The 288,358-nt window shown below is 43.8% G+C and overlaps 2 protein-coding genes across 4 annotated transcripts; both read left to right on the top strand.

Annotated features, from left to right (window-relative positions):
* The first annotated feature begins 31,368 nt into the window (after window positions 1–31,368).
* Window positions 31,369–140,799, top strand: LOC141148914 (BTB/POZ domain-containing protein KCTD5). 3 transcript variants are annotated; one of them, XM_073636784.1, is made up of 6 exons: window positions 31,369–31,705; window positions 64,033–64,141; window positions 83,194–83,285; window positions 113,884–113,979; window positions 116,964–117,089; window positions 137,970–140,799. In XM_073636784.1, exons 1-6 carry the CDS (start codon window positions 31,532–31,534, stop codon window positions 137,997–137,999), a joined length of 627 nt encoding a protein of 208 aa, XP_073492885.1. In that variant the 5' UTR covers window positions 31,369–31,531; the 3' UTR covers window positions 138,000–140,799. The 3 variants fall into 3 exon arrangements, with proteins under 3 accessions (XP_073492885.1, XP_073492884.1, XP_073492886.1); XM_073636783.1 differs by lacking the exon at window positions 137,970–140,799 and adding an exon at window positions 133,839–133,898; XM_073636785.1 differs by lacking the exon at window positions 137,970–140,799 and adding an exon at window positions 114,924–115,057.
* Window positions 140,800–238,890: 98,091 nt separating this feature from the next.
* Window positions 238,891–288,056, top strand: UBE2I (ubiquitin conjugating enzyme E2 I). Its single transcript, XM_073636786.1, has 7 exons — window positions 238,891–239,031; window positions 277,452–277,528; window positions 277,614–277,697; window positions 280,374–280,446; window positions 285,979–286,088; window positions 286,166–286,245; window positions 287,633–288,056. The coding sequence occupies exons 2-7, from the start codon at window positions 277,463–277,465 to the stop codon at window positions 287,694–287,696; spliced, it is 477 nt and encodes a 158-aa protein (XP_073492887.1). The 5' UTR covers window positions 238,891–239,031; window positions 277,452–277,462; the 3' UTR covers window positions 287,697–288,056.
* Window positions 288,057–288,358: the final 302 nt, after the last annotated feature.

Below are 288,358 nucleotides of genomic sequence, written 5' to 3' on the forward strand. Positions count from 1 at the left end.
AGTTTATACTCCGCCATATGAATGGGTGTCATAAATAGGCGGAACCGGCTGGCCAGGATTCCAAATGTGTTCTCCACCACTCTTCGGGCTCTGGCCAGCCGGTAATTAAAAACCCTCTGTTCTGGGGTGAGGGTCCTCATCGGGAATGGCCGCATCAGGTGGTCCCCCAGCGCAAACGCTTCATCAGCAACGAACACAAATGGGAGTCCTTCCACATTGTCCTCTGGAGGTGGCAAGTCCAAGCTGCCATTCTGGAGATGCCTGTAGAACTCCGTCTGGGCGATGACTCTACCATCGGACATCCGGCCATTCTTCCCCACGTCCACATACAAGAAGTCGTAATTAGCCGACACCACCGCTAACATCACTATACTATTGAACCCCTTATAGTTGAAATAGTACGACCCCAAGTTGGGTGGTGGGACGATGTGGACGTGTTTCCCATCAATTGCCCCTCCGCAGTTAGGAAAGTCCCACCGCTGGGCAAAGTGGGAGGCCATAGTCTGCCATTCCTGTGGCGTTGAAGGAAACTGTTGAGGGAAAAAATAAAACATTACTATTTTTGCTCAGAAACATGGCAAGCAGATTAGGCACAAACATTATGGGTCAACCTCCAGATAGCATTTAGTAATTTAGGTAGTTTAGGGGAATTTAACAACGCCAAAGTATAAGGTACACCTATCATATTCCCCCTCCCCCCCCCTCTCATGGGCCATTTCTAACATTATGGGGTGTGTGGAAATCTTGGACAGGTAACCCTCTTCACTTCATTGAGAGATGAATGCCTAAATAATGGGTATTACTTGGAACAGCCCCTCCTTAGTTACACTATTGGCAGCCCACTGGACAGGTAAGAAGTGTCATAATACAAAGATATAAATACACACTGTACACATTTGAGGACATTTGGACATTCTGCTATTACCTATCAAGATAATAATAGAATACAAAAACTTTAAACAGTACCATTGGAAAGTATACAGGCAGACCCTTGCACTACATGCTTTGGGTAATTCATCCATACATCTGAGCACAAAAGAGATGGGTATAGTGTGTATGGGTTTGGCAAAGTCAGCAGATAGATGATTGAGGATAGATAGAGAATTGGGATCAGCTGAGTTAGCAGTTGGGGGAGGGAGGGTTGCTAAAAATTATTTGGGGACACCACAAAAAAAAGCCTCTGGCACTCTGCCTGAATTAAAAAAAAAAATAACATTTCAAAACATTTTAGAGGGTGTTTGGGGTAAAGCACTACTATGGAGCTGATAAAATACATTGTTAAGTGACTACATGAGGTGAATACAGGCCAGGAGACACCATGCTGGGGAGGTTATTGAAGGGCAAATATGTATGAAGGACCTAAAATAATAATTACATAAAAATCCAGCATGCATGAGGAGAAAGGGGACATTCACAGCATATTCCGAACATGGTAATTAGGGAATGAGGAAAGAAATACAATATATTAGCAAACATTCAATACAATAAAATGTGACATTAAAGGATAAAAATCTTACCTTCATATACTCCTTCTGTAGGACCTGGATGATGGCAGAACAGGTCTCTGGGATGATGATACCCAGAGCCTGGGGGGAGATGCCTGTTGAGAACTTGAGGTCCTGCAGGCTTCTCCCTGTCGCCAAGTACCGCAGGGTAGCGACGAGCCTCTGCTCCGGAGTGATGGCTTGCCTCATGCAGGTATCCTGCCTGCTAATATAAGGGGTCAGCGAAGCCAACAGACGGTGAAATACGGGGTCCGTCATCCTGAGAAAGTTCCTGAAATCATCAGGATTATTCTCACGGATCTCACGGAGCAAAGGCATATGAGAGAACTGGTCACGCTGAAGCAACCAATTCTTGGTCCATGAACTCCTCCCCACCCTGTTCATGGACTGGACTTGTGTCAAGGTCAGGACCCCAACACCAAGCCCCCGCACAGCACGAACTCTACGAGGAGTACGCATACGCAACATGGCTAGAAAACGGTCGGCTGCTCAGAACGAAGTAACAGAACGCACTGAAGAACAGCAAGGCCTGTGAAGAGCGACCTGAAAAACAGTAGCGAACGAACAAGAATACAATGACTAATTAAAGTCACGCGGAACTTGCTTGCACGCACTGAAGAGCAGATACAAACCCACAAGCACAAACTGAACGGCAGAAAACGATCTGAAAGCCACGAGTCTGAAAAAGCGCAAATCGTCTCTCACCAAACTTTTACTAACACGAGATTAGCAAAAGGAGCCCAAAGGGTGCCGCGCTTGGTTCTGAACCGGCCTTTTCTAGTCTCATCGTACGTGCTTGACGTCACCGCGTTCTTGGCGATCGGAAATTCCAACAACTTTGTGCGACCGTGTGTACGCAAAACAAGTTTGAGCCAACATCCGTTGGAAAAAATCCTAGGATTTTGTTGTCGGAATGTCCGAACAAAGTCCGACCGTGTGTACGGGGCATTAGTTTTCCGCCACACATAACGTTTTGCTTTTAGGCTAAAAAGTTCCATTTTGATTTTCGGATGGTCAGTACAGAAATCGTCACACCAAAGTCAAAAGTACAACCGCACATGCTCGGAATCAAGGAACGACTGGGAAAATTTGGTCTTGTAAACTACCGTTCGGAATCTAGAATTAACATTCGTGACACAGCAACTGATGATATGTCAAAATTCTCATCTTCTTTAATGGCATAATAATGAAGCTGCTTTGCATGTAGTTATGCCAAACGTATTTTAAAAGGCATTTGTTTTGTACAATCTGAAAATCGCAAATCAACACTTGCCAAACTTCTACTAACATGAAATTAGCTGAAGGGGCCCAAAGGGTGGCGCTTGAGAAATTAACTTCCTCTTTATACTCTCATAGTACGTCACTATGTTCGTGTTTGTCAAACGATAATTTGCGGGTAGTTAGTATGCTAGACAAAATCCTGCACACGCCTTTTTGACAAAAATCAGACACTCGGTCAGTGGCAGCTGGTGCTCAAAATTTTTTCGGGGGGGGGGGGGGGGGTGCAAACAAACTGAAAAATACTGAACCCCCCATCAAATCCAGCCATTGTGCCCATCAAATGCAACCACTGTGCCCATCATATGCAGCCACTTGTGCCCAACATATGCAGCCATTGTGCCCATCAAACACAGCCACTGTGCCCATCAAATGCAGCCACTTGTGTCCATCATATGCAGCCACTTGTGCCCATCAATTTGCAGCCACTTGTGCCCATCATATGCAGCCACTTGTGCCTGTCAAATGCAGCCACTTGTGCCCATCATAGGCAGCCACTTGTGCCCATCAAATGCAACCACTTGTGCCCAGTATATGCAGCCATTTGTGCCCATAATATGCAGCCACTGTGCCAACCGACCACCCCTACTTGCGGGGCTCGCGGCTCTGGCAGCACCCCCAACCCCCCCTGCGCGTGCAGCTCTGACAGAGGGGACTTACCGCAGCAGCTCCTCTCCAATGCACCAGAGTGGCAGCGACCTCCGCTCCTCTTCCTAAGCGCCAGGCATCCAATAGGGTGGCCTGGCGCTTTGGCCAATCAGGAAACAGGTCTGACGCCCTGCCTCCTGATTGTCGGGGAGGAAGGTTAGTGTGAAAATAACAAAAATGAATTTGCTATGGTCACACAATTGGGTGGGATCAGGGCGCACTCTCTGCGCCCTGAGCCCACTCTATTTTGAAGCCTATTAGAGCCTCTGACTCTAATCAGGTGCTTCAAAAAGTACCACCCCCTCCCACCCCCACCATAGGAATCCATGCGTCTGGTGTCCTAAAAGGGGCCGGGTGCATGGATGGGGGGCAGCGCCTGTGTGCCCACAGTGCACAGGCCGCCACTGCGCTTGGTCGTCCAACAATCAGACCATGTGTACGAGGCTTTAGCCTGCTCTGCAAAAACATTTATGGTCAAAGACTATAGGTGCACATAGGGCTTGCTTCGGCCTTAAACATAACCTACTAAAGCTTACAACACTCAATCAAACACTAAGTAAAGCAAGAGCATTTATTTGTGTGAGTGAGGATATTTAAAGTGGACCTACACTGTTATAGTACCTCCAGGTCCATCAGGACTTCCAACTACATTGTCAGAATCCTTACTTCCAATGGTGCTTGCAGAATCCCTGCCAGGACTTCCAATGGTGCTTGCAGAATCCCTGCCAGGACATCCAATGGTGCTTGCAGAATCCCTGCCAGGACATCCAATGGTGCTTGCAGAATCCCTGCCAGGACATCCAATGGTGCTTGCAGAATCCCTGCCAGGACATCCAATGGTGCTTGCAGAATCCCTGCCAGGACTTCCAATGGTGCTCGCAGAATCCCTGCCAGGACTTCCAATGGTGTAAGCAAAATCTCTAACAGTACTTCTATTTTTATTCCATAATTCTGACAGTAATTATAATGGTGCTTGCAGAATCTCTGCCAGAACTTCTAGAATCCCCCGACAGCACTTCTTAGGAAAAAAACATGTCCCAATGCAAGGAGTATCAGACTGAATGATAAGAGTCCACATCAATTTATTTGTTTGCACTAATAAGCCAACATGTTTTGGGGGACATAAAATACTACCCCTTTATCAGCTAAAATAAGAGACTTGAATGGAATTAAAATAGGTCTTTCCTGTGTGAATCTATGAAAGGAAGTTGAATGCTAGATTAGGAGAGTTACTAACCAGCAGCATCTGAGTAAGCAGTCAAGAAAAGAAACCTTTCTTATGCTTTTTTTTTTTTGCTTTGCTTTTTTGTGAGGTACCCTCTTAAATTGTATACAAGACTATTGCTGTAGGATGTACTAAAGCAAAAGGGACATGACATTTTAAATTGCTGCAAATGACATTTCATTGCCAGCTTCTTTTTTCTTTTTTTTGTTAAAAAAATCTTTATTGATTCTAATTCATTTTCAATGTTAAATATAACAATAATAACATTTGAGAGTGATGAATTAGAGTGATCAAGACACAGATTTGTTCATTTGGCACCGTCGTCCCTTTAAGAAAGAACAAAGAAAAAACCACCATGGGAATTTAGGACTTTGTAGGTGCTTGTTATGATAAAATTAATGTATCACAACAAAATATGATAAAATAGAATATTTTATTACAAAACAAGGGAAAAGACAGAAAAAAACAATCACATAGAACTAAACAGGGGTCGTTTTCTCTATGCAGTTTCTCCACATATAAAAAACACCAGTGATAAAATTGCGCTTGCTCTAAAGTATGAGCCGCTAACACAGCAAAAAGAATAATTGCTAAATAAACCAATAAAAACCAAAAGTGTAGCGCTAAATGAAAATGAAAATGCACCCTCAATATACAAATTGTGAAATTAAAATGAGTGAATATCCGGTGCTTTAAATAAAGAGTAAATGTCCATCAAAAACAAATTAAATGTCCATCAGTGGACTTATAATTAAAGTCCATAAAAAGTGAGGACCTTAATGGTCACCACCTGTGAATGGTGAATGGTGAATGGTGAATGTGCAAAATGCCGTCACCAGCGTGTAACTCTATATATTAGATCTTGTTGGTTGGTAAGTAAAAAGGCCAATTCGATACACCACACCACAGTGTCTTCATGAAAACGTGCAATTCCCACAGCCAGTGAAGGTGGAAGCTTACCGGAGGGTTTGGACCCAAAGCAGCATATACTGTAAGGGTCAAACCAGCTTGTATTGCACACCGGCAATGGGGGGAAGACCTTGGCAACCTGGAGATGAAGGGATCCCAGGGGACTTCATGGAAGTGTCTTCTCCAAATATAACGTTAAATATCCCAGCATATGGCTGGTCCCAGGTCGTTTTCATGAAGGAAAAAATTGCTCTTTTTACTTACCAACCAACAAGATCTAATATATACATATGGTGGACTAATTAGTAACCAGCTGTGTATTATCTTTTAACCGCCTGCCGACCGTCAATTGACGGCCAGGCGGCGCAGCTCTCGTTGCGGGTGGGCGTCGTATGACGTCCTCGCTTTCCTAGGCCACCGGGGGCGCGCACCCGCCGCCGCCGGCGGCGATCGCGCGCGCCCGCCGTGTCACTAGGCACTCGGTGCGCGGCGGCCGCGATGTCCGCCGGGCACCCGCGATTACCGGTAACACAGAAGGACCATGGATCTGTGTGTGTAAACACACAGATCCACGGTCCTGTCAGAGGAGAGGAGACCGATGGTATGTTCCCAGTACAGCGGAACACCGATCGGTCTCCTCCCCTAGTGAGTCCCCGCCCCCTACAGTTAGAATCACTCCCTAGCAACACAGTTAACCCCTCAATCACCACCTAGTGTTAACCCCATCACTGCCTGTCACATTTATACAGTAATCAATGCATTTTTATAGCACGGATCGCTGTATAAATGTGAATGGTCCCAAATATGTGTCAAAAGTGTCCGATGTGTCCGCCGCAATATCGCAGTCACGATAAAAATTGCAGATCGCCACCATTACTAGTAAAAAAATAAAAAATAAAAAAAAATGTTATAAAACATTCAAAGTGCGACAGCGCTGAAAGCTGAAAAATGGCTTGGGCAGGAAGGGGGCGAAAATGCCCAGTATTGAGGTGGTTAAATAGTCTACATAGAGTTACACGCTGGTGACGGCATTTTGCACATTCTTCACAGGTGGTGACCATTAAGGTCCTCACTTTTTATGGACTTTAATTATTAGTCCACTGATGGACATTTAATTTGTTTTTGATGGACATTTACTCTTTATTTAAAGCACCGGATATTCACTCATTTTAATTTCACAATTTGTATATTGAGGGTGCATTTTCATTTTCATTTAGCGCTATAGTTTCTCCACATATATATTTAATTTTTCCACACATAAATTCTACATGTTTCGCCTTGCGGCTTCCTCAGGAACTTGCGTGGACATTTTTCTCTAATGAACAAATATAAATATATATATTAGTTAAACAGATCTCAGACTTGAAAAAGTGCATAAAATACAATGAAGCAAATACATGTATACATACATGGGTGCATCCAAGTGGGTGGCAGAAAATTCTTAAACCAGCAGGCTCTGGCTCCAATGCTTAGGAGATTCAGAAACCAATCTATAGTAGATGATATCAGAGCAAGTCATTGGGCACCAAGGCCCTCCTGGCCAAACCAAATTGCCCACAGAGAGGAGTATCATTGAATGGCTTATGTACTGTTGTAAAATCTATATTACCTACGAAACGATCGAAACATATTGATGTGACATGTCAATAACAATGCATGTCGCTAGGAATATTTAGTTAAATCTAATTATTTGGACATTTCATAAAAAGACAAAATATGTGCTTACATAGAGAGTTTCTGTTAAATGGACAACTGGGAGCCTATAGTGTCCAACAAAGTGCAGCTGCGAATATATGGCTGTATCCAAAGTTAGAGTTCTCTGCCTACAGCCCTATAGAGATAAAGAAAAAGCCCAAAATATAGTTTCCGAAAGAAAGATCAATTTAAACTGTCCTACCATAAATGTGATAGGAGAAAATCGCTTGCTAGTATGTGCTGTTGGGTCCGTTTAGTTGGGGTCCTTCTTTGATGGTGCACAAGTGGTGAATCTTGGTTAGGTCCATCAATCCTTCTAGAGGTGTTTGTAAGGTGTTACTTTACTTTAAAAGAATGGAAACACTGATAGTTGAAGATAATTTGAAACAAGCTCCAATGGGAGGACATTAGGAAGAATTATATTTCTATTGGATGCCTTAGGACAGTAATGGCAAACCTTGGCACCCCAGATGTTTTGGAACTACATTTCCCATGATGCTCATGCACTCTGCAGTGTAGTTGAGCATCATGGGAAATGTAGTTCCAAAACATCTAGGATGCCAAGGTTCGCCATCGCTGCTCTAGGACATGTGATATAGCAATATCTGTTTGTTTCTGTTACAGTGCCTTGAAAAAGTATTCATACCCCTTAAAATTTTCCACATTTTGTCATGTTACAACCAAAAACGTAAATGTATTTTATTGGGATTTTATGTGCTAGACCAACACAGAGTGGCACATAATTGTGAAGTGAAAGGAAAATTCCATTGTAGCTCTGTCTGTATGTTTAGGGTCATTGTCCTGCTGGAAGGTGAACCTCTGCCCCAATCTCAAAGCTTTTGCATGCTCTAACAGGTTTTCTTCTAAGATTGCCCTGTATTTGGCTCCATCCATCTTCCCATCAACTCTGACCAGCTTCCCTGTCCCTGCTGAAGTAAAGCATCCCCACAACGTGATCTGACACCACCATGTTTCACGTTTGGGATGGTGTGTTCAAGGTGATGTGTAGTGTTAGTTTTCAGCCACACATAACGTTTTGCTTTTAGGCTAAAAAGTTCAATTTTGGTCTCATCTGACCAGAGCACCTTCTTCCACATGTTTGCTGTGTTCCCCACATGGCTTCTCGCAACTGCAAACGGTACATCTTATGGCTTTCTTTCAACAATGGCTTTTTTCTTGCCACACTTCCATTAAGACCAGATTTGTGGAGTGTACGACTATAGTTTGTCCTGTGGACAGATTCTCCCACATGAGCTGTGGATCTCTGCAGCTCCTCCAGAGTTACCATGGGCCTCTTGGCTGCTTCTATTATTAATGCTGTCCTTGCCCGGCCTATCAGTTTAGGTGGATGACCATGTTTTGGTAGGTTTGCAGTTGAGCCATACTTTTCATTTTCGGATGATGGCTTGAACAGTGCTCCTTTATATGTTCAAAGCTTAGGATATTTTTTTGATAACAAAACCCTGCTTTAAACTTCTCCAAAACTTTATCCCTGACTGGTTTGGTGTGTTCCTTGGCCTTCATGATGCTATTTGTTCACTAAGGTTCTCTAACGAACCTCTGAGGGCTTCACAGAACAGCTGTATTTATAATGAGAATAAATTACACACAGGTGGACTCTATTTACTTATTGGGTGACTTCTGAAGGCAATTGTTTCCACTAGATTTTAGTTAGGGGTATCAGAGTAAAGAGGGCTGAATACAAATGCTTTTCAGATACCATATTTATTTGTAAGAAAAATTGAAAACCATTTATCATTCTCCTTCCACTTCACAATTATGTGCTACTTTGTGTTGGTCTACCACAATAAATCCCAATAAAATAAATTTACGTTTCTGGTTGTAACATGACAACATTTGGAAAATATAAGGGGTAGGAATACTTTTTCAAGGCACTGTATTTGTGTAAAATGGGTCTGACACATCCTTGTTCGCTGGTCTTAATGGTAGCTTTATAGCTCTAATTACAGATAGATTAACCTGATGTATGATGGGGACAAACAGGTCCACACTGAGATATGAGACTAAGTGATTTTTAGCAAGATTTGCCTTGATTGACTGAAAAGCCACTATAATTGGCTGCAGCCCCAACCCTTAATCACTGGGAGACGTATACAGAAACATACTATTTAACTCCCTTCAAGAAATGACCACCAACCAGATCTTGTTTTAATGGTAGCCACGAGTGAAACTAACAATTCACCCTGGAATTGTTGCTGACTATTCATGATGGCCTCCATTCTTTTTTTTTCTGAGGTAATGATGGCTGGAAGTGACAGCTTTGTTGATTGATAAACCTCCGCTCTCTAAAGTATTGGTGGCCGATGGTGAGAATCACAGCTTCTTTACTCAGATCCTGTTGCTTGCCTAAGTGTCCCAATCAGCCATGCCAATGCAGCCTCATCAATGTTATGATCAGCGACACCAGTGCATCAGTGTCCAGTGACCAGAGTCAGCCATGTACAAAAACTTTTTACACAAGCGAAAGGCATTTCAAATCCTCAGCATGAGATGAGAGCAGCAAACAAAATTCCTTTGCTGGTTATCCTCAGAGACCATGTGCGAGGGAAGGAGAGATGATCGGTGGAGGATCACAGAGTGTGTTTACATACTGTGATTTTTACGGTGTCCTGATCAGCCACACCAATTCAGTCTCATCAGTGTCCTGATCAGCCACTCCAGTGCAACCTCACCAGTGTCCTGGTCAGCCACGCTAATTCAGCCTCATCAGTGTCCTGATCAGCCATGCCAATGCAGCTTCATCAGTGTCCTGATCAGCCACGCCAATGCAGCTTCATCAGTGTCCCGATCAGCCACGCCATTACAGCTTTATCAGTGTCCTGATTAGCCACGCCAATGCAGCCTCATCAGTGTCCTGATTAGCCACAGTAATGTAGCTTCATCAGTGTCCTGATCAGCCACACCAATGTAGCTTCATCAGTGTCCCGATCAGCCATGCCAATGCAGCTTCATCAGTGTCCCGATCAGCCTCACCAGTACAGCCTTATTGGTGTCCTGATCAGCCACGCCAATGTAGCCTCATCAGTGTCCAGATTAGCCACACCAGTGCAGCCTCATCATTGTACTGATCAGCCACGCCAGTGCAGTTTCATCAGTGTCCTGATCAGCCAAGCCAATGCAGCTTCATCAGTGTCCCGATCAGCCATGCCACTACTGCTTTATCAGTGTCCTGATCAGCCATGCCAATGCAGCTTCATCAGTGTCCCAATCAGCCATGCCAGTACTGCTTTATCAGTGTCCTGATCAGCCATGCCAGTGCAGCCTCATCAGTGTCCTGATGAGCCACGCCAGTGCAGCTTCATCAGTGTCCTGATCAGCCACACAAATGCAACTTCATCAGTGTCCCGATCAGCCACACCAGTACAGCTTTATCAGTGTCCTGATCAGCCATGCCAATGCAGCCTCATTAGTGTCCTGATTAGCCACGCCAGTGCAGCCTCATCAGTGTCCTGATCAGCCACGCCAGTGCAGCTTCATCAGTGTCCTGATCAGCCAAGCCAATGCAGCTTTATCAGTGTCCCGATCAGCCATGCCAGTACTGCTTTATCAGTGTCCTGATCAGCCATGCCAATGCAGCTTCATCAGTGTCCTGATCAGCCACGCCAATGCAGCCTCATTAGTGTCCTGATTAGCCACGCCAGTGCAGCCTCATCAGTGTCCTGATCAGCCACGCCAGTGCAGCTTCATCAGTGTCCTGATCAGCCAAGCCAATGCAGCTTCATCAGTGTCCCGATCAGCCATGCCAGTACTGCTTTATCAGTGTCCTGATCAGCCATGCCAATGCAGCTTCATCAGTGTCCTGATCAGCCACGCCAATGCAGCATCATCAGTGTCCCGATCAGCCACGCCAGTACAGCCTCATCAGTGCCCTGATCAGCCACACCAGTACAGCCTCATCGGTGTCCTGATCAGCCACGCTAATGCAGCGTCCTCAGTGTCCCGATCAGCCACGCCAGTACAGCTTTATCAGTGTCCTGATCAGCCACACCAATGCAAATTCATCAGTGTCCTGATCAGCCATGCCATTGCAGCCTCATCAGTGTCCTGATCAGCCATGCCAGTGCAGCCTCATCAATGTTCTGATCAGCGACACCAGTGCATCAGTGTCCAGTGACCAGAGTCAGCCATGTACAAAAACTTTTTACACAAGCAAAAGGCATTTCAAATCCTCAGCATGAGATGAGAGCAGCAAACAAAATTCCTTTGCTGGTTATCCTCAGAGACCAAGTGCGAGGGAAGGAGAGATGATCGGTGGAGGATCACAGAGTGTGTTTACATACTGTGATTTTTACGGTGTCCTGATCAGCCACACCAATGCAGCCTCATCAGTGTCCTGATCAGCCACTCCAGTGTAACCTCACCAGTGTCCTGATCAGCAACACCAATGTAGCCTCATCAGTGTCCTGATTAGCCATGCCAGTGCAGCCTCATCAATGTCCTGATCAGCCACGCTAATTCAGCCTCATCAGTGTCCTGATCAGCCATGCCAATGCAGCTTCATCAGTGTCCTGATCAGCCACACAAATGCAGCTTCATCAGTGTCCTGATCAGCCACGCCATTACAGCTTTATCAGTGTCCTGATTAGCCACGCCAATGCAGCCTCATCAGTGCCCTAATTAGCCACAGTAATGTAGCCTCATCAGTGTCCTGATCAGCCACGCCAGTGTAGCTTCATCAGTGTCCTGATCAGCCACGCCAATGCAGCTTCATCAGTGTCCCGATCAGCAACCCCAGTACAGCTTTATTGGTGTCCTGATCAGCCACGCCATTGCAGCCTCATCAGTGTCCAGATTAGCCACGCCAGTGCAGCCTCATCAGTGTCCTGGTTAGCCATGCCAGTGCAGCCTCATCAGTGTCCTGATCAGCCACACCAGTGCAGCTTCATCAGTGTCCGAAACAGCCATGCCAATGCAGCTTCATCAGTGTCCCGATCAGCCATGCCAGTACTGCTTCATCAGTGTCCTGATCAGCCATGCCAGTGCAGCTTCATCAGTGTCCTGATCAGCCAAGCCAATGCAGCTTCATCAGTGTCCCGATCAGCCATGCCAGTACTGCTTTATCAGTGTCCTGATCAGCCATGCCAGTGCAGCCTCATCAGTGTCCTGATGAGCCACGCCAGTGCAGCTTCATCAGTGTCCTGATCAGCCACACCAATGCAACTTCATCAGTGTCCCGATCAGCCACGCCAGTACAGCTTTATCAGTGTCCTGATCAGCCACACCAATGCAGCCTCATTAGTGTCCTGATTAGCCATGCCAGTGCAGCCTCATCAGTGTCCTGATCAGCGTCGCCAGTGCAGCTTCATCAGTGTCCTGATCAGTCAAGCCAATACTGCTTCATCAGAGTCCCAATCAGCCATGCCAGTACTGCTTTATCAGTGTCCTGATCAGCCATGCCAATGCAGCTTCATCAGTGTCCTGATCAGCCACGCCAATGCAGCGTCCTCAGTGTCCCGATCAGCCACGCCAGTACAGCTTTATCAGTGTCCTGATCAGCCACACCAATGCAACTTCATCAGTGTCCTGATAAGCCACGCCATTGCAGCCTCATCAGTGTCCTGATCAGCCATGCCAGTGCTGCCTCATCAATGTTCTGATCGGCAACACCAGTGCATCAGTGTCCAGTGACCAGAGTCAGCTATGTACAAAAACTTTTTACACAAGCGAAAGGCATTTCAAATCCTCAGCATGAGATGAGAGCAGCAAACAAAATTCCTTTGCTGGTTATCCTCAGAGACCATATGCGAGAGAAGGAGAGATGATCGGTGGAGGATCACAGAGTGTGTTTACATACTGTGATTTTTACGGTGTCCTGATCAGCCACACCAATTCAGTCTCATCAGTGTCCTGATCAGCCACTCCAGTGCAACCTCACCAGTGTCCTGATCAGCCACGCTAATTCAGCCTCATCAGTGTCCTGATCAGCCATGCCAATGCAGCTTCATCAGTGTCCTGATCAGCCACGCCAATGCAGCTTCATCAGTGTCCCGATCAGCCACGACATTACAGCTTTATCAGTGTCCTGATTAGCCACGCCAATGCAGCCTCATCAGTGTCCTGATTAGCCACAGTAATGTAGCCTCATCAGTGTCCTGATCAGCCACACCAGTGTAGCTTTATTAGTGTCCCGATCAGCCATGCCAATGTAGCTTCATCAGTGTCCCGATCAGCCATGCCAGTACAGCTTTATTGGTGTCCTGATCAGCCACGCCAATGTAGCCTCATCAGTGTCCAGATTAGCCACGCCAGTGCAGCCTCATCAGTGCCCTGATCAGCCACGCCAGTGCAGCTTCATCAGTGTCCTGATCAGCCAAGCCAATGCAGCTTCATCAGTGTCCCGATCAGCCATGCCAGTACTGCTTTATCAGTGTCCTGATCAGCCATGCCAGTGCAGGTTCATCAGTGTCCTGATCAGCCAAGCCAACGCAGCTTCATCAGTTTCCCGATCAGCCATGCCAGTACTGCTTTATCAGTGTCCTGATCAGCCATGCCAGTGCAGCCTCATCAGTGTCCTGATGAGCCACGCCAGTGCAGCTTCATCAGTGTCCTGATCAGCCACACCAATGCAACTTCATCAGTGTCCCGATCAGCCACGCCAGTACAGCTTTATCAGTGTCCTGATCAGTCATGCCAATGCAGCCTCATTAGTGTCCTGATTAACCACGCCAGTGCAGCCTCATCAGTGTCCTGATTAGCCACGCCAGTGCAGCCTCATCAGTGTCCTGATCAGCCACGCCAGTGCAGCTTCATCAGTGTCCTGATCAGCCAAGCCAATGCAGCTTCATCAGTGTCCCGATCAGCCAAGCCAATACAGCTTCATCAGTGTCCCGATCAGCCAAGCCAGTACTGCTTTATCAGTGTCCTGATCAGCCATGCCAATGCAGCTTCATCAGTGTCCTGATCAGCCACGCCAATGCAGCATCATCAGTGTCCTGATCAGCCATGCCAGTGCAGCCTCATCAATGTTCTGATCAGCGACACCAGTGCATCAGTGTCCAGTGACCAGAGTCAGCTATGTACAAAAACTTTTTACACAAGCGAAAGGCATTTCAAATCCTCAGCATGAGATGAGAGCAGCAAACAAAATTCCTTTGCTGGTTATCCTCAGAGACCAAGTGCGAGGGAAGGAGAGATGATCGGTGGAGGATCACAGAAGGTGTTTACATACTGTGATTTTTACGGTGTCCTTATCAGCCACACCAATGCAGCCTCATCAGTGTCCTGATCAGCCACTCCAGTGTAACCTCACCAGTGTCCTGATCAGCAACACCAATGTAGCCTCATCAGTGTCCCGATCAGCCACTCCAGTGCAACCTCACCAGTGTCCTGATCAGCCACACCAACGCAGCCTCATCAGTGTCTTGATCAGCCACGCCAGTGCAGCCTCATCAGTGTCCTGATCAGCCATGCCAATGCAGCCTCATTAATGACCTAATCAGCCACGCCAGTGCAGCCTCATTGGGGTCCTGATCACCCACTCCAGTGCAGCCTCATTGGTGTCCTGATCAGCCACGACAGTGTAGCCTCATCGGGGTCCTGATCACCCACTCCAGTGCAGCCTCATCAGTGTCCTGATCAGCCACGCCAATGTAGCCTCATCAGTGTCCTGATCAGCCACACCAATGCAGCCTCATCAGTGTCCTGATTAGCCATGCCAGTGCAGCCTCATCAGTGTCCTGATCAGCCACAATAATTCAGCCTCATCAGTGTCCCGATCAGCCATGCCAATGCAGCTTCATCAGTGTCCTGATCAGCCACACCAATGCAGCTTCATCAGTATCCTGATCAGCCACATCATTACAGCTTTATCAGTGTCCTGATTAGCCACGCCAATGCAATCTCATCAGTGTCCTGATTAGCCACAGTAGTGTAGTCTCATCAGTGTCCTGATCAGCCACGCCAGTGTAGCTTCATCAGTGTCCTGATCAGCCACGCCAATGCAGCTTCATCAGTGTCCCGATCAGCCATGCCAGTACAGCTTTATTGGTGTCCTGATCAGCCACACCAGTGCAGCCTCATCAGTGTCCTGATCAGCCACGCCAGTGCAGCTTCATCAGTGTCCTGATCAGCCACGCCAATACCGCTTCATTAGTGTCCCGACCAGCCATGCCAGTACAGCTTTATCAGTGTCCTGATCAGCCACGCCAGTGCAGCCTCAGTGTCCTGATCAGCCACACTAATTCAGCCTCATCAGTGTCCTGATCAGCCATGCCAATGCAGCTTCATCAGTGTCCTGATCAGCCACACCAATACAGCCACACCAGTGTCCTGATCAGCCACTCCAGTGTAACCTCACCAGTGTCCTGTTCAGCCACACCAATGCAGCCTCACCAGTGTCCTGATCAGCCACTCCAGTGCAACCTCACCAGTGTCCTGATCAGCCACACCAATGCAGCCTCATCAGTGTCTCAATCAGCCATGCCAGTGCAGCCTCATCAGTGTACTGATCAGCCATGCCAATGCAGCCTCATTAATGACCTAATCAGCCATGCCAGTGCAGCCATGTCAATGCAGCCTCATCGGTGCCCTGATCAGCCACGCCAGTGTAGCCTCATTGGAGTCCTGATCACCCACTCCAGTGCAGCCTCATTGGTGTCCTGATCGGCCACTACAGTGTAGCCTCATCGGGGTCCTGATCACCCACTCCAGTGCAGCCTCATCAGTGTCCTGATCAGCCATGCCAATGTAGCCTCATCAGTGTCCTGATCAGCCACACCAATGTAGCCTCATTAGTGTCCTGATTAGCCATGCTAGTGCAGCCTCATCAGTGTCCTGATCAGCCACGATAATTCAGCTTCATCAGTGTCCCGATAAGCCATGCCAATGCAGCTTCATCAGTGTCCTGATCAGCCACACCAATTCAGCTTCATCAGTGTCCCGATCAGCCACACCATTACAGCTTTATCAGTGTCCTGATTAGCCACGGCATGGCAATCTCATCAGTGTCCTGATTAGCCACAGTAGTGTAGTCTCATCGGTGTCCTGATCAGCCATGCCAGTGTAGCTTCATCAGTGTCCTGATCAGCCACGCCAATACAGCTTCATCAGTGTCCCGATCAGCCACGCCAGTACAGCTTTATCAGTGTCCTGATCAGCCATGCCAATGCAGCCTCATCAGTGTCCTGATCAGCCATGCCAATGCAGCGCCATCAGTGTCCCGATCAGCCACGCCAGTACAGCCTCATCAGTGTCCTGATCAGCCATGCCAGTACAGCCTCATTAGTGTCCTGATCAGCCACGCCAATGCAGCGTCATCAGTGTCCCGATCAGCCACGCCAGTACAGCTTTATCAATGTCCTGATCAGCCACACCAATGCAGCTTCATCAGTGTCCTGATCAGCCACGCCAGTGCAGCCTCATCAGTGTCTTGATCAGCCACGCCAGTGCAGCCTCATCAGTGTCTTGATCAAGCACACCAGTGCAGCTATCATCAGTGTGCTGTTTCAGCCACATCTGCCCCATTGTCACAGTCACAGCAGTCTGGTGCCACCGGAGCCAGCTATGTCCAAAAAAAATTTCCACATGCGAGAAGGTTTTTTATATCCTCAGCATGACAGATGAGAGCAGCAGGGAGCTTTCACTGTCTGATTCGGATTCAGAGTGCAAATACGTGAAATGCCAAACTCAGTTGGAGTAGTAGAATGTATTTTGGGGTGTAATTCATAGCATTTACATGCTATGTACTGTAACTTTCACGCAGAGATAATAATATACACTGATTTGAGTTATTTTTCCAAAGAAATGTAGCAGGTTAAATTGTGGCCTAAATTTATGAGAAAGATTACTTATTTGCAAAATGTTAAAACAGAAAGTAAGAAAAATTTGTTTTTTTTTTTTTTTCATTTATATAGCAAAAATAAAAAACCCAGAGGTTATTAAATACCAGCAAAAGAAAGTTCTGTCTGTCTTAGGTTTCATGTACACTGCAGCTGTTGTTTAGGAGCAGTTGGGTGTTTTTTTCAGCAGCCCCTGAACTCTCCTCAAAGTAATCTTATGTGTACATGTACACTCAGTCATTTATACTAGGTTAGAGGCAGTAGAGGTTTAGGCTTTTTTTTTCATTTTTTTTTTAAAAGCAGATAAATCACGTTCAGGACTGTAGTTTTCTGGCATTTTAAATGCAAAATGCTTGTAACTGCTTGTAAACGTATTTAAACGTACAGCGTTTAGCTGCTCTTTCAGCCCATTGATTTGAATGGAAGTTGCATCCAAGTCGGATCATTTTGAGTTCTGAGGATCCTGAAGGGGAACCCAATGCCAAAATTAAAAAAAAAACAGCATGGGATCCCACCTCAAGATCCATACCAGGCCTTTTGAGTCTGGTTTGGTTCTCGAAAGGGAAACCCACGACAAAATGAAAAAGAAAACGTGGGGTACCTCAGGATTTTAAGGGGGTTCTGAGGGGAAACCCCATGCCAAAAAAAAAAACCAGTGTGGTCCCCCCCAAAATATATACCAGACCCTTATCCGAGCATGCAGCCCGGCAGGTCAAAAAGGGGAGGTGGCCCCCCTCCTGGACCATACCAGGCCAGCCCTCAATGTGGGGGGGGTGTTGGAACACCGGAGGGAGAAGACCGGAGGAAGATTTTTATTAAAGGACTTGTCAAAACCATCTCTTGTTTTTTTTTACACTACACTGCCTTTTTTTCGGGTGAATAGGTAGGGGTACTATGTACCCCATACTCATTCACATGGGGGGGCCCTTTTTAAAGAGGGCTTCCAGATTCCGATAAGCCCCCTACCCGCAGACCCCAACAACCACCGCCCAGATCAACATAGGAACAAGGTGCTTTGGGGTGGGGGGGCACAGAGCCCCCCTGCTCCAAAGCACCCACACCCCCCATGTTGAGGGTGTGTGGCCTGGTATGCATGCTCAGATAAGGGGCTGGTATGGATTTCGGGGGGACCCCACAGCATTTTTTTTTGGCATGGGGTTTCCCCTTAAAGTCTTGGGGGGGGGCCCACACCTGTTTTTTTTTCCCATTTTGGCGTGGGGTTCTCTTTCAAGATCGATACCACACTCAAAGGGCCTGGTATGGTTCTTGGGAGGGACCCCACACCGTTTAAAAAAAAAAAAATTGGTGTGGGGTTCCCCTTCAAGATCCTCAGAGCACAAGTCGAATCATGATGATTTGACTTGGATGCGACTTCCATTCAAATGAATGGGCTGAAATTTGGATCAGGAGATGACTTTCATAGGGAACCATTGATTTTGAATTGAGACAGAGAAACGCTGCTATATGCTAACGCGGCTAAATGCGCATTAACGACTATGTGTTTTTACAGCCTTTTTTTCCTGGCATTGGTAGTGGCATTGCAGCTCATTTTTTCTAATGCCCGTGTACATGAGGCCCTAGGCCTCATGTACATTACAGCTGCTAAACTGAAGTTTAGGAGCAGTTGGGCGTTTTTTTCTGCAGCCCCTGAACTCTCCTCTATGTTATCTTATGTGTACATGTACGCCCAGTAGTTTAGAGGCATTTGAGGTTACAGGCATTTTCAGGACTGTAGTTTACCAACCTTTTAAATGCCAAATGCTTGTAACCATGTTTGTGTTTATAAGCGTTTTTTTTAAGGGGAAAACATTACTGATACTTTTTGAACATGATTTAAAAAAAAAAAAAAAACACAAATTTCACCACATGCTGTTGCCTGCATCAGTGGATGAGTCAAGTAGCAACTCTGGTCCTCTCACGCAATTTGAAGCCTCCGCAACATCAGGAGCATTTCCTCACACATGCTCACTATCACATAGTGAAAACACAAAAAATAAGACAAAAATAAAAAAATTATCTGCAAGCACACTGCTCTCTCCTCTCTCACAGAATGGCTGAAATAGTTAATAATGTACTTGTTTTTCATGAATTGTGGGCATTTGGAAGGATCTCCTGAGGTTCTCTTTAAAAAATGCTTCTAACCTCAAATGCTCATGAAAAGTAGGAGGACTCATGTGACTAGGTGTGTAATTACCATCATCCCTATGGTAACAGAAAATTGTGAAAAACCTCTAGTTTGGGATTTTTAAGGCAATGAAAAAAATTATTTAGAAAGAAAATCTATATATAAAAAATTTATTTTGACATATAAAAAAGACAAATTGAGTAGAAGAATTCGACATGTTGCATAAATTGTACAAAAGTTAAAAACAATGCATGATGTATTGAATGAAGTTGGAAGTGGTATTTTCCAACTACTTGCTATGTAGCCACCAGTAGAAACCGGATTATAACGAGTAGAGGGATATCCAACACTTTTAAATAATATACCACTTTTGAAAATACAAAGTGTAGCATTTTATATGAGTACCATATAAAGTACAAATTTACAATAGCTGCAAACATATGGCATGAACACTTATGTTCTAAACACATATTTGAATAACTTTTGACAGAAGCATTCCCCATATTTCGGTGAAAAGGCCAAGATCTGCACAGATTGCCCTTCACCTTGTATAGGACTGCTGGATGTGATCCAAACATATGGCACTCAAAACCGAACAAAACACCATAGGCTATTTGAAAAAAGTTAAGAAGAAATAAGTCCAATGGGTAATATGTATTTATACACATTACCCACACTCTAAATCCATCTATTGGGTATAAAAACATCCTTTAAGGTTGGATTCACACCTATGCATTTTTAGTGCTTTTTGCATTTTGCAGGTTTGCACTACAGTCTATTTAACATGGTTTCCTATGGAACACCTTCTATAGTGCAAATCTGCAAAATGCAAAAAGCACTAAAAATTCATAGGTGTGAATCCAGCCTAAGGGAACAGATTGAGGACTGTTTGCTTATGGAATCCAAAAGTTCCAGAGCAGTAGAACTTGTGCCTCTGGTGTTGGCGCACCTCCACCAGATTTTGACTCCTCCAGCTATCATGTGGAGGAGAGGAATGGCGCCAGCTGCAGTCCCTGGTGTCTCCATATATTGCACAGGCGCACCGTGATGACGTCAGACGCACCGCTGGTGGGTCCTGCGTTGCCGCGTCACTTCCGGTCTATTGGATGACAACATCCGGAGACCAGATTAGCGCCCATATTGGAGACAAATGCCACCGACACAAAGAAACCTCTAGTGATTGGATTTGCAATGCAACCAGAGGAAAACAGCGGCCCTGATATGAAATATAAGGGCCTTTGTGTGCCGGGTACATGTACTGAAAAAAGATGCAAAACGAGAATAAAGAGGAAAATAACCTAAATATTATGAAAGAAAAAAAACCCCAAAGGTGTAACATCAATATTTGAGCTCCCAGAGTATAAGGACAATGAGATCCCATTAGGGGGCTAGGACAGAGAGAGGCCACCTCAAAATATTATCTACAGAAATCTTATCTATGGAAAAGAATAGATTAAGATTGAAAATAGAAAGGAGAGAAGAAAAGAGAACCACCTACTTATAAAGAATACCCCTCATTGGGGAAGTAAAATATATTTGTGTATGGGAAAATATGATCCTTGTATATTCATTGAATCATCCCGTCAAGGAATTCCCTAAAGTTAATCTGTTTTTCCTGAGCTAAAACCCTCCAAAAAGGGCCTCATTGAAGTCTGGAGGAGTTGTAGCCTTAAGATATCTGATCCACCGCATTTCGCACTGGAGCAGAATCTTATTCCAATCGCCTCCTCTGATGGGAATATGTACTCTGTCCAAAACTGTAAAATTGATATTAGGTAGTCTGTAGTAATGTCTCCTGGCAATGTGTCTGCCCAAGGGGTAAGTACAGATTGCCTATTCGCATGCTATGCATGTGTTTCTTAATGCATTTACCCAATTCCTGTCGTGTCTTGCCCACATAGAAGGCATCACTTTGACACTGCATGAGGTAAATCACACCCGGCGTTCTGCAATTCGCAAACTGCCTAAGGCAGAAAAGTTCCCCATTGGGCGGTGTCAATGAGGTCCACTTGCCAATAACTGCACATTGCGAACAGGATCCGCAAGGGTAAGTACCCCAAGATTTACAAGGGTCCATCCTCAAGTTACCTTTATATTCGCTTTGTGTCAGCATTCCACCAATGAATCCTGCTTTCTTATATGTTATTTGTGGATTTTTGGTCACTAAATTTCCCAGGATAGGATCCTTAGTCAAAATAGACCAATACTTTGTGAGGATTTTCCTCACTTGGTTATGTTCATTAGAATATCTAAAAATGATCCTAGTCATATTGTCCTCCTTATTCCTGCCTTTGGACTTAACCACTTGACGACCGCCTCACGCCGATTTACGTCGGCAAGGTGGCACGGACAGGTAAAATCACGTACATATACGTGATTTGCCTTCCGCGGGTGGGGGGTCCGATCGGACCCCCCCCGGTGCCCGAGGCGGTCGTCTTTTGTCCAGCGGCGATCAGAGGTGAGGGGGAGGCCATCCGTTCGTGGCCCCCCCCTCGCGATCGCCGCCGGCCAATCACATCATTCCTTTGCTGCTGTATGCTAAACAGCAGCAAAGGAAATGATGTCATCTCTCCTCGGCTCGGTAATTTCCGTTCCGGCCCGAGGAGAGAAGACGGGTATGTGAGTGCACAACACTACACACACACAGTAGAACATGCCAGGCACACAAAACACCCCGATCCCCCCCCCGATCGCCCCCCGATCCCCCCCCAATCACCCCCCCCCCGTCACAAACTGACACCAGCAGTTTTTTTGTTTTTTGTTTTTTTTTTTTCTGATTACTGCATTGGTGTCAGTTTGTGACAGTTACAGTGTTGTAACAGTTAGTATTACCCCCCTGTAGGTCTAGGATACCCCCCTAACCCCCCCTAATAAAGTTTTAACCCCTTGATCACCCCCTGTCACCAGTGTCGCTAAGCGATCATTTTTCTGATCGCTGTATTAGTGCCGCTGGTGACGCTAGTTAGGGACCTAAATATTTAGGTTCGCCGTCAGCGTTTTATAGCGACAGGGACCCCCATATACTACCGAATAAATGTTTTAACCCCGTGATTGCCCCCTAGTTAACCCTTTCACCACTGATCACCGTATAACTGTTACGGGTGACGCTGGTTAGTTTGTTTATTTTTTATAGTGTCAGGGCACCCGCCGTTTATTACCGAATAAAGGTTTAGCCCCCTGATCGCCCGGCGGTGATATGCGTCGCCCCAGGCAGCGTCAGATTAGCGCCAGTACCGCTAACACCCACGCACGCAGCATACGCCTCCCTTTAGTGGTATAGTATCTGATCGGATCAATATCTGATCCGATCAGATCTATACTAGCGTCCCCAGCAGTTTAGGGTTCCCAAAAACACAATGTTAGCGGGATCAGCCCAGATACCTGCTAGCACCTGCGTTTTGCCCCTCCGCCTGGCCCAGCCCAAGTGCAGTATCGATCGATCACTGTCACTTACAAAACACTAAACGCATAACTGCAGCGTTCGCAGAGTCAGGCCTGATCCCTGCGATCGCTAACAGTTTTTTTGGTAGTATTTTGGTGAACTGGCAAGCACCAGCCCCAGGCAGCGTCAGGTTAGCGCCAGTAGCGCTAACACCCACGCACGCACCGTACAGCTCCCTTAGTGGTATAGTATCTGATCGGATCAATATCTGATCCGATCAGATCTATACTAGCGTCCCCAGCAGTTTAGGGTTCCCAAAAACGCAGTGTTAGCGGGATCAGCCCAGATACCTGCTAGCACCTGCGTTTTGCCCCTCCGCCCGGCCCAGCCCAGCCCACCCAAGTGCAGTATCGATCGATCACTGACACTTACAAAACACTAAATGCATAACTGCAGCGTTCGCAGAGTCAGGCCTGATCCCTGCGATCGCTAACAGTTTTTTTGGTAGTATTTTGGTGAACTGGCAAGCACCAGTCCCAAGCAGCGTCAGATTAGCGCCAGTACCGCTAACACCCACGCACGCACCGTACACCTCCCTTAGTGGTATAGTATCTGAACGGATCAATATCTGATCCGATCAGATCTATACTGGCGTCCCCAGCAGTTTAGGGTTCCCAAAAACGCAGTGTTAGCGGGATCAGCGCAGATACCTGCTAGTAGTCAGGCCTGATCCCTGCGATCGCTAACAGTTTTTTTGGTAGCTTTTTATTGAACTGGCAAGCGCCAGCGGCCTAGTACACCCCGGTCGTAGTCAAACCAGCACTGCAGTAACACTTGATGACGTGGCGAGTCCCATAAGTGCAGTTCAAGCTGGTGAGGTGGCAAGCACAAGTAGTGTCCCGCTGCCACCAAGAAGACAAACACAGGCCCGTCGTGCCCATAGTGCCCTTCCTGCTGCATTCGCCAATCCTAATTGGGAACCCACCGCTTCTGCAGCGCCCGTACTTCCCCCAGTCACATCCCCAACCAAATGCAGTCGGGTGCATGAGAGGCATTTTCTTTATGTCCTCCCGAGTACCCCTACCCAACGAACCCCCAAAAAAGATGTCGTGTCTGCAGCAAGCGCGGATATAGGCGTGACACCCTCTATTATTGTCCCTCCTGTCCTGACAATCCTGGTCTTTGCATTGGTGAATGTTTTGAACGCTACCATTCATTAGTTGAGTATTAGCGTAGGGTACAGCATTCCACAGACTAGGCACACTTTCACAGGGTCTCCCAAGATGCCATCGCATTTTGAGAGACCCGAACCTGGAACCGGTTACCGTTATAAAAGTTAGTTACAAAAAAAGTGTAAAAAAAAAAAATATATATATAAAATAAAAAAAAATAGTTGTCGTTTTATTGTTCTCTCTCTCTCTATTCTCTCTCTCTTGTTCTGCTCTTTTTTACTGTATTCTATTCTGCAATGTTTTATTGTTATTATGTTTTATCATGTTTGCTTTTCAGGTATGCAATTTTTTTATACTTTACCGTTTACTGTGCTTTATTGTTAACCATTTTTTTGTCTTCAGGTACGCCATTCACGACTTTGGTTATACCAGAATGATGCCTGCAGGTTTAGGTATCATCTTGGTATCATTCTTTTCAGCCAGCGGTCGGCTTTCATGTAAAAGCAATCCTAGTGGCTAATTAGCCTCTAGACTGCTTTTACAAGCCGTGGGAGGGAAAGCCCCCCCCACCATCTTCCGTGTTTTTCTCTGGCTCTCCTGTCTCAACAGGGAACCTGAGAATGCAGCCGGTGATTCAGCCAGCTGACCATAGAGCTGATCAGAGACCAGAGTGGCTCCAAACATCTCTATGGCCTAAGAAACCGGAAGCTACGAGCATTTTATGACTTAGATTTCGCCGGATGTAAATAGCGCCATTGGGAAATTGGGGAAGCATTTTATCACACCGATCTTGGTGTCATCAGATGCTTTGAGGGCAGAGGAGAGATCTAGGGTCTAATAGACCCCAATTTTTTCAAAAAAGAGTACCTGTCACTACCTATTGCTATCATAGGGGATATTTACATTCCCCGAGATAACAATAAAAATGATTAAAAAAAAAAAAAAATGAAAGGAACAGTTTAAAAATAAGATAAAAAAGCAAAAAAAATAATAAAGAAAAAAAAAAAAAAAAAAAGCACCCCTGTCGCCCCCTGCTCTCGCGCTAAGGCGAACGCAAGCGGCGGTCTGTCGTCAAACGTAAACAGCAATTGCACCATGCATGTGAGGTATCGCCGCGAAGGTCAGATCGAGGGCAGTAATTTTTGCAGTAGACCTCCTCTGTAAATCTAAAGTGGTAACCTGTAAAGGCTTTTAAAGGCTTTTAAAAATGTATTTATTTTGTTGCCACTGCACGTTTGTGCGCGATTTTAAAGCATGTCATGTTTGGTATCCATGTACTCGGCCTAAGATCATCTTTTTTATTTCATCAAACATTTGGGCAATATAGTGTGTTTTAGTGCATTAAAATTTAAAAAAGTGTGTTTTTTCCCCAAAAAATGCGTTTGAAAAATCGCTGCGCAAATACTGTGTGAAAAAAAAAATGAAACACCCACCATTTTAATCTGTAGGGCATTTGCTTTAAAAAAATATATAATGTTTGGGGTTCAAAGTAATTTTTTTGCAAAAAAAAATAACTTTTTCATGTAAACAATGAGTGTCAGAAAGGGCTTTGTCTTCAAGTGGTTAGAAGAGTTGGTGATGTGTGACATAAGCTTCTAAATGTTGTGCATAAAATGCCAGGACAGTTCAGAACCCCCCCAAATGACCCCATTTTGAAAAGTAGACACCCCAAGCTATTTGCTGAGAGGCATGTCGAGTCCATGGAATATTTTATATTGCGACACAAGTTGCGGGAAAGAGACAAATTTTTTTTTTTTTTTTTTTTGCACAAAGTTGTCACTAAATGATATATTGCTCAAACATGCCATGGGAATATGTGAAAATACACCCCAAAATACATTCTGCTGCTTCTCCTGAGTACGGGGATACCACATGTGTGAGACTTTTTGGGAGCCTAGCCGCGTACGGGACCCCGAAAACCAAGCACCGCCTTCAGGCTTTCTAAGGGCGTGAATTTTTGATTTCACTCTTCACTGCCTATCACAGTTTCGGAGGCCATGGAAAGCCCAGGTGGCACAAAACCCCCCCAAATGACCCCATTTTGGAAAGTAGACACCCAAAGCTATTTGCTGAGAGGTATAGTGAGTATTTTGCAGACCTCACTTTTTGTCACAAAGTTTTGAAAATTGAAAAAAGAAAAAAAAAAAAGTTTTTTCTTGTCTTTCTTCATTTTCAAAAACAAATGAGAGCTGCAAAATACTCACCATGCCTCTCAGCAAATAGCTTGGGGTGTCTACTTTCCAAAATGGGGTCATTTGGGGGGTTTTGTGCCACCTGGGCATTCCATGGCCTCCGAAACTGTGATAGGCAGTGAAGAGTGAAATCAAAAATTTTCACCCTTAGAAATCCTGAAGGCGGTGCTTGGTTTTCGGGGCCCCGTACGCGGCTAGGCTCCCAAAAAGTCCCACACATGTGGTATCCCCATACTCAGGAGAAGCAGCTAAATGTATTTTGGGGTGCAATTCCACATATGCCCATGGCCTGTGTGAGCAATATATCATTTAGTGACAACTTTGTGCAAAAAAAAAAAAAAAAGTGTCACTTTCCCGCAACTTGTGTCAAAATATAAAATATTCCATGGACTCAATATGCCTCTCAGCAAATAGCTTGGGGTGTCTACTTTCCAAAATGGGGTCATTTGGGGGGGTTTTGTGCCACCTGGGCATTCCATGGCCTCCGAAACTGTGATAGGCAGTGAAGAGTGAAATCAAAAATTTACACCCTTAGAAATCCTGAAGGCGGTGCTTGGTTTTCGGGGCCCCGTACGCGGCTAAGCTCCCAAAAAGTCCCACACATGTGGTATCCCCATACTCAGGAGAATCAGCTGAATGTATTTTGGGGTGCAATTCCACATAGGCCCATGGCCTGTGTGAGCAATATATCATTTAGTGACAACTTTTTGTAAATATTTTTTTTTGTCATTATTCAATCACTTGGGACAAAAAAAATAAATATTCAATGGGTTCAACATGCCTCTCGGCAATTTCCTTGGGGTGTCTACTTTCCAAAATGGGGTCATTTGGGGGGGGTTTGTACTGCCCTGCCATTTTAGCACCTCAAGAAATGACATAGTCAGTCATAAACTAAAAGCTGTGTAAATTACAGAAAATGTACCCTAGTTTGTAGACGCTATAACTTTTGCGCAAACCAATAAATATATGCTTATTGACATTTTTTTTACCAAAGACATGTGGCTGAATACATTTTGGCCTAAATGTATGACTAAAATTTAGTTTATTGGATTTTTTTTATAACAAAAAGTAGAAAATATCATTTTTTTTCAAAATTTTCGGTCTTTTTCCGTTTATAGCGCAAAAAATAAAAACTGCAGAGGTGATCAAATACCATCAAAAGAAAGCTCTATTTGTGGGAAGAAAAGGACGCAAATTTCGTTTGGGTACAGCATTGCATGACCGCGCAATTAGCAGTTAAAGCGACGCAGTGCCAAATTGGAAAAAGACCACTGGTCCTTAGGCAGCATAATGGTCCGGGGCTCAAGTGGTTAAAGATAAGATCCTGGCTCTTGGTGTCCTTAACGCGGTTGAAGGCCTTTCTTAGAGCGGACTTGGTGTATCCTCCTGCCAATAATCTAGTGGTGAGCTCGTCGGATTCCCTCTGAAAATCCTCAACCGTAGTACAATTTCATTTTATACGTAGAAATTGACTGAATGGTATTGACTTCTTGAGAGATTCGGGATGAAAACTATCTGCTTGTAATAATGTATTGCCTGCAATTTTCTTTCCTCCTTGAGGATACTGATATCCAAAAAATCAACTTTGCATGAATCATAAGTCATTGTGAAGAATAAATTGAAATTGTTCTGGTTTATCAAATGTTCATAACTGCTGATAAACTTGGTATGTAAAAGCTGTAAAATTGACATTTTTCATCATCAGTTTTTAACGTACAGAAAAGATTTTCAACTGCCCTGTGTACGTGAGCCCTTAAAAAATGATACATTTTAATTTTGGTACAGTGTTGCATCATTGCATGACTGAGCAAATGTCATTCAAAGTGTGACAGCGCTAAAGTCTGAAAATTGGCTTGGGCAGGAAGGGGGTGAAAGTGTATTGAAGGTGTTAAAGCAGAACTTTACCCATAACAACTTGATAAAAAAATAATGTTCTTCGGGAAAGTACATACCGTATTTATCGGTGTATAACACGCGCCGACGTATAACACGCGCCGACGTATAACACGCGCCGGCGTATAACACGCACTCCAAGTTTAGGAGGGAATTTTAAGGAAAAAAACTTTTAGGAGGGAAGTTTAAGGAAAAAAAACTTACATTAAAATGCCCATCAATGCAACCTCATCAGTGTCCATCTGCAGCCTTGCCCAGTGTCCATTGCAGCCTTGTCAGTGCAGCTTTGCCCCAGTGCAGAATTGTCAGTGCAGCTTTGCCCCAGTGCAGCCTTGTCAGTGCAGCCATGTCAGTGCAGCTTTGCCCCAGTGGTCAGTGCAGCCTTGCCCCAGTGGTCAGTGCAGCCTTGCCCCAGTGGTCAGTGCAGCCTTGCCCCAGTGGTCAGTGCAGCCTTGCCCCAGTGGTCAGTTCAGCCTTGCCCCAGTGGTCAGTGCAGCCTTGCCCCAGTGGTCAGTGCAGCCTTGCACAGATCGCTTGAAAGATCGCCGCCGACATACACATAGCATGTAGTTTTAAATATGGCGCCACGGAGTTCGGAGGGACTCGGCAGAGGTGAACGAGCGCCGCCGAGATACACATAGTTGAGTGTACTCGGCTCTTTCCTGCGCCGCTCACAGTCCCGCCCGGACTGGGCGGGACTGTGAGCGGCGCCGTAAAGAGCCGAGAACACTCGACTGTGTATCTCGGCGGTGCTCGTTCAGCGCCGCCGAGTCCCTCCGGACTCCGCGGCGCCATATTTAAAACTACACGCTATGTGAATGTCGGCTGCGATCACGGCGATCGCTCCGATAGATCACAGATAGCAGGGATCAGCGTATAACACGCACCCGCGATTTTCCCCTGATTTTAAGGGGAAAAAAGTGCGTGTTATACGCCGATAAATACGGTACATTCCACAGTTTTATTTCTGCTACCAAAATTAGTGTGTGCTGTGAATTGCCTCCAGCATTGCTCCTGTTTCTTTTTGTTAGAGGCTGTTATTTTGTTGAAGCCCAGAGCCCCTTGAACAGCAGTAAATCATAAAGCGGAACTAAATCCATCAACAGTTTCCAAAACAGTTAGGGCTAGTTTACACTTGCTTCAAAACATGGCTTTGGACAGGGAAAGCTACATGGAGTATAATTTTTGAAGCGAAGCTAAAGCAAAGCAAAAGCAAGGTGTAAACAGGACTGTAAGCTAACCATTTTATTTAGTGACGGAGGCTTTGACTAGCGTTCAGAGAGCTGTAGCCTCCCTGGCGGTTTTCCCGAGTGTGGCTCGGGGTTAAATTTCAGCACCATTAGCGGTAACCCCAAACCACACTCGGGATTACATCTCAGGATCCTGGTGCGTTATACTTACCTTGTCCCCAGGATCCTGCGATGTCCGCTCGCCGTGTCCGTGGGCATTGTCCTCCTCCCAAAGCCTCTCTGTGCCGGGCTCCGTTCCCTGCGAGCGTCGCGATGCACGGGGCGGAGCCTGGCGGCAAATTCAAAAAAGTGAAAATTCATAAAACATACAGTACACTGTAATCTTACAGATTACAGTACCGTATGAAATCATTTCACATCCCTTTTGTCCCCAGTGCTTTGTCCAGTGCCCCGCATGCAGTTTTATATTATATATACTGTTCTTTCTGCCTGGAAACTGGAGATTGTCCATAGCAACCAAAAAGTGTCGCTTTACATCAAAAGTGGTTTTAGATCAGCTAGAAAACAGCGATAGTAAATTAGAACACTTGCAGAATTGAGAGATAGCGAATCGTGGGGAAATTAATTATATTATAATATTATTTTTTTAGAATTATTTATATTTATTTATTATTTTATAATTTATGATTTTGTGCTTCAAACTACATCATACCGGGATATCTACTAGACTCGTGGTGGACAGATTTAAGTGTGTTATTGCTAAGAATTACAGGCCTACAATATAACACGCTAAATTTCTGTGCAAAATAATTGTACCGCTTTGAGACACAAAAATCTGAAATAATCATATCGCCAGGGAGATTAACAAAGTCTGTCCGAAGCCTTGTTTTGAAGCAAGTGTAAACTAGCCATTAATGTGTGTTGAAGCCAAATGGCTGGTGTCATAACTGATCACCATGGCAGTTGCACATCAAACAGGGGCAGCTTTTTTTTGGCTGTAAAGGATAGGTGGGTTTAATTCCGTTTTAAGGCTGTCAGCAGATTGACCTCTACAAACTCAGCAGAGCCAAAAAATGGAGAGCAACTGAGCATGTGCAGAGAAGGGTGAGACAGTGTATTACTGGATTTTATACTGTATAGACACATTGGGGTTTATTTACTAAAGATAAATCTATTGTGCACTGTAGATTGAGGGGGAAGATCTGAAATGCGGGGAAGCTTTTCTGATTTTATCATCCAATCATGTGCAAGCAAAAATGTTGTTTTTTATTTTCCTTTCATGTCCCCCTCAGATCTACAGCGACTGCACTTCCAAGTACATTTGCAGCGCACAGTGGATTTGCCTTTAGTAAATAAACCCCTTTATGTTTTACATAGCTAGACCTACAAAAGGGGCCAGCCTGAAGTCATCTAGTGGGACTTCATTTCCTGACTAAAGAGGGCACTTTACGCTAGCACCTGGCTCTATATATACACATACCTCCCAACTTTTTGAGATGGGAATGAGGGACACCTGTTAGCAAAAGTATGTAGGCTCGGGACCCCCTCCCTGCCACGCCCCTTTAAAGACGAATTATACAAAAAAAAAATAGCTAAACCCACAAGTGCTTTTTTTCTTACAACTACTATTGGCTTTTGAAATTTGCAAATGTAGCAATTTAGAAATTGGATGAAAGGTTTAGCACTGGGAAACACTTTTTGAAAGTGAAAGATAAAAAGTGCATTTTATATGAAACTATAAGGATCAGACCGAAATGGGGGACACATGAGGAGGAAAGAGGGACAGAGGGACTTCCCAATGAGGGACAGTCCCTCGAAATCAGGGACAGTTGGGAGGTATGTACATGTTACAAGTGTGTAAATTAAGTCTAAACAAAGGGGGGAAATAAATTAGCATAAAAACAAATTATGTAACCTTATGCAGCTAAAGGTATCTATGCACAAGTAAGGATGAGCTCCGGCGTGTTCGCACACTCCATGTGCCGAGCCCGCCAGGAAGTCGGCGCTACGTTAATCACAGGCAGTGACATTTCCCGATCTCTGCAGCCGCACATCGGGAAAATGTCTCACTGCCTGGCGGGCTCGGCACGTGGAGAGTGCAAACACGCTGGAGCTCATCCTTATACACAAGTATCCATTACGCGAGAACTTTTCTCCTAGCTAGAAATCAATCTAATGTAATAACATCAGTAACATTTTTACGGTTGTGTGAATGAGGAAGCAGACACTGGCTAGGTGGTAATATAAATCAGATTTATTTTTTTTAGCTCTGTAGCTCAGTTGTGAGCTTTCTGTGGAAGAACCAATCACAGGTTCCCTCATATCCACCTACACTAGGAATCACTATCAAGCGCCTTCCTTTGTTTACTTCCTGCTGGGTGCACCACTAAGCACAGTCCTCCGGATCGGGAACTTCCGGCGAGTGGCCAGGAAGACCCCTAGTCTGTAGCAGGGGGAGGTTATTAAAGCTCGGACACTTCCGAATCCGAAGCTGTCAGCGGCTGGGGGGGATTGAGGGACATGTCGGAGGAAGGCTGTGAACCGGCTCAGGGGGAGAGAGGTGGGGTGTCTAAGTGGGTCCGGCTCAATGTGGGGGGGACGTGCTTTTTGGCAACCCGACAGACCCTGTGCAGGGACTCCAAATCCTTCCTGTACCGGCTGTGCCAGGCGGACCCGGACCTGGACTCTGATAAGGTAAGGAGGTAAGGGGGGCTCGGGGATACTGGGCTGTGATGAGACTGGGAAGAGCTGCCTGTCAGAGGCCAGGCTGGGCTACTATTGTCCTAGCAGAAAAGCAGATTTGGACTCTTACTCTTGTGTGTGTGTTTGTTTTATTTATTTTTTTTTATTCTATTTTTTTTTTTTTTTTTTTACTGTAACCAACTTTTAAAAAAATTAGATGACTCAATATAGAAGGAAAATACCCATTGGCTCTGTGAATTGGTGTTTAATTTGATTCCATGATGCTGTAATAGGGTAGCAGGGTCTGGTGATGATGTAAAGTGGGACAGTATGCAGGACAATAGGCACCCTTCTCCTGTTCTAATACCAGCTGTCATGGATATTCAGATCCCTTTTGAGTAAGGATCGATCAATTTTATCGGTGTGGCCGATAGTCACTTTGGTGTCCGTCACAAGCGTTCCCGATATTTCTTCAAGGAGTTTTACCGGGGTGCTGCAGGCATCACAACGGTCCTGTTGTTTAGAGCGGACGGTCAGCTTTATTTTAATAACAACTGATGCGGCTCAGCAGCCCCCCCCCCCGCCGCCGCCGCCGCTGCCGCCCACCCAAGCTCTCCCGAGCAACCAGCCGGCATGTCCGCCAGTTGGCCAAAGACCCAAACAAAGCCGATGCTTCCTTTGGGTCTCGGATCTAGGAACCGGGAAGCTCTGTCATGACATCACTTCCTGGATTACTGGCACCAGTTTTAAAAAGTAGAAAGTATTAAAGTGGTTGTAAACCTTCCTATACAACTTTACATCAATGGAATCTACATGGCACAGGCAGCTGATCGCTGCCTGTGAAAGTGCACTCACATTTGTCTTTGCGATGCAAATCGTCTTTATTTGTCCTGTGACGTTGCCCGCGCTTGCGCACTAGGTAGCCTCATTAATGGCACACAATGTGTGCCGTTTCAGCGTCCTCTGCCTGCTGTGTCATTATCTGACAATCAGAACGGGACAGAGGAAGCCTCGCGATGATAGCCTTGATAGTCATTTACTGTTCTCATTGAGAATGCTCTGTTGCCGTAGTAATGGCAATTGAGATCGAGGCTTGGTTACAACGCTACAGCGCATGCGTGAGATTTTGACAGGGATAAGAACTAAGGGCGGAAATGACGTCCGCATCGGCTTCAGCAAACAGGACAAAGAATGGCGCGGACGATACCTAAAAGATACAGGAAAATAAAAATCATAAAAACGGTACTTCTAATGCTCGTTTAGGACTAATTTACAGATCGCTTGCTTGGCAAGGTAAAAAAAAATTGAAATATTAGAAAAAAAAAAAAAATTTGCGGGGATTACTTCCTCTTTAAACGCCGAGCTTGACATTTTGAATACTTTCAAGTGCATAGGAGGGGTTTGGGGTCTTATAGACCCCCGATCCTTCCATAAAGAGTACCTGCCACTGCCTATTACTTTCACAAGGGATGTTTGCATCCCTTGTGACAGCAACAGTGAAAAAATAAAATGTAAAAGGACAGTGCAAAAATAAAAAATGGAAATGTACAGAATATCGGCTGTTGTCCTGAGAGGTGGCCGAAATATCGGTATATAATCTGCAGCGAAAAAACAATATCGGTCAATCCCTACTTTTGAGCATCTGTTAAAAATTAACGTGGCGCTCCTTTCAGATTTCCTATTCTCACTCTAATGGGCTCTGCGTGTAACTTGTATTTCACTTTTTGTGATGTGTCAGTAGGTTTAGCCCCGCACCTCACATGACTAATCAGGCTTTCCTGAGGGTTTGTGGGACCTGTATACCTTTATTTGCTTTGGACAATTATTCCAATTGCCTAGAGCTGTTTAATACTGCATTATACCGGCTTAACCTCAATGTGCTCTCAGCTGCCTTATAAGTCACCTGGTGGGCCAGGAGCAAAACGTATCTCTTCCAATATACAGCGATCAGACATAACTTTTATGACCACCCACCTAATACTGAGTAGGTCCCCTGTTTGCCACCAAAACAGCCCTGACCCATAACAGCATGGACTCCTCTAGACCAGTGTTTCTTAACTCCAGTACTCAAGGTGCCCCAACAGGTCATGTTTTCAGGCTTTCCATTATTCTGCACAGGTGATTTGCTCAGTTGCACTGCCTTTGTAATTACCACAGCTGTCCCATAATGGCTAGTTTGAGAACAGGATACATTATGAAAATGCTTATTGCTTGCACTCTGTCTAATGGCTCTGCTTGAGAAAAAGTCCACATGCATTATTTATCTTGATCAATATTTTAATGTGTGTTAAGTTGTTGGGAGACTGTTACTCCCCATAAGGTTTCTGTCCATTGCACCCCAGTGTTCTTCCAAAAACAGCCCAGGCCACCCAGGAGCAGGTAATGGGACTGCTTAGGTCTCATTCACATTTAGATGCGCACTGCGTATAGTTTTGGGTGCTTCTAAAAGCAGCACTATAGTAAGCAATGAGCCCATATACACAGCTATGCCTAGCTGCGAAAATGTGTACTGCGTTTTAGCTACGCAAAAAAAGTAGGCCACCTCTGCATCCAGGGCCATAAAAATTCTGCAGATTTTATATGCAAACATGCCTAAACTCATCTAAATGTGTACGCGTAAATTAGTGGCGTAACTGGAACCTTCAGGGCCCTGGTGCAAGAAACCATGAACCCCTGACCCCTGGCTGGGGCCCTTCTCTCTGAACCCGGTGGAAGAACACCAAGGACAAGGGGAGGGGCCAGGAAAAAGTACAGGGGGGGGGGCTGGAGAGCACATAGGGGGTCAGCAGAAATAAGCTGCATAGAAGGAGCGGCGGGGCCAGCTGCATATAGAGGAACTGATCTTTCTATTACCCCCCACTTCTCTCCCTCACGCAAGCTTTCAGCAGCTGCAGGAGGAAAATGAAAAGATCAGTTTCTCTGTATCATTGTTCCTCAACATTTTACCAGTCATGGCACAACATATTGCCTCTTCACTGCCTGTCAGATCCCTCTGAAAAGTGGTCTGAGCCTGCATCGCTTTTCAGAGGAATATTATTTTCTTGTTGGTATTTTGAACCCACCCTAAAAAAAAAAAAAAAATCAGTTCTGATCAAACAGAAAAAGGGGGCCAGGATTAAAAGTAATGTGTATACATACGCATGTAAACACACATGTACACACACACACACACTCATATAAATACATATAGACACACATATAAACATACACACACACTAGAGCTGCACGATTTTCTTTTAGAATAAAGATCACGATTCTCACGGTGTAACATCTTTCACATTATACAAAAAAAAAATTGGGCTATTTTTACTGTTTAGTTTTTTATTATTTTTTTAAAGTGTGTTTTTTTTTTTTTTTTTTTTTTTTTTTAAATTGCGTTTGAAAGACTGCTGCGCAAATACGGTGTGACATAAAATATTGCAACAACCTCCATTTTATTCTCTAGGGTCTCTGCTAAAAAAATATCATGTTTGGGTGTTCCAAGTAAATTTCTAGCAGAAAATGATTTTTACTTGTAAGCAACAAATGTCAGAAAAGGTTTGGTCTTTAACCACTTCAATGCTGGGCACATTCCCCCCTTCCTACCCAAGCCAATTTTCAGCTTTCAGTGCTGTCGCTGTTTAAATGACAATTACGTGGTCATGCTACGCTGTACCCAAACAAACTTTTTATCATTTTCTTTCCAGAAATAACGCAAACTAAAGAACCGCCCTGGGAGCTGAAGGCCCCTGGGTACAGTGGTGTACCCAGAACTTCAGGGGCCTACCTTCCTGACTCCTCTCCTTACTTGTGCGGTGGCCTTGCAGAAAAGGAGCCTGGTTTCTCCTTCCTTCAGGGCTGGTGAGTTTGTCTTGTTGGATCCCCTAGTGCTGATCAGCAGGGGGATGGGAGAGGTGAGCTGACTTGATGTCCCACGGCGTCAGTTCCCCTGAGCTCGTGCAGTTTTCTCTCCCCTTAGCTGGCAGCATGTAAGCTGAGGGAGAGTGCCTGCACTGCTCAGCGTCCTGTGGGCGTTCGCCATTTTGTGGAAGATAGGGGAGGAGTGGTGTATTACAGGAAGTGAGATCAGCGCGGCCCGCGTCATTTCTGGTCTACGGCAAAATGGCGGTGGCGTCAGCGCGGTGGAGGGGTAAAGGCACAGCTGCTCTCATCATAGCAAGGAGATATAAATCCAGCTGGAGCAGGCGCCCATTTCTCCTACGGACCAGGCTAATTGTGCAGCATGGAACATGAGGAGAGACTTGCAGCGTCCACGGCTATAGAGGAGACCACAGGGGGTGAGTCTGACGTGCCGCTAGAGGTTTAGATGGGGGAGGGTACCCCAATTCTTCTCCTCTGGGTACTACAGTGCTATATTTATGCCTGTGTATTTTGTTTCAGGGGACGATGCCACTGCCTGTGAGGTTGCCAGCTGTCCTGTTAAATCTACCCGTTCTAAAAGATGCGGGAACTGTAATGATAGGTTACCCCCAAATCATCCTAAGCCTTTCTGTTTTAAATGTATACAGAAACTAACAGGGAAGGAGACATCTCAGATCATGAAGGATTTCCTCACAGTTCAAACTGAGATGCTGTCCACTCCAAAGGCTTTTCAATCCTCCTTTAAGTCTAGGGAGTCCAGAGGCCCATGTCAGTAAGGACGCCTCCTCCCAGGAGGGCTCCGCTTCCTCTAGAGGATCTAAACGTGTCAGGAGAGAGGATCGGGATAACCCTAAGTACTCCCTTTCTCAGGATTCGGAGGAGGAACTAGAATCCGAATCTCTTGAGCAGAGATCTTCGGATGAAGGGGTAGCGGACAGCCAGGAGGAGGAGGAGGACTTCAGGTCTAGTAGGCATATTTTTTCAGCCGACGACATGGAGGGCCTCCTGAGAGCCATTTATGCTTCCGAGGAGATTCAGGAGCCCACTGAGCAGGTCTCTGCCCAGGATAAAATGTATAGAGGCATAATTAAGCCACAAGCTCGGGTTCTTCCGGTACATTCTGCCCTTAAAGATGTTATCTTGAGGGAGTGGAAGGAACTCGAAGAGGCTCCTGAAATACAAAACGTGGAAGCGTAGATGCCCCTTCACGGAAGAAAATGAGGAAAAGTTTTTTAAGACCCCTAGATTAGACGCCTCCTTAGCTCAGGTGTCTAAACAATCTGATCTCTCCTTTGAAGATACGGGCAATATAAAGGACCAGATGGATTGGAAGGCAGAAACCAATTTACGCAGGGCCTGGGAGGCTAACGCTGCGGCTATGAGCCCCGTATTGGCCTCAGCTTGCATCGCAAGAAATGCGTTCATGTGGGTATGTAAACTGATGGACCATGTGTCCCGAACCTCAAAATCTAAGGAGGTCTTAGATTCATTGGAGGTCATAGGTAGTGCAGTTGCATACCTAGCGGATGCTGCGGTTGAGACAGTGCGTGCCACCGCTAAGTCTGGTGCTTTATTGAACTCAGCCCGGCGAGCCCTCTGGGTTAAGACCTGGGATGGGGATAGTTCATTGAAGACCTGGCTTTGTGGCCTCCCCTTTGAGGGTTCACTCCTTTTTGGTACTGGGTTAGATCAAGCCTTGGCTAGATCTACCGAAAAGGGGAAGAAATTCCCCGTTAAACCAAGAAGAGACAGGAAGAGGTTTATTCGTGGCCCCCAAGCAAAAAACTGCTTCTTGGAGAAAAAGTGTCACGGAACGCCCCACACTCCGCTTGAGTGTTTCCGTCATATACCGCTTCCTAAGTTCTGGAACATGAGTCCAATGGATCTGGCTATAGGAACCCCAAGAACTAGACAACACCAGTCTTGGAGTACATCAGAACTACCTTTTTATTTGAGATCTCACAGACCTTTATACAGCAGGGATGACTCAAAGCTAACCTAATTAACATGAGCTAATTTACTACAAAATGTACCCAGACCAGATGACAGTCTTGTGGGCACCGAGCTTCAAACATTAATATAAACACAATAGCTGGAGCTAATTACAATTAACAATACAAACAACAATCTCCCCCCTCCTCAGCCTAGACCATTCGTCTCCTAGCCAGTGCTGGTGGCTAATGTAATCAGCTCTCTCAATTAACATAAACACATGTTGATAACACCAGCATCTCCTCACAGGATGTGTCCCAACAGAATGAATCAGTCTTATTAGCAGGGGGCTGCTGGAGGAACCCCCCCCTCCCTCTTCAGGGACACAAATCTACAGTAAGGAGTCCCCATACAATATATACATATATACACGACTGAGTCCGATTAATACAGTTCAGACTGGATTTCTCATTCACCTCACAAAGAGTATTGTTCCATTGAAAATCCAGGGCCCATAATCAAAAGGCAACAGGCTTGCATACAGTCCTCTCCAACAGCCTCTGTTCTGGCTAGGTCTGTCACAAAAAGGTTTCCCCTAATAGGCGTTGGGGAGCTGGAAAGGACAAGCAGAAGTCAGGCATTCTCTTTTCCAGCCAGAAGGCGGGCGACAAGTCCTCCAAATGACTTGCCAGTAGGGGGAAGACTTTCCCACTTTCTCCAGATAGTAAGAGAGGGTTACAAGTTAGTTTCTCTCCCCGCCTCCCCCCAAGTTTCTTTTGACCCACCTTCCCAAGGATCCCTGCAAGGCAGTAGGAATCCTACGGAACATAGAAGAGCTGGGCAGTCAGGAGGTCATAGTGCCGGTCCCAGAGGACCAACAGGGTCGGGGGATTTACTCCCACATTTTTGTGGTGCCCAAGCCCTCAGGGAAATATCGTCTGATAATAAATTTAAGGAACCTCAATGTTTTCTTGCAGTACAAAAAGTTCCGCATGGAGAGTGTGTATTTCCTCAGAAGACACCTCCTCAAGGATGTGTTCATGGTAACCTTAGATTTAAAGGACGCTTACCTCCATGTCCCTATATTTCAAGGTCATCAGATTTTCCTGAGATTCGCAATTGCCTCCCCACAGGGAATTCAGCATTGGCAGTTTGCGGCCCTCCCCTTTGGACTGGCATCCAGTCCAATGGTCTTCACGAAAGTGCTGGCAGAAGTAGTGGCCTTCATACATTTCCAGGAAATAACATTGATCCCTTATTTAGACGACATTCTGATTTACAATCAGAATTGGGACCAGCTGCTTCTGAATCTAGCCAAGGTGATGGAGACCTTAGAATCTTTGGGATGGATCATCAGCAAGGAAAAATCCTTGCTGGTTCCGGCCCAAACGAAGATGTACCTAGGATTCCTGGTGGATTCATCGGAACAAAGGTTAATTTTTCCTCAGAGCAAGGTAGAGGCCCTAATTTCAGCCGCCACTTCTCTGCTAGAAGCAAGGACAGCCTCATACAGGGGTATTATGAGAGTTTTTGGCCTAATGACTGCATCTATCCCTGCAGTTCCTTGGGCACAACTTCATTCCAGGACAGCAATTCCTCCTATCCTCTTGGGACAAGAAAAGGAGTTCTCTAGACCTAAAAGTCGTCATTCCGGTCGAAGTGAAAGACTCTCTTCACTGGTGGCTTCTTCCTCAGAGGCTTCAGGGGAGGTCTCCTTTGGAGTCAGCTTCAGCCTCTCAGAATAATGACAGACGCAAGTTCCTGGGGGTGGGGGGCACACCTAGAGGATCTAAAAGCTCAGGGTTACTGGGACTCAGGACAGAGAGTCCTCCTCCAACTTTCGAGAGCTTTTGGCCGTCGGAGAAGCGTTAAAAGCGTTCGAGGGAAGAATCAAGAACCAGGAAGTTCAGATCCTTTCAGACAATGCCACAGCAGTGGCTTTTCTGAATCATCAAGGGGGCACCAGATCCACGTCCCTCCTGGCCCCTGTCACTAGAGATCCTGGGTTGGGCGGAGCACAGGGTTCTCTCTATTTCTGCAGTTCACATAAAGGAAACTCTGAATATAGAGGCCGATTATCTCAGTCGCCAGCTAATTCTGCAGGGAGAATTGATGTTGAATCCAGAGCTTTCTCCTTGGTATGTCAGCAACTCGGCGTTCCAGAAGTAGATCTCTTTGCCCGCAGGGAGAACAGAAGGGTAAAGAGGTTCTTTTCCCTTGCTTGGGAAATGGGCGCGGAGGGGATAGATGCATTGGCCCAGGTTTGGAAGTTTCGGTTGGCCTTTTGCTTTTCCCCCCGGAACTTATTCCGAGAGTTCTGCAAAAGGTATTTCTCTTGGAGGGCAATCTAATTCTATGTGCACCAAAAAACACATAGATGTGAACCAAGACATTTAGTAACATAATGGGGTTAAAAAAAAAAATGGCCGAAACAACTAATCGATTATGAAATTAATCGGTTACCATTTTCATAATCGATTAATTGGCCAGTAACATAATGGGGTTAAAAAAAATTAAATTAGCCCTTTAGGAGTACAAAAAGAGCAAATAATCGCTACTGTACATTTTACTTTCACTGTTGCACAGGAAAAAGAAATGAACCCCTTACAGTAGCAATTTATTTGCTCTTTTTGTACTATAAAGGGCTAATTTTTATTTTTTTTAAACCCCATTATGTTACTGGCCGATTAATCGAGTATGAAAATGGTAACCGATTAATTTCATAATCGATTAGTTGTTTTGGCCATTTTTTTTATTTAACCCCATTATGTTACTAAATGTCTTGGTTCACATCTATGTGTTTTTTGGTGCTTTTTGCAGAAACTCACTACAATTCATTTAACATTCACATCTATGCTTTTTTCAGCTGCTGCGTATTTGGAAGGGGTCAAGGCAAAACGGTGCTTTTTTTTTTTTGTTCAATATACTTCAATAGAGAATCTGCAGAAAAGCATGTAATGTGTTTTTGCAGAAATTTGTGTTTTTTTTTTTTTTTTTTTTTTTTATCTGCCCAACAACAAATTGGCCAAAAAAAGCATAAAAAAATTGCAAAAGCGCAAACCGCAGCAAAATCGTGTGCGCAAAAAAGCAAAAAGCACTGCAGAAACAGATCAAAGGCAAACTGCATAGGTGTGTACCGAGCCTTATGCTGGCCACATGGATCAATTTTCAGACAGGAATATTAATTTGAAAAATCTTTGTACATTCGCTGAATGAAAGAATGTTTGAAATTTTTCACTTGCTTTTAACATTCTGTTTTAAAACAAATGTAATTTCTGAATGAAAACCACATACAAGGTCTGAAAATTCCTTTGACCAAGAAGTTATCTATTATTTCTAAATTTTCCCGTCACTGTGGTTGAAAACAAACGTCGATTTGACCCCACTAACGATTAGAAAATCGAACGAACGTTCTTAAAACAAATTGTTTTTTTTGCATGAAGACATTTGTTTTTTGTATGGCTAGCATATAATATATTACAGTTCTGTTTGAAAATCTGCAAAACAGTCTAACTTTTTTTTCTTTTAAATAGAAAAATTGATCTTAGTCTGATGATATTTACTAGATTCAACCTCTAATAGTATATACAGTATATCTCTTCTGTCTGTTATTCTCAGAGTGGATTAAAGATTTTACTCCCTAACCATATAGTTGGTTATTTATATTTACCACTGCATAGAGATATTAAAGCATATTTTTGCCTTTTTTTAAAACTTTATATATTAACTAAATTATACACCACACTTTTTTTTTTTTTTTAAAGGTGATTAATCTAAACAATAATCGGCCAACTAATCGATTATGAAAATAATCGTTAGTTGCAACCCTACTAAACTCTGGTAGCCTGGCACAGAAATTCTACTGGAGTATGTATTTAAAATACATTCTGTTGCTTTCAGGGTGGCTACGTTCGTTCTCAATGGTCCCACTGTGTGGAAGAATGTAGCCACCCTCTCTTGGACTATGGGATTTGTAGTGTGCATAGAGCACTGAACATGCCCACAAATATTGTGCACTACTTATTTCAAACAAATTAAAGCAAGGGAAAAAGAGGCTCAGGAGCTCACAAAGGACATTTACAAGGGGCAGCAAAAAAAATGAGAAATGATTTAATAAATAAGATTACAGGGCCATTGAGTGTGTATGTACAGTCCCTGACAAAAGTCTTGTCGCTTGTGTACAAATTGACCTGAAGTGTCGCTAAAATATATTTCTAATTAAGATTTTGTTACAAGAAATGGGTCATTTTAATCCCAACAGCTTTTGTAATAATGTTTCAGTGCAAAAGAAACTGACAAAAAGTATTCTAATATTCACAGCTTGGTAAAGCCCATTGAGTCAATTTTTGCCAAGACATAAGTGTTGTCGCCTTGTTATATGAGCTTCACCTGTGACTAATAATGGATCAATTAGGTCTCAGGTGTGTATAAAAAGAACACCAGTACACTAGACCTTCTCAACTGCAACTAGACCTCTGCAAACATGCCTAAGATTCACCCGGAGACTAAAGTGTTGATTATCAAGAGGCTGAAGACCAGATCCACTGCTGATGTGGCAGACACCTTCAATGTGCCTCAGCGTCAAGTTCAGAGGATAAAAAGATTTGAAGAGACTGGAGACGTTTTGGACAAGGCCAGGTCAGGCCGACCCCGCAAGACAACTGCTCGAGAGGACCGTTTTTGGCTCAAAAATCCAAGGCCAGCCCATTTTCCGCTGCAGCAGAGCTCTACGAGACCTGGTCACCTGAAGTCCCTGTGTCAACCAGAACAGTTTGTCGTATTCTGTCTTGAAATGGCCTCCATGGTCGAATCAGTGCCCATAAGCCAGCACTAAACAAAAGACAATTGAAAAACCGTGTGGCATTTGCCAAGGGCCACAGCCTGCTAAAAGGATGGAAAAGTGGCAGAAGGTGGATTTTTCAGATGAATCTTCTGTTGAATTATACCACAGTCGCCGCAAATATTGCAGGAGACCTACTGGAACTCGCATGGAGCCGAGATTTGCCCAGAAAACAGTGAAGTTTGGTGGAGGCAAAATCATGGTCTGGGGTTACATCCAGTATGGGGGTGTGCCAGGGATCTGCAGGGTGGAAGGCAACATTAATAGTCTAAAATACCAAGAAATCTTAGCTACCTCTTATTCCCAACCATAAAAAAGGCCAAATTTTGCAGCAGGATGGTGCTCCATCACATACTTCCATCTCCACAACAAAGTTCCTTAAAGTGGATGTAAACCCAAAATTTTTATTTTTTTTTTTTTTTTTGATATCATACTGTAGAGTATAAGATTTCCTATCATTTGAGCCCAGTCTTGCCACACAGTTAATCCATCTCTGAGCAATCCTCTTTTATTGTTCAGTGAGAGAAATGTTGACAAACTGACACAAACTTTGTCAAATACTCCCCCTTGCTGTGAGTGACAGCCTAAGACACAGGCATGATTTTTTAATTCCCTCCCCCACTCCTTTCTTCAGCAGCTCTGCAAGGATTGGCTGTTCCACACCTCAGCATGATTTGGCATGCTGAAGTCATGTGGTTACTTTCCTGTCTTTTCACTGGATGTTAGAGATCATAGCAGAAGTAGTTCAGTTAGAAATACACAGGAGAAAATGCAAGGGGAGTGTAGAGGTGGGCGGGGAGTCTACTGACATCGCGACTCCACCCACCGAGCCCCAGACAACAGACCCACCCACAGAATATGCAGTTTTTCAGCTCTCATAACAGAGGGGAGACATTTGACAGGTAAAGATACATGCAGGAGGCATGTATATCCTTATAGATAACCCCTATGGAAGTAGTTTAGAAAGGATGACATTGGGTTTACATCCACTTTAAGGCAAAGAAGATCAAGATGCTCCAGGATTGGCCAGCCCAGTCACCAGACATGAACATCATTGAGCATATGTGGTGTAGGATGAAAGATGAAGCATGGAAGACGAAACCAAAGAATATTGATGAACTCTGGGAGGCATGCAAAACTGTTTTCTTTGCTATTCCTGATGACTTCATCAATAAATTGTACGAATCCTTGCCAAACCGCATGGATGCTGTCCTTCAAGCTCATGGAAGTCATACAAGATATTAAATTTGGATCTCACAGCACCACTACTTAATTTGCTGACATATTTTTGGATTTTCAGTAAAGTTGTTCAATTTCTGTATAGGCAACAAAACTTTTTGTCTTGCCAAAATTTTACCTGTCTGTCTTGATTAAATGACAAATCTTTTTTCAGGGAAACTAATTTATTTCAGTGCATTAAACATAATTTGGGAGGGCTTTAGCTTTTCATATGAGCTATTTCTAACACCAATTGATTAATTAAAAGTCAGGTTAATAGCAGGAGTTTCTACAAAATAGAGAAAGTATTCAGAACTTCACTTTTTCCACATTTTGTTACATCCTTATTCCAAAATGGATTAAATTATTTCCCTCAAAATTCTACAAACGATACCCCATAATGACAACGTGAAAGAAGTTTGTTTCAAATCTTTGCAAATTTATTAAAAAAAAAAAAAAAAAAAATCACATGTAGATAAGTGTTCACAGCCTTTACCATGAGACTCAAAATAGAGCTCAGGTGTATCTCATTTCCACTGATCATCCTTGAAGTTTCTACAACTTGACTGGACTCCATCTGTGGTAAATTTAGTTGATTGGATATGATTTGGAAAGGCACAAACACACCTGTCTGTATAAGCACCCACACTAAACAGTATCTGTTAAAACACAAACCAAGCCATGAAGTCCAAAGAAATTTGTCTGTAGAAGTCTGAGACAGGATTGTATTAAGACACAGATCTGGGTTACAGAAAAATTTCTGCAGCATTGAAGGTCCCAATGAGCACAGTGGCCTCCATCTGTAAATGGAAAAAGCTTGGAACTACCAGGACTCTTCATAGAGCGGGCTGCCCGGCCAAACTGAGGGGGATAAGGGCCTTCGTCAGGGAGGTGAAAAAGAACCCAATGGTCACTCTGACAGAGCTTCAGTGTTTCTCTTTGAAGAGAGGAGAACCTTCCAGAAGAAAAACCATCTCTGCAGCACTTCACCAATCAGGCCTGTATGATAGAGTGGCCAGACAGAAGCCACTCGGGAAAAGACAGCCAAACACTCCCAGCACTCAGTGGTCTTTGCCAGACAGAAAGCCGACCAATATATCCTCACATGCACAGTTCAATGCCGGTAGATGCAGCCCTCCTCCAATGGGGATATCCCATGTAGAACCACAAAAACAAAGAAGGGGAAGGCGCAAACCCCTAGTGCATTATCCGGGTAAAAACAGGATTTATTGATATGAAAAGCAACCAGTAAAATGCGCACTCACAAAGGTGCACAAGTATACAGCAAGTACATAGGATGACATGAGGTACACACTCCCAAGTGTTTCTGCGGGCCCACATATGCACGCTTACACGTTTTGGGAGTGCTTCTTCAGATCTGTGCTACCCAGCACAACCAAATGGCTCGTGTTTAAATGCAGCAAAACGCAACAAAATCCGCCCCCAGCCAGCAGGAATGGCGGAGCTGGGAAGAACAAAGCAAAAAACGTAATATATTAAATGTGTGAGTGGACAGAAGCTGTGACAATCAGCGGGGAGATGTTACCTGCTCCAGACGGTTGGACCCTTCATCCCCCTGTTGTCAGTGTAAGAGCCGACGAGCTGTCAGCTGGCCATGGACCGCAAGCCCCCGGGATCCTGAAAACTGGAAGTGAGGCCCTACTTCCGGTTTTGGGTGTGCTGTCGTGTTCTCCCCCCTGTGTTCCCCACGGGCAATGAGAGAGCAGTGACCAGGGGGCTCGGTAGCCAAATACTGAGGGGGGAGGGGAACAGCGCCAGGTGACACAGGGTCCAAAGGGTAACCACACTGGGGATACAAGTACCAGCATTGGGCGCTCCAGTGTACTGGCTGGAAACCGGAAGTGACACTGTACGTCCCTTCCGGTCTATGGCAGCAAATCCTAGGCGTGTCCTCACAACACTGTCTCAGGCAAAAAGAAAAAAAATAAAGTGCTGAGGACGCTCCTGGATTTGCTGTTACAAACAAAATGTGAAAAAAGTAAAGCACTGTGAATACTTTTCGGATGCACTGTATGTAAGTGTATACTATGTGAATGTGTGTGGATTTTTTTTTAGAGAATAAGGATATCGTTTAGTGTCCCTGTATACATTTGTGCTCATGAGTTTGCATACCTTGGCAAAATTTATGATTTCTTGGCTATTTTCAGAGAATATGAATGATAACACAAAAAAACTTTCCTTTCACTCGTGGTTGGTGTTTGGCTGAAGCCATTTATTATCAATCAGCTGTGTTTACTCCTTTTTAAATGACAACAGAAACTAGCCAAATGAACTGCACGTTTGAGATCTCCCCAGAGTGGCTCAATGATTTTGAGGTCAGGAGACTGAGATGGCCACTCCAGAACCTTCACTTTATTCTGCTGAAGCCAATGACAGGTCGACTTGGCCTTGTGTTTTGGATCATTGTCATGTTGGAATGTTCCATGCGCAGCTTCCTGGCTGATGAATGCAAATGTTCCTCCAATATTTTTTGAAAACCTACTGCATTCATCTTGCTATCAATTTTGACCATATTTCCTGTGCCTTTGTAGCTCACACATCCCCAAAACATCAGCGATCCACCTCCCTGTTTCACAGTAGGAATGGTGTACCTTTCATCATAGGCCTTGTTGACTCCTCTCCAAAAGTAGCCTTTATGGTTGTGGCCAAAAAGCTCAATTTTGGTCTCATCACTCCAAATGACTTTGTGCCGGAAGGTTTGGGGCTTGTCTCTGTGCTGTTTGGAGTATTGTAAGTGGGATACTTTGTGGCATTTGCGTAGTAATGGCTTTCTTCTGGCGACTCGACCATGCAGCCTATCTTTCTTCAAGTGCCTCCTCATTGTGCATCTTTGAAACATCCATACCACATGTTTTCAAAGTGGAAAGAATATTTTACTGCGCTATCCCAATGAGTCATATATCAAGGAATAAACCATATATACAGTGAAAAAAGCTGCAACTAAAATGTGAGACACACACACTACATATATCATAAGAAAAAAAGCTGCGCTGTGTAATATTGGTGATCAAGAAATTGAAAACTCCATACAATATACTATCACATGAACATTTAAATGCAATCACCAGTAATATGTGCAAAGAGTAATGAAAAATAAAATGTAAAGCAAAATAAATTAACAGAGTCAAGACCACTCCGATGGGCTATTAGAAAGAAGCCCACTAGTAGAATGATCTTCCAAATGATGATTTTGCAGTCCTCAAGATAGTGATAACGTGCAAACTGCAACACCATGGAAGATGTGATGGGGTGCAACAGAGAGGTACCTCCACCCACAAAAATACTGCCGCTTACCAGCTCATTAGATCTTATTTAAGGAGATCATGCGTGCCTGTGGCTCTTAACCCCAGCCTTGGGTCTTTCAAACATAGATGGCTCCTCAGACTCTCCGCACGGGGTTTCCTCTGTATGGCAGACATGCACTCATTCCCCATAGAAGGATATAAAAACTTCCATAGCGTGATATGTTTAAAAGTATTTATTTAAAAAAAACAGTAATGCACTTAGTTATGCTGAAGGTATATAGCATTGGAATAAAAACACGAGCTGGCCGGCTCTCGAATGCTGCCCGTAGCTTCTGGGACTAGTGCGGTATGTGGTGACGTCAGCACGCCGCTCCTCCCTACGCAGTTTCGTCACAAATGACTTCTTCCAGGGGCACGGGCGGCGTGTTCTGACTCACCGCCATAAATACACTGCACAATAAATGGAACGCCCAGTTCTGAGCTTATGGTGTCCCTCAATCGAATCAGCCATTTTGGAAAAGGGCAAACGCCCTTCAATCATGTAACGAAGGAATTGATAGTGCCAAAACTGGCTGCTAATGTTAAACTGACAAAATAATAAAAAATAAAAAAACTAAGATGTTAGATTCGCGATCATCCTCATCTTATACTGCCTGGACAGGAAAATGACACGATTGGTCCAATATTAAAGATAGATTCTAGAAGTGTCCCCAAAAATAGATAAATTGGATCTCCATGTCCGATATAGATTAACAGTTGCAAAAATGATCCATGCAACTGGTGCAACATATGAATAAGCGCCAGCTGGACATAAATAACAATCGGCAGCTGATGCTCCCATTGCCTATAAAAAAATATTAGTGATCCGGGAATAATTGTTCCTTATGAAGTCCCAGTGAATAACTGGTCTCCCAACTTACAGGGGTGCCCCAATCATTCATCAATGCACCAATTATGTCTCGACAGCTGTTACGAGAATATTGGCAGAATATATAAAAAATGAAATGACTAAAAGATGATGATAGTAGTCTCCAAAAAAAAAACAAAAAAAGGGAAAGAGAAAAGCTCCATTCCCCCTAAAGAGAAAAAAAAGGGGAAAAGAAGAAAAAATTTATAGGGGAAAAGGGGGAAAACATTTTTTGAATATTTCTCTATCTCTTATCCTTTATTCCCTACTACCATCAATATCTGTATATTTTAAATAATATTGTCTGAATACAAAACCATATTGATATGGTATATTCCCATCTCCTAGGTATAATAATCAAATGATATCAGTAGGGTCAGCCAGGAACTCCAGAATAAGTCGGTACCATGATAGTCTAGCCATTATTAATAAACGCATTTAACATCTATATCGACATTAAGGCCTAATGGGGTGTAGCAGTGTACCCTATGGATCCATGCCATTTCAAGTCTGGATAGTTCCCTAACTAGGGAGCTACCCCTCCAGTGAGCACTAAATCTATCTATCCTCAAAAAAAGTGTGATGGCAGGATCGCGATTGTGATGTATAGCATAATGCTTGGAAACAGAATGGAATCTGAAGCCATTCTTAATATTGGTAATGTTTCCCTAAACGGACTTGCATAGACCGCTTTGTACTGCCTATATATTGGAGCCCGCTAGTTAGGGAACTATCCAGACTTGAAATGGCATGGATCCATAGGGTACGCTGCTACACCCCATATGCAGTGGCGGCCCGTCCCCCTCCAGGCAGCAAAAAAAAAGTCAGAAAAAAAAAAAAATTTATTACTGGCCCTTAAAAAAAAAAAAAAAAAAAAAAAAGGGTCCTTAAGTGCACTGTGTTCGCACGCCAGACACAGTGCGATGCCGGACACAGTGCACTTATGCGAAGTGCCACGTCTATGCAGTCACGAGATTGCAGACGTGGCGCTGCATTTGCGGGCGTTTAGCCCGCCTTGCAGCATTTTCTGAAGCGCTGAGTAGCTTCCGCCCGGCCATAGTAATAGATACTACAGGTGCCGGGCGGAAGCTTCTCGGCACTTCAGATGTGATTGACATCTGCCCTGAGTCAGATGTCACTTCCTTTTTCTATCTCTCATTGCGCCCGAGAGAGGAAACGGGAAGAATGCTGCTGCCAGTGTGAAGGAGACACCGCAGGAGACCCAAGGTAAGTACTGCTGTGCGGAGGGGGTTTGAAGTGACAGAGCCTGCATTTGGGGGGGGCAGAGCCTGCATTTGGGGGGGGGGGGGGACGGCAGAGGCTGCATTTGGGGGGGATGGCGGAGACAGGCTGCATTTGGGGGGGGGGGGAGAGACAGGCTGCATTTAATGGTACACAGGCATGCTGCATTTGGGGAGGGAGGGACAGAGGCTGCATTTTATGTGACAGAGGCTGCATTTTATGTGACAGAGGCTGCATTTGGGGGGACAGAGGCTGCATGTAAGGAGGGACTCCGCTGGGGGCACCTGATGTAAGGACAGACTGCTGGGGACGCTTGATGGCATCTGGTTGTAGGCGACATGGCTAGTGACACACTTGGGGCTCCCACTGATTCTGCATTATGGAGAGTTGAATGATTTAATTTTATATTACAATGTAATAATAGAAATAATGCGCTTCAATCATCCTGACACCATAACAACCATGTTGCCGGGATGATTGAAGTGCTAACACCAGGTGTTTGGAGTATCTTTATCTGCTGATTGTTAAACTTTCTTGAATACACATATTTCTATTGTTGTGTAGGATCTGTGTCCCTCTCTCCCTCTCCCTCCATCCCTCGTTCATCTCAGACGCTAACCACACCACCTTAGAGCCACGCCCACTATTTCACTGAAACCACGCCCATTTTCACCAAGTGGGAGGGGTCAAAAAGGAAGGGCGGGGTCTGGCGCCCCCCCATCCTAAAACTTCACCAGCCGCCACAGCCCATATGGCCTTAATGTCGATATAGATGTTAATGATAATGGCTAGACTATCATGGTACCGACTTATTCTGAGTTCCTGGCTGACCCTACTGATATCATTTGATTATTATACCTAGGAGATGGGAATATACCGTATCAATATGGTTTTGTATTCCGACAATATTATTTAAAATAAAATATACAGATATTGATGGTAGTAGGGAATAAAGGATATGAGATGGAGAAATATTCAAAAAATGTTTTCATTTTCCCCTTTTTCCTCTTTATAAATATTTTTTTCTTTTCCCTTTTTTTTCTCTTTAGGGGGAATGGAGCTTTTCTCTTTCCCTTTTTTTTGTTTTTTTGGAGACTACTATCATCATCTTTTAGTCATTTCATTTTTTATATATTCTGCCAATATTCTCGTAACAGCTGTCGAGACATAATTGGTGCATTGATGAATGATTGGGGCACCCCTGTAAGTTGGGAGACCAGTTATTCACAGGGACTTCATAAGGAACAATTATCCCCGGATCACTAATAATATTTTTTATAGGCGATGGGAGCATCGGCTGCCGATTGTTATTTGTCCAGCTGGCGCTTATTCATATGTTGCGCCAGTTGCATGGATCGTTTTTGCAACTGTTAATCTATATCGGACATGGAGATCCAATTTATCTATTTTTGGGGACACTTCTAGAATCTATCTTTAATATTGGACCATTCGTGTCATTTTCCTGTCCAGGCAGTATAAGATGAAGATGATCGCGAATCTAACATCTTAGATTTTTTATTTTTTATTATTTTGTCAGTTTAACGTTAGCAGCCAGTTGTGGTACTATCAATTCCTTCATTACATCATTGAAGGGCGTTTGCCCTTTTCCAAAATGGCTGATTCGATTGAGGGACACCATAAGCTCAGAACTGGGTGTTCCATTTATTGTGCAGTGTATTTATGGCGGTGAGTCAGCACGCCACCCATGCCCCTGGAAGACGTCATCTGTGACGAAACGGCGTAGGGAGGAGAGGCGTGCTGACGTCATCACATACCGCGCTAGTCCCGGAAGCTACGGGCAGCATTCGAGAGCCGGCCGGCTCGTGTTTTTATTCCAACGCTATATACCTTCACCATAACTGTAAGTGCATTACGGTTTTTTTTTTTAAAATAAATACTTTTAAACATATCACGCTATGGAAGTTTTTATGCCCTCCTATGGGGAATGCGTGTACGTCTGCCATACAGGGGAAACCCCGTGCAGAGAGTCTGAGGAGCCATCTATGTTTGAAAGACCCAAGGCTGGGGTTAAGAGCCACAGGCACTCATGATCTCCTTAAATAAGAGATCTAATGAGCTGGTAAGCGGCAGTATTTTTGTGGGTGGAGGTACCTCTCTGTTGCACCCCATCACATCTTCCATGGTGTTGCAGTTGCACGTTATCACTATCTTGAGGATGGCAAAATCATCATTTGGAAGATCATTCTACTAGTGGGCTTCTTTCTAATAGCCCATCGGAGTGGACTTGACTCTGTTAATTTATTTTGCTTTACTGTTTATTTTTCATTACTCTTTGCACATACTGGTGATTGCATTTAAATGTTCGTGTGATAGTATATTGTATGGAGTTTATCTCTATTCGTTTAGATGTGATTTAATTTTTCATAAGTCATTTCAATTTTTTTGATCACCAATATTACACAGCGCAGCTTTTTTTCTTATGTTTTCAAAGTGTCCTGTATTTCATCTGAAGTTATTCGTGGGTTTTCTTTGTATCCTGAACAATTTTCCTGGCAGTTATGGCTGAAATTTTAGTTGGTCTACCTAAGTGTGGTTTGTTTTCAACAGAAACAGATCACAGGTGAGGATGGTTACCTTTAAAAGTCATTCAAACCCCTTTGTGTCAAATTGTGTGTTATCAGGCCAAAATCACCAGGGTATGTAAACTTTTGGTCAGGGTCATTTGGGTAGTTTCTGTTATGATTTAAAGAGTAAACACAGTTGATGGAAAATAAAAGGCTTCAGCCAAACACTAACCATGAGTGAAAAATGTTTTTGTGTTATTCATGTTCTCTGAAAAATGGCCAAGAAATCATAAATTCTGCCAAGGTATGTAAACTTATGAGCACAACTGTACGTATAACAGCCATTAGTAGTATTTAATCCTATTGTAGTATGATCAATTACAAAGAGCATTGAAGAGGTCTACATGTGTACTACAGCTTGTATGCCTAAGACCGGATCCTTGGATGGAGAGTTGGACCTTTTCAGTAATCCGCCTGTCCTCCCATTCATTGATCACGTTTGCATACCAGTGTAATAATTTATATTTGGTGGCAATTTCTGTAACCAATGACAGGCACTTTAAGGCACCATTTATTGAAACTTTGCCTTATGGATGACTTGCAGCCCTAAGCTGGCCATAAACGGTTCGAATCTCAGCAGGAACCAGATGAGTCGAACCATGTATGGGCCGGCTGAATGTACCAAAGTTGATCGATTGATCAACTTGGTACTACCAGCCTGGATTTTTTTTTATGTGATTATCTCTAGCTGCTATAGTTTTTATGTCCTCCCTGCTGGGAAAGCTCTCACAATAGCTCAATAAACACAATAGCTCCGCTGAAGGGATTCCCCCATCAACACTGTAACCACAGGAAGAAAATTGACTCTTCTATGGCTGGCTTTATTCAAGTGTGCTAATTAAAATGATTCTGTCCAAATCATCTGGGAGTGTCTGATGTCTGTCCCCGTGTGTGCTGTGGTTTCATCTGCCTATCCCAACACCACTACAGGGCACAATAGTAATGGGTCCCCTGACCAATAAATTAAGCTCCTTCACAGCTGGAGTCTTAGGCCTCTTTTACATGAATGATCCGTTCAGGTCCGCCTGTCAGCTCTTTAGGCGGACCTGAACGGACCCTCCATAGACCTCTATGGAGCGTCGGATGTCAGCGGTGACATGTCCGCTGACATCCGACCCGCTCCGATCTGAAAAAGTGTAACGGAGGAAAAACCTACTTTTCCATCCGTTTTCTTATCGGATCGGGTGACGACGGACTCTATTTGGGTTTCCCTGCTTGATTTGCATTCACACAGAAGAGAATTTGCCTATTTACAGCCTTCTGGGAGGAAACCTCCGTACAATTGCCTTTTAACCACTTCCCGACCGCCGCACGACTATGTACGTCCTAAGTTTGAACGGGGATATCGTTGTTATGGCAGCAGCTAGCTGCCATAACCCCGGTATCCCCGTTTTCGTGCGGTGGCCGGCCTTAAGATAAAAGTGGTCCCTGCGGCGGATTCGCCGCGAGATCACTTTTATCGGTGGCGGGAGAGGGGCCCCCCCCTCCCGCCGCGATCCGGTGCCCTCCGCCGCTTACCGGAGCCGTCGGTAGCGGCGGAGGCGATCGCGTCCTGTTCTCTGGTGTGTCTGGAGATGAGTGAGGCCAAGATGGCGCTCACTCGTCTCCATGACACTGCTGGGCGGAAGCGACATCAAAACGTCACTTCCGTCCACGCCTCTTAAAGGCATATTTTTTCAAATGTAATTTTTTTAAATGACTTTTTTTTTTTTTTTTTTTATTGCATTTTAGTGTAAATATGAGATCTGAGGTCTTTTTGACCCCAGATCTCATATTTAAGAGGTCCTGCCATGCTTTTTTCTATTACAAGGGATGTTTACATTCCTTGTAATAGGAATAAAAGTGACACAATTTTTTTTTTTTTAAACAGTGTAAAAATTAATAAAATATTGTAAAACAAATAATAAAAATAAAAAAAAAAATTTTGAAAACCCCCCTGTCCCGACGAGCTCGCGCACAGAAGCGAACGCATACGCGAGTAGCGCCCGCATATGAAAGCGGTGGTCAAACCACACATGTGAGGTATCACAGCGACCGGTAGAGCGAGAGCAATAATTATAGCCCTAGACCTCCTCTGTAGCGCAAAATATGCAACCTGTAGAATTTTTTAAACGTCGCCTATGGAGATTTTTGAGGGTAAAAGTTTGATGCCATTCCACGAGCGGGCGCAATTTTCAAGCATGACATGTTGGGTATCAATTTACTTGGTGTAACATTATATTTCACAATATAAAAAAAATTGGGATAAGTTTACTGTTTTATTTTTTTTATTCAAAAAAGTGAATTTTTTCCAAAAAAAGTGCGCTTATAAGACCGCTGCGCAAATACGGTGCAAAAAAAAGTATTGCAATGACCGCCATTGTATTCTCTAGGGTGTTAGAAGAAAAACCATATATAATGTTTGGGGGTTCTAAGTAATTTTCTAGCAGAAAAACCTGTTTTAAACATGTAAACACCTAAAATCCAAAACGAGGCTGGTCCTTAAGTGGTTAAAGTATATGTGAACCCTTACCTTGTAAAACAACCCATTCAATTTAAAATAAGGCAGGCAAAGTGTGTCTGTGTGTGTGTCCAGTATATGACAAGCTGTTCATTAACATGTCCATGCAAATAAATGTCAAGTTTTTCAAGCACAGGTTTCTCTGCATATGTAGTTTATTAAAGTGATTTTGTAAAGGTTCCTTGATTTGTGTTTGTTTTTTTTTTTTTATAACAATGTTGTACTTACTACCTCTGTGCAAGGGTTTTCCACAGAGTGGCCCGATCCTTTTCTTCTGGGGTGCCCGGGCGGCGCTCCTGGCTCCTCCTCCAGATCGAGTTCCCCCTTGGAGAGCCGCATTCCATGGGGGCGCTCGTGAGGGCACATGCCCGAGTCCCACTGCTGTGTCCATTGACAGATGGCAAGACTCTTTCCCACCCCACCGGCTCCCGTATCACTGGATTTGATTGATGGCAGCGGGAGCCAATGGCTCCCGCTGCTATCAAGCTATCCAATGAGGACCCAAGACAGCAGCTGGAGCTTCTGAGCTTGTCCTCTACGCTGGAACGAACGTGTTCAGGTAAGTAAAAGGAGGGCTCTGGGGGGCTGCTGCAGCACAGGTTTTTCACCTTAATGCCTAGAATGCATTAAGGTGAAAAACCAAGACTTTACAACCCTTTTATGTGTAGTTTATGCCCAACAGGGATGCACAAGGGAGTGCTAGAGTGCCTCATTGTACAGAACACCAATATCGCTGCAACATGCCTCTCCTACTCCTGGGCAGTTCTACTCAGTGAGACATGTAAACTTTAGCTGTGTTTTAACACAGCTAAAGTTGAGTGATACAATTTGTGTAGCTCCTGTTGAGTGATATGATTGTCTTCTTGTCCGCACTGGAAATTTTCCTAGTGCAGTGGAAACAGTGCTGCATTAACCAGCTGCTGTCATTGGAAGCCCTAATGAGAGAGCAATTTCCAGGCCCGTGAAATGTGTTGGCTTTCCTTGTGGATTTCCTTTTGAATAATTATCCTTGGACTCTTACCTTTTGGGTTTGGCACTCTGATTTCTTAACATTTTCGCTGCCAGAGGCCCTGTGCTCCACTTTTAAACTCAGCTGGCTGGACCATTTTTGCAATTTTTCCATTGCTTTGTTCTTCTCTTACAGCTTTCAGGGTTTGTGCAAGACCCCCAAACCATAATAATAATAATTCTTTTTGTTATATTTAATATTATTATTATTATTATTATTATTATTATTATTGTTTTTATTATTATTATTAAAGCACATGACCAGCAGAATAAAAAGAAGGTGCTACTGATTTTTAGGGCCTCGCGATATTTGCTCAAAAGTTCATCAAAAGAATATTTTTGCTAATAATACACTAAAGTCATTTTTGGCAGATAAAAACAGCAAATTTTACAAAATTCCTGATAATTATAAAAGCTTAACCTGTATTCAGTTAATAACAAATATTTGTAAATTTTAAATTGCGCCTTCATGTGAAAATCAAACGTACACAAAACTGTAAATAACCAAATAATTCTAAATCTGGCGGTTTTCATTTTTCACTTACAGCGATTGTAAAAGACCCCCCCCCCCCCCAAATCCTGTATTTTCTGAAAGCACATGACCAGTAGAATGAAAGAAGGTGCTACTTTGTTTTTTTTCTTTTTCTTTTGGCCCCATGATATTTGCGCAAATGTTTCTCAAAACAATATTTTCTGTAAAAAATACACTAAAATCATTACTAGCAGATGCAAACCCAGCAAATTTTACAAAATTCCTACTAAATAGTTTTACCTGTATTGAGTTAATAAATGACAAATACCGTATTTATCGGCGTATAACATGCGCCGGCGTATAACACGCACCCCAAGTTTAGGAGGGAATTTTAAGGAAAAAAACTTACATTTAAATGCCCATCAATGCAGCCTTATAAGTGTCCATCTGCAGCCTTGCACAGCCTCGATCTGCATGCTTGTCAGTGTCCACTTGCAGCCTTGCCCAGGCTGCAGTTAAACTGCAGTGACTTGTCGGTGTCACTGCAGTTTAAAAATGGCACCGCCGAGATACAGAGCCGGTCCTGTGTATCTCGGCTCTTTTCGGCTCCTCTCGCAGTCCCGCCCTATGATGGGCATACCACACGTCCAATAGCGGGACTGTGAGCAGTGCATATGCATACATAGCCGAGTGTACTCGGCTAGCTCCGCTCACAGTCATGCCCAGTCCCTGTGTTATGTCCATCATAGGGCCGGACTGGGCGTGACTGTGAGCGGAACTAGCCGAGCCTAGCCGAGTACACTCGGCTATGTATGTATATCGGCGGCCGGCGCTTGCTCCTCTCACAATCCGGAATCGGCGTATAACACGCACCCACGATTTTCCCTTGATTTTTAGGGGAAAAAGTGCGTGTTATACGCTGATAAATACGGTATTTGTACATTTTAAATTGCGCTTTTTGAGAAATATTGAAAATCTAATGTACGCAAAACTGTAAATAAGCATATTTCTATATAAATCTGAAGGTTTTCACTTGCAGCTTTCAGGGTTTGTAAAAGACCCCCCCAAACCATATATTTTCTGAAAGCACATGACCAGTAGAATAAAAAGGTGCTACTGTAGGGGCACAATAGTTGTGCAACCCAAATGTTTATTGAATTGTGTTTTAACTCAATCCTTAGCATGCAAAATGCAACATAACTTACAAAATTCCTGCTAAATTCCTACTAGGTCCTTGTTCACATGGGGTGTACTAAAGCATATACCCATGAAGGGCCATATGTAGAGCCCGGTTGACCCGCACAGAGTTTCACAGGTGCTCTGTGCAGGTAGTCCCATTCATGTCAGTTGGGATGCGGAGGCTGTAAGGACAAATCTGACCTCCATGTGAGTGTAGGTGCATGGCCCCAAAGCAGATGGTGTGAGTTCAGGGACATGCACCCACACAGATGTCATGTTGGGAGCAGTGGCTGTGTCCATACATCCGCTGTGTCCCAATTGACATGAATGGGACTGCCTACACAGGAATGCACGGAACACCTGTGCATTCCCCGCAGCTGCTGTATCTCAATTGACATTGATGTGACTGCCTGCTTAGGGATGCACGGAGCACTTGTGCATCGCCGTACAGCTAAACACAACACAGCCTCATTGTAGTATGGCCCGCGTGAATGAGACCCTAGGCCGTGTTTAGACTAGCGATTGGGGGGGGTGGCAAAAATGTGCAGTTGGGCTACCTTTTTGGCGTGGGATCCCCCCCCCCAAGACCTATAACAGACCCTTATCCGAGCATGTTGCCCATCATGTCAGGAAAGGGAGGGGATGAGCGTGCCCCCCCCCCCCCCCCCGAACCATAGCAGGCTGCATGCCCTCAACATGGGGGGGATGGGTATTGATGGGCACAAGGGCCTCTTTCCGACAACCCTGGCCGGTGGTTGTCGGGTCTGCGAACGGGGGGCTTATCGGAATCTGAAAGCCCCCCTTTAAGAAAAAAGGAGAAATGTCAAAAACTTTTTGTTTTGTTTTTTTGTTTTTTGTTTTTTTTACAAGTTCTTTATTAATAAAATGGCTCTGAGTCGTCTCTCCCTCCGCTATCTTCTCCTTAAGAGCCCTTGCACACTGGGGCGGTTTGCAGACGCTATTGCGCTAATAATAGCGCCTGCAAACCGCCCCGAAAGTGCCGCTGCTGTGTATCCAGTGTGCAAGCCCCGAGGGCTTGCACACTGGAGCGATGCGCTGGCAGGACGGTAAAAAAAGTCCTGCCAGCAGCATCTTCGGAGCGGTGAAGGAGCGGTGTGTATACCGCTCCCTTACCGCTCCTGCCCATTGAAATCAATGGGACGGCGCGGCTATACCGCCGGCAAAGCGCCTCTGCAGAGGCGCTTTGCGGTGGTATTTAACCCTTTCTCGGCCGCTAGCGGGGGGGTAAAACCGCCCCGCTAGCGGCCGCATACCGACGGTAAAACGCCGCTAATAATAGCGGCATTTTACCGCCGACGCCGCCCCCCGCCCCAGTGTGCAAGGGCTCTAAGCGGTCTTCTTCCTCGCCGCCAGTTGACCGAAAAAAAAGCCGCTCTTCTGTGGATGTCTTCCTCCGTTGTGGTATCGCCCGCTGTGTGGCATTTCATATATAGCTATAGGGCGTGGCCATCTGCTGACCTCACCCGGAGAGCCCACCCCTAGTGACGCCACAAGGGGCGGGATCTCTGCCCGATGTTGTCTGATGGCCATGCCCCCTGCGTTATATAAGAGATGCCACACAGCGGGCGACACAATGGAGGAAGACAGCCACAAGAGAAGAGCGGCCCTTGTTCCCCCATTTTTTTTTTTAGGTGGATTTGTAAGAGTATGATGTACCAGATACCCATTCACATAGGGAGGGGGGCGGGATCAGGGGGTCTTTCAGATTCCAAAGCGGCCCTTGTCAACTATAAAGCACCTATAAAGCACCTATCCGCCCCCCCCCCCCATGTTGAGGGCATGCGGACTGGTCTCTCTCGGTCTCTCTCTCTCTCTCTCTCGGTCTCTCTCTCTCTCTCTCTCTCTCTCTCTCTCTCTCTCTCTCTCTCTCTCTCTCTCTCTCTCTCTCTCTCTCTCTCTCTCTCTCATGACCTGCCGGACGGCATGCTCGGATAAGGGTCTAGTATGGCTTTTGGGGGGACACCACACCAATTTTTTACGTTTTGGCAGGGGGGGTGCCCCCGTCCCCCCTCCGAATCCATACTAGACCCGAAGGGCCTGGTTTAGACCTGGGGGCGTTTTACTGTCGGTATGCGGCCGCTAACTGGGCGGTTTTACCCCCGCTAGCGGCCGAGAAAGGGTTAAATACCACCGCAAAGCGCCTCTGCAGAGCTTTGCCAGCGGTATAGCCGCGCCGTCCCATTGATTTCAATGGGCAGGAGCGGTATACACACCGCTCCTTCACCGCTCTGAAGATGCTGCTGGCAGGACTTTTTTTACCGTCCTGCCCGCGCATTGCTCCAGTGTGAAAGCCCTCGGGGCTTTCACACTGAAATGCAAGCAGCGGCACTTTCGGGTCAGTTTGCAGGCGCTATTATTAGCGCAATAGGGCCTGCAAACCGCCCCAGTGTGAAAGGGGCCTTAGACGTATTAAACAGGTTTCTTGTGTGCCTAGAACAAGTGCGTTTTATATCATGTACAATTTATATTTTTTAATTTTTTTCTTGAACGAAAACCTTCACAATTCGTATTCAGTTGAAGCATTTTTCATCTTGCTCAGTTGAATTTTCTTTTCACTATGGTCCAAAAAAATCTCACTAGTGGTTAAAAAATAAAACATATTAGAGTGAAATTCTACTAGGGTATGGCCAGCTTTGGAATGACAATGCAGTGGAGTCTCATTGGCTTATGACTGACATTTGATCTCCCAGCCAGTCCTACTATACAGGGGAATAGAGGAGCAAATATAAAGACTGATTCATGTGCTTACTACACTAGATGTTTGCTTTAAATGCATATGTAACTTTAAAGTGATTGTAAAGTCTTGTCTTTTTTTTTTCTGTAAAACTAACAAACATGGTATACTTACCTGCTCTGTGCAGTGGATTTGCACAGAGCAGTGCGGATCCTCTTCTCAGGTGCCTTTTTCGGTGATCCTGACCCCTCCCTCCTGTTGAGTGCCCCCACAAGAAGCAGCTTGTTATGGGGGCACCCGAGCCGAGTCGCAGCTCCCTGTGTCAATTCAGACATGAAGCTGTAGCCTGGCCCCGCGCCCTCTCTCCTAATTGGCTAGCCGACTTTGACTGACAGCAGCGGAAGACAATTGCGCCGCTGCTGTGTCTCAGCCAACCAAGGGGGATAGTCTCATAGTTAGCCCCTACCCTGTCCACCTTCGGGAGATCCCTGAAAATTCAATTATTCAGGGATGCCTATCCCACACCCACATAACTGTCCCCGAGCCACCCCCATCAAATCATTCTATGCAGCTATTACCTTTTGTACCACCACCCCCTCCCTTTAGAATGTAAGCTCTACAAGCAGGGCCCTCCTGTACCTTCTGTATTGAACTGTACTGTAATTGTGTTGTCTCCCCTATACATTGTAAAGCGCTGCGTAAATTGTTGGCCCTATATAAATCGCAAATAATAATAATAGTCTCAGATGGCCGAGATACTCGTGGGCATCGCTGGACAGAGATGGGGCTTAGGTAAGTATGGGGGAAGGGGAGGGGACTGCTGCACACGGAAGGCTTTTTATCTTCATGCATAGAATTTATTAGGTTTTGACAAGTAGTGTTGGCTTTGGAACTATGAAGCTCCCATCAATTGGGCATAGCACAAGGAACCCTTAGTAACCTCTGGTAGGAACCTTAGGTTTCCATGGAACCCTTGTTCTGATGACTAATCTTTAGGCAAAACTACCATTGATTTATGTCCCAGTGACAATAACTGAACTCCAGGTAAATGGCTAAATGCACAGATGAAGTATATAGTATATGAAATCTGCTTTGCCTGCCAAAGAATTTTGTATTTAGTCCGAAGATTGCCCTTTTCCTTCCATACAGCAGAGACCTGTACCTCTCACTCTGTGGCATGGTCAGTGAAAATGGCAAACTTATGAGCTCATCTGTCACTCTGCTCTCCTCCTATCAAACTGCTCTTTGTGTTGCTTCTCCCTCTCCCAATCTGAGCTCTTCTGTGCATGGACTGCAAGAGGCTGATACCAAGTTAAATTTGTATATTTGCACTGCTTACATATAAAGATGCATTTACTGATATATGAATTAATTTTAAGCTTTATAATTGTATGTATTATCTGTCTGGAGTTCAGCTTCATTGGATAAATGGAGATGGTGAATGTCAGATAAAAATTCTAGTTATCCAGCCATCTCTGGCTTCAATACTTCGAGCCACTGACCCAAAGAGGCTAGAGATCCTGCATGCTAGTTCTGGGTCTCGGTGACAAAGCATTAAAACCATATGGTTCTCGTGACCCCCAGGCAACTCGCATTTTTATAAAGGGAGGTTAACAATGGCTACCCATTATACTTCTCTTAACTTCGGTTTGCTTTAGGCCCCTTTCACACTTATACGACTTCAAAGTCACACGATTTTACATCGATTTTTGCCGTGATTTGGGAGCAGTACTACTTTGTATGACTTTGCCACAACTTTGGCATTAACAAATGAAAACATACATGGTGTGAGGCTTGTGCTTACAAAGTCATACTGAAATCGTGTCTATATTATTCAGGTACGATTTGCATGCTACTTGATGGTTTAACATTGAGGTCTATGGAGTACAACTCGCATGGAAGTTGGATCACAGTAGTGCAGGGACTACTTTGAAGTCGGCACGACTTAGTCGTGCCAATATGAATGGTAGTCATTGAAAATCATGGAGAATGATTCCTCATACGATTTTGCAGTACAAAATTGTGGGACAAGTCGTATAAGTGTGAAAGGGGCCTTAATCACTTTGCCTTGAGTAGGCTTATGACCGCTTCTCTGGTGACACAAACCGCATTTATAATTCGGAGTTGGCCTTTTCCTGCGACACAGGAGCATCGGTCACAGCTGTTGGATTCTGCATGACACGGATTGTTTGTCAATCTACTAATGCCATAACACTTATTATTCTTGCAACTTGTAAGTGTCTAAAGTTCCACAAGGGAAATGATTTGTCTTGGGAATTCTAGATTTACTTAGCTGCTCTTAAGCAATATGTTAGCAGCAAGTAAATGACTATTTCATGAATACATTTATTCCCCAGATGTTACTTCCCTGTACCATACTCAAGTATTAATGAATTTGCTGCATATTTTGAGGTGTATGGTGTTGTGAGATTGAGAGTCTCAATTTTGGGCTTTTTTCCCTTTGTGTGTTTAACAGCATTCAGGCTTTATATGTGTTAACAGGTGATTCTCACAAAAGAGGCCTCACTTGCACTGCAAGGGTAAAAGTAGTTCTAAAGCCTTAAAGTGGATGTAAACCCAAATTATTATTATTATTTATTTATTTTTATTTTTTTTGATATCATACTGTAGAGCATAGGATTTCCTATCATTTGAGCCCAGCCTTGCCACACAGAGTTAATCCATCTCTGAGCAATCCTCTTTTATTGTTCAGTGAGAGAAATCTTGACAAACTGACAAAAACTTTGTCAAATACTCCCCCTTGCTGTGAGTGACAGCCTAAGACATGCATTATTTTTTAAACCCCCCCCCCCCCCCACTCCTTTCTTCAGCAGCTCTGCAAGGATTGGCTGTTCCACACCTCAGTATGATTTGGCATGCTGAAGTCACGTGGTTACTTTCCTGTCTTTTCACTGGATGTTAGAGATCATAGCAGAAGTTCAATTAGAAATACACAGGAGAAAATGCATATTGACAAGGGGAGTGTAGAGGTGGGCGGGGAGTCTACTGACATCACGACTCCACCCACCGAGCTCCAGACAACAGACCCACAGAAACTGCAGTTTTTCAGCTCTAATAACAGACAGAGGGGAGACATTTGACAGGTAAAGATACATGCAGGAGGCATGTATATCCTTATAGATAACCCCTATGGCAGTAGTTTAGAAAGGTTGACGTTGGGTTTACATCCACTTTAAGGGCTCTTTCACACAGGGCGAATCAGTGATGATCCGCCCCGTGAACACCTGCTTAGTCAGCGGGGATCGCTCCGCCGATCCCCGCTGAGCAGGAAGATGACAGGTCCGTCACTGCACACTGTGCAGCAACGGACCTGTCAGAGCGCCGCTCTCCCCTATGGGGGATCGAATGATGACGGACCGTAGAGTCCGTCGTCACCCAGTCCGATCCGAAAATGGATGGAAAAGTAGGGTTTTCCTCCGTTAAAATTTTCGGATCGGAGCGGGTTGGATGTCAGCGGAGATGTCACCGCTGACATCCGACGCTCCATAGGGATACATGTATGTCCGTTTTTCATCCGAAAATGGAAGAGGTGGAGCTAGGAGTGCCGACAGGGGACCCCAGAAGCAGAGGATCTGGGCTACTCTCTGCAAAACATTGCACAGAGCAAATACATTTTTTTAAAATAATGATTTTATTGCGTGTTTTGTCTCGGGGGGGGGGGGACTGTCCCTTAGTGTCATCATGTCCAGCGCATATTGTACTCCCCTGATCTGTGCAGTGGTTTTGCACAGAACAGTCCTAATCCTCCTATTCTTGGGTCCCCCTTTGGCACTCCTGGCTCCTCCCTCAAGTGTCCCAATTGCAAGCTATATTGAATATCATTACCCACAGAACAAAACAAAATCCTTGGTTTATTTAATGCTCTTTTCAGTATTCATGTTTCTGTGCTTTGTGCAAATTCTTTGTTGTGGAGCTGCCTTGTGCATAAAAACGCTTCCCTTTCAAAATGTATTTCCTTAACAAGCTTAGTGTTCATGCACAGAGATCCTTTTTGCCAACTCTTCCTAAAAGTCTTTCCTCCTGGCAGCAGTGTTTTGCCTAAAACTCCTGGCGCTTGTAAACCATTGTAACGCATTCAGGCATGTTTCCAGGCATCAAGCGCTTGGGCATTTAATTTATTTTATTGGCCCAAAAATTAATTCTGCCTGTTAATTTACACTGAAGCGCTAAATTTACCTAGCGTTAAAACACATTTGCACGCATTTAGATTCGCCAAGTGGTGTCTTTTTTTTTTTTTTCTGACAAACCTCTGCTGCTCCTGGACGCAGTGTTCATGGATTTTTTTGTCCTACCCTAAACGCCTCTTCCTCTAAATGCCTTTGTGTGCATTGACACATAGGCTAACATGCACGGGTGTTTAGAGGCAGGAAACCCCAGAAGCCTGTAGGAGGAGCTGAAAAAAACATCCAGTGTGCATGAGGCCTTATAGAAGAGTTTATACCTAATCTGATTTAAAATTGCAGTTATGTGTATGCAAGCATTTCACTAACCACTAGGAAAACTGGCTGCAAATATCTTGGAAGTTGTTTTGAGTTTATGTATCCTTTTGACTATGTACAGGATGCAGTGTGAGCCTATTAACTGTCTGATCCATCTGCATTTCTTGTTTGCAGGATGAAACCGGTGCCTATATAATAGACAGGGACCCCACATACTTTGGGCCAGTGTTGAACTATTTGCGACACGGGAAACTGGTGATAAATAAAAACCTAGCCGAAGAAGGTAAGCTGTTATTAAAGTATCCCCTACCCTTTTTAAGTGTGTGTGTGTGTGTGTTTATATAATGGACTGCTACACAAATGGTTTGTATTTCTCCATTCAGTCCTGAGATTTGCATTGCTAAGGTTGACACCACTTTCTATGTTACCATTGGCCAACTGAACTTTCAGTTTAAGTGTTCTAAATACTTTTTCAGGTACATCAAAACAAAGTGTTCTGGATGAACCCTCTGCACACTGCTATACACCCTTTTCTTCTGGCAAAACAGGGATTTTTTAGTTTGCATGTATTGCAAAACGTGTTTATGGTGGCCAGGTGCATCACAGCAATTCCTCTCTGGCCAGTGCTCTGCAAATGCCCAGATGGATATAGTGCCAATATGGGGCAAAAAGATTTGACACAAGCTGTTCGGGTCTGGTTATGGACCTGGACTATGCAATAGAAATGATATAGATATATCAGTGCTCAAATCCGAATACCCTATTTCTCTTGCGTAGTCCGGGTCTGTGACCAGACCTGTACCTTTCTTACAACTTGTGTCTGTTTGCCCTATATTGGCACTATATCCACTGGAGTGTTTGCAGAGTAGGGATTACTTTGGTGCAGTTGGCCAACTTAAACATGTATTGCAATTTATACGAACTAAAAACTTGTTTTTGTACAAGTTTTGCTAGAAAGGGTGTAGAGCAGTGTGCAAGAGCGTTCAACCAGAATTTAGTGTTCGCATGTGGCCATACCCCTTTAGCACCTGATGGGTTAAATAAATGCATAAGCTATTGGGATTTGAGCACAAGTATATCTTCTTTCTATATCCAAACAGTGAAAGTCTTTACAGCTCAGATAGTGGCCTTCCCTGCCATCGGAACACATTGATCAGCCTTGCTGATGGCATTGATCATTCGGTAAAAACCCGACAGCCTGGTTTGTACAGAAGTCGATCAGTAGTTTCACTTCTGTACAACCAGGCTGCCCATAGATGGATGGAAATGTGGCCGGTTCCCCAGGAATCCATATATGGTTGCCTTTATTTCTGTCTGCTGCCAGTCAATGCTGTATAGAGAAATGCAGAAGCTTGATACCAAGTACTTGCATGTTCCAGGTACTTGCATTGGCTGCATATAAACTCCATGCTGCTCAAAGATCATGATCTCCTTATGCAGGGTGCTCACCCAGTCGCAGCTGTAGCAGTCAGGTAAAAAGAAATCCGGATGGCTGCACTAATTATGAAGATCATCACTAAAATCATGAAGGGCACAACATGTACATGCCGGGGAGGTGTGCGCTTCATGATATTATACCAATAAAGACCTTTTGGATCTCACAATTGGAGTACAGCCATCCAGATTTGTTTGTGTTTTTTTTTTTTTTTTTTTACTTGATTGCATTGGATGCATTTTCAAAATATACATTTTTTTTGTTTTTTTTTTTTTTTTGTTTTTGTTTTTTTCCATTATGATTTATTTAGGAAATATACTGCAATTATTTGTAATATATCAAGTTCAGCTTTAAATTTCTGGCATCTTTTCTGAAATCGAGCAACCATGACCTGACCTTGGTGTTGAATTAAAGCGGGATTCCGGCCGGGAAAAAAAAATTAAAGTCAGCAGCTACAAACACTGTAGCTGCTGACTTTAAATAAGTCCTGGGTACCCACGATGTCGGCCGCCCGAGGCCGACCCGTCCTTCGGCTCTTGGGTCCCGGCACTGCCATCCTAAGTAAGGGAAACAGGCAGTGGAGCCTTGCGCCTTTACTGTCAGTTTCCTACTGCGCATGTGCGAGTGCTCTGTGAATGGCCCCGTGGTTTTCTGGGAACACACACAGTTCCCAAAAGGCAACTAGGCCCCTCACCGAGGAACAGGACATGCCGCCGAATAGGAAGAGGCAGATTAGGAAGACTGCCTAGCAACAAGGGTTCAGGTAAGTTTAAAAAAAATTTTTTTTTTTTTTAGGATTTTTGGTGCAATTTTTTTTTTCAGGGTGGTCCTCCACTTTAAAAGGGTGGTGGTTGTGTACCAGGAGGTAGAAGATGAATTCTTGTTGTCCTAAGTTAAAGTTACTAAGAGCTTTTCACTAGAGGTCGACATGGATTTTTCCCTGGCTGATGCCGATATATGATGCCAATTTTTTTTTTTTTTTTTTTTTTTTTTTGGACCGATATGTTAGGCCGATTTTTTTTTTTTTTTTTCCCTTCATTTCATAAAATCTAACAGTTAAGTAATAAGAAGTGATACAGAAAATGTCTTAAATGAAACATTTATTAAACACAACAAGCCTCCAATCGGTGTACTTGTATGTATAATTTAGATTACAAAAAACTATGTATGTTAAGTATTAAATGCACAAAAACAGGTAATCAAAACTTTTGGACGAAAAAAAAATGGGCTAACTTTACTGTTTTTTATTTTTTATTTTTTTATTCATTAAAGTGTATTTTTTCCCCAAAATTTGCATTTGAAAGACCGCTGCGCAAATACCGTGTGACATAAAATATTGCAACAACCGCCATTTTATTCTCTAGGGTCTCTGCTAAAAAAAAATGTAATGTTTGGGAGTTCTAAGTGATTTTCTAGCAGAAAGTACTGGATTTTTACTTGTAAGCAACACGTCAGAAAAGATTTAGTCTTTAAATGGTTAAACTGAGATCTTCTACACACCGGAGTTCATTCCTTTGATAAGTAGAAGCATTGTATCTCTTTGCTTCTTTTAATAGTGATGTTCTCAGACTTGGCAGGCTGCCCAGATAGTATGTGTAATGATAGTGCGCTGCAATCAACCCTCTATATGCAAACAAAGTGAAAATAAATTAAAATAAAAATTAATACTAATGGTGCTCAGTGCAATACAATAAAACCTGTGCTCTGTGTAATAAGAAGCCTAGTATAACCTATAGAACAACAGCACCAAATTAGGAGACCTAATGACACCCCTAAAAATTGTTGCGCCACATGTCTTCCACATCTGTGTATATTTTTACAGTTTTTAGGGGTGTCATTAGGTCTCCTAATTTGCTGCTGCTGTTCTGTATGTCCTAGGTTATACTAGGCTTCTTATTACACAAAGAACAGGTTTTATTGTATTGCACTGAGCACCATTAGTATTATTTTTTATTTTAATTTATTTTCACTTTGTGTGCATATAGAGGGTTGATTGCAGCGCACTATCATTACACATACTTTTTTATCACAGTGTCAGAACACTATAGAATGGTTGCAGCTTAATCATTTAGTCATCCTTTATATGATTAATTATTATATTATTTATTTAAGTATTCATATCAGCGCTTCAGTACAACTTTTACCAGGCTGCCCAGATAGGAGAGACTCAAGTCACTCTGATGGGGAGACTTAAGGCGAATTGCATTGACTGCTATTATGAAAGTAATTTGCAAGTTGCGCTGTGCGGGGTCGCGCTGAGTCGCCCCGCAAGTCGGATTGCCCCTGTGTGAACCAGCTAGTGCATAAATTAATCGGCCTAATTTGCAGCACAATCGGCCGATGCCGATTTTAATTAAAAAATGCCAAAAATCTGCCGATATATCGGTCGACCTCTAGCTTTTACCACTTTACATTTAGGTGCAATGTGTATGTGAGGAGGGCGTTTTGTGTATTATATTTTAGGGAGAAGTACTCTGATATTTAAAGCTAAATGAAATAAATCTAACCATCCATCTTCTACATCAAAAACCTTGATACAGGTACATGTTTCTGATCAGGTAGGATTGTCACCAGTAGTGCTGGTTGGCCCAAACACCTGCAAAACTTAATTGCCTGTTTTGCTCAGGAGCCTTTAAGGTGTGACTGTCGGAGGATTATCACGTGAAGCAGTGAATTCAAACTGCCTTGTTAATGTTCACTCATTTCCAGATCTAATCTGACAAGATTTAAATTCTCAGTGCTATGCAAATGTCCATAATAAGGTGTTGTAAGGTTTCACATTAGCCTTTCCATGGGCATAAAAGCAGAGTAGTCATTTGTATAATGCTGCATTTCTGTTGCATTGCTGGCATATTAAAAGAATTCCTTAAACCAAGCAACCATTATCTCTTTAGCTACACACCAAACTATAGCTGACGCATGGAGACATCCAACTCTCATCCACCCTCTGGCTTTTAAACTCTTTTTTTGGCAATATGAGGCATTTTTTTAGGCAAGAACCCAGACAGCACCCATCCCCCTTCCCCCAATGGCACCCTGGTTGAAAGGCTGGTCTAGAGCAAATAACCAGAGCATGAAAATTTTCTTTGGAGCAATTAGTACACCTGAGACCTATTTCTTAAAATGCCCATTTGCACTAATGTGTATATAATCACTAAGGAAATATGTCATGTCATTACAGAGTGGACATCAGTAGAATAGACTGTGCCACATCCTATTAGTAACTAGAAAGTAGTTAACAAAAGAAGATGGATGTACGTATTTTTGAATAAAGATGTACACATTTTATTGATTTAAGTGTTGGTGCCTGAAAAGTCCTTGTTTTCATCCCCTGTGTCAGGAATAAAAAAAATAAAGTGCGTGTGTGTCAGAGACTGATGGTATACAACGAATTACGCTATAGGTATAAATATAAAGCAGAGTAGCATTACGTTGTCAGGAATAGAAAAACACAAACCTAAAGAGGACCATACTAAGTTCCAGAATCTAATGAATTCAGGGTAAGAGGACTAGACACTCATTTATGCCCCAATTTCTCAAAGATGAGGTTTCCTCCAGAGTGCAAAAGTAAGCTTATATAAAGGCAATCTGCCATTTATCAGCTGAATCCAAGTGGGAGAGGTTGTTTCTTTCCAAGATAAAAGTATAGTCTTCTTAGCGAAGAAGTACAATATACGTAACAAGCGCTTAACATATGTAGGAACAGATGGTTCACCAAAAATACCTAACAAGCTATTTTTGGGTGCAGAGTATTAGGTAAGCCCACAACTGTGGAAAAGAACAAGCCCAGCTCGGACCAAAATGCTTGGACTCCCTCCAGCCTCTGAAGCACTCAGGTGTCAGGCATAAGCCCGTCTTACACATCCGAAAGGGAGTGAGGTGGCTTTGTTGAAAATACCTTTTATTTGAATAATGCTATCCCTGGAGGATATCCCTGAGCTCCTAAATGTATCAAATCACTTGGACTAACCCGAATATACAGCTTACTGAGGAAGACTGGTCTAATGGGTCTGAGCAGCAGCGGCAAACCTAGGATTGGAGTTAGCCATTAGAACAGAATAATATTCCAAAATCAATTTAGTCATGTCTGGCTTCCTCAGTAATTTCTGCAATGAGGGTTAAAATTGTGGAGAAGGTGAGCCAAATTGGGCCCTAAGAGCATGTCGGAGCTGAAGGTAAAAAATGAGGTGGGTAAGTAGAAGCCTACTCTCAGCCGAGTGAATAAATTGAGGCCCTGCTCAGTATATAAATTAAGGTGTTTGACGTCTCTGGAGATCCAACGCTGTGAGTCAGGGATCTTAAGAAGTTCATTCAATATAGGGTTCTACCCAAATGCATTATTAGGGGAGGCAGTCCATATACATCCTTAGAGAAGCGAGTCACTATAGTAGTAAAGAGACAGTGTGGTTCTCAGCATAGTTGTTCCAGGGCAATTAGGTACTCGCCTGCAATAAATGACCCTTGTGTACTGTTGGTTAACCACACAGTGCTTTCTGGGTCCAGAGCTGTGACTCAAAGTTTTGGTATGACCCTGTCCCTGAAGGCTCAATGGATAAGGCCAGTTGGGCTGAAGCATTTGGGCGCTACTCTACTTCATAATGGGCACTCCTTTCCGATGTCCTCCACTGCTGGTTTTCACTTTTGGAAGGATTATGGCTGATGGAACTGATCATTCTCATAATCTAATTGGTGTGCTACACATGTAGTTTTTTCCAGCATTTAGCTTGGAGGAAGCACCATAGCACTGCTGCTACTGAAGTACCACGTGGATCAGCTGATCTCTGGTCTTGTTCCTCTGCCTTTCTGCAGTGACTTGGTCATCTCTGGCCATTTGCAACCCTCCTCCGCATCAGCTTCCTGGGTTTGAGATTACTCTAGGCCTTGCCTCACTTCGGGCCTAGTTCTGTTATGTGGCGCAACATGGGTTCTCAAAGACAGATTGTAGTCCGGCTGCTACCTCAGCCCATATGCTTCTACTGGTTTTGGGGGCATTTTACTTAGTATCCCTTGTAGAAACCAATGCTTGCACTCTAAAACTTGGAACCCCTGTTATAGGACCATCCTCATAGGAGGCTTTTTAAGCTCTGTTGAGTGGGCCTGAAACCTTCCCTATGTCCTCAAGGACTTCATGTCCACTTTGGACTATGTATGCAATTACTAGTGCAGTCTACTTCTAGAGGCTCTAGGTGCACTCCTGTGCCATCTTTAGCGTAATCCAGCTCTGACCCTCCTGGACCTTCAACTCAAAATGTACCTGAGGCCCCTGTGTATCCTTTCATTTTGATTCAGAGTCCCCAACAGTCTACACCCGGAGAGGCTTTTTTTTTTTTTTTTTTTTTTTTTTTAATCTAAAGATTTAAAAGGGATAATTTTATCCTGGTTGATGCAGTAAATGCTACCATGCATTTAGAGAATATACCTGTTGGTGTAATTTAAAGCTCCCACGGCTACTAGGACCTTTCCATTGGGTAGGCCTTCATTTCTTTGATCATTTGTAGCAAATGTCTGGAGCTTTGTGATTTTTAGCTGTGAAAGGCTGTTTTTTGTATGGTGCTGATGTCTGGTCACATGCGTAGGGTAGTTTGGGTCTGTGCCTATCATGCTGATGAACATCTGGCTTGATTATCTTTTGAGAAAATTTGCCTTTTCAGGTCTACTCTTAAAGTGATACTAAAGGATTGTTTTTTGTTTAAATAATAAACATGTCATACTTGCCTCCACTGTGCAGCTCGTTTTGCACAGAGTGGCCCCGAACATCCATTTCTGGGGTCCCTTGGCGGCTCTTGCGGCTCCTCCCCGCATTAGATGACCCCCCTTGGAGAAGCGATCTCCAGAGGGGGTTACCTTGCGGGCGCGCTCCCGAATCCAGCATTTGGCGTCCATAGAGGCCGAATGCAGGACTCTGCCCTGGCGCCTGCATATATTGGATTTGATTGACAGCAGCGGGAGCCAATGGCTGTGCTGCTATCAATCTATCCAATCAAGAGTCGGGAACTTGTGAAGAGAGGGACGGCGGAGATGTGCCGACAGAAATTCAGAGATCAGGTAAGTAAAACGGGGGGGCTAGGGGGCCGGTGACAGCAAGATGTTTTTTCACCTTAATGTAAAGGATGCATTAAGGTGAAAAAACACGAGCCTTTACAACCCCTTTAAAACCATCCTTGGCAATGCCACTGGTGGTAGTATATGTTTGCCCCCACACAAGAGGTCAGTGGAAGGGGCAGAACGACCCCTTTTATTCACTACAGTTGTAGTAGCACGTAGACAATCAGACTTTCCATTCTCCAAGCTATAGGGCCCAAAATCAGCCTTTTAGTATGAAGGTGTCCTCCACGTCGGATGCAGGGCTGTTTTTAATCCTGGGTAGTTTTTTTCTCTGGAATTTTATCTAGGAGGCCTCCTGTATCCATCAGCCTTGTACTCCTCCCAGTTAGGCATCTCATTCAGCCTTTTGATTTTACTGCATGGTCTTCCTAGTTTTGTCTGTATTCTCCATACCCTGAGACCTCTGATTCCGGCTCTCGTAGAAAACTATTCTTGGGACAACCACTTGGACACACGACTCAAAAGTCCTTTTCCCTTCAGATAAGGCTTCATGTCTTGACAGCGGGTCCCTTCCTTTCCTGGTTGGAATTTGACCATTCAGGGTCTTCCAGCACCTGGATCCTCAATTGGACCCTGCTGCAGATTTTACTTCTCAGAGATGGTCTAAGTCGACAGGTGTTTGTGGGACCTGGTCACTGGGAGTTGGGTCCTTCAGCAGAGCTATGGTCTTCTGAAGAATTCTCCTCAGATCCTTTGCCTTCTTTTAGCTACCATCGGTTTCTGCGAACCTTGTGGGTCATTTCCTTCCAACCATCAAAATTGTTAGGCTGTGAGGATCCTTACACCCTTTGCTGTCTTGTGAGATTGGCATTCTAATCTGGTAACTTTTTCCTCAGTTCAAGAGTTGGGCTTGACCCCTTTGTGGTTGACTGGATTTTTTCTTTTGGTCGTGCCATCTCTCTATTTTTGTTTTCTGTAAAGTCAAGGGTTAGGAGTGCTAAACTTGAGCGTTCTGATGTTGACCTGCTGGTCGTATTTAAATAGATGTTTGGTTAGTCCTCCAGCTCATTGTTCAGGTGATGACATCCCTTAACAAAGATTTGTTTTAGCTCTGGAGCATCAGGTTGATTCTCGGGGGCCCTCCTCTTGCTTGTAGCATTGCCCTAATTTTGTGACTTTTTTTTTTTTCCTCCTTTTTGCCTCCTGTAGGTGGCAATGTAACCCTGGCTGTTTCAGAATTACTGAATTCCTGTGTCCATCAATGGACTTAAAGAGGAAGTAAACTCTCCCACTCTGCTGCTTTCCATTTTGTCCATTATACCATGATCCCTTTCACATTGGGGCGGGCATTTTATGGTAAAACGCTGCTAGTTTTAGTGGCGCTATTCGGGCGCATTTAACTCCCGCTAGCGGTCGAATAAAGTGTTAAATGCGCCTGTGTAGCGCCACTGCCGAAGCGATTTGCAGGCGCTTTGGCAGCAGTGCCGATTCATTTCAATGGGCAGGAGCGTTATGTACACCGCTCCTTCACCGCTCCAAAGATGCTGCTCGCAGGACTTTTTTTGACGTCCTGCCAGCGCACCACTCCAGTGTGAAACCCCTCGGGCTTTCACATTGGAATGACAGGAGAGGCGCTGTACAAGCGCTTTGTAGGCGCTATTTTTAATGCTATGGCACCTGTAGAGCGCTTTATTGTGACAGGGGTCTAATTATCAAACTATTACCATTGTAATTCAGCCCAAATCGCATGTAATTTACTGTTTTAAGAAACTTTAAAAAAAAATCACGTTTCCAGGGGTAAGGCAGCGACATCTTGGGTATTGTTTTCCGAGTCCACAGTAGAGTGTATTTCCACCATTTCATGTAGCCTTTCCTGTACTGTTAACCAAGCCTCCTTCTCGATCCAACGTTTCTTTGGCAACCGTTCTCCACCGCTCATAGCCGACTTGTTTTACTCCACAGTATTTACTTGTGCCGATCATCTAATGTTTGCCTTATGCAGTCAGATGTCCAGGTTTACACTCCATGTGATGTCACATGGGGTGTAGGAGGAAGCTCTGAATGATTCTACAGTCTTGTGTAATAGGTAGTCAAATTAGATTTGAAACTTGTGCTCCCTGCATGTTGGTCCTCTGTATGTGGCCACACTGTGGAAAAGTCTCCCACATGTGGTATTGCCGTACTCCGGTGGAGTAGGAGAATCTATTTTGGGGTGTAATGTTTGCTATGTACATGCTATGTGTTAGAAACATTGTGTAAATGGACAATGTTGTGTAAAAAAAAAAAAAATTGCGTTTTTCATTTTCTTTACACATTTTCCAAAAACTTGTAGAAAAAAATGACATGTTCAAAAGACTCATTATGCCTCATAGATTATACATTGGGTTGTTTTCTTTCCAAAATTGGGTCATTTTTGGGGTGTTTACATTGTACTGGCTCTCCAGGGCCTTCAAAAGTGTAATGGGTAGTCAAGAAATTATATGTGTAATTTATGCTCCAAGAACGCCTGATGGTACTCCCTGCATGTTGGGCCTCTGTATGTGGCCACGGTGTGTAAAAGTCTCACATGTGGTATCGCCATACTCGGGAGGAATAGTAGAATGTGTTTTGGGGTGTACTTTGTGCTATGCATATGCTGTGTGTGAGAAATAACCTGCTAATATAACAATTTTGTGAAAAAAGAAAAAAAAATCTTGATTTTGCAAAGAATTGTGGGAAAAAAATACAACTTAAAAAAACTCACCATGCCTCTTACTAAATACCTTGGAATGTCTACTTTCCAAAAAGGTGTAATTTGGGGGGTATTTGTACTTTCCTGGCTTGTTAGGGTCTCAAAAAATTAGATAGGCCGTCGGCGCATCAGGTGTGATCAATTTTCAGAGATTGGCACCATAGCTTGGGGACTCTATAACTTTCACAAAGACCAAATAATATACACCGATTTAGGTTATTTTTACCAAAGATATATAGCGGTATACATTTTGGCCAAAATATATGAAGAAGAATTACTAATTAGCAAAATTTTATAACAAACGAAGAAAAATGCATTTTTAAAAAAATTTTTTTTTTTTTTTTTTCAGAATTTTCGTTTTTTTTTTTTCTTAGCGCAAAAAATAAAAAACCCAGCGGTGATTAAATACCACCAAAAGAAAGCTCTATTTATGTGAAAAAAGGACAAAAATTTCATATAGGTACAGTGTTGCATGATTGAGTAATTGTCATTTAAAATGTGAGCACCGAAAGCTGAAAATTGGTCTGGTTAGGAAGGGGGTTTAAGTGCCCAGTTGGTAAGTGGTTAAAAGGCCCAACCTTACCCCTTGTCCCTGAGTATTGATTATGTTTCTCCCACAGCAAATCTTCTTTTTTTTTTTTTTCTTCTCTGACCAGAAGACTAAGAGTCGGATGGTACCCCTGTGAGCCAGGTTGAGGAACGCCGGTGAGGGCCACACTAACCTGCCGCCTTAGAGCTTCTCACAGGTCGCCCTACAGCATTGTGCAGGCGGTCGGGGTGTAGCTGATGATCCCCCGCCGTTGCACGCCGCTCAGCGGCTCGGGTCTCCTGTCTTCCCCTCTGTGGAGCGGGTACCATTTTTCTGGAGTCCAAATGGTGTAAGACACCAAGGGGAGGACCTTGCGCACTCCAAGCCTCGCTCTGAACCTGGAGCTTCCCTTCAGGGCAGGAAGAAGGTTGAGTGGGACCCAGGAAATGGGTTTAAAGTGTGGAGGAGAAGCCAGACCCTCACGGCTGTGGAGACTGAGGGACTCCTGTTTGCACCATGGCTCAGCGAGCTGCAAGGAGCTCTGCCAGGACCCACCTCATGGGGGAAAAAAAAGGATGGAAAGGCGGCACAGGTGGCTGCAGGCAAGAGCAAGCCAATGCCGGGTAAGTGCCTTTTTACCTATTATTGGGAGGGAGGGTGGGTTTCACCAGGCTAGCCCTTAGTTGTCCCTGGTATACCCTCATGCTCTCTCCTCTGAAGATGGGGGCCTGCAGCCATGTTAGAGGACAGGAAGAGTGACTGTTGATTCCTCTTCTCTTGCAGATTCCCCAAGTGGAGCTCAGGAGGTCTCTGATACACCACCTTCTACATCCGCTAGCACTAGTGCCTCTAAAAAGTGCGGTAATTGCAGGGAAAGATTGTCTAAATCTCACACCAAGCCTTTTTGTTGTTGGTGTATTAACAAACTGGCTGGTAAAGAGGCCTTGGGATTAATAAAAGATTTCCTTAAAAATGTGCAGGAGGAAATGATGGACACTATTCAAACTTTCCGCACCTCTGTAGCCACCCCCAAGGTAGCCTCAGAGGAACTCACCTCTAAAGAGGGCCAGGGAGAAAGAGGAGATGGAGGATGCAGAAAACCCAGAAAAATCTGAGCCCAGTTCAGAAGAGGAGACTGATCCAGGTTTGAATAGTGATGTGGAAGATATCAGGCTAAACAGACATCTCTTTGGCTTGGAGGACTTGGAGGGTCTCCTTCAGTCTATTAAAGCCACTGAAGAGATCCCTGAACCAGCTAAAGAAACCTCTGCACAGGTTAAGATGTACAGGGGGTTGGTGAAGTCAACCAGTTAAACCAGTCAAGAGTATTTCCCTTACACCAGTTCTTGAAGGATTTAGTTCTCCAAGAATGGGAGTTTTCTGAAAGGAGTCTGGGTAAACCTAAGACCGTTCCCCTTAAATGAGGAGGAATCGGAAACCTTTCTAAAGGTCCCCAAGTTGGACGCCGCTCTTTCCCAGGTGTGAAAGTCTGACCTCTACTTTGAGGACGCAGGCAACATCCGGTATGCTATGGATCGCAGATCAGAGTCCCTGTTGAAAAAAACGTGGGAGGCCAATTCTGCTATGGCCCCAGCCTTAGCAGCAACCTGCGTTGCCAGGAATGCGGACTTCTTGATAGAGGGATTTAATAAACACCTTTCACAGGGTAATAAGTCTTGGAGGTTCTGGATTGCCTTTCGGTAATAGGAAAGGCTATAGCTTTCCTGGCAGATGCTGCTGTGAAAACCTCAGCCAAAACAGGTGCCCTGATTAGCTCGGCCAGGAGGGCCATATGGGTTAAAGCCTGGGAAGGCGATCTTGCCTCAAAGGCCAATCTGTGCAGTCTCCCCTTTAAAGGGTCCCTGCTTTTTTGACCAGGTTTGGATAAGGTTTTGACAAAGTTCTCGGAAAAAGGGAAGAAATTTCCGGTCAAACCCAGACGGGAAAGGTACAGGAATTTTTTTTTTTTTCGAGGCCCGTCGGGACAAAATCTGCAAAAATCCAAGAAAGAACCCAACAGAAGGTGGGGGTATGGTAGAGGTAGGCAAAAAGGTAATTTTACTCTCTCCTTTTACACGCCAAAGTACCAAAGAGTCCAAGTGACACCAGAATCGAGGTAGGGGGCAGGCTGTCTCATTTCATCTCTCAGTGGGAGAAAATTTTAGACAGTCCATACATTATCAATCTGATCAGAAAATCCTACCACCTAGAGTTCTCATCAAAGCCCCCGCCTATGATTACACTAACACATCCTCCCAAGGATGCATTAAAAATAAAGGCCCTATTGGAGGGCATTCAGTAATTGGTAGAACAGGTGGTAGTTCCAGTACCAATAAACCAGTGATACCAAGGCTTCTGCTCCCACATTTTTGTGGTACCCAAGCCTTCAGGGAAGTATCGCCTTATCATAAACCTCAGGAAATTAAACAAATTCCTGGGATACAAGATGTTTTCCATGGAGAGTATTTACGCCGTGCGAAAAACCTGATGTTTTCATGACTACCCTGGATCTCGGGGATGCCCATTTACATGTCCCGATCTTCCCGGAACACCAGGCATTCCTAAGATTTGCGGTGGTAACCTAGGAAGGGGTTCTCCATTGGCAATTCGGGGCACTTCCTTTCGGACTAGCAGCCAGTCCAGGGATTTTCACGAAGATCTTAGAGGCAGTAGCCCCTACTCCATCTCCAAAGGATAGCGTTAATACTCTACCTGGACGACCTGCTCGTATTCAGTCCGTCGGCCGCTCAGGTGGAAACAGACACCCAGAGGGTGATCTATGTCCTGCAAAAGCTAGGCTGGTGAACAGGGAGAAATCCTCCTTGGAACCAGCTCAGGTCAAAACCTACCTAGGCTACTGGGTAGATTCTCTGGCTCAAAAGCATTTCCTCCCAAGGGAAAAGGTGAAAATAATCGCACCGTCAAAAGGCTGATAGGAGCCCCCATGTGTTCCAGGAGGTAGATCCTCGGGGTCCTGGGACTTATGTCAGCCAGCATTCCAGCAGTGGTGTGGGCACTCGAGACCTTAAATTTTTCCATCTTTCCTCTTGGGACAGCAGGAACGAATCCATAGATGAAAGTTTAATCATCACTCAGGTAAAATCCTCCCTGAAGTCGTCATTCCCAAGCATTCTGGAAAAAGGCAGGCCCTGGGGTCAGCACAGACGCAATCGCCCAGGGTTGGGGAGCCCACTTAGGAAAAGCAAAGGCTCAGGGAACCTGGGACAAAGGAGAAACCAGATCCTCTTTCAATCTCGGGGAGCTCAGAGCGGTGGGCTGTAGCCTATTTGAACCATCAGGGGGGACAGATACAAAGACATTCTAGGTTTAGCAATGGAGATTCTGGCCTGGGCGCAGGGTCCACATAAAGGGCATGGACAACCAGGAAGCCAACTTCTTCAGCCGCCACTCTGTCAGATGGAGAATGGGAACTGAACCTGAAATCAGGTACTAGTTCAGAAGTTCAGTTGCCCAGACATAGACCTCTTTGCTAAACGAAAGAACAGAAAGGTAAAGAAGTTTTTCTCTGTCAGGAAAGAGAGTCAGAGGGCCTGGATGCCCTAGCACAGAGCTAGAACTTCCAGTCGGATTACACTTCCCCCCTCTGGCATCGATTCCTCGATAAAACAAGCTTGTCATTAAAATGTATACAAATGCAATGATTCCACGAGCGTCACCCGACATGTTTCATCCTATTGGACATCTGGGGTGGGACAGTAGGACGAAATGCATCGGTTAAAGCTCGTGGAATCGTTGCATTTGCCTACATTTTAATGACCAGCTTATTTTTATCGGATTTGCTGTAGATGTAACCTCCCTTTTTTTTCTTTTTTATTGCTAAACCTACCATACAGAGTCACACTATGTGCGATTATCTGTTTTTTATGAATATCACAATGGATTACTACAACGTCTAATGCGATTTATCGCACACTTTGGAGTTTGTTTCCTTAATGCTTGACACGCCTTGCTCAATATCTGGTGGATTTCATTTTCCAAGGATCGTTCCTGTTGCGGTGGAATCCGCTGAGACTGCCCATTTGACCGACGTGCTGTACGGTACGTGTGTCCACCGAGTCTGGTAGGCGTGCCAACCTTATCACTTTGATTGCACCTTTATGACCAAGCTGAACAGCACAAGAAGGACTTTCATATATTTGTCTAACTCCTAAGATGGATTTCTTTTAGATGCCTTTTTGTTTATTTTGATATCCTCTTGATAATTTTCTATTCCTTCATTCTATTATCCACTTTTGCCTTCTGGCAGACTGGTAGTTTTTCACTGTATTTTTTGATTAATGTGTTTTTTCATTTGCTCACTATTTAGCAGTACACTATTGTTTTGTTATTTTCGCACTATAGGTCAAGTGGCGTGTCGGCAGCTTATCCATTCTCTCTGCGCAATTTTTTTCCTTTACTGTACATTATTCCTCCTAGTGGCCCCCTGGTGGCTGAGGAGGGCTTGGTTTGCAAACTTGAAGGCGCTGTCAGTCGCGGTACACCGATTAGTCCTGTCAATTTAAGAAGGTTCTAACGACAACTCACTTTGTGTTTATAAAAGACACCTGTCCACAGACTCTTTCTTCCATTTAAACCTCAACATCATTGGCAAGGACAAAGCTGTCAAAGGATGCCAGGGCAAGATGGTAGACTTGCACAAGGCTGGAATGGGCTACAAGACCATCGGCAAAAACTTGGTGAGGAGGAGACAACTTGGAGTGATTTATTCACAAAAGAAAGAAATACAAAAAACATCAATCGCCCTCGGTTTTGAGCTCCATGCAAGATTTTGCCTCATGGCGTAAGGATGATCATGAGAAAAGTGAAGGATCAGCCCAGAACTACACAGGAGGAGCTTGTAAATGATCTCAAGGCAGTTGGGACCACAGTCACCAAACAAACCATTGGTAACACAATACACCCCCATTAATTGAAATCTTGCAGCGCCCGCAAGGTCCCCCTCAAGAAGGCACATGTATAGGCCTGTCTGAAGTATGCCAATAAACATCATTTTTTTTTTTTTTTTTTTTTTTAACAAAGGTGCTTTATTTTCACAAGAGGGAAAAATACAGTATACCAATTGACATAGTACATAACACTTCATGCAAGGTATACATGACTTCTTACAGATCAAGTTGGTGTAGACAGGCTAGAGATGGTTGCAGAGGAAATACCAATACCATAAGGAGGATAAATCCTCTAGCACACGGATGCCCCTCCCACCCCACCAGCAGACTATATACATAACAATACTGTAGGGCATTAGGAGGATATCCACCGAGCCCAGACCTTTTCCAACTTCAATGGACAGCCCCGGTTAATATATATGATTCTATACATGGGTATAGCTGCCTCAATCTGTGCTTCCCAGGCTGAGAGAGACTGGGAAGAGGAGTCAATCCATTTCATAAGGATTTCTTTTTTGGCGTAAAAGAAGATCGGAGATAAGTAATTTTAGATGATGAGATCGTTGCTTGTCATCATGGACCCCAATAGAGCAAGCTCAGGTGAGGCTGGGATGGACATTTGTAACCTGGAATTATTTTCTCTAAATATCGCAGTCCAGTAGTTTGCTATGATGGGGCATTTCCAGAACATGTGGAGGAAGGTTCCAATTTGAATCTTACATTTAGGACATATGGGGTCTTTGTCAAGGAAGATACGATGAAGTCTCTGAGGAGTGTAGTAAACTCTATGAATAAATTTAACCTGAATTAGTTTCTTTAGATGCTATCACTAGCTTAGGGCCATATTCCAGACAGTCTTCCCATCCCTCTTTATCCAACGATGGTATGTCTTCATGCCATCTTTGCCATAATTTCTCTGTCTTGGGGGAGTCCTTGCCTAAGAGTGCATTATATAGGGCAAAGAGGGGTTTGGAGATATCCCCAGGATTGAGAAGTTCCTCAATAGGATCAGCCTGAAGTAGACGTGTTTGTGGAAATTGAGCCCTAGCTGCATGTCTGAGCTGTAGGTATCTAAATCTCATCCATTGGGGGAACTGAAATGTATCCATTATGTCTGACAGGGGGATCAACTTTCCTCTGGGCATTATCTGCCCCAGAGTTATAATGCCATACCGAGCACAGATCTGTGAGTCCGGGATAGTATGAAAGCGCTTTAGCGTTGGATTCCCCCAAAGAGGATGTGCTGGGGACAATTGGCCCGGTTTAAGGTATCTACGCCTAGCAGCCACCCACACCCTCCATGTTGCCTGGGTAGGTCTAGGGACCCCTGAGTATGCCCCCGGTCCTCGGTAGGGAAAGTTACGAAGATCGGTAAGTGAGCCCAAGCAGTTCGCCTCAAGGCAGACCGCAGCGTTGGTTCTGGAGCCCTGAAACCACCAGTGGACCAATACCAACATATCGGCCCAGAAATAAATCTGGAAATTGGGGAGAGCCAAGCCCCTCAAATGGGCAGGCAACCACAGGGTGGAACGTGCCAACCTAGGGTTCCCACCACTCCAAATGAAAGACCCCACCAAACGATCAATCACCTTAAAGAATGAAATAGGGACCCAAAACGGACAATTTCTGAGCACGTAGTTAAATTTAGGCAGTATCATCATCTTAAGGAGGTTGATGCGCCCCAGAAGATTTAGTGGTAAGTTCGCCCATGCAGAGTATTTTGTACGCAGGGTATTCTGGACAGGTGTTAGATTCTTTACAATAAAGTCGGAGGGATTTTTTGTGATCACGATCCCGGGGTATTTCAATTCCTTCACCCATTGCAGCGGGGAGGAGGGGGCCCCAGAGACAGCACCATCATCTAGGGGGGAACAACACAGATTTTGTCCAATTAATTTTAATGCCTAATAGTCCCCCAAAGTTATCAAAGGGCGAACAGGCGAACAGGCTGGGGGAGAGCAGGCATCCCTGCCTCGTGCGGCCAAACAAAGCAAAAGGATCCGGAACCCAATTGTTCGTACGGACGCAAGCTCTGGGAGCATGGTATAGTAGTCGAATACCGTGGATAAACTTGGGACCAAATCCGAATCTATGCAATACTTCCCATAAATGGGTTCATTCGACCGAGTCGAATGCCTTTTCGGCATCTAGAGAGGTAATAACTCTGGTCCCTGGGTTATCATGTGGGATAGTGAGATGCCAATAAACATCTAAGTGATTCAAAGAAGGATTGGGACAAAAAATTGAGCTCTTTGGCATTAACTCGACTCGCCGTGTTTGAAGGAAGAAAATTGCAGACTATGACCCTAAGAACACCATCCCTACAGTCAAGCACAGAGGTGGAAACCTTATGCTTTGGGGCTGTTTCTCTGCTAAAGGTACAGGCCGACTTTGCCACATTGAGGGGCCAATGGATGGAGCCATGTATTGTAAAGTCTTGAATGATAACTTTCTTCCCTCAGCCAGAACACTGAAGATTGGTCATGGATGGGTATTCCAGCAGGACAATGACCCAAAACATACTGCCAAGGAAACGCAGGCGTGGCTCAAGAAGAAGCACATTAAGGTCATGGAGTGGCCTAGCCAGTCTCCAGACCCTATAGAACATTTATGGAGGCAGCTGAAACTTCGAGTTGCCAAACAACAGCCAAGAAACTTTAAGGATTTAGAGAAGTTTGGAAAGAGTGGACCAAAATCCCTCCTGAGAGGACTGCAAAACTGGTAACCAACTAGAAGACACGTCTTGCCTCTCTGCTTGCCAAAAAGGGTTTCTCCGACAAGTACTAAGTCATGTTTTGCTTGGGGATCAAATATTTAATTTGCCTGCTGAATTACAACTCCATTTATAAAATTTGTATCGTGTGGTGAGTGTTTTTTGTTTTTGTGTTGTTGTTTTTTTTTTTTTTTTTTTTTGTCTCTAATATTTAAAATGCACCTATGATGAAAATTATAAACACCTAATTTCTTTGCAACTGGGCAAAATTACAAAAAAGGGGATCAAATAATTTCCCCACTGTGTATCTGACAGTCCAATAAACGCTTACTTGAATATTTTCCTTTCATGTCGAGTGCTCTCTGTCTGCTGCCCATCTCTTTTCACATGTTCCTGGATTACCTGCATGCAGTTTCTCCACTGCAGTTTACTTTAAATTTTTAAGGACTACATATCCTATGGTACCTTACTGCCTGCAAGCAGCATTTCCTGTACTGATCCTGCCTCCTAAAACTCCTCTACTCAGCATGTCTGCAGTTCAGAAGGTAGGCTCTGTGTATTCTGTGACGTAGCAGTGCCTGTCATTGTGAATGTGTCACAGAATTCTGGGAAAGAATGTGGGGATCTTCAGAGAGTACGTTTACAAACTTCTAGATCATTCAGATTATTAGGAGTAGATTAAAGATTGAAATACAATGTGGAAATTAATGAGTTTGTTTTTGACCATAGATGCACTTTTACTGCTGGTGGCTACTGTAATCTATCACACTATCCTTGTATTTTTGCCTTTTATAATCCCAGAGATGTTAGGTTTCCCTAAAGATGTGGTGGTATTTTGGGCTAGCTTCGTATAGAATGTATTGTTGTGAAACCTAAACCCCTATAATGCACCCAGTTTCCAGTGACTTCGGAGTCCAGATAGGTGAGGTTTACTTCAAATTCCACTGACCTTTACTACTCTCATCCTTTTAACAGGTGTTCTGGAAGAAGCCGAGTTCTACAATATCACATCATTAATTAAGCTTATAAAGGACAGAATACGAGAGCGGGACAGTAAAACTTCACAGGTGAGGCTTTGTGACATATTGGTTAATGGGGGATGGATTTGGTCCAGGAAGACTCAAAAGGAGTTGATATACTAAAACTAGAGTGCAAAATCTGGTGCAGCTGTGCATTATAGCCAAATGGCTTCTAACTAGCTTGTTCAATTTAAGATTTGACAAAAAAAAAAACCTAGAAGCTGATTGGTTTCTATGTAGAGCTGCACCAGACTTTGCACTCTTCAGCTTTAGTAAGTCAACCTCAGAGTGCCACGTGTGTTTACACTTTCCACTGTTATATCCATGTTGTATAGAGAGCCTGACAACTGTACCAGATACCTGTGATAAATGTAGACTATTCGTTGTTCTTTCTCTTTAAACTATATTGTACTCTGTACCCTTGTCTGTTACTTTGGGCTTAGGTTTAGCCTGTGACAAGCATATTGCACTGTCCTTTTTAGCTCTAGTCTTGATTTAAAGTGGTTCTAAAGTCAAAACCACTGTTTTTTTTTTTTTTTCTTTTAAATTATTCTCTGCATTAAGGTGTTAAAAAAAAAAAAAAAAAAAAAAAAAAGCCCCACTACCTGTCCTACCCACCCTCATCCTTAAACGTACCTGACTCCTGTCACCACTTCAGCGCTGTCTTGACTTAAGCACCACTCCCCTCAATTCCTGCTTTCACAGGAGACACGAAGGACAGCGAGAGCCATAGGTTCCTGCTGCTGTCAGATTTCTATTAGGAGGGAGCGGTCAAGGATTACCAATTTTATGTGCGGCTATGGATGCACAGCTTGGGAGTGTACATGCACAGGGGTCTCCTTGGCACCAGGTTTTGCTAAGGAGGCACCTGGAGGAGCAGACAACGCTGGCAGGAAACTTCGATAAGAGGGAAGGGAACTTTTTGTGCAATATTGCTGCACAGAACAGGTAAATAAAAGGGGATGTACCTGTACGCCCTTTTGCCCACCAGTGCCATTCTGCTGATGTATATGGCGTGCGCTGGTCGGGAAGAATGCAATGATTTGCAAATCATTTTAAACCCATATTTCTTGTTCATACATCATGGGACACAGAGCTCTATTAATTACATCATGGGTTAGATAGCCACCTTCAGGTGTTGAACACTGGCAACCCTAATTGTAAGGAGAGTTCCTCCCCTATATAAGACCTCCTATATGGAGAGTACCTCAGTTTTTTTGCCAGTGTCTAAGGTGTCACGATGCAAGATGTGCTTAGAAGAAAGCTCTGTTTGATGGTCCCTGCGGGGTTCTAGGAGCTTCACAACCGCATCCATGCCTCGGGCCAATTGATATCGCCTAAGATGGATGGTACCCGGGCCTCCTGGAAGAAGAAAAAAGGTTTTGCCTGTAATGTCTCTCTGAGGACTGGGCTCTGGGATTCAGTACTTTTGAGCACATATATTAAAAATGCGACAAGTTTTCTGGCAGAGTCTTCTACAGGTCCAGGTAAGAGGCTCCTGTAAGTAGGAACCCAAAACCCTGAAGGTTGGCACAACACTACCCGCCGTGATGGGTGAAGGTTGGGTCTGGCTGTTCTCAGCAGTATCCTGCGGGGGAGATAAGGTAAGTGAAGCAATCCTAGGTAAACACCTTAAGGATTAGCTTCTTTGACTTGTTGCATGTCTTACCTGTTTTCCGCCATTGGAGGGAGTAAGAGGCATACCTGGTGTTACTTACATGCTTCCAGGAAATACAGCTCAGTGAAGCCGCTCTGTCAGTTGCTCACCTCCTCCGCTGCAGGCTCTGCCACTTAAATGATAAAGGGGGTATCATGCAGTCTTGGGGTCCCCGAGTAGCCTCCCGATCTTTTCCCCCCTCGCCCCAACCGATGCCATATTGGTTCTACGCGCGTGCGCTTTTACGACGAAAACAGCCGGGAAGGAGGGGGGGGCGTGGTTGCGAGCGGCGATTCACTGCGCAGGCGCTTGTTTTAAAGAGCCCATATCACCGAGGTCTGTAAGTGGCAGGACACCGAGCTGGGGCACGTAAACATCTCATGTGGATCGTATACAGGCACACCTAGACACCTACTCAGCGTTAGGTTGTGCTAGTCTAAGCAAATATTACTATTGTAAGCTAGGCACAACAGTGTATGCGATTGTTTTTAGTACCTCTGCTTTGTTAGCTTAGGACTATGTCTCCCCGCAAAAGGGTTTCAGGGGCAGGTAAAAAGAGCACCAAGAAGTCACCGTCAGGGTCGGGCGACTCTAGACGTGCCTGCAGGGTGTAACATCCCCCCCCTGAGAGACTGGAGGCAGCCATGCAGGGTGAGTCATCGCCGCTGTCAAGCATTGCTGCCCTTCCCAATATTGCAGCCCTTGCATATGTTACTGAAGATGCTATGGAGGCAGCATTGGGTGGTTTAGAACAAAGGATTACTGTCTTTATCACAGCATCCTTAGCAGATAGCAGAAAACGGGGTAGGTCTCCTTCCTCTGCTCTGGGTTCCTTATCAGACGATCAGCAGTCTGATGATACAACCCTGTCGGGGGACAAGGATCACGAGCAGTTGGACGAATCGGGGGATGAGGAGAAGCTCTCTTCTACCTCGCAGGCTACAGGTACAATATTATACAGAACTGGTACGTACCACATACAATTTGCCCTGTACTGAACCAGCTGTGTCCCCTGTTTCGTCCTTGGGATCTTGGAAGTCTCCACAGGCTGCTTTTTTCCTTTCCCATCCATCCATTAATGGAAAAACTATTGTATGATGGTTGGGCTCACCCAGATAAATAATTTTCTCCTCCTAGGAAATTCTCCCTGCGCTACCCTATGGAGTAAAAATTCACCAAGAAATGGAGTGTGCCAGCAATAGATGCGGCTATTTCTTGTGTGAATAAAAGCCTAACTTGTCCTGTGGACAATGCTCAGGTGTTTAAAGATCCAACTGACAAAAAGCTGGAATCATTACTTAAAGCCTCTTTTGCCGTGGCTGGTGCTGTGGTCCAACCTGCGGTTGCAGAAGTTGGTATGTGCCAATATTTGAAGGTGAAGCAGGTAGTCCATTTTCTTCCTGTTGAGCAAGTTCAAGACTATGCAGCTCTTCCAAGGGCCTTATGTTTTGCAATAAAATGCTATTATGGATTCTGTCCAGCAAGCATCCCACCTTACACTCCTGCTGGTACACATGCGTAGGTCCCTTTGGCTTAAAAATTGGGCAGCTGAAGCCTCATGCAAAAGATATTTAGCTGGGTTCCCATTTAATGGGGAACGATTGTTTGGGGATGATCTGGATAAATATATCCAGAAGATTTCCGGTGGCAAGGCCACCTTATTGCCGGTTAAAAAGGATAAAAGTCCTTCTTTTAAACATTCTCTTTCCCCAGCCCAGAGTTATCTTGGTCTCTAGGCAGTGGCGTCGGCCTTCCCAGTCCAGTACAAGAGGAAAGGTCCAAGCCCATGGGCAAAAGAAGCCTTGGGGTCAAAGATCTGCTAAGCAGAATCCCAAAGCCTCCTTGTAAAGGGGCGCCCCCGCTCGGGCCGAGTGGGGGGGGAGGCTTCGGTGTTTTGCGGGTCTTTGGCAGAAAGAGATTCAAGACAAATGGGTATCCTCCACGGTAGAAGCTAGAATTTCTGCAGTTTCCACCATCCCGTCTTCTTTGGTCAGGTGTTCCCAAGCACCCAGAAAAAAGGAGACCCTTGTTTCTGGCTTTGGATCGCATGTTGTCTCAAGGGGTGATCATAGAGGTGGCTCCAGAGGAGGAAGGCTCTGGGTTTTATTCAAACCTCTTTACAGTCCCGAAGCCAAACGGAGATGTCAGGCCCATTCTGGATCTAAAGGACTTATATTGGTTCTTAAACATTTGCTCGTTCCACATGGAGTCTATCCGCTCAGTGGTCTCCACCCTTCAGGGGGGAGAATTCCTGGCACCAATAGACATCAAAGATGCATATCTACATGTACCAATTTTTCCCGCTCACCAGAGGTTCTTATTGACCCCGCATCTCTCCATAAAGAGGACCTGTCACATAGATTCTTATTACAAGGGATGTTTACATTCCTTGTAATAGGAATAAAAGTGATCAAAAAAATAAAAATGTAAAAATAATAAAAAAAAAATATAAAAATTTTAAAACGCCCTGTCCCCGGTAGCTCATGCTCAGAAGCGAACGCACATGCAAGTCCCGCACACATATGTAAATGCCGTTCAAACCACACATGTGAGGTATCGCCGCGTGTGTTAGAGCGCGTGCAACAATTCTAGCACTAGACCTCCTCTAACTCTAAACTAGTAACCTGTAAAAATTTTCAAAGCGTCGCCTATGGAGATTAAGTACCGTTTGGCACCATTCCATGAGTGTGCGCAATTTTAAAGCATGACATGTTAGGTATCTATTTACTCGGCGTAACATTATCTTTCACATTATACAAAAAAAATGGGCTAACTTTACTGTTTTGTTTTTTAATTCATGAAACCATTTTTTTTCAAAAAAAGGCGTTTGAAAAATTATTGCGCAAATACCGTGCGAGATAAAAAGTTGCAATGACCGCCATTTAAAAAAGCATATGTAATGTTTGGGGGTTCTGAGTAATTTTATAGCAAAAAAAAATGATGATTTTTACATGTAGGAGAGAAGTGCCAGAATAGGCCTGGTATTGAAGTGGTTAAGGTCACCTAAGTTTGTAGTGTGTTGCACAAGCAGCACCTGGATTGTACCATTTACATTTGTGGTGATGTTTTTAGTGTCTGTGTCTGCGTCCACTTCTATTGGCTGCTTGAATGCAGCTCTGAGGTGGTTGCTCTCAAAGCAAAATGTATCTCAGCACGGAGGACAGGTCTCAACGCCTGTCTGAATGAACCCTAGAGCAGACAGACAAATCCTGGTTACCATTGCCCTGTTTTTTTTGAACATCCCAGCACAGTACTGATCCATATTAACACATACAACACAGTACTGATCCCTACTTATGCTTGCAATACCAACCCACATGCTCTTACACGTAACAAAATACAGCCAGGAAGCATGTCAGTTAATTTTTAGGATTTCCAGAGAAAGCGGTAGCAGAGGAACTGGGTCAGTTAAATCTTAAAGCGATGAGCCCTAATGGTATTCGTCCCAGGGTTCTAGGGACCATCTTTTTAATCATTCTCTTAGGGCCCTTTCACACTGGGGCGGTTTGCAGGCGCTATTGCGCTAAAAATAGCGCCTGCAAACCGTCCCGAAACAGCCGCTGCTGTCTCTCCAGTGTGAAAGCCCCGAGGGCTTTCACACTGGAGCGGTGCGCTAGCAGGACGGGAAAAAAAGTCCTGCTAGCAGCATCTTCGGAGCGGGGAAGGAGCGGTGTATACACCGCTCCTTCCCCGCTCCTGCCTATTGAAATCAATGGGACAGTGCGGCTATACCGCCGGCAAAGCGCCTCTGCAGATGCGCTTTGCGGTAGTATTTAAACCTTTCTCGGCCGCTTTACCCCCGCCCCAGTGTGAAAGGGGCCTAACAGGAGAAGTTCCCCATGACTGGCAGACAGCTAATATTGTACCTATCCACAAGAAGGGCAGCAAGGTAGAAGCTGGCAATTACAGGCCAGTAAGTTTTTATCAGTTGTAGTCAAGTTAATAGAATCACTCCTGAAAAGGGTTATTGATCACCTAAAAATAGACAGCTTGCTGGACCCAAAGCAGCATGGCTTTGAGGGCAGATCATGTCAGACTAACCTGATTGCATTTTTTGACTAGATTACCAATGTTTTGGACCAGGGTGGTGCTGTGGTCATATCTTGATTTTTAGTAAAGGCTTTTGATACAGTTCCAAATAATCTAATACAAAAGTTGTACAAGGGGAGAAACAGGAAGGCCTGGCTTTCACCCATGCCCCCCAGATCTTATCAAACTTTTTAGGGCATATGCGACTCATACAGTGGGGCAAAAAAGTATTTAGTCAGCCACCAATTGTGCAAGTTCTCCCACTTAAAAAGATGAGGCCTGTAATTGTCATCATAGGTATACCTCAACTATGAGAGACAAAATGTGGAAACAAATCCAGGCAATCACATTGTCTGATTTTTGAGAGAATTTTGTCAATATCAAAAGTTCATCTCAATACTTTGTTATATATCCTTTGTTGGCAATGACAGAGGTCAAACGTTTTCTGTAAGTCTTCACAAGGTTGTCACACACTGTTGCTGGTATGTTGGCCCATACCTCCATGCAGATCTCCTCTAGAGCAGTGATGTTTTGGGGCTGTCGCTGGGCAACATAGACTTTCTCTAGTCATCTTCCAGGACGGCACACCTGAGAAATGAGAGGCTCCTCCCTACAGGAAACACAATCAATAGACAGCTGTTTTAAGTCCCCACCCTTCCCCTTGATCCTCAGTTTTTGATTGTGTTTCTCCCTACACAGCGAAACCGTTTGTTTTTTTCCAAATGACCCGAAGCCTGGGGCTGGTGGTCCCCCCCTGGGAGCCGGACCAAATGCCTGGGGAAGGCCTACGGCCACATCACCCTGAAAGTGAAAGAGGGTGCCGCCTGCCCGATCTCGTATGATCTCGGAGGCAAAGCAGGGTCGGGCCTGGTTAGTACCTGATGGGCCTCTGGGTCTGGCCAGATATATTTATCCTTCCTGGGGGGTTTACCTATCCTTTCCTCAGGGGGGGCAGCAGAAACTGGAAGAGCCCCCCTGAGAGCTGAAGGCCCCTGGGTACAGTGGTGTCCCCAGAACTTCAGGGGCCTTTTTCCTGTCTCCCCCCCTTACCTGTCTGTTCAGACAGGGGTGCTGGCTGTCAGTTCTTTCCAGGGCCCCCGACTCCTGGGCCCCTGGTAGCTCGCGTGGGCTGCTGGGGAGGGCGCCGCCTGAACGACCCGCGTTCTTACCCAGGAGGGAAGGCTGAGAGTCAGCAGGAGCAGGCGCCCACATCCTCCTTTCGAGGAGGCACCAGTTCACTACGGTGGATGTCTGCCTAAACCACCTCAGAATGGAATGAGGAACGTACGGCATTGCCCCCCCAAGGGTATATACTGACTGGCAGGACACAGCCTAACCTTGCAGCTCCCTACGGGGACAGCAGTTGGGGGGGCACTTTGGTGGCTATCCTCCTTGCGTGTGGACCATAAGGATGGAAAAGCAAGCCCGGTGGCTGTGGAAAAAGGGGAAGACTACAACGGTGAGTACTTTCCTTTACCTTGGGAATTTAGCTGCAAAATCCCCAATCCCAGCCAGATGGTTTAGATTCAAATAGCCCAGAAGCTTCTGCTAAAAACACAGCTACAGCTCCCTCTTACATCAGAGATGCTGTATGGTGGACAAGTGGTGCAGAGGAGCGAGTGTGCCTAAACCACCTCAGATGGGAAAGAGGTAGGTAAGGCATTTCTTCCCCTTCCCCCTGTATTTACTAAGTGGTGCAGTGCAGGACCTGGGGTCTGCATAACAAAATAGCCCAGAAGCTACTGCTAAAACCACCAGTCACAGCTCCCTCTTACAGCAGAGACACTGTGGTTATCACAACAGTAGGTTTCCAGACTCTCCCTACATGTCCGGTTGTGGGACATTAGTAGGGATGAATAGAGCGAAGGGGGGGAGGACCTGGTAGATACAAAGAGTTCCTTACAGGCCAAGTATACCACTGAACAATTTATGGATTGTGCAATGGTTGAAGGATTCAGGAGTAAGCTCTCCTGGTCAGCAGGTGCACTAGGTTATATGGCCCTATTAGCCCAGCTGCTAGGAATCTGAAGTCATAAGCTCCAACCTCCCACTCCACCTTTACATTGTGGTTATATTAAAGTGCAGGAGGTAAGAAAAACCTTTTTGTTGGTTTGGGCTACAGTCAACTCAGTGACAGATCTAAAGGCGATTTACCATAAATCGCTTCCTATATCCTTTAATTAAGGATTTTCTGTGCAAACATATGCAAGAGCTAGATAGATACATGATTGCTTGTTTAAAGCCTGCAGGTGGCTATTTTCCTCCAGGCTAAATTGGTGATCACCTTTTCTAGAGGCTGTCCTAAATTGGTCTCTAGGGCTAGGCTCATTGAGACTTTAGTTTCTGATCAGCCCCACCTGTGTGTGAGCTGGCCAGCGTTTGCTCAGTCTACGGAGGTAAGGTAGGACAACAGCTACTATAGTAAGGTGTCTAACCATTTTTAGAATTTGTTCCTTCACTGGGGGTGAAGTGTTAGTATCTACAGCCCAGGCTATGCCTAGGGATCAAATTGCTCTGTTTGGTTATTTCATAAAGGGATACACCATGACTCCTCCTTGGTTGCACACCAGTAGACCTCAGTAGTGAAGGTTTGTCCTTGCTGGGATGTTTTGTGGCACAGCAGAAATACACATTGAGATTTGTGACATCTCTGCTCATAAGGGGTATAGTGCTGTACATCAGAAATGCACTGCACTGAAGCTTGGTTGTTGTCTGTTATATCCTAAAGGTACTGCCTTATTTGGCTACAGATCAGAAAAATACAACAGGGAAGGTGGTCTGTACTTTCTGGTCTTGTGACGCATGGCGGAAATGCACATCATTGAGTCTTATGACATCTCTGCTCATATTTGTTATATTGCTGCACATCAGACATACTCAAAATTGAGTTCTGTCTGGGGTTTTTTTGTGTCCTGTATTACTGCCTTATTGGTTGCTTATTAGAAAGGCAGTAGTGAAGATTGATGGTCCTGAATTGTGGGGAAATATAAATTGAACCTGTGCCAGGGGTAGTACTAGTACTGCCTTTGGTAATCGGTGCAGCCCCGCAAAGTGGCGTCAGGCTGACAGTGCTATTAACGGCAAAGGTTGCCGATTTTAGGCATGCGATTTGACATGTTGAGTCGCATGCCAAATCCCTTCAATATGGATGTGCTATCTCTATTCAGATTGTTATACATCAGATATATACAAGATTGAAGGTTGTCTGTCCTTTTATGTCTTACATTTACTGCCTTATTGGCTGCATATCAGAAGGGACACAGCAGTGAGGTTGCTTGTCCTTTTCTGATTTTTTTTTTTGCTGCCTCAGCAGGGAGACACATTGAGGATGGTGGCATATCTGCTCAGTATTGGTATATTACTACACATCAGACATACACAAAAATTGAAGATTGTTTGTGTCCTGTATGTTCTATACTTACTGCCTTATCGGCTGCATATCAGAAAGGCACAGCAGTGAGGGGTGTCTTTTCTGTTTCTCATTGTTCTACCTTGCTGCTTCTTAGGGATACACAGCAGGGGGTTGTTGGCTGCATGCCTCCAGGGAGATACAGCATTGGGGACCCCTCGCTTGTTCAACCTGAAAATTGCAAGTTACCTGCAACCTGTGTAATCTTGAGGTCTGTGGATCCAGAAAGCAGGGTCTGCTTGGTGGCGCTGCGACCTGGAGTTGCACAGACACAAATGGTTCCCATTAGAAGCCATAGTGTATGACTTTTCTCTTGCGTTTTTGCAGGTTGGGTCGCACAGGTGTGGGAGCCCTAAGTTTTATCTGTCCCTTCTGGTTGAGGTTTTGCTACACACAAGAATAGACATCATGGAGTTTATTGCCTTACTTTGCAATACACCAGAAATATCGCAGCTAGGAAGGCTGTCTGTTTTTATGTGGCTGCACAGCAGAAATACTCAACATTGGAGCTTGTTGGTGCTTTCTGTTTCAGATTCCCTTACCTTACTGCACTTCAGAAAAACACAATGCTGCAGGTTGCTTGGGTCCTTTCCGTGTTGGTTCTATGTGACTGCACTACAGAACTGCATAACAGAAAAGATATTGTCTTGTTATGTTGGTTTAGCTAGCCAGTGCCATATTGATCTTATAACTGTATTTGGTGGTTCATCAGAAATACGCAACATAGAAGTTTGGGTCTTTCTGTCTTATATTTATGGCCCTGTTTTGCTGTACATCAGTAAAACTCCACCGTAAACAGGACTCCCGTCCTTTATGTATATATATCAGTTATGACCTAGCTAGCTGCACTTCAGAAAAATGCAGCATTTAGGGTCGGTTCACACTGAGGCAGCACGACTTACAGCACGACTGCCTCAGGCGACCCAGGACACGACTCAGCGGCGACTTGCGAAACGACTTCTGTATAGAAGTCAATGCAATTCGCCCCCAAAGTCGTACAGGAACCCTTTTCTAAGTCGGAGCGACATGCATCGTGCCGATTTAGAATGGCTCCATTGCACAGAACAGGACGCTACTTGTCAGGTGACTAGGTCACCTGACAAGTCCTCCCAGTGTGAACCAAGGCTGAGGGTTTGCGTGTGTCTTAATGTTTTTACAGATTGGCTGCACATCAGAAAACCAGACTGTGAGGACTGTTTGTCTACATTGAAGTTCAGATTTGGGTCTCTCCCATATTTGATATGTTGGTTTAGCTAGCCACACTCAGATACACATTATTGTCTATTCTTGTGTCCTTTCTGTCTAAATCTATTGTGCTGGGTCCACAATCTATGATCTTTTTTAATTTTTGATATTAATAATGCATGTATCACCTTTTGTATTTCAGCCCTCTTTTCCGTGGAGGGGCCTGGAGTTCTGGCTGCAGACGTCACATGTCAGAAAGCCTCAGCCCCTTACATTCAGGGATGCTGGAACCATTTCCTAGGGTTGAAGCCCAGTAGGGTTATAGGACACTGGAGGAAGGCGATAAAGAATCACCCTGCTTAGTAAGAACTTGGGAAGTTCTGTTCAGAGGAGTATTATGACCTGAAGATGAAGTATAAAGATGTCCGACCGAATAGGTTACGGCTCGGTGCATGGCCTTCATCTCACCCTTCTAGCAGAACTAGATGTAGCAGTATAAGTGTTATACTCCTGCTATGAACTTTATTCTCCTGAAGTAGGCACTCAGGCGTAAGTAAAGCCACAGAGTGGGCATGCCTTAAACCCAGGGATCAAGCCTCGGTTAATCTATTACCCTTAAGTAGGCTTCCCTTTAGTCTTTGCTGATGTAAAGATAAAAATGAACAAAAAAAAAAAAAAGGTTGTCTGTTAGGGGCCCACCTTTTTTTGCAGTTTTAATTCCCTGAACAGGGTAGTGTTAAGACAGGCCCTCTTAGTGATCAATTAGTGTCCTTGTCTTACAACACAGGTCTCTGATTAATCTTTAAGGGTTCTAAGTAGCACCTACAGGCACAATAGGCCATGGTTGTTAGATGTGTGAGACAGGCAACATTGATAACCTACAAGTTTAACATGTTTTCTGATTCCATATTTAAGAGCCCACTCCACCTAGGTCCTGCATCCGAAGCAGAGAAGGCAGGGACATTGGTGGAGCAGACCTGCAGACCAGCCGCATGATCCAGCTATAATACCTTCATCAAGCATATGGAGTGGAGGTAAAACTCACTGCAGAACCAAGGTCCGCCAAGAGGGTCTTGCAGTGGTCCCACCCTAAGGTAGGCCTGAGGTACTTGATTATCCTCTCAGGTGTGCCGTCCTGGAAGATGACTAGAGAAAATTGACAGTTACTTACCGATAACTGTTTTTCTAGGATATCTTCCAGGACGGCAGGCCTACTTCCCGCCCGTTGGAGGAGGGAAAATGGTAGAACACTAAAAGGTGAGTACCTATGAGGAATGATTTCCCTTGTGAACCAGGTTCAGGAGTTACTTCTCTACAAACTGAGGATCAAGGGGAAGGGTGGGGACTTAAAACAGCTGTCGATTGATTGTGTTTCCTGTAGGGAGGAGCCTCTCATCTCTCAGGTGTGCCGTCCTGGAAGATATCCTAGAAAAACAGTTATCGGTAAGTAACTGTCAATTTTCAATTCCCTCCAAAGGTTTTCTATGGGGTTGAGATCTGGAGACTGGCTAGGCCACTCCAGGACCTTAATACTTCTTACGAAGCCACTCCTTCATTGCCCGGGCAGTGTGTTTGGGATCATTGTCATGCTGAAAGACCCAGCCATCGTCATCTTCAATGCCCTTGCTGATGGGAGGAGGTTTGCACTCAAAATCTCACGATACATGGCCCCATTCATTCTTTCATGTACATGGATCAGTCGTCCTGTTCCCTTTGCAGAGAAACAGCCCCAAAGCATGATGTTGCCACCCCCATGCTTCACAGTAGATATGGTGTTCTTTTGTTGCAACTCGGCATTCTCTCTCCTCCAAACACGACGAGTTGTGTTTCTACCAAACAGTTCTACTTTGGTTTCATCTGACCATATGACATTCTCCCAGTCCTCTTCTGGATCATCCAAATGCTCTCTAGCAAACCTCAGACGGGCCCAGACATGTACTGGCTTAAGCAGGAGGACATGTCTGGCACTGCAGGATCTGAGTTCCTGGTGGCGTAGTGTGTTACTGATGGTAGCCTTTGTTACGTTGGTCCCAGCTCACTGCATGTCATTCACTAGGTCCCCCCGTGTGGTTCTGGGATTTTTGCTCACCGTTCTTGTGATCGTTTTGACCCCACGGGGTGAGATCTTGCATGGAGCCCCAGATCGAGGAAGATTATCAGTGGTCTTGTATGTCTTCCATTTTCTAATTATTGCTCCCACTGTTGATTTCTTCACACCAGGCTGCTTGCCTATTGCAGATTCAGTCTTCCCAGCCTGGTGCAGGTCTACAATTTTGTTTCTGGTGTCCTTCAACAGCTCTTTGGTCTTCACCATAGTGGAGTTTGGAGTGTGACTGTTTGAGGTTGTGGTGTCTTTTATACTGATAACAAGTTCAAACAGGTGCCATTAATACAGGTAATGAGTGGAGGACGGAGAATATACAGGTCTGTGAGCCAGAAATCTTGCTTGTTTGTAGGTGACCAAATACTTATTTTCCACCATAATTCGCAAATAAATTCTTTCAAAAATCAGACAATGTGATTGTCTGGATTTGTTTCCACATTTTGTCTCTCATAGTTGAGGTATACCTATGATGACAATTACAGGCCTCATCTTTTTAAGTGGGAGAACTTGCACAATTGGTGGCTGATTAAATACTTTTTTGCCCCACTGTATATGTTAATTTATAGAGGGATAGGACTGGGTCAATTGTCGATCTCCACTGTGAAACCATAGGAGGGCCAAATTCCCTCACTTTAGGTGGCTTTCCCCTCGATTCCGGTTTTGGCTTGGACAGGAAGTGAAGGGAAACTCTCTACTGTATGGGGACACAGATGGCAAAGCAAATGAACACATTATGACCCTCCTTTACGCCATTCAAAATGGGGGGTGGGGGGGATTGGTGGGGAGTTGTCTTACAAAAAGTCAGAGGAAATCCCCATGTCAGTAGAACAGGAAGTGAGGGGCAACAGACAGGCTTAAAAATGTGTCCTCTAATGTAAACCTACTTTCAATCAAGGTTTTCTTAAGTGATTATAAAGTCTCGTTTAAAAAAAATAAAATATAACAAATGTGTCATACCTTCTCTGTGCTGTTGGTTTTGCACAGAGCAGTCCAGATCCTGCTCCTTGCTGCTCCTGACCCCTCCTTCCTGTTGAGTGCCCCCATAGGAAGCAGCTTCCTATGGAGGCACCCGAGCCGAGTCACAGCTCCCTGTGTTCATTCAGACACCGAGCTGCTGTTCGTTCGTTCGTTCGTTCGTTCTTTCTTTCTCTTTCTTTCTCTTTTTTTCTCTCTCTCTCTCTCTCTCTCTCTCTCTCTCTCTCTCTCTCTCTCTTTCTCTCTTTCTTCTCTCTCTCTCTCTCTCTCTCTCTCTCTCTCTCTCTCTCTCTCTCTCTCTCTCTCTCTCTCTCTCTCTCTCTCTCTCTCTCTCTCTCTCTCTCTCTCTCTCTCTCTCTCTCTCTCTCTTTCTTTGTTTATCCCCTGATTGGCTAACTGACTTTGACAGCCGCAGAAGCCAATGGCACCGCTGCCATGTCTCGGCCAATCAGGAGGAGAGTGCTGGACAGCCAAGGGACATCGCCGGACAGAGATGGGGTGCTGGGGAGGCTGTTACATACAGAAGGCTTTTTAACTTGATGCATAGAATGCATTAAGATGAAAAAACCTTCTGCCTTTACAACCACTTTAACCTCCCTGGCGGTTTTCCCGAGTGTGGCTTGGGGTTAAATTTCAGCACCATTAGCGGTAACCCTGAGCCACACTCAGAATTGCATTGCAGGATCCTGGGGCGGTATACTTACCTTGTCCCCAGGATCCTGCGATGTCCCCCCGCTGTGTCCGTGGGCTCTGTCCTCTGCTCGAAGCCCCTGCGAGTGTTGCGACGCACAGGGGCGGAGCCCGGTGGCAAATTCAAAAAAGTGATACATTTCTGTAATGTCTGCCTACACTTTAGAAAAATTTCAAATTTTTGCTGGAATTCTGTTCTCCATTATTATTATTATTTTTTTTTTTTCTTTTTTGCCCTGATTTTTTTGAGTATCTTGAAAATCATGCTATATTCTGCTTTGACTGTTGGCATAAACAGTTTGTTCTGTGCTTGCTGGCATTTCGGTAAACTGAGAGAATGAAAATGTACAAAATGTTCCATAAAAGGAAGTCCTCTGCAGCAGATCCAGGACAACATTAACAAAGTGCCCGCAGTATATATTTTATCTGTACCAGAACAGACAAAACATTAATTGAGCTGAGATTATTCTCGTCACCCAGATAATGAATCTCGTATAGCTGTGGCAGTTAAACGAAGCATCATCTGCCCTGATACACACACCAACCCAAGAAGAGAATACTTTTTACTTTATGGGATCAGTGAAAGGGTTTGTTTTAATGGACTGAGTGGTGCAAGTAAAGTGTGTTTTATTTATTTATTTTTGTAGCAAGGACTGCTGTTGGCAACAATGAGTGTAAAGTAAGCTAAAGGAATTCTTGTCCAGAACATCTCCTACACTAATAGCACTATTTTGAGGCCAAAAAGCATTAGGAAAAATACCATGTTTGACAAGCTGTAGATGTGTTTCATTATATAATGTAAACTTGCTGTTTCATTCCAAATGAGCTCCATATAGCATCCGGAAATGTTGTGGACGGTTTGTAAACTTTTCATCTACTGTTGATAGAAAACAAAAGCACTGTATGAAAGGAACCCTCCAATAATCTGCCACCCACAGTTCAACCACTTGATCTCCTGAACATTTCACACCCCCTTTCATGACCAAGCCAATTTTTGCAATCCGGCACTGTTATTTTAACGGACGATTGCGCGGTCATGCAACGCTGTACCCAAATAAAAATGCCTTTTCCCCCATAAATATATATTCTTTTTTTGGTATTTGATCACCTCTGCTTTTTTTTTTTTTTTTTTGGGAAAAAAATAAACTTTTTTTCATTTCTGCTTTAAAACGTATTCAGGAAGAAAATACATTTCTTTATCTATTTAGGCCAAAATGTATTCTGCTACACATTTGGATACATAAAAATACCCAATAAGAGTATATTGATTGGTTTGTGCAAGAGTTATAGCGTCTACAAAGTATGGGATATTTATTTTTTTTTACTAGTAATGGCGGTGATCAGCGACTTATAGTGGGACTGTGAAATTGCAGTGGACTTTCTGACACTTTTTGGGGGCCAGTGACACTAATACAGCGATCAATGTTAAAAATATGCAATATCACTGTACTAATGACACTGGCTGGGAAGAAGTTAAACCTCAGGGGCGATCAAAGGGTTAACTGTGCCTAGCCAGTGTTTTACTGTAATGTGTGAGGTTCTTTTTAGGGGCAGAGATGGTATTTAGGTCCAGAAGTCGGTGGACTACCCCACTGGTCATCCTATTTCGGGGGTTGATTCCCTCACTGAGAGAATCAGTGAATCTATAGATAAGATTCTGCAACCCTTTGTCTGGAGCCAGTTTTCCTATCTAAAAGACACTTCTCTACTTACACTGCTACATGACTTGACGCTACACAGGGGTACTCTCTTGGTCACCTTGGATATAGAGGCTCTGTCAGTGGCAGCTGGTGGTAAAAATTTCAGGGGGGCACAAAATAGAACTAACCCCCTCACTCGCACCTGACCCCCCCCCCCCCCCCCCCCATTGTGTATGGTCTGCTGAAAAAGGGGATTGGACAGAGTATGGTCAGATTTAGGACAATACCAAGAAATACATTTCTTTCATAGAGGAGGGATAGCCAGGATATACACAACCAGCAGGAAGGGGTGTGCAGGGATGGATGGATGGACAGGTAGGTGAGTGGATGGATGGATGTGTGGGTAGGTGGATGGAGAGATTTAATGATCAGGAGATGCTAGACCTGCCTGTCTGTGTCCTGATCCAGCACAGATCAGTGTGCAGTGAAGGAAGCTTGTCTTCCCCTCCTGCTGTCATCTCCTGTCCTCACGGCACAATGTCACCATGCCGTATGATCAGATGACCCCCTCCCATCAATCCATCCCCCCTTACCAGGGACAGATCAGATGTAATTAGGCCCATCTTGCATGGTCTGGCTCTCCATGGGCAGAGAAGCTCTGATCTCTGCCCTCAGACTGGGAGTAAATGCAGCCGGGTAAGAGGAGATGAGAGGACAGCCCGTACAACTAGCATAACATTACCCACTGCCTGGCAGCCCCTCCCCCTACCTGCCTTGCATTTAACACTAGCAGCCTCATCCAGATGTACTGTCTCGGGAATGCGCTAAGCTTCTTAACCCTTCACTGCCTGGGGGATTCTGCACTCCCCCTCCTCCTCCCCAGACTACACAGGCAGCTGCTCTGATCACACTGCAGTGACGCGAGCACAACACAAGTACTCTGCTTAATCTTGCCTACTAGCAGCTTCAGTATCGGTCAACTCTTCTGCTCATGTCTCATCTCGTGTTCCATCCAACTTTGGATCAGACCAGCCAGGATGAGTCACTGAAAAAAAAGTGATTGGTGGGTCCGATAAAAGCACCGTCCTACGGACCCGCCAATCACTAACCACCACAGGACACATAATGCGAGAGTGGGAGTGCTGAGAGCACAGAGCACTGTGCTCCATGGGCAGTCTAAAGGCGAGCCGATAGATCTTCTTGCCCACAACCACCCTATGGATAGGCTGCCACTGGGCTCTGTATTCCTCAATCCCACATGACAAGGGTTTACAGATCATAAACAAAGTTTTCGACAGTAGACCTTTGGACAAAAGAAAACACAATAAATTCATTGTGGAATTATTGGATTTTCTCTTGAACAATAAATTTAGATTTGACGGAAAATGTTAACGCCAGACGCAGGGTACGGCCATGGGCACTAAGTGTGCCCCGGCCTATGCCAACATTTTAATTGGGAGAGTTGGCTTTTGGATGGAGGGGGGCGTTGGTGTGCCTGTCTAGGCTGTTATCCTGGTACAGGTACATCGGCGACGTCCTCATCTTATGGGCAGGCACTGACATTGAGCTCAAGACGTATATGACGTTTTATGAACAGTGTGACCTTCCTTGATCTCACGATCTCCCTGGATGAGGATGGACATGTGGGAACTAGGCTTTTCAGGTTATCTACTGCAGTGAACAGTCTGTTATATGCAGATAGCTTTCATCCACAGACTCTGATCAGAAATATCCCAGTGGGACAATATCTCAGAGCTCGTCGCAATTACACGGGGGAAAGGGACTTTGAACAGGAGGCTTGTGTTTTAAGGGAGAGATTCCACTCTAGAGGCTACAATAATGCCGCGTACACACAGCTGGACTTCCCGACAGAAAAAGTCAGAAGTGAGCTGTTGGTCGGACATTCTGACCGTGTGTATGCCCCATCGGACTTTTTCTGTCTGCATTTCCGAATGACTCAGATATAGGACATGTTCTAAATCTTTCCGTGGGAAATGCAGACTGAGTTTAGCCCGTTGGCAAATCCGCTCGTGTGTACGTGGCATTTGAAATGGTTGGCCAAAGTCCATAACCGAGCCAAGTATAGTGAGACACACTTTAATCTTCAAACGCAGAGAGGAACAAGCAATGGAGTCAGGTTCTATTAGACTCAGCTTACAGTATACTCAGAAGGCCAATAGTGTTAAACAAATTTGTTCAGCACATTGGCATTTTCTGAGGGAAGATACTTCAGTCAATAAATTTATCTCCAGTGAACCTCAGCTGGTCTACAGGAGGGCTCGTTGTTTGAACGACCTAGTACACAGCGACATTTGGAAACCCCCCTCACACAAGACGTGTGGGCATGGCACGTTGTGGCAGCTGTGACATCTGCCCTTATATCATTGAGGGTGACTCTCCAACTTCCCACAGGAAGGGTCCTGAGCTGTAGACAGAGGGCTAGTCGTGACACTCTGGGGGTTATTTATGTCATCACATGCTGCTGTAATTCCTTTTACATAGGCATACCATCCGACCTATGCGTAAGTGTTTTCAGGAGCACTTAAATGAGATTGAGACTTTGCCATTTGAAGGCCTCTATTGCTAGACACGTATGCCTGAGAGAGACCCCTGATGCCTCAAGCTTTGGGTCTTTGAAGTTGTCCCCCAGTATAATAGGGGGGAGATTTTGATAAATTGGTACTCCAACATGAAAACGGATGGATTTGGGAATTTGAGGTTACCAAGGCCCCTGGCCTGAATTATGTCATCAGTTTTTTTGTGCCCTTTTTAAAACATTAAATCAATTAAGTAACTTTTTCCTCCTTTTTTAAAAAAAAAAAAAAAAATTCCCTCTCAGCCCACTGTGCTTCATATATATGTTTTTGGTTTAAGTATATTGTTCTCAGCAATAAACAAATAGTAAATTTTGGTATTTATCCATTCGTTCCCGTCCCTGACATCTGCCGGACTTTGCTTGAATTGCATATGGACACACCAGGGATATACTGTATTACAGATGCTCCCTCTTGTGGAGATCAATGAGATTGCGACATATATTTGTGCCTGGACTGTCCACTATACACAGTGTCATACTTCCTGTGTGTAGCATGATACAGCCCTGTCAGCTGTTAATACGCTTCTGGGTTCACCTGGAAGTGATGATGTGATTTACGTGGCTGCTGCACACCTGGAGACACTTGAGGTTTGCTATTTAAAAGCTCAGTGGGCTTTTGTGCATAGATTGGACCACACTGCCTCTGACGCAGCAGGCGGTGACCAGCGAAACCAGTTGGGCTCTCTTGTTTCCTTGTCCGCCTTGCCCCTATTACTGGAGGATATGAACACTTGCCTATGCTTGATGGACCTCATAGGAAATCGACAATGGTACTAGCACTGAAGATTTGTTTTTCCATCACCACGTAAGTATCCATTTACTCTTTCTACTTTTGGACTATATGCTTTAATCCATGTATGGTCTCCCATGGACCAGGACTGTCAACCTACATACACACTCTGGATATCAAATTATGATTAGCAACAGTGAGAGGCCGGTTACAGGACATTGTTTTGCATTCTTTGGCGTTTCATGCCACATACATACTGTGACTGTACATACCTCCTCTAGACCATCTTTGGTCTAGGGTGTCGTCTCTTCCCCTTTTTCATATCTCAGCAAATTCCTCTTTTTGGATACATCAAGGTATTAACAACACTCACCACAATATGCCAGCGTGCCTCTTTCCCAGGATCCAGGTCTGATCTTCCTAAGATCCATTTCCCGTTGGGAGCCAACTTGGCTCCACATACTATTCACATGTATGCAATTTCTATGTTTCTATTATTATTATTCATTATTGCTGCTCAGGATTGAAGATAGTGTACTTTCACATTCCTCGATAGATATATATATATATATGTTTTTTTTCTCAAAAATGGCAAGAAAATATCCACACTATCCAAATAATGTTTCTAAGCAGCCAGCATAATTTGTTTAATCATCAAAAATAAGAACATAGAAAAATCCATATGCAGCGCTTTATAATAAAAATTATTTTCCAGAGAGAATAGATGAACCCGTCACTAGCTTCAGTATATGTAGCAAGGCACATCACACCATGTGGAAGTTTCAAATCTGCTTACCAGATTTGGCCAGCATATAGTGGATAAACCACAATGACAGCTCCACTTCTCGGCTTCAAAACTTCAGACCAGGGTTGCAGTAAAACATCAGACCTTTACACTCCGTTATAATTTCATAGGATTCTCATACATGTATCATTCACCATAGGAAATCAGCAGTGCCCAATGAAGAAAAGAATGCAGCCAATAGTGAAGCCCCTAATAACATGTATAAAAAATGTATTGTAGTAACTTACATTTCAGTTTAAAAATAGAGGCATCTCACATTTGAACGGGCCGTAGCTTTCAGCGTGCTAATGTCAGCCCGCCTGACATGTTTCATCCAACTGGATTTCATTAGAGGCCTTTTCTGCTAGACTTTCTGCTTTTATAAGGATCTTTTTTTTTTCTTTCAGTCCAGCTTGTTCATTTTTTTGCAGTCTTCTGGATCAGCTAATCTGGGAACATGAGATGCTGAACATGCAGGGCCAGCCTATAATGTGACCATAGGGCAATGGGCTATGATTGGGGTGCTCTACAAACTCCCGGTGTACTGTGAGCTAGTCACAGAGCTCTCTACAGGTCCAGAGCTGCAGCACACCTGCTACTAGTACCCTGTCCCTGAAGACTCCTTAGTGACTATGCCCACCAGAGGGGCGAGTACTGTTTTGGATAAGGCATGTTCCCTGGTTTCTGCTCTGGCACTCTTTTGCCGATGGTATGTAACAGGGTCTTGCCCCTTTTTGTAGCTTGATGTGCGCTTATTGTGCTATTGTTTCTGGCTTTGCCCCTAAGAGGGTTAGTACCCTGTGCTCCAGCTGCAATGCTTCATGTGTCATAAGACCTGGGTGGGAAGCAGGTGCTGTACCACTTGTGAATTTTTGAAGTCTTGCTCTTTTTGTGTTGCCAGTAAACCTGCTGCGGTGAAATGCTCTTCACCTCCTCCGCTTCATGCTCACTTGATCTTTTTCCCGACTTGCACCACCACTACTCTTCTCTGCAGAGACCAAGTCATGGGCTCCCCGCTGCCTTAAACTGATGTGCTCAGACAGCCATGTAACGTTTCCTGTCCTGCAGCTGGTTGTGAGGCAGTTTGCAGTGTCCCTGCCCAAGTGTCTGATGCTGAAAACGTGGACAACTGTTTCCCACTGGCTCCTTTAAGTCTTCATGAGCTACACCATGTCTGAATTCCTGCTCTGTTTTTGTAGGGAGAAGTACAACCTTGTTGAGCCTAAATTTGCTTCTGTGATGGATGACTCAAAGCGGGGGACACAAGCATACTTCTTTGTTTTCCTTCGGAGCCTCTGATTTGCCAGCAGCTGTCTGTGTGCTCGAGGAATAGGAGTGCACCCTATCCATTTTGGACGAGTTTGCGCCTGAGGAGCCTCAGTCTGCTGACATTATGCCTAGGCTTAAGGATACACATTACACCTTTTTTGTATTAAGGATACACATCACAGTACACACATTTCACTTTCAATACATTTTTATTGAAGTATTTCAAAGTACAAGTGAAGATGCGTGTAGATATAAGCAATGCACTATTTGTTGCCATACCTGTAGCCACCAACAATAGAAGTCCATGTCTGTGCCCTAAATAAAGTCTGTAAATACTGTATATAGAATAGTAAGTTAGTAATACAGAGGTGGTCGATGGCTATCTTGACAGGATAAGGCAGTTAGCAAAACACTGTCCAGAATGTGTACAGTATACAACTTTCTAGAGCTTGGAACAGCCAAGCTTAGTGGTTTTGCACGCTTGGAAGCCTTTCAGAACAGGTGCGTTGTATTCATACTGACATGTAACAGATCATGTGGCACTTTGATTACATAAGGTCCACCTGTGTGCAATCAAATTACAATATGCGACTTCTGATGTTAATTGTCTTGACTGCATCTTATTTAGGATTTTCATGGCAAATGGAGTGATTACTTATGCGCACAACATTATTTATATTTTGACTTAATTTGTTGAAAGTGCAAATTTTTTAAGCGAGTTGTGTACATTATACTGTACACAGTCCTCAAAGTCCATTTTAATTCAAAGTTGTAATGCAACAAAACTGGGTAAACACATTGGGGTGAATAGTTTCACAGGGCACTAGAGCTGCACAATTAATCGTTAAAAAAAAAAAAAATCGGGATCTCACTTCTCATGATCTTAATCCAGCATTTCCACGATTCGGTGCAGAGCCATTATCTTCTCCGTGCTGAAAGCTGTCAAATTTGTCAGGCTGCTTTTTTTTTTTTTTTTTATCACAACATTGCTCAGCAAGATAAAGAGAAATCATGTGTGTGTGTATGTATATGTGTGTGTGTGTATATGTATGTGTGTGTGTGTGTGTGTGTGTGTGTGTGTGTGTGTATATATATATATATATATATATATATATATATATATATATATATATATATATATATATATATATTATAATGCTTTTTTTTTTTTTTAGCAGAGACCCTAGAGAATAAAATGGCGTTGCAATATTTTATTTTCACACTGTATTTGCGCAGTGGTCTTTCATCCACACATGGATGGTCTCTGCTCCTGCTGTCTGGGCTTTATAGTTCATCTCACTGAATATCTGGACTTTTACTATTTATCTGATTTCTTGAATTTAGTTTAATGCTTTGTGCTGCACTTCTTTTTATCTTTGATTTACCTTACCTGTTGTGATCATATTATAAGTGTTCAGTTGGCAAACAATTGTTATCAATTTATTGTGTATTTGCGCTGATTGCTCTTTCTGTTAAACCACTTCAGGCCCGGAAGATTTGGCTGCTCAATGACCAGGCCATTTTTTGCGTTTCGGCAGTCGCTTTAACTGACAATTGCATGGTCGTGCGACGCTGTACCCAAACAAAATTGACAGCCTTTTTTTTTTTATAAATAAATAAAGCTTTCTTTTAGTGGTATTGGATCACCTCTGCTGTTTTTTTTTTTTTTTTTGTTTTGTTTTTTGCGCTATAAACAAAAAGCTACAATTTTGATAAAAACACAATATTTTGCACTTTTTGCTATAATAAATATCGCTGCTTTTTTTAAAAAAAAAATTTTTTTTTTCCTCAGTTCATGCCGATATGTATTCTTCAACATATTTTTGGTAATAAAAATTGCAATAAGCGTATATTGGTTTGCGCATAAGTTATAGCGTCTACAAAATAGGGGATAGATTTATGGCATTTTTAATTTTTTTTTTTTTTTTTTACTAGTAATGGTGGCGATTTTTGTCGGGACTAAGGCGAACACATCGACACATTTGACACATTTTTGAAACCATTGACAATTATACAGCGATCAGTGCTATAAAAATGCACTGATTACTGTGTAAATGTCACTGGCAGGGAAGGGGTTAACACTAGGGGGCGATCAAGGGGTTAACTGTGTTCCCTGACTGTGTTCTAACTGTGGCGGGAGGGGACTGACTATAGGAGATGACAGATCGTGGTTCCTAGCTATTAAGAACTCACGGTCTGCCTCTCCTCACAGAACAGGGATTTGTGTATTTACACACACACGTTACTGTTATGTCTCTCGTGCCCGCCGGGTGGTCATCGCGACCGCCGGCCACGAGCATCAGGACCCCTGCAATGCTGTCCCGCTTAAAGGAGCCGACGTACAGCTACGACGGTTCGCGGGATTGTGCCAAACTGCCGCAGTATAATAACTGCGGCTGGTCGGCAAGTGGTTAGTAAAGTTAGCCTAATTTTTTTTGTATAATGTAAAAGACTGTTAGGCTGAGATTGTTAATCTAAGCAAAAAAAAAAAATTGTGATTCTCATTTTATCCAGAATCGTGCAGCTCTACAAGGCACTGTAAATGACCTAAAACAGACCACACATAAGTGCAAAAAATGTACTGTGCATGAAAATGAACAATTTCTATTCCAAAAAATGTATCAAAGCTTCAAAATGTGAATGAGTCCATGTTTATCAATTTAATCTTGATCCACTGCCAAATCAGTGCAGAAATGTACACCACCCAATGCCACTGGTGTTTTGGTGCCAAAAGTAGTTTACATATATTTTTGAACCCTAAAACTAGGAAGGTCAAATTCGCTCAGATGTATTCAAAAGAAGATCCCTCTTCACTGGCATTAACTGTTTTTCACACCCTTGGGACATAATCATGTGTTCTAAGATTGAAGTGGTTAAACCGGGATCATGGTTGCAGCTGCGATCCCAGTATCAAATTTGAAGCCGCTGATGTACTTTCTGTAGAAGTGATCTGAGTGGCTCTACAGCCATCTGATTACTTCTACTGGGCGTGGAAGGGGCTGCTATTCCTGGGCTCTCTGGTGCGATTGAGGAGCCTGGGACTGCTGCAACCTGTCAGCTGTCAGGCCAGCTAAACACAGAGGAAAGGCAGGTACATCTGTACCTCCCTCCTCTCTGACAAATTAAACCAGAAGCTGCAAGGATTTTGTCATTTTCAGTTTGTTTACTAGCCGGTATTGGCTTGTAAAGCCCCTGATCACACAGATTTTGGTTTGATCAAATACTTTTGAGGACAGAGGTAAGATCTGGGGTCTAATAGACCCCAGATCTCTCAGTAAAGAATACCTGTAACTGCCCATGCTATCACAAGTTATGTTCTTCGTTCCTTGTAAACTGTATAGACACAACCTTCTAGTGGTATTTTTTAGGGCATGAAGTAAAAGATTAAAAGTTACTACAATAAACTTTATTAAAATAATACAAGTGTTCATGCACAGATGAAATACCAATGCGGTCACAGAAGGTAGTAATGGTGAATATACAGAAATAATCACATTTGTCTGTCAAGGGATTCATATAGACAGAGTTTCTTCTTCAGGGGCCAGTGGTTATAATACAAAACTTTTCTACAATAAAAAAGAAGGTACAGTTAGACATCTTACAAATCGATTAATACAAGGTAAAAATACTATGTATTGAAATCATTTAATGACCTTGTAAACACAAACATGACTTACAGGCAACTGCATCATTTAAAAACCTAAAGATTGATTTTGCTGCTGCGTGCTACCGGAGGTCCAACTGGTGGTGACCCGCGTCACTCTACCCACAAAGGGTTATTGGTAAGCTTACAGGACTTAAAGAATCGGATACTGACCGCTTGGTGCCAGATACCACAGCATACCTTCAGAGGTAAAAGTAGTAAACTCCCATCAAAGGCAGTTCCCCCCACCCTACTCGGGGGCGAACTTTCTAAAACTGGCCATACACCTATAGATTCTCTGCAGATTTTCTATGGTTAGATGGAAAAAGTGGGAGATTCCTCCATCCACAAAGTTTAGGGAACATGGAGAAATCTGTTGCACTTTTTCCATCTAACCATAGAAAATCTGCAGATAATCTATAGGTGTATGGCTAGCTTTAGACTTTCATATAGGATCTTTCATATCTGTAATAGGATTGGGGGCAGTCCTGTGGCTTCTTCTCTTAATGCTCACGTGTGGTACAAAACCAAGCTAAAGGAGCTAAATAAAATCCCTGATGGGGCGTGTTGGGCTCCGTATGGTATTAAGTATGCTCTCCAATTGTTTACTAACCAAACTTTTAGAACTTTCAGGGATCTCCAAATTTAATATAAGTTCCCCAATGCCTATTTTTTCCGGTATCTGCAACTACGCCATACTGTGGCAGCCCAATTTGGTCTGCGGAAGGTTCGGCTTTCCCATTCTTGGCTGGAGAAATTGCTATTCGAGGACGATCATTCAAAACTTACCTGAAGATATTATTTTGCCCTATTAACCTCTTCCTCCCCTAGGATGGAGAGAGTGGAGGCTCAGTGGAGATCTGATATCCCATCCCTTACAGAGGAATCTTTGTCTGAAATTACAGAATGGCTGTTGCGTTTGGTGATTTCGGCCAGGGATAAAATTATCCAGTTTAATCTCCACTGTGTGTATTATACACCTGCACATCTTCAGAGGATGGGCAGGGTAGAAACACCAGAATGCCCTAGGTTACCGGGCTGCGGAAGAAGTTTTTCATATGGTATGGCTCTGCCCTCATGTAGGGAAATTTTGGGCAGCAACCACGAAATTCCCAGAAGAAAAATTAGCCCTTCCAAATATCTGCGCTCTGGCCAGATGCTTATTGCATGATTTTGGGGAGGAGAAATTGTTCGCTTCCAAAGAAAAAAAAAAAAAAACTTAAGGATAGTGTTTTTTTTTTTTTTTTTTTTTTTATGCTAAAAAAGCATTAGCTCTGAAATGGAAAGATCCAAGGCCTCCGTTCCTCCTCTTCTGGGTGGAACTGATTTAAAGGAGCTTTACTGAAATCGAAACTAACCTACAACTCCAGGGGTTGCCCTAAAAAGTTTAACAAAATATGGGCTTGTTGGATTAAATCAGTGTCCGGGGAGATAGAGGTGTAAATGTGGTAAAGATGGGACCCTGAATTGATCTTATACTGATCAGAAAAATAAATATTTATGCATGGCAATGGTATTTTGTTTGTTGTGCTTTCAAAAGGTGGATTACTTCATTAATCTATAAATATGAGTTCAGTTTGTTTTCTTATGTTTCTTGTTACGTATTCCGGGGTACTCCCCTGGAGCTACAGGAGGTTGGAATTCAAAATAGTTGAATACATAGGATGCAAGTAATATATGTACTGATGCATAGACTTTAATTCTTTTGAATTTGTATGCTAATGTTTACTAATTTCATGGATGTCATCCTCTGTAACTGTAATTTTTTATTTGAAATACGAATAAATTTACTCTTTAAAAAAAAAAAGGCAGTTCCCCCATATATAGGCCAGTAAAAAAAAAACACCTCAATTAGAACCTAATTCACTTAAGTGAATTCAAGTGAATTTAATCTAAGTGAATTTAAGTGAATTCAAGAATTCACTTAAGTGCCGGTTCATACAGGGGCGACTTGTCAGGCGACCTAGCCGCCTGACAAGTCGCCTCCCTTTCTGTACAGTGGAACCGTTCTAATAGGAGCGACGCAAGTTGCTCCGACTTGGAAAAAGGTTCCTGTACTACTTTGGGGGCGACTTGCATAGACTTCTATACAGAAGTCGTTTTGCAAGTCGCCGTGGAAGTCGTGTGCAGGTCGCCTCGGTGAGGCGACCTACAAGTCGTGCCGCCCCTGTGTGAACCGGGGCTTAGAGAATCCAAATTGGTCCACCAAAGCATGCATAGCGAGTAGTAAAAACAGGGCAAATCTAAAGCGGGATGTTTACTTGCCATACATAATCGATAGCCACATCTTCTCTGCATCTGGCAGACATTGATCCCCATGCACTGCCTCCATATACAGTATCTCACAAAAGTGAGTACACCCCTCACATTTTTGTAAATATTTTATATTTTCATGTGACAACACTGAAGAAATTACACTTTACATTGTAGTAAAGTAGTGAGTGTACAGCTTGTATAACAGTGTAAATTTGCTGTCCCCTCAAAATAACTCAACACACAGCCATTTAATGTCTAAACCGGTGGCAGCAAAAGTGAATACACCACTAAGTGAAAGTTCAAATTGGGCCCAATTAGCCATTTTCCCTCCCCGGTTTTCATGTGCCTGGTTAGTGTTACAAGGTACCAGGTGTGAATGGGGAGCAGGTGTGTTAAATTTGGTGTTATCACTCTCTCTCTCTCTCATACTGGTCACTGGAAGTTCAATATGGCACCTCATGGCAAAGAACTCTGAGGATCTGAAAAAAAAGAATTGTTGCTCACAATAAAATAAAATTGTTGCTTTACATAAAAATGGCTTAGGCTATAGGAAGATTGCCAAGACCCTGAAACTTGGCTGCAGCACGGTGGCCACGACCATACAGCGGTTTAGCAGGACAGGTTCCACTTAGAACAGGCCTCTCCATGGTAGACCAAAGTAGTTGAGTGCACATACTCAGCGTCATATCCAGAGGTTGTCTTTGGGAAATAGATGTATGAGTGCTGCCAGCATTGCTGCAGAGGTTGAAGGGGTGGGGGTGGTCAGCCTGTCAGTGCTCAGACCATACACCGCACACTGCATCAAATTGGTCTGCATGGCTGTCGTCCCAGAAGGAAGCCTGTTCTAAAGATGATGCAAAAGAAAGCCCGCAAACAGTTTGCTGAAGATAAGTGGACGTGGATTACTGGAACCATGTCCTGTGGTGTGATGAGACCAAGATAAACTTATTTGGTTCAGATGGTGTCAAGCGTGTGTGGTGGCAACCAGGTGAGGAGTACAAAGTCAAGTGTGTCTTGCCTACAGTCAAACATGGTAGTGGGAGTGTCATGGTCTGGGGCTGCTTGAGTGCTGCCGGCACTGGGGAGCTACAGTTCATTGAGGGAACCATGAATGCCAACATGTACTGTGACATGCTGAAGCAGAGCATGATCCCCTCATAATACTGCCCTGGGGCCCAGTCTTCCAATGTAACGACCCCAAGCACACCTCCAAGACTACCACTGCCTTGTAAAAGAAGCTGAGAGTAAAGGTAGGTGATGGACTGGCCAAGCATGTCTCCAGTCCTAAACCCTATTGAGCAACTGTGGGGCATCCTTAGAAGGTGGAGGAGAGCAAGGTCTCTAACATCCACCAGCTCTGTGATGTCGTCATCGAGTGGAAGAGGACTTCAGTGGCAACCTGTGAAGCTCTGGTGAACTCCATGCCCAAGAGGGTTAAAGTGGTTGTAAAAAAAACAAAAAAACAAACCTGCAAGACAAGAGCATAATGAGCTAGTATGCATAGCATACTAGCTCATTATGAAATATCTTAAATCGAAGCCCCCGTACACTGCTCCGGCTGGCGACACTGCTCCCGGAGTTACTACCGGGTGTCGCGGGCTCCGGCGCTGTGATTGGCTGGAGCCACGATGACGTCACTCCCATGCATGCGCGCAGGAGCCGCCGGTAATGGCACACTAGCTGAAGCAACGGCACGTGCCATTGCTTCAGTGTGCATGTGCCGATGACGTCGGCACATGCTGATACAGGGGATATCTCCTAAATAGGTTTAGGAGATATCTGGGGTAGCTACAGGTAAGCCTTATTATAGGCTTACCTGTAGTAAAAAGTGGTCTGTAAGAGTTTACAACCACTTTAAGGCAGTGCTGGAAAATAAAGGTGGCCACACAAAATATCGACACTTTGGGCCCAATTTGAACACTTTCACTTATGGGTGCACTCACTTTTGCCAGCGGATTAGATATTAACCACTTACAGACTGACTCCTGTACATATACGTCGGCACTTTGAAGATGGATATCTTGGTAACGGCAGCAGCTGCTGCCACAACCGAGGTATCCATCTTTACAGGAGCCGGTTCTGTGTACGATAATGGTGGTCTCTGCGGCGGGTTCGCCTCGAGATCACAGTTATCGGTGAGGGGAGAGGTGCCACCCCCCCGCTCTCCCGCGCCCTCCGCCGCTTACCGGAGCCGTCGGTAGCGGCGGAGGAGATCGGGACCTCTCACTGCTTAGGTATGGAGACGAGTGAGGCTAAGATGGCCACCACGCATCTCCATACCATAGAAGGGGGGGAAGCGACGTTATGACGTCAGCTCCGCCCATATGTCTTAAAGGCATTTTTTTTTTTTGTCATTTTTTTCAAACGACTTTTTTTTTTTTTTTTTTTGCAATATAGTCCAAATATGAGATCTGAGGACTTTTTGACCCCAGATCTCATATTTAAGAGGACCTGTCATGCTTTTTTCTATTACAAGGGATGTTTACATTCCTTGTAAAAGCAATAAAAGTGATCCAAATTTTTTTTAAAAAAAAAACAGTGCAAAAATAAATATAATAAAGTAAAATAAGAAAAAAAACAATTTTTTTTTAAAGCGCCCTGTCCCGTCGAGCTTGCGCGCAGAAGCGAACGCATACGTGAGTAGCGCCCGCATATGAAAACGGTGGTCAAACCACACAGTGAGGTATCGCCGCGACCGGTAGAGCGGGAGCAATAATTCTAGCCCTAGACCTCCTCTGCAGCGCAAAACATGCAACCTGTAGAATTTTTTAAACGTCGCCTATGGAAATTTTCAAGGGTAAAAGTTTGACGCCATTCCACGAGCAGGCGCAATTTTGAAGCGTGACATGTTGGGTATCAATTTACTTGGCGTAACATTATATTTCACAATATAAAAAAAATTGGGCTAACTTTACTGTTGTCTTATTTTTTTATTCAAAAAAGTGAATCTTTTCCAAAAAAAAGTGTGCTTATAAGACCGCTGCGCAAATACGGTGCAAAAAAAAAGTATTGCAATGACCGCCATTTTATTCTCTAGGGTGTTAGAAAAAAAAAACAATTATAATGTTTGGGGGTTCTAAGTAATTTTCTAGCAAAAAAACCTGTTTTAAACATGTAAACGCCTAAAATCCAAAACGAGGCTAGTCCTTAAGTGGTTAATGACTGTGTGTTATTTTGAGGGGACAGAAAATTTACACTGTTATGCAAGCTGTACACTCACTACTTTACATTGTAGCAAAGTGTCGTTTCTTTAGTGTTGTCGCATGAAAAGATGTAATAAAATATTTACAAAAAATGTGAGGGGTGTACTCCACTTTTGTGAGATACTGTATGAGTGTCTGGTCCATTGCCCCTTGTGCAAAAACACAAAAACAAGTTCTTGACCCTGCCTATATCCAGTTTAAGCCTCAAATGCCATACAATTTGGATCTCATTTAGTGTTCTATTAATGCTTACCTGGATACTTTTGCACTTATGAGCTGGTTATCAGAGGTGCTCCATGTTTTTTACACGCATTGTAACATTTTGAATGTAACCCAACATTCTTTAGAATGAATGTGGTAATTGTGCTACAATACGTTTTATACTTTTTATAGCTTTTGTCTGCCCCTCAGATAAAGGAGGTGTATAATTATGAGCTTTTCAATAACTCTTCCATTTTTTTTCTGTCCACTGCAAGGTGCCAGTTAAACATGTTTACAGAGTGCTGCAGTGTCAGGAGGAAGAGCTCACTCAGATGGTCTCCACAATGTCTGATGGCTGGAAGTTTGAGCAGGTAAGCCATGAGAGTAGCTTGTGGTGTTTTAAGTATAATGTTTCATTTGTTTTTTTATAATTAATACTTTTTGAAAGTAAATGCAGTGACATATGATATACCCGAAGTGCCTTCTTATCACAAGCGATTTAATGTATATTTTTTGTAATAGAAAAAAAACCTATGAGAGCACTTGTCTCATGTTTATGGATGGCTTAAAGTGTTTAAAAACCATAACCACGAGCCTCTGTTATTTGCTACCTTTTTGGTCTGTTAACAGTTAAATCTTGTATTTTAAGATGACTGTTCAAAAAAATTTTCAGAGTACAGGTACCCACAACTTAAGTATTATAAAGAAGCACAATTGGTGGGCAGTAGGATTTTATCGGTACAGTCAGACATTACAAACCTTTTTTAAAACCAAATTTTATTTTACATAGTCAGAACACAGTATAAAAAGTCAAGATAGACATTCAAAATACAGTGGGTCCCTCTTGATGGTAACTACAGTGCCTTGCAAAAGTATTCACCCCCCCCCCCCCTGTTTTTTTACCTATTTTGTTACATTACAGCCTTTAGTTCAATTTTTTTTTAATTTGAATTTTATGTGATGGATCAGACCACAATAGTCTAAGTTGGTGAAGTAAAATTAGAAAAATATATACATGAAACTATTTTTCAGAAATAAAAAACTGATAATTGGCATATGCGTATGTATTCACCCCCTTTGTTATGAAGCCCATAAAGTTCTGGTGCAACCAATTTCCTTCAGAAGTCACATAATTCAGTGAAATGATGTCCACCTGTGTGCCACCTAAGTGTCACATGATCTGTAATTACATATACTGTACACACCTTGAAGACCAAGGAACTCTCAAAACAAGTAAGGGACGATGTTGTTGAGAAGTAAAAGTCAGGGTTGGGTTATAAAAAAAAAAAAAAATATCCACATCTTTGATCCCTAGGCGCACCATCAAATCTATCATAACCAAATGAAAAGAACATGGCACAACAGCAAACCTGCCAAGAGACAGCCACACACCAAAACTCAGACCGGGAAAGGAGGGCATTAATCAGAGAGGCAGCACAGAGACCTAAGGTAACCCTGGAGGAGCTGCACAGCAGAGATTGAAGTATCTGTACATAGGATGACAATAAGCCGTACGCGCCATAGAGTTGGGTTTTGTGGCAGAGTGGCTAGAAGAATTCCATTACTCTCAGAAAAAAACAAAATGCCACGTTTTGCGTTTGCGAAAAGGCATGTGGAAGACTCCCAAAATGTATGGAAGAAGGTGCTCTGATCTGATGAGACTGATATTGAACTCTTTGGCCATCAAAGAAAACTCTGGCGCAAACCCATCACATCACCCACAGAACACCATCCCCACAGTGAAACATGGTGGTGGCAGCATCATGCTGTGGGGATGTTTTTCAGCAGTCAGGACTGGGAAACTGGTCAAAGTTGAGGGAAAGGTGGATTGTGCTAAATACAGGGATATTCTTGAGCAAAACCTGTACCACTCTGCGTGTGATTTGAGGCTAGGACGGAGGTTCACCTTCCAGCAGGACAATGACCCCAAGCACACTGCTAAAGCAACATTTGAGTGGTTTAAGGGGAAACATGTAAATGTGTTGGAATGGCCTAGTCAAAGCTCAGACCTCAATCCAATAGAAAATCTGTGGTCAGACTTATAAAGATTGCTGTTCACAAGCACAAACCATCCAACTTGAAGGAGCTGGAGCAGTTTTGCAAGGAGGAATTGGCAAAAATCCCAGTGGCAAGATGTGGCAAGCTTCTTGCTTGTGTGTTTTATGGCCATATACTTGTTTACTGTTTTTCATGCCAATCATGATTTTTGGTCCAATCCTTCACCAGTATAACATTCAATCTCACCACAATTGGTTATGGGTTTTTCCCATTTCCTTCATACACCTCATATTAATTTTACCCACTCAATCACTCATTTATATTTTCAGAAATCGAGTGCGATCACCCCCCGGTCACCCTCCCACAGGAGAAATTTAGAAGTGCTCTTGGCTCCCTCAGCGTGCCCCATCCTCAGTTCCCGCGGTAGGCCCTTTTATACAGTCCTTGTCCTTTTCGTTTCCATGCACAGTTGACGTGAGTATTTCCAGCGTTGTCAGTTTGGCCCCTTATACCTACCACTTTTCCCAATCTTTGGGTATATTAGACTTGGCTACTTATATACATTTTATATTTTTATAGAATGATGCTGCATCAGCCCCTGAAGAGTCGGCACTGTCCCACGAAACGCCTTACATAGATGCACCATGTCCTACAGTGGGTCTACCATGCTTTTAATGCGCTATATTTTAGACCCAACATGCTATATAGTCCTATAGGGAATCCTGTCATGGAGGATACTTGTCCACACCATGTTATGTCATTTATGTTACAATCATGTTTTATTGCAAAATTTGTAATCGTGCATGTACTTACTGTCATACACATGGGAATTCACCATTGTAGAAGGAAAAAAATACATGTTTAATAATAATTCATTGTCCAATAATATGCCTTACTCAAAGTCCAACTTCTTTTTTCCATTCCATACCACTAGGGATGGAGGCACATGTGTATGAGTGTACATATGAGTCTCATATAAAGTCCCAAACCCTTCTCTCCATTTTGCTTATAGAGACTTATCCAAAGCAACTTGGAGCTGTGATAGCCGCAAAAGGTAGCACTACAAATTATTGACTTTAGGGGGGTGAATAGTTATGCACATTGACCTTTTTTTTTGTCCTATTTGCTTCACAATAAAAAAAAAATCTTCAAAGTTGTGGGCATGTTCTGTAAATTAAATGATGCAAATCCTCAAACAATCCATGGTAATTCCAGGTTGTGAGGCAACAAAATACGAAAAATGCCAAGGGGGTGAATACGCTTATGCTATTTTACTTCATGCTGTATGTGTGTACTTTTGATAATGCTGAATTTCTAGTAAGTACTGTATAATTCAGGATGATTTCATTGTTTTCAGCTGGTCAACATTGGTTCTTCCTATAATTATGGAAATGAAGACCAGGCAGAATTTTTGTGTGTGGTCTCCAAAGAGTTGCACAATACCCCATACGGCACATCTAGTGAACCTAGTGAAAAGGCAAAGGTACGCATGTTCTGTCTTTATCTACCCTAAATGAGTTTTATTGGAATGTTCCTGCATGAATGTAACAAGTGGACAAGGACTTGTTTTAAGTGATCTAATGCGTTTGCTGAAAGCTTGATAAGTGTTTTTAAGCTCTGCTGAAACAAAGTAGAACTATCTTTTTTGCTAGCCTGTTTTTTTTTTTTTTCTTTAAGAATGTCATTCTAGACTTCTGTTGTACCACTGATAAAATGTTTTTCTCTGACATTTTTCAACTTTGCTTGGGCTGATCTTGACATGGCAGCTATCTAGATTGGCATATACTCATCAACAGCTTTGTAGGCTGTACTCTGACCCGATTGTAAAGCTAAACTAGAATGTGACCTTTGGCTCTGCATTGTGGCGCTTTCTAGACCTCTGTTTACTGTTGACTGCAGAGCTCTTTCTAGGTCCAAAGCCCTTACACAGCCTCTGTTGTGACCCTGTCTCGGAGGACTCTCATAGTGAGTAAGGCCAGTTGGGCTAAAGCACTGGGAGCTACCTCACTTTCGGTATGATTGAGCACCTTTTCAAATGTCAAATTTGCAAACATAACTTCACACAGTAAGGGTTGAGCCTGAGCGCTAATTACTATGTGCAGTATTGCATGCACTCATGCCCTGCACACTTTCTCCTGCCACCAGGAAACACCATCCTTCTGCTGCTCCCAAAGCACCACAGGGGTCTTCCTCTCCGGTCTCATTCCACTGCCTGCCTACAATGGCTTGGTCACCTCTGGCCAACTGCAACTCCCATTATCACCAGCTACTTGGGTTTGAGTATATGAGACCTTGGCTTGTTGTTGTTTTCCACTACTGGGTGCAACATTTCTTATCAAAAATGCACAAGACGGTCCCACTGAACTGGGTGATCTTGATTCATTCTCTCCTACTGGTTCTGGGGTTGTTTATCCATTCACCCTAGAATAAACAGACACCTGTAATCTTGAAGCTGTGACCCATATTATAGGTTCATTCTCATGAAAGTGTCTAAAGCTCTGTCAGGCGAGGTTGAGGCCTTCTTTCGTGTCCAATTTAGACTTTTTTCCGTGTGTGCCTAACAGCTAGAGAATCCTGCTCAGAGGCTATAAGCATGCTCTGGTGCCAATCAGAGTCTAGCTCTGACCCTCTTTGGCCTTTGACTCGGGTGTACCTAGGGTCCCATTACCATCTCATACTCTGTATACTCCAGGAAAGGCTGTTTATTTTACTGCTTGATTTCAAGATAGTTCAACACCCCAGCATTTGGGGGCTCATGTCACCCTCTTGAAGCTTCAGATTAACAAAGCAGGCATTGTCTTCTGCTGTTCCTTCTGTTCATTTGTACAGTATTGTGCATCTTCTTGAGTTTAGCCACTTCATATCCTGAGACTTTTTGATTCCTTCCTTGGTAGGAATCTATCCTTGGGATTGGTATTCCAACTGGACTGCTCCTTTTCTGGTTAAGAACCTTACACCCCAGTGTCCTGTTCAAATCTTCTTGGAGAGTCCACTCCCTGTGGACCCTCCACTTCCCTATGTGTAGTTAGACTATTTCCTGAAGCTAAGCTACAGATTTCTGACTAACTTCAACTTTTTCCTTTCTATTTACCAATCCTTTCTGTCAGGTGTAAATTCCTTGGAGTACCACTGGGATTTCTGCTCCTCTTCTCTTAGAGGAGGATGCTACTACCCTCCAAAAAAAGCTTACTAAAATCCTTAAATTGTTGGTTACTGGTAAGGCAGGTCATAGTTTGATCTATCATACATCGCATGTCCTGTAGAAAGAACCCTATTCTTCTGATCCTGATGTTCCAATATTCGTGGTTGGCACACTTTTATCCATGTCTTCCATTGTGTGGGCATTTTATTCACTCTTTCTTCTCCTTTAACAGTTTCAGGTTTGTATATTTTTTTTCAGTTTTTCTACAACTCTTGTGGGGTATTTCCTTCTAACCGTGGAGATGTTATGCTGTGAGATGTCCTAACCATGGCTTTCTCACACTGTTTTGGTTGTGTAACTGGTCAACTTATTTTGGTCCTAAGAGCCCATTCACACAGGGGCAACACGACTTCCAGCACAAATTTTGGAGGCAACTTGGACACGACTTGAGTATGAATCACAGCGCGACTTGGGTCGACTTCGGCGCGACTTGGGACGACTTACAACACGACTTGAAGTCGCCTTCAGGACAGGGAAATTACAAGTGGCCAATCAGAGCTTATCAGCTCTTGTGACATCATTTTTGTTCGTGTAAAGTTGCCTCACTATGAATGGTGATCTGACTTGGAGACGACTTCCATTGAAATCAGTGGGTACAAGTCGGATTGAAGTAGTACAGGAACCTTTTCTGAAGTCGGAGCAACTTCAGTAGTGTGCATTAAGACGGCTCTCATTCACTTACATTGATTTTATCATGTCGCGCGACTTCAAGTCGGATCCAAAGTCGCCCCTGGGTGAATGGGCTCTTATTGTCCTCCTTGCCCTTAAATCAAGAGTTAAGAAATGCTGGGCTTAAGCAGCAGTAGTAGTAGTAGCAGTTTTTTTTTTAACCACTTCAGCCCCGGAAGGATTTACCCCCTGAATGACCAGACCATTTTTTGCGATAGGGCACTGCCTTACTTTAACTGACAATTAAGCGGGAGTGCAACGCTCTACCGAAATAAAATTTTCCTTTCCCCCTCCACAAACAGAGCTTTCTTTTGTGCTATTTGATCACCTCCTGTGTTTTTATTTTTTGGGCTATAAACAAAAAAAGACAGATTTTAAGGGCGGCACAGTGGTGCAGTGGGTAGCACTTTCGCCTAGCAGTAAGAAGGGTCATTGGTTCGAATCCCAACCACAACACTACCTGCCTGGAGTTTGCATGTTCTCCCTGTGCCTGCGTGGGTTTCCTCCCACACTCTAAAGACATGCTGGTAGGTTAATTGGATCCTGTCTAAATTGTCCCTACTATGTATGAATGTGACTTAGGGACCTTAGATTGTAAGCTCCTTGAGGCTAGGGACTGATTTGAATGTACAATATATGTAAAGCGCTGCGTAAATTGACGGCGCTATATAAGTACCTGAAATAAATAAAAATAAAATAAATTTTGAAGAAAACTATATTTTTTACTTTCTGCTATGATGCATATCCAAAAAATGTAAGAAAACAAATTTCCTCATCAATTTATGCCAATATATATTCTTCTACATATTTTTGGTAACAAAAATCCCAATAAGTGTATATTGATTGGTTTGCACAAAAGTTATAGTGTCTACAAACTACAGGATAGATTTATGGCCTTTTTATTTATTTTTTTATTTAATTTTTTTTAATATATATTTTACTAGGCGGTGATCAGCGATTATTTTTTTTCGGGACTGTGACGTGGCGGCAGACAAATCTGACACTTTTTGAAGACCAGTGACACCAATACAGTGATCAGTGCTAAAAAGCACTTATTACTGTATAAATGACACTGGCAGGGAAGGGGTTAACTACAGGGGTGATCAAAGGGTTAAATGTGTTCCCTGTTGGTGCTTTCTTACTCTGTGGGGGAAGTGTTTACAGGAACTACACAGAGATCGCCGTTCCTAATCACTAGGAACAGCATATCTCCATGTTGTCCCCTGTCAGAATGGGGATCTTCCTTGTTTACATAGGTAGATCCCTGTTCTGCCTCTCTGAAGCAATCGTGGGTGGCCGGCAGACGACGGGTCCTCCGAGCACACGCATTGGCTCCTCCTCAGTGTGGGCGCGCGTGCACCCGCTGCACGCTCTATTATATGAAACTACGTACATATACACTGTTTCACGCTATAGAGCTGCCACAGTATATATGCGGTGGGCTGTCTTTAAGTGGTTAATTTATTCGTAGCATTGGTCTAATCTAGTTCCCACTTTGGAATGTTGTTGGTGAATAATTATTTGCCCCACCAATTTCACTGTTTGACTGGATGAGGCCTATGGTATCATTTTTTGTCTCGGTGGTGGTTTTCTCTTCTGAACTGGAGCTCTGTATGATCATCAATGCTCTCCCATTGGGAGCTATAGCTCCCCTTATCATTCATGTTTTCTTTTTCTTTTTTTGGCCTTTTTCTCATTAGCCAAGACTTAGATGTTTATTCATTTACATACTTTTGTAGTAAGCTCCCTACACCTGTTGGATCTCTGAATTTCCCACCTCTGTTTTCAGTGCCTTTTTGGATGTCTCATCAATTTTAAGAATATCCTAAATTCCTGTATCCTTCAGTGGACAATGAAGAAAATAAGGTTTTTCTACTCTGTAGTTTCTTGCTCGTAAAGTTCATTGAGGGACACATATCCAACCTTTTATGTACTGCTTGCTCACAAAACTGAGGCATGATGGGTCATACAGGAGGGTGGTGCCAACATTTTTTTTCTGTTTGCCAGTGTTTCACTCTACTGTACGTGTCGGTAGACTATCCTAGATAAAGCCCTGTGTCCCTTTAAAGGACTTTAAGAGATTTTACAGTAAGTTCAAAAATGTTTTTTCATTAGTCTGAGTGTTTTATTTACAGTGTAAACGTCGAACTGCTATAGTCTATTGGTTTATTTACTAAAATGTTGCAAGCTTATGCTTGGTCCTTGGGTTTAACCAGGGTGGATTTGTTTTAAATCAAGTCGATTTAAATCCCTAGTAAAAGGGCTTGATTTAAATCAACTTCATTTAAATCATAATTTTTTAAAGAGCAGCTGTCATCTCTGTCTCGCTGTTGACTCCCCAACAGTCCCATTCACTTTAATGGGATGACTGATACGACAAGGTAAGGGACGTGGTGGCAGCAGGTGAGCGGATGCCCGCTAATAGGCACTTCCTTGATGGATCTGAAATGACAGGTGCTCTTTAAATGTAAGGACTTATTCTTGCTAGTAGTTAGAATTAGTCTATGGCTTGGTGTGTTCCCTTTGTGCTCTTCTTCATCTTCCTTACTTTTTTTCTTTTATCTGCCCTGCAGGTTGCGGCTTGTTTCCTTCTTTTTTTTTTCTCAAGTCAAAGGTCTTCAGTTAATATATTGTTGTATAGAGCACTGATGAGTTATAGCCATAAACGCCACTTTAATTGGTTTACGAATGAGCCTAGACTAACCAGACTAAATATCCGATTAACTGCTACATTAATTTTACAGCAAAGATGCTGAATGGTTGCTAGGAGACTATATGACAGGTTTTCTATTCATACATTGGGTACCAATTGAAAAAAAGGCACTCTGGCTGTAATAAGCTGCCACCTCTGACACTGTCCCTTTGCAGACTTGCCAATCTGCAGGTCAATAACATCCTTTTACTAGTTGAATGATGCCCATATTCATCCAACCCACTTCCCATGAGGCCAGAATGTCAGACACACCACCTTGGCTACATCATCCCGCTAGCTAGCATGGGCTCACAGTATTCTTGGACAGCCCACCATCACTGCTGGTGGAGAAGACTAAGAACCTATTACTTAAATGTGGAATGGTGGTAGTTTCTATACTAAAACTATAAAACAAACACAGGGCGCATCACCCTAGTGCCAAAATTGTGTCCAAAAAATATTCCCCTCACAGCTGAATTCTTTAATGGCCATGGAATCAGCATGCAGCATAACAACCATGGAGGAAGAACCAGCATAGTGTAAAGCCGCCAATTTTAATTATAAAACGAACATTACACCAAACACTTACAATATTGCGTGTCTCAACAGACACTGGTAGATCACATGTAAAGTGTTCCAGTCTGTCTGCTCCAGCCACTACACTCTGGCTGCTCAGACCCAGCCAATCGTGGTGACAGCACATCGACTAGCCCAGCCCTACAATTCATTCACTGACGTATTCCTCTATGAATGCTGGTTCCAAGGCTATTAAATAAGCTGTGAGGGGAGAAGAGAAGGAGAAGCCATTTGTGAATACATGTGCTTTATTGCTGGTTTTAAAGATACCAGCAACTTGGTCCTGTGAGTTTTTTGGAGCAAATGGTGGTGGTGATCACTTTGTAGTAAGAAGTTCATTGGGGATTGCTCTCAGTCAATTGACACCTTATGAAGGAATCATTTTTTGGAGACTTGATTTCTAAAGGATTTTGGACACAATATTTTATGTATGAACTTGGATAACGCGTCATTTTTTTTTTATTCATCTGCACTCAGCACTTTGTAACGAAATGTGAATTTGTAACATTTTTATTTATTGCTTGAATTGATGGATTACACTTGTATAACCGTTTTGTAGATATTAGTGTAGAGTCTTAAAGTATTGTAGGATCAGTATAGAAACTAGCACTGTTCTACTTTGAATTAATCTTTTTGGGTGAGGTTTTTTTTTTTTTCACTTTAGGAATAGTTGCTGGACCTGTTTTTGGGTTTTGTGACACAGTTCAATTATTTTCCATACGACTAATAACCTGTAAAGTAACCGGTCTGGTTATGATTTTGGATTAAAAAGTGGTGTGTAGCAAAAAAATACTTGGGCTTCCTGAATTTCAATCTATTACAGCAAGTTTAAACAGACAAGTTTTAAATGACTGGTAATTGTATTGAATAGGTTGTGATATTATTGAAGAAAGTAAGGGAGGACCCACCCAAGAAGTCACTTGTCTGCCGTTGCTTTGTGTTGTCTTCTCTGTGTAATGTCTAGTTGATATTGGTCAGCTACCACACGCTTCAGCAAGAGAAGCTCACCAATGACCATGACATTTGGAACTCCTCCTCATAAAGTGAACTTGCACACAGTATAACGTAGCAGTACGTATGAAGCAGATGAGCAGATGCAATATGTTAATGGAGCTAATTAAGCAAGTATCATGGGGGTCTAGTGGCCAGTCAAGAAATGCATCAGAAGAGAGAGGGGTGGGGTTGCTGGCTCAGAAGGTAGGTTGAAAGAAGCAAGTCGCTTCGGTTATGGGCGCAGTAATGTCTCATCAAAACCAGGGGGTAGGAAGTGGGTCACCCAAGGGTTCCAGAGCTTCTCAGATTTCTGGATTTTTGTCCAGCAATGTCGCCTCTATCTTAGCGTGGAGCATAGCTTGAGTGATTCTGTGCTGCACTGCTAGAAGGCTCAAGGTGGGCGTTTTCCAAGCTTACACTATGGTCTGTTTGGCAGCAGTCGTGACATATAGCAATAGTTTGAATTTGCAATGAGTCAAGGACATGGGTTTGTTGTTCAGGAGAGCCACTGTTGGTTCAGGTGGTAGGGTAGTGGCAAATAGTGTTGTCATTATTGAGAAATTCTCTGACCAGAAGGTTTGTGCTACAGGACAGTCCCACCATATGTGGAGGTGCGTACCTGTCTCGTTACAGCCGTGGAAGCAGTGCGGCAGATATTGTGGAAGGAATTTGTGTATCCTGGAGGGGACTAGGTACCATCCCGTGAGCACCTTATAATTGGTTCCTAGGACAGCGATGTTTGGGGACGAAGATTTAGTCGCCTGCCAGATAGATGACCAGTCAGCTTGGTCAAACGTGTGGTTGGGGTCTCTTTCCCATCTACTTACATATTCCGGAGTTTTTGCTGTTTCTGGGGTAATTGGGAAGGCCTAAAGCTCAGCGATTAGCCCTCGTCTGTGAGGGTCAGACTTGCGTGCCCTATCAAATGATGTAAAACCTGAGTCTTAGGGATCGGAGGGGGGTAAGAGGTATGAGAAAAATGTTTGACCTGTAAAAATCAAGAGTTCAAAGGAGGGAATGTCATGGGATTCGCAAAGTCTGGAAGGTTTTAAGAGGCGGACGTAAAGAATTGATGGGCTCTGATTAGGCCAGCTCTTGACCAAGACGAGAATGAGGCTGGATAGAATGATGTGCTACAGAGGAAAGAGGGTAGGGGATTGAGGGGACTGGAGACCATATCGGGTCTTTAATCTGTCCCAGATTGTGAAGCTATGTTCTGTAACCAGGTTGGTGATGGATCTACGTAGGGCAGGGGCCAGCCAAAGGAGATTGGCTGTGGAGAGGGGATCGCAGTCTACTGATTCTATGGCTACCCACAGTGGGGTTTCCGTAATGGCATAGTGTTTTGGAAGTTGGGCTAGTTGTGCACCATAATAGTACTTCTGAAAGTTTGGAACGCCCAGGCTGCCTCTAATTCTGGAGGTATATAGTGTAGGTTTAGATAATCGGGGTCTCTGCTTGTTCCAGATAAAGGAGGATGCACGGCGCTGCAGAATTCTGAGGTAGTGTGAAGGTACTGTGATAGGGAGGACTCTGAATAGGTAGAAGAATTTTGGGAGGATAGACATTTTCAGGACAGTGATATGTCCTATCCAGGACCGTGGTAGTGGGGCCAATTTGGACATTGGAAACAAGATTTGGGAGAGCATTGGAGGAAAGTTTGCAGAATATAGGTCTTTGGGATTGGCGGTAAGTTTAACACCTAGGTAGGGGATGTGTTAATTTGCCCATGGAAAGGGGAGGACTGCGCTAAAGTGGGTTTGGAGTGAATCGGGTTATGATACGTTGAGAGCTGTCAATTTCTGGGGGTTGATCGTGAGTTCCGATATTTGGCCAAAGCTAGAGTTTATCTAACAGGTTGGGGGCAGAAATTAGGGCGGAGGTCATGAAAACAAGGATATCATCCGTGAAAAGGCAGAGCTTGTTGAATGCCTTCCAGTTCCAGGCCACGAATGTTGGGGTTTGAGCGTATGAGGAGTGCTAGGGGCTCTATAGCCAAGGCAAAGAGAAGAGGGGATAGTGGGCATCCCTGCCTTGTGCCATATTCTACAAGAAAGGGATCTGAGTGGAAGCTTGTATAGGAAACAAAGGCTGTAGGGTTCAAGTACAGTGCTGATGTCCATTGCAAAAAATGATCGCCAAACCCTCAGCGGTGCAAGATAAGGTTCAGATAGGGCCAGGAGAGTGTATCGAAGGCCTTGCGTATGTCCTATAGAGACAAAACAAGATGGGATGCGCCATGTGCGAGCAGCGCGAGTCAGAAGAGTTGTAAGGATTTTGATATCTAAGTTAAGGATCGAAATCGGCCTGAAGTTAGACAATGTGGAATCATCTGTATAGAGTTTGGGGATCATCGAGATAGATGCCGTTAGAGATTCAGCTCAGTGTGGCCATCTAGTAGGTAATTGTATGCATCCACTATGAGGGGGGAGAGAAGGTCAGAAAACTTCCTATAGTAGGTGGTATTTTTGGGGATTTGATAGCTAAGCAAATTTCTTGCTCTGTAATAGACCAGTCAAGATTTTCTCTCTGAGAAGGTGAGAGTGGGTATATGAAGGGAAGAAAGGAGGGCATTCGCCCGGGCATGGTTGAAGGTTTTGGGGTCATGGTAAAGTTCTGTCAGGCGCCTGCGTAATTCTCAGATGATTTTTAGGGGGTTGCTGGAGTATGTATTAGTGGAAAATTTAGGTCTGATCAGTTTGGGGGTATATTCAGTTCTGTGGAGTGCAAGAGCCAAGAAGGTGTCAGGTTTGTTCGATTTCATATAGAACAAGTGTCAGGCTCTGCAAAGGTTTTTTTCTGCTGCTTCTGTCAAAAAGGTCTATTTCTAGATGTGCTTTTTCAAGATCCTGTTTGGATTTGGTGGTGGGGCAGGATTGGAAGGCTGCTGAAGCTTGGTAGAAAGCTTCTTAACGTTTGTGTTGAAGGCGTTTCTCTTTATGGAGGTAGGAGGCTTGACTAATACATATCCCTCTGATGACTGGCTTGTGGGCTTCCCATGAGGTTAGGGGAGATGTTGACGCATGTATTTGTTATATAGTCTTTGAGGGGCGTTTCAATGTCCAAGCGATAGGAGGGGTTAGCCAAGAGGCTTTCATTATTGTATCAAGCAGTATGAGCTGGTCCGGGGATGAGAGCGGAAAGGGACACGAGGACTGCGATGTGGTCGGACCATGAGATTGGGACAATAGAGGAGGCCAGAAGGAGTGGGGAGGAGCCGACCGTCAGAAAGATATGGTCTATGCAGAAGAATATCTTATGTGGATGTGAGTAGTGGGTATACTGGCGCCATGCAGGGTTGTGTTCTCTCCAGGCGTCTAAGAGCGAGAATTTGTTTAGGAAATGCTGGAATGAGAGAAGGGTAGGGCTAGGAGAGGAAGGGGCAGGGGATTTGTCCAGAAATGGGTACAAAACTTGGTTAGTCGCCACAGATTACGAGGGTACCTCTTCTATGTGAGTCAATAACTGTTAGCAGATGGGAAAGAAATCGGATTGGATGTTTAAGGGCATAGTATGAAACTATCGTTGCCTCGCTATCGAGTAGGTACCCGATCAGGATGAGGTATCGACCTTCTGGGTCTCTGATTTCCCACAAGAAGCGTAAAGGAGGTAGTGCGATGAAAAGCAACTAGTATCCCTCTTTTTTTTTAGAGGATGCTGAGGCTGTGAATGCCTGAGGGTAGTGGCGGCCAAAGAATTTAGGCATAAAATTGTGTATAAAGTGTCTCCTGCAAACAAACTACATGTGCCTTTTGCGGACGCAAATGAGCGAAATGCTTTGGTGCGTTCCTTGAGGATGTTGAGGCCTTGGACATTGAGTGTGAAAATGTTGACTGGAGCGATAACCAAAGTTGAAGAGGCTAGGGACCGGAGAGGATTGAAGGTCTAAGGTTGGCTACCTACCCCTGGTGGGGAGAGGGGGGGTGGGCTTGGGTTGGAGAGGGGAGAGTGGTTTACTGTATTGGTGGGGGGGGGAGAAAAGTAAGAGCTAGATAGGGTCCGTAAAGATCCGGATGTGGATTAATGGGGTGGAGAAGATGTCCAGTGGTAGGTCAGTAAGAAGACTACCAAGGACAAAGGCTGGTCCATTGGATAGCCTGTGCGGATATACGTGGACTTGGGGAGAGCAATGAACAATCTCTGGGATTCTTACAGCCAATATAATAGGCTAAACTGATATGATAAAAGGCGGAGCCCAGCAATATGTTGCAGGAGACCCAAGTGCAGGTAAGGGGTCCCCTGGAACAAAGTTTAAAAATGGGTCAGCAGTAAAGTGGGAGGATTTCAGCAGGGTCAACCTAAAAGAATTACATGAACAATAACAAATAGCAACAAATGCAGTATGGATAATACTGTATGGGCCGCGGGGACTATCGGTCCTCCTGTCTGTCCAGGCAGTATGTAGAGTAGTAGATTAAGGTAGTAACATGTAACTGCAGGAACAATGGATATCATGCATGCAGTATAACTTTAGTGAGCCGTGAGGCTAAGGGCCTGAGTGTGTGGCATCGTGTGCATAGCTGAGAGTGTGAACCAAGGACATATGAATATATGTGTAAGAAGAAAAAACCTTGGGGTGGGGGTGGGGGGATAGGCAGGTAGTAGGGAGGGGGAGAAGAGAAGGGAGAGTTGGGGGAGGAGAGCGGCATAGGAAATTTAGGTACACATCTTGGTTAAGAAGCAAGGCAAAATAGACACGTCTATGGGTGCTGCAATTTATGCCTGAGGTGTCAAAGAATATTTACCGGGAAGTCCCAGAAGAATTCTTCAGAAGGGCGATGGAGAAGTGCCATTTTAGGTGTGAAGAGGAGATCAGTCCATGGTGTCTTCAGGAGCAGGATGTAACAACTCTGTTTATGGATGCTTGAGGACCTTGTCGGTTCAGGTGGGGACTGGAGCTCCCTCCGAGAATGAGAAGCAGATCTGCGGCGAGATACCATGACAACGGATCTTGGAGTGTAAGTTGAAGGTCTTCAGCAGACTTGCATTGGTAGGATGACCTTTTATGGGAGAAGGGGACAGAGAAGGGAAACCCCCATCGGTAGGCAATTCGGTGTTGTCGAAGGATCTGAAGGTGGGATTTCATGGCTTTCACTTTTGCCAGAGTCACCTGGAAAAGGTCATGGAAAATCTGGTAGCGGTGGTTTTGTAACACCAGCACTTCTTTGTGCCGGGACGCAGTCAGCAATTATTCCTTGGTGTGGAAGTAGTGTAGTTTCATGACTGTCGCTAGGGAGACTTCGTCAGGCCGTGATGGATCCTGCCCATTTCAAGGTGCTCTATGGGTATTGAGGGCACAAGTTCCTGAAATAGTGCAGTGATGGTGGACTGTAGGTCAGCGATCGTCTCAGGAATGCCCCGTATGTGCAGATTAGAGCGCCTGGCCATTTTCTCAAAGTCCTTGAGAAGGGATTCAAGAGGTTTTCTTCATGTAAAGCTTCTAGTTCCTCGGAATGGTTGTGGGTGAGGATATCAACTTAATTTGCTCTCTGTTCAAGAGTAGATGTGCGGTGCCCCAGGTCTCTGATCTCATGTGTCAGTTTCTCAGTTATGGTGTCAGAGGTGTGTTTTAGGGCTTTGGTGAGGAGCTGCTCTATCTGCTTCAGCAGGTCAGGGTGTGCGGAATCAAATCGGAGGGCTAATGGATTTTCCCCCCCATGTCAGTATCTGACACACCCTCCTTTGACATCCCCAGCCTTGTGGGTTTGATGGCGTGCGGCGTCCGTGGTGTTTCTGGATGGGAGGAGGGGGTCGGCGCCATCTTGGAGGAGGTTTTAAGGTGCACGTCCTTGATTGATTTTGCCCTGTGTCTGTTTTTAGGACCGCCGTACATCATCACGGTCGGATCCCAGGTTTACACAGAAGGGAGCGGAGGTGTATGTGATTCAGCTGCAGGGCGGGCGGTGCGGTTAGCTGGCTGTGAGATATCCAGAGCCGCGGAATGTTAGACATGCATGTCTCGCCAGAACAACTCCGCGCCCTTTTTTTTTTTTTTTTTTTTTTTTTTTTTTTAATATACAAATCTGAGTTGACCACGCACACTGCTATAGTGATGCATTCAGAGCTAAGGATCGACCGATAGTTTTTCGGTGCTGATACGATACCGATATTTCGACAACCTCTCACTATTGTCTGCCGATATTCTGTACATTTTAAAGAAAATTGCACTTTTTTTTTTTTTTTTTCCTTTTTATCACTGTTATTGCTGACACAAGGGATGTAAACATCCCTTGTGACAGTAATAGGCAGTGACAGGTACTCCTTATGGAGGGATCTGGGGTGTTTAAGACCCCAAACCCCTCCTCCTGCATGTGAAAGTATTCAAAACGTCAAGATCGGCGTTTTTGAATACTTTTTATTTTTTAAAACTGCCGCCTTTTAAGATGCCAGTAATCCAGGAAGTGATGTTGTGACATCGCTTCCGACTTACTAGATCCGAGACCCGAGTGAAGCATCAGCTTTGTTCGGGCCTTCGGCCAGCCAGCGGAAGTGCCAGCTGGTTTGCTCGGGCCTCCCGGTGGGGGGGTGGACTTCCCCTCTCGCTGTTTGTAATAACAGCTGAGCCGCATCGGTTGTAATTACAATAAAGCCGACCGTCCGCTCTAAAGAACGGTACTGGGATTATGCCTGCAGCTATCACCCCGGTAAAACCCCTTGAAGTAATATCGGTCTAGTTTGCGACCGATACAGATTTTTTCAGAAATTGCTGATATCGGCCTGCAGTCGATCTTACTCATAATCGGTCGATTACCATTAAAAGAAAATAGTTTACAGTCTTGCAGTCATTTACACGTATGCAGGTACATAGTGTACACATGTAAATTTGAAACACTGGCCGCTAAAACCGGATAAGGAGTTCTATGCGTGTATACACGTGCGCATGTTTATGCACCTCTACATATGTATGTAAGGGGACTTTGCGGAACATAACTTTGTTTTTTACTCCAGATCTTTCTGCCACAAGATCCTATGAATGGACATGCATTAACTGAACTATTACATCCAAGTGCAAGGGCCTAATAAAGACTGGTCACAGCTGCTAACTCTGATGTAGTATGGCTGTTTTTTTATCTGCCCCTTTCACTAAGCTGCAGGTGGTAGGGTTCAGTGGCCAGTTTCACTGCTGTGCATGTAACCACACCTCCTGAGCTTTTAAATAGAGCCAGTCTGCGTCCAGGGTCAGCATCTCAGATTCGTTGCATTACAGGTTGTGTGCTGCCTACACATAACTGCACTATATGGTCATAAGTATGTGCATCCCTTAAACCATTGACTTCAGGTATTTTCAGTGAAGGTTACTGTTAAAATATTGGAGGGAAATCACTGCCAGATATTGGTAAAGTCCAAAAGGGGGTTCTAATCCTTCTCCACTCTATTCAAAAATAAAAATACGTTTTTGGCTTGGCATACAGTTTAATGCCACAGCATACAAAGACATTTGTCAGCTGTACCCTTCCAGCCTTGTGGCAACAGTTTAGGAAAGGCCATTTTGTGTTCCAATATGCACTTTTACCAATGCACAAGGCCAGGCCCATAAAGTTTTATAAGTTGGAATGCTGATTATGTGCCAGGTCTTCTCTTCCACCAGCAGTACTGTACCCAACCTTACAAATGTTGTTTTGGCTGAATGAGCACAAATTCCCGCAGACGCAAGAAATCTTGGGAGAAAGTTCTTCCAGAGGTGTTGAAGGCTGTAACAGGGTTTGAGGAGTAACTCCATATTGATGCCCATGCATTTGAAATAGAATGTCCAAGTTCATAAAGATTTGATGGGTCAATTGTCCCAAAAACTTTTGCCCATATATTGTATAATCTGTGTCTACTTTGACGTGCAATACTTCTACTGCTTCACCAATCGAATGTGTACTGATATGTGTTTTTAGTGCTACTTGTCATGGAAATTCCACTATACGCTGCGCGTAATCCATGTCACTTTCAGTGTTTTGATATAATGCATCTTAGTACAACCCTGTTTCCCGTATCTTCCCACGTAACAGAGATGACCACCATTCTTACATCCTTAGCTCCACAGCTCGACTGACCATGGGAGAAATCTTTATTTATATAACAATAGAGCCTGGTTGCTTCACAAATCAGCCAATTAAGCACATGCACACAGGAGGAGTTATACAAATTTCATGATGAACAATGACCAGGGGAGTCTTATGGGCATGTCTGGGCAGGGGCAGTGTGTATGATTTCCCGCCCTCTGTCTCTGTAAGCCATCATCTTCAGCTAGACAAAGAAAGCCGCTTGGCTGGCCTTGAAATCATCATCCTGATGATCCTGTCCCCGACCATAACAATTCAAAGACTACAGTTTTTACTGTTGGCGCGAATCCTTATCCTGCATTGTTTAGAGAACAATGCATACCCAGATTATTCTATAATTCCTGAGGATGGGGGATTATCTGCAGAGACACGCCATAGCCTCCCCAAGTGTTGATCAGACACGAGCGTACCCCCCCCCCCCCCAGACGAACGTTTGTGCATTGCACAGGGGCCCTTCGCACTCTGCAAACACTTCTCTGCAACATCAGGAAGCTTTCCACTACCAAAACGTGTCTCAACCAGCGTCAGTCTGCCCCAGTCCGCACTTTAGAGCAGGCTGCGGGAGAACGAACACTGGGAGACACTGTTAAAAATACATATTAAATGCATATTAATAAAATTTCCACAACATACTTTTCAGAAAGATGTGCATAGTTTAAAAGCACCTGCAGAAACATGTAGGACTTGTATGACAGAGACCCTGTTAGACAAATGCTTATCAGCAGAGAGGATTATGACAAGAGTCCCTATTGGTCTCTCCTGTCATAGATTCTCCCTGCCTGTTAGCAATTATCTGTTTCTGTACACTGAGCTATGCATGCACAGTTCTGCCTACATTTATGACATGGCTCTGTATCTTGTGCGTGAGAATTGCGTCATCCTGGCCAGATGAATCTTGCAGCCGAAAAATCCAAACCCGAAAGGAATACCAGAAGATGGATGTGCGGTCGATGAACGGGAGTGCTGACACCACAGCACTGGAGGGGATCACTTGGAACTGCCATAATGTACTAATATGCTATGCATACTGGCACATGTGGATTAACCTCCCTGGCGGTTTTCCCAAGTGTGGCTCGGGGTTAAAATTCAGTACCATTAGCAGTAACCCCGAGCCACACTCGGGATCGCATTGCAGGATCCTGGGGCGGCGTTACTTACCTTGTCCCCGGGATCCTGCGATGTCCCCCGCAGTGTCCGAGGGCTCCGTCCTCCTCCGAAGCCTCTCCGTGCCAGGCTCCGTTCCCTGCGAGCGGCGCGACGCACGGGGGCGGAACCTGGCGGCAAATTCCAAAAAATGTCAAAATCATAACACATACAGTACTGTAATCTTACAGATTACAGTACTGTATGAAATGATTTCACATCCCTTTTGTCCCCAGTGCTCTGGCCCATGCCCTGCATGCAGTTTTACATGATATACACTGTTCTTTCTGCCTGGAAACTGGAGATTGTCCATAGCAACCAAAAAGTGTCCCTTTACGTCAAAAGTGGCTTTAGACCAGCTAGAAAACAGTGATAGTAAATTAGAACACTTGCAGAATTGAGCGATAGTGAATTGTGGGGAAATTTATTTTATTACTATTTTTTTTTATTTATTATATTATAATTTATGTTTTTGTGTTTCAAACTTTATCATACCCGGGATATCTACTAGACTCTGGTTTGGACAGATTTAAGTGTGTTATTGTTAAGATTTACAGACCTACAATATAAAACGCCAAATTTCCATGCAAAATAATTGTACCGCTTTCAGCACCTAAAATCCGAAATAATCATACCGCCAGGGAGGTTAAAGCTCTCGAAGGCCCTTTTTTTTTTTTTTTTTTAAGTCTCACTGAATACTACAGGGGTTCATGTCTTATGTCTTTACGTAGCTAGACTAATACAGCCGTAACACTTTTCTATTACACATTGTATACTAGTAACCTCCCCTAATCAGTGTTTTTCCTACCTTGCATGTTTTCTCTTTTCACTTACTATTTCTTTTTTGTGTTTTTTTTTTATTTATTTTTTTATATTCCTTCTCTTTGCACATGCATGCTGATACAGAGTGAGGACGAAGAGACGGATTACGATATGAATGACTCAGATTAAGTTTTATTATGCTGGTGAGCACTGGCTTTCCTTAAACCCCCATGATTTCCCCAGAGCTGACCCTAACCTTTGTCCATCCCATTGTTTTGTCACCTAGCTCCGTCTAGAGTATAATGTATTCCTGCTTCCTGAAATGTGTAATAAATATGTAATAAAAAAAAAGATCCTTTCACCAACAGCAGGATGTGGTTCTTCTGTAGCCAGTGAGAGGCTCAACATTATACAAGTCTTCAATGATCTGCCTTTGCTGATTTCTTTAGTTGATGTTACAGATCTAAACCAAACCCCTTCCTGCCCACTGGTTTTGGACTATGCTTGTAGAAATGCTTTTTATTCCAGTGCTGTGATTGTAGTAAGTCTATTCTGCCAGATAAACCCAGTTTTTATGTGTGTTCAATAAGACGAGAGTAAATGTCCTACTGTCTTTGCTTTTGTGTTCATTATTGCATTTGTGTGTCTTGGCATATTCCCTACAGGGTCCATTAGAGATTGGCGGCTAAGTGTTTCTTTTCCCTACCCTGAAAAGGGCACCCTGCGAGGAGGATAGAATTAAAAAAAATCCATCATAATTCCTTTTGAACTGTGGCACTGTGTGGCTTGTGTCAATGGCATCGGTGCATTCAACCTGTTGTAGATCATTTTGATTTGCTTTAGGCTGGGTTCACACCACAGCATGCTCTGGCTCACAGCAGGAGTTCAGTGCATCTCCATTCATCGTTTCAAGTCTGATTTCAGCCCAAATTTTGGGCTGAATTCGGACCTGAAATGGATCAAAAGACGTACGGGTGCCTGTGTAATTCGCACCGGAGCCTCTGCGGAGATGTGTGAACCAACTCCATAGAGAGCCGGTCACAAACTCCTGCTATGCGAATTGGATGCGGAGGAAACCCGCATCCAATCCGCAATAGTGTGAACCCAGCCAGAAGCTGGATCCATCCCATAGACTTATAAAAAAAATATGCAAACCCATCCGACACAGATAATGTATGTGCGCCATTGTGCATTCAGGCAGTTACTGGTGACCATCACTGCATAACACCAGAACCAGGCCCAGTTCATAGATCAGTGAGGTATCTGTGGCTTCTCTTCTTCACCTGGGGAATCACAAATGGGAAGGGGGGGACAGGAGTTAACATCTCACCACAAACCATACGTTCTTCTACAGAACTGCTGTTTTCATTTCCTTTATTCAGAATAGACTAATTGCTTGGAACCTGGTGGAAAGAGACTTGGCCTAGGGCTCTCATCTGCAGTCCTCCATCCACCCCCTCTTTCCTCATCCTGCTTGATGGTTGGGTGGGGGGTGTCTCCTATGCAATTTTACACACACCTACCTTCCCCAGTGTCCTTCCTCTTTAGGACCAGGTATCTTCTGGCTCTTCTCCCTTTTTAGTTCCATTAGGATGTGGTGGTGACGGGCTAATGCAGCATCGGTGAAATGCAGACAATCGCTTTTTTTTTTTTTTTTTTTTTTTTTTTTTCTTCTACTGTTGCTGCACACTTTACCCTGAAGTGTTGGCCTGTTTGATTCTGGGGCTGTCTGACATGAGAGGTCTTGTTGGTGGGCTTCAGATGTCCTGGCAAGGTTGGCTTTGTTTTATCCTTGACATGTGCTGCTCTGGGCTTAAAAGGTTATGTTGCATGGAAACCCTGTTTGGTCACTCTGCTTTTTTGCAGGCCAAGGCTCATCAGTGGCTTGCTAAAGGGGCTGTGGACTCGCTGGGAATTCTGCAACCGCTTGACGTTTTCAATTTTTTTGTTTTGCACTGCAGCTCAAGGTTGTGCAACACAGAAATGTCTCTCCACCCCCAGTGAGTTCACACCTGGTGATTCAGTGCCAGCGGTGTTGCTTTTATATGTAGCTTTTATGGCTGAATAAAAATTTACAGAGCCAAGTGATGTCATCTGTGTGTGGCCTCTTTTTCTGTCAGTGCATCTTCAGAGTGAGGAAGAGCCTCTCTGACCAGCACCTGATCTGTTCTGCAGCAGCGGAGGCTTGGAGCAGTGACTCACTCACTGTCCATGTGGCAGTGATGCTTGGAAATGGGGGGGGGGGGGGGGGGGGGATATTTACACTGCTCTGCACCTCAATCCTTTGCTGACCAGTTAGTGTGTGTGGTGACCCCTAAGACATTAAACAGGCTTTTTATAAAAGCCTTGTGTACAGCTATTAGTATTCAGTTTAGGCATGTTCAACACAAATATTAATGGGAGTGCTATCTTTTTAAACAATCTAACAGGTTTTAGTTAGCTTTCAGCCAGCTTCTGTACTGCCTGAAAGCCTGTAGAATTCTGCTAGCAGCTTATTTAACAATACAGTCAGCACTCCCATAATGAGCTGTTTAACATCCCAAGCAAGAGCAGAAATTTGCTTTTAAAGGCTTTAAGAAAGCTTAAAGCTTTACAAAAGTTTGCTGTACAGACTACATGTATACAAGCTGGTGTGCAGAGACAGATCTCTGGCTTCAAGAGACTTTAAATCTGAAAACAAAACCTGTATGTTGGAAATATAATACATGTTCAGTAGTGATCTATAAGCTGGTGGGAGGAGTTCCTTCTGGAAAAGTAGAGGCTGGTGAGCGGTGTTGTGGTGGCTTTCCGAAACATGGGTTGCCGAAAAAGTAAGTGTATTCATACTGCCTTCACAGGTGACCTGTTGAGTTAAAATGATTCTCTGGTGACCGGGTCATTTTAATCACTTCAGCCCCGGAAGAATTTACCCCCTTCCCGACCAGGCCATTTTTTGCGATACGGCACTGCGTCATGACAATTGCACGGTCGTGCGACGCTCTACCCGAACAAAATTTGTATCCTTCTTTTTTTTTTTTTTTTTTTTCCCCACAAATAGAGCTTTCTTTTGGTGGTATTTGATCACCTCTTCGCTTTTTTTTTTTTTTTTGCGCTATTAACAAAAGAAGAGTGACAATTTTGAAAAAAAACACTATCTTTTACTTTTTGCTATAATAAATCTCCCCATTTAAAAAAAAAAAAAAAAAGCAAATTTTTTCCTCAGTTTAGGCCGATATGTATTCTTCTACATATTTTTGGTAAAAAAAATCGCAATATGCGTATATTGATTGGTTTGCGCAAAAGTTATAGCGTCTACAAAATAGGGGATATATTTTTGGCTTTTTTTTTTTTTTTTTTTTTTTTTTTTTATACTATTAATGGCGGCGATCTGCAATTTTTAGTGGTACTGCAATATTGCGGGGAGGACAAATCGGACACTTTTGACACATTGTTTGGACCAGTGACATTTTTACAGGGATCAGTGCTATAAAAAAATGCTCTGATTACTGTATAAATGCTCTGTTTCCTCTCTCCACCTCCCCCCCCCAACAAAACCAGGATTTGTGTGTTTACACACACAGATCCCGGTTCTTGCTCTGTCATGAGCGATCGCGGGTGCCCGGCGGTCATCGCGCCCGCCGGTCACTCGCATCGGCTCCGGGGACACGCTGCGGACGCGCCTTCTACAGCGTCTTAAAGGGCCGACGTACAGCTACGACGGCTCGCCCAGGCGGCGGCTGGTCAGGAACCGGTTAATAAGCGACTGACAAGGAAGAAGTATGCAGATTGGGCATTCTGACTTCACTAGCTACATAATTGTTTCAAGTTGGTTATCTAGAGGATCAGCATGGCAGCCAGACAACTGGCTACTTCTGACAGAGGTCTTTCAAAGTTCTCACAATGCCTGCTTTTTTGAGCCAAAAAAAGGCAAAATAAAATCTTGTGGGTAACTGATGACGGTTTTGCATCACAGGCGGTAAAAACTCTCTTGCTGTTGACACACCACAACCCTAGGGCTCTCTAATGAATTCTATGGATCAAAATATTCCTACATGACTCTTGTAACTGGCCGCTCAGGTTTTAATTCCACTAATTTAATTATCTTGATATAATGTGGAGAACCAGCTTTAGATGTGAAGATTAGACATTTCACTAGATGCTGGTAAGTTTGTTTTGGGCCTGATCAAGGCAGTTTGTGGTAGCTTAACCATATGACCTGATATACAGAATGCAAGTTATTTAGATGTGTGGCTACTGCCAGTCATCTTACTAACATTCAGTTCTATTGTCTTTCAGATTTTGCAAGAACGAGGCTCCCGAATATGAAGTATTTTGAAAGAAACCTTTTTTTTCCCTCTATACAGTTTTATTGCAAGCAAAGGAATAAGCTTTGAGGAGCTACCGCAAGATGCCTGCTTTGGGTCCTAGAATTTGTTGGCCTGTTTTTGTTTTTCCCTTCTAAAGTGTTTTTTTTGCGTGGAAGCTTCAGTATTTAATGGGCAATGTGTATTGAACAGGATCCTCCATTAAGTGGATCTATTGCCTATTTTTCTACCAGCCCCTACACTTTTTTCTTCTCTGTGCAATATTTTTTGTACAGCATTGATACAGAAAAGTGGTAAACAGACAGTCCTGTACATTTAATGCTCTGCTGTTGATCGCAAGATAATGTACGTACTGTGACGCTGTACACGAAACACAGTTAGCAAAAATTCAATCAAGTCACCATGGGGGATGTTGCTGCTCTACATTGAACCTCTAGTTGGCAGCCATACCCTGCAAACCGAAAAACTTAAAGCCGTTTCAACTAAGGTGGATCCCCAAAACATTGGCAAAGGGAACGCGGAGCATGTCTATGTAATCTGCACTGGTCTATTGCTGCAAATGGTTTCTTCCAGAGAAACTCTTCTTCCTTGACAAACTGAAACATTTTTTTTTTTTTTTTTTTTTTTTTTTTTATATAGAAACTGTTTTTTTGTGATGTAAATTTATCCTATTCTCTTCTAACAGATAAATGTCACAAATTGCATGTACCGTGGACAAATTCTCATCTGCCTACAGGCTTGACTTGCTAATCGGTTTCTTTTTAACATTTTCCTGAAGAGCAAGTCCGAAAACTTTTTAGGCTTAGAAGATGATGCTGTGCCAAATGCAGTAACCCAAAGCAACCTAATTTCAATTTACTGAAATGGTTGGTATGAAATATTTTTTTTTTTTTTTTTTAAGGGCCACTGCAGTCCCACACACCAGTTTTTGACTTCTTTTGGGTTTCCTTGCTGCAACAAATCAAGTCATCTCAAACCTCCCTCGTTACCTAAAATTAAGCCTGGAGCAGAGTATACATTATAAAAGGAATTCCTCCACTAAGTGCATCAGCTAAAGTAATCCCAAAAGAGAACCGTATAATTGAAGGGCCCATTCATACCAGTGCACTATGACACGTGTGTTGCACCATACAGTCACGAGTATTGGTCCTCTTGAAAAGAAACCCCAAAGCATCTGCTTTGCAGTGCAGTGTCCACACAATACATATTGGTACACTGTTAACTGGTCTGTTGTGGTACGTTAGCAGCTGATTCAAATTGATTCACTGGGGCTTCAAGGGACTGCATTATGTTCAGGCAGAATGAATGAATGACATTTTATATGTGGTGTAGAAACACAACTTAGCCTAAAGCAAAAGAGGAAAGATGCACGTAGTAACTAGACTTTAATGCAATTTTTCGACTAGAAATCTGTTGCACAGCTGCTCCTACATCTGGGGAGCCATGTTTTGGGTTTTTTTTGTTTTTTTTTTTCTGGACAAATGACCTGTTTAGGCTGTATTCACACAGGCAGCAATGGCTTTTTTTTTTTTTTTTTTATGCCTCATTCACACGGGCGGTAAAAACAAGCAGTTTCAGCCGCTTTTTTTTACTGGCCACCAAAACCCTAATAAGGGAGTAGAGGGGGTTTGCAGCCACAACAAATTTATCTCGGCTTGACGAATTTAATAGGCAGCACTGCCTGTCAGACTGGGCCATTGAAGTCATTGGGATAGATTTACTAAAACTGGTACACTCAATCTGGGGCAGCTGTGCAGGGTAACCAATCTGCTTCTAACCTCAGCTTGTTTAATTAGTTTTGTTAACCCCCCCCCAAAAAAATGCTGCTCCTGTTCCTTTAATGTGCAATTAGCAGCATGGTGCTTTTGCTTTATAAATTATCCCTCTGTATCGCCTACAATAGCTGTTTGATAATGCCATGTCCTGACTCCCCAGCCCCCCCCCCAAGTTCTGACCACGATTACCATGTCTGCTAAGCCGAGAGATCATAGTCTGTGCATGTCTGCATCACACGCATCTCTCCTATTCTCCTCTGTGCCTGTCTTCAGCTCCCCCTTCCTCCCCCTCCCTCTTCCTGTCAAATGTAGCCTCTCGCCTCTCTAATTGTCTGCTCGGCTCTCATACTTAACCTGAAAAGCTCCCATCCCCTCTGTATTAGGACAAGAAGTTCCCCTGTGTCTGTTATGCTTATCTGTACAGATAACACATCGGCTCACTGCGATCACATGACTCCTCGGCTCTGTCTCCACTCTCTCCTCTCCTCCCCAGCTGATGTCAGTGGCAGTGCCCCCCGCCCCCCCGGAACTCTCAGCTGGCAGAGGAGAGGAGAGAAAAGGCAACTGATTGTAAGAAGGTATGTTATCAGTACAGGTAAGCATATTTATGATACAACACAGACACAGGGAAAATTATTGTTCTAATATGGAGGGGATGGGAGCATTTTATACAAGTGGCTTAACGACCACTTTAAGCTTTGGCAATAAAACCTGGAAGCTGACTGGTTTCTATGCAGAAGTGAGCCTGATCTTGCGCACTTCAGCTTTAGTAAATAAACCCCAGGGAGACTGCTCTGCAACCATGAGTCAAACAGAAAACACTAATGATGCGCTGTTCCTTTCAATTGGTAAACTCATGTAGTAATATGGTAAAATTGCAAATAATGAGCGTAAATTGATTGGACACAATCACTCCTATAACTTGTGCTCAAACAATAAATGTAAATAATGTATATACTCTAATCATAAATTCGCCACTGGTGATGCAAAAAAATGATCATAATAAATAATACATTATTCAAAAGATTTTCATTGTGCCAAAAAAGTTATATTGAATCCAGAAACTGAAGTCCATAAAACAAGTCCACACACTTGATAGAAAATGTATATAACAAATGAATGTGTAAATATAATATTTCACTTAGTGTCCACCAGTGCTCAAAGAAAATGAAAAAGTGCTCTGTCCACAAGAAAAGAGGATGGCCTCTTACCAGATCCGATGGATCCCTATTACAGAGATCAAAAGAGCTTGTGCAGGAATAATCACAAGTGTAGAAGTTTCAAACAGCATGTCTTGATATGCTTACGGGGATAAACTCTTGGCTTGTGACTGTGGCATGTTGGTTCATTAGAAACATAGCCATTTGGCAAAAAAAGTAATTCGGCAAGTGCAGGATTGCTGGGAAGCTGGAAGCAACAAGCTGTTTAGCTGGTCAAGTCTCTTGCTACAAATTAAATTGACTAAAGTTTTTCAGGCCTTCTTAAAGAGACCTGTCATGAGAAAACATGCAGGCTACTATTTGTAACCTCCCAGAAAATGCTATTTTTTATGCAGTCATTCTGATTCTTTCTTTCTTTAAAATGTTGTACCAGAGAAGGTATGCTCTGAAAGATTGTTGACTTTCCTGTTCCTGTATTTGTTTCAGGTAAGTGATTTAGACAGTATTGACTTGTATTATCGGGTGGAGGACAGCACTAGCAGCCCTCATTTTCTGTCATCACACTTACTTTAAAAGTGCTGTCCTTAATCTCCCAGATTTCCATATAGTCTCCTTAAAATTTTACTATTTAATGTACCCAGAAGATTGAAAGGATATACGCCTGAAGATCAAACCCAGTTGGGCATTAGTAAATATATATTTTACTTAAAAACCATTTTAAATGTGGCTGGTTTAAAAAGTGTGCTGATTCTCTGTGCATGTACAGTGCATCTGGAAAGTATTCACAGCGCTTCACTTTTCATTTTGTTATGTTACAACCTTATTCCAAAATGGATTAAATTCATTATTTCCCTTAAAATTCAACACCCTATACTCCATAATGACAGCGTAAAAGAAGTTTGATATCTTTGAAAATTTATTAAAAATAAAAAACAAAAAAAATCACACGTACATAAGTATTCACAGCCTTTGCCATGACGCTCAAAATTGAGCTCAGGTGCATACTGTTTTCACTGATCATCCTTAAGATGTTTCTACATGTCCTTGAGTGGCCCAGCCAGAACCCAGACTTGAACCCGATTGAACACCCGATTGCTGAAGGATGCAATGGATAAAAAGGCAGACTCCCTCCTTAAAAAAGCTTGGGATTCAACATCAGTCAGCCTCAAACCTGCTATGGCTTCCACGGTTGTGGCAAGGAACCTGGAATGCTGGGTTGAAAAGCTGAAAAGCCATGTTGAAGTGGGCACACCACAGAAAGATCTGTTAGAATCTTTTCCTTTAATATTAAAAGCAGTCAAATATATGACTAATGCATCTGCTGAATCAGTTAAATTGGCAGCAAGGTCATCAGCACTGGTGAACTGAAAACCTGGTTTGGTGACACAGCTTCCAAGATTAAGCTGTGCAGTTTACTTTTTACGGGTGATCTGCTTTATGGTCCGGACCCTGAAACAATCTTAGATAGGACGGCTGACAAGAAAAAAGCTTTCCCTGCTAAGAAGAAACAGCCGATTAAAAAGAATTTTTCGTGCTGTTCAACAGCCCCAAATGTGCTTTTAACAAAGTATTTAGCAAAGGCTGTGAATACTTATGTACATGTGATTTTTATCAAATCGCCTTTCAGGACAACCTTGGAGAGAGCATAGCTCCGCCTTCTTCACAGGAAACACATGCAGCCTTTAAATCCCTCCTCTTCCACCGTGGCCTCGGTTACTGTGGTTCCTGGTGGTTCCATGGTGGAAGCATGTGCCTGGAACCAGTGAGCTGTGCTCTCTCTAAGGTTGGGAGTGTCAGGCTTACCTTTGCTTTTAGCTTTAATGACCATCCCAGCATCCCCCCAGGGGCGGGGGGTGTCCCCGCTCTCTCCATCTCAGGGGAGTTAGAGCCCTCAGAAGGTGCGGCGTCTCTGTACCCAGATTCCGCTTTTTTCTTGGCTCCTGGAGATGGCTCTGGTGGTTGGGCGGGGGTCGCATCTCGGTTCCGGGTCCCGGCCGGCGAGTGCGTCATTTACAGTGACGCGGCTTCCTGAGGGGGCGTTGCGCTGCTGCTTTCCAGGCGCTTGGAACCAGAGACCAGGGGGCGGGTCAGAAGACCAGCGCTTCCGTTTCCGACCCTCCCTGATGAAGCGGGAACCGGGAAAATTTTAAAAACCTGTGGGTTTTCTTCCTTGCTGCTGATTTTTCTCTACAAGATGGATGAGAGCAAAACAGCCAGGGCGGATGCAGGCGCCCCCTAGCACCAGTCAAGCCCAGGTAAGAGGTACAGTGGTGTCTTTTCCTGATCCCTATGGGTTTGTTGTTTTGTTTGTTTCCTCCCTGAGGGGAGCTTGTAGCTGCAGGGTCAGAGGTTACTTCATTCTGCAGCATGGACTGGGTGCCTCACTGTTAATACTGCTTGGGTTTTTTTCTGTCTCCTCTCTGGCTTGGTGGTGGGTCTGCTATAGACTAGTGTTTGGTATTTTTAGGGACACTAGGTTTAGTTAAAATTGTTTGTCGTTACAGGAAAAAGCGTTAGGAAAAACTAAACATGTAAATCCACAAAGCCAGAGGAAATGTCCTTCTTGCAAGAACCCCCTTGGAGATTCGTGGCAGAAGGCGATGTGCAGATCCTGTATTAAAGACCTGGTGGAGGAAGAAACGTCCCAGCAATACAAGGACTTATTCTCCTCTGTAAGGGAACTTGCAAACTCGCTGCGTTCCGTCAGGTCCAAATTGGTACAGAACCCAGCAGCTCAGGCTGAGCCACAGTATCCGCCACCTAGTCCAAAAGCATCCTCATCCAGACCAGTGAAGACTGAGGACTCAGGTGATGAAGGGGGAAGTACTCTTCCCTCTCTCAGGGACTCAGATGAGGAGGAAGAGGAAGACTATAGCAGAACCTCTCCGTACAAGCTATCCCTAGAGGAAGTGGATGACCTCTTAAGAGCAATCTACCCTACTCTTGAAATTCAGGAAGAAAAGGTACAACAGTCAGTACATGACAAATAGTACCAGGGCCTGGATGGCCCTAAACTAAACAGTGTTTCCAGTTCGTAGCGTCCTATCAGAGTCAGTCAAGAAAGAATGGAAGGACCCCGAGAGAGGCACTTTTTTTCTCCAACACCCTTAGGAGAAGGTTTCCCTTCGAAGATAAGGAGTCTGAAGTTTGGAATAATGCCGTGTACACCCAACTGGACTTTTCGACCAAACTTGTCCGACGGAACAAATCTGACGGACATTTCGAGCATGTGTGGGCTTCATCGGACCTGCAGCGGACCTTTTCTGTCGAAAAATGTGACTGACTTTAGATTTAGAACATGTTTCAAATCTTTCCGACGTACTCGAGTCCGGTCGAAAAATCCGTTCGTCTGTATGCTAGTCCGACGGACGAAATCCGACGCTAGGGCAGCTATTGGCTACTGGCTATGAACTTCCTTAGTCTAGTCTGGTCGTACGTCATCACGGTCAAATCCGTTGGACCTTGGTGTGATTGTGGATAGACAAGTCCGATTCGAAGGAAGTCCGTCAAAGTCCGACGTGATTCAGTCCGTCGAAAGTCCGGTCGTGTGTACACAGCATAAGAAACCATGGGTAGATGACGCTTTCTCGCAGGTTTCTAGACACACAGACCTTGTGTTTGAGGATATGGGGGTGCTGAAGGATGCAATGGATAAAAAGGCAGACTCCCTCCTTTAAAAAAGCTTGGGATTTAACATCAGTCAGCCTCAAACCTGCTATGGCTTCCACGGTTGTGGCAGGGATCCTGGAATGCTGGGTTGAAAAGCTGAAAAGTCACGTTGAAGTGGGCACACCACGGAAAGATCTGTTAGAATCTTTTCCTTTTAATATTAAAAGCAGTCAAATATATGACTGATGCATCTGCTGAATCAGTTAAATTGGCAGCAAGGTCATCAGCACTGGTGAAAACCTGGTCTGGTGACACAGCTTCCAAGATTAAGCTGTGCAGTTTACTTTTTACGGGTGATCTGCTTTTTGGTCCAGACCTTAAAACAATCTTAGATAGGACCGCCGACAAGAAAAAAGCTTTCCCTGCTAAGAAGAAACAGCCGATTAAAAAGAATTTTTCGTGCTGTTCAACAGCCCTATAAAAATAAGGAACAGGACCGCAAGAGCCGTTGGGGCTCCCAAAGGGGTAAGGGAAGAGGAGGAGTTCTTTTCAGATCTCCCCCAGACCAGCCCTCCAAAAGTAAGTGACAATCTCACCCCAGTAGGGGGAAGATTGTCAGCTTTTCACCTGCAGTTGAACATGACATCTCCAAGCCTGTTCGTGAAAAGCATTATAGCTCAGGGATACAGGCTAGAATTTTCAGAGCCACCCCCGAGCAGATTTTATGTTATAGCCCTACCAAAAGATCGAGAAAAAGCTTCGGCAATGATGAGCCTGTTGCGGGATCCGATTCAACAAGATGTAATCATCCAGGCCCCAAAAGATCAGGAGGGCAGGGGCTTCTACTCTCATATATTCCTGGTAAAGAAGCCTTCAGGAAAGTACTGATTTGATTCTGAACCTAAAGATCTTGAACAAATCAATTCAGTACAAGCATTTCAGGATGGACACAATCTTTTCAATTACAAAGTTGCTGACTCCAGGCTGTTTCATGGCATCCCTGGATCTAAGAGACGCTTATCTTTATATTCTGATAAATCAGGCTTCTCAATGCTTTCTTTGTCTAGCCCTGGATCTAGGGACCTCAGTCTGGCACCTCCAATTCAGAGCTCTGCCGTTTGGACTTTCATCCTCCCCCAGGATCTTAACAAAAATAATGGCGGAAGCTCTGGAACCTCTGAAGTTGAGGAATTTCAGTTGTCCCTTATCTGGACAACCTGTTGTTCTTCCCAGATGCCAAAGAACAAGTCTCATCAAATCTCCAGGCATCCCAGACTCAACTCAAGAATTTAGGGTGTCTCCTAAATTTGGAAAAGTCAAATCTGGAACCCTCACAGGAGATGAAGTTTCTGGGTTATACCATAAACTCGGTGCTTCAAAAAGTCTTCCTACTGCAGGAAAAAAGGGAGACGATCCAATCAGCGGTGAAACAAGTTCAGAACAACCTGTCAGTGTCAGCGAGGTCAGCTATGGCGGTCTTAGGTCTTCTTACGGCATCGATTCCAGCCATTCAGTGGGCCAGATTGCACTCCAGACCCCTCCAGTTAAAAATACTTCGCAGTTTGTCCTACCAGGAACCACTAGAAAAACAGATAAAACTGTCCTTAAAGGTAAAGAGGCCTCTCTGGTGGTGGAGAAATCCATCCATCCTGACAAAAGGCCTTTCTTGGGTCTTTCACCTGGACAAGCATCGGACGACGGACGAGAGTTCCTGCGGCTGGGGAGCCCACCTGGACGGTCAGACTTCTCAGGGGGTCTGGTGCAAATCGGAAGCCCAAAATTCCTACATAATGAAGCAGGGCGGAACCAGGAGCAAAAGGCTCCTAGAGTTGGCCAGTCAATTACTGACCTGGGCGGAACAGTATGTGGCCTCATTATCAGCAGTCCACCTGTAAGGTTCTCAGAATCTTCTAGCAGATCTTCTAAGCAGACGGAAGCTGGTGGAAGCGGAATGGAGCCTAAATCAAGAAGTCTTCCTGATGATCTCCAAAGCTTGGGGGCAACCCCAAATAGATCTGTTTGCCAACCAATAAAACTCAAAAGTACGCAAATTTCTCTCCCTCCACCGAGAAGATCAAGCAGTAGGCATAGATGCCTTCGCCCATCCGTGGCATTACCAGCTGTGCTATGCTTTTCCCACTGATACCACTGGTCTTAAGGAAGTTCAGAGAAGAAAAGACCAATCTGATCCTGGTCACTCCCTTCTGGCCAAAAAGGCCTTGGTTCGCGGCTCTGTTAAATCTAGCCACAGAACCTCCATGGAAGTTACCGTCCAGAAAAGATCTTCTATCGCAGGGGTTAGTGAACCATCCGGAAGTGGACTATCTTCAGTTAACAGCTTGGTTTCTGAAGAAGACCTCTTGAAGGCAAAAGGACTATCTGACAAAGTAGTAAAGACCCTTCTCTCAAGTAGAAAAGAGTTCACTCGGGCCATATACATGAAGGTCTGGAAAAAATTTAACTCCTGGTGTGCTTCTAAAGGCCTCCAGGTTAAGAGTTCAGTATTTGTTCTTGAATTTCTCCATGAGGGAATGGAGAAGGGACTTGGCAGCCAGTACCCTGAAGACTCAGGTGGCGGCTCTATCGGTTTATTTTGAAAGAACTTTATCCAAAGAAGTTTTAATTTCAAGATCTTTTAGGGCACTCGCACAAAATAGGCCAGTAGCCCTTAAAGATTTTCCCAGTTGGGATTTGTCTATTGTTTTGCATGGTCTCTCGGGAGCTCCGTTTTGAACCATTACAAGAAGCATCCTGGCAGAATTTGGTTCTAAAAACAATTTTTCTGGTGGCAATCACGTCTGCAAGAAGAATCAGTGAGCTCCAAGCTCTGGCAGTTACAGAACCTTTCCTGAAAGTTTTTGCAGACAGAGTGGTCCTTCGAACGGACCCAGCGTTTCTTCCTAAGGTTTCTTCTACCTTTCACCGATCACAAGAAATAATCCTTCCCACTTTCTCTTCAACTCCGACCAATCCAGGAGAAGAAGCTTTTCATACTCTGGACCTGAAGAGATGTTTGTTACACTTTCTTACAGTAACCAAAGAATTCAGAAAATCGAATGCTCTCTTTGTGGTTTTCTCAGGCTCACGCAAGGGGGAGAGAGCTTCCAAAAGTACACTGGGCAGATGGCTTAGATTGGCAATCAAAGGCCTATAAAGCAAAAGGAGAAATACCACCTTCAGGTATTGCAGATCAAGCCTTCGGCAGGCAGTAGTCCCACCCTAGGGTAAGTTTCTCGGTTATCCTCTCCAAGGTTGTCCTGAAAGGCGATTTTGAGAAAGGCATAGTTACACTTACCGGTGACAGTATTTCTAAGAGCCTGTCAGCACAACCGTTACTTCCCTCACTTTGTTTATCTTAGAAGTGGTTTTAAGTGTCTATCATTGTTGGTGGTTTTCTGTGCTTTGTTTTCCAGTTGTCGGAGACCACAATAACTGAGGCCATGGTGGAAGAGGAGGTATTTAAAGGCTGCATGTGTTTCCTGTGAAGAAGGCGGAGCTACGCTTTTTCCAAGGTTGTCCTGAAAGGCTCTTACAAATGCCATCACCGGTAAGTCTAACTATGCCTTTTTTCTTTCTTTGTTTTTTATTTTTAATAAATTTGCAAAGAACTTCTTTCACGTTGTCATTATGGGGTATTGTTTGTAGAATTTTGAGGAAAAATAATCAATTTAATCCATTTTGGAATAAGCCTGTAACATAACAAAATGTGGAAAAAGTGAAGCACTGTGAATTCTTTCAGGATGCACTGTATGAACAACATTTAAGAAAAACGGTGTGGTGGCCTTGACTGTCTGGTAGTGACTGGTGTGCTTTTTAGGGATGTTTGAGAATTATGCATGCTTGTTTGGCTGGGTTCCTGAAGCCTAAAGTAAAAAGGGGAAAATACTTTGCCCTTACTGCCCTGCTCATTTGAACAAATGTAGACATTTTCATTAAAAATAATGATCCAGTGCTAAATGATACATGGGTTTTAGGTTTTTGTCCAATTTGAATCTTAGTGCAAATACTATTTTTTTTTTTTATATCACCGACATTACTCAAAAATAAACTCCAGGCATAACTGTTGGTAGATTTTCGTTACTTGAATTGTTTATTAACCGAGACCGAAAAATCGAGCAAAGTTAAACAACTTATTTCAATACTTCTGCCGTCCTGAAAAAAAATGAATTGGAATCCTTTTAAGGAAATAAGGCAAACAAATGGTTGGCCAAGCCTGCCCTGTACATTTATAGGTTTCTTTAACACAACATCCTTTTTATCATGGAGACACAATCACATTGTGGACCCCATTTAATGTGCTGGTCGGTATGTATTTTATATATAACTCAATGCTATGTGCTTTACAAATGTGCTGAAACAAGGAGGCAAATTAAAAAGTGTAGTGTGTAGTTAAAAAGTGTGTGTTGTAGTGTAAGGGTCTGCCTAATTACTATTTAACCATTTCAGCTCCGGAAGATTTTACCCCCTTCCTGACCGGAGCACTTTTTACAATTTGGCACTGTGTCGCTTTAACTGACAATTGCGCGGTCATGTAATGCTGTACCCAAACGTCTTTCTTTTTTTTTTTTTTTTTTCCCCCCACAAATAGAGCTTTCTTTTGGTGGTATTTGATCACCTCTGCGGTTTTTATTTTTTGTGCTATAAACAAAAGAGCGACAATTTTGAAGAAAAAAACAAAAACATTTTTTTACTTTTTGCTATAATATCCCCAAAAATGTTTTAAAAAAACTAATTTCTTCATCAGTTTAGGCCAATATATATTTTTACATATTTTTGGTAAAAAAAATTGCGATTTTTAGCTGTACTGCGACATTGTGGCGGACAGATCAGACACTTTTGACACATTTTTGGGACCATTGACCTTTATACAGCGTTTAGAGCTATAAAAATGCATTGATTACTTTGTAAATGTCACTGGTAGGGAATGGGTTAGGGGTTAACACTAGGGGGCGATCAAGGGGTTAAACATGTGTTCCCTGGATGTGTTCTAACTGTACGGGGATAGGACTGACTGGGGGGAGACATATCGTTGCCTCCTCCCCCAGTCAGTCCTATCCCCATACAGTTACAGTTTGTAGGAACAAACGATATGTCTCCTCTCCCATGACAGAACAGGCTCTTGTGCCTGCGATTGCGTGTGACCGGCAGTGATTGTGCCCGCCGGTCACGCGCATCAGGTCCCATGCCGCGCTGCGGGCACCTCCAGCAGCTCCTAAAGGGAACAATGTACCCATATGTTGTTTTGCCCAGCCGTGTCATTCTGCTGACGTATATCAGCATGAGCTGGTCGGCAAGCGGTTAATCTTTATCTAATATTGATAGATAGATATATATATATATATATATATATATATATATATATATATATATATATATATATATATATATATATATATATATATATATATATATATATATATATATATATATATATATATATATATATATATATATTAATAATATATTTTATAATATAATGGCTCCCGGGAGGCGACTTGTCAGGCGGCTAGGTCGCCTGACAAGTCGCCCCTGTGTGAACCGGCACTTAAGTGAATTCTTTATTTCATTTCTCCCATGTTGCTCTGATCAAATCTGAAAATTTAAATCTTTTTCTCTTTTATACTGTGTTGGATTTGACTGATAAACACATAAAAAAACACTTGTAGCCTGTCAATGATAAAAGTTTTTAAGACACTACAACAATTTAAACAGCTGGTATGCTATCAATAAACAGCAGGTTAATATGTTTATAATACAGATCTGATCTGAAGTTCAAGTTCGGTTACAGAATTTTGTTTGGACTCTTAACATTCCTGACCTTTTGTGTTTGATTAAATTCCTCTACTTGCCCGTGTATTGGTAGTGTGGCCTAATGCGGTTCTGTTTTGATTGCATACACTTGCTCCAGAGTTTGACATTTTTTACATTTTTTGTGACTTGTATTCTATTATTTAAATAAAAGGGCTATACAATCTGAATTACTAATAATAAAACTTTGTAATGTTGTACGAAAAAGGGCTAATCTGTATAAACATGCTTGATTTTGGTTAGCGCATCGCAAAAAAAAGTGTTTAACTGCAAAGTAGATTAATAGCCATTGTGGATATTTGTGGTTCTATCTTGCAGAGTTTGGCTGAGCATGTGAACACTGAGCAAAATCACCAGTAATCAGTACTATGTACTGTAATTACTAGGGGTGCACCGAATGATAATTTTGGTACTGAAAATGCAGGATGCACTTTGCCGAAAACTGAAAATGACAGTTTTAACCACTTGCCGACCGCCTAACGCATATATACGTGAACAAAATGGCACGGGCAGGCAAAATCATGTACCTGGTACGTGATTGCCTTCCCGCGGGCGATTGGACCCCCCCCCCCCGGTGCCAGCGGCGGTCGGCTTTGGTCTGGGAGTGTTGAGAGGCGAGGGCGAGGCCATCCGATCGTGGCCCCCCCCTCGCGATCGCTCCCAGCCAATGAGAAACATCCCCTGCCTCTGTATACCCCCCAATCACCCCCCCCCCCCCGTCACACTGACACCAAGCAGGTTTTTTTTTTTTTTTTTTCCTGATTACTGCATGGTGTCAGTTTGTGACAGTTAGAAGTGGTAGGGCAGTTAGTATTAGCCCCCTTTAGGTCTAGGGTACCCCCCTAACCCCCCCCTAATAAAGTTTTAACCCCTTGATCACCCCCCGTCACCAGTGTCACTAAGCGATCATTTTTCTGATCGCTGTATTAGTGTTGCTGGTGACGCTAGTTAGGGACATAAATATTTAGGTTCGCCGTCAGCGTTTTATAGCGACAGGGACCCCCATATACTACCTAATAAATGTTTTAACCCCTTGATTGCCCCCTAGTTAACCCTTTCACCACTGATCACCGTATAACTGTTACGGGTGACGCTGGTTAGTTTGTTTATTTTTTATAGTGTCAGGGCACCCGCCGTTTTTTACTGAATAAAGGTTTAGCCCCCTGATCGCCCGGCGGTGATATGCGTTGCCCCAGGCAGCGTCAGATTAGCGCCAGTACTGCTAACACCCACGCACGCAGCATACGCCTCCCTTAGTGGTAAAGTATCTGAACGCATCAATATCTGATCCGATCAGATCTATACTAGCGTCCCCAGCAGTTTAGGGTTCCCAAAAACACAGTGTTAGCGGGATCAGCCCAGATACCTGCTAGCACCTGCGTTTTGCCCCTCCGCCCGGCCCAGCCCACTCAAGTGCAGTATCGATCGATCACTGTCACTTACAAAACACTAACCGCATAACTGCAGCGTTCGCAGAGTCAGGCCTGATCCCTGCAATCGCTAACAGTTTTTTTGGTAGTGTTTTGGTGAACTGGCAAGCACCAGCGGCCTAGTACACCCCGGTCGTAGTCAAACCAGCACTGCAGTAACACTTGGTGACGTGGCGAGTCCCATAAGTGCAGTTCAAGCTGGTGAGGTGGCAAGCACAAGTAGTGTCCAGCTGCCACCAAGAAGACATACACAGGCCGTCGTGCCCATAGTGCCCTTCCTGCTGCATTCGCCAATCCTAATTGGGAACCCACCACTTCTGCAGCGCCCGTACTTCCCCCATTCACATCCCCACCAAATGCAGTCGGCTGCATGAGAGGCATTTTTATGTCCTCCCGAGTACCCCTACCCAACGAACCCCCCCAAAAAAGATGTCGTGTCTGCAGCAAACGCGGATATAGACGTGACACCCGCTACTATTGTCCCTTCTGTCCTGACAATCCTGGTCTTTGCATTGGTGAATGTTTTGAACGCTACCATACACTAGTTGAGTATTAGCGTAGGGTACAGCATTCCACAGACTAGGCGCACTTTCACAGGGTCTCCCAAGATGCCATCGCATTTTGAGAGACCCGAACGTGGAACCAGTTACAGTTATAAAAGTTACAGTTACAAAAAAAAGTGTAAAAAAAAAAAAAAACACAAACAAAAATATAAAATAAAAAAAAATAGTTGTTTTATTGTTCTCTCTCTCTCTATTCTCTCTATTGTTCTGCTCTTTTTTACTGTATTCTATTCTGCAATGTTTTATTGTTATTATGTTTTATCATGTTTGCTTTTCAGGTATGCAATTTTTTATACTTTACCATTTACTGTGCTTTATTGTTAACCATTTTTTTGTCTTCAGGTACGCCATTCACGACTTTGAGTGGTTATACCAGAATGATGCCTGCAGGTTTAGGTATCATCTTGGTATCATTCTTTTCAGCCAGCGGTCGGCTTTCATGTAAAAGCAATCCTAGCGGCTAATTAGCCTTTAGACTGCTTTTACAAGCAGTGGGAGGGAATGCGCCCCCCCACCACCGTCTTCTGTGTTTTTCTCTGGCTCTCCTGTCTCAATAGGGAACCTGAGAATGCAGCCGGTGATTCAGCCAGCTGACCATAGAGCTAATCGGAGACCAGAGTGGCTCCAAACATCTCTATGGCCTAAGAAACCGGAAGCTACGAGCATTTTATGACTTAGATTTCGCCGAATATAAACAGCGCCATTGGGAAATTGGGGAAGCATTTTATCACACCGATCTTGGTGTGGTCAGATGCTTTGAGGGCAGAGGAGAAATCTAGGGTCTAATAGACCCCAATTTTTTCAAAAAAGAGCACCTGTCACTACCTTTTGCTATCATAGGGGATATTTACATTCCCTGAGATAACAATAAAAATGATTTAAAAAAAAAAAAAAAATGAAAAGAACAGTTTAAAAATAAGATAAAAAAGCAAAAAAATAATAAAGAAAAAAAAAAAAAAAAAAAAGCACCCCTGTCCCCCCTGCTCTCGCGCTAAGGCGAACGCAAGCGTCGGTCTGGCGTCAAATGTAAACAGCAATTGCACCATGCATGTGAGGTATCACCGCAAAGGTCAGATCGAGGGCAGTAATTTTAGCAGTGGACCTCTTCTGTAAATCTAAAGTGGTAACCTGTAAAGGCTTTTAAAGGCTTTTAAAAATGTATTAATTTTGTTGCCACTGCACGTTTGTGCGCAATTTTAAAGCATGTCATGTTTGGTATCCATGTACTCGGCCTAAGATCATCTTTTTTATTTCATCAAACATTTGGGCAATATAGTGTGTTTTAGTGCATTAAAATTTAAAAAAGTGTGTTTTTTCCCCAAAAAATGCGTTTGAAAAATCGCTGCGCAAATACTGTGTGAAAAAAAAAAATTAAACACCCACCATTTTAATCTGTAGGGCATTTGCTTTAAAAAAATATATATAATGTTTGGGGGTTCAAAGTAATTTTCTTGCGAAAAAAAAAATAATTTTTTTATGTAATCAAAAAGTGTCAGAAAGGGCTTTGTCTTCAAGTGGTTAGAAGAGTGGGTGATGTGTGACATAAGCTTCTAAATGTTGTGTATAAAATGCCAGGACAGTTCAGAACCCCCCCAAATGACCCCATTTTGGAAAGTAGACACCCCAAGCTATTTGCTGAGAGGCATGTCGAGTCCATGGAATATTTTATATTGTGACACAAGTTGTGGGAAACAAATTTTTTTTTTTTTTTTTTTTGCACAAAGTTGCAACTAAATGATATATTGCTCAAACATGCCATGGGAATATGTGAAATTACACCCCAAAATACATTCTGTTGCTTCTCCTGAGTACGGGTATACCACATGTGTGGGACTTTTTGGGAGCCTAGCCGCGCACGGGACCCCGAAAACCAAGCACCGCCTTCAGGCTTTCTAAGGGCGTAAATTTTTGATTTCACTCTTCACTGCCTATCACAGTTTCGGAGGCCATGGAATGCCCAGGTGGCAAAACCCCCCCCCCAAATGACCCCATTTTGGAAAGTAGACACCCCAAGCTATTTGCTGAGAGGTATAGTGAGTATTTTGCAGACCTCACTTTTTGTCACAAAGTTTTGAAAATTGAAAAAAGAAAAAAAAATTTTTTTTTCTGGTCTTTCTTTATTTTCAAAAACAAATGAGAGCTGCAAAATACTCACCATGCCTCTCAGCAAATAGCTTGGGGTGTCTACTTTCCAAAATGGGGTCATTTGGGGGGGGGGGGTTGTGCCACCTGGGCATTCCATGGCCTCCGAAACTGTGATAGGCAGTGAAGAGTGAAATCAAAAATTTATGCCCTTAGAAATCCTGAAGACGGTGCTTGGTTTTCGGGGGCCGGTACGCGGCTAGGCTCCCAAAAAGTCCCACACATGTGGTATCCCCGTACTCAGGAGAAGCAGCTGAATGTATTTTGGGGTGCAATTCCACATATGCCCATGGCCTGTGTGAGCAATATATCATTTAGTGACAACTTTTTGTAAATTTTTTTTTTTTTTTTTGTCATTCTTCAATTACTTGGGACAAAAAAAAATATTCAATGGGCTCAACATGCCTCTCAGCAATTTCCTTGGGGTGTCTACTTTCCAAAATGGGGTCATTTGGGGGGGTTTGTACTGCCCTGCCATTTTAGCACCTCAAGAAATGACATAGGCAGTCATAAACTAAAAGCTGTGTAAATTCTAGAAAATGTACCCTAGTTTGTAGACGCTATAACTTTTGCGCAAACCAATAAATATACGCTTATTGACATTTTTTTTACCAAAGACATGTGGCCGAATACATTTTGGCCTAAATGTATTACTAAAATTGAGTTTATTGGATTTTTTTTATAACAACAATTAGAAAATATCATTTTTTTTTTCAAAATTTTCGGTCTTTTTCCGTTTATAGCGCAAAAAATAAAAACAGCAGAGGTGATCAAATACCATCAAAAGAAAGCTCTATTTGTGGGAAGAAAAGGATGCAAATTTTGTTTGGGTACAGCATTGCATGACCGCGCAATTAGCAGTTAAAGTGACGCAGTGCCGAATTGTAAAAAGTGCTCTGGTCAGGAAGGGGGTAAATCCTTCCGGGGCTGAAGTGGTTAAAAAATGATTTATATTTCTTTATCGTACATCACGGGACACAGAGCCACAGTAATAACTGTATGGGTTATATGGCACCTTCAAGTGATTGACACTGGCACACCCTAAACAGGAAGTTCAATTTCCCATATAACCCCTCCCCTTACCGAGAGTACCTCAGTTTTTTTTCGCCAGTGTCTTAGATGTTGGTCATGAGTAAAGCTGTGCTGAGCTCCGCTGGAATATTCCTTGCTGGGGCAAGCTATTTAACCGGATCCATTCAAAGTGTCTTTTCCAGGCCGAATTTAATGGTACCCGGGCCTCGTGTCCGAAGAAACGAAGTTTTACCTGCAATGCTTCTCTTTTTAGAGAGCTGGACCCCGGGATCCAGTATTTGTTTTTTTCAGCCATATTCCTGGCGGGTGCTTTACAGGCCCAGGGCTGTGGATCCCCCCGCATTAAAAGGGGGCACCAGTCCCTGAAGGTTTTTTAACGGAGCCCACCGTGAGTGGTGAAGACTGGGTCTGTTAACACAGAACCCCGCAGCTGGATAAGGTGAGGGAGATTCCTAAGAAATGTTTCTAATTCTTGTGGGTTTTCTCCTTTAAGTAAATGTTGTCATGCCTATAGTCACCACCGGGGGGCTGCCAAGAGCACGTACCTGTTCCATCCATGCTTGTCAGTCTCGCTCTGTGTAACAAGTTGCATGCTTCCTCGGGCCCAAGCTCCAGGTACAGACGTGGGAAAGGATTTTTTTTTTTCTCCTCGGAATGTCCCCCCACCTGGATAGCTTTACTCCAGGCAGAGGGAGCATGGCGTCAGTCGGCGGTGTGCTGCGCCGCTCCCGCCGCCATTACAGAGGTTCCCATTGGCATGCTCTCCTCCTCTCCTCCACCCCAGTCCTCCATGCGGTTCGATCGGGATCAGAGCCCAGTCGCGCGGGAAAATGATCTAATTTGAAATAGATGAGGGGGGCACGGTGCATTATGTCCCCTTCTACCACCCAGGATCCTCTAATGGAGGAACAGTGGGAGGGGGAAGATGAATCCCCCTCAGGGGACCATGAAGAGGCTGATGATTCCTCTTCCAAGGGATCAAGTGGGGAAGGACCTTCTTCAGCTTCACATGCTGAGAAGTTGCTGGTGCATTCTCTTACTGAAATGGTCTGCTCCACACTTAAGCTACCCTTAACGGAGTCGTTTGAAGAGCCCACTTCCTGTTTGGGTTCAATAAAGCCTCCTCAAGCCTTGCGTGCCTGTCCTGTCCTTTCATTACTAGAAAAGCTTATGTATTCTGAGTGGGATCACCCAGATGAGCACTTTTTTCCTCCTAAAAAGTTTTCAACACTGTATCCTATGGAGGAAAAATGTACTAAGATGTGGAGTATACCAGCAATTGACGCTGCTATATCCTCCGTGAATAAAAGTTTGACTTGTCCGGTTGACAATGCGCAAATGCTTAGGGATCCAACTGATAAAAAAATTGGAATTACTGTTAAATATTTTCTCCTTGGCAGGTTCAGTGGCTCAACCTGCAGTGGCAGCAATTGGGGTATGTCAGTCCTTGAGAGACCATTTGAAACAGGTGCTCAAGGTGTTCCCTGAACAGCAGGCCCAGGATTTAGCTGAGCTGCCAGCAGCTTTGTGTTTTGCAATTGACGCAATCAGATTCTGTTCTTCAAACCTCTCGCCTTATGCTTGGGTTGGTACATATGCGTAGAATCTTATGGTTGAAAAGTTGGTCAGCCGAAGCGCCATGCAAAAAGCTCCTGGTTGCTTTTCCTTTCCGTGGTGAAAAGCTGTTTGGGGAGGATTTGGACAAGTATATCCAAAAGATTTCAAGAAAAAGAGTAAAGGTCCCTTATTCAAACGGGCTCTTTCTCCAGTGCCAGAGGTATCGGCCTCCAGGCAGTCTCGACTGCCTCCACCGCCGGGTTCAAGAGGTAAACCTCAAGGTCAACCCCCAGGACAAAAGAGGTCTTGGGGGAGGAAACACACAAGACAGAACCATAAAGCCTCTTTATGAAGGGGCGCCCCCGCTCGCTCGAATAGGGGGAAGACTTCTGCAGTTCTCAAAGGTCTGGCAGGAAGAATTTCGGGACAAATGGGTGGTCTCCACAATAGCTCTAGGTTACAAACTAGAGTTACGAGAATTCCCAACTCCTCGTTTCCTCAGGCCAAATGTCCCCAAAGATCCAGAAAAAAAGAAGTCTCTCTTTCTAGCGTTAGACCAACTTTTGTTGCAAAAAGTGATCATGGTGGTTCCGTGGAAGAGCAGGGGTTGGGGTTTTATTCAAACCTTTTCACGGTACCAAAACCAAATGGGGATGTCAGACCCATTCTAGATCTCAAAGATCTAAACCGGTTCCTGAAGATTCGCTCTTTTCGCCTAGAATCAATCAAACTTCTGGCATCAATTGACATCAAGGATGCATACCTGCATGTCCCTATTTTCCCCACTCACCAGAAGTATCTGCGTTTCGAAGTAGAAAAGCTTAATTTTCAGTTTGTAGCCTTCCCCTTCGGTATAGCTACTGCACCTCGGGTGTTTACAAAGCTTCCTTCCTCTGGCCAGATTATAGCAATACCTGGACAACCTGCTCTTAATAGACCGGCTGGTAATCCGCTTGGACCAAAGCATGGTCACCACAGTCTGGAATACCTAGGTTGGTTCCTCAACCTAGAGAAATCTTCTTTAAAGCCAGTAAGAAGATTAGAGTACTTGGGTCTGGTCATAGATACAGCCCAGAAGAAGGTGTTTTTATCCCAGGCAAAGATCCGTGCCATAAAGGAGCTGGTTCAGGGGGTCACAGCAAAGAAGGGTCCCTTGCATTCGCCTTTGTATGAGGTTGTTGGGGAAGATGGTGGCTTCATTCGAAGCAGTTCTCTATGCTCAGTTTCATTCGAGACTGCAAAACAGTATGCTATCGGCCTGAAAGAAGATGATTCGAGCACTAGATTTTCCAATGTGTTTGTCGCCAAAAGTGCGCCAGAGCCTCAGTTGGTGGAGGATGTCCGAGAATCTGCAGAAGGGGAAATCCTCCTTACCAGTTACCTGGAAGGTGGTAACAGATGCCAGCCTTTCAGGTTGGGGAGCAGACCTAGAAGAAGCCTCTGTCTAGGGGAAATGGTCCAGAACCGAAAGGACCTTGCCCATCAACATTCTAGAGATTCAGGCAGCACGTCTAGCCCTAAGGGCCTGGACATTCAGGTTGCAGAATTCTCCTGTCAGGATTCAATCCGACAATGCCACAGCGGTGGCTTATATCAATCACCAAGGGGGCACTAGAAGTCAGGCAGCCCAGGGAGAGGTAAACCATATCCTAACCTGGGCAGAAAAACATGTGCCGTGCATATCGGCAATCTTCATTCCAGGGTTAGAGAACTGGCAGACTACTTAAGTCGCCAGCAGTTGTTCCCCGGGGAATTGCCCCTTCACCCCAACATCTTCCTGGCTATTTGCCAAAGATGGGGGATCCGGGATGTAGATCTGTTTGCGTCCAGGTTCAACAACAAGGTCAACAACTTTGTGTCAAGAACCAGGGATCCACTCGCATGCGGAACAGATGCGTTGGTGACCCCGTGGGATCAGTTCTCACTGATTTATGCATTCCCTTCTATTCTGTTGTTACCTTGACTTCTTCACAGGATCAAGCAGGAAAGAAGGTCGGTAGTTCTTGTGGCCCCAGCATGGACCAGAAGATCTTGGTATGCATAAATAGTAAAGATGGTGGTAGGGGCCCCATGGATCCTACCACCACGTCCAGACTTTTTATCACAGGGACCAGTGTTCCATCCTACTTTACAAACGCTAAATTTAACATTTTGGCTATTGAAACCCACATTCTGAAGAATCGTGGGCTTTCAGGCTCAGTGATACCTACCTTGATTAATGCAAGGAAGCCAGCTTCCAGAGTCATTTATTATAGTGTCTGGAAGGCATATGTTTCCTGGTGTGAATCCAGGGGTTGGCATCCTAGGAAGTATATCATAGGTAGATTTCTTGCCTTTCTGCAAATGGGGCTAGAGATGAAACTGGCCTTGAGTACTATCAAGGGCCAGGTCTCGGCCTTATCAGTATTGTTTCAACATCCGCTTGCTTCGCATACTTTGGTCCGAAGCTTTATACAAAGGGTAACACGGCTTAATCCACCGGTTAGAGCACCACTGAACCCTTAAATTTAGTTCTGTTGGCATTACAGAAACAGCCTTTTGAGCCGATACGACATGTTCCTTTGGTCCCTTTGACAAGGAAGCTAGTTTTTCTGGTAGCCATTTCTTCTGCAAGGAGGGTATCAGAGTTGGCGGCTTTCTTGTAAAGAGCCATATTTAATCGTTTACAAGGATAGAGTAGTATTGCGTCCTCATCCTAGCTTTCTGCCAAAGGTGGTTTCAGGTTTTCACCTAAACCAGGATATTGCTTTCATTGTTTCCAGAACCCTGTTCTAAGGAAGAGAAGTCACTACATTCTTTCGATGTAGTGAGAGCAGTCAAAATCTATTTGAAGGCAACTGCTCAGATTCGGAAAACAGATGTTTTGTTTGTGTTGCCTGAAGGTCCTAGGAAAGGACAGGCAGCATCAAAATCCACTTTTGCCAAATGGATTCGGCAAGTAATTATTCAAGCTTATGGCTTGAAGAGGAAGGTTCCACCTTTTCAAGTCAAAGTGCACTCCACCAGGGCTGTTAGTGCTTCGTGGGCAGTGCATCACCAAGCCTCCATGGCTCAAATCTGCAAGGCCGCATCCTGGTCTTCAGTCCATACATTCACCAGATTCTATCAGGTGGATGTAAGAAGGCATGAGGATATCGCCTTTGGGCGCAGTGTGCTGCAGGCAGAAGTATAGGTTCTCAGGTCTAATTGCACCCTTCTTTTGTTTGTGTCCCCTTCCCTCAGGTGGCATTGCTCTGGGACATCCCATACAGTTATTACTGTGGCTCTGTGTCCCATGATGTATGATAAAGAAAATAGGATTTTTATAACTGCTTACCTGGAAAATCCTTTTCTTGGAGTACATCAAGGAACACAGGGGTCCCTCCCCTCTTTCTGGTTACATGTGTATTGCTTTGCTACAAAACTGAGGTACTCCCAGTAAGGGTAGGGGTTATATGGGGAATTGAACTTCCTGTTTAGGGTGTGCCAGTGTCCATCACCTGAAGGTACCATATAACCCATACAGTTATTACTGTGGCTCTGTGTCCCGTACTCCCAAAAAAGGATTTTTACAGGTAAGCTGTTACAATTATATATAAGAAATAGGATTTTTAAATTTGACTTTTTAATTAATATCTTTAAATTAATATGCATTTATTGTTGGCCATTATTGGCACCTTTAGTGCAAGAAAGGTCAATAAAAATGCAGTCTGCAGTCTCTGACCATCTCTTGTATCGTGTCCGCAGTCTCTGACCAGGAGTGGATATACCACTCCAGTCAGTGAATAAATGTATTGTAACTCATATTGTACCTTCATCAATTTAATATTATGACAATTCAAATTAACCCAACAAAAATAGAATAATAAATTGGAATAGTGATTTGGTGACTAAGTATCAAATATAATTGAAAAATCAGTGACAAAAAAAGTTCAAATAGCTTCACACAAAATAAAGACAAATGTCCAATCCCCATGATTCAGAACAAAAAAACCTTCAATGAGTGCTCCACCATAGATTATGCATACAAGATGCACATTCACTGGAACAGAACTTTAAATCAAAAAAGCCTGGGTCAGTATTGTAGGGAGATGTAGGTTGTCTAGGGATATTTTTAGACCCTCGATAAGTCTGCATAAGGTGTACCTTACACAATCCCCACAGGCCTGTGAGATTAGCCCATTGAGACAATGATAAAAAAAGAATGGACAAAGTCTCGCCGAGCAAATCTAATCTTTATTCTTTGGTGTGAATATTTAAAGGGGGCTTTCAGAAACTACCGCCCCTTGACCGCTTCATACAAATTATCCAATAAAATACAGAAACAATTTATGACAAAAGTGAAACTAATTATTTTTGAAAAATCACGTGCTTTACAGGAAACGAAACAATAAAGATAACAGGGATGTGAGAAACAAAACTAGATTACATTACACACCTAGTAATATGTGAAATAGAGTACAGGGAAAAACACAAAATGGAAACTAAATTATAAAATGGATGTGGTTAAGCTAAATATGCCTTCAAGTATATGATATATCTCATTCAGCAATACAGATGGAAAACGATTCTTTCACTTTGATGGAAATCAAGCATCGGCTCAGGGAAAAAAAAGGAATATATATCACTGCGCAGATATGTTTGACAACAGCGAATCCAAGCAAACTTCAAGATAATGCGCACTTACATCAAAATGTGTTATAAGTTAGCACCGCCATGTATGGCTCTTGAGTGGATAAGCACACTGTATGTTCAGACGCGACGTTCGTTCCAAAGCAGCAGGGTAAGGAACCAGCGAAACCGGATATGACGTCAGTGGAGAGCAGACATGTAGCCTCTATGCATTTCGTGTTACACATGTCTTCAGGAAGCTTGCGAAGCAACTGCGGAGATCGCGGTGAGGAGGAGGGAGTGGAGGACTGGGTGCGCCAGGATGATACTCTGGCAATGGGCGGCACCCGGCCAATAGTTTTCGGTGGCTGGAATTTCGGTGCACCTCTAGTAAGTACCCATTTACACCACAATTAGCCCTACTTGGTTTCTAATGAAACAGAATTCAGTTTGTTTGGGACCACCAAGGACACCCCTTTTACACATTTGGGTTTTACCTGAGGTCTGGGCTATAATTTACAGATTTTACTTTTGGTAACCACTAAATATTGTATTATGATCTGTCAACCAAGCATTGCAATTCAGTTGCCAGTCTTGCAGAAATAAGCCCCTCTTATTCTTTACAGCCAAAGAAGCTGCCATCTTAACCTATGGCTTGAAAATTAAGTTGAGGGTACTAGGAACCATGACAGTTTTCATTCATGGCATGCCTTGAATGTAAGTGTTTTGGGAAACTGCTATATCGATGGGTTTGGTTCCACTTTAACCTGTGCATAAACCCGCACAGTGGTGACATTTAAAGTAGTTAATCCTAGGCTGCACAGTAGAACAACTGATTTAGGCTGGGTTCACACCACCGCCGCATGTGGCTCCCGGCAGGGGTCCGGACTTGAAACGGACCAAAAGACGTACAGGCCTTCTGTGCAAATTTGCACCGGAGCTGCAGCAGAGATGTGAACCGGCTCCATAGAGAGCCGGTCAAAATCTTCTGCTATTGCGAATTGGATGCGGGGAATCCGCATCCAATCCGCAATGGTGTGAACTCAGCCTTAAGGTTTCCATCTTCCAGCCCTGAGAGTTTACTTTGAGATCATTTAGCCTCTTCAGCCATGCTACAGCCAAATATATTGAAAGAAACCTTTCCACAAGGAAAATTGTAAGGGCACTTTCACACTGATGCAGTGTAGTTTTTCCACTCCACATATGCAGCACAGTGTACCCGTGGGCTTCATGTGGGTTACCTGCTTTTTGCCATAAACTTCTATTGCATTATGTGGTTTTGGTGCGTATTGGAGCGCTTTCAGAAAAGTCCTGCATGCAGGAAAACTGCACAGCATCAGTATCAAAGGGGTCTATATCTCTTGCAATTTTCCACCGTAACTGCTGCAACTATTGTAGAAAGTTTAGATAGATCAGTGGTGGCATGCGCAAATTGCTATATTACCTGCTTATAGTGCTGAATTGTTTTTATTAGAGTGGACCTGCTGTGCAAACAGAAAGCAGACTATCTTTGCAGAGAAGTTGTATAACCTGTGTCATCCACAAAGCATACCAATAGTATGTTTTGTAAACAAATTGGCTGCGGTCTCAAAACTCAGGCTGCTTTCATATGGGCTTGTCCTATCGGGTCCACCTGTCAGTTTTTCAGGCGGCCCTAATCGGACCATCCATAGCTCTCTGTGGAGCAACGAATGTCAGGAGAAATGTGTCCGCTAACACCTGCCGGCATCTGATCCTGTCTGCCAAAAACAGTGTATCGGATGACAATCAGATGGAAACGGACAGGCGGTCTGTTTGCATCTGACAACCCCATAGAGATCAGCTGGATAGTGGAGCGGACACGGACCTGTCATCTGCCTGCTCAGCGGGGAGATCCCCTGCACATTACGGAGAATGTTTGCGTGAAACCAGCCTTAGGCTCATAACAGGCTGCTTATCTTGTATGTGTGATATGTTTTCTCTAAAGTGCTCTGTGAATAACCCTGGTATTTTGTGAAAATGATGTTTTAATTTCCAGCCCCATAGATAAAACTTATACTGCAGTTAAAGTTCTAGTTATTGCCATCCATGAATACATTTTGGTGAAGTCTTAGGCTCCTTTCATTGTCTATTTTACAAAATAAAACCAATTGCTATAGTTGAGTTGGTTAACACTATTCTGGGAGTGTATGTTTTCAGGCATGTTCTGAAAGCCTCTTGCTGTGAACTAATCCTGTCTGAAAGTCCAGTGCACTTTAGACTCTTCAATAATTTAATGACTACTTCAGTGGCGTTGCATTCATCTGTCTATCTGCAAGTGGCTCTATATCTTATAGTAAAGTGGGAGTTATCCAGGGCCATTTAAAGGAAGCCTCGTTTATGGTTGATTATGTATTTATTCTGAGGAAAGATTTCAGTTTTTAAGGAAATGCCTGCAAGTTGAATCAGCCACTGACAACTCTCCTCTGCCCTACACCAATGAAATTTTCCCTTTTTTTTTTTTTTAGATTTCCTTGCACACATATATCTTACAGTCTCAAATGGTGGTGATATAAAGTGCTTGTGCTCAATAATGAATCTGTGTTCAACTGTGCTCAGACTGGGTGCCCCACATGGATGTGCACTCACCCCTAGGAGTTGACCACCTATCTCTAGTGTGGTCTTTCAAGCGTGTGAGGATACTCTTGTAGAAGTCCGTTTGCTGGCGTCTCCTGTAGTAAAATGCCTCATGTGGATAGATGGAGATAACAGACAAAAATCCTCATTGCGAAATGCCGTTTTTAAAGATTTATTTCATAAAACAATATTACAATTCCACTCCCATTTTAAGGTGCCTATCGTCCTGACACCCGGCATGTAGAGCTGATGATTTTTATTAAGGGGAAATCGGCCCACTCATGGGATGACACTGTTGACTGAAAAAAGTTTCTGAAACACTGCTCTACATTATGTGTAAACTGCCATAGTCATAATGCTTGTTTATAACTGCAAAAGAACCAGTGAATTTCTAGACTCCAAATACCTAGCAGTCCTATTGGAAGATTTATGTAGCAGATTGTTACAAATGTTACCGCTGAACAATGATCTGAAAAATATAAATATAGCGCTCGCAAACACAATATATAAGTGAAATAGAAACTGAGATATTAAAACACAGTCCAAAAAAAGTGACTCAAGGTGCTCCAATCCAAAGTGAAGGGAAGAAAGGTGCTTCAGAAGATTCAGGTTAACACCCCCTTATGTGTCCCCACTCACCAGATCCACATGACCCCCAGCTTTTCAATCTGGTGGGTCACTTAAAGTGGAGGGCCACCCTGAAAAAAAAATTACACCAAAAATACTAAAAAATTAAAAAAAAAAAAAACCATTTGAAAAAAAAAAAAAATTTTTAAACTTACCTAAACCCTTGTTGCTAGGCAGTCTTCCTAATCTGCCTCTTCTTTTTCCGCGGCGTCTTCTGCTCCTTGGTGAGCGGCCCCGTTGTCTTCTGGGAACTGTGTGTGTTCCCAGAACACCACGGGGCCATTCACAGAGTGCCGCACTGCAGGAAACTGGCAGTGAAGCTGCAAGGCTCCACTGCCTTTTTCCCTTACCTAGGATGGCGGTGCTGGGACCCGAGAGACGAGGGACGGGTCGGCCTCGGGCGGCTGACATCGCGGGCACCCAGGCAGGCAAGTACTTATTTAAAGTCAGCAGCTACAGTGTTTTGTAGCTGCTGACTTTTAATTTTTTTTAGGCTGGAATCCCGCTTTAAGGCTTGGTATGGATGTCTTTGAGATGGTGAATAAGACGTCAGGTCATCAGATTCAGGGTTCCTTGGTGAAGGGTTTCAGCCAGACAAACATGTACCCAGAAGCAAAAAAAAAAAAATTGAACTAATAGTGAAGTATCATAAAAAAAGGATTTATTAGAATAAAGGATGGGTACTTACAAAACATAGGATTTAAACAAGCATGGAGCAGATCGTATAAAACGTCAGTTTCTGGCGTGCGTTCCAAACGAGCGTTCCAAATGTGCGTTCCAAACGACCGGAAGTGACGTCAGTAATCCTGGAAATAGCGTCTTGATTACTGACGTCACTTCTGGTCGTTTGGAGCACACGCCAGAAACGGCCGTTTTATACGATCTGCTCAATGCTTGATGCTTGTTTTAATCCTATTTTTTGTAAGTAACCCATCCTTTCTTCTAATAAACCCTTTTTTTTATGGTACTTCACTATTGGTTCCATTTTTTTTTTTTGCTTCTGGGTACGTGTTTGGCTGAAACCCTTCACCAAAGAACCCAGAATCTGATGACCTGACGTCTTATTCACCATCTCAAAGACATCCATACCAAGCCTTAAGTGACCTACCAGACTGAAAAGCTGGGGGTCATGTGGATCTGGTGAGTGGGGACACATAAGGGGGTGTTGTGCACCTGAATCAATCAATACAAATGAAAGAAATAAACATGAGAATGCTCAAAATGTCACGTACCTGGTAGGTTTTGAGCCTGAAGTGCAGAGAGAGACCTCCCCTACGGCTCCCACTCTTGTCCCTCTGGAATGGAGACCGAGGACACAGGAGTAAGGAGTGGTATGGATGCCTGGCAGGATCAACAGTCAAAAGAAGTCCAGGAGTGGTGGGAACCTCCGGAACCAGGAACTGAAGAGGAGACTGGAACGCAGACTGAACCAGGAACCACAGCAGGTAAGTAGGCAGGAACTGGAACGCTGGACTGGAACCAGGAACAACAGCAGGTAGCAGGCTGGATACTGGAGGGCTGGACTGGAGCCAGGAACAACAGCAGATAGCAGGCTGGATACTGGAAAGCTGGACGGAACCAGGAACAGCAACAGGTAACAGACCGGTAACAGGTATCAGGCAGAGGAATAGTCAAAACAGGCCGGTGGTCGATATCAGACGGACAGCAGCGGTACCAGGGATCAAACCGGAAAATGGTCAAGCAAGCCAAAGAGGTTAGATGCGGCTGGATAGTCACAACCGGAAGCCGGGTCAGATAACAGAAGGGTTCAGATCAGATCAGGTTTGGCACACGGAACGCTGTAGAGCAGACAGCGGGGATTGAGTGTGACAGGCAGGTTTAAATAGCCCGCCTGATGCCAACCGGAGCGCGCGCGTGCCAGTGCGTGAAAGCACCCGTGAGCGCGCTCGTGGCCGTGTTCCAGTGAGCCTGGAGCGCCGATTACTGGCAGAATCTTCATGACATTGCCCCCCCAAGGGGCAGCCAAAGGGCACATTTTTCTGAATGGGACCTTTTAAAAGATTGCAACAGACCTTCAGCATGAATATTATCCTCAGGTTCCCAAGAATTCTCTTCGGGTCCAAACCCCTTCCATTTTATCAGGAATTGATTCTGATTACCTCTCCTCCTGTGGTCCAAGATAGATTCCACCTCAAATTCTTCCTCTCCATCTACCAAAATTGGATCACGAGGATCCATACTTTGACCTGGAAATGGATTGAGAATGGAAGGTTTGAGTAAAGACACATGGAACACTGGGTGAACCTTTAACGAATCAGGGAGTTCTAGTTCATATGCCACCAAATTAATTTTCCGTCTGACAGGAAATGGTCCTAAGAACTTGGGGCCCAATTTCTTTGAAGGGCAGGCCAACCTGAGGTTCATCGTAGACAACCATACCTGGTCACCGGGTGCAAGTAACAGTTCACCTCGCCTTCTTTTATCGAAAGTTGTCTTGTTGTATTCCTGGGTCCTGGTCATGGTCTCCTGCAAAACTTGATTATTGGAGGTAAAGAAATTCAATTTCTCCTGAACTGCGGGTACTGTACATTCTGGAAGGGAATTAGGTAGAAATGAAGGGTGGAAGCCATAATTTGCAAAAAATGGAGTCTGATAGCGGAATGAATGGAATTGTAGGAAAATTCAGCCAATGGAAGTACGGAAATCCAATCATCTTGGGCAAAAGAAGAAAAACAGCATAGGTATTGTTCAAGAGTTTGGTTTGTTCTCTCTGCCCATTAGTCTGGGGATGGTAGGCAGATGAGAATGAAAGCTCAATGTTCAGCGTTTTACACAGAGACTTCCAGAATCAGGAGGTAAACTGTACCCCCCGATCTGAAACAATATTGGCCGGCACCCCGTGGAGTCTGATGACTTTTTTAATGAACATTTGTGCTGTTTCTGCAGCTGAGGGGGTACCCTTCATTGGGACAAAGTGGGCCATCTTTGTAGCCGATCCACTATTACAAAGATCGTAGTGTAGCCCCCTCCCGGAGGTAGTTCAACAATAAAGTCTATGGATAACATCATCTTCCATGGCCTGTCTGGGACAGGCAAAGGTCTTAGTAGTCCCCATGCCTTGGTTTTGTAACCCTTGTTCCTAATACAGGTGGTACAGGATTCCACAAATCTCTTGCAATCCTTGCGTAACTGAGGCCACCAGAAGGTACGCTGTACCAGATCAGTGGTCTTAGCTACACCAAAATGCCCAGCCAGTGCATGATCATGACAGAGCTCCAATATAGGTACTCGTAGATTTTCGGGTATATAAATCCTATTCTCGTGCCAAAGTAACCCATCCTTAACCTGAAGTTCTGGCCCAACGGAAGATCCCAGTCCCGCGGAAGCCTGCTTAATTTGGGAAAGCAGGTTTCCCTGAAGCAGGAGAAAATTCCCCGGGGACAGGATGGTGTCCGGAGGGGAAATTTCTTGGGGTTTGTGGAACATCCTGGATAGGGCATCGGGTTTAGTGTTCTTGGAACCGGGGTGGTAAGTGACATGAAAAGAGAACCTTGAGAAAAAGAGAGCCCACCTGGCCTGTCGTGGCTTCAGCCTCTTTGCAGATCTCAAATACTCCAGGTTCTTTTGATCTGTAAAAATTAAGACTGGATGAGCGGCTCCTTCCAGAAGATAGCGCCACTCCTCTAATGCTGATTTAAATGCCAACAACTCTGTCTCCTACATCATAATTTCTCTCTGCCGTGGACAACTTATGAGAGAAGAAGGCCACCGGGTATAACAGGGCCTTGGTTCCCTGTCTTTAGGACAACACTGCTCCTACCGCAATTTCAGATGCGTCTACTTTAAGTACAAACGGCAGAGAGGAATCTGGATGTTTTAGTACGGAAGCATAAGTAAAGAGGGCCTTGAGGGTCTCAAAAGCTTTTTGGGCTTCAGCAGACCAGTGAAAGCATCTTCCCTGTTTAGTTAACTGGGTAATGGGTGTAATAATGGCTGAAAACCCCTTAATAAATTTTCGGTAGAAATTAGCAAATCCAACGATTTTGTCTGTTGGAACTGGCCAATCTAGTATTGCAGCGATCTTTTGAGGGTCCATCTTAATGCCCTTACTAGAGATGATTAACCCCAAAAATGGAATACTTTCCTGTTCAAATTCACACTTCTCTGCCTTTGCATATAAGCCATGTTATCGAAGCCGGGCCAACACACTTCTGACGTGCCTGCGGTGAGAATAAAGGGAAAAAGAGAAGATTAGTATATCCTCTAGATAGACTATGACAAACAGATCTAGAAAGTCTTGCAAAACATCATTGATGAAGTATTGGAACGTAGCAGGGGCATTGCACAATCCGAAGGGCATCACCAAGTATTCGAAATGCCCATAGCGGGTACGTAAAGCAGTCTTCCACTCGTCTCCGCCTCTGATACGGACCAAATTGTAGGCTCTCCGCGGAGGTCAAGCTTAGTGAATACAGTGGCAGTTCCAAGTCTTTGGAATAATTCTGGTACCAGGGGAAGAAGATAGCGTTTTTTTACTGTAATTTTATTTAGTTCATGGTAGTCCACACATGGTCTAAGAGTATTATCCTTTTTCTGTACAAAGAAGATGCCCGCACCTGCTGGAGACGTGGACGGGCGAATGAAGCCTTTCTTTAGATTTTCATCGATCTACTCTTTTAATGCCCCTTGTTCTACCTCTGTCAGAGGGAAAATCCTTCCGAATGGAATCTCTGCTCCAGGAAGCAACTCGATAGGGCAGTCATAGGCCCGGTGGGGAGGTAAGACCTCTGCCCCCTGTTTACTAAACACATCTAGGAAGTCATGATAAGCCATGGAAATGGATTGATGTAGGCTGGAATCTGTGTCTAGGCAGAGCAAGGTAGAGGCCTCATGAACATCCTGAAATCTGCAGAACTGCTGACAATAAGAAAAGGTGACCTCTCCTGTGGCCCAGTTGATGTCAGGGTTGTGCGATTGCAACCAAAGCATGCCGAGGATTATGGGAAACAAGGGTGAAGCGATGATGTCCAAGCGTAGTAATTCTTGATGAGTGAGAGTTAAGTATAGAAACAGGTATAGGAACGGTCTCTTGAGTGACAGGTCCGGATTTGACGGCGGTCCCATCAGCCAGATGAATGGAGAGTCCATGGGCCTTAGGTAACAGAGGAATCTCATGTTTTGCAGCAAAAGAGGAGTCCATGAAACAGCTGCAAGCTCCAGAGTCAATGGCGGTTATTTGCAGAGTCTTTCCTGGGAGCTGTAATAAGATAGAGAGAGCAAGGTGAGAAGTGTTCTTGGCCAGGGGTACAACATAGTCAGTAGACAGGGAGAGGCACTTACGGAGCTTAAGAGAACAGTTCCTGACGTAGTGTCCAGGCTCCCCGCAGTACAGACACAAATTATTCATCCGACGACGTTGACGCTCCTCCTGGGTGAGAGAAGGCCGAAGGACCCCCAGCTGCATAGGCTCAGGTGGGTTAAACGTGGAGGTAGGTGGTGTCGGTGAAGTATGATTTGGAACTTTTGGAAGCACCAAGGTTGGGTGAGAAGGTCCCATAGCTCTTTCTGCCCTACGTTCCCTTAAGCGTCGACCGATCTGAATGGCTAGATCGATCAAGGCAGTCAGAGTCTGTGGTATACCAACCCTGGCCAACTCCTCCTTTAAAGCATCAGAAAGTCCCATTCAAAATTGATAGCGGAGAGCCGCATCATTCCAGTTTGTGTCTGCACTCCACCTTCTGAATTCAGCCACATAGTCCTCTGCTGCCCTGCGACCCTGCAGAAGGGTGTGCAGAGCAGTTTCTGCAGTCACAGAAAGCTGGGGGTCTTCATATAACTGGGCCAACGCGTCGAAGAAGGTGGTGAGATTGGTCAGGGATACATCCTTTTGTTCCAAGAGGCAATGTTCCCAGGTTTGGGGGTCGCCTGTAAGTAGGGAAATCACCTTGGTGGCCTCCAGGGAAAAGGTACGTAGCTGAAGAGCAAAAAATAGTTCACAGGAATTGTGAAAGGCCCTGAATTTATGTAGATCTCCGGAGAATCGTTCAGGTGTCGGAACTCTGGGTTCTGGAGGGAGCATCACCACCGTTGGGGAAGGCCCAGCTGAAGAAGCAGAAGCAGGAGGGACTCCCTGGACCCCGGTAGGGTTAGACAAGGTTAGTACCCGTTCTTCCAGCCGGGTGTATCCTTGCTGCAGATTCTTGACTGCTTCAGTCAATCCTGCCAGGTGTGCACATAGTTCCTCCATGGGAGAGGTTCCCTGCTCAGGCTCAGACATGGCTGTCTGCTACTGTCACATACCTGGTAGGTTTTGAGCCTGAAGTGCAGAGAGACCTCCCCTATGGCTCCCACTCTCGTCCCCCACTCTCGTCCCTCTGGAATGGAGACAGAGGACACAGGAGTAAGGAGTGGTATGGGTGCCTGGCAGGATCAACAGTCACCAGAAGTCCAGGAGTGGTGGGAACCTCCAGAACCAGGAACTGAAGAGAAGACTGGAGACTGGAACGCAGACTGAACCAGGAACCACAGCAGGTAAGTAGGCAGGAACTGGAGCGCTGGACTGAAACCAGGACCAACAGCAGGTAACAGACTGGATACTGGAGCGCTGGGCCGGAACCAGGAACAACAGCGGGTAGCAGGCTGGATACTGGAACGCTGGACTGGAACCAGGAACAACAGCAGGTAGCAGGCTGGATGCTGGAACGCTGGACTGGAACCAGGAACAACAGCAGGTAGCAGGCTGGATACTGGAGGGCTGGACTGGAGCCAGGAACAGCAGATAGCAGGCTGGATACTGGAACGCTGTAAATGACACAAGGGGTAAGGGAAAGAATGGGGAACAAGAGACACCTGGAAATTTAATCAATTAAGTGCAAGCTGTAACCATAATACACTGGAAAATAAAAGGAAAAATGCCCGGTACTAGTGTCCGGGTAAGGGGTTACTTTAGCAGCACTAATTGAGTATCAATTATTCTGTAATAACCAACTAAATTGCCAGAAATTAATTAAAAGTATCACTTTATTAAATACCTTAAAACAACATTAAACATGTTGGACAATGAATTGGATTTAAGATAGAAAATTGATGAGTTTAATTGGGTTCTGCTGGAACCCTGTTGCTACATATGTAATCTGATAATGGGTCAGACAGAGCCAATTATTGTTGATAATAACATTAGATCAAAAACAATAGACAAAAACACAAACAAAAACAAAAAACATACAACGTGAGACAACGTCCGGACGCCTGTAGGATCTTGCTACGTATTGGTTGGTACAGAGAAATATTCTGAATGTTTGGTGATATTATTTGGTTAGTTAACCAAATATCGATAATCAAGTAATGGCCAAAAGGGTACCAAATAAGCGAACGAGAAAGATCCTGGGGAGATATACGGAGGAGGGTGATAGGGGGGGGGGGAGGGAAGTTGGAGTAGTGCTAGTCGTGCTAATGGGTGTACACTCGGTCTGGCCTGCAGGTTTGAATTAAACGCACATGAGATGGTAATCGGACCTATTGGTAATCAGTCAGACCTATTGATAGGTACCAGATGAATGAAGGACACCAATAGGCAGAATGCTGTTGATGGCCAAACGTCCGCATATACAACTTCAAACAGAGTCACTGGTGGTAACAGCGAATGCAAATGCAAAATACATAGCCGAACAAGTGAAATTTGTGGAACTTTACCGATCCAGGTACTGACTGTCCTCCGAGTCCCGATCCGAGCCGTTCATAAGGCTTCCGTCCTCTTTAGTAGGAGGTGTGCTGTAGTGTGCAGTTTCTGATCCTGTGCAAGTGGCTGAAGGGGCAGCGGGACCGGGAATGGTGCCCCGCAAGCTCGTCCTACTGAGTCAGGATAAATGCTGCAGATGCCGCCCGATCAGCAGAGTCACTCAGCTTCGGAAATTCGGCCGGAAGGGATTAGATTCACTAGCTAGTGTTAGCAGACATCCCCATCTGCCTCCTCGTTTACTCCCGTGTTTCAGAGTGTAGCGTCCGTGACGTGTCGGCGTTGATGACGTCAACGCGTTTCGCTATTGGCTGTAGCGTAGCTTCATTTCGTCCGAGGAGGCAGATGGGGATGTCTGCTAACACTAGCTAGTGAATCTAATCCCTTCCGGCCGAATTTCCGAAGCTGAGTGACTCTGCTGATCGGGCGGCATCTGCAGCATTTATCCTGACTCAATAGGACGAGCTTGCGGGGCACTATTCCCGGTCCCGCTGCCCCTTCAGCCACTTGCACAGGATCAGAAACTGCACACTACAGCACACCTCCTACTAAAGAGGACGGAAGCCTTATGAACGGCTCGGATCGGGACTCGGAGGACAGTCAGTACCTGGATCGGTAAAGTTCCACAAATTTCACTTGTTCGGCTATGTATTTTGCATTTGCATTCGCTGTTACCACCAGTGACTCTGTTTGAAGTTGTATATGCGGACGTTTGGCCATCAACAGCATTCTGCCTATTGGTGTCCTTCATTCATCTGGTACCTATCAATAGGTCTGACTGATTACCAATAGGTCCGATTACCATCTCATGTGCGTTTAATTCAAACCTGCAGGCCAGACTGAGTGTACACCCATTAGCACGACTAGCACTACTCCAACTTCCCTCCCCCCCCCCCCCCCCATCACCCTCCTCCGTATATCTCCCCAGGATCTTTCTCGTTCGCTTATTTGGTACCCTTTTGGCCATTACTTGATTATCGATATTTGGTTAACTAACCAAATAATATCACCAAACATTCAGAATATTTCTCTGTACCAACCAATACGTAGCAAGATCCTACAGGCGTCCGGACGTTGTCTCACGTTGTATGTTTTTTGTTTTTGTTTTTGTTTGTGTTTTTGTCTATTGTTTTTGATCTAATGTTATTATCAACAATAATTGGCTCTGTCTGACCCATTATCAGATTACATATGTAGCAACAGGGTTCCAGCAGAACCCAATTAAACTCATCAATTTTCTATCTTAAATCCAATTCATTGTCCAACATGTTTAATGTTGTTTTAAGGTATTTAATAAAGTGATACTTTTAATTAATTTCTGGCAATTTAGTTGGTTATTACAGAATAATTGATACTCAATTAGTGCTGCTAAAGTAACCCCTTACCCGGACACTAGTACCGGGCATTTTTCCTTTTATTTTCCTGGATACTGGAACGCTGGACTGGAACCAGGAACAGCAGCAGGTAACAGACTGGTAACAGGTATCAGGCAGAGGAATAGTCAAAACAGGCCGGTGGTCGATATCAGGCGGACAGCAGCGGTACCAGGGATCAAACAGGAGAATGGTCAAGCAAGCCAAAGAGGTCAGATGCAGGCGGATAGCTGGATAGTCACAACAAGAAGCCGGGTCAGATAACAGAAGGGTTCAGATCAGATCAGGTTTGGCACACGGAACGCTGTAGAGCAGACAGCGGGGATTGAGTGTGACAGGCAGGTTTAAATAGCCCGCCTGACGCCAACGGGAGCGTGCGCCCGTGCGTGAAAGCACCCATGAGCGCGCACATGCGCAGTAGCGCCCGTGGCTGTGTTCCAGTGAGCCTGGAGCGCCGATTACTGGCAGGATCTTCATGACACAAACATTTGTAATTGCAACAATTTTTTGGGTGAAGTGGTGCATTATCTGACAGAAATGCAGGGGTGCCAATATATTTGGCCATGACTGTATATATTGTGTTTGAGAGCGCTATATTTATATTTTTCATGTTTTCCAAGTGATTAGCACTTTGTGTATAGCAGCTGCAATTTTTCTATTTTTCACTATTTATTTTTGTCACATCATTAACGCGAGTATATGTATTTAGTATATTTTTTTTTTTCTGAACAATGATCGTCACTTTTTTCTTATGCATTGACCTACCAACAGCAAACCTTGAATTTGCCACATTAAAGTGTGTACTTAGCTGTACACAGTTTTATTTTTTATTTCGCCAAATGCCATTTAAAGCTTTCTTCTAACTGATAATCTATTTCAGTTGAATAAGTAAATTCTTTCAAGGTTTCCCATGATGTTGATTAGACCTCAAGCATATGGCCTTTGCAATAGCAAGAAAAGAGTCTGGAAAACTGAGACTTAATATAATATTGCTTTGCCAAACCTGTGGTGCAAAGTATATCACCATGCGAACAGGGCAAGGTGGTTCTCTTTAGGGATTAGGCATTATAACAGACACTGACTGCTGCCCAAACTTGGGGCCACATACCAGTGGCCTTAAATCTGCCAAAAACAGGTATTTACCCGTACCAAACTTCCCCTGCCCCTAAAAGTATTGCTCAGTATATGGATTACAGGCTTCTGTTCCCCAGTGTAAATTTGTGTGCAAATTAGACCACATTTCCCCCAAAAAATGCTTTGTAGTATCTTAAGCTAGATCTTTGCACTGGGGGGGCCAAAATCCGACCTTAAATAATGAATATCCCCTTCTTATCACTGCGCTAGTGGAAGAATTAGCACAATGTATTCGCTAGAAGAGGTTCTAATGCTCACAAGTTTCTTGTAATGTACAAATTAGTTATTTCTTGGGTGTCATGGTATATACTAGAAATCCAATCCACCTGTTAAACCTAAAGGAGATTAGCTGTAACTATTCTAATGGTTTAAGTATGTTGGGGCCCAGCAGGGTGCACTGTAAATTTTTGGCCTGGGGCAAAAACTCAATCAAGTGGTAGGGAAAGATTCCTTTGGGCTATAGAAAATGTGCCATTGTGCCACATTGATTATAGGGCATGGAAAAAGGTGGGTGTTCTAAAGAAAACTATTTATTGTGGCGCACTTTTTCACAGCTTCAGCTTTGTTTGTGCAGCTTGACATTTAATCAGATGACATCTAAGAACTGCAAATGTTGTTGATTGTTCAAGATGTCCTTTGTCGGATGCTGTGATCACATGCCTAAACAGGAAATAGATAGCAATTTGGACATTTGTGGAGGCAACATGGACTCTTGTGGTACTATATGAACTTACAACAGTCAATTTAGAAAAATCTATACATTTATTATAATTTATTTATAATGATGACTCCGTGCTGTTACACATTGAGATTTACACTCTGTGCAACTGGAAGAATAAATCTGTGTGTAACAGCGCGGAATCATCTAGTAATAGGACCAAGGTACATTAATTTTTTCATATCAAGTAGCATTTCCATATACTGAACAGGAAATAGATGAGTAATGGCAAACAAGTAGAGCTGATTATGGGTCTGAACCAGATCAATGACTAAATGGGAAAGTATCTTCACTCCAGTAACCCAGCATATCTTAGCAGTGCCCCAGAGGGAAAATGCTCCCAAGCCCAGTTCTCTTCTGGGTCCTAAATTGTAAATTATGATTGGTGCCTATCGGGAGTGCAACAGCCCTAGGCCTAGACAGGGTTCTTGCCGAAATTGTGTGTTTAAATCCATATGCCTAAAGCAACCCCTTTGACTTTATTGGCAAGTTGGTGTCACCTTCTCTTACAGTAAGGTATTGTATAGAACATAATCTAAGAACCCCTGCAGACATGCTGTTGGTATTGTAATCTTCCTAATATCTACCTCATGCATGGTTTCATTCCTGAGGGTGTTACCCCTATGCAGACATTTGTATTTCTAGGTGTTTATTCCATGTATAAGGTTGCGTGAATCCTTGATACTGCAAGAAATAAATGGTTCCTACTTTCACTTTTCTCTGTTTTTTTTTTTTTTATCCAGTAAAATTGTTTCCAATGGAGATGTATTTTGTGTTACAGGAAATCTGTTATCACGGAATAATGAATGCTACTTTATACTTGCCATTTTGTTTTTAAAAATGCAGTGGCCATGCTGGACTTCTGGCTTTAATGACTTTCTGGATTTTAATGTTTGTGTTTTAATATTTATTTTTATATTAAAAAACTAAGATATTGGACTCTACTGGTTCCAAGTATTTTATTTTATATACAGTATCTCACAAAAGTGAGTACATCCCTCACTTTTTTTGTAAATATTTTATTATATCTTTTCATGTGACAACACTGAAAAAATTACACTTTGCTACAATGTAAAGTAATGTGTTTACACCTTGAATAACGGTGTAAATTTGCTGTCCCTTCAAAATAACTCACAGCCATTGAGTACACCCCTAAGTGAAAATGTCCAAATTGGGCCCAATTAGCTATTTTCCCTCCCCGGTGTCATGTGACTCGTTAGTGTTACAAGGTTTCAGGTGTGAATGGGGCGCAGGTGTATTAAATTTGGTGTTATTGCTCTCTCACTCATACTGGTCACTGGAAGTTCAACATGGCACCTCATGGCAAAGAACTCTCTGAGGATCTGAGAAAAATAATTGTTGCTCTACATAAAGATATGGACTAGGCTATAAGAAGATTGGCAAGACACTGAAACTGAGCTGCAGCACGGTGGCCAAGACCATACAGCCGTTTAACAGGACAGGTTCCATTCAGAACAGGCCCCACCATGGTCGACCAAAGAAGTTGAGTGCACATGCTCAGCGTCATATGCAGAGGTTGTCTTTGGGGAAATAGATTTCTGCCATTACTGTAGAGAAGGGGTGGGGGGTCAGCCTGTCAGTGCTCAGACCATACCCCGCCCACTGAAACAAATTGGTCTGCATGGCTGTCGTCCTAGAAGGAAGCCTCTTCTAAAGATGATGCACAAGAAAGTCCGCAGTTTGCTGAAGACAAGCAGACTAAGGACATGGTTTACTGGAACCATGTCCTGTGGTCTGATGAGACCAAGATAAACTTATTTGGTTCAGATGGTGTCAAGCTTGTGTGGCGACAACCGGGTGAGGAGTTCAAAGAGAAGCGTGTCTTGCCTTACAGTCAATCATGGTGGTGGGAGTGTCATGGTCTAGGGCTGCATGAGTGCTGCCGACACGGGGAAGCTACAGTTCATTGAGGAAACCATGAATGCCAACATGTACTGTGACATACTGAAGCAGAGCATGATTACCTCCCTTCGGAAACTGGGCCGCAGGGCAGTATTCCAACATAAGGACCCCAAACACACCTCCAAGACGACCACTGCCTTGCTAAAGAAGCTGAGGGTAAAAGTGATGGACTGGCCAAGCATGTCTCCAGACCTAAACCCTATTGAGCATCTGTGGGGCATCCTCAAATGGAAGGTGGAAGAGCGCAAGGTCTCCAACATCCACCAGCACCGTGATGTCAGGGAGGTGTGGAAGAGGACTCCAGTGGCAACCTGTGAAGCTCTGAACTCCATGCCTTAAGGCAGTGCTGGAAAATAACGGTGGCCACACAAAATATTGATGCTTTGGGCCCACATACACTGTTATACAAGCACGACTTTACATTGTAGCAAAGTGATTTCTTGAGTGATGTCACATGAAAAGATGTATAATAAAATATTTACAAAAATGTTGAGGGGTGTACTCACTTTCGTGAGATACTATATGTATGTGTAGTATGTGTGTGTGTGTGTGTGTGTGTGTGTGTGTATATGTGTATATGTATATGTATATGTATATATATATATATATATATATATATATATATATATATATATATATATATATATATATATATATATATATATATCATATTGACAACAGAAACTGCCCAAATAATTCTGATCAAAAGTTTACATACCCTGGTGATTTTGGCTTGATTACATGCACACAAGTTGACACAAAGGAGTTTGCATGGCTATTAAAAGTAACCATCCTCACCTGTGATCTGTTTGCTTGTAATTAGTGTGTGTGTATAAAAGGTCAGTGAGTTTCTGGACTCCTGACAGACCCTTGCATCTTTCATCCAGTGCTGCACTGACGTTTCTGGATTCTGAGTCATGGGGAAAGCATAAGAGTTGTTAAAGGATCTACGGGAAAAAGTAGTTTACCTGTATAAAACAGGAAAGGGATAAAAAAAGATATCCCAAGGAATTAAGAATGCCAATCACCAGTGTTCAAACTCTAATCAAGAAGTTGAAAATGAGGGGTTCTGTTGAAACCAGACCACGGTCAGGTAGACCAACTAAAATTTCAGCCACAACTGCCAGGAAAATTGTTTAGGATGCAAAGAAAACCCACAAATAACTTCAGGTTAAATACAGAACTCTGAAAACATGTGGTGTGGCTGTTTCAAGATGCACAATAAGGAGGCACTTGAAGAAAGATGGGCTACATGATCGAGTCGCTAGAATAAAAGCCATTACTACACAAATGCCACAAAGTATCCCACTTACAATACGCCAAACAGCACAGAGACAAGCCTCAAACCTTCTGGCACAAAGTCATTTGGAGTGATGAGACCAAAGCTTTTTGAGCCACAACCATAAACGCTTCATTTGGAGAGGAGTGAATAAGGCCTAAGATGAAAGGTACACCATTCCTAATGTGAAACACTGAGGTGGATAGCTGATGTTTTGAGGATGTGTAAAATACAAAGGCACAGGAAATTTGGTAAAAATTGATGGCAAGATGAATGAAGTATGTTGTCAAAAAATACTGGAGGAACGTTTGCATTCATCAGCCAGGAAGCTGCGCATGGGACGTACTTGGACATTCTATCGTGACCATGATCCAAAACACAAGGCCAAGTTGACCTGTCATTGGCTACAGCAGAATAAAGTGAAGGTTCTGGAATGGCCATCTCAGTCTCCTGACCTCAATATCATCAAGCCACTCTGGGGAGATCTCAAACGTGCAGTTCATGCAAGACAGACCAGGGATTTACAGGAACTGGAGGCTTTTTGCCAAGAGGAATGGCAGCTTTACCATCTGAGAAGATAAAGCGCCTCATCGACAAACACTACAAAAGACTTCAAGCGTGTCATTGATGTTAAAGGGGGCAATACACGGTATTAGGAACTAGGGTATGTAAACTTTTTTTCGGGGTCATTTGGGTAGTTTCTGTTGCCAATATGATTTCAAAAGAGTAAGCACAGTTGATTGATAATAAATGGCTTCAGCCAAAAACTAACCACGAGTGAAAGAAAAATTTTTGTGTTATTCATATTCTCTGAAAAATGGCCAAGAAATCATAAATTCTGCCAGGGTATGTAAAATTAGGAGTACAACTGTATGTATTCAACCAGGCAGGTTGAGGGGCTCCAGGGGATTTGTTTATTTGGGAGGAAATGGGCTTTTAAGTTTCCTCATTGTTTAGGAAAATCCGTTTTGGGATCTGGAGCCCGGGGATTTCGTAGTGATCCGGGTGGGATGAAATCCCTTGTCCTGGGTCCTGATTTTGAGATCCACCAGCATAATGACTGGTCAGGTGTGTGCTGGGCTATTTGTAGACACCTGACCATGATTCTGGGCTCCACCCTCCCAAGGAGTCCAGGCAAGCAAGGGAGAAGTGTGCATGTCTGCACAGTTCTGTTTGTCAGAGCAGAGGGTCCAAGCTTGTGGGCTGGAACAGCAAGGAAGCTGGAAAAGAGTGCCGAGGTACAGGGTGTACAGGAACTTCATTATAAAGCCAAGAGGGCTGAAGCATAAGACTGAGCAGCAGCGCTGCTAAAGAGAGCCAGGTGGCTTGGTATTTTCTGTTTAACTTAGTGTTGCTGTGGAAAGCTGAAACCCCTGTGTGGGCAACTCTTCTGTTATTGGACTTTTTCTTTTTTTTTCTTTTAATAAACGTGGGCCAACAAGCCCTTAGACGGCATATCTGGTGTGGACTCCGCTCACTGGTCTCTACACTAAGCTAAAGAACCCCCAATGTTACAAGTGGTGCTCGGATTGGGGCATAACTGAAGATCCTCACATATACCAGTGAACTATTGCCAGAAACTGCCTCTGCTCTGCAGCAGGTGGTGTACCTGGAAGGGAGAGGCCCCTTAAAGAGATAATGCTCTGTGCAGTGGAGTGATTGCGAATATGAAGCATCCACCAATGTTTGAATCGGCTGTGGACTGGTGCAAGCGGCACCTGGCAGTGCTGAACCAAGCTACAGAGGAAAGAAAGCCAACCCTCAATGCAAGGGGAGAGCAGCTGGAGGTCCATAACTGGAAGAAGGGTGTTGCTGTTAAAATAGTAGCTACTGTGAAAGATGTGAATGTGTCACAGCATGAGACAGGATACAGCAGAGAGAAGCCCATGCTATATGCAAGGAGAGAGGCTGACAAAAGGCTGAGACCGAGAGTGATTGCCCAACACAGAGGAAGCCAGTTGGGCTGTCTGTGTACCATGGGATATGTCTAACAAGGATCATGGCAAGTGGCTTCAGGAGGAGCCGATACATCATGTTGGAGAGAGCCAGCAAAGTTCTGCTGGGAGAGTGCGGTCACCCATGGCGACAGGAGTGAAAGTTGTGCCTGAAAGGAGGAGTTGCAGTGGAGATATGGCTCAGCGCCCCCACAAAGTGGCCTGTGCAATACAGTTGGCTGGGAATCACCAGGAGAGAAGCGCCCAGGGAAAAAGTCATCCAGTACCCTGCCTGGAATGTGGTCAGCTGGGGCATGGCATGTTTTCTTGCCCTAGGTTCTGGAATTCACCTGGAGATAATATTGCTTAGCAAAAGTCTATCTGCGGGCTCAGATTCCCGTGAAAATATGTTTGCAGTCACCCCTAGCAACAAGGAGTCTCCTGTTGTGTCGGCACGGGGTGCTAAACAGTGGGAGATACCTGCTGTAGTTTCATCCCGTGGCCACCAGGGGGAGTTGGTCAGTAAAAGTGCAGCAGAGGACTGGTTCGTGAGACGCTGTACTCAAATGAAGATGGTGACCCCTACTACTGCGGTGGGTAAGACTGTCTAATGGAATAATGACTGGAAATGTTGAGTTTGTGGAAAACAACTGGTTATGAGACTGTCCATGATGTGAAAGTGACCCCAGTTATTGGGGCCACTGAATGTGTTCTTGAGGGTCACTTTTCTCTGTGCAGTACCCTGTACAGTGGAGAGGCAGGGGGTTAAAGTCAAACCTGCACCTATATGTGCTTCTCAAGAGGGGAATAGTGATGTGTCTAATGTCTGCCAGTCTCAAGTTGGCAGTGGGCTCGGACAGCCTGCAAGAGCTAAAAATGCCGGTTCTTGCAAAGCAAAAGTTGTGGTTAAAGATGAACCGTTGCCCATAGCAACTGGTGGTAAGACAGCACAGTTGTCCCTAGACATCTCCAGGGAACTTCATGTATTGGAGCCAGAGGTTGCCCTGGACAACGGTGATGTCACTCTGGTGGGGCAGAGTGGAACTGCACCTTATAATGGTAATGTCTTAGTGCAAGCTGCTAATACTAAAAATGCGCAGGTGAATAGTGGGTTGATGCAACCTGTAGAAAGTGTAAAGGTCACTGAAGTTTGTGAAACGCCATCCGAGCACGGTGGTGAATATGGTGTATTGCAACCTGCTGTGTTAAAACACGTATTACCGCAATCTGACATGATTTACAATGACTTGTGTAATGAGTCTGCAACCAAGCCGTCTGTTCTTTTGTGTCTCCTTGGGCGGATGGATCAGTGCTGAGGAGTACCGGTAAATGGTGCGCACAAACAATGGATTGGGATAGTTGGAGTAAAAATCTTATCTCCATGATAGATGAGGCTTTTATGCACAAAAATAAGGTGGACACTGTTTCGGCTGTGCCAGCAGGAGGGACTGCAGAACAACTTGTACCAGAAGGTGCAGTAGCTGCTGCAGGGGTTAACCCTCGTGCGAAAGATGGACCAAATAAGGGCAAGCGCACAGCGGAGACATTGTCTGTGACCCACAAAACTGAGGTTGACATGGAGTGTCAAAGTGATGTCACTGGTAATGTTCTGGAGCAGTTCACTGATGCTGAGCCTGAGAAGTTTGGTATGAGTCCAGCACCTGGCAGCGCTCTGGTAGAGCACCAGGCTGTGGTTGCCTCCAGCTGGGAGGATTTTTGTTTAAAAGTTGCAACTCAATTCTCAGTGAATGAGTCTGTCTGCATTCCCAGTATAATAACAGTCCCCAGGAAGGACTTGGGCCTGGGATCAAGGGTCTGGTCTGTAACCAAAGCATTAAAAGATGCTTGAACTTTGGGATGTACAGCCAATCTATACTAGTGTGTCTCCTCCACAGTCTGACGGTCTGGTACTGCGGAGTACCACTAGGTAGAGCACTGAATGGCAGGCTGTACAGAACAAAGAACAACAGGACAGGAATGGTTTATTCCTGAATTTGTTACTTTTGTTAAAAGTTGCCACTGCCTATGCTGCTGGATTACGTCCGGAAGATATAATATACAGTCAGGTCCATAAATATTGGGACATCGACACAATTCTAATCTTTTTGGCTCTATACACCACCACAATGGATTTGTAATGAAACAAATAAGATGTGCTTTAACTGCAGACTTTCAGCTTTAATTTGAGGGTATTTACATCCAAATCAGGTGAACGGTGTAGGAATAACAATAGTTTGTATATGTGCCTCTCACTTTTTAAGGGACCAAAAGTAATGGGACAATTGGTTGCTCAGCTGTTCCATGGCCAGGTGTGTGTTATTCCCTCATTATCCCATTTACAAGGAGCAGATAAATTGTCCAGAGTTCACTTCAAGTGTGCTATTTGCATTTGGAATCTGTTGCTGTCAACTCTCAATATGAGATCCAAAGAGCTGTCACTATCAGTGAAGCAAGCCATCATTAGGCTGAAAAAACAAAACAAACCCATCAGAGAGCTAGCAAAAACATTAGGTGTGGCCAAATCAACTGTTTGGAACATCCTTAAAAAGAAAACGCACTGGTGAGCTCGGCAACACTAAAAAACCCGGAAGACCACGGAAAACAACTGTGGTGGATGACTGAAGAATTCTTTCACTGGTGAAGAAAACACCCTTCACAACAGTTGGCCAGATCAAGAACACTCTCCAGGAGGTAGGTGTATGTGTGTCAACAATCAAGAGACTTCACCAGAGTGAATACAGAGGGTTCACTACAAGATATAAACCATTGGTGAGCCTCAAAAACAGGAAGGCCAGATTAGAGTTTGCCAAACAACATCTAAAAAAGCCTTCCCAGTTCTGGAACAACATCCTATGGACAGATGAGACCAAGATCAACTTGTACCAGAGTGATGGGAAGAGAAGAGTAAGGAGAAGGAAAGGAACTGCTCATGAGCCAAAGCATACCACCTCAGTGAAGCATAGTGGTGGTAGTGTCATGGCGTGGGCATGTATGGCTCCCAATGGAACTGGTTCTCTTGTATTTATTGATGTGACTGCTGACAAAAGCAGCAGGATGCATTCTGAAGTGTTTCGGGCAATATCTGCTCATATTCAGCAAAATGCTTCAGAACTCATTGGACGGCGCTTCACAGTGCAGATGGACAATGACCCGAAGCATACTGCGAAAGCAACCAAAGAGTTTTTTAAGGGAAAGAAGTGGAATGTTATGCAATGGCCAGTCAATCACCTGACCTGGATCCGTTGAGCATGCATTTCACTTGCTGAGGACAAAACTGAAGGGAAAATGCCCCAAGAACAAGCAGGAACTGAAGACCGTTGCAGTAGAGGCCTGGCAGAGCATCACCAGGGATGAAACCCAGCATCTGGTGATGTCTATGCATTCCAGACCTCAGGCTGTAATTGACTGCAAAGGATTTGCAGGATCGGCCATTGTGCTCTTGCTGGGTGTCCTTTAACCACATGCCGACCGGGCCATAGCCGAAAGACGGCCACAGCGCGGTCGGGTTATCCTGGGTGGACGTCCCTGGGACGTCCTCCCAGAATACTGCTCTCGCGTGCCCCCTGGGGCGCGCACCCGAGAACTCCCGTGACCGCCGGGTCCAGAGGACCCGGCGCATCACGGTGAACGGCCGCTAATTGCGGCCGTTTACCATGTGATCGCTCTGTCAAATGACGGAGCGATCACATGTAAACAAACCGGCGTCATGTCATGACGCCGGTTCCTCCCTCCCCTCTGTGTACCGATCGGTACAGAGGGGGAGGAGCGGGGGAGGGATCGGACAGTAGCAGCGTTGTGGGCTGCATCTGTAGTGCCCACAACGTTGCTCTGTGACAAATACAGTCACATCCAGCCATCCATCCATCCATGCTCAGCCATCCCTCCATAATATAATATCCTGCAATGCTCTGCCATACCCCGCAATACTCTGCCATACCCCGCAATACCCCACAATACTCTGCCATACCCCACAATACTCTGCCATACCCCACAATACTCTGCCATACCCCGCAATACCCCACAATACTCTGCCATACCCCACAATACTCTGCCATACCCCACAATACCCCACAATACTCTGCCATACCCCACAATACTCTGCCATACCCCACAATACTCTGCCATACCCCACAATACCCCACAATACTCTGCCATACCCCGCAATACCCCACAATAATCTGCCATACCCCGCAATACCCCACAATAATCTGCCATACCCCACAATACTCTGCCATACCCCACAATACTCTGCCATACCCCGCAATACCCCACAATACTCTGCCATACCCCGCAATACCCCACAATACTCTGCCATACCCCGCAATACCCCACAATACTCTGCCATACCCCGCAATACCCCACAATACTCTGCCATACCCCGCAATACCCCACAATACTCTGCCATACCCCGCAATACCCCACAATACCCTGCCATACCCCGCAATAACCCGCAATACCCCACAATAACCCGCAATACCCCACAATACTCTGCAATACCCCGCAATACTCTGCACTACTCCGCAATACCCCGCATTACCCCACAATACTCTGCAATACCCCACAATACTCTGCAATATCCTGCAATACCCCGCAATACTCTTCAATACCCTGCAACACCCCGCAATACTCTGCACTACTCCGCAACACCCCTCAATACTCTGCACTACTCCACAACACCCCGCAATACTCTGCAATACTCTGTACTACTCTGCAACACCCTGCAATACTCTGCAACACCCTGCAATACTCTGCAACACCCTGCAATACTCTGCAACACCCTGCAATACTCTGCAATACTCTGTACTACTCCGCAACACCCTGCAATACTCTGCAACACCCCGCAATACTCTGCAATACTCTGTACTACTCCGCAATACCCAGCCATACCCAGTCATACTCGGCGATACCCTGCCATGCGCAGCCATGCGCAGCCATACCCAGCCATGCGCAGCCATACCCAGCCATGCGCAGCCATACCCTGCTATGCGCAGCCATGCTCGGCCATATTCAGCTGTACTTGGCCTCTGTATGTGGCCAGGCTGTGGAAGTCTCACACATGTGCTATCGCCATACTCAGGGGGAGTAGGAGAATCTATTTTGGGGTGTCATTTTTGGTATGTATATGCTATGTGTTAGAAATATTGTATAAATGGACAACTTTGTGTTAAAAAAAAAAAGTGTTTTAACCACTTCCCTCCCGCCGGCCGTCATATGACATCCTTGACTTTGTGCGGGGATATCTGAATGATGGGTGCAGCTACAGGCATCATTCAGATATCAGCTTTTTCAGCCGGCGATACCCATAAGAATGATCATAGCGGCTGTTCCACTGCTTGATCGTTCTTATGGGAGGCGAGAGAGGACCTCCCCCCCTTCCCGCCGTCCTCCGATGCTTCTACCGTCTCACCGCTACGATCGAAGCCAGGATCGTTTTTTTTTTTTTTTTTTTTTTTTATTATTTCAGGCTTCCCAGCCTAGAGGTGAGATGTGAGGTCTTATTGACCCCATATCTCACTGTTAAGAGGACCTGTCATGCCATATTCCTATTACAAGGGATGTTTACATTCCTCGTAATAGGAATAAAAGTGATCAAAAAAAATTTTTTTTGGAAAAAAGTGTCAAACTAAAATAAAGTAAAATGAACAATAAAAAAAAAAAAAAAAAAAATTTTTAAAGCGCCCCTGTCCGTGTGCTCGCATGCAGAAGCGAATGCACACGTAAGTCCCGCCCACATATGAAAACGGTGTTCAAACCACACATGTGCGGTATCGGTGCGAACGTTAGAGCGAGAGAAATAATTTTGGCCCTAGACCTCCTCTGTAACTCAAAACATGTAACCAGTAAAAAATTTTAAAGCGTCGCCTATGGGGATTTTTAAGTAGCGAAGTTTGGCGCCATTCCACGAGCGTGTGCGATTTTAAAGGATGACATGTTAGGTATCTATTTACTCGGTGTAACTTCATCTTTCACATTATGCAAAAACATTGGGCCAACTTTACTTTTTTTGTTTTTTTTTTAAAGCACAAAACTGTTTTTTTTCCCAAAAAAAAGCGTTCAAAAAATTGCTGCGCAAATACCGTGCAAGATAAAAAGTTGCAACAACCGCCATTGTAGAGGTGCTCCCCTGCATGTTGGACCTCTGTATGTGGCCACGCTGTGTAAAAGTCTCACACATGTGGTATCGCCATACTCGGGAGTAATAACAGAATATGTTTTGGGGTGTAATTTGTGGTATGCATATGCGGTGTGTGAGAAATAACCTGCTAATATGACATTTTTGTGGGAAAAAAAAAATCTTGATTTTGCAAAGAATCGTGGGAACAAAAGACAACTTCAAAAAACTCACCATGCCTCTTACTAAATACCTTGGAATGTCTTCTTTCCAAAAAGGGGTCATTTGGGGGGTATTTGTACTTTTCTGGCATGTTAGGGTCTCAATAGATATGCCGTCAGTAATTCAGGTGTGATCAATTTTCAGATATTGGCACCATAGCTTTTGGACTGTATAACTTTCACAAAGACCAAATAGTTTACACCGATTTGTACTTATTTTTACCAAAGATATGTAGCAGTATAAATTGTGGCCAAAATTTATGAAGAAAAATTACTAAATTTGCTAAATTTTATAACAGAAACAAAGAAAATTTTATTTTTTTACCGAATTTTCAGTCTTTTCTTTTTTTTTTTTTTATAGCGCAAAAAATAAAAAACCCAACGGTGATTAAATACCACCAAAAGAAAGCTCTATTTGTGTGAAAAAAAGGACAAAAATTTCATATGGGTACAGTGTTGCATGACTGAGTAATTGTCATTCAAAATGTGAGAGCACCAAAAGCTGAAAATTGGTCTGGTTAGGAAGGGGGTTTAAGTGCCCAGTTGTCAAGTGGTTAAGGGAGCTAGGGCAGCCTCCAGGCTCACCTGTCCCACACCTATCCATTCCATGCATGTGGAGACACTTATAAATTCTGTAGTGTTAGGACTGCAAGCAACACAGGGTGCCATGACGAGGCCTTGCAGCTTTCACATGCGTTTGCAAATGTGTGTTAACTAAACCCCTGCTTTTAACAGACGGTTAGACAGGCCAATTTGGTTGGTTAGCAGACTGGTTGGTGAGTTGAGCTATGGAATTGTTTTTGTCTTGCGTGAAAAGGGTTTGCAACCAAGTATTAAAAAGTGAAAGTTTGGATGATTGTTAATCTGTCCCATTACTTTTGGTCCCTTTAAAAAGTGAGGCACATATACAAACTGTTGTAATTCCTACACCGTTCACCTGATTTGGATGTAAATACCCTCAAATTAAAGCTGAAAGTCTGCAATTAAAGCACATCTTGTTCGTTTCATTTCAAATCCATTGTGGTGGTGTAGAGAGCCAAAAAGATTAGAATTGTGTAGATGTCCCAATATTTATGGACCTGACTGTATAAGAGAGACTTTGGAGAAATGGAAAATGAGCCCAAAATGTCTGTGGTTTCACCTCCTAACAGCCAGGTGGAAAGCCTTTCTGCTGCTATGGTCCAGGGTGGTGCTGGTCAGTTGTCAGTGTCAATGAAGGGCGCGTATACGGTACCAGTGGCCAAACCACGTGAGATGGAAGGAGCAAGTGTAGACCAGAAAATGGCAGAAATCCTGACTGGGGCTCAGACGGAGATGATTAGAGACTGAGGCCACCAGTCCAATAGATAAGTTTATGTGACAAACCTGATAAGGTCCCTGAGACAGGGAAATGGGTAATAAGTGCAGTAAGGTTGGTATGCGGATCAGACGAGAGCTTGTCTGTTCTGGTTTTGGATAGAAATCCAGGTGGTATTAAAAAAAAAAAAAAAAAAAAAAAAAAACAGGTGGTAAGACAGCTGCCTGCTGAGTGGGTGACACCAGGGGAGGTGGCATCTTGTGAGGTTCTCGTGGGTGATTGCCACCCTCCGGTGTGTGTGCCCTCTGCAGGTACTGCCCTAACAGATGCTGAGAGAGGTGTTGGGAAACCTGGGGACCTGAAGCATGGAGGCAGAAGGGTTGGTAGAAAGACCAGGGGTAACCCGTTAAGATTTCAGGAGAGGAAGTGCTTATGGAAATGCATACGAAGAAGAGTTTGGAAGGTCGCATCAAAGCTCATAGCAGAGTGACAGTGAGGCTTAGAGGGAGACACCAAAGGAGGCATTGGGTAGAGTTCCCCTTTAGGACAAGTGAGGTCGGACAGGATTGGACTTCTGTAAATGGTAGCTGGCACAGAGGTGCCAAAAGAAACGTGTGTTCCGCCCTCTGGGTCGAAACAAGGGGGGATATATGGTAGTGTGGTACCCCACCAGCGGAAAGAAAACAGGGTTCTCAACCAGGCGGGTTGAGGGGCTCCAGGGGGTTTGTTTGTTTGGGAGGAAACTGGTTATTCAGTTTCCTCATTGTTTAGGAAAATCCGGGATCTGGAGCCCGGGGATTTCGTAGCGATCCGGGTGGGATGAAATCCCCAGTCCTGGGTCCTGATTTTGAGATCCACCAGCATACTGACTGGTCAGGTGTGTGCTGGGCTATTTGTAGACACCTGACCATGGTTCTGGGCTCCACCCTCCTGAGGAGTCCAGGCAAGCAAGGGAGAAGTGTGCATGTCTGCACAGTTCTGTTTGTCAGAGCAGACAGAGGGTCCAAGCCTGTGGGCTGGAACAGCAAGGAAGTTGAAAAAGAGTGCCGAGGTACAGGGTGTACAGGAACTCCATTATAGAGCCAAGAGGGCTGAAGCATAAGACTGAGCAGCAGTGCTGCTAAAGAGAGCCAGGTGGCTAGGTATTTTCCGTTTAACTTAGTGTTGCTGTGGAAAGCTGAAACCCGTGTGGGCAACTCTTCTGGACTTTTTTTTTTTTTCCCTTTTAACCACTTGTTTACTGGGCACTTAAACCCCCCTCCTATCCAGACTAATTTTCAGCTTTCAGCGCTGACGCACTTTGAATGACAATTGCGCAGTCATAAAACACTGTACCCAAATGAAATTTTTATCATTTTTTTTCCCCACATAGAAACTAAAAAATGGGACTTTAAGGGCACTGCGGTATTAAAGTACAGAAAAGTAAGTATGGTTTTTGAAATTTTATTAGCAAAGTACAAAAAACAGAAAACAAACATATGAGTTTAAAAACAGATCTGACTAGACATGGAACCTAGTTGTATACACCATATGGATCCTATCCTGCAAGCTCTCATGATATCTCTTGTATCTAAATGTATACAATCCAAACATTCATTCCAAAAGGAAAAGAATAAACTTCCCCAGGCAAACGGTAATGGGAGAATGTGGAACTGTAATTGAAGAGGAGCTGCAGGTCTGGTAGTCCAAGGTGAGGTGCTCTCTAACTGCTCAACATGTTTCACGTTAACAAAACGCTTCTTCAGGAGCTAGAGGTTCAATTGTGTATAGTAGTTGTGGATACTACCAGTAAAACAGGCAGCCGAATGATCGCAAAACAATCAGAAGTAAATGTGTCTGACTTGTATCAGAAAGGCACCAGTCAGAGCCAAGAACCTCCCAGGTAACATAACATCAAGTAGCCGTGGGTAGAAGGAATAGCTTTTGTGGGCTGATGTATGAAAGGAGCGTAGTCCAAGGGCAGATGGGAGGAGGTTCGGGGGTACACTGCTCATGGATGAGGCGCTGGTCTAATTGAGTGGTGTACCCCCGAACCTCCTCCCATCTGCCCCTGGACTACGCTCCTTTCATACATCAGCCCACAAAAGCTATTCCTTCTACCCACGGCTACTTGATGTTATGTTACCTGGGAGGTTCTTGGCACTGACCGCTGCCTTTCTGATACAAGTCACACATTTACTTCTGATTATTTTGCGATCATTCGGCTGCCTGTTTTACTGGTAGTATCCACAACTACTATACACAATTGAACCTCTAGCTCCTGAAGAAGCGTTTTGTTAACCTGAAACATGTTGAGCAGTTAGAGAGCACCTCACCTTGGACTACCAGACCTGCAGCTCCTCTTCAATTACAGTTCCACATTCTCCCATTACCGTTTTGCCTGGGGAAGTTTATTCTTTTCCTTTTGGAATGAATGTTTGGATTGTATACATTTAGATACAAGAGATATCATGAGAGCTTGCAGGATAGGATCCATATGGTGTATACAACTAGGTTCCATGTCTAGTCAGATCTGTTTTTAAACTCATATGTTTCCTGTTTTTTGTACTTTGCTAATAAAATTTCAAAAACCATACTTTTCTGTAGTTTAATACCGCTGTGCCCTTAAAGTCCCATTTTTTAGTTTCTATATGGTTACAAATACAATTTTGGGGACGCTGGCACAAGTTGTTACCAAGTACCTACAGAGTCACCCTGTTTTTTAGGTACTTTAGAACTAGGATCTTTTCTTCTGATTTTTTTCCCCACAAATAGAGCTTTCTTTTGGTGGTATTTTTTTACCTCTGCGGTTTTTATTTTTTGTTAAAAAAAATGTAAAAAAACAGAATTTAAAATTTTTTTTTTTTTTTTTTTTATTTTATATTATATTATAAAAAATTTAAAACAGGTAATTTTTCTCCTTCATTGATGTACGCTGATGAGGCGGCACTGATGGGCACCGATAGGCGGCACTGATAGGTGGCAGTGATGGGCACTGATGGGTGGCAATAATGGGCACCATCAGTTACACTGATAGGCAGCACTGCTAGGTGGCACTGATTGGCACTACTGGTGGGCATTGATAGCTGGCACTTGTGGGCACTAATAGGTGGCACTGTGGGCATTGTTAGGTGGCACTGTGAGCACTGTTATTTGGGCACAGATGAGGCAGATGTGCCTCTTCCACTTCGGGACTGATGTCCCTCGCATCCGAGCCGGTGATCGGCTTTTTTTTTCTACTCACGCTGTCAGCGTGAGTAGAAAAAAAGGCTGATTACCGATCTTTTGTTTACATCATGTGATCAGCTGTCATTGGCTGACAGCTGATCACATGGTAAGGGGCCGGGACCAGCCCCTTGGATCGGTGATCACCCGAGTCTGTGACTCGGTGATCACAGCACGCTCGGCGCATGCACGCAGGGCGCGTGCACAGGGGAGGCCGTCATATGATGGCCTCCCGGGAATTCAGGTCCGCGCTGTGGCCGTCATTCGCCCATAGCGCAGATGTCAAGTGGTTAATAAACGCGGGCCAACAAGCCCTTAAACGGCATATCTGGTGTTGGACTCCGTTCTCGTAGGCTCTACACTAAGCTAAAGAACCCCCAATGTTAAAAATAAATATATATATATATATATATATATATATATATATATATATAATTACATACACACACTATCTCACAAAAGTGAGTACACCCCTCACATTTTTGTAAATATTTTACACACAGCCATATCCAGAGATTGTCTTTGGGGTATAGACCTATGAGTGCTGCCAGCATTGCTACAGAGGTTGAGGGGTGGGGGGTGGGGGGTCAGCCTGTCAGTGCTCAGACCATACGCTGCATACTGCATCAAATTGGTCTGCATGGCTGTCATCCCAGAAGAAAACCTCTTCTAAAGATGATGCACAAAGCCTGCAAACAGTTTGCTGAAGATGAAGACAAGCAGACTAAGGACATGCATTACTGGAACTATGTCCTGTGGTCTGATGAGACCAAGGTAAACTTATTTGGTTCAGATGGTGTCAATTATGTGTGGCAGCAACCAGGTGAGGAGTACAAAGACAAGTGTGTCTTGCCTACAGTCAAGCATGGTGGTGGGAGTGTCATGGTCTGGGGCTGCATGAGTGCTGCCGGCATTGGGGAGCCACAGTTCGTTGAGGAAACCATGAATGCTAACATGTACTGTGACATACTGAATCAGAGCATGATCCCCTCCCTTCGGAGATGGGGCCGCAGGGCTGTATTCCAACTTGATAACGACCCCAAACACACCTCCGGAAATGGCTCGGATTGCATGGGTTGTGAACGAGGATGGCTTTGCGAGATCCTGTAAGGCCAGGAAGTGTTGTATGCTGGCTAAGTATAGTCTGATGGTGGTGTGTGATGATAAAGCCAATTGAGTGTGGCAATATGAAATGAAAGCTAGTATGTGCTTAGTGTCTGTTAACGTTGCCACGGGGCAGGATGCCAGAAACTTGCAGAAGGCATTCCAAGCTGTGTGATAGGCCTTGAGTGTGTTGCGGGATAAGGATTGATTATGCTGGGTCGCGCTGTGAAGTGCTACTTTAATGTCAGCTGAGACCAAGGTGGGGTAGGAGGTGACGTTGTTGGCTCCGGGTTTCTGCTGAAAAGGTGAAATGAAGTTAAAACTGGACAGTATGTCTGTTTGCGATGTTGCACTTGCCCGGAATGTATGTGCAGTGCACATTGAACTGATGCTGCAGGGATAATTGTACCAGCCTGTGTAGGAAGGAAATAAAAGGATTGACTTCGATCTGCCCTTGTTGGCGATATCGGCTGTGGCCTGGTTGTTGGTGGCGAAGGCCACCGTTTGTCCGGTCCAGGTATGGCCCCAGACCTGAGTGGCTGCTACGATCGGGTGTAGCTCAAAATGAGGAAGACTGCATGAACTCGGGATTAGGAGTATCTCTGGAGGCCCTGGTCCTGCAAACCAATGATGGCCAAAAATTGCAGAGAAGCCTGTGGAGTCTGCGGCATACGTTACTACCTGCGGTGATAAAGGCGATACTGACGGTATGAACATGGATATGCCATTCCAACTAGTAAAGGAACCCATCCCACATAGACAAATCTGCTGCTGTGTCTAATCTAAGGATTTGATCAGGGTTCTGTGTCTGAGAGAGAAAGACCAAGGAGCGCGAAATGAAAGATTGTTCCTGGGGAATAATTCTCATTGCGAAGTTGAGCATCCCTAAGAGGGATTGAAGCTATTTCTTAGTACACCCCTGTGCACTGGTAAAGTCATGAAGAACCAACCTGATAGGGGTCGGTTTGTTGGGGGGCAGGCTGGCCTGCATGGAGCAAGTGTTGACCCCGAGGAAGGTGATAGTGTGCTGGGCCTTCCACTTTGACTATCTCAATGTGCCCATAGCAGAACACAAACACCACTCCTAACCTATCTAGGCCTACCAGGGGCGGGCTGGGCTGTTTGATTAGCAGAAAGTCATCCATATAATGACCATCTGGCACTGGGCTTGGTGCGATAGGATCTAAGTGAGGGACTGGGTGGAGGTGTCAGAGCCACGGGCTGCTTTTAGAGCCGAAGGTCGGTTTAGTGGCGAAGTTATGACTCTTTCCATTTAATGCCGTGCCAGCACCAGGACGGTTGGATGGGTAGAAGCTTAAATGCATCTGATATGTCGGCTTTAGAGAGTCAGGCGCTTGTGCCTATTTTGATAATGGACTGGATCGCCATGTCGTCTGAAGCATATTTCAGGGAGAATTCCTCTGCAGGAATTAAGGAATTCAAACTTGGGATGAGGGAAGAATGAGGCACAGACAGGTCGTACACAACAAATTTTATGTGAAGCTGAGAAATGGCCGAGGACACGGATTGAAGAGATGCCTGCTGGGTGCTGGGCCCATCTGTCGCTGGTGGTGGGAAGAGGAGGCTGAAGAGTTCAGCTTTCCTTGCTGTAGTGGGGAAAGGCATGCCCCTGTGCCTTAGTTCCACTGTAACTTGGGGATGGTCCATCCCCTGAGGGACTGCACGCTGCTGCTCTCTGAAACCGGAGAGGGTGACAGGCAGATGTAAGGTCTTTGCTGCTGGCCTGTGGCATGGCTCTGGCTGACTTGTGCTCTAGTTGCAAAGTCCTGATTTTTGAGGTTGAAAGCTCAGTCTGGAACCTGGGGGAATAACGTCCAACCTGGTGCAGGATGGAACTACCTGAACTCAACTGACCTGGAGGAGAAATGACAGGTAGGCAACAGTGAGTGGCCTAATTACATGCCATTAGGAGGTGAATGAGTGGCTGGGTCGTGCGACTTTCAGATGCCTTTTATAGGGACTGCAAGAGAAACCTTATCGGGAGGCGAATAATGGTTAAACGAACAAATTTTGAAACCATGAATGGAATTTGAAGGAAAAACTGCTGTGAGTACAGTTGGTCTGAAGCTATGTCGGCCGATATGCCTTGTTGCGACTGGATTTGAACTGGACCGTAGGGTGAGCCGTACTGGTGACGTCAATGATGTGACAAATCATACAGTGATCTGAATTTAAAAATGAACCGTTGCGTCGCTGAGGCGACCGACATCGAACAACAGTAGAGTGTATGACGGGATAAAAAAAAATGAAAAATGCACGAATGACCCCACACGAAGCGACTGCCGAACCCAAGGAGAACATGGCAGACAATATACGAAATAATACCACTGAATGATTTAAGTGATGGTGACACGAATCGGGGTGCCGTAACTGTGACTTGACAGTGAACCGAACTGTGGAATATGGGATGAAATGAGAGCGAAATGAAATGAGTGAAATTAAGCTGACACGAATCGGAGTGCTGCTAAAGTGACTGGACTCAATCAGTGTGTGGGGTATATGAAATGAAGTGACTGAAATGATTGCCATAAAGCTGTGGCTTCATGGTTTACTCAAAAATCATACAATAAGTGGACAGAGATCGAAAAACTATGGCTAGCTCTAATACACCCGAATAATCTGTTATGGAATGCGAATGCGGATGTGGCCCCCGACCGTCTGCTGGGCCCTATGTCCCTGCTACGGCAGACTTGGCGTATGCTGGCTCAATCCAATAAACTGTTCACGGAAAGATCGACCTTAACCTCCTTTGTTTGTAACCCTAAAGTGCCAGATAGCCTCACTCACCAGATGTCACACCCTTGGTCTTCTAAGAATTTATTTCACTTCGGGAGTATAGTAGATTCCAGAACCCGTAAATTACTGTCCTTCTCAGACTTACAGACCAAACATGATTTGCCGAGACAAGCATTTTATGGGTATCTACAAATACGACATTACGCGTTAACCATAGCCCCGAACTTGCAATTTTCACCTCCATCCTCGTTTGAAACTATAATCTTAGCAGGTAACACACAGAAAGGACTCATATCAGGAATCTATAAGATTCTGAATGCCTTCCCCCTAGAGGAGCAAGGCAAACATCACTACATGCTCAAATGGGAGAAGATCCTTAATGAAGAACTCCCATTGGCGCAGTGGCAGGCAATATGGAACCAGACGGCAAAGAGTTCAATGTGTACATGTTATAAAGAAAATTCATATAAAATTCTTTGCTTTTGGTACCTGACCCCAGATGTGCTTCACACAATCTTCCCTACTAGCTTAGATAAATGCTGGCGCTGCCAGGAAGCAAAAAGCACTTTTATACACATCTATTGGACCTGCCCAATACTTACCCCGTACTGGGAAATGGTTCGGGACCTCCTTTCTCGCATTTTGGAAGTTGAGGTTCGGGAGTCCCCAAAATTTTTTCTACTAGGCTTATCTCCATTAAAACTTTGCAAACCGTACAAGAAATTAGTGAGACATATACTTACTGCAGCATGCTGGCTAGTAGCCCTAAATTGGAAATGCCGTACTCCACCCTCTGCTGAAGATCTTTACTCTAGAATTAAAGATGTTGAACTGATGGAGAAAATGACGGCTAGAATACAGGACAGGCTGGAGGCTCACAACAGGGTCTGGGAGCTGTGGCACCTCCGGGAGGACCCACCATGACCAGGTAATAAACCTAACCAGATGGCTCACTTCCTCTCTTCTTCCCTCTTTTCTTTCCTCCTATCCCCCCCCCCCCCAAACCCAGTATACTACAGGTTCTTATGACTTATTCCCTTCTTTTTTTTTTTTTTTTTTTTTTATTATGAGAGAATGTGATACGATCCAGTAACTGAATTAAGTTTCTATTTTCTTCTCTGTTTACCAAAGGAACTATTAACAACTAAACCATATTGAATATAAGTTTAACACCACAAGTGGATATACTGGATATTGTTTGTGATTTTCTGTGTTCCTTTACCGTGTATTACCAATACATATAATAAAAATGTTATTTGGGAGAAATGATTGCCATGACAGAGGCACGAATTGGTGTGTCGCGATGGCGACTGACAGCGAACCTGTCTGAGGAACAGGAAATAATGGCTAATGCGAGTCAACGTAAATTAGTGCGTCGCAGACGCGAAGGAATTCGAATCTGAGTGAAGAGTATGCAAAATTAAATGAATGAAATGTTTGCCATGACAGTGGCATAAATCGGTGTGCCGCAATTTTGCAACCAATAACGAACCGGACTGTGGAGCATGGAATGAAATTAGATGGAATGACTAGAACGAGCCGACGCGAATCGGTGCGTCGCAGATGCGATTGGTTCGAATCGGAGTGAAGGGTATGTGAAATGTAACTAATGAAATGATTTGCCATGACAGAGGCAATAGTCATTTTTCTGAGGTTTTTAAATCCTTGGTCCAACGCAACTTAAAAGGTTTAGTCATTAAACCTAGTAGGCGTAAAACTGATATCGAAAGGGGTATTAAATCTTTAGAAAAAAATAAGCAGATCGTCATTAGAAGTGCTGACAAAGGCGGGGGTTTAGTTATCCTTAACAAATCTGACTATTTAATTGAACTCAACGGACTTATCCATGATGCTGATACATATGAAAAATTGGGGGGTAGAGAGTGCGCATGCGCGGGACTTCCAATATGGCCGCTTAAGCCGGGAGCTCCGCTCTGCTCGAGCAAGCCAGCCGTCCTAGCACCGGAACCAGACCAGAGGGATGCCCGTAAGCAGCGGGTATCGCACAGGATCTGGGGCCACAATTCTCGGCCGAGGGGACACAGGCCGTTTCCAAGATGGCGGCCGCATCTCAAGTCATAGATCCAGCTACTTTAGCCTTCACTCCCCAAGCTAATCCCAGCAGCTCCATTATTATGACCCCCTTGCCTGCATCCACTGAATCGCTGATTGCGCGTTCAATAGACAATTACATGCTGTCTCCTCTGAATGCTACTCCATGGCACGTGGCAGACAATACCCTCTCATGTATCCAGATTCAGGATATACCCCAAAACGCAGGGGATTTGTTCATCAAATTCTCTGAATTACTGGAACGTGGACTTGCTATTACAGCCAGCAAGATCACTAATGATATCCGAGCCAACTTCCAAAATTTGGGCTCTAGAATGGAGGCAATAGAGCATAAACTTGATATCACAGTTTCCAGGGCTAACCAAAATATAGACCACATACACGTGATACAAGAACAACTAGATGTGGCCCTGAACCGTATTGATGACCTTGAGAACCGTTCCAGGAGTGACAATTTTAGGGTCAGAGGTATCCCTGAATCCATCAGACGCCCCTAAAGCCATCCAGGACCTCATACAATCTCTTATCCCTTCCTTACCACCACACAAATTGAAACTGGACAGGGCACATAGGTCACTGGGACCTCCTAGGAAAGATGGGAACCCCAGGGATATAGTGGTAAAACCACATTACTATAGTGTGAAAGAAGAGATTATGAAAGTATCTCGACAAAAGTCCCGCATTCCATTCCAAGGTCAAGAAATTCAGATTTTTGCGGACATTTCCCCAATGACCATTCAAAGGCGTAGAGCACTCAAACCACTATTACAAGTACTTTCTCAGAAGGAAATCAAATACTGGTGGGCCTTCCCCTTCGCTCTTAAATTTACCTTTAACGGCAGATCTCACTCCTTCACCACCTTCCCAGAGGGAGAACAGGTTCTTCTCTCCCTGAAACTTATTGCTCTGGAGTCTACAATGGACACTTCTAATTTGCAGGCAGGATCATCCAAGCGGCCTACACCCGCAAGCCCAATCTCCCCATCATGGAAGTCAACCAAGAGTAGGAGAGTAAAGGAACACATGCCCACCTGAAGATTTACTTTTTTCTTCTCATTTTCCTTTTACCCCAGGGCACTGCCCTGCTAGGCGACTTCTACTGGGTTCATATTTTTAGTCCTGGAGATTCGCCTGTATACTATAAGTTAACCCTTTTACCCCCTTGACAGGAGCGTGGATCCGCTTAATTGCTGAATATGGAATTTTCTTCATACAATAATCTGTAGATATTAGAACACCACCTTATCGAATGACTCTACTGAAGATGGAGGGGTCGCTCCAAGCAAGAGGACATATACTGTTCTCTTTGGTGTAAGCTTAAAAGGCATTGTTTGATGCATATAACTCATGAATAGGTGGTCACGGTCATCTCTTTTGGGGTCATGACCCACCATGGGCTCACCTAACGGTAACCTAGAGTTTTGAGATAATTGGCACCCCCCCCTCGTCCCAAGTACTTTGATATCTCCTTTTTCCTGGACCCACTGCCCAATTTACTCCAAATTCCCTCCCTTCCCGATCCCCTCTTGGCAGATTTCATAGAAACAGGTTTAAAATGTCCTGAAGGTCTGGTTTCACCTACAGTTGTTCATTTAAGATGTTGGATATTGTTATAATCTTTATCTGTTTTTTTCTTGTTGTTTTATGTGTTTTGATATCCAAGGTCGGCTGCGGCTCGGGCAGCAGTCATGTGCACCCTCCCAACTCTCTAATATGGTGTTTCTGTATTCGGGTGTTGGGAAGACAGTCCCTTGGATTTGTTTCCTACTGACGAAGGAGGGACTCTCTCCCCCTCTCTTCGTTACAGGCCTATGTTTGGCCTATTTGCACTTCTTCTTTTCTTTTCTCTTTTTCCTCTCTCTAACCTCTTCTTTCTGATTGCCAACACTCAGATGATCCCATCTCTTCCAGAAGCTCCAGGTCCCAGGTTTCTTCCCATAATACTGCCAGGTTTGATCCTTCTTAAGCATTCAGGGGTAAGTGTTTTACATATTGAGGCACCACTTCTCACACAAGGTTATGTCTTCTAACACCTTCATCTCTCCGTTGCTCAGAATTGTATCCCATAACGTGCAGGGAATTAACTCGGCAGTTAAAAGAAGGAAGATCCCGCAGGCATACCGCTCCCAAAAAATGGATGTGGTATTGCTGCAGGAAACACACTTCTTGATACAGTACAACCCTCCCTTTCTTCACGCCCATTATCCCCATTTCCACTTAGCAAATGCTAAGGATAAAACAAAGGGGGTTGCAATATTGTTTGCAAAATCCTGCCATTTTAAGACCATACAGGTTCACAAAGACATGGAGGGTAGATTTAGCATGGTGAAAGGAATGCTGGAGGATCATTTGTACTCTCTAGTCTCGTACTACACTCCCAACAAGGGTCAAGCTCAATTTTTCCGATCATGGTTTCAAACGTTAGAACCCCTATTGGAGGGAACAGTGATATATGGAGGAGACTCCAATATAGCATTTGATCTTTCCCTAGATAAATCTAAACCTCTAACATCCCAACTCACGCGCCCCAAAAAAATTAGTACTAAAATAGCAAATATGATTTTTCACCAAGGTCTCGCTGACATATGGAGGGAACTTAACCCGTCCAGCAGGGACTACATGCATTTCTCAAACCCCCATCAATCTTATTCCAGGATTGACCACATTTTCATATCAGCTCTTCACATCCCCTCAGTCAAAAAAATCCTACATCAAGGACTCCTCCCTCTCAGATCATTCAATGGTCATTCTAGTTGTACAGGGCCACCATTCTAAACCCCCCTTCCCCAGTGGAGATTTAGGGAATCCCTGCTTAAGGATCCTATCTGGGTCACAATCATTGAGAAAGCTCTGAAGGAATTCTTCCTCCTAAACGACGTGGAGGGAACCTCGGCTGAAACTTTATGGGCGGCCCATAAGGCTACGATCAGGGGACAGCTAATCCAAATGACAGCGCAAATCAAAAAAGAGAAAGCCTCAGACGTAGTAAAACGTGAAAATAATTTTGCAGCATTATGTAAGCTACACAAAAAAAGACCCGTCAAAGGTCAACATTGCACAGTTGGATGCTGCAAGAGTGGCATTAAACTTGGCACTCACGGTTAAAGCCGAGGTTTCCCTGCGTTGGACTGGAGCGAAATTTTATCAGCATAAGGATAAAATGAATACTATGCTAGCCACTAAACTATCCCCCAAACCCCGTAACTTCTCTCTACCTAAGATTAGACAACAGGATGGCACACCCACTTTAAATCCCCAGCGTATTCTGCAATCATTTCAAGATTTTTATGCTAAATTATACCAGAGAGGCAATTCGGCTGACGAATCTGAAATAGAGGCCTTCATGGAAGACCTAAATATACCCTGCCTTAACAAAAAACATGTAGAACTAATGGAAGCACCCTTCTCCACAGAGGAAACCTTGGAAGTGTTTAAAAATTGGCTCTGCCCCGGGCCCGGATGGGTTCTCCACCCTTTACTACAAAACATTTGCTGTCACTCTAGTCTCTCATCTTAACAAATTTTTTAATTCTAAACGGAAGGGAGAAGACATAGATACCCATTTGAACTCCGCTTTCATTTCAGTTATCCCCAAACCAGATAAAGACCCGTCACTAGTAGAAAACTATAGACCTATCTCCCTTATAAACAATGATCTGAAAATTCTTACCAAAATAATGGCCAACAGATTAAGCTATTTTATAAATCAATACATTAACAAGGATCAAGTGGGCTTCATCCCAGGGAGACAGGGCCCAGATCAAATTAGGAGGGCGATTGATATCAACTCAATCCTACAATCTGCCTGGGATGGAAACCCTCACCAGGAAGGCCTTTTGCTATCGCTAGATTTACAAAAGGCCTTCGACTCCCTCTCTTGGTCATACCTTTTTACAATCCTCCGGAGATGGGGGTTTGGTGAATTTTTCATAGGGTTATTACAATCCCTGTATTCTAATCCGGTAGCCAGGGTTAAACTTCAGGGCTTCGTTTCCAATCCCATCAAAATTTCAAGTGGAACTAGGCAGGGATGCCCTCTCTCTCCAATAATCTTCGCCATAGTGATTGAAACTCTGGCCATAGCAATCAGATCAGATGTAAACATCCAAGAGGTTAGGTGCAGACAATCAGTCCACAAATGCGCCCTCTTCGCAGACGATATCCTGCTCTTCGTTACCTCCCCAATAACCTCACTGCCTAATTTAAATAAACTTTTAGAATCCTTTTGGGAATATCTCAGGTCTAAAGGTGAATATGGATAAATCACAAGCACTGAACGTTTCACCAACCCCGGCTCTGGCCGATCAACTGAAACACTCATTTAAATTTAAGTGGAGTGACTCTTCAATTCATTACCTAAGAATAAACCTTACCCCAAAGATTGAACAGCTCTATCAGGCAAATTTTCCCCCCATGTACCGTAAACGCTGGTGCGGTCAGGGTACAGAGCAAAAGGGGGGTATTTCCACAATCTACACCTCCTTATCAGAACCCTCCTCCAAATTCTCATATATGGAAGCTTGGGAAAAAGACTTGCAGGAAACCTGGGACCTGGAGGAATGGCACAGAAGAGGATCAAGAGCTTATAAAGGTATATTAAACATCTCACTGGTAGAAGCTAATTGGAAAGTTCTAACCATATGGTATCTGGTACTGACAAGACTGGCTAAGATGTTCCCCTCTTCCTTCCCACTATGCTTTAGGGACTGCCAAGCCCAGGGAAGCATGCTTCATATGTGGTGGGCATGTCCAAGAATTAGAGGATTTTGGAATACATTTTTTAATCTTACCCGTAGAGTCACAGGCCTTCGATCCCTAAAAACCCACAAATTGCTCTGCTGAACGCGCAAATCCCCAAAATTCCTAAATATTCCCATAGGCTGATAACTTTCATGTTGCTTGGAGCAAAAATCATGATCGCTAAGGCATGGAAGACACCAAAAATTTCCATCGTAGCCTCTAAGAGAAAAATCTCTTGGATCATGTCCCAAGAAAGAATAGTCAGCACCATTCTGGACAACACCAAAGCATTTGAGGCAACTTGGGAACCCTGGGCTTGGCACTTGGGCAGATCCCTTATACCAGGGATCACCACAGTATGATAGCTAAACTTGTTCGGGGTGCTGGCGTCACCCCCCCCCTTTCCACTCTTTCTATTCTTTACCTCCTTCTCTGATTAGTTGTTTTTAAGATCACGTCAGATTTTATCGGTTATTAAGCAACCGAAAGATTAATAACAAACTTTATTCATCTTGTTTTATACGCTCTCTCCTCATAACATTGGGGTGTCGCAGTTTTTTTTGTTTTTTTTTTATCAACGGTTTTCAATTCCACCCATGGAGGACGGTCTTGTTTCTTGGGAACATTACTGTAGTTCCGGAGAGGCAATACAAGTCCCATCCTTCATAGAGCACTCAGTTTTTGCTTTAATAGGGTCAGACCTTGACACAGTGTGAACCCATATGGGGTGCCAGGTCGATCCCTAATCTATAGTGCTCGATTGTACTTTAGTTTCATGCAATTGTTTATTTTTTGTTTTTTTTTGGCATTGTGTTGTTCTTTTCTCACTTGAAGATCTCGGACTTTTTTGTATTATTACAGCATACAAAGATGGATATACAATGTACTGTATTTGTCAATAAACGACTTAAATTTAAAAAAAGAAAAATTGGGGGGTAATCCTACCAATAAATTCAAAGCCAAGCTGAGACGTCTGGTTAAAAGTGCCCAAGATGAAGGTATTGTTAACAAAAAGGAAGCTAGATATCTGGTGCCCGATGCCCCGCGAGTACCAGTTATTTACTAACTACCAAAGATCCACAAGAACCCACTCAAACCACCAGGGAGACCTATTTTGAGTGGGGTGGATTCTTTGTTTACCAGAATTTGCGAATACTTGGACAGTTTCTTGCAGCCGTTGGCTTAGAGTTGTCCTGCATATCTTAAAGATAGTAGGAACCTCACGGAATTGTTACAACAAGTAGAGGTTAATGAAGGTGACATACTGGCCAGCATTGATGTCAATTCTCTATATACCAATATCTAACAGAAACATGCTGTTGAAGCTGTGGTATGGGCCCTAAATAGTACTAAGATGAAAAACACACAAACAGATTTTTTGGTTCATGCTTTAGATTTGGCCATGAGTCATAACTTTTTCTGGCATGACAAGCAGTTTTATAGGCAAAAGAGAGGGGTAGCAATGGGGGCTAAGTACGCCCCCTCAGTTGCCAACTTGTTCATGAGTTACTGGGAAAAAGATGCAATCTTTAGTGGTAATTTCCCTCAGCCTAAGTTTTACAAGCGTTTATATTGAAGACATCATTATTGTTTGGGCAGGATCAAATGAGTCATTTTTACGTTTTTTTGTCAAATTGGTGAGAATAGATTTGGTATCTCCTTCTCATCAACTTCTGACAATCAAAGCATACATTTTTTGGATTTAGTCATCTTCAAAGAGAACCATCAACTGTCCACTAAAACCTACTTTAGGACAGAAAGGGCTACATTCCACTAAGAAGCTGTCACCACCCCCGATGGCTTGGCACAATTCCTAAAAGCCAATTCCTGAGGGTTAGGCGGAATTGTGCCAGAATCGAGGATTTCGACCTACAGGTTAAGGTTTTGTTTGACCATTTTTTGGAAAAAGAATACTCCCCTTGTGAGTTAAATAAGACTTTGACAGTTGTAAGAGGCACTGATAGACGATCTGTTTAAGATCATGCTCCAGCCATGGTAGTGACAGTTTTTATCTAACCAACAAGATGGCCGCAATGCCATTCTGATTGGTTTTCAGTAGGGGAGTCTCTCTCTCTCTCTCTCTCTCTCTGGCGAAATGCATTGACATAATTTCCTGGTTTGACGTCACTTCCGGTCTGTGGAACGCACGCTATGAACAGCTGCTTCCTATATCTATAGCTCTATATCCATGCCTGTTTTTAACCGTCTTTTTGTAAGTGCCGATCCCAATGCGCATTAAATCAACTTTTATAACCGTGCTTCACTATTGGTCCATCCTTTTCATTTCTGGGTGCCTGTATATCCTGTTGAGAGCCTCCTATTGGAATCTATCATCTGATGTTTACACCGATCCACCATCTGATGTTTTGACACCAATCCACGTGTGTGGGATACCATTTACAAGCCTGAAGTGACCCCTGTACTGCAAAGCTGGGGGTTGTCCTGTTCTGGTGAGTAGGGTTGCAAAAGGGGGTGTCACTGTACTCCTGCAAGTTTGTGAAGCATTTTCTGCACCTACTTCTTTGTGGACTAACACTTCAGTTGCACTTATTTGGATTTTTATTTGGACTTTTTTGTTGTTTTCACTTGTGTGTTGCGAGCGCTGTATCTTTTTATCCACATTTATCCAAGCGATTAGCACCTTGTCTACAGTAGCTGCATTTCATTATCGCTTAGTTTTTTCCATCAGCGCGAGTTTATATTTAGTAATATACTTTCACACTGAATAGCCCTGCAAGGGAATATTCTGTGTTTGTTTTGAACTTTCTTTTAAATAAAAGTGGGCAAAACCAGCACTGAAACGGATAAAAGCAAGTGGTGACGTCCTTAAAGCGCTACACTTGGTGTGAACACCTGACAATATACACACACACACATGCGATTTAAAAAGAAAAACTGTGCAAGAAATAGTTACAAAGGAGATATTACAAAACAAATATAAGCAACAGTAAAATAAAAGGGATACGTTTGTTAAAACGTAAATTTGCCAGGTCTTTGGTCTCGTGCAGATTCTGATTTTCTTGCAGAGTAAATCCAATCTGATATGTCAGAGTCACTGGCTCTTGTAAATGACTCTTAGCATTGCTACATAGTTTCAGTGCTAAAATGAGAGCTCAGAGCTTCTAGGGCAGACATCTTTTTTTTTTTTTTCCCTTCCCCATGATGGGTGTTGCCAAACGGCCCAAAGCATTTAAATATGAAATATGTTTCTCCTAAGAAGTATAATGTGTAGTAATAGCTTTGTGGACCTTATACAGGTTTGGTGTTTGCTAGATTAGTATCTCCTCCTATGTTAATAAGGTGAATACTTTTTATGAACTCCATCAAAGCAAGAATTATGGATTTGGTCTGGTTCTGAAAGTTCAGATGAGGGTAATAATAAAATATTTTTTATATTTTATGCGCTAAAGTGTAATTCAACAAGAGCCGCACCTATATATCATCTGAATAGATAAGATGATCCAAACAAATCTATACAAAATATCATGCGTTTCCTGATATAAACCTTATAACTGATACAGTACAAATTTTTGTAATATAAAAAATGCATACAAAATGTAAATTAATGTAAATATATACAAATAAAAAATAGAAAATGCTAATTCATATACTGTAGATGTGTGCAAAAAAGGTGATGAGACACAATTAGATATTGAAAAAAAAGTGTAAAAATAGTCCAATCTTCTCTATATGTAATTATGCAATCCAATTCCACCAACAGCATGAAGGGTACCGAATATTCAACACACACATGTGCTCTCCTCCACACTTAAGCCTCCTAATGGATCCACAATTACAGGGATCAAACCAGCATATGTAACTGACACCTTCAGGTGTCCTACAGTTCTCTAGATCCGCTCTGTTGCTTCCCAGCCACAGGTATCAAATGACTCTGAATATAATAACTCCAGATCACATTACATAAATCAGCCGCCATGGAAGAAGAAAAACAAAGGCCATACATAGCGTGAATACTGCTAAGTGTGTGTTTATTAAAAATGTAGAAGGGTACTCACATCAAATACATGCAATCACAGGCAAACACCTCGCCAACAGCCGGCATCGGCGGGGCGTAATGACGTCACAGGTATTTTGTATATATTTTAATAAAAAAACAAACTCGTGTGCACATCTGAGCTCCTCTGCCGACTATTTATGACAGGCCTTGTTGGGAATCTTTTGCGGACCCTGCTAGTAAAGGTTTATGACGTTAGATTTAAATCGGACGTTTTTTTTGTTTTTTTTACCAACTTGTAAATACCGGAGAAAACGAGTGACATTGTGTTCAGTACAACTCCCTCATTCTTGACACACAGTTCGGGGTTCATCAGCCGTCTCTTTCATCATATTCCCCTTAGCTCGGCAGTCAGCAATAAAGCATCCCCTTATGTTGGAGGGCAGTGGTGACTTGCCTCTTTACATTGGAGCTTGATGGTGAAGTGTCCCTCTTACATTGGAGGTCAATGGACCCTTGAGAAAGTCACTTTTCAGTGAAGCAACGCTTCGGGAGGAGCCTGGTCACTTCAGGTCTCGGCTGAGAAAAAGTTCGGATTTACCAGCGTCTTACTCAACTGTTTGCCAAAGCGATTTTAACTGTAAGTCTACACATTTTTATAATAAACCTGTGCATTACTACTACACTATTTGGATTTCCATTCATTGGCCGTTTGAGCACCATCTACCCTTGAGTGATCACAGTATGGAGATTACTGATTCAATTGAAGCGTATGACATTGAGTCTTAAGGTGAGTGGCCATAGCACTTAGCGGTGGAGCACTTGGATTTAACACTGGATTGCATGATACTTCATTATCACCACATTTGAAGAATTGTCACAGTATTTTTACTAAGAACTGTCTGATTGTAAGGTTCGCACATCACTGGAAGTTTGGATGCACTACTTTTTTGGGCTAACCAAATTTTATTCTGTTGATTATTTGTGTATCATCTATTTGAATGTACACAATATTATTTGAACGCTTTTTTTTATATGTCACAATATATATTTGCATAATTTTTTCTAAGGATTTAGCACCACCCCATTTTCTTTATTTTGAATGGTGACATACCTGCCTGCTGTTGTAGGTCACTGGTGAAGTGTCCTCCTTACATTGGTGATAATTGCTGAAGTGCTCATCTTACATTGGTGACCGGCGGTAACCCTCACATTGGTGGCCAGTTGGAGCGCTATACAGCATTTTATCAGGGGTTACTTATCTGGGAGGTTTTACAGCTCTGGCTCTTCTGAATGACATTGGCACTGGAATTACTCAGGCACTGATGGCTAGGAAATCACCCCACCTATCACCTGCAAGTCTTATGTATTGCTAGACCTGGGATAGTCTGCAGGAGACCCAAGGCACATGTGACCCCCCATGGGCAGGAAGGGGGAGAGCTTTCCCTTTAGAGTGTTTATATATTAAAGTGTTACTAAATCCACAACAGTAAAGCATGCTTGTTATACTCACTGTGGGGATAATCCTGCGCGTTATGTAAAAAGGCTGTTTGATCCTGTCATCTCTGATCCTCCCCTTCTTCCTCAGTCCCCGAACCATCAACTGATAGGACAGAGCCTTGAGGGCACTCTGCACATGCTCAGTTTGATGTGCATTGCTAGAGCGGTTTTATTTCTTTTTTGGGAGGGTGCATGTGATCAGCGCAGGGCCAATCAGCACTGTCCAGACAGAGGGTCAGGGGTCCTGTGGCCTCATAGAAGAATGGAAACTCCTCCTACAAGCTTTAACCAGTGCTCGGCTTAACACCGATGAAAGTCACAAGACTGCTATATGCTGCTGATGAGAAAAGGTATTTAGCCGTCTATATTTGCTAAAATAATTGCATTTCCATGTTCTGTATACTGTAGGAGACCAGATATATGAATGCAGGGTCCTGGGTTTAGTAACAGTTTCAAAGGGAACTGCAGTCTGCTCACATAATTTGTAATAATATCTTTGCCATTCTGAAGCTTCCCTCCAACCACTTTGCATATTTTATATATACTGTGATTCTGTACTTGCCAAATATGCTGCAGAAATCTCCCTCCACTAAGTTTGGCTGCATCCATTTTAACTGTGGGCAGCTGAAGCTGCTGCCTGTTCTTTTCCTGGATTTACACAGTGGCACACCTCCAGCTCTGCAGTTCTCATTGGCCCTCTTATGACTCATCCCCCCTCCCTTCCTGGCAAACTCGTAAGAGAGAGCTGTGAATGATGTCATAAGCCTAGGCTAATGACCAGAAAAGAAAGAGGAAGTGGGCTGTATAAGGTATTTACTGGCAGAAAAAAAAATGTTTTACTATCCAAAATTAATACAACAAGGGCAGAGGATTTAATAGATGGAAAGTGAAAAAAATGACTGAAGAGCCGCTTTAACTAGTGTTGGCAGCACGTGGTTAGCACTTCTGCCTAGCAGCACGAGGGCCATTGGTTCGAACCCCAACCACAGCACTGCCTGCCAGGTACTCCTGTTGCCTCCCACACCTCAAAGACATGCTGGTAGGTTAATTGGCTCCTGTCTGAATTACCCCTAGTATGTGTATATACGAATGTAATTTAGGGACCTTCGATTGTAAGCTCCTTGAGGGAAGGGACTAATGTGAATGTACAATATACTGTATATGTAAAGTGCTGTGTAAATGGATGGTGCTATATAAGTACCTGTAATAACTAGTTTTTACAGTGTATCATTAGAGAATATCAAAAAAGAAACTTTTCATTTTTGCGTTAGCTGATACTTGGCACAAGAATTTGTCCATTTATGCCGGAGGAAGATTTTTCCCAACACTTAGAAATACAATTAGCAGGACATGGTTTTCATACCGGTCTAGTGAGTTTCCTTTTCTCTAAAATAGATGAAGCTGCAATGTTTGCTATACTGTGGATACAAGCTTGTCATTTTACCCAGCCAAATTTAGACCGATCAGGCAACTGTCTTCAGTCTCATGTCTCTGGCAAAATCACCTGCCAGTAGTAGATACACATGAAAATTATGTAACAAAGCCAGAACTATACACTCAAGCATTGGCTTTACATCATTTTCTTTAGACTGGCTTCTCAATTATTACAATGCAGACCAAGCCTGCGCAATGTGTGTCTGCCTGGCCACTTGTAGTCTTCACCAGGAGATAATGTGATAACACAGGTGCATAAGTTGTAGATAGTTGTCGCCTCATAACAAAGTGTCTGAACAAGAAGCTTTACAACAGATTCACCAAGTATTCTTTAACCACTTCAGTACCAGGCACTTACGCACCATCCTGCCCAAGCCAATTTTCAGCTTTCAGCGCTGTCGCAATTTGAATGACAATTGCGCGGTCATGCTACGTTGTACCCAAATTTTTTTATTATTTTGTTCCCCCAAATAGAGCTTTCTTTTGGTGGTATTTGGTCTACTCTGCGATTTTTACCTTTTGCGCAACAAATAAAAAAATACCAAAAATTTAGAAAAGAAAAAGTTTCTCTTTGTTTCTGTTAATTTTGTAAATAAGTATTTATGGGTGGCACTGATGGGTACTTATGGGTGGCACTGATAGGTGGCACAGATGGGCACTGATAGGCATGGATGGGCATTGAGAAGTGGCACCGATGGGTGGCACTGATACTGATGGGTGGCATTGCTGGGCATCACTTGTTTGATCTGGACCTTAATGTTGCCAGTCAGTGCCCATTTGTGGGCAATGATTGGCATCTATTGTGCATATTTTTTCATATGTGGTTGGCCATGGGGTACATACCTGGCCATCCACATGTTGCCCCCTTCCCTGGTGGCCCAGTGTGGGCATTCGTGCGGGGGGGGGGGGTTGGGCTGATAAACAATCGGCGCTGACCCTCCTGTCAGGAGAGCCGCCAATCGGCTCTCCTCTATTCGCGTCTGTCAGACTCGAGTGAGGAAAAGTCGATCAATGGCTCTTCCTGTTTACATTGTGATTGGACATGGCTGATCACGTGCTAAAGAGCCTCCGTCAGAAGCTCTTTACTGAGATCAGTATAGCGGCGTGTCAGACACACTGCATCACCGATCGCCGCAATGCGCACCCCCACGGGCACGCGGCGGCTATTATCCTGCTGGACATCATATGACGCCCAGTCAGGATAAAGGAACCACCGCCCAGCTGCCATTCTGCTATAGGCCGGGCGGGAAGTGGTTAAATGAAAGTTACATATTGAAAAAGATTTACAAAAAATATTACATTAAAATGTTATAGTATATGAGATCTTCGAGATTGGGTTTACATATTCTTTGAGATGATTCCTTTAACAGATTTCCCCTGATGCCTTGAGGTTGTGCATACTTTCCCTTGTTATACAAAACCCTCAAGGGAATAGCACTAGAATGCTGTATGTAAGAGGCGGCTGAACACAGTCATCTTCTAGTCATTTCAATAGGCACAACCCAGTTATGCTGTATTTTCATAATGGTGAAATAAAAAAAAAAAATTTCCCCCATTTTTTACTAAGGACATTGGCAAATTTATGGGTCAGTTGAATATTGCCACTTAAGTAAATGTATTAGGTTTTTGGTACTTTTTAATTGTAAAAAGTACATTTACAACATTTGACATTGATCAATACCTTTGACTGATATGTGGGACCAGATATACCATTTCCTGGTTTATATCTTCAGTTTCTGAACAAAGAGTGACGCACGCAGGTGTTGTCACCATCTACCACACCTCACCTGATCCAGCAAATTTTTCTCATACTTCTGTCATTAACATTGTGTGAAAATGCGAATATCTCGCACGTATGCATCGGCCAAGATGCAAATCACAGCCAGCATACACTAGACATTATTTCTATGTAGGATTCAGCATCTGGGCATCATAGATATATTCTAAATTCACATAGGTGTGAACTGTACTAAACTGGTAAGTGTCTCAAAATGGAAACAAAATATACTGGGGGACATTTGTAAATTGCAAGCTGAAAAAAGTAGCAAATTGCACTCTTACAAAAAAATGTTTTAAAAGTTGCCATTAACCCTTTCATGACTAAGCCTATTTTTGAAATTTGTTGTTTACAAGTTAAAATCCGTATTTTTTGCTAGAAAATTACTTAGAACCCCCAAACATTATATATATATATTTTTTTAGCAGAGAATCTAGAGAATAAAATGGCGATTGTTGCAATATTTTTTATCACACGGTATTTGTGCAACGGTGTTTTAAACGCAAATTTTTGGAAAAGTGACACTTTCATGAATTTTAAAAAATCCAAACAGTAAAGTTACCCCAATTTTTTTGTATAATGTGAAAGATGATGTTACGCCGAGTAAATAGATACCAAACATGTCACCCTTTATAATTGCACGCACTCGTGGAATGGCGACGAACTATGGTACCTTTGAATTTCCATAGGCGACGCTTTAAAAATTTTTTGCGGTTACCAGGTTTGAGCTACAGAGGAGGTCTAGGGCTAGAATTATTGCTCTCGCTCTGACGATCGTGGCGATACCTCACATGTGTGGTTTGAACACCGTTTACATATGCGGGCGCGACTTCCGTATGCGTTTTCTTCGCTGCGCGAGCTCGCGGGGACAGGGGCACTTTAAAATTTTTTTTTTTTTTTTTTTTATTTATTTTATTTATTATTGTACTTTATAAATTGTTTAAAATTTTTTATTTATTTTTTTTTACTTTTATTGCTGTCACAAGCAATGTAAACATCCCTTGTGACAGTAATATGTGGTGACAGGTACTCTTTATGGAGGGATAGGGGGTCTAAAAGACCCCCCATCCCTCCTTTACACTTCAAAGTATTCAGATCGCCGACAACGGCGATTCTGAATACTGTGTACTTTTTTAAATTCGGCGCCATTGGCAGCCGAGTAAACGGGAAGTGACGTCATGACGTCGCTTCCGCGTTTACAACAAGAAGGCTGGAACGAAGCCGCTCGCAGCTTCGTTCCAGTCCGCCCCCAGCCGGCGAAGGCAGCCGAACGGACACCGGGCCTCCCGATCGCACGAGAGGCCCGGTAACAGTGGCGGGAGGCGACGGGAGGGGGGGGGTGTCCCCTACCGCTCCTCCGGTATAACAGCCGAGCGGCTTTTAGCCGCATCGGTTGTTATACACGGGTAGCCAATCGCCCGCTGTAAACAACGGTACCGGGATGATGCCTGCAGCTGCGGGCATCATCCCGGTAAAACCCCGGAAAGCCGAGTAGGCATATATGTGTACGGTCGGCGGGAAGGGGTTTTAAAAAAGCCCTTTTTGCGATATGGCACCACGTAGCTTTAACTGACAATTGCGCGTGTGACATTGTACCCAAACAAAATTGACCTCCCCCCCCCCCCCCCCCCCACAAAATAGAGCTTTCTTTTGGTGGTATTTGATTACCTCTGCAGTTTTTTTTTTTTGTTTTTTTTTGTTTTTTTTTGCACTATAAACAAAAACAGAGCGACGATTTTGAAAAAAAGTTATATTTTTTTAATTTTGCTATAATAAAATATCCCCAAAAAACAAATTTCTTCCTCAGCTTAGGCCAATATGTATTCTTTTACATATTTTTGGTAAAAAAATTGCAATAAGTGTATATTGATTGGTTTGCGCAAAAGTTATCGCGTCTACAAAATAAGGGAAAGATTTATGCAATTTTTCTTATAAATTTTTTGTATTAGTAATGGCAGCAATCTGCAAATTTTTTTTTTTTTAATTATTTTTTTTTTATTGCGGCAGACAGATCGGACACTTTTGACACTATTTTGGGACCATTGACATTTATGCAGTGATCAGTTCTAAAAAAAATGTACTGATTACTGTGTAAATGTCACTGGCAGGGAAGGGGTTAAACACTAGGGGGCGATCAAGGGGTTAACTGTGTTCCCTCAGCGTGTTCTAACTGTAGGGGGATGGGCTCACTAGAACATGACAGAGATCACTGGGAGCAGTAGATCTGTCATGTTGCTAGGCAGAACAGGGAAATGCCTTGTTTACAAGTGAACACAGTCATGTGACCTATCAAAACCAGCTTTCCTCCAAGTGGTAAAATGTTGGGTATAAAAGAGCATCTTAGAGTCAGAGGGGTTGATTTACTAAAACCGGCGAGTGCAAAATCTGGTGCAGCTCTGCATAAAAACCAGCCAATCAGCTTCCAGTTTTTTTTTTTTTTGTTTTTTTTTTTTTTTGTCAAAACTTAATTGAACAAGCTGAAGTTAGAAGCTGGCTGCCATGTACAGCTGCACCAGATTTTGCACTCTTCAACTTTAGTAAGTCTCCCCAGAGTGTCTCAGAAGTAAAGATGGGCAGAGATTCACCATTCTGTGACAAGCTGCATCCAAAAATTGTCGAAAATTTTCAGCATAAGGTTCCCCAAAGTAAAATTGCAAAGACTTTAAATATATCATCTACAGTACATAATATCATCAAAAGATTCTGAGAATCTGGAGAAATCTCTGTGCGTAAGGGAGAAGGCCGAAATGCCATATTGGATGCATGTGATCTTCAGACCCTTAGACAACTCTGCATTAAAAACAGGCATGCTTCTGTGACATCACTGCATGGGCTCAGGAATACTTCCAAAAAATCACTGTCTGTGAACACAGTTTGGCATGCCATCCAAAAATGCAAGGTAAAGTTCTATCATGCAAAGAAGAAGCCATATCTGAACATGATCCAGAAATGCTGCCATCTTCTCTGGACCAAAGAGAATTTAAAATGGTCTGTTACAAAGTGGAAAACTCTTCTGTGGTCAGACGAATCGAAATTTGGCATTTTTTTTGGTAACCATGGGCGCCTTGTTCTCCGGATTAAAGAGGAAAGGGACCTTCCAGCTTGCTATCAGTGCTAAGTTCAAAGGCCTGCATCTCTGATGGTATGGGGGTGCTGTTTTGGGTGCATTGGGCGCAATACTGAAAGATAGAGCCAAGTTTTAGAGCAGCATATCCTAAGGCAAGAAGGGGGCAACAATCCTCTCCCAGAACTCTGCAAATGTCTGGGAACTGAGGAGATCAATTGCTAGAGTGTTGTTAAGAGGGGATGCTACACCTTGGTAAACATGGCCATGTCCCAACATTTTTGGAATTGGGGTTGTATTTGCCAGCTTTTTTTTGCCCTGTCCCACCTTTTTTAGGCATGTTACTGCTATCAATTTCAAAATTACCTTATTTTATTCTTAAAATAGTACATTTTCTAATTTTTTAAACATTTGATATGTTTTCTATTGTAAATAAAATATGGGTTTGAGATTTGAAAATCATTGCATTCTGTTTTTATGTATTTTTTTGTAACTTTTCTGCAATTGGGGTTGTAATTGGATAAGAAAAGAAATAAGGCATTTTTTAATTGCAGCTGTGTGAATGTTTTTACATTTGTACAGCAAATTTCTTATAAAAAAATTACCCCTTAGTTTTGTATGGTGTATGTTTATATATCCTAAACATAAGGGTGGGCAGATGCAGTCAGTCCTCCACATTAGCCATTAAGTAGTTGGAATGGACAGGTTGTGCAGATCTCACGTTACCATGCTTCTCCAGTTGCTCATCTCTGGGTTTCCCTAAAAGCAAAAGAGATTGGCCTGATTAATGAGGATCATAGATATAGAGCAGGGGTCTGAAAACGTTCTAAACAAGAGCCAGTTTACTGTCCTTCAAACTTTAGGGGGGCCAGATGTTGGTGTCAGTGGGAGGCATAGTACCCCGCCATTTGTGTCATTGGGAAGAATAGAGCGCCATCATTGGTGTCAGGAAGAAAAGTACCCCACTCAATGAGTGAAACAGTGCCCCAAGGGCCAGATAAAGGCAAGCAAAGGACGCATCTGGCCCCAACCCACAGTTTGGAGACCAATGATATAAATACCTTCTTGTGTATACCTATAGACAGCCCCATAATATGACTTCCTTTGTATAGGAGACCCTGTGAAATACTTGGGCAGCTAATGTCTACCTCTGCCCCACTTGCAACCCTCATTCAATCCCCCCCCCCCCCTTGTTTCCAAGAGTACATTTGCAATGCATCTGGCCATTGTGTGCTCATTCTATGCCACCCCCTGGGTAATCATTCTCTCTCCATCTTTTTGTCTTCCATTTAAAACCGCTCATTATTATGCTCTGGTGGGAGGTCTGTGTACCTTTCGTAAGTCTCATCTCTCCTAGACTCCTTTCCTCCTGGTAGCAGCATTTTGGCAAAAAAACAAAAATCTTTTAACCACTTACCAACCGGCCCATAGCCGAATGACGGCTGCAGGGCGGTTGGATAACTCTGGGAGGACGTACTATGACGTCCTCCCAGAATTCCCCTCTCGCGCGCCCCCTGGGGCGCGCACCCGAATACATCTGTGACCGCCGGGTCCAGAGGACCCGGCGCATCACGGATCCCGGTAAATGGCCGCTGATCGCGGCCGTTTACCATGTGATCGCGCCGTCAAATGACGGCGCGATCACATGTAAACAGACCGGCGTCATCTGATGACGCCGGTTCCTCTCCTCCCCGCCTGTGTACCGATCGGTACACAGTGAGCGGGGAGGGGGATGGATGGATGTCTGCAGCGCTGTGGGCTGTATGTGTAGTGCCCACAGCGCTGCACAGAGACATCCAGCCATCCATCCATTCATGCTCAGCCATCCCTCACTACTATGCAATGCTGTGCAATACTCTGCAATACCCCCACAATACTCTGCAATGCTGTGCAATACTCTGCAATGCCCCCACAATACTCTGCAATGCCCCCACAATACTCTGCAATGCTGTGCAATACTCTGCAATGCCCCCACAATACTCTGCAATGCTGTGCAATACTCTGCAATGCCCCCACAATACTCTGCAATACTCTGCAATGCTGTGCAATACTCTGCAATGCCCCCACAATACTCTGCAATGCTGTGCAATACTCTGCAATGCCCCCACAATACTCTGCAATGCCCCCACAATACTCTGCAATGCCCCCACAATACTCTGCAATGCTGTGCAATACCCCCACAATACTCTGCAATGCCCCCACAATACTCTGCCATGCCCCCACAATACTCTGCCATGCCCCCACAATACTCTGCCATGCCCCCGCCATACTCTGCCATGCCCCCGCCATACTCTGCCATACTCTGCCATGCCCCCGCCATACTCTGCCATGCCCCCGCCATACTCTGCCATACTCTGCCATGCCCCCGCCATACTCTGCCATGCCCCCGCCATACTCTGCCATGCCCCCGCCATACTCTGCCATGCCCCCGCCATACCCCTCCATACCCCTCCATACCCCTCCATACTCCGCCATACCCCGCAATACCCCGCCATACTCTGCAATACTCCGCAATACCCCGCCATACCCTGCCATGCTGAGCCATGCTCAGCTGTACTCGCCCTCTGTATGTGGCCAGGCTGTGGAAGTCTCACACATGTGGTATCGCCATACTCAGGAGGAGCAGGAGAATCTATTTTGGGGTGTAATTTTTGGTATGTACATGTTATGTGGTAGAAATATTGTATAAATGGACAACTTTGTGTTAAAAAAAAAGCGTTTTAACCACTTCCCGCCCGCCGGCCGTCATACAACGTCCTTGACTTTGTGCGGAGATATCTGAATGATGGTTGCAGCTACAGGCATCATTCAGATATCAGCTTTTTCAGCCGGCGATTCCCTACACCATGAGAATGATCATAGCAGCTGTTCCACTGCTTGATCGTTCTTACGGGAGGCGAGAGGGGATGTCCCCCCCCTCCCGCGCTTCTACCGACTCACCGCTACGATCGAAGCCAGGATCGTTTTTTTTTTTTTTTAATTTCAGGCTTCCCAGCCTAGAGGTGAGATGTGGGGTCTTATTGACCCCATATCTCACTGTAAAGAGGACCTGTCATGCCATATTCCTATTACAAGGATGTTTATATTCCTTGTAATAGGAATAAAAGTGGTCAAAATTTTTTTTTTTTTTGGAAAAAAGCATCAAACTAAAATAAATAAAGTAAAATGAACAATAAAAAAAAATAAAAAAATTTTAAAGCGCCCCTGTCCCTGTGTGCTCGCATGCAGAAGCGAACGCATACGTAAGTCCCGCCCACATATGAAAACGGTGTTCAAACCACACATGTGAGGTATCGCTGCGATCGGTAGAGCGAGAGCAATAATTTTGGCCCTAGACCTCCTCTGTAAGTCAAAACATGTAACCAGTAAAAATTTTTAAAGCGTCGCCTATGGGGATTTTTGAGTAGCAAAGGTTGGCGCCATTCCATAAGCGCGTGCAATTTTGAAAGGTGACATGTTGGGTATCTATTTACTCGGCGTAACTTCATTCACATTCTGCAAAAACATTAGGCTAACTTTACTGTTTTGGTTTTTGTAAAGCACAAAACAGTTTTTTTTCCAAAAAAACGCGTTAAAAAAATTGCTGCGCAAATACCGTGCGAGATAAAAAGTTGCAATGACCGCCATTGTATTCTCTAGGGTCTTTGCTAAAAAAACATATATAATGTTTTGGGGTTCTATGTAATTTTCTAGCTAATAAATGATGATTTTTACATGTAGGAGAGAAATGTCAGAATTGGCCTGGGTGCTCCAGAACGCCTGAAAGTGCTCCCCTGCATGTTGGGCCTCTGTATGTGGCCACGCTGTGTAAAAGTCTCACACATGTGGTATCGCCGTACTCGGGAGTAATAGCAGAATGTGTTTTGGGGTGTAATTTGTGGTATGCATATGCGGTGTGTGAGAAATAACCTGCTAATATGACAATTTTGTGGGGAAAAAAAAAAGTAAAAAAAAAACCTTGATTTTGCAAAGAATTGTGGGAAAAAATGACAACTTCAAAAAACATCTTTCTAAATACCTTGGAATATCTTCTTTCCAAAAAGGGGTCATTTGGGGGGTATTTGTACTTTTCTGGAATGTTAGGGTCTCAAGAAATGAGATAGGCCGTCAGTACTTCAGGTGTGATCAATTTTCAGATATTCGCACCATAGCTTTTAGACTCTATAACTTTCACAAAGACCAAATAATATCCACCGATTTGGGTTAATTTTACCAAAGATATGTAGCGGTATAAATTTTGGCCAAAATATATGAAGAAAAATTACTAATTTGCAAAATATTATAACAGAAATGAAGAAAAATGTATTTTTTTACAGATTTTTCGGTCTTTTTTTCTTTTACGGCGCAAAAAATAAAGAACCCAGCGGTGATTAAATACCACCAAAAGAAAGCTCCATTTGTGTGAAAAAAAGACAAAAATTTCATATAGATACAGTGTTGCATGACTGAGTAATTGTCATTCAAAATGTGAGAGCACCAAAAGCTGAAAATTGGTCTGGTTAGGAAGGGGGTTTAAGTGCCCAGTTGTCAAGTGGTTAAACACATTTAACACATCTAGCCATGTCAAGCACTTGGGAGTTTATTTTGTTGGCCAGAATAATAATTCATTCTGGCCCTTGAAATAAATTGATTCTCAAGTGTTAAATGCGCAGGGGCATACCTAGAACGTTTGGACACTATATATGGAACCCCCCCCGGGCGGGTGGGCAGCGCACCACACGTCAATGTCAAGTGACGTTAGGGTAGTATACTAGCAGGTTAGGTGATGTAGTGCCAGGTCAGAGAGGTATATAGAGACAGGTGATGGTGATACATAGAGCCAGGTCAGAGTGGTATATAGTGTCAGGTCAGGGTGATATATAGAGCCAGGTTAGGGTGGTGCCAGGTTAGGGTGGTATATAGTGCCAGGTCATAATGATATATAGAGCCAGGTCAGGGTGGTGCCAGGTCAGGGTGGTATATAGTGCAAGGTCAGGGTGATCAATAGTACCAGGTCAGGGTTATATAGAGTGCCAGGTTAGGGTGGTATTATAGAGACAGATTAGGTGATGTTAAATGCAGAGTATAATAAAAAAAAAAAAAAAATATATATATATATATATATATATATATATATATATATACACTGCATTATTTAGCATAGCCTATAAATTCAGTGTTTACTCTATGTGCAGGCAGTGTATTAATAAATATATATATACTCTGCATCCAGTGTAGCCTATATCTACAGTGAATTCTGTGGTGTACTATTTCTAATACACTTCAAGTGGTGTTCACAATACAGTGCAGCCATAGTACAGTTGCTGATACAGTGCAGGCGGTGTACACAATATCTAATACAGTGTAGTGTGGTGTTGCAAAACAAAATATACATCATGTCCAGAAGGCCACCACGGAGAGGCAGATGCTCACAGGCCACTAAAAGAGGGCAATCGGCCTCTGTGCCTACAGTCAACAGTGCTGGTCGTGGACATGGTGGTGGCCGTGGGCCACGCTTGTCCTTTTTTTTTTTTTTTTTTTTTTTTCTGCTGCTGGCCGTGTTATTGAGCCAGGACATGCAGAAGAGTTGGTGGAGTGGATAACAAAGCCGTCCTCATCCTCTGTCACCCAGGCTCAAAGTAGTTTGCCTTCCAATGCAGCTGCCAAAGCGGCCTATTCCACTGGCTCCTTGTCCACAGTCACTCCTTTCATAGCTCCACCATCATGCACGGAGGAGTCCCCAGAATTATTCGACCACAGTGTCAGGTACGTGCTGCTGGAGGATGCGCAGCAATTTGAAGGCTCCGATGCTGGTTCCCAGGTTGAGGAAGGGAGTAACGTGAGCCTAGAGAGAGAGGGTGCCCAAGAAGGTCAAGAAACTGGCAGTCATGTTCCCCCAGCTGCAGCATACTGCCAAGTTTGCTCCAGTGATGAGGAGTTGGGGGATGATGAGGTCACGGACTGTACTTGGGTGCCTGAGAGGAAGAGGAGGCACAACTCCAATGAGGCAGGATGTCCTCTAGGGGGCAGCTTAAGGGCAGCCACCCTATTGCATCACACCACAGAGCTCCGCAGGTGCAGGGTACTGTTGACTCCCCGCTAACTTTTAAAAGTTCCTTGGTGTGGGCCTGTCAACAAGTGTGCAGCAGATCGTACCATTGCTGTTTGCAACCTATGTCTGAAGCAGATCAAGCATAGCCAGAACAGCAGCCACTTGGGCAGCACATGCTTGACCAGACATATGACGACCTGTCATGCAGTCCGTTGGCAACAGCACTTGAAAGACCCACATCAAAGAAAAAGGCGGACTTCTCTTTGCTCCTCATCTGGGATCTCCAACCCCACTATACCTCCAGTCCTCAACAAAAACCTGCACTGAGAGGAATGAAGGTATGGCAATAGGTGTCCCAAGTACTTGCAGCCAATCTGCTAGCAGTACACCATCTTCTGATTTTAGCAGGCAAATTTCCCTACCCCAGTTGCTGAACCGTAAAAAGAATATCGCTCCCACATGCTCAGCTTGGCCAAATTGCTAGCACTGCAACTGCTGCCTTTTCAGGTGGTAGACTCTGCCCCCTTTCGTGAATTTGTGGAATGTGCTGTACCTCAGTGGCAGGTTTCAAAACGCCATTTCTTTTCATAGTAGGCCATTCCGACTCTCTACCAGCATGTTGAAGGCAATGTTTTGGCCTCATTGGACAGGACGGTCAGCAGTAAGGTGCATATTACCGCTGACTCATGGTCCAGCAGGCATGGGCAGGGACATTACCTTTCCTTCACGGCACACTGGGTAACCCCGCTGGCAGCTGGGAAGGATGCAGGACAGGGTTCAGTATTGTTGCCACCATGCCTCCAAAATGCTAGTGGTGATTCCACCACAGCTCTCTCCTCCATCCCCTCCTCTTCCTCTATGGCCTCTTCTACAGATTTGTCCTCTGATCCAGCGGTGCTCGGTAAGCGTTCAAGGGACTACGCAAGCAGTCAGGCAAAAAGATGCCATGCGGTGCTTGAGTTGGTCTGCTTAGGGGACAGGAGCCACACTGGGGCAGAGATTCTGTCAGCTCTACAGGGGCAGGCTCAGAGATGGTTGATGCCATGCCAGCTTCAGCCAGGAATGGTTGTATGTGACAATGGCACCAACCTTCTCACCTGCCTCCGACAAGGACACTTGACCCATGTTCCATGTTTGGCACATGTCCTGAATTTGGTAGTGCAGCGGTTCTTGAGCAAGTACCCAGGCTTACAGGATCTCCTGAGGCAGGCCAGAAAAGTCTGTGGTCATTTCTGCTGGTCATACAATGCCAGAGCTTGGCTGGCTGAATGCAACCTGCCCACCAACCGCCTCATTCGTGACATGCCCACCAGGTGGAACTCAACATTGGCAATGCCGCAGCGGCTGCACATGCAGCAGAGGGCCATCAATGAGTACCTGTGCGAGTATGGCACAAGGACAGGGTCAGGGGAGCTTGACTTCTTTTCACCACGCTAGTGGCTACTGATCAAGGATGCATGCACTGTCCTGTCACTATTTGAGGAGGCCACAAGGATGGTGAGCAGCGACAATGCATGCATCAGTGACACTGTCCCTCTAGTCTTCCTGTTGGAGCACACGCTTCGTGGAATAATGGACAGGGCACTTGAGGCAGAACAGCTGGAAGAAGAGGACTTCCTTACCTCTCAAGGCTCCCTTTATCCAGATAGCATTCCTGTGGGCCCAAACACACAGGAAGAAGGAGTAGGAGGATTGTGTCAGCATGGATGTAGAGGATAACACTCGGAAGCAGTCCTCAAGGGATGGTTTTCAGTCTCCAGAAACCCAAGGAGTTGTACGTGGCTGGGAGGAGGTAGTTACGGATCATGTGATCCTTAGTGACCCAGAGGACTCAGAATCGATTGCTTCTGAAAACTTGCGCTGCATGGCCTCCCCGATTCTGCGAAACCTGTGAAAGGACCCTAGGATTTGTGGTATCAAGGAGAGGGATCATTACTGGCTGGCAACCTTTCTTGATCCATGTTACAAGGGTAAGGTTGCAGAACTCATCCTGCCTTCGCAGAGGGAGCAGAGCATGAAACAGCTTCAGGAGGCCTTGAAGAAAGGTTTGTGCAATGCATTTCCAGACCCTGGGAGGTTATTTCCTGGTGTTGGAAATGTTTTGCTGAGGCTTTGTTCAGTCAAAGGAAGAGTGGTGGAGAAGGTGGCCGGCTGACCGATGCCTTTAAACAATTTTTCAGTCCTCAGTGCCAAGGTCTGAACGGTTCAAGCAACCATCGCCAGCATCTGCATTACATGGTGCAGGAATATCGAAGGGCAAGAGCAGACTTGGAGACCTTTCCAACAGAGCATCCATTGGGTTACTGGGTCTTGAGGATGGACCACTGGCCAGAACTTATTCAATATGCAATTGAGCTACTGTACTGGCCTGTCCTGCATCCAGCGTTCTTTTTGAACGCACATTCAGTGCTGCTGGAGGGTTTGTAACAGATCATAGAGTGCGCCTGTCCAGACTCCGTGGATAGGCACACATTCATAAAAATGAATCAGTCTTGGATCAGCAGCTATCAAGCACCTGATGCTGATGTAACTGATTGAATTTTCTATGGATGTGGGATCCCTTGAAGACTGCCTATGCTGACTATCCTATTCCTCCTCAATCTTAATGATGCTAGCTTCCAACATTATTTTTGGTTTAGGGCACCACCACCCAAGGCCATCCAATTTTTCTGCCCCTGTTTAACAGGGGCATGTAATTACAATGTTTGATCTAATATTTCACAGCAGGGCCGTTCCTTCGCCCAACATGAGTATCTGTGAGGGGTTACAGTGTTGGGGCACCACCACCACCACCCAAGGCCCAATGTTTCTGACCCTGTTTAACAGGGGCATGTAATTACAATTCTTGATCTAATATTTCACAGCAGGGCCTGTTCCTGTGCCCAACAAAATTAACTGTTAGGGCTTAGTGTCCTGGTACCACCACCAAAGGCCCAATTTTTCTGCCCCTGTCTAACAGGGGCATGTAATTACAATTCTTGATATAGAATTTCACAGCAGGGCTCGTTCCTGCACTGAGCAAGAGTAACTGTGAGGGCTTACAGTGTTCTGGTACCACCAACACCTAAGGCCCAATTTTCTGCAGAGTATATAGGGCAGGCCGTATAGTGTATATATACTGCTGTTGAGAGTATATAGTGCCTGGGAGACCCCCACGCCATTTTTTTTTATTTGGGTGCGGGGTTCCCCTTAATATCTATACCAGACCCAAAGGGCCTGGTAATGGACTGGGGGGGGGGGACCTGTGCTGTTTTTTTCCAATGATTTCATCTATATTGCCGGGAACTGACAATACATTACAGCCGCAAGTTTTGCATGAAATGTTTTCCTTTAGAAATGTCATTTTGCTGTGGTTTTGTTGTAAACATGGGAAAAATGCGCTACTTTACAAGTATGCTAAGCATGCCCCACAGGCACAATATTTTAAAGAAATATTTCATTTTTGTTTCACTTGAAGCATTATTAAAATCACTGCTCCCGAAAAAACGGCTATTTTTAAAACTTTTTTTTGCATTGATACTTGTCCCCTGGGGCGGGACCCAGGTCCCCAAACACGTTTTATTGCAATAACTTGCATATAAGCCTTTAAAATTAGCACTGTTAATTTTTTTTGTGTCCCATAGACTTTAATGGTGTTCGGGTGTTCGAAGAAATTTTTTGCCTGTTCGCATGTTCTGCTGCGAACCGAACCGGGTGTTTGGCTCATCCCTAGTAATAACCAAGAAGCGACGTCACTTCCGGTTTACTCGACTGAAAACGGCGCCAATTAAAAAAAAAAAATCGTAGGTATTCAAAAACTCAGATTTTGGCATTTTGAATACTTTGAAGTGCAGAGGAGGTGTCTTTTAGACTGCAGATACCTCCATAAAGAGTACCTGTCACTGCCTATTACGGTCACAAGGGATGTTTACATTCCTTGTGATAGCAATGAAAGTGATCAGAATATTTTTTTTTTTTAAAGGAACAAAGGTAAAAATAAGAATTTTTTTTAAAGCGCCCCCGTCCCTGTATGCTCGCACACCAAAGAAAATGCATACGCAAGTCGCAATTGTAAACCATGTTCAAATCACACATGTGAGGTATCGCCGCAAACGTTAGAGTGAGAGCAATAATTTGAGCAAAAGACCTCCTGGAAACGTGGCCTATGCAGGTTTGGAGAGTGCCGTAGTTTGTCGCCATTCCACGAGTGCACGCAATTTTAAAGTGTAACATGTTAGGTATCTATTTACTTGGTGTAACATCATCTTTCACCATATGCAAAAAAATTGGCTAACTTCACTGAATTTTAAAAAAACTAAACAGTAAAGTGCTTCGCAAATACTGTGTGACAAAATATTGCAACGACTGCCATTTTATTCTCTAGGGTCTTTGCTAAAAAAATATATATATATATATATATATATATATATAATGTTTGTAGGTTCCAAGTAATTTTCATCAGATTCTGTGTCCACCAGTTTTAGTAAATCTTCCCTTTAAATAATCATTAAATGTATAATATGTGCTTTGGTATTTTTGTCATTTTCCATTAACCTTAATATTGACGACACTGTGATAAGTACAATAACTGCTTGAGTACTGGATTGTTGTGCATTGTATTTTCTAAAAACTTGAATAAAAACCCTCAACTACAACAGAAAAAGTGCAATTTTATTCTGTCATTTATAGTGACCCAAAAAATGACATTGCTGATACAATGAACAGTAAAAACATTTATTAATAGAGGCACTTTACAATTTGTATCTTTTAATGCAATCCAAACACTAAGAATATATTTACATAGTCGTGCACACGGGTGTGCCTGGGCACACCCTAATCACCCTGAGCTGTCTCCAGAGATCTGCCCCAAAATGCTGCATCCAAGGAGTGTGTAGCCCACACTGCCTGTGAAACCGTTTCTCAGGCAGCAGATCGTGAGGCTTGTCAGAGTGTGTGAACTGTCAAATAATGTAACTGCCTGCAGAGAGAAAGACCAGCTGTCAAAACTCAGTGGTGATGTCGGAGGGGTGGGCGGGACCAGCTATCAAACATCAGCCAATGGGATGGGGTCTGTGCGAGCCGCCACATTTATGTGGCTCCGCACCCTTTCTTAAGCAGCCCAATCATTGGCTGGTGTTTGATAGCTGCTGCTGAGTTGTGACAGCTGGTCTTTCTCCCAGTAAGCAGTTACATTATCTGACAGTGTCACACACTGAGCGGCTCTTGCAAGCCTCGGTATCTGCTGAATGTGAAACTACCCCTCTCCCCAATTAGTGCCAATCAATGTTGCCAATCAGTGCTGCCTATCAGTGACAATCAGTGCTGACAATCATTGCCCATCAGTGCTGCCTATCAGTGCCACCAATTAGTGCCCATCAACGCTGCCAATCAGTGCTGCCAATCAGGGCCGATCAGTGCCAAACCGTGCGGCCCATCAGTCCTACCAATCAGTGGCAATCATTGCTGCCTAACAGTGCCACCTATCAGTGCCCAGTACTTCCAATCAGTGCTAACAATCTGTGCTGCCTATCAGTGGACATTAGTGCTGCCAATCAGTGCCATCTATCAGTGTCAATCAGGGGCAGCTATTAGTGCCCATCATTGCTGCCAATCAGTGCCACCTATCAGTGTCAAGCAGGGCCTATCAGTGCAGGGATGGGGTGATGACCTCGGCAGCCAGGCACATTGTCCATGGGGGGCGGCTGCCTGGTGGGGCACAACCGAAATCTGTTGATGTTTATTAATGCCACATGGCGATCTTTAGTATAATGGGTAATCGCCACACTACTATTTACAATTAACTACTGGAGGTAAAATAAAGTGTCAGTAAAAGGCCTGCCACTAAGCACTGTTGCGTGTTCCCACACCACAAAAGAAAAGTGCTAACTTACTGATCAATAACTTAACAATAATGGTGAAACCTTCTAATGTATGGAAATCTCAAACTTCCATATTACCACAATACCGGTCTCTGTGATACGCAACTTCAGATATAATACACATCAAACTGAAAACAAGATATGACATAAATAAAGCTTAGCAGGGATGGTGGAACCCCTCTATAGATAATAGCAATACAAATTAACTTCAAGTGCAACAACTTTTTAGTTGGGAGGTTCATGACATTATAGCACTTTGGAATTTTTATTTTTTAGATTGTTACACTTAATTTTATATGTTTTAGTTACTATTATAATGTGAATTATTGCTCTTGAAGTTAATTTTTCACCACCCCTGCTAAGTCCATGTCTTTATGGACCTTTCTTTGTGCACTGGTGCGCAGTCATGTTGGAACAGGAAGGGGCCATCCCCAAACTGTTCCTATAAAGTTTGGAGCATGTAATTGTCCAAAATGTCTTGGTATGCTGATGCCTTAAGAGTTCCCTTCACTGGAACTAAGGGGCCAAGCCCAACCCCTGAAAAACACACCATAATCCCCCCTCCACCAATTTGGACCAGTGCACATAGCAAGGTCCATAAAGTCATGGACGAGCGAGTTTGGGGTGGAGGTACTTGACTGGCCTGCACAGAGTCATTCCCATCTCAGAATGTTGAGAGGTACGAGTACAGTGACAGTGCATATTTTTAGCACTGATCACTGCATTAGTGTCACTGGTCCCCAAAAAGTGTCAAAAGTGTCAGAATGTCTGCTGCAATATCATAGTCCCGCTATAAGTCACTAATCGCTGCCATTACTAGTAAAAAATATATATATATAAATAAAAATATCCCAGTTTGTGGACGGTATACGTTTTGCACAAACCAATCAATATATGCTTATTGGGATTTTTTTACCACAAATATATAGCAGAATACATATTGGCCCAAATTTATGAAGAAATTTGATATTTTCTATTTTTCTTTTTTATTGGATATATTTTAGAGCAGAAAGTAAAATTTATTTATTTATTTTTTCAAAATTGTAAGACTTTGTTTTATAGTGCAAAAAACGATTGCGTCCTCTCCCATGGATGCCTGGCTGCCAACTGAGGGGAAGATGGCCCCCCCGCTCGACTCCATAGCATGGGAAGGAAGCAACGTCAAACCGAGAATTTCTTTAACAAGGAGAATTTTTTATTTATTTTTTCCAAGTAACTTTTTTTTTTTTATTATTGCATTTTAGTGTAAATGAGATCTGAGGTCTTTTTGACCACAGATCTCATGTTTAAAGGTTATGTCATGCTTTTTTTCTATTACAAGGGATGTTTACATAAAGGTGAGTCCATTTGTTTAAAAAAAAAAGACCGTGTCAAAATAAATTAAAAGTAAAATAAATAAATAATAAAAAGTTTTTTTATTTTAAAGCGCCCCGTCCCAACGAGCTCGCGCGCAGAAGCAAACGCATACGTGAGTAGCGCCCGTATGAAAACGGTGTTTAAACCACACATGTGAGGCATCGCTGCGATCGTTAGAGCGGGAGCAATAATTCTAGCCCTAGACCTCCTCTGTAACTCAAAACTGGTAACCGTGACATGTTTCAATTTATTCGGCATAACATTATCTTTCACAATGTAAAAATAATTGGGCTAACTTTACTGCTGTCTTATTTTTTAATTCAAAAAAGTGTATTTTTTCCCCAAAAAAGTGTGCTTGTAAGACCGCTGCGCAAATATGGTGTGACAGAAAGTATTGCAACGACCGCCATTTTATTCTCTAGGGTGTTAGAACCCCCAAATATTATATATGTTTTTTTCTAAGTAATTTTCTAGCAAAAAAAAAAAAAATGTAACTTGTAAACAACAAGTGTAAAAAAGAGGCTCTGTCCTTAAGTGGTTAAAGTAACGCAGTGCCGTATCACAAAAAATGGCCTGGTCATTAGGGGAGTAAATCTTCCATAGGTGAAGTGGTTAAATACTAAAAATATAAGCTCACCAAAGATATAGAACACTTTTTCCTTAAAGCGGAGTTCTGGCGGAAAAAAAAAATAATTTAAAGTCAGCAGCTACAAAAAGTGTAGCTGCTGACTTTTAATAATCGGACACTAACCTGTCCCATGGTCCAGCGATGCGAGCGTACAAAGCTCCGCTCCTCCACGGCACCAGAATTCTTACTGTGACTTCACAGCCGGGCATGCACTGCGCATGTGCAAGCCGGGCTGCACGTTGTGAATGGCCGGGCAATCTTCTGGGACCTTTGATGTGTCCCAGAAGATTGCAGGGGTGGGGAAGAGGTGGTGATCTTCCTTCCGGTGCCGTGGAGCCCCGGGAGGAAGTGGGAGCCGGATGCCTCCAAAAGGAGGGTATCCACACCCCCCCCCCCACAAAAAAAATGCCGGGTCACCATCACTTAAAGCGGAAGTTCCATTTTTGGGTGGAACTCCACTTTAAGGACCAATGCACATAGGGGTGTCTACTTTTCTTTTAATTCTATTAAATGTTGTAAAACCACATGATGCACAATATTGAGGTATGAGCAGGGAACACAGAAAATAATATTTTTTTTTTTTTAATGTCACCTTGCGTTGCACTTGCTTTGATCTCTGCAGAGCAACACACCTCAACAGACATGGTATGAACAAGCGCTAACGGTAATATTTCTAAAAAAGCCGTACAATTCCTATTCTTGTAACCCCCAGGTTTCTCTAGAAGGGAAAAGGTTCATCCAAAGAAGATTTCTACAAGTCACTTAGGTTGCCAAAATGATGTTATTGTATATCCCCACCCCCCTCCACACACAAAAACATTCCTAAGGAACCAGTTTAGAAATTCTATACCATATATGTTCATATATACAGTGCGTAATGTGAAAACGTGTATGAGGCATCTCAAGGCATTGAAGTACACATGCAGTTATTAAACTTAAAGCGGTATTAAACCCAAAAATGTAATCTATTGCAGTTTATCAGCCTGCCAGTAGTAAATGGTTTGTCTCCTCCATGTATACGGATACATTCTGCTGGAGAGCTTGTGCTTTTGAAAACCAGACTTGCTGGCTTGATCACTAGATGAAAATAGGAGAAAGGAAACAAATGCAGCCATCACATCTAAGAATTGTTAAGCTGCAATATAATAAATGTTTGCTTTTGAGAGTAACGCAGCTTAAAAGGTAACCATTTGTGACAATATACTGAATCTGGTATGGCATATTTAGCACTCAAGTATTTTAAGTGCAAATATATTAACAAGCAATCTGTCTTCTAGGTTTATCGCCTTGTGTTAAGGCTCTCCAACCAACCTCCTTATAAAAGGTGTCAGTGACCCCCAATACTCACCCAAATGTACCCAGACAAAGCTTGCAACTTTACTCTGCACATGGAACCTACCAAAACAGAAAACCTTTCAGAAGGCTCCTGGTGCCTGAGACACCATCAGAAAGATATAAAAGCTCTGATTTCCACCAATGAACACTTACCCTAATTATAATAAATGGTTTCATCTGTTATTATGTGCCAACAAACAGTGCTGCGCTCCTAAATATCTTAGTATATTGCTTACAGATTAGTCATATTATAAGTGAAAAGCAATAATATCATACAAATTGATATTGTGCTATTAAATGTGTACAAAACTATTAATGTGAAAACAAAAACTATTAATATAACAAAAGTTCATGTGAATAATGCTTGACTGAAAAAAATCCTGCCATAAATCAATTCACCAAACAGTGCAAACAAGGATGAGTGCTCTCCACCACCAGTTTCACGGGTGCTCACCTCGTAGCAGAGAAAAATCAGCAGGTATCGCCCTTGGGGAAATTATGACACCTGGCAAACTTATGGATCACAGACCTCCTTAGATGAATGGCTCCTCAATAGGGTTCCAAGAACCCGGATCGTCTTGCCCAATGAATGTTATATGTAAAAGAAAGGTAACATCTAGTGCTCTCCGTTTACAAAGGATTTAATAGTAAAAAGGTAAATGAATACACTTACAAATGAAGCACAATCAGCTTGCGCAAACTGCAAGGCATGGCAAACATCCAATTTTCAAGATGGCCGCGGTGTGATGTCAGTGCGTAAGCTCCACACCCTAGACGCGTGTCGTCAGGGCATTGACTTCCTCAGTAAGGGGTCGAGCTATAACCTAACTGCACAGGCTTATATACTCCCCTATCGTCCCTACACACGTGCGCAGCTCGTTAGCCAGCAATCACGCTGTCCAGACCGGACATATAGTGCACAGGAAGGGGTCACTTGAGGACACACTGGGGACATGCCAGATAAAACTGACCTCATGTATGCAACAAGAAAAAATGTAAAATCTCAGCAGAGGGAGAGAGGTCATGTATTTAGAAGTTTTTCTGAATATGGTAGTGGAAGATGTAGAAAATCTGAAGTTTAGGAAGGTCCACCACCCCCAGTGGATTAAAAAGGGTATTGAAAATATAGAACAGAAGAAGAATGTAATTATTCGTCTGGCCGATAAAGGGGGGGATTGGTGGTAAACAGTACTATCGGGAGGAAATGGAAAAACAATTATCAGATTCTAAAACCTACCAATTGATTAATATTAATCCCCTTTCTGAATTTAGAAATAAATTAGAAGTATTGATTAAAAATGGGTAGAGGAGAGATATACTAAGAAAGAAGCCTTATACCGCAACCCTGTAGCGTGTGGAACGTCTATTATATACTTTTTATCTAAAATCCACAAAGATGCATTGCGACCCCCTGGTAGACCTATCATCAATGGGATAGAGTCGGTATGCTCCTGGTTGAATCAATACATAGATTATTTTTTGGAAACGTTGGTGCAGCAGACTAAGGCCTATATCAAGCACACCAAGCATATTATTCAATGCTTGGGGTCACTTGAAGGGCTTCAGTCATGCATTTTGACCACAGCTGACGTTGGCTCACTTTACACGATCATAGGTCACAAAGATGCCTTGAGATCGGCAAAGTGGGCATTGGAGAAGTCTAACCTTACTATTAGCCATAAGAAGTATTTGTTGAAATGTTTAAAATTTAAACATTTTGTTTGGGTCATAATTATTTTTGGTATCGTGATCAGTTTTATTTACAAACCCGAGGCGTAGCCAAGGGAGGCAGGTTCACACCTAGTGTAGCGAACCTGTTCATGGCATGCTGGGAAGCAAAGCAGATTTTATGTGAACGCCCAGAGGCACTCATATGTTACAAAAGATTCATAGATGACCTATTGATCGTTTGAAGGGGAGGCTGACGATCGTTTGATGAGTTTAGGGCCAAAATGGATAGTACCTGCAAAAATATTAAACTAACTTGGACTGTTAGTACGGAGCAGGTGGTATTCCTGGATTTGGAAATATTTAAAGAGCATGACAGGTTACTCACCAGGAATCATTTCCAGCCCAGTGATAGAAATGCCAATTTGCCCTGGGATAATTGTCATCATATTTCCTGGCTGAGCAATATTTCTAAGAGACAATTTATCAGAATACATAGAAACTGTTCTAAAACATCAGACTATTTACAGAAATCAGAGGTTCTGACTAATAGATTCATAGAAAAAGGTTATGACCGCGTGTCAGTATTGACAGACAGGCACAAAGTGTTCGAGATGGATAGGGAATTCTCATTACAGGATGGTCACCAATGTACTAATTCTGGGTTTGAGTAAAAGGTTATTTAAGTCTTTAATGTACAGTTTAGACAGGGTGAACATATCATTAGAAATCATTGGGACATTTTGAGAAAAGATGAGTTATCGGGACCTCTTCTGCCGGTACATCCAGGATTCATCTATAGAAAGGCTCCCACATTGAAGGATAAGCTTGCCCCTGGGATTATTGACCCGCCAAGAGCACCTTGTTTAATAATGTATTGACAGGCTTTTATGCATGTGGAAAATGTCTAGCATGTCAGCAGGCTAGCTTAAACATCAAAGGAAATATTATATTTCCACCAACACAGGGAAAGAATACCCCATTCATGTCATCTATGTGTTGGAGTGTGGATGTGGGCTCCAATATATTGGCCGTACATCAAGGCCATTGCACATTAGAGTGGAAGAAGATATGAGGAATATCAAAAAAGGAGTATATACACAATGTACCTAAGCACTTTAGACATGTTCATAAAAAAACCCTTTTTATTCATTTAAATTTTGGGGGATCGAACGGGTAGAAAGACATTGGAGGGGAGGGAATTTTATCAGGCAACTTAGTAAGAGAGAATCTTCATGGATATTTGAGGCCAAGGTCCTTGTGCCGAGGGGCCTGAACGTAGATTTCGATTTGAATTGTTTTATTAGTGACAGATGAATTGGTATCTCCTGTGGTATATTTGATATATTTATATACTTTTCATACAGTGTATCTTTTAAGGGTTTATTTTAATTCATGTTTGTTGAGTAATTTTATTGAGTTTTTTTTTATGTTAATTATTTTTTTTATCTTTATTTTTAGTTTGTTTTATTTTTATTTTCATTCTTATTGTTATTTTGAGTAAGTGTATGCTATTGTAAAGATGGCTGTGATGTGGTTGATTAGTGTGCAGGCTCCGGTTTTGTAATTTTTTCTTGTTGCATACATGAGGTCAGTTTTATCTGGCATGTCCCCAGTGTATTCTCAGGTGACCCCTTCCTGCGCACTATATGTCCGGTCTGGACAGCGTGATTGCTGGCTAACGAGCTGCGCACGTGTGTAGGGATGATAGGGGAGTATATAAGCCTGTGCAGTGAGGTTATAGCTCTACCCCTTACTGAGGAAGTCAACGCCCTGACGACACGCATCTAGGGGCGGAGCTTACGCACTCACATCACACAGCGGCCATCTCGAAAATTATATGTTTGCCATGCCTTGCAATTTGCACAAGCTGATTGTGCTTCACTTGTAAGTGTATTCATTTGCCTTTTTACTATTAAATCCTTTGGAAACGGAGAGCATTAGATGTTACCTTTCTTTCACATATAACATTCATTGGGCAAGACGATCCGGGTTGTTGGAACCCTATTGAGGAGCCATTCATCTAAGGAGGTCTGTGAACCATAAGTTTGCCAGGTGTCATCATTTCCCCAGAGGGGATAACTGCTGATTTTTCGCTGCTATGAGGTGAGCAGCCTGTGAAACTGGTGTTGGAGAGCACTCATCCTTGTTTGCACTCTTTGGTGAATTGATTTATGGCAGGATTTTCTTCAATCAAGCATTATTCACATGATCTTTTGTTATAAGATTTTTCACATTAATAGTTTTGTACACATTTAGTGCAATATCAATTTGTATGATATTGCTTTTCACTTAGTATATTGCTTACAGATTAGTCATTTTATAAGATATTTAGTAGCGCAGCACTGTTTGTTGGTACATAATATTGTTTGTAGATGGAAGTGAAATCACTTTAAGGCCCCATTCACACTAGCGCGTTTTTTGATGCATTTTGCATTTTGCAGAAATGCACGGGAATTTTTTAACATGGGTTCCTATGGAACATGTTCACATCAATGCTTTTTTGTATCTCAGCGTTTTTGGAAAGGGTCGGGGACTTTTTTTCATGCAAAAAGCAGCGTTTATGCATGTAATGGTTTTCAATGGACAAGCATCAAAAACGCAAGTGCTGCGTTTTTGATGCATTTTTGCAGCGTTTTTGATGCGTTTTTGCCGTTTTTTTTTTTTTTGTTTTTTTTTTTATTTTTTTGTAATTTTTTTTTAAGACTGTAAAAAAAATGAAAAAAAAAAAACGCAAATCGCGGCAAAAACGCGGCTCAAAAACGCGGCTCAAAAACGCGGCAAGCATGAAAAAAAAACCTCCAAAAACGCTCAAAAGCAACATGCATAGGTGTGAATCGAGCCTTAGTGACAGCAGCTACTTTAGTAATTATAATTCTCACAAGTAAATTGCGCCAATTGATTTTTTTTTTCAACGGTTTCATATGTTAATTATATTCAGGAGGCAAAAACACAAATCTCTACTAACATGCTCAATGCAACACCATATTGGCAGTGCTCACCAGAACACTATGCAGGTTTAGGTTGCATTCACACTATAGAACACATGTCAAACTTGCGGCACCATTCACTGTTATTGGCACCCCAAACATGGCAAGCAAGACACGCGTTTTCTTACATCAGAGTCCTGCCTTACATCCCTGCCCTTACATCAGAGCCCCCCCCCCCCCTTACATCCGAGTCCTGCCTTACATCCCTGCCCTTACATCAGAGTCCTCCCTAACATCCCTGCCCTTACATCAGAGTCCGTCCTTACATTTCTGCCCTTACATCGGAGTCCTCCCTTACATCTCTGCCCTTACATGGGAGTCCTCCCTTACATCTCTGCCCTTACATGGGAGTCCTCCCTTACATCTGTGCCCTTACATCAGAGTCCTCCTGTACATCTCTGCCCTTATATCAAAGTCCCCATAGATAAATAGCAAGAAAGGTGCTGCTCCTCACAAAATATGCTGTGCAAAAAAGCAAAAATTTCAAAAACCACTCAAAGGGTCCAACAGAATTGTACACCAAATCACTGTGAATAAAAAAGTATTTTACACCATGTAAAAAGAGGTATTAAAAACACAAAAGATTCCATATAAATCATGCGTCAAGTGATTATCAGTTCATTGCATGGAAAATCCTCCAAACACAATGCCTTTGAATAGGGTGATGAGAACTTTTCATACAAGTGCTCCACCACATGAGAAGAATGCTCACTCACCAGATAAAAGTGACCTCCGAAGGTCTCAATCACTCTTCAGATAATTACGCCAGGTCTTTAGGGCTCTTCAGAATGTTCAGTACAGGATGGATCCACCATTGTCCATACACTGCCCACCAATACTCTCTCATATATAATGCAAACCATAAACCCAAAAAGATCATGTAATCATGGTGCAGTGTTTTATTCAAATAGGGAAGTAAAAGCAGAGAATATATTGCACTTACATTTATAGAGGCTTTAAAAGCGCCAACACAAGGAGCCTTCAGATGTTTCAGCACCGCTGCTCGTCTACAGAGCGTGCGTTCCAAAAGGCCAGCATGTAGTGTTAACCCGAAAGTGATTCTAATGTAGCAGCAGCGTGGCCTCTATGCATTTCGCACTCCGTGTGTCCTCAGGAAGCCTCTTTTTTGTTTTAAGGTGGCGCCATTCTTTATCACTTTGTAATACATCAGAGTCCCCATGACAACAAAATTCCCACCAAAGTCACCCTTAAAAATAGAGCCCCTTGAGAGTCCTCCCTTACATTGCTGCCCTTTCATCAGAGTTCTCATCAGAGTCCCCCTTTACCTCAGAGTCCTTCCTTACATCTCTGCCCTTACATGAGAGTCCACCCTTACCTCACACACTTAAACCCGATTCACACTGGTGTGACTTGCGCTCTGACTTCGAGAGCACAGGTCGCATGACATGTCAAAATCAGTGGTTCCCTATGAGAACTGTCTTAACTGGTCCGACTTGTGTCTATCCACCAATGAAAAAGGTTCCTGCACTACTTTGGTCTGACTTGGGTGCGATTTCAGCTCATTGATTTGAATGGAAGTCACATTCAAGTCAGATCACCATCTTAACTGATCCGACTTGTGACATGCAACTTGTGCTCTGAGATCAAGTGTATGCAATGTTAATGTAAAATCCCCTAAAAAAAAACAGCGTGGGGTCCCTCCCCCCAATCCATACTAGGCCCTTTGAGTCAGGTATGTATTTTAAGGGGAAACCCCTCGCCACAAAAAAAAGGGCTTGGGGTCTCCCCCCCCCCCAAAATCCACACCAGACCCTTATCCAAGCATGCAGCCCGGCAATGTCTTCTTCTTCTGCCGCCACCAACCCCTTGAAAATAAAAAATGCTCTTCCTCCGACGCTGGCTCCCACTATTCTGTCAGCTACGGGATGCGGTTTTGCCACGATTATCGCACCATAAATTGTGTGGCAAACTGCAACGGGTGAAACTTGACGCTCAAAAAAGAAGCATGAGCTTCGATTTGACAAGCTTTGCTGGTTGCACTTTGTAGCATGATAATCACAGCAAAACCATACCCCATTTAGGTGCCATTGAGAATGAACGGCACCCAACATTTTTTTTTTTTTTTTTTTTGCGCTTGCACTGCGATTTGAAATTATGTGAAGAAATGCAGCAATTCTGCCCGAGATCCAAAATGCCAAATGTGAATGGAGCCTGAATGATACTAACTTGCTTCCTTATTAAGCCTCATGCACACAGAGCGTTTAAAACACCGCTGTTTGAGTTGCTTTGTGTTTTTTTTTTCTGCCTCTAAACACACCTCTATGTTAGCCTATGTGTCCATGCAAACAGAGGTAGAAAAAAGCAGGGCCAGCATGTTCAGGAGAGGAGTGTTTGGTCACCAAAAAAAATGCCTGGCTTTCTTAAATGCACTTTAGCGCTAGGCACATTTAGTGCTTTGGTTTTTATTCATTGCAATGGCCAAATTAAATGAATATTCTGGCCAATAAAATAAATGAACGGCCCAATGCTTGACGCACTTAAAGCCTTTTTTTTTTTCACTTTGACCTACAGGTAAGCCTATAATAAGGCTTATCTGTAGGTAAAAAGAATATCTCCTAAACCTGTACGGTTTAGGAGATATTCCCCTTGCATGCAGCCGCTGACTTCAGCGGCGCATGCGCTCTGAGTTCCCCGCCTCAAAGGTCCGGCAGATGCCAGACCTTGCCAGAAAGAAGTCTCCCACTCACAGCCCTGGAGCCGCGATACCCGGAAGACACGCCAAGGGAAAAATGTGCACTCCCTCGGCGAGAACGCCTCGTTCTAAGGTATTTATGTCATAATGAGCTAGTATGCGTTGCATATTAGCTCATTATGCCTTTTGCCTTACAGGTTTAAAAAAAAAAAAAATTTGTGGGTTTACTACAGCTTTAACTTCTTCAGATCCGCGATGTAGCCGAATGACGGCTACAGCGCGGACCTACTTTTCTGGGAGGACGTCAATAAACGTCCGCCTGTGCCGAGCGGCCTGCAGGGCCCACTCTTTGATCGAGTCTGAGACTCGGGTGATCACAGATCGGAGTAAGGGGTCGATCCCAACCCCTTACCACATGATCAGCTGTCAGCCAATGACAGCTGATCATGTGGTGTAAACAGAGCCGGTAATTGGCTATTTCTTCTTGCGCTGACAGCGTGAGGAGAAAAAAAAAAAAGCCGATCACCGGCGGCTCCCAGAGGGACATCGGTCCCAATCAAGGAGAGCTCCCACCAGTGCACAACAGTGCCGCCTACCAGTGCCCACAGTGCCACTTATCAGTATCACCAATCAGTGCCTCGTCAACAGTGCTGCCCATTAGTGTCACCTACCACTGCCATCTATCAGTGGTACCTATCAGTAACACCTATCAGTGCCACCCATGAGTGCCATCTTATCTGTGCTGCCTCATCGGCACATATCAATGAAGGAGAAAAATTACCTGTTTGCAAAATTTTATAACAAACTATGAAACATGATTTTTTTTTTCAAAATTTTTCATCTTTTTTTGTTTGTTTAGCAAAAAATAAAAATCCCAGCTGTGATCAAATACCACAAAAAGAAAGCTCTATTTGTGTGAAAAAAATGATAAAAATGTAATATGGGTACAGTGTTGTATGGCCGCGCAATTGTCATTCAAAGTGCATCAGCGCTGAAAGCTGAAAATTGGTCTGGGCAGGAGGGGGGTCTAAGTGCCCAGTAAGCAAGAGGTTAAACATGTTTGCAGAATGTGTCTTTGGGCGCATATTAAGCTGCTTTATTATCCTCTTGAGCACAGGAGTCCAGGGGAGTAATAAAACCCATCCTGTGTGCATGGGGCCAAACACTTCACACATTTCAGCTGCTTTATAAAAATTAAAAGATGCCTCCAGCAGCCAATCAGATGTCTGATTTCATGCACCAAGCTGAACTAGGAAAATGAGCCATGGACTGTGACTGCTTGTGTTGTTAACACTTTGAATAACTCGTATAGTTTATGGCAGAGTTATGGCTGTAGTATGGAATGGCAGCATGTCCCGTGTCCTGTCAGGCGTGTGTGTGAAATCCGCAGGCATTAAACTCCTACATCTATTTCTGTGAAACAAAAGTTAGGGACCATCTGCACAGCTCTCTTCGGCTCTCTCCGGCCTCTGTGACGCCGCTTTTGATTGGCGTAGATTTGCTGTCCCCGCCCAATCCCAGCCGTCTGCACCAATGAGCAGAGGACTCTCTCCGCTCCAGCGCCCGGTGCCTCCCGACCGGAGGAAGGAAACCCTCAGCAGTTTTAGGCCTCGGCCGCTGGGTGTCTCCCGTTCCGTGCCCCCGGTGCTTTCCTTCGATAGATATTGATAACTGAACTCCAGCTCTCGCCATATATGCCTCCCACTCGCGCTTTTCTGCTGCGAGCCGCCCCCTGTGCCTTGCTACACATTCCTTGCGGCCTGCTACCTCATCCCGACTGTCGCTTGGCAGACGGTCCCTAATTTTTAAGAAGCGGCTCCTTTAAGTGTGTAGCTGCCTAAGGATATGCCTGAGCGGATTTTTAAAAAAAATTGTGAACGGGATGAAATACAAATAGTTGGTGGGTGTTGTAATGGAATGTCATATCACCATTTATTATACGTCAGAGGATGTGCTGGGGATAAAGAGTGGTGAAGTGTAGACTGAACACAGTGCCGTTATACTTGCAGGGGACGGGCTCTGAGGTGTGTTAGGTGAGGAGAGTGAAAACTCAATGCAATATATCCGGCAATTGTTTTATTTGAATAAAAAAATCAGCACCCTGACAGGACGGGGCGCCCCTCCCCCACTCCTGGCGGGTTTTCCTGTTACTCCCTTTTGTCAGGCATGAGTGAGGGCAGCCCCGGCGCGGGGTCCTTGTGACATGAGGTCCTATTTAGTCTGGGTCAGGATCAGCGCGGCTTCAGGAGGGAAACTTTAGCGGCTTTGTCCCGAGACAAAGAGCAGAGCGCGCCGCCGAGCCCGGATTGTCAGGGGGTGAAGCTGTATCAGGTGAGGGGCCCCCGGGGGCCACAAGGGTAGTGAGGGGGGCAGCCGGGTTCCGCTCTCCCTCCTCCCCCCGGGGCACTGCGGGGACGGAGAGGGGAGGAGGCCGCATCGTGACTCGGAGCAGCCAGTCCTCCGCCCGGTCCTACTGTCAGTGCTGAGCAGGGACCTCCTCCACCGGTTCCTGCATGTGAGGAGGAGGAGGGCGCCCACATACCCTCACCCTGCCCATTCATTCCTATGGAGAGACAGGGAGCATGCACTGCCCACCTAACATCACATGCACTGCCCATCCTGAACCCTCAACATCACCTGCACTGCCCATCCTAAACCCTCAACACAACCTGCACTGCCCACCTAACATCACCTGCACTGCCCATCCTGAACCCTCAACACAACCTGCACTGCCCACCTAACATCACCTGCACTGCCCACCAACATTGGGTGCACTGCCCATCCTGAACCCTCAACACAACCTGCACTGCCCACCTAACATCACCTGCACTGCCCATCCTGAACCCTCAACACAACCTGCACTGCCCACCTAACATCACCTGTGCTGCCCACCAACATTGGGTGCACTGCCCATCCTAAACCCTCAACACAACCTGCACTGCCCACCTAACATCACCTGCACTGCCCACCAACATTGGGTGCACTGCCCATCCTGAACCCTCAACACAACCTGCACTGCCCACCTAACATCACCTGCACTGCCCATCCTGAACCCTCAACGTCACCTGCACTGCCCATCCTAAACCCTCAACACAACCTGCACTGCCCACCTAACATCACCTGCACTGCCCACCAACATTGGGTGCACTGCCCATCCTGAACCCTCAACACAACCTGCACTGCCCACCTAACATCACCTGCACTGCCCACCAACATTGGGTGCACTACCCATCCTAAACCCTCAACACAACCTGCACTGCCCACCTAACATCACATGCGCTGCCCATCCTGAACCCTCAACACAACCTGCACTGCCCACCTAACATCACCTGCACTGCCCATCCTGAACCCTCAACGTCACCTGCACTGCCCATCCTAAACCCCCAACACAACCTGCACTGCCTGCCCCTGGCATCAGGTGTGCCGTCCACCCCCCCGCCTGTCTTCAGGTGTGCTGCCTGCCCCCCCCCCCATCTGTCATCAGGTGTGCTGCCCACCCTGAGTCCCCCGGCTGTGTGAACATCCTATCCCACTTCTACAGCATCCTTTCTAATTACAGCCACCAGAGTTAGCTGGCTTTGAATGTTCACTTGCTTCCCTAGAGGTATGGCAGGTTGTCTGTGTTGGGAGGGAGTCAGGTGGGTATATCTGGTGTTCCAGGGATGATCTATTATCAGCATGAAGACTGCAGATATGTGGAGTGGAGGGAATATTACACTGGTTCAAAATTGGACTGAATAATAGTGAGCCAGCACAATCTATCAAATCCATCTGTAGATGGCATTACAGCAGAAGTCTACATCTTTCTTTCAATGCAAAATGACTGATTCTGGCTGGGACTCTTTCTGGTGTAGAGTATTGCCACTGTGCTGGTTAGAACTGTACCGTGCTGAATAGGGATCCTCCTGTTGAATTAGGAAGATGCGTTTCATCTATTCTCCTGGCTGTACCATGATGAAGAATGGCCAAATGACAAGTTTGTAGGTGTGGGGGGAGGTGGGTGTAAGTGTTGCAGGGGGGGGGGGGGGTTGTATGTGTGTCGCAGGCAGAGGTGTGGATTTAAGGGATTGGCAGGTAAACCAAAAGAGAAAAGGAGGAAAAAAGAAAAACCTTGCATTCTCAGAACCCAAATCCTGCAGTTGATCCAGAGGAAGGCGCAAAGCCAATTGCAAGTGTTGTCTGGACTATGCTTTGAGTGTAAACCTTTCCCTTCTGATCCCAAAGGCAATAGGACACTACCCAGACCAACCTGGTACAGTGTGTTTTTTTTTTTTTTTTTTTTTTTATATGTCCATTCATTAAAATAAGGTTACTGCTTTTTTTTTCCAATGTAAACGATGAACAAAACCAGGATTAACCCCTTTGACCGCACACCACATGTGCAGCAGCAGAAGGGGTGGGCTTCAATGCCCACACGCTGTGCAGACAATTTTTCTGTGCTGATTGCACTCCCTGCACAGAGATGGAGCTGTGAAAGAGGCATCCCCCCCCCCCCGCTTATCTGTGCATATTGCAGCTACCTGCCTACACAGTGAATCCAGCGTTGTCCTCCTAAGATCCTCTTCTCAGCAGCCATCAGGTCCAATGCCACCAAACTTCTACGTGACATCATCTAAAGGCTGCCCTGGCACTTCCAGGTTAAGGCCCAGCCTCCCAATGATGCGCCACTAGGCCCACCCCCATCCTCTGTTAGGCTGGGCTCACGCTGATACTACATGACAGTCATACGACTGTCATCCTACTTTGCTCTGCGACATCGGTCCTACATCCATCCAACTTGAATGAACAGGATACTACTTTAATCCGACTTTGTACTAGTACAACTTGTCCTTTTGACCAATCAAAACAATCCCAGTGTGACATAAATTCCTTTTACTGCTGCTGTAATCACCATGTCAGATGTCACAAGTCGGATGGTTAGGACAAGGATCCTACTTTGATCCGACTTCAATGATATTCAATGGGCTGAAGTAGGACCAAAGTGGTGCAGGGAGCATTTTCAAAGTCGGACCGACTTGTGTTGGACCAGTTAAGACTGCTGTCATAGGGAATCATTGATTTACACACGTCATGAGCTCCCAGTGTCGGAGCAAGTGTGAACCCAGCCTTAGTGAATGGGGGTGATATGCAGGTTTCCAGGTGCCTCCTGGGACATGAACATCACGTATTCCAAGAGGCATCGGGGGGGCACTGACATCATTCGCCTAGGTGACTGGCAGAGCACATCACACATCTCCCTTCCCTTTGGCATTCAAAACTTTTAAGGGGATGCTGGGGTGGGTGGGAAAGGGTTAAGCAGTGAATGGCAATGAAAGTTTGGACTATTACAGAGGGGCAGAAGTGGCATAGGGTGGGCCTGTCTGCCATTATTAAAAGCGAATTATATCTTTAGATATCACACTTAGGTGGATACAGCATTGGGGCAGTCAGCAGCTACAAATACTGTAGGACACTTACCTGTCCAGGTTTCCTGTGATGTCGGCACCCTAGCTGATTTTCAAATTGGCTGTCGGGTACTGCCGCTGCCATTCCTATTAAGGGAAATTGGCAGTGGAGCCTTTTGCCTTAACAGCCAGTTCCCTACTGCACATGCGTGAAGTGCACTGTGCTTTCTAATTGGCCTGGTGGCGGAGGAGGGGGGAGAACTTCCGAGGGATGGTGCCATCTCTGGAAGTAGGGAAGGGGGGCCTGTAAAAAAATGGGTACCGGTTTCCTCCCCTAAAATGTGCCAAATGTGGCACCGGCACCTCTGTCTGCTCTTGTGAGATTTATGGCCTTTGCTGTGGAATTCTAGCAATGTGGGTCTTTTGAACATTTATCCCACTAGAGAACTGATCTGTGATGGCCAGTGATTTGCATCCCGCAGTTTAGGTTTAGCTTAAGGTACAGTTGCCTATCCCAAAGCCCCCAAAAACTTCTATGAATATCAGTGTTGGTTAGCAATCTGCTCACATTGACCATTCCTTTTGGGCTCCTGGTGACTTGTATTCATCACCTTTACTAGCAGTATCATAAAGAGAACTCAAATTGGTGAATCGGGGCCCCTTCATGCATTTGCATATTTCTAACCTTTTTTTTTTCTCAAGTCATCTTCCAGGGCAGCAACTGAGATTAGGCTTCAACTGAAACAGGAAATGCATCATCCATCACCGTTATAAAACGTGGCACTCGCCTTAGTCTCTCAGTCTGTTTCTGCCAGCCAACGGGACATCACCTGTTTTTGTTTTTTCTTCAGGAGCCTCCCTTTCCAGCATTCTAGGCACCTAGCTGCCAGACAAGCGCAGATAAGGGACCCCGGAAACAGAGTCCTACCTCAGGATTCCAGGGAACACTTCAGCCCAAGGTTTACATCTGTATTGGGAGATGTGCAACCATTCCCCCTGCTGAAAGGTTGATGGCCTCTTCCCCCGGCTCCTGCCGCATTGACCTCGCACTGGCCTGTTCTTGTTCAGGGTTCATCTATATTGAAGGAGGCCTCCAAGTCTTCCTCAACTGGTTTCTCTGGCCAGGCGTACTAAGATTGTAGTGAATGCCCACCTACACCGCATATTCCAGTGATGCTGGGCTTGCAAAATTTCTGTATCAGGGCATATACTGAGCTTGGAACATGGCATAAAACCAGGTGTTTACAACACCGAGGGAGGCGAATGGCAGAGGGAAACATCCAGTGTGTACCCACCTTGCATATTAAGGGGCTGGGGCCAAGGCAAAACATTTAAAAGGGGGTGGTGCATGGCTTTTGCACAAACTCCTCATGTTAGACACCACAGCACCTGCCCTGTAGATAGCTCCAAGGTAAGCCAGAGGGTAACAGAGGTAACCTCTTCTCTTGCCAAACCAGATGTTACTGGGAGCTGAGCATATAGAGCTTTTTCTTCACTGGTTCCTTGTGTCGTTTTGTTTTTTGGCCAAGGCCCCAGAAGAATAGCAGTGGCTCCCATTCACAACCTAAAGTATGCGCTTCATGCAATTCAAAGTTGACAGCTTGCTGGGCTAAACCTCTATCAAAAGTGCATCAACAAACTGGTGGCAAAAGAATTACAAGGTGTTTTTAAAGGTCTAAAGTGTCTTTGATCAAAAAAAACGTCGGTCACCTTTTCTTTTGTTACGGAATATGGTTCAAGGTCTGCAGATGCAATGCCTATGCCAAATGCTTCCAGCCAATCAGCTATTCCCTCGTAGCTGGGAAGACTCCTCCATACAGGAAGAGGCTGAGCATTCTGAGGATGATGAGTCCTCAGGGGAGGATAAAAAGAATCAAAGTTCCTTTTTCTCCTCAGAAGACACAAAGGCGTTGCTGAGAGCCATTACCAACACTTTAGGTATCAAAGAGGAATATTGAATTTTATTATCATTGCATGACAAGATGTACAGGAGCTTACAACCTAAAAGTGTACATTTCCTGTCCAATTCTTAAAGGATATAATTTTAAAAAGGGTGGGCAGAGCCACAGAAAGATGTTCGCCCCTACGGCTATAAAGTGAAGATTTCAGCTTCTTGATGAGGACATAGAACCATGGGCAAAAAGATTGATGCTTCCTTATCCAAAATATTGAAAAAAGAGAAGATCTCTCCTTGTCCTTTGATGCTGAGGCTTTAAGAGATGCAATGGATAGGAAGGCGGAGGCTCTGTTGAAAGTTCCCCACCCCTTCTTCCCAGGCCCTCTTTAACTGATCACTGCAACTTCCTGCATAGCCAGCACTATAATGCTCTAGCTGAACCGTTTTCCCTCTCGCCTAGAAGTAGGAAGACCCAGAGAAGAACTATTGAGAACATGAACAACACTGAATAAAGTTGTGACACTTATTGCAGACTCCTCAGCAGAGGCAGTAAAAATTGGGGCTACGTCCACAGCCCTAATAAGCTCCTCCAGGAGAGTGCTGTGGCTCAAAACCTGGTGGCAGATGTAACTTCAAAAAGCCAAGTTGTGTAGGATCCCTTTCTCGGGGAAATTTAGTTTTTTTTTTTTTTTTTTGTACCAGAATTAGAATCAGTACTGGACAGGTCTGCTGACCAAAAAAAGGGGTTTGCTACCAAATAATGGGTACTTTGTGCTCAATGGTAAGTACAAAAGAGGCGGAACTAAACAAGGAAGAGGTAGTCTTTCACCAAGGGTAAAAGTAGAAAGGGGTTTCTGTTCAAACCTCTTTCTACCGCAAAGAAATCCAATGACTCGATCTTCGCGAGGGGGTAGACTAGCGCACCTTGGTCAATAGATTTTTGGAAAAGTCCATTCTTAAACATCATCCAAGATGAGAACATTAAGCCATTAAACAGCGAGGTACAAATTTTTAAAGGGAATTGATGTACTCTATCTGTAATATTCACAGCTAGGAGTTTTCATAGCAATACTAGATCTCAAAGATGCTTACCTTCATGTACCCATCCAACACAGCCATCAACAATTCCTAGGATTTGCAATAAAAGGCCCAAAGATCACACTTCACTTTCCGTACTCTGCCCTCCCCTTTTAACAAGAACTCTCACAAATTGAGGCTCTGAAAGGACTGAAGCTACAGGGGATTGATATTATCCCTTACCTATAAAGCCTTTCTTTTTGGCGACTGAGGAAGTAGCATGCAACCTGGAAATTACACTTCAATACCTTTGCGAACCTTGGCTAGTTGGTAAATGAAGAAAAAGCATGTTTCAGACTGCCACTTAAGCCATGTAGTGGACTGTGTAAAAATAAATCTTTCTCAGAGAAGAGAAAATAAAGTAATGGATGGTGTGATCAAAATTCCCCCTCGACTCATGGGTGCCATGTGCTGGTGTTTGAGAGACAAGATTTACAGTCAGGGATGCCCATGGACATAATTAGAATAACATTGATGCAAGTGCATGGGAGCGTGGTTGGGAGACTAGTAAGCCCACGGAATATGGGACGGAACCTGGACAAAACAGGCAGACATGTTCTGATACGGTTGGCAATTCAACAACCATCGCGTAGATCAACAGGCAGGAGTGTCCCTGATCTTGCTGCCTGATGGCACTAGCAGATGATGCTTCCGGCTCGTCCAAAGAAAAGCATACCGTCTTTGTCCACAGTTCATTTGAAGGAGTCGCAGTATCAACTGTCAGATTTTCTGAGCAGAAAAGGCCTAAAACAGAATGGTCTCTAGATCAGCAGACATTAAAGAAGTACAGCCAAAGCTCGTTTGGCTACACTTCTATGGATCACAGTTCATTCTGCACTCCTGTGCAGCAGGCTGAAGCCTGCCATCGGCTGACATCACAGAGCTTGTGTAAGATCGTGGCACTGAAGTTGGGATTCGCCCACGTGCCTGGACCAGTACCCAGCTCAGCCTCTGTGAGCCACAGAGCCTGAGCCGGCAGCTCCCATCCCCTCCATAGCCCAGTGCTTCAGTGAGCATGGGGGACAGTGGGAGCCAGCTCTCTGCTCAGGGAACGCTGAGAACCGAGCAATCGGCTGTTTGACCTAGGCAGGTATGATTCTTAAGAAAAGCCCTTTGTCTTAAGTTGGATAACCGATACATAGGGGGATACTAGAGGTAGATCTTTTTGCATTAAACGCAAAGGTCACCAAGGGTTTTTTTTTTTTCTTTTTAAAGAAAAAAAATAGATAAAAATGATGGCAACATAGGTTTGGAAGCTTTTGCTCAGAGGTGGGCTTTTCCTCTAGCCTAAGTGTTTTTTAATTCAAACTTCATACTGCGGGTAATTTTAAAATCAGAGCATTGAAGGCAACTGCCATTCTTATAGCATATCACTGGCCTCAAAGGGCATGGTTCACGCACCTTAAAATCTCCTACAGCAAGGGTGAGCGACCACAGCCGCATGTAAAAACCCTAATGCTTTCAGGCTTGGCTATTGAGAGGATGACTGAGAAGTAAATGGTCAAATATGGTGACTGATGCCCCAGCAGAAAAAAAGGTTATCCTAGGTATCTGAAAAGATTTCCAAAAACTTTCATTCTTGGTACTATGAAAACAAACAGGGAAGCAAGCCTCTCATTCCACAATCCTAGAATTTCTGCAAGCAGCAGTGGATAAAAACCTGTCACTCAGCACTCTGAAGGTACATAACTTGGCTTTATCTGAATTTCTTGACCTTGAAGAATCCCTGGTAAAACCTTCTTTTTAAAAAAAAGAAAAAAAAAAAAAAGTTCGTAGCCAGGTCTGAACTACCTCCTGCAAAAAATTCCGGCTTGTGACCTTATTGCAGGCATTTCAATTACCTCAGTTTGAGCTTATCGAAGAATGTTCAATAAAAGTTCTCATGCAAAAAAAACTGTTTTATTAGTTGCTATGGTGTTGGCACGCAGAGTAAGCAAAGTTCAAGCTCTCTCCATCCTAGAGCGGTACTATCTATATGGATAATATGGTCCTTTAAAACTGATCCAGCCTTTCTATCCATGGTAGCCTCTTTTCGCAGATCCAAAGTCATCATTCCATCTTTTGACTTAAACGTTTCCAACAGTAAAGAGGACAAATTTTAAGGATTGGAGAGGCCTCTGCCTACCTGGAAAAAAAGTAAGGACTGGAGAAAGTCATCCACCATGTATGTTCTGTTTTCCGGGTCTAGCAAAGGCCACAAAGCCTGCAAAAGTACTATCGCAAGATGAATCAAAAAGGCCATAACCCTGTCCTACAAATCCTAGAATCTGATACTTTCCAAAGGAATCCACTAGGGCCTGGGCATCTTATGCAGAAAAAGCAGGAGCAGATCTGCAGGGCAGCAACATGGTCGAGATTTCAAATTGCCACAAAGATCTTCTATCCTGCCAAGATCAGTCATTTTGCAAAAAGGTTGTGCAAGTGGTGGTTCCCCTCCCCTCAGTAACTGTTTCTTGCTAATCCTCACAAGCGCTGCCCTGGAAGATGACTTGAGAAAACAAAGTTGGATAGCTGGTAACTCCTTTTTCTAGGAATCTTCAGGGGCAGAACGGCTACCCAGCCCACAATAGTGCACCTTCCATAATTTTTATTTATTTTTATGGCTGTATTTAAATACATATATTATACAGTATCTCACAAAAGTGGGTACACCCCTCATATTTTATAGCTTCATGTGACAACACTGAAGAAATTATACTCTGCTACATTGAAAAATAGTGAATGTACAGCTTGAGTAGTTTTGAGGGGACAGCAAATGTACACAACACACAACCATTAATGTCTAAACCGATGGCAACAAAAGTGAGTACACCCCTAAGTGAAAATGTCCAAATTGGGACTAATTGGCCATTTTCCCTCCCCGGTGTCATGTGCCCTGTTAGGGTTAAGGTCGCAGGTGTGTTAAATTTTGGTCTTCTCACACACATTCACTCACTGGTCATTGGAACTTCAACATGGCAAAACTCTGAGGATCTTAAAAAAAAAAAAAAATTGTTGCTCTACATAAAGATGGCCTAGGCCAGTGATGGCGAACCTTGGCACCCCAGATGTTTTGGAACTACGTTTCCCATGATGCTCATGCACTCTGCAGTATAGTTGAGCATCATGGAAAATGTAGTTTCAAAACATCTGGAGTGCCAAGGTTCACCATCACTGGCCTAGGCTATGAGAAGATTGCTAAGACCCTGAAACAAAGCTGCAGCACAGTGGCCAAGACCATACAGTAATTAAACAGAAACAGGTTCCACTCAGAACAGGCCTTGCTATGATCAACCAAAGAAGTTGAGTGCACGTGCTCAGCGTAGGTCTGGGGAAATAATCGATTTAAATCTTAAATCGAGTTGAGAGGTCAAATCGGGCATGAGTTTTTAGGCTAGTCCGCGGCTTTGGCCGGAAGCCGCGGCCTCGCCTAAAAACTCCTGCCTGCAGCTCCCCAGTACCGGCGCTGACACCGCACCGGTCCTGAGGAGCTGCGTGCAGGAGTTTTTAGGTGAGGCCTCGGCCTAGTCCGCGAGGCCGGACGTGCGGACTAGGTCGAATCCGCGGCCTCGCCTAAAAGCTCATGCCCGCAGCTCCTCAGGACGGGCGCGGTGTCCAGAAAAAAAACCAAAACATTTTTAAGAAAATCTCCCAGCCCTAGCTCAGCGTCATATTCAGAGGTTATCTTTGAGAAATAGACGTATGAGTGTTGCCAGCATTTCTGCAGGGGTTGAAGGGGTAGGGGGGGTCAGCCTGTCAATGCTCAGACCATACGCCACACACTGCATAATTGGTCTGCATGGCTGTCATCTCAGAAGAAAGCCTCTTCTATAGATGTACGAGAGCCTGCAAACAGTTTGCTGAAGACAAGCAGACTAAGGACCAGGGGCAGATCCAGAGCCTAGTCTCGTGAGGGGCAATGGCAGAAAATACTTTTTTTGGGGTAAATTTAATGGGAAATGGTTGGTGTTAGCGCTTCAATCATCACGGCACCATGGTTGATATGGTGTCAGGATGATTGAAGTGCATTTACTATTATTACATTGCTATAAAAAAAGAAATAGTTCAACTCTCAATAATGCAGAATCAGTGGGAGCCCCGAGCGTGTCACTTGCCACTATCACCTGCCACATGTTGCGGATTGCCACTTGCCATGTCGCCTGTCACTAGATGCAGATTGTCACTTGCTACACGTTGCAGATTGTCACTTGCCACATGTTGCAGATTGTCACTTGCCACGTCCCATGCCACACATTGCGGATTGTTACTTGCCATGTCCCATTCCACCGTTGTGGATTGTTACTTGCCACACGTTGCGGATTGTTACTTGCCACGTCCCATGCCACACGTTGCGGATTGTTACTTGCCACACGTTGCGGATTGTTACTTGCCACACGTTGCCGATTGTCGCTTGCCACGTCCCATGCCACACGTTGCCGATTGTTATTTGCCACACGTTGCGGATTGTTACTTGCCACGTCCCATGCCACACGTTGCGAATTGTTACTTGCCACGTCCCATGCCACACGTTGCGAATTGTTACTTGCCACGTCCCATGCCACACGTTGCGGATTGTCACTTGCCACGTCCCATGCCACACGTTGCGGATTGTCACTTGCCACGTCCCATGCCACACGTTGCGAATTGTTACTTGCCACGTCCCATGCCATACGTTGCGGATTGTCACTTGCCACGTCCCATGCCACACGTTGCGGATTGTCACTTGCCACGTCCCATGCCACACGTTGCGGATTGTTACTTGCCACGTCCCATGCCACACGTTGCGGATTGTCACTTGCCACGTCCCATGCCACACGTTGCGGATTGTCACTTGCCACGTCCCATGCCACACGTTGCGGATTGTCACTTGCCACGTCCCATGCCACACGTTGCGGATTGTTACTTGCCACGTCCCATGCCACACGTTGCGGATTGTCACTTGCCACACGTTGCGGATTGTCACTTGCCACACGTTGCGGATTGTCACTTGCCACACGTTGCGGATTGTCACTTGCCACACGTTGCGGATTGTCACTTGCCACACGTTGCGGATTGTCACTTGCCACACGTTGCGGATTGTCACTTGCCACACGTTGCGGATTGTCACTTGCCACACGTTGCGGATTGTCACTTGCCACGTCCCATGCCACACGTTGCCGATTGTTATTTGCCACACGTTGCGGATTGTTACTTGCCACGTCCCATGCCACACGTTGCGGATTGTCACTTGCCACGTCCCATGCCACACGTTGCGGATTGTCACTTGCCACACGTTGCGGATTGTCACTTGCCACACGTTGCGGATTGTCACTTGCCACACGTTGCGGATTGTCACTTGCCACACGTTGCGGATTGTCACTTGCCACACGTTGCGGATTGTCACTTGCCACACGTTGCGGATTGTCACTTGCCACACGTTGCGGATTGTCACTTGCCACGTCCCATGCCACACGTTGCCGATTGTTGCTTGCCTGCTATAATAATCTCTTGCTGTGTCCCAGTCAAGCAGCAGAGAGATGATGTAACCTCTGCTGCCGCGGCTGCCTGCACACTGCACACGGTGAGGGCGGAACTGCAGGGATGCAGGGCGGGCGCTGGGTGGTGAGAGATGATGTTATCTCTCTGCTCCTCCGCCTGCCGGCTCCCTGATTGGCCAGCAGCCGCTCACGCTGCCTGTCACCGAGCCGCACAGCTGTCTCTCCCCAGTCCCCACCGGAGCCGCCCGAGACCTGCTGTCTCTCTCCGACCCCACCGCTGTCTTGGAGCCGCCTGCCGGCTCTCTTGCCCACAGAGACGCCTGCCAGTGCTAGCACATTTACTGACCCATATTCTTGGAGGGGGCAATTGTCCCGTTGCCCCTCCCCCCCCCCCCTGGATCTGCCCCTGCTAAGGACAGGGATTACTGGAACAATGTCCTGTTGTCTGATGAGACCAAGATAAATTTATTTGCTTCAGATGGTGTCAAGCGTGTGTGGTGGCAACCAGGTGAGGAGTATAAAGACAAGTGTGTCTTGCCTACAGTAAAGCATTGTGGGAATGTCCTGGTCTGGGGCTGCATGAGTGCTGCCGGCACTGGGGAGCTGCAGTTCATTGAGGGAACCATGAATACCAACATGTACTGTGACATACTGAAGCAGAGCACAATCCCCTCCCTTCGGAGACTGGGCCGCAGGGCAGTAGTCCAACATAACGACCCCAAACGCAACTCCAAGACCACTGCCTTGCTAAAGAAGCTGAGGGTAAATGTGATGGCCTGGCCAAGCATGTCTCCAGACCTACACCTTATTGAGCATCTGCGGAGCATCCTCAAACGGAAGGTGGAGGAGCGCAAGGTCTCCAACATCCACCAGCTGCGTCATGTTGTTGTGGAAGAGGACTCCATTGGCAACCTGTGAAGCTCTGGTAAACTCCATGCCCAAGAGGGTTAAGGCAGTGCTGGAAAATAATGGTGGGCACACAATATTGACACTTTTGGCCCAATTTGGACATTTTTCACTTAGGGATATTAATGGCTGTGTGAGTTATTTTGAGGGACAGCAAATTTCCACTGTTATACAAGCTGTACACTCACTACTTTACTTTGTAGCAAAGAGTCGTTTCTTCAGTGTCACATGAAAAGATATAATAAAATATTTACAAAAATGTGAGGGGTGTACTCACTTTTGTGAGATATATAGGGGTTGATTTACTAAAACTAGAGTTCAAAATCTAGTGCAGCTCTGCATAGAAACCAATTGCCTTCCAGGTTTTAGGCTGGGTTCACACTGGTACGACACAACAGTCGTACCACTTTGGATTCGACTTTGCCCTGCGACTTGAAGTCCAACTTCAATGAACAGGGGTCAGACTTTGATCCCCGACAATACCAGGCACTGTGTCTTGTAGGAATCTTTAGGGGAACTCCACACACAATGTAAAAAAAAAAAACTCATGGGTTCCCCCTCGGGGAGCATACCAGGCCCTCCGCCCCCTACACCAAAGCACCTTGTCCCTATGTTGATGAGAACAAAGGCCTCTTCCGACAACCTTGGTGGGGGGCTTACAGGAATCTGGAAGCCCCCTTCAACAAGGGGGGGGGGCGCCATATTCCAGCCCCCCAACCCTATGTGAATGAGTATGGGGTACATTGTACCCCTACCCATTCACCAAAAAAGTCAAAACGAAAACACATTACACGTTAAGGTAGCTCCGTCGTCTCTTCTGCCTCTGCTGGTTCTTCTTCACTGATGTCTTCTAGCCCTCTCGGTTCTTCTCCCTCTGTCCACTGTCTTCTCGCTCTTTTGCTGGGTCTTCTCCGCTGTCTTCGCCCTCTGTTCTTCCGATGTTGACTCGATGCTCTCACCTGCTCTAATGCTGGGTGTGTGGTGTGCCACTACTTACATTGGCTTTGGGCAGGGTCAATATAAGTAGTGGCTCACCGCGCACCCAGCATTAGAACTGGTAGAGTATGTATATAATTTTATTCAAATTAGTTTACCTATTTTTCCTAAGGCTCTTTTTATTACTGAGGCACTAGGGTGAGTGCAATCTTTATGCATGGGTTTGAATGCTCTTTTTCAAAGCGAAGTATGGGCTATGAAAAAACATTGCCTCTATGCTGCAGCAGCAGCATCAGTGTGGAGATGCAGCTGTCCCATGCTGGCTCTAAGAGCAAGAACTGAGTGACCGCTGACTGCTCAGTTCTTGGTCTGCTCTGAGCAGAGAGCAGTGACTATCAAACTACCCTCCTCTCTGCTCTTCCAGCGTTATGCAATGATTACTGTACTAACTTCACCGGAGTACCATGGGTTATGTAGTCCTTTTAGAAGTTGAAATTAAACTGCTTAGGAGAAGCTGCAAAGCATGCAGGGAATCCAGGAAGTTGTGGAAAGAGACAGCTAGCGAGTAGGAAGCACTCACAACATGAGTAGATTTTTCAAGTAATCTTATATTGGATTGTCAGAAATAATTATTTGTATGGTTACAGTGCCAATGTTCTGAAAGTGTATTCTGTGACTATAGATTCCCTTTTAAAGTGAAATTCCAGCCCTACCCCAACTAAGCCTAAATCTACTCCCAACCCCATTCTAAGACTATTCTATCTACCCTGTAAAAGAAAAGATGTCTATACTTACTTATTTTGATGCCATGTGTCGTAGCCAGTGGAGAAGCAAAAAGAAATACTATAGAGTGTATCAAGTGACAGCTGGGCCGGCGGTGTCCAGCAGCAGTCTCAAAACTTTTAGATGTCTACACAAGGAAGGAAGATGTTGGTAAAATGAATGGTCTGAGCCGCATGCTACATAACAACTAAGCTCCATTTCATGCTGAATAAACTAAATTATTATTGTATCTTAACTTTTTTTTTTTTTTTTTTTTTTTTTTGTGACTGCGACATTATGGCGGACACGGACATTTTTGGCGCGATTTTGGGACCATTCTCATTTGTACAGCGATCAGTCTGATTAAAAATGCATTGTGTAAATGTCGCTGGCAGTGAAGGGGTTAACCACTAGGTGGCGCTGTAGGGGTTAAGTGTGTCCTAGGGGGAGTGATTCTAATTGGGGGGGAGGGGGGGGCCCTGTGTGTGTGTGTGTGTGTGTGTGTGTGTGTTTGACACTACACTGATCACTGCTCCCGATTACAGGGAGCTGTGATCAGTGAGCGTGTCATTAGGCGGAACAGGGAGATGCTTGTTTACATTAGCATCTCCCTGTTCCTCACCATGAGACGACACGGAGCTCCCGGTGGGCGTGCAAGCTGCCTCTTAAAGGGCAACGTACAGGTACGTTACTCTACCTGTACGCGCCCTTCTGCCGCAGTATATCTGCGTGAGGCGGTCGGGAAGCCCTTAAAGCTGGTCATACAGTACTTGAATTCACTTTATTGGGTTGCCTGGTTATAAAAGGAAAAAAATGCAAAGAAGTTCGGCGGGAAATTGTTGGCTGAGCAGTAACCGCTTTCAATCAGATGCAGCCTCTGGTTGGGTTTTCTGACAGTTGGCAACGGAGCCCAGCAACCCCAATTCCAAAAAAGTTGGGACACTGTGTAAAAGTTACATAAAAACAAAATGCAATGATTTGCAAATCTCAAACCCATATTTAGTTCACAATAGAAAGTTTAATAAAAATGTAATGTTTAATTTGAAATTTGGCAGCAAAACATCTCATAGTTGGGACAGGGCCATGTTTACCACGGTGTAGAATCTCCTCCTTACAACACTCTGTAAATGTCCTGATCTTGCCTGTTATAGGTTTCTAAGGGCTCAACAGTCTTGGGTCATCTTTGTCGTGTTTATCATTTCAAGATGCACAAAATATTTTCATTTGGTGAAAGGTCTGGACATTTGCTACAAAGCCATTCTGATCTAGATGCAGTATAAGATTTAGCAATGTCTTGCTGAAATGTGCAAGGCCTTCCCTGAAAAAGACATCTGGTTGGGAGCATATGCTGCTCTAAAACTCTGATATATATTTCAGCATTGATGGTGCCTTTCCAGATATGCAAGTTGCCCATTCTGTATGCACAAGTGCACCCCTATACCATCAGAAATGCAGACTTTTGAACTGTTTGCTGTTAACAAGCCAGAAGGGTCTCTCCTCTTTAGTTCGGAGGGCGCAGCGCCCATGATTGCCAAAAAAGGTCAAATTTTTATTCATCTGACCGCTGAACAATATTCCACATTTTATCAGACCATTTTAAATGAGCTTTGGCTTTGAGAAAATGGGGGTATTTCTGGATCATGCTCAGATATGGTTGCATGATTTTTATTTACTTTTTTCCATTTTTGGATAGCACTGTGAACTGTGTTCAGACAGTGTTTGTGTTTGTTAATTTTTACAGTTCAAATAAGGAGGGGGGAAAAAAAAGGAACTATGGCGCTACTGTGTTGTATACAGGCAAATGGGACACCAGTGAAGGCAGCTCCTCTGGAAAAATAGGTCCTGAATATCTATGAAAGACAAAAGTGAGTCGAAGTAGATGGTGCCAACCTATTAAAGACCGATTATGGATAGGAACCGACTGTACAGTGTTAAAAAAAGGCAAAAACTCACTTTTGAAAGTGAAGAAACTGCTTGGGATTTTGGATGGTGGCACTCCGTGGTGAGGTGGACGCTGTGCTGGGCTGTGTTCTGACCCCAGGCGAAGGACGCCAATACCCTGCAGTGCATCGGCGTTCCTGACCTGTCAGCCTGCTTCAGTGGGGTCGGCTGAGTTTGGCTCTCCACGACAGTGATGTGGTTAGGCGTTTCAGGGCTCCGCCCCTTTATCAAACCAATAGCCAAAAGCCAACGTAACCACGTCACCCTCGTGGAGATCTAAACTCAGCTGACCCCACCGGAGCAGGCTGACAGGTCAGGAACTCAGATGCACCGCAGGGTATTCAACGCCCCTGCCTGGGGTCAGAACATAGCCTTCCCCTAGCCACGGAGTGCCACCATCCAAAATCCCAAGCAGCCACACCGCAAGAGAGCCTGCACGGACAGCCTCGGCTTCCATCTGACAGCGGTATTTTCAACTGCAGCTACTGACATCCTCCAATCAGCCTGACACTCCATTGTGAGTTGTCTTCACACTCCTTGGGCTGACGATGTCGTCCACAACACAGCCCTGACATCTTACCAGCAAATGCTGTGAATGACTGAGCAACCGTCTGCAGCCGCCAACCTCCTTCCAAGCAGCCGGACATACCTCCTGCATGCCATTGCATCACAGGCTTCTCTGTCTCGCCCACACCAGCCGCTCTCCACAGAACCTGAGCGAGACCCACCGCCCCTCAAATGATCACTTCCAAAAAACAAAAAATGTGTTTTTTGTGTGGGGTTTTTTTTTTTTTTTTTTTTTCCCCCTGTACTGTCCCTATCCATATGTCTTCAATATATTGGTGCCTTCTTCCTCCACTCAAATTTATTTTAACTGTCACATAGTGACACTGTCTCCACGCAGCAGTGCTTTATGCTGCAGTGCAGTAAAATGCTGTTTCATATAGTACACTGTGGAAAAAATGCGGACCTGCTGCATTTTTCTGCACTGTGCATCACAGCAGCATTGTGGTGTCAACGGGTCACAGGAAAAGTTCTTTCTATGTGCCCTAGTGAAGCCCTGTGTCTATCCAATGCAGTATAACACAGGTTACCACACCTAATGCGAGTGGGGCCTTAAACAATATTTTACATCATGTCACTCTTGCATTGAGACTTTTAAACTGATAGCCTTTGTCCCCTTCTAAAAACTGCCCTGGTGCTCAACTACCTGTTTACTACCCCCCCACCCTCACCACAAGTGTAAAGGAAATTTTTTTTTTTTTTTTTTTTTTTTTTTTTTTTTTTTTTTTATAATTTTTTTTTTCTGCATATTTTAGGATTATTACAGTATTGTTTTGCCAAATGTTGTAATGTTCGTTCTTCCTTTTTTTGATTCGGTATAGAGAATTTTTAGATTTGGCCACTGCAATAGTTCACAGGTGAAATTGGCTATCTGGACACTAGGGAGTACAACCCAACTCAGAATTTTTATTCTAAGACACAGCCATAAAGTAAAACCATTGGGTAGCCCTGCAAAGGAAACCTGCATATGCGATGCGCTAATATGACTAGAATTCGGTATGTGCAGAATTACATAAATGTGTTATTTTAAAGCTCATGTATACCTAAAAGTTCACTGAAAGGCTAACCATTCCCTCTAAAGGGACTGGGACATTTTTAACCTCTTCAGCCCTGGAAGATTTTACCCCCTTCCTAACCAGAGCACTTTTTGCGATTCGGCACTGCGTCGCTTTAACTGACAATTGCGCAGTCGTGCGACGTTGCACTCAAACAAAATTGACGTCCTTTTTTTTTTTCCCACAAATAGAGCTTTCTTTTGGTGGTATTTGATCACCTCTGGTTTTTATTTTTTGCGCTATAAACAAAAAAAGTGGCATTTTTTAAAAAAAGCAATATTTCTTTATCGTACATGGGACACAGAGCCTTAAGTAATTAATGGGTTATGGGCCACTTTCAGGTGTTGACACTGGTATACCCAATCAAGGAAGTTCACTCCCTATATAACCCCTCCTTCCAGGAGCACATCAGTTTTTTCGCCAGTGTCTAAGGTGTTGGTCACGAGTGAAGATGTGCTCTGAGGAGCTCCAGGAGGGATCCATGCTAGATTTAAAAAAACCTCCACAACCAGATCCATCCATGCCACTGAGGTCACAGGATGGTACCTGGGCCTCTCATAGAAGGATGAGGTTTTGCCTGTAATGCTTCTCTTTGAGGGCTGGACCCTAGGAACCGGGACTCTTTTTGGTCATGCTACATCACCTAAAGATTTCCTGAAGGGTGCTATACAGGTCCAAAGGTGTGGAACCTCTATAAAAAGGGACCCGGTCTTTGAGCGTTTACTAAACGCTGCCCGCCGTGATGGGTGAAGTTTGGATCTGTCTGTTTCAGCAATATCCTGCAACGAGGAAAAGGTAAGGGAAGAAGTTTAGGAACTGCAAAGTCCACCTATGCCTTCCTTTTTTCCATATAAGTCATTTAAGGCATTGTAAATGCCTTAAAATCTCCTCTAGAGGGAGTAAAAATACCCTGTGCTTCTCACCAGCTCTGTGTCCAGCTACAAACAGCAGTGTGTGTCCCAGTAGCAGGTGGGGGTTTGTAATTGAACTAAATGTCCCCCCCCCCCCCCCCCCTCAATTGGGGAAACTAAGGGGCTTGGGGTACAGCATTTTTTAGTAAAAAAACTGTATTACATCCTACATTGGATAGTGTTGCATGTCTGAATAAATGCAAATGACAGCACTAAACTGTATAAGCCTCAACTGCTAAAAAACGATTCCAGGGTGGCTTATTATACATCTTATGGTTAGGGGGTTTAGCAGCCGACCAAAGAGTGGATGAGAATTTTAAAGATCTTAAAACATTTTTCTATGTTTTACCTGCCTTTAAAGTTGCACCCATGCAAAAGCAGACCTGCCAGGAATGCCAGATGGTGGCTGCAGCCTCCTCTCCGTTGGGTCTGCATTCAGACCCGAATACCGTGTGAGAAAGGCGGGTCACTTAAGGGGCGTCGCTAAGGCAGGTGGCGCCGTGTGAAGCCTCTTCAATAAAACCGGCACTCTTAGGGCAAACAGTCTCCATCAGAGCAGCTGAAGAGTAGAGGCTGTCACACAGGAGCGCTGGGTCATGTAAGCAGTGTATCAGGCATTTCCACTACAGGAAAATACAATTGTTCAGCATCAAAAGCTGATCTGTATGGTAGCAGTTACTACTATTGCTCAGCAAATAGTATATTTGTCTTAAAAGTGCCTCTGCTTTTGTGCTTAGCATTATGACTTCCAGAACTACCACAAAGGTACCAAAAATTTCACCCCCTAGGCGCTGGGAACTCCAGTCATGCCTCCACACTGTCATCCTCTCCGGAGATACCAGATATGGCAAGCCAGGGTGAGTCATTGGAACCTATTGGTGGTGCATCTGCTTCTCACACTTTAGCCCCTGTATATGTGACTGAAGATGCATTTTCCTCTGCCCTGCAGGGCTTAGGAAGGTTAGCAGCTTTAATCGCATCTTCCCAAGTGGATAGAAAGCATGCTAGATCCCCTTTTCCCCCACCTCAAACCCTTTACCAAGGGAACAGTGGGCACAGGATGAGGTATTACCCTCAGATGATCACAAAGAAAAACAAGCCATTTATTCCTCTGCGGAGGAAACAGTTGATGAACCTTTTACAACCTTGCAATCTGAGAGATTGATGGTACAAACTCTTACGGAGATGGTTCGTTCTACTTTCATGCTACCTCTAACAGAGTCAGCTGAAAATTCGGTCTCTTCCTTGGGTTCTTTAAAATCCTTACAAACTTTTCATGCGTTTCTGGTCCATGCATTACTAGAAAAGCTTAATTATGCTGAATGGGTGCACCCGGATAAGCCTTTTTCTCCCTCCAAAGAGATTCTCAGTCTCTATCCCATGGAGGAGAAATTCACAAAAAGATGGAAAGTACCAGCAGTTGAAGCTGCGATTTCCAACATCAATTAAAATTTAACTTGTCCAGTAGACCATGCACAAATGCTTAAAGATCCAACAGTTAAAAAGTTGGAATTTCTGTTAAACTTTTTTTTTTTTTTTTTTTTTCCTTGGCAGATGCCGTTTCTCTGCCTGCAGTCGTTGCAATAGGCATCTATCAGTCTCTAAAGGACCAGTTCAACAGGCCCGTGAGTTAGCCGAACTACCAAATGCACTATGTTTTGCCATAGACGCCATGAAAGACTCTATTCACCAAGCGTCCCGCCTTGCGCTTGTGCTAATACAAATGCGTAGGACCCTGTGGTTTAAAAGATTGGTCAGCCGAAGCACCTTTTCATGGGGAGCGACTATTTGAGGAGAATTTGTCAAATACATCCAAATGATTTCTAGTGGGAAAGGTACTCTTTTGCCTAAAAGAAGGTGTAAACGTAATTTTATTTAAACAGACTCCTTCCCCTGTGCCAGGGGCATCTGCCTCTAGGCAGTGGCGACGGCCTCCACCGTCAGACTCTAGAAAGCCTCAGGCCCATGCACAGAAAACATTTCAGCCCCTGTATACATGATTAAAAATGCGTTTTTCCTCCGCCCTGCAGGGCCTAGAAGGAAAATTAGCGACCTAATCGCATCCGCTATCCAAAAGGATAGGAAGACCCCCCCCACCTTAGACCCCTTATCAAGGGAACAGTGGGTAGAGGATGAGGGGTTACCCTCAGGTGATCCGGAAGAAAGGCAAACCGATTACCCCTCTGAGGAGGAAACAACTGGAGTTGAACCTTTTTTTTAGCCTTGCAATCTGAGAGATTGCTGGTACAAATCTTTTACAGAGAGATTTGTGCCTCTTTCAAGCTACCTCTACTAGAGTCAGCTGATAGTTCTGTTTCTTCCTAGCTTCATTAAAACCTTCACAGCCTTTATATGCGTTTCCTGCACATATACAGATCCACGCAGAAATTCAACAGATCCATTCTAGTTCTAAAAGAATCTAAATCGGTTCCTGAAGATCCGCTCCTTTCTATGGAGTCGGTCAGTAGTTTCTATCCTACAAGGAGGAGAACTTCTGGCGTCTATCGTCGTCAGGGATGCATATCTGCATGTCCATATGTTTCCCGCTCACCAAAGGTTTCTGCGGTTCGAAGTAGAACAGCATTTCAGTTTTTAGCCTTGCACTTCGGGCTAGCTCTAGCCAGGTTAAGGGCACAGGGCATAAACAGTCTTGCCATACCTAGACGATCTATTGCTAATAGACCAATTAGTGTTTGGAGTAAAGTGTACGCATTACAACCAGTTACCTGTATTCTATCTGCTTGGAACAAAACTATCCAAGCTTTGGACTTGCCAATGCAGCTGTCCCCATGGGTGTCCTAAAGAATCTGCTAATAGGAAAATCCTTCAGACCAGTTATCTTGAAAGTGGTAACGACAGATGCCAGCCTTTTAGGCTGGGGAGCAGTACTAGAGAAGACAACTGTCCAAGGACAGTGTTCAAGAACCGAAAGAGCCTTGCCCATCAACATCCTAGAGATTCCGGCAGTGCGTCTGGCTCTGAAAGCCTGGACTTCCAGGTTAAGGGATTTGTCCTGTCAGGATCCAATCCGACAATGCCACGGCTGTGGCCTTTATCAATCACCAAGAGTCTCTCAGCGCAGAGAGAGGTGAACTATATTCTAACTTGGGCAGAAAGGCACGGAAAATATTTCTTATCAGCAGTCTTCATTCTGGGAATAGAGAATTGGCAGGCAGACTACTTGTGCCACTAGCAGATTATTCCCAGGGGAATGGTCTCTTCACCCAGAAATATTTTCAGGCTGTTTGTCAAAGATGGGGACTCCGGACATAGATCTTCTTCTAGCGTCCATTTCAACATAAAGTTAGTCAACTTTGTGTCCAGAACAAAGGATCCATTCGCATGCAGAACAGACGTGTTGGTGATACTGTGGGATCAGTTCTCACTGATCTATGCATTTCCTTTGCAGGATCAAGCTTGAAAGAAAACCGGTAATTCTGGCAGCACCAGCATGGCCCAGAAGGTCATGGTATGCAGAGATCGTAAAGATGGCAGTGAAGGATCCATGGTCCCTTCCACTAAGGCCAGACCTCCTCTCACAGGGACCGATATTCCATCCTACATTACGAACGTTAAATTTAATGGCCTGGCTATTAAAACCCACATTCTGAAGAAACGTGGGCTTTCCAGATCAGTTATCTCTACTTTAATGCAAGGAAACCAGCTTCCAGAAATATATATTATAGAGTCTGGAAGGCTTATGTTTCCTGGTGTGAATCCAAGGGTTGGCACCCTCGGAGCTATATCATAGGCAGAATTCTTGACTTTCTACAATTGGGCGTAGAGATGAAGTTGGCCTTGAGCACTATTAAGGGCCAAGTCTCAGCCTTATTGATATTATTTCAAAAACCGCTTGCTACGCATTCTTAGTCCGGGGTTTTATGCAAGGGGTGATGCGGATTAATCCACCAGGTAAATCCCCTTTAAGCCCTTGGGACTTCAACTTTAGTTTTGTCAGTGTTACAAAAACATCCATTTGAACCAATACAGCATATTCCCTTAGTCCTTCTGACAAGGAAGCTGGTATTTTTGGTTGCTATATCCAGAGGTAAGGAGTGTTTCGGAATTGGCTGCTCTTTCTTGTAAAGAGCCATATTTAATTATTCATGAGGTAGAGCTTGCACAATTAATCGTTAAAAAATTGTGATCTCGATTTAACGTCCCCCGATGATCTCTATTGCAGAGTTTGCTGATTGTTTCATATAACAAGTGGAGAGACTTATCTGCTAGCTCAGCTGTTCTGGGCAGTCTGCCAAGTTTTTAACATGAAACATTGTAACTAATACTTGCTTCTTAGTTCAAAGGGATAAACTTCTGTGTGAAAAAAAATCCAGGCAGTCTGCCAAGTTTTTCACAACTGTGTAAATGCAGGAAGTTTAACCATTTAAAGTCTAAATCTTTTTCTGACACTTGTTTCTTAAGTTAAAATCAATATTTTTTGCTAGAAAATTACTTGGAACCCCCAAACATATATTTTAGCAGAGACCCTAGGGAATAAAATGTCAATTGCTGCAATATTTTATGTCACACTGTATTTGCCCAGCGGTCTTTCAAACTAAATTTTTTGGGGAAAAAATGCACTTCAATGAATAAAAAAAACGAAACCATACGGAACTAAATGAAATGGTTTTTTTTTTTTTTTTTTTGTTTTAATGTGAAAGATGTTATGCCGCGAGAATCATGATCTATCTTCTAAGCAAAAAAATCGTGAGTCTCATTTTAGCCAGAATCGTGCAGCTCTATCATGAGGACAGAGTGATGTTGCGCCCTCATCCAGGCTTCTTGCCAAAAGTGGTTTCAGGTTTTCACCTGAACCAACCCACTGTCCTGCCATCATTTTTTCCAAAACCATGTTCCTGGGAAGAAAAGTCACTACATTGTCTTGATGTGGTGAGAGCAGTGACAATCTATTTTAAAGACAACTGCTCAGATTCGTAAGACTGATGTCTTATTTATTCTGCCAGAGGGTCCTAAGAAAGGACAGGCAGCATCAAAATCTACTGTCGCTAAGTGGATTCGGCAAGTTATAATTCAAACTTATAATTTAAGGGGTAAGATTCCCCTTTTTCAAGTTAAGGCGCACTCTACCATGGTAGTTAGTGCTTCTTGGGCAGTGCATCACCAGGCCTCCATGGCTCAGATCTGTAAGGCCCCAACTTGGTCTTCGGTGCATACATTCACAAAATATTTATCAGGTGGATGTAAGGAGGTATGAGGATATCAACTTTGGGTGCAGTGTGCTGCAGGCAGCAGTATAAGCCCTCAAGTCTGGGGTTACCCTGTGGGTTGTCTCTCCCTCCCCTCAAGTAGCATTGTTATGGGACGTCCCATTAAGTAATTACATAAGGCTCTGTGTGCCATGATGTATGATAAAGAAAATAGGATTTTTATTACAACTTGCCTGTAAAATCCTTTTCTTGGAGTACATCATGGGACACAGAGGTCCCTCCCATCTTTTTGGGATTTAAGTATATTGCTTTGCTACAAAAACTGATGTGCTCCTGGAAGGAAGAGGGGTTATATAGGGGAGTGAACTTCCTTGATTGGGTATACCAGTGTGAACACCTGAAGGTGGCCCATAATCCATTAAGTAATTACTTAAGGCTCTGTGTCCCATGATGTACTCCAAGAAAAGGATTTTATAGGTAAGCTGTAATTAAAAAAAAAATCAAATTTTTGTACTTTTTGCTATATTCCCCCCCCCCCCCCCAAAAAACACACACACACACACACACACACACACACACACACACACACACACACACACACACACACACACATACATACACACATACACACATACACACATACATACATATATACACACACACACTGGCTTGCGAAAGTATTCGGCGCCCTTGAACTTTTCAACCTTTTGCCACATTTCAGGCTTCAAACATAAAGATATAAAATTTTAATTTTTTGTGAAGAATCACCAACAAGTGGGACACAATTGTGAAGTGGAACGAAATCTATTGGATATTTTAAACTTTTTTAGCAATTAAACTGAAAAGTGGTGCATGCAAAATTATTCGGCCCCTTTACTTTCAGTGCAGCAAACTCACTCCAGAAGTTCAGCGAGGATCTCTGAATGATCCAATGTTGTCCTAAATGACTGATGGTGATAAATAGAATCCACCTGTGTGTAATCAAGTCTCTGTATAAATGCACCTGCTCTGTGATAGTCTCAGGGTTCTGTTGAAAGCGCAGAGAGCATCATGAAGACCAAGGAACACACCAGGCAGGTCCGTAATACTGTTATGGAGAAGTTTAAAGCCGGATTTGGATACAAAAAGATTTCCCAAGCTTTAAACACCTCAAGGAGCACTGTGCAAGCGATCATTTTGAAATGGAAGGAGTATCAGACCACTGCAAATCTACCAAGACCTGGCTGTCCCTCTAAACTTTCAGCTCAGACAAGGAGAAGACTGATCAGAGATGCAGCCAAGAGGCCCATGATCACTCTGGATGAACTGCAGAGAACTACAGCTGAGGTGGGAGAGTCTGTCCATAGGACAACAATCAGTCGTACACTGCACAAATCTGGCCTTTATGGAAGAGTGGCAAGAAGAAAGCCATTTCTCAAAGATATCCATAAAAAGTCTTGTCTAAAGTTTGCCACAAGCCACCTGGGAGACACACCAAAGATGTGGAAGAAGGTGCTCTGGTCCGATGAAACCAAAATCGAACTTTTTGGCCACAATGCAAAACGATATGTTTGGCGTAAAAGCAACACAGCTCATCACACTCAACACACCATCCCCACTGTCAAACATGGTGGTGGCAGCATCATGGTTTGGGCCTGCTTTTCTTCAGCAGGGACAGGGAAGATGGTTAAAATTGAGGGGAAGATGGATGCAGCCAAATACAGGACCATTCTGGATGAAAACCTGTTGGAGTCTGCAAAAGACCTGAAACTGGGACGGAGATTTATCTTCCAACAAGACAATGATCCCAAACATACAGCAAAATCTACAAAGGAATGGTTTACAAATAAACGTATCCAGGTGTTAGAATGGCCAAGTCAAAGTCCAGACCTGAATCCAATCGAGAATGTGTGGAAAGAGCTGAAAACTGCTGTTCACAAATGCTCTCCATCCAACCTCACTGAGCTCGAGCTGTTTTGCAAGGAAGAATGGGCAAGAATTTCAGTCTCTCTCGATGTGCAAAACTGATAGACATACCCCAAGCGACTTGCAGCTGTAATCGCAGCAAAAGGTGGCTCTACAAAGTATTAACGCAAGGGGGCCGAATACTATATATATATATATATATATATATATATATATATATATATATATATATATATATATATATATATATATATATATATATATATATATTTACACACACACTCAGTTTAGGCCGATCTGTATTCTTCTACATATTTTTGGTAAAAATAAATCGCAATAAGCATATATTGATTGGCTTGCGCAAAAGTTATAGCGTCTTCAAAATAGGGGATAGTTTTATGGCTTATTTTTTTATTTTACTAGTAATGACTGCTAATAGGAACACACGATCTGTCACTCCTGTCAGAATAGCGTAGTGTATGTTTACACATACTTGTCCCTGTTCTGTCTCTCCTGTTCACGATCGCTCATGTGCAGCGGACGTGCGTGCGCGCACCTGCTATCACGAGCCGACGTATAGCTATGATGGCTCGCGCAGGGGAGCCAACCTGCTGCAGTATATAACTGCAGCGGTTGGTCGGGAAGCGGTTAATGAATTAAAAAAAAAAAAAACTAAACAGTAAAGTTAGCCCCCTCCCTTTTTTTTGGATTAAAAAAAAAAAAAAAAATTTTTTTTTGATTACCTGTTTTTGTGTATTTAATATTTAACCGCTTGCCGACCGTCTCACGCCAATATAAGTTGGCAGAAGGGCTCGTACAGGCCCCTCTACACTGCCCTTTAAGACGCGGCTTGTGGTCGTGCAAGGATACTCACGAAGAGGAAGAATGGGGAAATGCTGATGTAAAATAGCATTTCTCCGTCCTGCCTAGTGACACTGATCCCCACTCCCTGTAATTGGGAGCGGTGATCAGTGTCGTGTCACACAGTGCCCACCCCCCCAGTTAAAACACATCCCTAGGACACACTTAACCCCGACAGCGCCCCCTCCTGGTTAACCCCTTCACTGACGGTCACATTTACACAGTAATCATTGCATTTTTAATCGCACTGATCGCTGTATAAATGTGAATGGTCCCATAATAGCGCCAGAAGTGTCTGATCTGTCGTGATATGTCACAGTCACGATTAAAAATTGCTGGTCACCGCCATTACTAGTAGAAAAAAAAAAAAAAAAATTAATAAAAGTGCCATAAAACTATCCCCTATTTTGTAGATGCTATAACTTTTGTGCAAACCAATCAAACGCTTATTGCCATTTTTATATTTTTTTTTTTTTAAAAAAAGTGTAGAATACGCATTGGCCTAAACTGAGGAAAAGAGATAGAGATCTCTCTCTATCTCCTTTTTTGGGGGGGATAGTATCGCAAAAAGTAAAGTGTTTTTTAATTTTTTGCGCTATTAAAAAAAAAAAAAAAAAAAAAAAAAAAACCTACAGAGGTGATCAAATACCACCAAAGTCAATTTTGTTTGGGAGCGACGTCGCATGATTGCGCAATTGTCAGTTAAAGCAACGCAGTGCCGAATCGCAAAAAGTGCTCTGGTCTTTTGCCAGCCAAATGGTCTGGGGCTGAAGTGGTTAAGAGTTTTTTTTTTGTTTGTTTTTTTTAATCCAAATTTACACTTACTAGTGCACAGATTGGAGGATTGTTGTGTTTAATAAATGTTTGCTTTAAGAAATTTTCTGTATCACTTCTTATTACTTAACTGTTAGATTTTGTGAGATGAAGGGGGAGAGAGACGAAATCCGCCACTGCGATTTCTAAATATCGGTATTGGCCAAATAAAAAAACATATAAGTCGACCTCTAATAATCAGTGCAGCCCCTTCAGTACACATCATTGAATGGGGGGGGGGGGGGAATTACTTTGCAAAATTATATATATATATATATATATATATATTTTTTTTTTTTTTTTCTGTGTATACATTTTGGTGCTTGGCCTTGGGGTTAAAGTTGAAAATGAAGCCTTGAGATGAATGAAGGGAATGCCCTGCACTTTAATTCTTCATGCTTCTGTTTGTAGTAAAGGGCTCCTATTTCAGCGTATTTTGTCAAGTTTTGAAATGTACTTATGATGATGGGACTTTCCTTGCTGCCTTTTTGCATTAAAAAAAAAAACCTGGTTCGGCCTACGACTAGAAAGTTGTGTAGCCCAGGCTCCAGGAAGTTTAGTCTTCTGCTCTTCCTATGGAGTCGATAAGATAATCCATGAAATTTGATGGCAGTGGATTACAGGTACTTGGAGTAAAGGAAGCCTTGTGAAGTTTGATTTTAGCAATAGCAGCTCAGACTACCCTTGACCTGTTTCCTTGAATTGCTCTTTAAGCACCCCAGATATATGGAATATATAACAGGTTATAAACTTGTTTTTAAAATTACACATCTGGCCTTCCTCAAAGGTAAGATTAGTCACTGTAAGGTTCTGTCTCGGGAACAATCAGCATTTGAGAGTACAGCTGTGTATAGCTATCCACATGTACAGGTATAGGCAACTGTACATGGCACCTGCAGCCCCCTGAGCAGTGGGCACAGGAAAGTACTTGAGATTACACACTAAAATACTTTACTAGATTATGGGTCTCCAAACTACGGCTCACGGGCCAAATCCAGCCACTGAAGGATTGCATTTGACTAGCAGCTAGGATTAGTTTCTCATGCTATGCTGCCTTTCTCCAAGTCAGTTGCTAGGACCACCAGAATCCTAGCATCTGATAAATTGCTTGCCTTAGCTGAAGAATGGAACTTCTCTATCCATACCTGCTCCAGCTCCCACCGTGCTGCTACATTGACTAGCGCTACGCTGTAAGTGGGGTAGAGGTATTTGATTTAAGGTGGACTCTATTATAAAGGGGGTTATTCAAAGGCATACTGATGTGAGGTGGGCCTCTGAGGTCCCTGATATGGGAGTGGGGCTAGGATGGGGTTTCTGATGGGTTCCCTGATGCAAAAGTGGGACTTTGCTTTTGTTTTTTGTTTTTTTTTTATTTAATGTCTCTTTTTCTGAATCCTATCATGAGGATTCCAAAACTATTTATTGCGGAGTTCTGCCCCAAAAAATAAAAATAAAGGTCAGCAGCTACAAATTTTGCAGCTGCTGTCCTTTTTTTTTTTTTTTAAATGAGGACAGAGCGTCCGCAATGTCCTCACCCAAGCTGACCTGTCCCTCGGCTCTGGGTGGAGGCAGCGGCATCTTAAGTAAGGGAAGACTTGTATTTTCACAGCCTGGTTCCCTACTGCGCGAGTTGCACTACGCGTTCTGAGTGGGACCTGTGTGTCTCCCAGAAGACAGAGGAGGGGCCGGACATGGCATAGATCGCCACGGATACTATGGCGATCTTTCGTCGGAAGTGGGAGCAAATACCTGTATTAGACAGGAACCCCCCACCCCGAAAGGTGCCAAATGTGACGGGGGTGGGGGGCTGGGGGAGAGAGAGGAATCCGGACAGCGGAAGTTCCATTTCTGGGTGGTACTCCGCTTTTAATAATCCTTTAAAACCCTTTGGGCTTCATAAATATTTGTAAAATGTACATTTTTGGCTTAGTACTGAGTTTGAAAACCCCTGCTCTTAGATGTCGATGGCCGTGAGGGCTAACAACTCAGATACAGCTGCTGTTTGTTTTACATTAGCAGACTGACAGAATGGGGGTTATTTACTAAAGGTAAATCCACTATGCACTACAAGTGCAGTCGTAGATCTGAGGGGGACATGCAAGGAAAATTAAAGCATTTTTGCTTGTACATGATTGGATGATAAAATCAGCAGAGCTTCATCTTATTTGATCTACAGCGACTGCACATTCAGTGCACTTGTGCAAAGTGGATTTACCTTTTAGTAAATAACCCCCAATGTCCAAGATTCTGGTTAAATAGGGAACTTGTGAACTTCGAAAATGTCAGTGTGTTTTTTGTAGCTATAGAGATGAATGAGGACTGTTTTTTAAAGTGTTCTTCCTGATTCAAAATCTGTAAATACTGCGTGTGATCTGAACTCTTGTTCAATAAAAACGGACCCCTGAAATCACCTCTACAGCCTACGAAACATTGAAGCTGCTTCTGTTTGCTGACCAGCCGCAGTCTGACCTCTTCATGTATGATGCATGAGCTGCGGTCCTGCTAGGTGAAATTTTAGATACCTGGCGTTTTAGTGAAGTTTAAATAGTTTGTTTGGATCAAGCTGGTCCAAATGAACTGTTAACCTTACATGTGTGCACTGCAATAGGCTCAGTTCACATATATGCAGTGTGGGAAATGAATCGAAGGCAGTGTGTTACCCACATCGCATTGAAATCGCACAGCATTCATGCGAATGACAGCGGGTGTCAATGTTAAGTTTAACGACACCACAAAATGTGTCGCGCTTGACTGAATCGGATCAAATGTGTGAACACCCATGCGACCTGATTCCAGTGCAGCAAAAAGGTCCTGCACATTTGGCTTTTTTTTTTTTTTTTTTTTGTGGTGTGCAATTTGAGCCATACTAATGACTCGACTTACACCGCCCAAACATTGCATGTAATTTGCACAGGAATGTGGTGCGAATCGCATGTATTGTGCTGCACCACATATATGAACCAAGCCAAAGCAGTATGTAGCCACATTATACAGAGCAGTGTTCTCCCAATGGGACAGTGACTTCCCATCCTGCGCCTTGATCAAAATCAAGTCGGACTGAGCACTTTTCAGAGGAAACCTTGTATTCATGGAATACAAAGCTTGCTGTGAATGGCCAAACTCAGTTTTGTTAGTTTTGTTCTGGGATGGGAAGGCTCCATCCCAATGAGGGGGGGAGCACTGTATTCTGAGGCTACATTTATTTATATAAAATATATAAATATATATTATATTTTTCACAAAGGTGAGTACACCCCTCACAGTTTTGTAAATATTTTATTATATCTTTTCATGTGACAACACTGTAGCAAGGTGTCATTTTGCTGTCTCCTCAAAATAACACGCCATTAATGTCTAGATGTCCAGATGCTCAATAGGGTTTAGGTCTGGGGACATGCTTGGTCAGGCTTCACCTTTATCCTCAGCTTCTTTAGCAAGGCAGTGGTTGTCTTGGAGGTGTGTTTGGGGTTGTTATCATGTTGGAATACTGCCCTGCCGCCTAGTCTCTGAAGGGAGGGGTTCATGTTCTGCTTCAGTATGTCACAGTACATGTTGGCATTCATGGTTCCCTCAATGAACTGTAGATCCCCAGTGCCGGCAGCACTCATGAAGCCCAAGACCATGACACTCCCACCACCATACTTGATTGACTGTAGGCAAGACACACTTGGCTTTGTGCTCATCACCTGGTTGCCGCCACACACGCTTGACACCATCTGAACCAAATAATTTTATCTTGGTCTCATCAGATTACAGGACATGGTTCCAGTAATCCATGTCCTTAGTCTGCTTGTCATCAGCAAACTGTTTGCAGGCTTTCTTGTGCATCATCTTTAGAAGAGGCTTCCTTCTGGGACGACAGCCATGCAGACCAATTGGATGCAGTGTGCGGCGTATGGTCTGAGCACTGACAGGCTGACCCCCCAATGCTGGCAGCACTCATACGTCTATTTCTCAAAGACAACCTCTGGATATGATACTGAGCACGTGCACTCAACTTCTTTGGTCGACCATGACGAGGCCTGTTTTGAGTGTCCTGTTAAACTGCTGTATGGTCCTGGCCACTGTGCTACAGCTCAATTTCAGGGTCTTGGCAATCTTCTTATAGCCTAGGCCATCTTTATGTAGAGCAGGGATATGCAATTAGCGGATCTCCAGCTGTTGCAAAAGTACAAGTCCCATCATGCCTCTGCCTCTGGTGTCATGCTTGTGGCTGTCAGTCTTGCTATGCATCATGGGACTTGTAGTTCTGCAACAGCTGGAGGTCCGCTAATTGCATATCCCTGATGTAGAGTAACAATTCTTTTTTTTCAGATCCTCAGTTGTGTGCCATGTTTAACTTCCAGCGACCAGTATGAGAGAGTGAGAGCGATAACACCACATTTAACACACCTGCTCCCCATTCACACCTGAGAGCTTGTAACACTAACGAGTCACATGACACCGGGGAAGGAAAATGGCTAATTGGGCCCAATTTGGACATTTTCACTTAGGGGTGAACTCGCTTTTGTTACCCGCGGTTTAGACATTAATGGCTGTATGTTGAGTTATTTTGAGTGGACAGCAATTTTACACTGTTATACAGGCTGTACACTCACTACTTTACATTTTAGCAAAGTGTCATTTCTTCAGTGTTGTCACATGAAAAGATATAATAAAATATTTACAAAAAACGTGAGGGGTGTACTCTTGTGAGATTCTGTATGTATGTATTATATTCACAGATACCACTCCTTTTTTTTTTTTTTTTTTTTTTTTTTTTTTTTTTTAGGGCCAAGTACTCCCATTACTGATACTCTATCAACCGCGCTCTTTGAGATTTATCAGGGGTCTAAAAAGACCTCTGGTATCCCCCCTCTGAGACAGAGAAGGGGACCGAGGACAGATTCCCCAGTCCCTTTCTCAGCAGCCTCAACTGCACTGGAGATGAATGGACAGGAGACAGCGGCTTCTGTTCATTCATAAACTGAAGCATTATAACCCTTTCATGCCTAATCCTATTTCTGACATTTGGTGTTTACAAGTTAAAATCTGTTTGTTTGTTTTTTTTTTTGAGATTAGGATTTCTGACATTTGGTGTTTACAAGTTAAAATCTGTTTGTTTTTTTTTTTTGAGATTAAGATTTAATGTTGAAGGTTTCCTTGGGTGCTTTGGTTTTTAGAGACCACACTGCAGCATTAGTAACACCTTTCAGGCTGAAGCTATTGGGCCTCATGTACACTGCTGCTGGTAAACGGATGTTTAGGAGCAGTTGGGCGTTTTTTTGTTATTGTTTTTTGGCTTTTTTTTTATCAGCTGCCCCTGAACGCTCCTCTGTTATCTTATCAGTACATGTACACAGAATCGTTTATAGGCAGTTGAGTTTAGAAGCATTTTTTGGAAAGCAAAAAAAAATGCGTTCATAACGGATGTTCAGAGGCATTTGAAACGCCATATGCCAGTAAACGCGGTAACTTACGTTTAGTCGCGTTTTTTGTTTACAGTAGTTTTTCAGTTTTGACTAGTTTTGCAAAAAAAAAAAAGTTTTTAAATGTTGGTTACTATCGTTAAATTGTTCAGGAGAGGTTTTAAAACGTCCCGTGTACATTGATCCTTAAGAGACCCCTTGAACAGAACTTTTTGAGAAGAGGTCACCCCTGACTCCTTTATTTCAGCCTGAGCTGTTTAGCTGTGTAAACCTGTTATCTTAATTGTACAGCACACAAGACTTCTTTTATAAACCATTGGTGTTCTATGCTGCTACATTCAGGTGATTGCACACCATGGCAAAAAAAGTTGCTAGGGCCATCCCTAAAGTGTACCCATATAACCCCGCCTATTCTTTGGCGCTCCAGTTTTCTGCTAGTGTCCTTAGATGATGGTCCTGTTCTCATCCAGAGAAGGTGTTTTTATTTTATTTTTTCTATTAATCATTGAAATTTGTTTTGTCAAACTTCTATCAACATCTGACTGACTGCTTATTGGCTTAAGCTATCTAGCAGTTTCCACTTCCCCTCTGTGTGTACTACTAGGCTACTATACCCAGACTGTTTTGCATCAGAGGAAAATCTATCATTGTGCTGGGTTCTCCATCTACATGTAACCTTTTTATTGGCTACTTTTTTTTTTTTTTTTTTTTTCATGGACATTGAAGAAAATGTGTACACCGACCACTATACATTCCTCATTTCACTTGTTTTTAGTACTGAGGGCTGGTATACACCACAATTTGTGCATTTTTTGATGCCTTACAGTTCATTTTGTTTGTTTTTGGTTTTGTTGTTTCTTGTTTTCCTTTGAAAAATCAAAGACAATATGCGTTCTAGTGCATTTATGTGAATTCCAGTACATTTTTAGTGTTCCATACAGGAAAAAAAATGCAGCAAGTTCTAACTCCCTTTTTTTTTTTTTTTTTTTTTTTTCCTTTTGCACTGGTGTGAACTAGGACCATTGGAATTCATGGAACATGCAGTGCATGCGTTTTTGTTTTGTTTTTTTGATGCAGATCCACCAGTACCAACAGAACCATACCATTTTGGAGGTTTTCAAACATGAAAAGGTTCAAAGAAAACTTCAAGAAGCAAAGTTTTGACTGTTAGCTTTGTACACCTGAAGTAAACTCCTGAATGTCCCTAGTATTTGATCTCTCCGTGTTTTGTTTTTGTTTGTTTTTTTTTGTTTTTGTTTGTTTTTGTTTTTTTTGCAGCATATTTATACAAGTGCATTTGCACATGGTTTTTCATGGCACCCCCATCGAAAGTCCAACAGGTACGGCGGCTCGCGCAGTGGCGGGAGCGTGCCTGTGATTCGGGCGGACTCTGTCTGCCGGCAGCCCACGATTGCCTTGTACACAGGCAGAAGGGAACTGCCTATGTAAACAAGGCATTTCCTTGTTCTGCCAGGTGACATTTCAGATATGCAAAGTCGAACAGATAACCTGTTGCTCCTGCCATTGAAATCTACCTAAAGCAGCTTCTTGTGCTGCGGTGGCTGCAATGTGCCTGCATTCAGAACAGAATTGCCGCTCATGTAGGCTGTGCCTGGTTGCACTACAGTGGCATAAGAATGGGCGTTGTGCAATTTTTAAAAACTCACTGCCACAGATTGCTTGCATTTAGCAGTGCTTATTAGAGCACAAAACTTGTAGTGAGTTACTGTAACATCAGGTGTGTAAACAAACACTTGGGACTCATTCACATGGCTGTACACCACCCAGAACAGTGTACTTCAGAGGGTGGGTGTTGTGGTCTGATTATGTTGGTGGCAGACAGGAAACCTTTACACATCAATGACAGACTGACATGGTCTGCAGCCTCATGGCTTGATTACATGTAGCTAGGGACAAATAAGCTGTTCCGTACACAGTCTTCATCCAGGGTCATTCAACTGTCCCTTTAGCAAAGGTAATGCCTTGCTTTCGATGGGGCTGCCTACTCACAGATAATCCCCTGGTAATAAAAAAAAGTAGCAAATTCGAATGCTAGCACAGTATTGGCTCCCCCAAAATGACCTCTTTTTGGAAAGTGGACCCCCCAAGGTGATTTGATTATAATTATATATGTTTTTGTTTTATATTAATGCAGTCATTTGCAGAAAGGGAGGATAGTTGATATGTCATGTGCAGTGGGAGAATGGAGGTGAGAGTTAAAGTAGTTATAAACCCATATATAAAAAAAAAAAAAATCGTGCAAGACAAAGGCATAATGAGCTAGTATGCATTACATACTAGCTCAATTATGAACTGCTTAGCTGTTGCAGCGGTCCCTGTACACCACTGTTTCCCAGAGTTATTCGCGGGCTCCGGCGCTGTGATTGTGCGGAGCCACCATGCGCACGGGAGCCGCCGGTCATGGCACCAGCCCTTTTTAGAAGCGGCAAGATCGAGCAGTTTGTTCAGTGCGCATGCGCTGATGACGTTGGTGCAAGCGTATATGGTAAATATCTCCTAAAGCATGCAGGTTTAGGAGATATACAGTACCTACAGGTAAACCTTATTATAGGCTTTACCTGTAGGTACAAGTGGTGTTCCAGGGTTTACAACCACTGTGCAGGAATTTTGTTCCTTTGGGGTGAAAAGGCTTTAACCACTAGCCCACCTGCTCACTCAGATATACTGCAGCAGGTCGGCACTCCTGTATAAATTGCCGTACCTGTACGGTGGCTCGCACACACCACGGAAGCGTGCCTGCGGTTCGGGCGGCCCACGATTGCTTTGTACACAGGCAGAACGGGAACTGCCTATGTAAACAAGGCATTTTTCTGCCAGGGCCAGGTGACATTTCACATCCTCTGTTCCCAGTGATCTGTCATGTCCCTGGCAGCCCCCCCCCCACAGTTAAAACACACCCAGGGAACACAGTTAACCCCTTGATAGCCCCTAGTGTTAACCCCTTCCCTGCCAGTGTAATTTTTACATTGATCAGTGTTTTTTTATAGCAGTGGTCATCAACCCTGTCCTCAGGGCCCACTAACAGGCCAGGTTTGCAAGATAGCTGAAATACATCACAGGTGATATCATTTGCTGCTCAGTGATTGCAGTATTCTAGTCTGCATTTCCTCAAGGTAATACATAAAATCTGGCCTGTTAGTGGGCCCTGAGGACAGGGTTGACGACCACTGCTTTATAGCACTGATCAGTAGGGTTGTCCCGATACCACTTTTTTAGGACTGAGTACAAGTACCGATACTTTTTTTTCAAGTACTCGCCGATTACCGATGTCTTTTATTTTTTTATATTATTTATTTTCTTTTAATACAATGCTTTTCTTTTTTTTTTTTCTTGGGGGGGGGGGGGGGGTTGTGGATGGTGTCTGTGTGTGGGGTTTTTTTTTTTTTTTACATTTTTATTTATAGATAGATATCTTTTTTTTTTTTTTTTATTATTTATTGCAATACATATCCACGCAAATGCTCGGTATCTGTACCGATACTGGTATCGGTATCGAGACAACCCTACTGATCAATGTAGTAATGTCACTCCCTGGTCCCCAAAAAGTGTCAATTGGGGTCAGATTTGTCCACCACGATGTCATAGTTCCGCTAAAAATCTTAATTTTTGCCCAAACCTATCAATATACGCCTATTGCTGTGTTTTGGGTTTTTTGGGGGGATATGTATTATAGCAAAAAAAAAAAAAAGTATTTATTTTTTTTATAGCGCAAAAAATTAAAAACCACAGAGGTGATCAAATACCGCTAAAAGAAAGCTCTATTTGTGGGTAAAAAATGACGTCAATTTTCAGTTAAAGCGACACAATGCCATATCACAAAAATGGCCTGGTCGTTAAGGCTCCATTCACACTAGCGCGTTTTTTGATGCATTTTGCAGAAATGCATGGGAATTTTTTAACATGGGTTCCTATGGAACATGTTCACATCAATGCTTTTTTGTATCTCTGCGTTTTTGGAAAGGGTCGGGGACTTTTTTTCATGCAAAAAGCAGCATTTTGCATGTAATGGATTTCAATGGACAAGCATCAAAAACGCAAGTGCACCCTTTTTGGTGCGTTTTTGCCGTTTTTTTTTTTTTTTATTTTTTTTTTTAAGACTGTAAAAAAAAATGAAAAAGAAAAAACGCAAAACGCAAATCGCGGCAAAAACGCCGCAAAAACGCTACAAAAACGCTGCTCAAAAACGTGCCAAGCATGAAAAAAAAACCTCCAAAAACGCTCAAAAGCAACATGCATAGGTGTGAATCGAGCCTAAGAGGGCAAACCCTTCCGGGGCTGAAGCGGTAAAGCAAAAACCACAATCTGTTCAAACAGTCACTATTAATCTGCTGATCCTTTTCGTTCACAGATCTTCCTTGATTATAGCAAGTGTTTGATTTGTGATCAGTCACTACACTGCCTATACAGTGCCTGATCTGGGTCATCCAAACACTGCTCAGATAACGGCCATTAATAGGCGCTGTGGTCACCTGACCTTATTTCTGCGGTGCTGCTTCACAATGGCAATGCAGAAATGCACATTTACCACTCTGATGTCTTAAACTTGAGATGGTAGTATAGTGGTAATAAGCAGCCCCCTCATGCTACCATGTGTATGGCAAAGCATCAAGTGCTGTAATATGCAACCTAAAGGGTTTTGACTGCAAAAAGCTTATGTTTTTTTGTTTTGGCTTTTATAGCTTTTGTACATAGGCCATTTTTGATGTGCATACATGGTTTTCAACCTATGGGGTTTTTGTTTTTTGTAGTGCAGCAGTTCATCTTTAGGGTATGTCTTATTTTTATTTTACTTTTTTTTTAATAACACTTGGTGATCGGTATCCTTCTAGTATACTCGCCACCGAGCCTCAACTGCACTTATAGTGGTTCTTCAGTTTTTGTTTTTTTTTCTTTTTTCAAAGTTTGAAGAGGGCTTTAAGAAAAACAAGTGCATATGTGAACACAAATGTTTTAAAATTGTCTTCAACCTGGAAATTGATGTGTATTCAAATAACACTGCACCCATGGGGAATGTAATTACAAATGTGGTACTTAACACTTTCTTGTGTAAGACATCTAGGCTTGCAAAATACAAAACCTATGATATCAAGATGGCATTTTTGTTGCATCATAATATACTTCAAAGAACAGAAATGTGTCTTGGAAACGGTGCTTGTAATATCCCCCCAGGTCTTACAGAAAGACTTGTGATTCTCTTGGGTGCATAGCTGTGGATAAAGGTTTAAAACAATGTGCTACACTTGAATGTGGAATCTTTTATGCTTTAAAGTCGACTCTTAAGGACAGACATATAAAAGCTGCCACGTTATACTTTAAAAAAAAAAAAAAAAAAGTGCAGGCTCTGAGACTGTCACCCTGATTTTTGTCAATGTCTAGTGAGTCGCCAGGAGCAAATGGTTGCATGGGATGTCTGAATTCCTGTCTTGCATGCCAATTGAGATCATGATGCAATGAGTGTTGGAGGATGGCCACCCTGGAGCCTGCACCTTTTTTGAAGCAAATCTGTAATGGCAGCTCCTGCATTTCTATTAGTCAGATTCCTTTTTATGAGTATTGATGAATACTTTTGTTGCAGTGTGCATCTTGAACACTAGATGGTGGTGATGTGCAATTTGAATTCTGCATTCATGTCTTTTTTTTTTTTTTTTTTCCTTATCCTGAAATTAACTTCTCATACTCTTTGTAGGAACCCAAACTATGTCTGGCATAGCCCTGAGCAGACTTGCGCAGGAGAGGAAAGCTTGGAGAAAAGACCATCCTTTTGTAAGTGGTGTTTATGCATCAGTTTTCTTTCTTTCTTGATTTGGTTGGTTAAGTTAGTAATTTTTTGATCTTTCTTTTTTCTAAGGGTTTTGTGGCAGTTCCAACAAAAAATCCAGATGGCACAATGAACTTGATGAACTGGGAATGTGCCATTCCAGGCAAGAAAGGGGTAAGACCGATGATTCCAGAATTTGTGTGTAGGACTTGAAAATTGCCAAGCATGTGTAAAGGGGCCAGTTTACTGAAGGGAGAATTTGTATCTTTCACCGGTTTATGCTCCGCTTGAAATTTTGGGTGCTCGACACCTCCAAATACCTTATTTATAATTAAATTTAAAGGCCAAGTTCACCTTTTTGTAACATGTTACACCTGTATTTGGGGCATAACCTGTTCCAGCACCCCCCTTGCTAGTGACAGCAGGCGAGGTTCTTCTCCCCTGCAGTTGCTTCAAAATTGGCACGATGGTTTCAGTAGCACTTTAATAAAAGGAGTTTGCGCTTTCACAAAGATTATTTTCCCATAGACAGAAACAAAAGGGTGTAAATGCCTATTGCAGGGCTCAAAATTTCAAGTCCTGAGCTACTAGCCAGGCCTTCAGTTACTCCCCACCCACCAATTGCCCTGCCCCATCCCTAATCCTGCCCCTAAACACGCCCTTGTAAATTAGCTCATGAAATTACACTATTCAACTTTTTATGCAGAATTAAGTTACAAAAATAAGTTAACATAAAGCTTATCAGAGCCCCTCATGGGGGAACCACCCCTCAGTGCAGCTTATCAGTGCCCTTCATAGGCACCCCATCAGCGGCCATCGATGCAGCTGGGATCACAGGGAGGAGTTGGGAGGATTGCCAGCCAGATCACACAGAGCGGGATCTCCTGCTGAAACACAGCTTGGAGATTAAACGCTGGCCGCTGTCCAAGTCCTGCCTCCTGGACTGGCATTGGACCAGTGTGCTATTTATTATAGGAGCTGGTCCAGGAGGCAGGACTTTTTGTTTTGTCTGTTTGACAGCGGCTGACATTTCATATCCAAGCTGTGTCAGCGGGAGATACCCGTTCTTTGTGATCCAGCCGGCTCTCCTTCTGACAGTTTCCTGGCTGATCGCTTCTAATAGAAGTGGTACGGCCTTTATTTATTTTTACAGGTCATCAGAGCGGCCCATGGGACAGGGAGGCAATTGGGGGGGGGGGGGGGGGCGCGGCGACCAGCTCTGATGCACTCTACACTCTAAAAAATGCCACAACACTTTTGCCAGGAAACTGTCAGGCCAGCCCACTGCTGCTCCACACTAACCCTTAGCTAATTTCCACCTGCCAAATGCAAGCAGGCAGGTGTAAATTTTGAGGGCTGGCCTAGTGCATTACTAAAAGTAAATTTATGCATTAACTAAAACCAATGAGTGCATACTCGCATTAGCCAATGGCTAAAACAGTGATGTAAACACAACCCAAGTGGCAGGGTGGTGCTAATTAGAGTTGAAGATCACATGACTTGCCATGTGATGTGTTTCAAGGAATTAACCCTCTTCAGAGTAAAGCTAATGCGTCTGAGATTAATGCTACTATGCAATGCTTCAGTAACTCAACTGTCACACTCTTGCTGACACTTAAAGGACACCACTTGCTGTACTAAGGGAAGAATCGTCGGATATTAGAAAGATTTCCAACAAGAAGAAAATGTTGTAAGCTATTTTCATAGGGGTCGCGAGCAGCATTGCTTTTTGATTAGAGCTGCATGATTCTGGCTAAAATGAGAATCACGATTTTTTTATTTATTTATTTTTTGCTTAGAAGTTAGATCACGATTCTCGCGGCATAACATCTTTCACATTAAAACAAAAATAAATTGGGCTAACTTTACTTTTTTTTTTTTTTTTTTTTTTTTTTTTCTTCTATTAAAGTGTATTTTTTTACCAAAAATTGCATTTGAAAGACCGCTGGGCAAATACAGTGTGACATAAAATTTTGCAGCAATTGACATTTTTTTTCCCCTAGGGTCTCTGCTAATAAATATATATATATATATATATATATATATATATATATATATATATATATATATATATATATATATATATATATATATATATATATATATATATAATGTTTGGGGGCTCCAAGTAATTTTCTAGCAAAAAATATTGATTTTAACTTAAACAAGTGTCAGAAAAAGATTTAGACTTTAAATGGTTAAACTTCCTGCATTTACACCTTGTTTAAAAACTTGGCAGACTGCCTGGATTTTTTTTTTTTTTTTTTCGCACAGAAGTTTTATACCTTTTGATCTAAGGCCCCTTTCACATGGGACGGATCCGTGATGGACCGCTCTTTCAGATCTCCGCTCTCCCCTATGAGGGATCGGATGAACACGGACCGTCTGTCCATGTTCATCCGATCCACTCTGCAGACGGATAGAAAAATAGGATTTTCCTCTGTCTGCAGAATCGGACGATAGCGGGGACGGATGATATCGGGTGTCAGCAGATGTTCATCCGCTGACACCAGCTATCCCATAGGGATGCATGTATGTCCGTATTCCATCCGAAAACTGATGGATGAAATACGGATATACTGTCCGCACATGTGAAAGGGGCCTAAGGAGGAAGAGTTAGTTAAAATGTTTCATGAAAAACTTGGCAGACTGATGTTTTCTTTTGACAGATAAGTCTCTCCACTTATTATATGAAAGAATCGGCAAACTCTGCAATAGAGATCGTCAGGGGGGTTGAATCGAGATCACGATTTTTTAACAATTGTGCAGCTCTATTTTTGATACTTCGATGTCAGCTCTTCCTATCATTTATTTTATTCATAATGTTTGCTCGTTTTCTGTGCCCTGCAGACCCCTTGGGAAGGAGGATTATTTAAACTTCGGATGCTGTTTAAGGATGATTATCCCTCCTCGCCTCCGAAATGTAAGTGTGTGTGTTGTGTTTTTGTATTTACATATTTATTTATTTTTTGTAATGTGGTATTTATTAAAATGCTAAGCACTTCCTATTATAGAGGTGAAAGCACCCTGCCCCAGTCTTCCATTTGGGCTCTCACGTTGTCACACAGGCTTCTAATGAAGGCTACAAGTGGCCCTTTTTAACCACTTCCTGCCTGGCCTATACCAGATTGACAGCCGGGCGGTGGTCCAGTTATCCTGACTGGGCGTCATATGAGGTCCAGCAGGATAACATGCCGCCGTGGGGGTGCGCATCGCGGCGATCGGTGGAGCGGTGTGTCAGTCTGACACACACCGCTCCACCGATCTTGGTAAAGAGCCTCCGGCGGACGCTCTTTACCACGTGATCAGCCGTGTCCAATCACAGCTGATCACGATGTCAGTAGGAGGAGCCGTTGATTGGCTTGCCCAGCAATGCCTTCCATCAATGTCAACAGTGCCCACCTATCAGTGCCACCCATAAGTACCCACCAGTGCCGCATATTAGTGCCCATCATCGGTGCCCGTCAGTGCTGCCATATCAGTGCCCATCATTGAATAAAACGTACTTATTTACAAACATTTTTAACAAACCAAGAGAAACTTTTTTTTTTTTTTTTTCAAAATTTTCGGTCTTTTTTTTTTGTTGCGCAAAAAATATAAACTGCAGAGGTGATCAAATACCACTAAAAGAAAGCTCTATTTGTGGGAACAAAATGATAAAAAATTCTTTGGGTACTGTGTTGTATGACCACGCAATTGTCATTAAAATTGCGACAGCGCTGAAAGCTGAAAATTGGCCTGGGCAGGAAGGTGCCTAAGTGCCTGGGATTGAAGTGGTTAGGTTATGTAGGAATCCACTGTTCTGATTGGGACACCCACACTGAGAAAAGCCATGCAGTAAAGGAAGAAAAAAAGGCAAAACAATCACAAAGTGAAATAAGGCAATTGTTTGATAACACAGTGCTTTAGCAAACTAAATGCCATTCAGTTATGGTTTATGGCCTTTTACAGGTAAACTGCTTTGGGATAACTTTTTTTTTTTTTTTGTAGGCAAGAGAAGGGTAGAAAAGGAAGCGCCACCTAAGTGCAGTATTGGTAGATACTTTAATGACACAAAGTAAGATTACACTTACAGGATAGATAGATTAAAAAGGCTCATCTGTATACAAGTGGTCCTTGATGAGTTCCTCAGGTCCTGATCCAGGTGATGCTGCAGATTGTTGAGTACGGGCCAGGGGCTCATCCTGTGGCCGTCAGGAAGAGGCTGGGACCGGCGTGAAGTGTGCGTGACGTCACGGGTCATCCGATCACTTCCGGGGGTGCGCTTTCACCAAGGAGAGAGGCTGTAGATTGGCCTCTTTGTAGGACAGGAGGCATTTATACAATATGAAAAAGCTGGCTATTTCCCCAGAACAGCATTATGGTTGATTGGCTTTTGCTGCTGCATTTTTGCAGGGGTGCTGTCATCCAGTGTTTGCTGTTTTTTTTTAGATCTGAAATGGTTTCAACCTTACAAAATGTTGGCTGAATACGTGCCCTCTAGCTCAAAACTGCTTACCTCGGGTTAAAGAAGCCCCAGCTTTGCCCTCTTTAGAATCAGGATTGGAGGAGGAAGTTGAATATTATAATAGGGGAGGCCCCTATCTATGGGGTAATCTCCAACCTTTTATTACGGCAGGGAAAATTTAAACAAAGAAAATCTACTGGGAGGATAAAAGACTCGGAAAATAAAAACTAGTTTGAAGACGTTTTCAAGGGTCAGGGTAAGGAGTTGGTCTGGTACAGACACCTGTACAGGTTGCACCCCAGCTTAAAGTTTACCCTACTACTGGGTGTGTCTTCAGGATCTTGTTCCCTTGCTTTTTCTTTATTGACAGTAAAGCTCAGGGTTTTTTTTTTTTGTAAGGTGTATTTAAAGACAAAACACCTTGTTTAGTGACAAGAGGGGAATACTCCTTACATTTAGAGATCTCCTCTTTCAGTTCCTGTTATTTTGAGACAGGACGTAAAGGGAGATCTTCTAATGGGACACAGACCACAAAAATAAATGGACATATTCTTTTTGAAAGCTTTAAACTTTTGCTTTTTGCATATAATTAATACTTGGGAGTCCATGGATTCGATAGGTTTCCCCCCTTGGGAGTCCAAGGTGCTTAAAGTATGTTAATACATTTCAATACAGGGCATTTTCAGCTTTCAGCACTGTAACATTTTGAATGACAATTGCGCAATCCTTACGTGATAAAATATGTAGTGCTACTCTATCAATCAGTACCAAACTAGCAATTTAAAACCTGACCGTAATCAACTAGGACAAGGATAAAACTGCCAAACACTCTGCTTAGTGGTGATTCCAAGATGCTAATCCCTACCAAAAACAGGTTGTAATCAACTCTGGATTCATAACTCCATATTATTCATAACTCCATATTAGAATCCATAAAAAACATTGGTGCAAAAAAAGACATATATATGGGTGAATAACAACCAATAAAGTGCCAAAGTGTAAAGTAAAATAAATGATGTAAAAGGTGGGGGTGGCTTTTACATCATTTATTTTACTTTACACTTTGGCACTTTATTGGTTGTTATTCACCCATATATATGTCTTTTTTTGCACCAATGTTTTTTATGGAGTTATGAATAATATGGAGTTATGAATCCAGTGTTGATTACAACCTGTTTTTGGTAGGGATTAGCATCTTGGAATGACCACTAAGCAGAGTGTTTGGCAGTTTTATCCTTGTCCTAGTTGATTACGGTCAGGTTTTAAATTGCTAGTTTGGTACTGATAGAGTAGCGCTACATATTTTATCACGTATTTATTGCTTTTCTGGGGGAACTGAGTGGACCCATCTATGTTGGCAGCTCTCTACCTGGTACCTCACTATTAGTATTAGTTCTAGATTTTCCTTCAGTATTGTGGTTTTTGCGCATTAGTCCCCTCATTATTTAATTGCGCAATCCTGCAACACTGTACCCAAATTAAAATTTTTATCAATTTCCCCCTCCCCCCCCCCCCCCCACAAATCGAGCTTTCTTTTGGTGGTATTTGATCACCTGCAGTTTTTTTATTTTTTGCGCTATAAACAAAAAAAAGCAACAATTTTGAAAAACTATTTTTTTTTTTTTTTTTTTACTTTTTTGCTATAATCCATAGCCCCAAATTTTTATTTATTTTTTATAGCGCCTACAAAATAGGTTATTGATTTATGGCTTTTTTTTGTTTTGTGACTGTGACATTGCGGCGTATGGATTGGACACTTTGTACACTATTTTGGGACCATTGACACTTATACAGCGATCAGTACTATAAATATGCACTGATTACTGGCAGGGAAGGGGTTAACACTAGGACGCAATCAAGGGGTTAAAAGTGTTACCTAGGGAGTGATTCTAACTGTGTGTGGGGGGGGGGAGATAAGACTGACTAGGAACACATGATCTGTCTCCTGTCCCCTGACAGTGGATCTGTGTGTTTATTCACGTGCCCGCTCTGTCACATGCGATTGCGGGTGCCCGGCAGACATCGTGACCACTGGGCAGGCGCATCGACTCCTCGCAGCACCCTCTATACCGCCGAGGACATCATATGACGCCCGCCCAGGATGGGAAATCCCATCTTCAGACGTCATATGACTATGGGCGGGTAAGGAAGTGGTTAAAGAACTATTCCCTATAGTAACCAATAGGTGACCTTCACTGTACACAAATACATTCATCAGGAATGATTAAACTGTAATGTTGCATGTATTGTGAGTTCTAAATCTGCCCGCTTATCAAATTTTGCCTAACTCCTACCTCCAGGCTAGATCTAAACCATTTATTTAAAGGATAAGTTCACCTTTTGGAACATGTTGCATGTTCCACCCATATTTGGGGTGGAACATATAACCCGTTTCAGCAGCAGCAACCGCCTCTCTCCCCCTCTGTGACAGCAAGCATGGAATCATCTTCTCGCACACGCTGTCACTATTTTGAAAATTACGTGGCTGTGTTGGGCTCTGCCTACATGGTGGCGTCATTCATTCTCAGTTAACTATGAATGCACGTACTAAGACTACCGTCCATTGTAGTTCTGAATGGACTGTGAGCTCGCTAATGAGCTTACAGCTTGTCAGCAGTCAACCCGTGTGCAGGCTGTAAGCTGCAGGGCTTGTTTGCAAGAGTCTGCTCATGGGTGCAATGCTTTGTAGGCTCCTTAGGGCATAAATAATAAATGCACATCCCCCCCCCCTGCAAAATATATATGCGTTTTTTATTTTTGCCTAAAACATAAACTTGTTTTTAATGGTGACTAAACTGAAATGCTACTTGGCTTTATCAAAGACCCTCCTCTGCCATATTGTGTGTAATATTTTCAACTACACAAAAGCTATACCTGCTTATTTGTTTGAAATTGTTTAAACAAAATGATAAAGGGGTTGTAAACCCTCGTATGCTTGTTATTTAAAAAAAAAAATATATCATACTTGCCTCCAAGGTGCAGTTAGTTTTTGCACAGAATGGCCCTGATCATCGTCTTCTGGGGTCCCCCAATGGCGCTCACGGCTCCTCCCTGCATCTGTAAACCCCCTAGGAGAAGTGCTATCACTGGGGGTTACCTTGCAGGCGCGCTCCCAAGTCCAGCGTTTGCGTCCATAGACACAGAATGCCGGACTCGGCCTCGCCCTCCGCTTCATTGGATTTGATTGACAGCAGCGGGAGCCAATGGCTGCGCTGCTATCAATCTATCCACTCAAGAGCCGAGAACCCCGGCCAGAGAGGTAGATCGCGTCTCTGTTAGGGGAACGAATGGGCTCAGGCGAGTAAAATGGGGGAGCGGTGGGGGCTGCTCAGTGACAGAAGTCTTTTCACCTTAATGCATAGGATGCATTAAGGTGAAAAAACACAAGGGTTTTACAACCCCTTTTTAAATATTGTTCTAAAGCCCATCTGTTGCAGTTAGGGAAAAAATGCATTATTTTTAAATTGTTCACAATTGTGGATACAATAAAAAAAAAATTGCGTTTACTTGAACCCTTGTTCCTTTAATTGAGCTCACACTCCCTTGGGCTTCTTGCATCATTACAGTGACTGTTTCCTAGCAAGATGCACAAAACATTGATTACCCATACCTGAAGTGGTTGTAAACCCTTTACAACCACTTTTTGCTATAGGTAAGCCTATAATAAGGCTTACCTGTAGCTACCCTGGATATCTCCTATATCTGCACAGTTTAGGAGATATTCACTGTATCTGCATGTGTCGACATCATGGGCACGTACGTGACATCACGCCTCCAGCCATTCACAGCGCTGGAGCCCGCGACACACCGAAGTAACTCCAGGAGCGATGGCGCCGGCTGGAGCGGTGTACGAGGGACCGCTGCGGGAGCTTCGCTCTAGGGTAAGTAATTCATAACGAGCATGCTATGCATACTAGCTTATTATGCCTTTCTTGCAGTTTTTTTTGTTTTTGTGCGTTTACAACCACTTTTAAGTTGAGCCAATCTAAATCTCTTGTTTTTATACAGGTAAATTTGAGCCTCCTTTATTCCACCCAAACGTTTATCCTTCAGGCACAGTGTGTCTGTCAATCTTAGAAGAAGATAAGGATTGGAGGCCAGCAATCACAATTAAACAGGTAGGACTCTAACATTTATTGGTTGATCACCAGCTTTGTCACAAATTTCATGTTTAACGCTTTCCATCTTTCCATAGATCTTGTTAGGAATACAAGAACTTCTAAATGAACCAAATATACAAGATCCAGCTCAAGCAGAGGCATACACAATTTACTGGTTAGTATATGTCTTGTTTGGAAAGTTAAGCTTTTGTCATACATTATACAATTTTCCTATTTAATCTCCTTTTTAGATTTACTTTCAATTGTGTAGTAAAAGGGCCTGGTTGCATACAAATAGGAAGTGGTTAGGTTTGACCTTGTATTAATATGGTTTTGGTAAATCTCAGGGAAAATTGTACAAAATAATATATAATGTAGGGGCAGCCTTGGTCTCTCACTCAGCTTCTAAAACCAGTTGAGGTATGTGCTCACTCTGGTCATCAAGGGGTTAAAGACCGAATATCACTTCTCTACAGTCATATACCTGGTATGCCACTGGACTTCAAGTGGTTGTACTGGGGGGGGGGGTTCTGTTTTGTTTTGTTTTTTGAGCTGAAGTTGAGGTCTCTTGTAAAAGTAATCTTAACTAGCTGCTGGATTGCTTTTACAAGCAGCAGGAGGGGACATCCTGAATTTGTTCAGCTCTGGGCTTTGGTAACTTGGAAGCGTTGGTCCCATGTGCAAACAGCAATCATCCCACACATGTGAGGTATCACTGTGGATGTCAGCTCATGGGCTATAATTCTAGCACCAGACCTCCTGTCTAAATGTAATGTGGTAACCTGTAAAGGCTTTTAAACATCACCTGTGGATAGTAAAATTTACGAAGTTTGTCGCCGTTGCATGGGTGTGCGCAATTTTAAAGTGCCGTGTTTGGTATCTATTTACTCAGCGTAACCGCATCTTTTAGCTTTTGGGTTATGTATTTTTTTGCATTAAAATTCAAAAGTGTTTTTTTTTTTTTTTTTTTTTTTCCCAGAAGTTGCGTTTGAAAAACTTTAGCATTAATACCATGTGACATAAAAACGTGCAAAACGTACCAATTTATTCTCTAGGGCCTCTGCTTTAAAAAAAATATTATGTTTGGGTGGTTCTAAAATTTTCTAGCAAAAAATGCTGATTGTTGCATGTAAACATGTTAAAAGGCCTGGGGGTCAAGTGGTTAAAGTAGACCTGTCCTGAATTCAAGTCTTGAACTATGGGTTGCTTCTCATACAATATGCTAAATAAAAATTTATAGGCCACCAATCAATTTTTCTCATCATTGACACCCTCTCTCCTGTTAGTGTTTCCTCTTTTCTTATGGCTGTTATACTGCAAGTTCACAATGCCTTAGTAACATTCCTGTTATGTGATTATGTAGTCCAAGCATCTACGAACAAGCTTGGTCATTGCTATGAGAAGGAAGGGGTGGCTTACTGTGGATGTGTGGGTAAGAGTAGGAACTGTCAGATTTGGCATAAATTCAACTATATCAATATCTGTGGACCTAGAAGTTTTGCCATAACCATAAACTGTAAATGTTCCCTAACACGTGCTGTTAATACTATTTGTTTTTCCAGCCAAAACAGAGTTGAATATGAAAAAAGAGTCAGAGCACAAGCCAAGAAGTTTGCTCCATCATAAGCTTCAACCGTGTGGCATCTTACAATAAAAACTTTAAAAAAGAAAAAAAAAACAGAACAGAAAAAGGAAGGGATTGGTTTGGCAAGAACTTGTTTACAAAAACAAAATTTTTTTGCAAAATTGAATGATGCTATATACAAAAAGTCACTTAGGGGAGGGGGTTATGTGTGCCATTTTCCATTTTCGCCACTTGTATAGAGTTCTAAATCTGCTGAATATTCCCCCCAGTTTTTTCATACAGGGTCTCTTCCTTCCGTCTTTTTGTATTTTGATTGTTATGATGTAAAACTTGCTTTTATTTTAATATTGATGTCAGTATTTCAACTGCTGTAAAATTATAAACTTTTATACTTCTATAAATCCACTAGTAATCTATAGTTTTTTCCTTTGCTATCCGATGCAGGCATGCTCTAAAATGTTTAGAACTATATCTAGCCTCTAGCTGGCTGTAGTAAAAAAAACAAAAAAACAGAATGCAATGTCATATTCCACCCCCTCCCTGCCCCTATATTTCCTTTTTAAGATTTTTCAATGACTAGGTTGCCATTCTCTGCAACCTAGCGCCTCAGACAGTCAGCAACTTGCTTCTGCATCACTTCCTTTGTGTTTATATGGCGTTCTGTCTGTGTTGCTGTTTAGATTAAATAAACTGTTTATATAAA

This window comes from Aquarana catesbeiana, linkage group LG06, assembly GCF_042186555.1.
Source record: "Aquarana catesbeiana isolate 2022-GZ linkage group LG06, ASM4218655v1, whole genome shotgun sequence".
In the NCBI taxonomy this organism is placed as follows: domain Eukaryota; kingdom Metazoa; phylum Chordata; class Amphibia; order Anura; family Ranidae; genus Aquarana; species Aquarana catesbeiana.

Excerpts from the sequence above, each read along its gene's own strand:
- LOC141148914 (XM_073636783.1), top strand. The coding sequence starts at position 31,532 with ATGTCGGAGGAAGGCTGTGAACCGGCTCAGGGGGAGAGAGGTGGGGTG. Across the intron at positions 83,286-113,883 it reads GGGACAGTAAAACTTCACAG|GTGCCAGTTAAACATGTTTA; the intron begins GTGAGGCTTTGT and ends GTCCACTGCAAG. Across the intron at positions 117,090-133,838 it reads AACCTAGTGAAAAGGCAAAG|AGTGAGGACGAAGAGACGGA; the intron begins GTACGCATGTTC and ends ATGCTGATACAG.
- UBE2I (XM_073636786.1), top strand. The coding sequence starts at position 277,463 with ATGTCTGGCATAGCCCTGAGCAGACTTGCGCAGGAGAGGAAAGCTTGG. Across the intron at positions 277,698-280,373 it reads CCATTCCAGGCAAGAAAGGG|ACCCCTTGGGAAGGAGGATT; the intron begins GTAAGACCGATG and ends TGTGCCCTGCAG. Across the intron at positions 280,447-285,978 it reads TCCCTCCTCGCCTCCGAAAT|GTAAATTTGAGCCTCCTTTA; the intron begins GTAAGTGTGTGT and ends GTTTTTATACAG.